This window comes from Equus asinus, chromosome 2 (genome assembly GCF_041296235.1).
Source record: "Equus asinus isolate D_3611 breed Donkey chromosome 2, EquAss-T2T_v2, whole genome shotgun sequence".
In the NCBI taxonomy this organism is placed as follows: Eukaryota; Metazoa; Chordata; class Mammalia; order Perissodactyla; family Equidae; genus Equus; species Equus asinus.
In genome coordinates, this window is record NC_091791.1 from 42,036,749 (window position 1) to 42,325,106 (window position 288,358).

General features: G+C 38.2%; 2 protein-coding genes across 7 annotated transcripts; one reads left to right on the forward strand and one right to left on the reverse strand.

Moving 5' to 3' along the window:
* The first annotated feature begins 318 nt into the window (after positions 1 to 318).
* LOC106847425 (putative neutral ceramidase C) lies at positions 319 to 105,923 on the forward strand. Of its 4 annotated transcripts, none has more exons than XM_044754960.2 (21): positions 319 to 466; positions 23,660 to 23,791; positions 26,776 to 27,017; positions 28,467 to 28,616; positions 37,701 to 37,877; positions 39,195 to 39,322; positions 40,466 to 40,543; positions 54,312 to 54,432; positions 56,217 to 56,342; positions 59,956 to 60,042; positions 61,832 to 61,936; positions 62,047 to 62,128; positions 74,484 to 74,599; positions 75,675 to 75,769; positions 77,749 to 77,788; positions 78,814 to 78,909; positions 83,963 to 84,058; positions 86,109 to 86,255; positions 96,380 to 96,439; positions 99,125 to 99,213; positions 101,116 to 105,923. In XM_044754960.2, the coding sequence occupies exons 1-21, from the start codon at positions 424 to 426 to the stop codon at positions 101,303 to 101,305; spliced, it is 2,400 nt and encodes a 799-aa protein (XP_044610895.2). In that variant the 5' UTR covers positions 319 to 423; the 3' UTR covers positions 101,306 to 105,923. The 4 variants fall into 4 exon arrangements, with proteins under 4 accessions (XP_044610895.2, XP_044610901.2, XP_070343935.1 ...); XM_044754966.2 differs by lacking the exon at positions 319 to 466 and adding an exon at positions 20,770 to 20,906; XM_070487834.1 differs by lacking the exons at positions 319 to 466; positions 23,660 to 23,791; positions 26,776 to 27,017; ... (10 more) ...; positions 75,675 to 75,769; positions 77,749 to 77,788 and adding an exon at positions 77,809 to 77,932.
* A1CF (APOBEC1 complementation factor) lies at positions 54,569 to 215,949 on the reverse strand. 3 transcript variants are annotated; one of them, XR_011495094.1, is made up of 13 exons: positions 215,863 to 215,949; positions 189,758 to 189,901; positions 175,119 to 175,253; positions 173,187 to 173,317; positions 168,524 to 168,762; positions 162,048 to 162,212; positions 156,027 to 156,124; positions 151,301 to 151,574; positions 149,128 to 149,333; positions 145,313 to 145,449; positions 144,444 to 144,601; positions 119,116 to 119,244; positions 54,569 to 54,583 (listed from the first exon to the last, which is right to left on the reverse strand). XR_011495094.1 is itself a non-coding variant. In XM_044755058.2 (12 exons), exons 2-12 carry the CDS (start codon positions 189,854 to 189,856, stop codon positions 141,362 to 141,364), a joined length of 1,770 nt encoding a protein of 589 aa, XP_044610993.1. In that variant the 5' UTR covers positions 189,857 to 189,901; positions 215,863 to 215,949; the 3' UTR covers positions 140,360 to 141,361. The 3 variants fall into 3 exon arrangements, 2 of the variants coding, with proteins under 2 accessions (XP_044610993.1, XP_014722225.1); XM_044755058.2 differs by lacking the exons at positions 54,569 to 54,583; positions 119,116 to 119,244 and adding an exon at positions 140,360 to 141,513 and having other exon boundaries at positions 149,128 to 149,309; XM_014866739.3 differs by lacking the exons at positions 54,569 to 54,583; positions 119,116 to 119,244 and adding an exon at positions 140,360 to 141,513.
* Between the last annotated feature and the right edge of the window lie 72,409 nt (positions 215,950 to 288,358).

A 288,358-nucleotide genomic window follows, 5' to 3' on the forward strand; every position in this document is an offset into this window, starting at 1 on the left:
AAGCTTAACTCACTCATCCAAAATGGTCCTAACTTCCATCTCTCTGCTGATATGTCCTACAAAGTCTCCTCTCAGTGGTGTGTAGTTGATGGGGTGGAGAAAGAATTTAATATTTTCCAAATCAAATAGGAGAAGCAGGTCAGTGTGAGAAAATGAATGGCTTCTTGCCAGGCTGTGTACGTGTAGGATGCAAAAGGACGAACTCCAGGTTTGACTTTCCAAGAATGGTGCAAGGGTGTGTCCATAAGCAGCCTCAGCTGGGGTGCCTCCTGCTCCAGGCATGAGTCAGCACGTAAGTAGTTAAGTTGGCAAGCCTTGGCTTCCTTGGCTTGAGCATCCAGCCTCTAAGAGTTAACCTGCAGCACTGCTGGGAAGAGCAGGGGCCGAGGATACAGAAGCATCGGGCGCTCGCTTGCAGCAGGAATGACAGGCGGTTTTGAACAGGCATCTGCTGCAGCAGGTCTGGGTACGTAGCTCTGCTTTGATTGATAGTGTTTTGTTTTCTCCCCAGAGAACAAAGATGGTTGTTCACGTTTGCAAACAAGATCCCTTGGACATTGAGAAGGAACAGATGTTTCTTAGCCTGCTGTTCATTATGAACATAAGTAACAGGGATGGGATGGGGGCTGGGGAGCAGATTCTTCATACTCATTGATGTTTCTGATTGTGATGGGAGATTTTCTTTAATTCTGTCTGAATTCCAATGTGGTGTGGTCAGGTCATTTGAATGTCATACTTACAGTGGAATTCAAAAGCTATCTTTTGGCTGTTCTTTCTGTAAATCTTCATATTTACGTTTGGAGATATGAATTTGGTTTGCAGAGTTTATTTGCTGAATTGGTGAAGCCAAGTGGCAGAAATCCATTTTCCTACCCCATTTTGCAAAGTAAGATTCATATCCTTAGGCTTCAAGAGCAAACTTCTCTAAATTTACCATATGCCTGAGTGAGAGCAGTAGCATCTCGGATATGGTCTTTTTCTTTCTTAAAACTTGATGACTTTAGTCATGACCTGAAATAACCTTTAGAATCTCAGTTCTTTTAATGAGTCTCCTTGACGGGGTCACCTGGGCCTTTCCCATCACATCTTTATTTTATTGATTAAAAAATGTCTGAGATTTAGAGTAGATTAGAACTACCCCAGAGACTCGGATTTGGTGGAATTTCCAAGGATATAGGGACTTAGAAAAGTTTGTCTGGATCTGATTCCACCTCCCTTCTGGCACCACAGCAACATCCACCAACTAAGTGACACTGATGACTTTTTCCCAGTTAGCACCTCCCGCAGATTTAAAATATGGCATGTACTTGTCAGGCTTAAGCCCTACTTAACTAGTTACTGCTTTGCAGCACAGTGATCAAAACTTGTCTTAAACTGTCTTAGAATCATCTAGGATATGTCTTCCCCACTGCCCATAACTTCTCTTACATTTGACTGAATTTTCAACCAATGAGAGACTCCTTTCGGTAAGAAAGCTTCTCTGTGAAAAATGCAAACACTACCTTAAAACTTGGCATGCTATCAGTCATTGACACCTTCCTATAAATCAATTTAATACCTCCTTAAAATCACTCTCCCTGAAGTAATGGAGTTTTTCCAGGATGAAGGAAAGATGGTGAGAATCAGCAATTCGGAGGCTGGACTCTGAAGGCAGAGGATTGGCGAGCAAAAGAAACCTTGGTGGGTGCTGCGGGGTAGTGGCCAAGGGGGCCAGTTGGAGAATACCATGTCCTGAGAGGAGGGCAACTGGGATGTGGGAGCAGGATCTAGAAGACAATGCACATGCTGCTGCAGGTGAAGGGGCCTGAAGACTTCCAGGGGCACATGGGCATAGTTAGCATCTAAGGGAATTCATTTCCAGATCCTCAACTTCCATTTGAACTGCTTTCCCAAGGAATTTTTTCCTGAGAGCTCATCTGAGTTCCGCTTCAGAAAATAAAGGCAAACTTCTCACTCATCTGGAATCTCACTATGGGCATACAATCTCCCTATGGTCCCAAGGTATATAGAAATCAGATGGGCATCACGTAAAGGGATGATTTCAGAACACACCGCCCCAGAGGGAGAGCAGTGAGAGCAAAGCAAACAGAAATGACCACATCTCATTTTGTCTTGGTTTCAAACTCATGCCAAAGACTCTGTGTCTTGTCTCTCTGACTACCTTAGAATGACAACTAAGGAGTGAGAATGTTACCATGAGGTCGGGGTGTATGTATAAATATATTTACTGGAAATAAAAAACAAAGTCAGATATTTTCTAACAGTAATTCTGATTTGGCTGCCTGATTTGATGATGAAGTTGGTTTGGCTAATTAGGGTCTGTGGATATTTTCCATAAATTTAATACGCTGATTCTGCTGCTCACGATTTTGGCCAAAATACAGTTAAAATATGCATATAATATACATAAAATGAGAAAATACAACTTCTTCAAGTATTTAAGCACATGAAGCTTTAGAGGTGATCTTTTCAAATGTGCGAGGAAGTAGAAAATTCTTTTAGGGGTTTCATGAGCAAAAACTTATGAAGACCACTGGTATGTATTATCCTTGAGGTGAGATGAGTGTGTCTGACAGTGAGTGCCTTTGCCCTTGGACTGCCACAGAATCTACTCCTTGTCTTGTGCCTCCTTGCACTTTCCCTTCTACTTCAGGATCCTGCAGTTTCCATTGTTTAGCCCCCACACCTCTTCCTCTGTAAACCAGCTGGTTGATTTCTTTGGTGTATTTAGTAGTTGCCTAGTGATTCCAAAATAGGGTGTGCATTGGCAAAGCAAAGTCTTCATAAGGCAAGCGTTGAAGAAGAGGAGGGTTTATTCACTGATGTCTTCATCAGGAATTTTTTTGTTATCTTCTGTCATGTGTCAGAGTGATGTCACCACTGCAGTGTGAGTCAAACGATGTGAATTCAAATCCTATGTCTGCAACTTATTATCTCTTTGAAATTCCTTGAGCCTCAGTTGCTTCATTTGTAAAACTGGGATCGTGTATGCAAACCTCTGGGATGGTACTGGTGATACAGAGAGGAAAAGGATGGGACCCTAACACCAAATTGACTAGTGGGAAGAGACACACTCATTAAATAGTAAGTACCAGAATAGAAGAGTGCATAAAGTTTAAGAGAAAGAAATGGGCTAAGTCATTAACTCTGTCTGGGGAACTGCTGTTCTGATAATTAGCATCTTTTCAGCACTCTGCGGTTTACACAGCAATATCACATACTTTTTCTCTGTATTGCCTCCATAATCCTGTGAAGTCGATTTTTTTTTGGTAAAAGGATGAGGAGAGGCACGCCTCCATCCCAATCACCTTTGCCAAAAGGAAACAGTTGTGCTGTGAAGTGATATCTGGAAACCTTGCCTCATTGGTTAAAGCAGAGATGCCTGGAGCCAGCTCTGAATATTCTTCCAAACAGGCACCTTCCCAAAGCCTTTCTGCAGTGAGAGCTTTGCCAGTCTGTCTAGTCTCCCCTCAGAGGAGGAAGTGCCTGCTTCTTTGCTGAGACCGGTCAAGTCAACAGTAAGCGAGAAAAGTGGAGACCACATCAAGTCTTTAATGCAGCTACACTGTAGAGAGGGCGAGAAGGAACCAAGCTAATCTGGGCCATCCCTCGGGGCAGGCACCTGATGTTCTACTAGCATCAGGGTGAAATGAGCACCCCTGAAAAAACGGTAATAGAAACTTCGAAATGGCCAGTTATCCATCCATGGATATCATCCATGGGATCAAGACTCCAAAACAGGAGGATAAGAATCACCCGATGCTGCTGGATTTGAATATCAGAGGTCACCCTAAAGGATGGAACTCTGACACCCAGGCTCCCTGCAGCAAGGGATGCTTTTGCCTGTAACTCTAAATTGTACCACTCAGCTATCTTCCCATTCACTATGAGGGAATTTGTCCCAAATTTTTCCAAAAAGATACGATCCAAAATTTGTACCCAAGGTTTATGAGGCTTTTTCTCACAGCTTTCTGCGAACAGCTGCTATGACAATATGACACTTGAAGAGAAGGAAAGAAGGTGGTCAGGGGTTAGTCATTCCTAGGTTATGGCAGCCCCTGAAACCACAAGAGGGCAGTGCAGAGAAGGGCACTGGTGACTGTGAAGGAGAATTTTAATGTCTGCTCAGAGGGTAATGTGAGCTTCTTGGGATTCTGCCAAGAATGAGGTGCCTAAGGGCCTCAAAGAATCTCCTGGAACTGTTTTCAATATTGTTTTTATTGCTACCCACATTTCCTGATTGCTCTTCCAAACTGGCCTGGTCTGGGAAGAACAGCTGACATTAAAAAAAAAGCCTTAAAATGTATTTATGATTCAAAAGAAAGCAGTGTATATCAGCTGGACATGGTTTTGACAGCCACCTGGAAAATCCAGTGTCAATTCCTGCTCCGCATTGTCTCTCTAGCCCCAAGGACAGCATTGTCGTCTGATACTATACTTGAGAGATGCCACATTGGTGGCTGAAGAGGTGGCTTGTGCAGTGACAATGTTGTGTTGAAGAAAGTTCATACTGGCTCATCAGAGCCAATTGTGTACAGATCTTCCCAACTTCATTTTCAGTGACTTCCTTTGGTAGCTTGAAATCAGCCGTGGTAGGAGTTTTCACACCACAGAAATTGGCAAATGTTATACACCAGGGCTTTTTATTCCTGGAGAGCCAGTTGTCAAACACTTAACAGCACACCACTGCCAATACTTGTTGCAGAAAATTCTTTGATAAAGAAATGATGTGCTGGTTTAAGACATTAGGAGAAAAAATAGCATCAGGAAGAAATTATTTTGTATTGTTTTAAAACATTATGATAGACCCAGGACCATGTTTGCTTAGTGGGACAACTCTGGGTTTGCAAATGGGGAGTTTTCTGGACAGGTCACTTTTCAAGGTCAAGCTACTAGTTTCCTAAATGCTCAGATCCATGAACTAGGCTAATTTTCTCTCTTTTTTTTTTTAAGGAAATCTTTTTTTTTTTTTGCTGGGAAAGATTTGCCCTGAGCTAATATCTGTTGCCAATCTTCTTCTCTCTCTCTTTTTTTCCCCCTCCCCAAAGCCCCAGTACATACTTGTATAATCTAGTTGTAAGCCCTTCTAGTTCTTCTATGTGAGCCACCACCACAGCATGGCAGCTGACAGACAAGCGGTGTGGTTCCACACCTGGGAACTGAACCCAGGCTGCAGAAGTGGAGCAGGCCAAACTGTAACAGCTAGACTGTCAAGGCTGGCTCTGAACTATGCTAATGTAATCACATAACCCTGTCTTTATATTTCTATATTAATAATAAGAAGACTTTATAAGTAAATCTTTGGAGCTGAGGTCAAAGAGTACTCAAATCCTTTTCCAGCTCATTTACCTTTTTGGGTTAATAGAAGCACAAACAAGAAATTTGCCAAGCCCAAATGTGGAAGGTCATTTGTTGAAGTCCATCTCCCTAACTTCATATACATGGAGACTGGGTCTGAGTGGCACCCACAGTAGATTAACTCTATGGCCAACATCACCTTCTGTCTTCTCAGACGGTGGGGAAGTCTCTGAGAATTACGCTATAGGAGGCACTCGTTCATTGATAGGTTCTTAAAGTTCTTGGTCTAGTCATGCTAAACAAAAGGAAATTTTCCTTTTAGAAAATGTGAGAACTCTCCATGGATTATGTTAGTGTATAAGAGGAATTATTCATTTGCACTTGATAAGAGTGTCTAAACTAAAAAAAATCAAGGGAATTGTGAAGTAACCAGCCCTGATGGTTTAGTGGTTAAGATTCGGTACTCTCACTGCTGCGGCTGGGGTTCGTTTCCTGGTCAGGGATCCACACCACCCATCTGTCGGTTGTCATACTGTGGCAGCTACATATTGCTGTGAGTATGAAAACTATGCCACCAGTATTTCAAATACCAGCAGGGTCACCCATGGTGGAAAGCTTTCAGCAGAGCTACCAGACTGAGGGACTAGGAAGAAGGACCTGGCCACGCACTTCCAAAAATACTGGCCACGAAGGCTTTATGAATAGCAGCGGGGTACTGCCTGATAGAATGCTGGAAGGAGAGAGGATGGAGCAAAAAGACAGAGCACGTTTCCGCTCTGCTATGCACAGAGTCGCTAGAAATCAGAATGGACTCCATGGTTCTAACAAAACAAAAGGGGCCAGTTTGCCGAGGTTTGCAGCAAATACTCTGGGTGTTCATGGTTCTTTTCCTTCTTATTGGTCAATGTGTTGCCCCTTGTTGTAGCAAAGAGATCTGTGACTCAGCTATGGGCTTTAGCTTTAGCAACATCCTCTCCCTTCTGTGGCCCAGGCCAAACAGCCCGGCTCGTTATGGCTCAGGACCCAGGCCCCAACAAGTATCAGATATGCCTTGTGTTATTCTCCGATCATGAATTTCTCTCAGGGATCTTTAAAAAAGAGAATGGGCTGAGAGCAAAATTAAGGCGTCCCTGGGTCCCTGACCTACTGCCAACATAATCTCTCCTTTACTTTAACCCAGCTACATTTATAAATACCATGGCTTGATTTTTTTCTGTATGAATTTCCTAGTAAATAACAGCTGCCTCCTGCTAAATATAAAATTTAATAGACAAAAGTCAGAAGTCATAATCAACTCAGCACTAACGGCAACAACAAATTATGAAGAAATCTTATTTAATAATCGAGTGCACTTACCATGTATTTCTCAATTAATCCTGGTAACAACCTTAAGAGGTGGATACTATTATTCCTATTTTACAGATGAGGAAATAGATGCATAGAGACATCAAGTGACTTCCTCAGGTTAAGGCAGTACTGGGATCTGAGCACAAGAAATCTTAAGCCAGAACTCATTCTCTAAGCCACAATTCTTTATCATCTCCTTGTAAAGGGAACGACTGAAAATTCAGCTCCTCTCCTCTGAAGATGGGCCCCCACTTTTGTAGCGTGGAAAACTGTCTGAAGGTAGAGGTAGCAGAAAAATGAATTTCATAAATTGATCAAGTCTTTCATGTGTTTCTTTTTCGTCTGTGTGTGAGGAAGATTGGCCCTGAGCCATCATCTGTGCCAATCTTCCTTTATTTTATGTGGGACACCACCACAGTGTGACTTGGAGTGGTTCCAGGTCCACACCCGGGATCCGAACCTATGAACCCCAGGCTGCCAAAGCAGAGCACTGCAAACTTAACCACTAATGCTGCCAGCTGGCCCCTTCGTGTGTTTCTTTAAGTCAGAACTTCAGACACAGAGCACAGGGTGAAAGATGGAGTGGGAAACGTGAGGTTTCAGCTCGAGTTGTGGCCTGGCATGCAACACAGGAGGCATTTCTTATGCAAAACAAAAACAAAACTCTTTTGCCACTGCTTTCCACCTTTCTTCCTCTTCTGGGTTCTGCCAGAAATCTTGAACGATGTAATATTGTTAGGAGAAATAAGACGTCTGTTTCTCTCCCATACACCTTTTTTCAAGGTTGCTGGAATCTTGGAAGAAATAGTATATTCATGAGATTTCTGTTTGTTGTTGTAATTGCAAACCTTAACCTCAGCCCTCATTCTAATGCTTTTAGGCCTGGTGCTTATACCCAGTACTCAAACTGAATCCATTTTCTTCTTCCCTTCGCAATCAGTTTGTTTCTCTAAGTCTCCTTTCTTGGTTAGTGGTACCACAATTCTCTCCCACTCTTAAAAAATTGCAGTGATGTTTGTTTTTCCCTTTCCTTCACCTCCTACATTCAGCGAGTGTCAGATCCTAGCGACATACTTCACCAACACTTCTCGGATGTATTCCCCCTTTCCATTTCCACTGTCACCTCCACGTACCAACTTGGCTCAGCTTCTCTCCCAAATGGGGTCTCCCCTCTTACGTGGTTGCTTGTCTCCAGCCCCAGGGTGGCCATTAGGTTCCAAGTCGTTTTTCAGCTCCACCTCCTTCTTTACCCTTGGAGGACTAAGTTTGGAAGAATTTGGAGGATCTGTTTGGGCTTCTCAAGAAAAAGTCCCTTGATCAATTAGTGATGCCTGCCGTGACCAGGGGATAGCAAAGAAACATTGTTTCTTAGCTTCTTCCTGCTCCATTTTTCACACTTTTGTCGGATGAATATTTGCAAAATGCAGCTCAATTTATGTTTTTATTTGCTCAAAAACATTTAGGGACTCTTTACTGCTTTTGCTAAGTTAAAATTCCTCAGCCTGGCGTTTGAGAACCTCCAGGTTCTGCCTGTAACGTATCTTCTCAGCTGTATCTTCCATTGCTCCCCTACAAAAGCCTGTGACAGCGGAACTCAAACTCAGGGTCACAATGGACCAGTGGGCAGGAGAGGGTGAGGTTATCACCAGAGAGCTGGCGATCTTACGCAACACCATATCCTGTCTGAACTCTGGCATTATCAGCGTATGAATGTGGGAGAGTGTCACAAATGAACATCATCCTTCAGGTGGTCAAGGTAGAAGAAGATAGAGAACTGCTACCCTCAGCTTAACCAAACCACACCGCTTGCTATTATATATAATTCGGGCTTCCCTTCCCCTGCACCTCAGGTAACACTGATGCTTTTACCTCTTTATCTCTACCAGGCAAAATTCAGCTTGACTTCTGCTTCTTTCATGAAGCCTTCCCTAACTTTTCAAACTAGATATGATGTCTCCTTTGGATGAGCCCCCAGAGCATTTTATTTAGGATGCTTATGTTCAACCTTGCCTTGTATTTATTTTGCACCTGTCTTGTATTCCCCATATAGATAATCAGCAGGGTGAAAGCCTTTTTCCTTTTCTTTTTTTTTTAAGGAAGATTAGCTGTGAGCTAACATCTGCCACCAATCCTCCTCTTCTGGCTGAGGAAGATTGGCCCTGAGCTAACATCCATTTCCATCTTCCTCTACTTTATATGTAGGACACCTGCCACAACATGGTATGACAAGTGGTGCGTAGGTCTGTATCTGGGATCCGAATTGGTGAACCCCAGGCTGCCAAAGCAGAAAGTGTGAACCCAACTGCTGTGTTACTGGGCCAGTCCCCTCCCCCCCTTTTTTTTTAATCTTTCTCTTTTACTGGGCTGCATACATGGTAGGCCCTTCATGATGTGGCTACTTCTGACCTCACTTGTCACATCTTTCCTCGGTGACTTCTTGGCCTTCTCTGCTCCTGTCGTACCAGACAACTTGGAGGTTCCCAAACTCCCTTTGCTCTCTCTTATCTTCTGGTCTTTGCACATGCCATGCCTTCTTATCAGGTGAAATATATTGCAAAAATGGCCACAGTCTTCACTTCTCCCTGTATGCACACCCTCTGCAATGTGACTTCCATCCAGAGGTGGAGACCATTTTCCCTTCCCGTGAATCTGGCCTGGCCCTGGGACTTGCTTCGTTTAATACAATGCAGCAGAACTTATGATGTGGCATTTCTGAGCCTAGGCCTCCAAAAGGCTTGAATGTTTCTACTTATTCTCTTGGAAACTTGCCAAACTGCCATGTGAATGACCTGGGCTACCCTACTGGAGAATGAGAGACCATGTGAAACAGAGATAGGTGTCCCAGCTGGGGCCATCCTAAACCAGCAGCTCCCAGCCAACCTCTAACCAACCTAGCAGCTTTCTGTTGATGCATGACCAAGTCCCAGATCAGCAGAACTGCCCAGCTGGGCCCAGCCAAATTGCTAACCCACAGAATCATGAGCTAAACAAATTGTCATTTTAAGCTATTAAGTTTTGGAGTGGTTTGTTATGCAGCCAAAGCTAACAGATACACTGGGTTAGTGGTTACCTTTCTGGTCTCAACTTAGGTATCACTTCCTTGGCAAAGCTTTTCTGACCCTCTTCAAAGTCTGGGCTAGGGTCCCCTGTTATATACCCCAGAGGCACTTGTAGTCCACTTATAATCACTTGGGAATCATCTCTATTTTACACTGGATTGTAAGATTTCTGAAGGCAGGAGTTTCGTCTTATGAATTATATCCTAGCCCAGTATCTGGTGCTCTGTAGATGCTCAGAAAATGTTTTTGAATGAATGAAGCAATTGATTAAATCAGAGGTTGCAACTTGTGACCTGCATATGTTCAGTTTGTCACACACATGGTGTTGACCTAAAGAAAGATAAAAAAAGTATTTTTTCCAAAATTTTGTCTACATTTGAAAATCAAGAAATTTAGGATAAACACCTATATGACTGACTTTTTACTAAAAAATGGGAAGATCCATCAACATTGGGCCTTCATTTCCTCAGGGCCTCAATGAATGGTGGCTGTCCCCTTTAGATGGGCACACACTTTCTGGCTGACAGTCCTCACTGATCTCCACTGTCTCCTCAACACCCATTGTTATTCATCATCGCATCTGCGCAGTTCTCTTGTAGACACTGCAAGTTTCACTCAGTCACTTACCTGCTGTAAAGCACTCGACACTTAGGAGAGCTACTGACAAATGTGTCTGCCTACTCACTTCCACCGTCAATTGCTTATGGCCTCATTTTTCTCCTTTACAAATTAGGCTTGTTTTTTCTCCCTCCAAAGGATTTTCAAGGATAATTTAGCTTATAACTTGCCTAAACTAGAGCAAGATGTTTTCTTTTGTCTCATAATTTTGTTTCATTATGGCAGGAATTGTGGTTTGGCTGGAGGTATCCTCACCCAGCGGTGCTGGCAGGCCTGTCAGGAACGTCATGCCAGTTTTCTGATGTTTTTCCCTTTAATGGTGCTCTTAAGGGTCTATGTAAAACCTACTCTTGGGTGGCCTGTCTCCTTCGTGGTGGATGGAGGTAATTTTTCAGCAGTGTGAGGTGAGATTAGAGGGCTTTTTTTGATGACTACTCATTCTGTTTATAAGGCTTATAACTGAATGATTGTGTTTATGAAGGAAGAAACTCCCCAGCCAATTCATAATTCCAGGTTAAAAAAAACCGACAAACGACTCACCAAGGCTGGTGGATGTTCAGCAGGAATACATTGGCACAGGTGTACCAGTTGTTTACCCTGGTATGTGTTCTGATTGGTCAGCGCCTAGGGTGAACCAGTAGTTAAATCTTTTGAACGTATTAACCCTGGAATTAACACATTGGAATGGAGAAAATGCTAGTTTTCAATCATGTCTTTACCTTGGGACTCATTTGTGAGGCGACATGCTTGACAACTGGATCACAGCTTGATGCCACCTGTTATCAATTCTCTTATGTAAATATCAATATAATTATTCAATTGCAGAGAACCTTTATCTCGTCTGGTGCATGAAAGTTTCAGCTCACCTGGGCATAAAGAGGCAGTTCAGCTTGTTATCTGATTAGTGAAGTGAATAAGCAGGTAGACCTTAGCTCTATTCCACTGGTCCTGACTAAACTAGTTGACAACTCGTTATTTCTAGAAGTCCCATACAATCAGACCACTGACTTATGAGCTCAACCAAGATGGAGTCTGAGGTGAGCACAGTCCTCCTTATATAGCCAAGAAAAGAAACAGAAGCTCTAGTTTTAGCAGTGGTTATCCTTCATTTGATGATGCATAAGAATAGGCTCGCAAAGTTGACACCTTTTTTAGCCTATTTGGAGAATTAAATTATTTACTCTATGTGACTTTTCATATCCTAAATTCACTCATCAGTTATGCTGTGGAGGCGTCCCACATACAAAATAGAGGATGATTGGCACAGATGTTAGCTTAGGGCCAATCTTCCTCACCAAAAAAAGAAACAAATAAAATTAAATAAATAAATAAAATGCAGAAAATAAAAGATAAATTTCACCCTAATAAAAAATGGATTAGTCTAGTTATCTCTTTGTCTCTGTCTCCCTCTTTAATTTTTGATAGTTTTAAAACTTGAGGTTCTTTCTTTTAAAACCCAAACTTAAAGAAATAAAGCCATCTTGGAGAAAAGTGCTTTCAAATATGTTAGATATTCTTCTGCTGTCTTAGAGACTGTTAAACAAAAATGACTCAAGTTGTCACTCTGACCACTGATTATTATCATGGACTGAGTCATTTTCACTTGAGTCTCTTTGAGCTATCACTTTTACTACCTGTGTGCCTGCTTCTAGAAACCTGAAGTGTTCTAATTTTCTGTGATTGGAAGAAAAAGAACAGTTGGTTAGAAGTGTATCTAAATTAAAAGTCTCCGAGCTTTGCGTGAGCCTAAGAGCTTCTCCTATAGTATGAAATGCATGAACTTTATTTCATGAGGCTCTGTGACCTGGAGGCCTTTTATATTTACTTCTCATTTTAACTATATCTTGGAATTGAGATTGCATGAAATGTGACTTCTGAATTAGATTTTAATGTATTTTGAAATGTAGTGTTGAGCATCTTTACATGCACCTGTTGACCATTTGAATGTCTTCTTTGGAAAAATGTCTATTTAGTTCCTCTGCCCATTTTTTAATCAGATTTAGTTTGTTATTGAATTCTATGGGTTCTTTATATATTTTGGATATTAATCCCTCGTGTGATATATGATTTGCAAATATTTTCTCCCATTCTGTAGGTTGCCTTTTCACTTTGTTGATGATTTCCTTTGCTGTGCAAAAGCTTTTTAGTTTGATGTAGTCCTACTTGTTGATTTTTGCTTTTGTTGCTTGTGCTTTGTGTGTCATATTCAAAAAATCATTGCCAAGACCAATGTCAAGGAGCTTCCTCCCTATGTATTCTTTTAGTTTTAGTTTCAGGTCTTATGTTTAAGCCTTCCAAGTTAACTTTGAGTTAATCCATTTTGAGTTAATTTTTGTGAGTGGTGTTAAGATAGGGGTTCAATTTCGTTTTTCTGCATGTGGTTATCAAGAAATAACACCATTTGATTTGCAGCTTTGTTGGACTGAAATAAATTTTATAAGATTTATAATTTAGCTAAGGAGTCATCTTCATTAATTGGTGTTAATCAGGTGACTATATTAATTAGGATGGGCAGGGGGCTTGCTATGGTAACAAATAACCCCTCCCTCCCCAAATCTTAGTGGCTTAACACATAAACATTTATTTTTTGTTTATGCAAAGCACGTTCATGGTCTGATGACTCTCTGATGTAGTTTTCTTCCAAGTGGTGACTCAGGGATCTTGTCACGTAACATTTGGGGCATGCAGTTATCAGGGTCACCATGGCAGAGGAATAGAGATCATGGAGAACCCACACCCTCTCCAAATGCCTCTGTGTTACATATTTTGGTACAGAAGTGACACGTCGCTGCCACTCACAGCCCATTGACCAGAAATTCCCATGAGGCCAGAAAGCATAACTTTCCTGTATGCCCACAATGGAGTGGAGGACCAGAGAGGAATGAGTGCTGCAAGTCTCTACCACGGTGACCTTGGACAGGCAAATTAACTTTATCTATGTAACAAGGAGTTTAGACTGGATGACGAGATGTCTGGATGACTTTGGAATCTTTGCCTCTCCTCACAATCTCTGAATCTAAATATTTGGTTTCTTCTTATTACTAGCTTTGTATTTTTGATTACTTGTAGGCATTATTTCATTGTTACTCTAAAGATATCAGGTATATGAATATTAGTAAAGGGCAGATGCTGCATAGTATAATTGATGGTTAAGCTAGAGGGCTCTAAGGCAGGTGATCTGGTCTTGAATCTGTCTTGCTCTCTTATTGGCAGTATGACTTTTGGCTATTTGTTTAACTTCTCTACGATTCATACCTTTTTTTTGCTTTTTAATTCAAATATAAAATGGGGATAGAAATAGTACCATCCTCAAAAGATTACTGTGTTGAATGAGACAATTCAGGTAATGGTCTTAGAACAGTGTCTGGAACATGCTAAATGTTCCATGAGTTTATTTCATTTTATATTTTACTATTTTTAAAAGAATACTGTCTTTCTTGCCCTGGCTTGATAAATGTCTCCATAGTAGCAGCTCAATAAATTGTTGACCTTCATGTCCTGGTGTGATCAGCCAGCCCAACCCTGCAAGTCTCTCGAATCTACTGACCCATAAAATGGAGGCACAAACACTACCTGTAGGTGAGCTGGGTCTTTGCCCAGGACCACCAACTCCTTTGGACTTGTGCCTCACCTGCTTTAGCTTAGATTCCATCCCTGCCTGGCCCTGTCCTGGCTCTATATCTGAATTGGATCCTGCCTTTGGCTCCTACAAGGTTGGTATTCCTGCCTGGTCTCCCCACATCATTGAGCTCTGGCTTTCTCTCACAGGCTTTCCTTGGCTGGCCCCTTTGACTCCTGAGGAACCCTACTCTAACCTCAGCCCCTCAGGACCCAAACCCACTCTCAGCTTCTGGGTCACACCGACTCTTGGTTCTAGCCTTCACACGGTGGAGGGGGCATCAGACAGACACCCCCTCTCATTTCATTGGCTGCACTCTTTAAGCTTGGTTATTTCTGGTGCCACGTAATCCTTATTACCATCTCAAATCAATGACAAACCCAGGATGTTAAGTACCTCCTATAGGCATTATCCCTCCAGGTAGATACACTAGAGCAAGAACTTTTTCCTTTCCCCCTGGATCTTAAATGGATTGTCGTTGGGAACAGTCAGACAAATTGCAGCAAGAGACAATGTGAGAGATGGTGTGTGTTTACTCTCCAACATGGGGATGGTCCAGTTCCCCTCCCCTTTGCTTCTCGGCTTATCTAATGGGGGTCCTCTGTGATTGGTGGCCAGTGCATTTACCCCTGGGAGAGAAGAGAGCAATTCTTACCAGGGGGGTCTCCTCCTCACGCTTGCTTCTGCCCAATACAAGAAAGACAATATGCTTTCATGCTCAGTTCCACTCAGACTGTCCTTTCCCCCACTGGCCAGAGAGAATACTGAGTCAGGCTGGACTTTGATACAAGCAAGTTGCTTTCTTTTTCTCTTGATCCTTTGTTTTGCAAATTCTACCAAAGGACAGTATGGTACATTTTCCACAAGTGCATAGTACAAGTGGGAGGTGCTAAGCAGCTGAGATTTATGTGGAGGGGAAGAACTATATCAAGAGACATTGTCACGCTGTCCCTGAAATGATGATAAATGCCAATGCAGCCTACTTTCCCCCAATCTGCCTTCATAATCTTGTATGGCAAACAGGTCAAATTTGTCACTGCCAAAGGCAATAAATTCTTATCTGTGGTTTTGGAAAAAGAGAAATCATCAGAGAATAATTTCCAAACACTCTGCAAAGGTTATTTAGCCCTGCACTGTTTATCCAACAGTTTGGGGAAGTTTTGCAATTCCAATTGTATCTAGATTTTAAACCCTCTGGATGTTTCAAAAATAGCAAAAGACACTCCTTCTCCCCAAGGCTGAGTTTGTCAAACTCTAATAGAGAGATTTGTAGAACCAAGCATGAGGAATATACCAAGAAAAGAACTGTGGGGTAAGGTTTAAAATGCACCACTCCTGGGCATCCACCTTCAGCATAGTTAATATAATAACTCATTTGCATCGCGCTAGAGAGTTAGCAAAGAAGTTTTTTCATATTGTCTATGTGAATCTTTCTGTGAGATAGCTTTTTTGTTGGTCTCCATTTTTCCAGTAAGGAGAAGAAAACTTAGAGGGATTAAGGTCACCAAGAAAAAAAGCCTCAATCTTCAGATTACAAATTCCGGTCTTTCCCATACCCTCAATGTCTTTATCTTTTGCCCTTCATATTGAAGGCAGGACTGGGGTCAATATGGGGAGAGAAACTGTAGCCCCAGAGGAATTTATCTACCCCTTTCTCTGAGCAAAGCAGGACTGTCAGTATTGCTGGGGACACGAGCTTTGTGAATCCCCAGGGAAAGAGAGCTGCTCTGTCAGGCTCCATCTTCCTCCCATGCCCTGCCACTGTGGTGGGAGCTGGGACCTCCCTCATAGAATGAACTTGAGCTCCCTAATGTAGTGAAGCACATCCCTTAGTCACAGTCTCAGCCTCAACAGATGACAGGTGCAGAAGAGGTTTAATAAGAAACATTCTCTCCAGCTTGGAACAGAAGGGACTTGCCTGCTATTGCTTGCCGTTTGAGGTCAACACTGAACTGAGACAAGTGAAAAGGTGAATCTATAAATAGTCAACAGATGATGGGACTACTTTGGGGTTCAAAGGGATTTTTCGGTTCTGTGCAAAATCCATAAGGTGGTAAGGTACCACTATGGCAGCCCTGTGCACTTAAAACTAACTTTTTTCAGACCTAACGAAAAATTCATCGTGCCAGATGGCTTGTAACTTTTAACTTTAAAAACGTTTCCACAGGCAGTGTGGCATACACAGTGTCCAATGACGGGAATGCATATATTCTCCAAAGGGAGGTCCGATGCTCACTTTTGTGAGATTTACCTTGGAGAGGCTCTTAGTTGGCCATAGCAAGATCCACTTCAGGTAGCTTAAGAAGGAAGGGATTTATTAAGGGATAGAGGTGCTAGGGACGGGGTGCTTTGGTCATGGTCATAGAATAAGGAAGCAGCTGTAGCATCCAGAAGCAGCCATCAAGCTGCCAGCTTAGTCATGCTGCCCTGATCCAACCAGTAAAATGGATGGCCCATCCCCTGCCTTTTTCCCCAAGTGGCTTAGTTCGGAATCAAAGGGTCACACTAGTGCATCTGAAAGGCAGAACCTAAACTACATCTGGAGCTCTAGGCAAATGAGGGTCCAGCCTTGGCATACTGGATGGGTTTAGAAAGCGTATTGAGTGGCGCCCTCTACAATATCTGCCAACAGTGCTTTTAACCCACCTCTTTCCTGTCCCCTGGCATATTAAAGAACAAAGCTGGTTTCCCCCCCATCTGTCCTCCCATCTGTTTATCAACCATCCATCTATCGATTGAATTTTTGTGCTTTTGGTATTACTTCTTTTTTTTATCTGTTTTAGATGCATGTAAAAGATAAGGATTTTTTAAAAAGTATAATCATAGTACCATCATTACACTAACACTTTAAACGATAATCCCTTAAGATTATCAAATATCTAGTCAGTGTTCAAATTTTCCCAATTGTCTCATAATTTTTAAAAACAATATGTTTTAAAATCATTAAAGTATGTTTGAATCAGGTTCCAGATAATGATGGTTTGGGGCTTACAACATACATTTGATTGATGTGTCTTTCCAGCCTCTTTTAACCTGTAGCTTTCTTTTCCTTCCGTCTCCTCTCCTCCCCGTCCCTTTCTCTCTACTCTCCACTCTTTCGCCTCCTCCTGTTTTCCTTCCTCTTCTCCCCCTCCTCCCCCTCCCCCTCCCCCTCCTCCATCTTTCCCTCCCTCTCCACTCCCAATTTATTTGTTAAAGAAGCTGAGTCATTTGTCTTACAAAGTCTCTCACAGTCTGGCTTTTGCTTTTGCCCACATTGTCCTCTAACATATTCAGTGGTCTTTTGCATTTCTTATGAACAGGCACTTAGATCTAGAGGCTGACCCAGTTCGGGTTGAACTTTTTGATAAGACGCTTGAGAGGTAAGATTGTATATGTCATCCAGAGGCTCCAATAACTGGTTGTCTCTCTTTTGGCAACATAAGCAGCCAACTGTTGATGATCATTGCCTAGATGCATCATTTCATTAGGAGTTTGCAAAATATTTAGATTCTGAGTCATTCTTCCCTCATTTATTAGCTGGAATATTTCCATAGTGAGAAACTATCCCTCATCAATGACCTGGCCTTCCCAAGGTAGCTTTATACAAGGGAAGCAGAGTACATTTTTGATTTCTTGATCCTCCTCTCCTTTTTTTGCTTACCAGTTTTCAGAAAAACAAATTGGTTCCCTTGCATCTGTTAAAGGTAATCAATGAGGTTTTTTTTTTTTTTTTAAAGTATTATTATGGCACAATGGATTAAAGCAAATTTGATTTACTTCAATCTATTGCAGTTATTTTTTTTACTGATGCACAAATTGATCCATTTTTGGCTAGTGGGAACCTCTCATTCTTTTTGACACAATTCTAATTATCTTGATGACTTCCTTGATTTCTGATATGAAAAAATGTTGTAGGTTTGGTTCATGTATTTCCTGCCCCAGACTCACAACCAGTTATTCATTTTAGCAAGAAATAGAATTTAGAGACTACAATCTGTGTGTATATGAAATACTATATATTTTTTAAAAGTAATTTAATCTTTTATTATCCCAAGAATTAAAGAATGAAAAAGGATGTGTTCATTAGCAGGAGCATATGAAATTAGCATCAAGCCTTTTAAGACTCCTACTCTGTCAGCATAAGTAAATACTATTAAGAGAATTTTTGGTGCAATGACTATTGTTTAATGGTTTGGGAGTTGAGATTTTGGGAGAAACATTCTTTTGGCTTGATACCTCATTCAGGCTGGATAGTTTTTCCTTCTGTGATAGGATGTTAAGAGACAGAGGATATGGCTTTGTTTCATCATCTGCTAATGAGGAGTGAACACATGGACTTGCATATCCCTAGAGACTGCCATGCCAGAGCCCAGGTCAAGGTGATGTAGACAGTAAGAGTGTGGTGAAAGGCAAATGGTCTTGTCTAGGAATCTGGAGACTTGGGCTCACATCCTGGAATAACTATTCCTTAATCATGCTCACTTTTTTCTTTTCTTTTTGGTGAGGAAGATTGGCCCTGAGCTAACATCTGTTGCAAATCTTCCTCTTTTTGCTTGAGGAAGACTGTCACTGAGCTAATATCTGTGCCAAACTTACTCTATTTTGTATGTGAGAGGCTGCCACAGTATGGCCTGATGAGCAGTATGTGTAGGTCCGTGCTCAGGATCTGAACCGGTGAACCCCAGGCCACCAAAGTAGAGTACACGAACTTAACTACTATACCACCAGGCCAGCCCAAATCATGCTCACTTTGTTAACCATTGTTTCCTGTTTTGGATGCCATTTAATCTTTCTTCATCTGTTTCCTCATCTGTAAAATGGGTAGAATATGTGTACACGAGTGATCATCCTGGGGTAGAGAGTAGAGAGGGACGCTCATTCTAATCCTAGCTAACACGATTTATTTGAGGGTCATTCAGATGGAAATAAAATATATTTGCAAGTTGAAATATTTGCAAGGATTATACTTCCCCTCACCCCAAGGTCGATTTATCCTTGGCTATAGGGCCCAACTGTTTTGATGGGCACCCCAAGTCCCCTTGGCCCAACGTCTTTCCTCCACTGGCTCTGCCACACTGCTTGGAACTCCTTGACTCTCACCCCCTTAGTGTTCAGGTATGTTCAAATGTCGTCTGGGAGAAATGATATATTATGCCATTATCATCTACTAAAACTCTGGGTAAATTGATCTTATTTGACTAGATTGTGGGTCACCCAGCAGGTCTCAGCGTGAATGAGCATGGCATGGCTCCTTTTTATGGAGAGAAAGAAGGCTGGAGAGGTCTGGAAGAGAATGCAGGGGCAGTTTAGAGGTCCTCCCACTGTGAGAGAGAAGCGTGGGAGAAGGAAATCCAATGGCAGTCACTAGCGGGTATCTGCGGTTTTTACTTACCTTGATTTTATTTGGAGAACTACCCTTCCCTGGTCCGGTATGGTCTTGTTGAGATTTCTATTTAAGGATCCCTTCAAGAGAAGGGCTAAGCATATGACCTGAGTTAGGCCAGTCGGATGCTGTCTTTCAGGAATTGAATCCTGAGTGGAGCAACATAAAGACTGAAATTGTTGGAGTGCATCCATTTCAGTGGAGATGCCCTAAAGACACTGTGCAATGGCTCCTGCCACCTCCCCCAACAGAGCTGGCCTGCCTGATCTCCGGGCTTCCTGAGCTCCATCTTCAACTTCTTGTTGTCTTCTAGTAAATTTACTTCTCTCTCTTTTTCCCCTTCCTTAAGTCAGCTAGATTTGGGCTCTATTGCTTGAAACTAAGAATTCCAACATAAATGCGCGAAGGAAAAAAACTTGTTTAATACCATAATTTAACCTGTTCCCCTCTGTAGAAATAGAGAGGTAGCTAAGATACGTTACTAAGTGCTCCGTCTGAAGGCGTTTATCTCTCTAATATTTCAATTTGGGGGCTGGTGTCTCTTAAAGCTCTATGAGGAAGCGAGTGGCCCATGTCGTCTTCTTCAAAATGCTTCCTGGACAGTTTGGATTACTAAGAAAAAAGGAGGGGTTTTGTCGATTTCTTGCTCTTTTCCTCTCTTGTGGGCCATTGTTTAACTTCATGCTATTATATAGTACATATTTTCCAAGAGGAGGTATAAAACATTTTGTTTTCCCCATTACAAAAGTGTTACATGGCTATTATAGAAAATATGAGGAATCGAAAAGATGAAAACAAAACCTACCCATAATCTTACCAACAGATAATTATGTCTTAACATTTTGCTTTACTTTCTTGCAGTCTTTATGACCACACATATATAAATAATGTATACTTTACAAAAATGGGATCAAAATGTTTTATAAACTTAAAATAACTTAATATTAAATAATTTTTCATGTCATTAAACTACCTTCTTCAATATAATTTTTAATGATTGCGTAGCATTCTTGCCCTGTTATATATTCGTTATTCACATTCTTAGTTCATCTAAAACGTTACATTCTCTTTATATGTGAAAATGTAAGAATTAAAATCACTTTTTGTTCTGAAATTGGTGTAAATATTGCCCATGGGACCCATAGCTCACGCTAATGTCTAGCATACATCGTCACTCCCTGTCGATGGCTGGTTGAGTGACCAGTGGTAAATAAAAAAGGTGCCTTTTATTTTGTGATCGAGGTTGTAGATATTGCATAGAACTTGTCATGCTGGGAGAGTTGTGTAAAGGCTGAAATGACCTTCAGCCCAACAGGCCTTCTGTGACTTCTACCTCAGTATCAGGCCGTCCCAGGAGAGGCTTTACATATAAGCCTTTTGTTATCAATACTCTTTAATCTCATCCTTGTACCAGGCCTACAAAGGTATGCTAATAATCACCCTAGCTCTCCTGGACATGACTGTGAAAATCTTTCCTCAGTAGGCTTCAGAAAGTGCTGAGAAGTCTTAGCCAAGTAACGCGCAAGGGGGAAGGAAACAAGGTTCTGAGCGATCATTTGCTTTATTGGAAGGCAGAAGCTCTTGTGAGCGGTCGAATCAGGTAAGAATGCCTGTGTTTTCTGGGAGAGGGAGGAGGGGATCTTGAATCATCCCATTGTCTCAGAGATCTTGATGAAACCCTGAAGCTTCACTTCATTTTCTTAGCTTTAGAAACCCACTTTGCTAAGTAATTACTTTTTACTGTCATAGTCTTGAAAAACAGGGACCTCGGTGTGGTAAACGTGCGGCAAGTGACTTGCTATCGTGTCATTAGAGCCTCATCCTTGAGTTTATAGGATCATGCGGGATTAAGTGGGAGCCCTTAGGAAATGTAGAATCCTTTAAATTGTAATCATTGGCTGAGCTCTCCAAGGTGCATTTGCCTTCTGAAGGCAGACAAGGCATTTAACGTTTGAATTCAGTTTTGAATCATCAGTGAGAAATAAATAGTGCTGACTGGTTCAAAAAAAATAGTAATATATTGACAGTGATTCTGGCAACTAAACAGAACAGTGAGACACATGAGGTCCATCACTGAAATCCAAGTAACAGGTGGAAACTCGAATGTTAATTAAGTACCATTGTTGACTTGTGAAAAAGGCCGGTGGTGGTCATCAGATCAACAGAACAAAACTAACAACAACAAAAATTATTATTTTGTACCACGTCTGTTTGTTACACAGGCTCCTACCATGTGGTCACATTTACGTATGCAATCTGCTTGTAGATGCTCTGGGGTTAGGAGGTCCAGCTGTCACTCATCTGCTTTGAGTTGCCTTCTTTGTGCAGAAGCTGTCTCAGCTAGTAGGAAGGCTCAGAAACCAAAGCTTTGAGAAAGAACTAGGCATACTGGGCTTGAAGTTTGAAACAGCAGCAAATGACTAGCAAACTTTTTTGGATCATCAAAGTTTCAGAGACATATCTTAGATGTGCTTCTTGACTGCTCAGGGCTGACAGTGAAAGTTGGGACTGAGTTACAGAACTAATTCATTTTGCCCTAAATATGAAGTTGTTGCTGTGGTTGGTGATAGTGGTCATCATGGTGGTGATAAATCGATGAGGAAAGCTTGTCAATAACCAGGAAATCTGGGAATATGTTCCAGTCTTTGTCCACTCTCAATTCAGTTCTCCCTCTGAACTGTTTTCTGTTAAACTGATTTAACCTCCAGTCCAAGGATTGCAAAATAAAATTACTACAAAGACCAGGTAGTAGCTTAGATGGATAAGTCCACTGGGAACGGATGTGTCAGGCTGGAGAAAGTATACCCAATCTAAACGAAGTGGTAATTACTAAGTTTTATGAAAATCTCTTGGCCCATGGGAATGCTGGCTCAGTGTTGCCATATTTTATGAAATATTTTGAAAGAAAATTTGAAGTTTCCGATTTGTTAATGTGGACTCTATATTTACAGGTAAACTTGGTAAGCTCTATCTTTTGTCAACTAAGTCAAATTGAAACAAAAAATTGTCTGGACCATCCTAAACACGTCTGTTTGTTGCCAATTTACAACTCTTGTGGTTTGCAGCATCTCAGCCACATATTGCCCATTTTGAGGACAAGTCTTGGGACTCCTAGCTCATCTCACTGCTCAGCCTTCCTAAAGCACACATTAAGAAAATGGGCTTTGAAGTTCCTACCTGTGATTCCAATAATCCTTTAATGCTAGCCTCATATAAACTCCCTTTAATGACAATGAGGAGCACAGTGTCTCTGCTATTTTGGAACCTAATGATAAATGCTAACATTTTGAGCACTTATTACATTCCATGGAACAAACAAATTATTACTTGCATCATCTCATTTTTATAGGAACTCTATGAGGTAGGTACAAAAATTATCATCATCATCATATCCCTGTTTACAGATGGGGAAACTGAGGCTCATTGTTGGGGAAGATTTCCCCAAGGTTATTTACAGCAAGTGGCGGAATGAGATTTGAATTCTGGACTCAGACTTTGGAATCCAACTTTGAGCTATCGTATTGTATCTTCTCCTGCTACATTATATGGGTTTTTAGCTTCTATAGTCCCTCTGAGTAATGATGAATTCTCCTAAAATATCTTAAGGAATCTGTAAGGACACTTTCTGCTTTTGTAGAACCCAGGGGCGTTATCTTTATCCTCATCCTTTGGTACAGGGCTTACAAAATGGGTGGGATCCTTCTGATCACTGAAGATGGAAATTTTACTAATGCCTGGCTTGAGACCAGAGATGCCAGCTCCCTTCTCCATGCCATTTTCTCCTTAGGTAGTAATTGGAAGTTAGAACATGAAGCTTAAATGCCAAAGTTATGGGTTTTACCTCCATGTGGACAAGATAATTTTTCTTAGTCCATGACCACATAGTACAGCCCTAACCCCAGCCAGCCTTCTCAGAAGTGCAAGCAGTGTGGGTGCCTCAATCATCCTTGTTGACGGAAGTGTGCCAACTTAGACCTACGTGCAGACAGCATCATCACCATAAATGAAAGCAATAATGTTGTAGCCAAGGAATGCAAATAGAATTTGGCTTAGTTGCTAACGTCAAATTATAATGATGGCTTCCAGGGCGAGGACTGTGCTGAAAAGGATTTGGAAACCCCATCTAAGCTTATCAAAGAGTGTTGTAATTGATTGGTCTTGTCTGCCTTAGGCATGGGTTATGGAACTAGTGGCAAGTGTGCTCTGTACTTGCCACGTCTGGTATGGCCTATTCATATGAAAAAGCTAAGATGTCTTAATTTTGGGCAGCTCAAAGCCTATGAATTTTAATTTGTGATTCTGTGTTTTTTTTGCCTCTTTCATATTTCTTCTTCCATCTCTGCTTTTCCTCAGGAGAAATGGCTAAACGCAGCTTCTCCATGTTAGAGATGTTCCTGATTTTCCTCCTTGTAATGATGACTGCGGTCACGGTGGCCCTTCTCAGCCTCTTGTTTATCACCAGTGGGACCATTGAAAACAACAGAGGCAAGTGTCACGGGCCCTCTCAGATGCTATTCCTAGGTCTGCAGGAAATCTTTTGAGTATGAGGGACACCAAAGTAAGAAATACCATCTGCTGATAACAGGACAGTTCCACGTGGACTTAAGCAGCCTGGAGTGGCCATCTAACCTTTATATTAATTGCCCTTTCTGCATGGATAGCAATTTTTATCAAGCTTACCTTTGTCCCCAAAAAGCCAGTTGACAGGCATTCTGACACGTACTTGTTTGTCTTTCATTTTTCCGCTGATCTAAGCACAATTCTGGCTTCTTCAAGGCCCAGTAATGCGAGCTTTTGCCCCGAGCCTCTTCTTTTTCTCTGTCTCCTTTTTGGCATCACCTTTTCCTGGGGGCAAGAAGAGGATGAAAGACCCACTGGATGTCAATCAGTCTGTGAAAGGCTTTAGAGAAGGAGGTCTTGAACTCAAATCCTTCCAAGGGCCAATCAAGTTCTATAAAGGAGGTGGAGTGGGGAGGTGGACCAGGATGGGGGCAGGTGTGATTCTGGTAAAGGGGTCCACAGCCCCTCCTCAGTGCCAGCTGTTGTCTTGATGTCACATGGACTCATATCTCCTGAGTTTTCAAGAGAAGCTATTTAGACATCTTGATTTTTTTTTTTCATGTTGGAAATGAATTTAGTTTTTGGAAACTATCTTTAAAGCCTATATTTATAGGCAATATTGGGCCCATGGGTCTTTGATGGAGCCTCTACTTCAGTGCCAGGTTATATACCTGTTTATTTTATTTTTATTTTATTTATTTTTTTTGAGGAAGATTAGCCCTGAGCTAACTACTGCCAATCCTCCTCTTTTTGCTGAGGAAGACTGACCCTGAGCTAACATCCATGCCCATCTTCCTCTACTTTATACATGGGACACCTACCACACGGCTTTTGCCAAGCAGTGCCGTCTCTGCACCCGGGAACCGAACCAGTGAAACCCAGGCCGCCGAGAAGCGCAAAGTGCGCACTTAACCTCTGTGCCACCAGGCTGGCCCCTATATACCTGTTTAAATGAGTCAACAAGATAGTGGGGATTGAATGCTTTGACTAAAGTAAAGGGAGGCTGGCCTCAGGCCAAATGGAGAAGGAGACAGCAGTTTTCACTCCAGTTTTCTCTTTTGTAGCCTTTTCTCTTTTCCAGTGTATTCTCTACCATGTTCCTATGCTTTGAATTCCCTGCAAATAAAGAGGAACAGAGATCCTCTGTGCCAGCAGTAGGCAGAGCAGGGTCTTGGAGAGTTAGAAGTGAGAGAATCCATAGGACTTATTTAGTTTTAGCTTCTAAAATTAGAGAATCTGAAGGCTGAGACTCAGGGAGGTTATCAATAATTATAGTAACTATTCTCATAGTAGAAGTTGCTATTTATTGAATGGTTCCTTTATGTCAAGCATTTATGGTCAGGAGTCTACATAATTTTCTCATTTAATTCTCAAAACTTCTATAAAGGCAGGTGCTAGTCTTAGCATCATTTTACAGATGTGGACACTAAGACTCTGGGATCGCGAAGAACTTGCCCTTGGCTATGTGACTAGCTTTGACTTTGGTTGGCATCACCTTCCTATGTTGGTATCAGTGAGGCAGTAGCAAAGGCACCTGCTCCCTTCCTTGCAATACTTGATATCTTGTAGAAAGCATAGTCTTGGGGACAAGAAGACGTAGACTGTAACTCCATCTAGAATGTGGTTGAAAGAGCATCAGATTCTGAGTGGGAGGATTTGGTTTGGGCATGTGATTCATCATATGTTGTCCATGCAATCTTGGTTAAGTCACTTTTCACTTCTCAGGGTTTTAGTTTTCTCATATGTAAAGCTGAGGAGACTAGACTACATGATCTCTAGGGTTTTTTGAGCTCCAGAATTCTAGGATCCGAGAAGGAGTTGGCCATTAATTTCTTGCCTAAGTACTTTCTGACCACTAGTGCATAGAGGCACTGACATTTGCTGCTGTGGCCACCCCTGACTGTTGTCAAGGGTGGAAACAAGCAAACAAATAAACTGTTTATGTAAGGTGTCTAAATATGTAAATAAAACCAAAGCTAAAAGCCAGCCATTGCTCTACATTTTTAATATGCATTAATATATTTGTTGTTCAAAACAATCTTAGGAAGTAGGGTATTATTATTGTTATCTCCATTTTATAGATGAAAAAACTGGGGTGAAATAGGCAAGGTGATTTGTTCAGTTAGTAAGGGGTAAAGCCAGTTTTCAAACCCAGGCTGTTTGTTTCCGGCACCTGCCCTCTTAGTCTGTATGCCATTCTGCCTCCCTTGATGTTTGTGTGTGTCTATGATATATACCTTAATATAGAATGTATGTGTGTACATACACATACATATATGGTGGTATAAGAATCATTCAAATAAGGTGGAACTATGTCACAAGTGTACAGTGATCTAGGTTGCATTAAGAATAAAAGTCTTTAGAAGGTTGAGGAAGACCAGAGCAGGGTAAGGACAGCTGGAGGTGGCATCCTAGAGGTGAGGGGTTGAGCTGAATCTGAGTGTGATGGAAATGAACCAACTCTGAAGCGGGTAGTGGAGATTGGCTGATGGAGTGGAAAGGAGTGAGGGCTCTGGATGGAGAAAATAGAAGAAACAAATCCCCAGAGGCTGGATTTAGTAGGTTATGTGCCAGGAACATGGCACCCGATTCATTTGGCTGAAAAAGAAGTGCAGAGTTAGTGAATGAAGGGTGATGAGTTTGACAAGGAATGCCTTGTGATGAGAAGTGGAAGGACCATTGATGGAGGCCTTGATTGTTCAGCTGAAACATCTCCAGCCCAAGAAAAATATCGTCTTTAGGATTATGATATAAAATATGTTCCCGAAATGTTTCTCACCTTATATTCTATATATATAAGAGAATATGCAATGATTTTTCCTTAGAAAGTTGAACCTATGAGTTCTAATTGATGCCAATAAATATGTGGGCTGAAATATTGTTTCTTAAATTTCTTATTCCATTTTTAGATTCAGGTTATTCAACCACCCAGAGCCCTCAGGCCACCCAGAGCCCTCAGGCCAACGAGAGCCCTCTGGCCACGCAAGACTCCACAGCCCCTCGAGGCTCAACACTGACCCAGGGCCACATGGCCACCCGGATGTCTCCAGTGACCAGCACCCTGGAGACCACTCCATTTCAGAACTTCAGTGGCTACCAAATTGGTGTTGGGCGAGCTGACTGCACAGGACAAGTGGCAGATATCACTTTGGTAGGTTAATCATGGGATCCTCAAAGAGACTATGAAACAAGTAATTCTATTATTTTGCATCCTAAATTTATTTATGATTATTACATCATCTTCTTCCTTTTCTATTGACTTCACTGCTAACGCTAAGAATATTGTAGTATAAGGAAGAGGGGAACTGTTATTCAACCACAACTCCCTTGTGAAGACAACCGGCCATTTTTTATGAAGTGTCAGGACTGGAAAACTAATACTACAGGGGTTGGGCAGGTACCGTAAATGACTGAAGCAGGCCAGTATAAGATAAATATCTAGCGAATCCTCATTTTGGAGTCAGTAGGAAGTGACAGGGACTGTGGTGCGACTAGAAACTGCATGGCTCTAGCTAATTGTTGCCATGTAAGAATGTGGACTCAAGGCTGCCCTATCTCACAGTTTTTTTGTTTGTTTTAAGAGAAGCCAGAAAGTCTTTGGATTGAAGATCTGAGGATTTCAATCTTTCAGTTGGAAAATCTAGGCAACTCTAGTTAGTTAAAACTGGAAACCTTGTATGGACCAACACTGTGTCAGCCAAGTAAAACATGTCTATATGTGAAGTGTGGCCCACTGGCTGCCAGCATGGAACTTCTTGGCTATGATGGTGGAAATATCCATTTATATCAACACTTCCCTAGGGATACCAGAGCATGAAATTGTCTGATGGGATTTTCTCCCTCCTACCGAATAATCTTTAGACTCTGGGAATTATTCCCTGCTGTCTGTTCTGAAAAGTGACTCTGGAATGTGAGCCCTAAATGAACACTCACCCGAGGGATAAAGCAAGCAGTGGAGGGAGCATTCTTAAGACCTGGGTATGGCTTTAAGGGTGGGTTTTACGACATGGTGAGAGAAAGGGGTTGGGGTAGATGTATTTCATCTGGCTTGGCTTAGGGAGGGACAATGTGGTAAAAGCCAGGGTGAGGCACCCTCAGTAAAGATTACTTCATCATAAAGAAACCATATTCTTCAGGAAAAAGAAAATCACACATCAAATAACCAAAGCGAGGGAGCCTTCAATCTTCAGGATGTTACTGGGCAATGTAGGATGGTGGTAGCAAACTACTTCCTTGTGTAGTGCCTTAAACAGCCAGGAAAAAAGGTTCTGTTTCAAAGAACTGAAGAGCCCTGAAAGGTCTCCAGTGTGGTAATGGAATTCCTGAGCCAGCCCAACTCCCTCCTCCTCCATAGACCAGTGAACAGCTTCTGCTAAGCTGATCACTACTTTGCCTTTACATTTTTCTACACAGAAGAATAAAGCCTCCCTTATGATTTGGCTTTATTCTTGAAAACACATATATTATCTTGCTTGGAGCCACAGTGTCATGTGGATTGTTTTTTCTCTCTCTTAAGTAAGTCTATTCTTGTATGGTGGGGCCTGGTTTCTGGTAGCAGAGCAGTGAGACACAGTGGCTCTGATTCTGCTTTCCTCTTTAGATGGGCTACGGCAAAAGTGGTCAGTATGCTCGGGGCATCCTCACAAGGTTGTACAGTCGTGCTTTCATCATGGCGGAACCTGATGGGTCAAATCGAATGGTGTTTGTCAGCATCGACATAGGCATGGTATCCCAACGACTCAGGCTGGAGGTAAGTGATTAAAATGAGAAAGAAAGGACATGATTTAAAAGAAAAGTCTGTGGGTGAACGTGACAGCCACTAAGGCTTCCTGGTTTCTCTTCCAGTAAGTTTCTACTAACCTCAACATTATAAGCTCCTGACAATCCAGCACACAATTGTATGAGAATGATCCTCATTTTCCCAAGTCATCTTGGAAAGATTCTAAGTCATCTTGGTCAAAATTTGCTTTCAGTTCTGCTGATGGTTCATCATCATTATTAATGTTAATGTTTTTTGAAAGCTTATTACATTCCAGGTGACCTTCATGTACATTCTCTTAATTAGTACTCCTTGTTAAAAGTCTGAGAGCACCAATCAATCACTAATCCTTCCCTCAAGTTTTTAGACAATTGAGAATAGATGCAAGGAACCAGATGAGAGTTTAAACACAACACTGAAATGAGGTTGGCCATAATTTGCTGAAGCTGGGTGTTAAGCACATGGGGATTTCATTATACTATTCTGATTATTTTTGTATGTGTTTGAAAATTTCCGTAATAAAATTTAAAAAGAGTATGTCAGCTCTGGTAATCTTTAAACTATATTGTAGAATATGGCAGGTTTTTCAATGAGTTTTCCCCAGTTTAGATCTTGTTACTATGGGAAAAGTTGAGCTTAGCAGAAAGGTGCATGGCGGAGGTATGGGGGGGTGTGTGGAGGGGGAGAGGGTGTGGGGTGAGGAGCAGTTCCTGGGCGGCCTAAGACCTATAAGGTCCTGAGTGAGAGAAAAAGAGGGAGGAAAGGAGGGAGGGACAGAGAGAAGGAAGGGGGGAGGGAGAGAGAGAGAGAAATAGAGTGCTAGATATGGACTTCCATGTCTGTCTCTCTAAGCTAATTTCTAGGCCCTGACCCAGTAATATTTTCTGCATGGGATCAGGTCACAGCAAGAGAATGTGTTCCCTTAATGTCTGTTTGCATATTCATGAATGTGAGAAAGAGAAGAATCGGGAGCACCCAGAATCATGACCATTAAATGTCCGTTATTCACTGTCATGTTCTATCAGTCTCACCTAGTAAACACTTTGCTCCTTATGCTGTGTGAAGGGGCAGTGAGAGGGGTGACAAGAGGGCCTAAAAGCATTTCTTTAATATTGCTCCCTCTTGAGGAGTAGAATGGAAGCCTCTCCCATCTACGTAAACGTGAGGAGCAGGGGATTAAGTGTTTTCCCCAATCCTATACTTAGAACAAAACTGAGGTCGGTCTGTTGTTATCCCCATTTTATGGATAAGAAAACTGAGGGACAGGCCTGTTGCCAAATGGTTAAGTTTGCGTGCCCCGCTTTAGCAGCCCAGGGTTCACCAATTTGGATCTTGGGTGCAGACCTACATACCACTCATCAAGCCACACTGCAGCGGCATCCCACATCGAAGAACTAAAATGATTTACAACTAGGATATACAACTATGTACTGGGGCTTTGAGGAGGAAAAAAAAAGGGGGAAGATTGGCAACAGATGTTGGCTCAGGGCCAATCTTCCTCACCAAAAAACATACCTTTAAAAACAAAGAAAAAAAACCAAGTTAAGTTCTTTGTTTAAAAATGGTTTAAATCCTAAACAATTTAAAATGGAAAAAAAAAGAAAACTGAGTCTTAGAGAAGGTAAATGACTTTCCCAAATTCACACAGTTAGCAAGTGGTAAAGCTAGGTTCTGAACACATGTATGCCTGATCCCAGAGTTCAGATTCTTAAAAGTGACATTATCTATTTTCTTTGTGAGAAAAATGCATTGAACACTTGCTTTTTGCAAGGCACTTTACTAGTCATTTCAGGAGGCACACAGCTAAGTGAGTCATAATCCATGTGCCCTACGAACTCATGACCTATTTGTGGGATAGGAGGAAGGGACCATAACAGAAATATGCAAATAACTATAGTTCACTGGAGTAAAGTACAGGAGTGTATTAGTTATCTCTTACTGCATAACAAATAGCCCCAAAATATAGTGGCTTCAAACAATAAACATTCATTATCGCATACATTCTGTGGGTCAGGAATTCAGGAATGGCTTAGCTAGGTGGTTCCAGCTTAAGGTATCTTGAAATAAAGATATTGCAAAGGCTTCAGTCATCTGAAGACTTGACTGGGGCTGGGTGACTCACTTCCAAGATGATTCACTCTTGTAGCTATTGGCAGAAGGCCTCAGTTCCCCACTCTCCATATTCTTGTGACAGAGCAGGTGACTTCTCTCAGAATGAGTAACTCAAGAGAAAGATCAGGGAAGAAGCCACAGTGCCTTTTATAACCCTGGCTCAGAAGTTGCACACTGTCAATTTCACCCTGTTCTATTCACTGGAAGCAAGTCACTAAGTCCAGTTCCTACTCAGGAGTAGGAAAGTTAAGTTTCACCTCTTTTTGAAGGCAGGAGTATCAACGAATTTGTGGACATACAGTATTTTACCAGCACCACATGGGGATTCAGGAAAAGGAAATTAGGGGAAAAATTTCAAAGTGAAAGTGACACTTGAATGGGCAGGATTTTAAATGGTTAACACGGGGAAGGAAAGCTCTCAAATGGAGGGGACAGCGTGAACACATGGAAGCACAAGAGGGGAATGTAGAGTCTTCTTTGAAGGAACAGAGATTAGTTCTATTAGGACACATGTAGGCATGTAATTGGAGATGTACTGGAAGGTATATTGGTCGTAATTGTAGAGATCCTGTGATGCCAGGTTGTTTTTAATTCTGTGAGTGATGGGGATTCTTAGAAAAATTTTGGGTGGAGGAGTGATGCAAACACAATTTTGCTTTAGGGTGATTAATCAGAGATGTTTGAGGTGGATTGAAAAAGACTAGAACTAGAGGTAAGGACACAAAATTGGCAGATTATTTAAATGAATGTCAAGGCTTTATTGGTGAGGGTCCAGTTAGGAAAACAGTAATCATACTATGCCTTTCAAACAGAGGGGATTTAATACAGGGGAATTTTACAAGGTGTTGGAAGGCTGAGAGAACTAGAAAGGGAAACTAGGGTTGCAGGAAGGATTTTAATTCTGCCTGGCAACTTCCCTTATATCGAGTGAGGCTGGCACAAAAGTCTTAAACCAATGGGGTGGCAGTGAGACTACATGGTGGTAATAGGTAAAATTAAGTGCTAATGAGATTTGTGGATGAATAGACATAAAAGCTAACACTTAACATAGTTCCCATGATGAGTCAGGGCCTGTTCTTAGTGCTTCATAAATATTAATTAATTTGATCTTCCAAACAACTGTATGAGAAAGGTACTATTATTATGACATTTGACGGATTGGGAAACTGAGTTGCAGAGGATTAAGAAACTTGTTCAAGGTTATACAACTAGGTACTGTCGGAACTGGGATTCAAACATAGGCATCTTGGTGCCAAAGCCCACATTCTTTACCACCACACTATACCGTTTTTCTGAGGAATCAAAGGTGATTCTGACTGGGAAATCATGGGGTCATTAGCAGAAATAGGAGAGTCAAAAAGTAGACTTTGGGGGTGCGGTGTGGAGGGGAGAGGGGTTTAATGTGTTGGGTTATAGACACCATCAAGTCAATAGTGGGCAACATTTAACCATCTCTTCCAATTTTTACTTTTCCATGCAATCTGAGACCCTGTGGGAAGGCCTTTAAATGTACCCACTTAGTTATCCCAAGTTAACACAAGGGAAAGTGTGAAAAATAAACGTGGCTACACAAGTGCCACTAAGCTTATTTATAACACCTAGTTTTAGGCAAGTTCTCAGGCTCAGCTTTAAGATTGATGAAATTTCCAGCATGGAATGAAGATTAAGGAAGATCTCTGAGCACTGAGGCAGGGCAGGAAAACAGAATGAGTTTCTAACTCTTTCTATGTCGTATTCCCAAGAGTGTCAGTAATAGGAAATAGAATGGAAACTGAAGACAAAGAAGTGAGCTATAGACATTAACGTAACTTCTTTGCTTTTTGTTAAAATACCTCTCCTTTCATGAAGTAGGAAACGCACTATTTGTAATGGCTATTTGCAGGCATTGTTATTAGATGATTGAGTTTTTAATTTCTTTTCCCCAGAAATCTCATGTGTTTGACTTAATATCAAAGATTTAGGATAAGATTTCTGTGAGCTGTTTGTAGTCTTTTTCTTTCTTTCTTTCTTTTTTATATTGTGGTCGTAAGAGTTTATAACATTGGGAAATTTCAGTTGTACATTATTATTTGTCAGACACCATATAAATGTGCCCCTTCACCCCTTGTGCCCAACCCACCCCTTCTCCACCTTTAGTAATCACTGAACTGTTCTCTTTGTCCATAAGTTTATGTTTCACAAATAAGTAAAATCATATAGTGTTTGTTTCTCTCTGTCTGGCTTATTTCACTTAACATAATACCCTCAAGGTATCCCATCCACATGGTTGCGAATAGGATGATTTTGTCTTTTTTATGACTGAGTAGTATTCCATTGTGTTTGTGTGTGTGTGTGTGTGTGTGTGTGTATGCCACATCTTCTTTATCCAATCATCAGTTGGTGGGCACTTGGGTTGCTTCCATGTCTTGGCTATTGTGAATAATCCTGCAATGAATGTAGGTGTGCATAAGTTTCTTTGTATTGTTGATTTCAAGTTCTTTGGATAAATCCCCAGTAGTGGAATAGCTGGGTCATATGGTATTTCTATTTTTAATTTTTTCAGAAATCTCCATACTGTTTTCCATAGTGGCTGCGCCAGTTTGCCTTCTCACCAGCAATGTATGAGGGTCCCCTTTTCTCCACAACCTCTCCAACATTTGTTATTTCTTGGCTTGGTGATTATAGCCATCCTAATTGGCATAAGGTGATATCTAAGTGTAGTTTTGATTTGCACTTCCCTGATGATTAGTGATGTTGAGCATCTTTTCATGTGCCTGTTCGCCGTCTGTGTATCTTCTTTGGAAAAATGTCTGTTCATATCGTCTGCCCATTTTTTGATTGGATTGTTTTTTGTAGTTCAGTTGTTTGCGTTCTTTATATATCATGGAGATTAACCCCTTGTCGGATATATGATTTGCAAATATTTTCTCCCAGTTTGTGCATTGTTTTTTTGTTTTGATCCTGGTTTCCTTTGCCTTCCAGAAGCTCTTTAGTCTGATGAAGTTCCACTTGTTTATTTTTTCTTTTATTATCCTTGTCAGAGTACACATGGTATTCAAAAAGATCCTTTTAAGGCTGATGTCAAAGAGTGTACTGCCTATATTTTCTTCCAGAACTTTTATGGTTTCAGGTTTTACCTTCAAGTCTTTGGTCCATTTTCAGTCTATTTTTGTGTATGGAGACAGATAGTGGTCTACTTTCATTCTTTTGCATGTGGCTGTCCAGTGTTCCCAGCACCATTTATTGAAGAGGGTTTCCTTTTTCCGTTGTATGTTCTTGGCTCCTTTGTTGAAGATTAGCTGTCTGTAGATGTGTGGTTTTATTTCTGGGTTTTCAATTCTGTTCCATTGATCTGTGTGCCTGTTTTTATACTGGTACCATGTTGTTTTGATTACTATGGCTTCATAATATATTTCGAAGTCAGAGATCATGATGCCACCAGCTTTGTTCTTGTTTCTCAGGATTGCTTTGGCTATTCAGGGTCTTTTGCTGCCCCATAGGAATTTTAACGTTATTTGTTCTATTTCTGTGAAGAATGTCATTGGGATTCTGAGTGGGATTGCATTGAATCTGTAGATAGCTTTGAGTAGTATGGACATTTTAACTATATTTATTCTTCCAATCCACATGCATGGTATATTTTTCCATTTCTTTATGTCATTATCGATTTCTTTCAGTAATGTCTTATAGTTTTCCTTGTATAGGTCCTTCACCTCCTTGGTTAAATTTATTCCTAGATATTTTGTTCTTTTTGTCATGATGGTAAATGGAATTGTATTCTTGAGATCTTGTTTTGTTAGTTCATTATTGGAGTATAGCAATGTCACTGATTTTTGTAAGTTGATTTTGTACTCTGCAACTTTGCTGTAGTTTTTGATTATTTCTAATAGTTTTCTGATGGATTCTTTAGGGTTTTCTATATTTAAAATCATGTCATCTGCAAGCAGTGAGAGTTTCACTTCTTCACTGCCTATTTTGATTCCTTTTATTTCTTTTTCTTGCCCAATTGCTCTGGCCAAACCCTCCAGTACTATGTTGAATAAGAGTGGTGAGAGTGGGCACACTAGTCTTGTTCCTCTTCTCAGAGGGATGGCTTTCAGTTTTTCCCCATTGAGTATGATGTTGGCTGTGGGTTTGTCATGTATGGCCTTTATCATGTTGAGGTACTTTCCTTCTATACCCGTTTTATTGAGAGTTTTTATCATGAATGGATGTTGGATCTTGGCAAATGCTTTTGCTGTGTCTATTGAGATTATCATGTGTTTTTTGTTCCTCATTTTGTTACTGTGGTGTATCACATTGATTGATTTGTGGATGTTGAACCATCTCTGTGTCCCTGGTATGAATCCTACTTGATCATGGTATATGATCTTTTTAATGTATTGCTGTATTTGGTTTGCCAATATTTTGTTGAGGATTGTAGTCTGTTTCTTTTGTTTTACAATTCAAGATTCATAATTTTTATCTTTTTAAGAGCTTGATTCTTGAATAAATCTGAAGAAATGCACTTAATTCTAGAATCCTGACATTTTAGTTCTTTAGAAGTAAAAAACAGGTAAGATTAGGGGAGCTTTTAGGTTTACTGGCAATTCTTTTTTTTTTTTTTTTTTTTTTTTACTACCTTATTGTCTTGATTACAGAAATGTAGGAGTCTTAGCCTTTGACATTAGTTAAGCTTTCATGGTGTCCCTTCATTGATTGTTCCCCCTTCTCCCTACAAATATTTCTTTATCATGAGTGTGGTAGTTACTGTGTAGAAGAATACATAAGAGTGATGGAGAGTTGGGACTGGAGTCAGGATCAAACAGAAGGAACATGGAAACTTACTGGAATGGGGAATGTGAGCTACTTTGTCAGAGGGGTGTTAGTCTGGCTATATCATATTTCCTTTCCACATTTGCCTGGTATCACAGGATTGCTCATGTGGACAAGGTAACCTAGCAATCAGTGTTTGGGACATGGAGAGGTTAATGAGGCAAGATCATTTGTAAGATCTTCCTGATTCAATGACCACGTGACTAGAATAAGTGTGATAGAGCTCTTCACCTAAAATAGAAGAGGTTGAATGGATGTCTTTATGTATGCTAAGTATATAGCATGTAAGTTGCTGTTACTCCCTTATGTACCAGTGGTGTGCTGGAACTGGCTTGCACCAGCTCATGAGAGCTGATTGTTAAATACTCAGGAACTTTGTGAGCTTGTTGTTAAACTTTTGGTAGCTTGAAATTGCCTATGGTGGGAGTATATACATCACAGAAATTGTCAAACAATACAAATGAGGGCTCTCCTTTTCTTCTTTAGAGAGACAGTTTATCAGCATACCGTGGCCTGTGCCATAATCAAGGTAGATAGCATTGCTAATCAAAAAAGGCACCCTTTTTTGCTAAGCCTAGAGTTGGATTCAGAAACATTCTCAACACATTCCTGCTGGCAGCAACCCCCAATAAATAGGACTGAGTGCATGGGATAAGCAGTATTTGCCATCTTTGCCATAAATGAGTTTTCATCATTGTCCCTGGTATTAGGTGATAGAATACAACATTGAGAAAGGTTGCTGTGGGTTTGACACTTTTGCTGGATCATTTTAATGATTTCTGATGTAAAAAAGTCAAAATACTTTTTACAAAGAAGTCACAATAATATCAAACTTCAGGCTGCAGCTGGCTAAAGCATATTCTGAAATAATACTCGGCAACATCACTGATTTTCTCTGTTTTTTTCTTGGTGTATATGCACCATACAAAGACACTAAACGTGGATTTGGATGTTCATTGATTGATTAATTCAATGAGCATTTACTGAGTCTCTTTGCGTTCGTTGTCTACTGCTGTACAACAAGTGATCTGGAAAACTCAGTGGCTTAAAGCAGCAACAATCACATGTTATTGCTCAGGATTTCTGTGGGTCAGGAATTTTAGAGTGGCTGGGTTAGGTGATTCTGACTTAGGTTAGAACAGAAGTCACATACCATCACTTCTGTGACATGAGGTTGAGCTCAGATGTTGGCTGGGGCTACAGTTGTTTGAAGGCTTGACTGAGGCTGAGGGATCTGCTTCTGCGGTTGCTCACCTACATGGCTAGCAAGTTAGTGCTGACAAGATGGTTCTTTTCCACGTGAGCCTCTCTGCACTCTCTGCCAGGGTGTCCTTAGATCATTGTGGCTGGCTTCCTCCAGACCAATAAGTGTAGTGGTCTGTGTCAGGGAATATTGAGTTCTTTGTCGTGAGAAGGGAGGCAGTAAAGAGGCCTTTGCACTGTCTGTTCACTGTGCCCAGGATGATTTTCCTCCAGGTATTGCATGACCACTTTGCTCTCTTCATTTGAACCTCTGATGAAAGGTAAGCTCTTTGGAAAGATCTTTCCTCATTAACACCCATCACTCTCTTTTTCCTTACTCAGCAATATTTTTCTTCATAGCATTTATCACCATATGATATAATATGAAATATTTATTGGTTTGTTTATTATCTTTTTTACTTCAGAATAAAAACTTCTTCAAAGTAGGAAACTCACGTATTCCTAGCGCTTAGAACAGTGCCTGGATGTTCTAATATACTATGTGTTGAATGATGCATAGGTAAGAGTACTGGTTCTACAGTTAGACAGACTTGGATCTGGCTTCTGGTTCTGCTATTTATTAGACCAGGGGGCAAATTACTTAATTTCTGTATACTTCAATGTTCTCAGCTAAAAGATAGGGTTAAAAATACCTATGTTTGGGGTTGTTATAAAGCTTTTTAAATGACATAGTGTATGTAAAACCTAGTATTGTGCTTGCACATAACAGGAATCTATAAAATGTTAGCTATTGAAATTATTGTTGTTGTTACTACGATGATATACTCAGGCGTGGAGTGAAGGGGCCACTTGACAGGGGTGTGACTGATATGCTTGGACTCATCAGAGCCTTTTCTCATGCTAGGCTCCTGTCTATGTTATCCCTCTTCTTACTTCAGTGTGTGTGTGTGTTTTTATTTTTTGAAGGTCCTGAACAGACTGCAGATGAAATATGGCTCCCTATACAGAAAAGATAATGTCATCCTGAGTGGCACTCACACACACTCGGGGCCAGCTGGATATTTCCAGTACACTCTATTTGTGATTGCCAGCGAAGGATATACTAATCGAACTTTTGAGTACATGGTCACTGGCATCGTGCAGGTAGGCAAAGAGCCCCAGAAGGGAGCTGTTCTTCACTGGTGCTCACAGGGTTTTAGGAGTGGTTTGGTGTTATACGGAGAGAGTCTCTACTGGATCTTGATCTGAGCACAGTCTTAGCACTTAGCTCTCTTTACCCTGCCTGACTCCCTTGTAGCTTCTGGTCCTGAGCTGTGGGCTGTTAAGCCTGAGGTACTGATTGATTGGGAGAGGAGAGTTCTGTGGCAGTAAGCCTCAGGCAGTGGTCTAAAGAGACAGAAAACATTTTGTACATAACCCTTATAAATTATATAGGACCCTACGTGATCTGTTCTCTGCACAAAGTCACATGAAAAAGAACCTGTCATGGAATCAAAAGTAATTACAATTATTCCCAATCTTTCCTTGTATTTCCCAAAGAGCATCAGAGGGGGTGAGATTTGTGCACGCACATCTTCATGTCTCTGCGGCAGCTCTAGACCAACAAGGTGCTCTGAACGGATACCCTCAAATCTTCTCCCATTCCTGCTTGAGTAGCTTTTACTCCTTGCTCCCCTGCCTTCCAGCTTAATATTTTCTCACATAGGATCCTTGCTAATGTTTTCGTCTTTCCTTTACCTTTTGGGTTTAGTCTCTGTCTACTTTTCCTTATAAAGTCACCCCCCAAATCCAGGGATCCAACCAGCAAATGCAGAAATGTCTTTACAACAATGTTTTTCAAACTGTGGATAGCAATCTACGACTAGCTTTATGAAACCAATTTCACGGGTTGCAATAAGCATTTAAAAAAGAACTGAAATAGAATAGATTGGAAATTATCATAGTGCATAACCCATAATAAGGGAGTAGTTTGTTTTGTGAACTTTTGTTTTAGGATTCATATGTTGACGTATATTAAGTTATGATGAAAAATGTACTGCTTACTGTGGTTCTCAGTCAAAAAAGTTTGAAAAATTCTGCCTTAGAGGGAGGAGGGATGGAGAGGGTAGGGAGGGTGGAATACCTACATGTTAACAAATCTTGTCCAGTGTTGTAGGAGTCAATTCTCCCATTTGGGTCATCTGAGATGGCAGATGGTGCCTGACTCAGCAGGCCCGAGAGGCTCAGGTGCTGATAAGCAGCGTGCTTCCCTATACACAGCACTTCTTCTATCTCTACCCTGAAGCCCCTGTCTGTTTACCTCCAGAATGACTCCAGCTGTGTGGTTCTCCAGCTTTCATCCCCTGGGGGGACAGGTTGGAGACAAAGGAAATTGTCCACAGGGCTCTTCTGTTGATATTAAGTCATTATCTCCATCAGGATTTCTAAATTTACAACTCTGTTTTTTTTTTTGACCTGCAGAGCATTGAGATAGCACACACAAATATGAAACGAGGCAGAATCTTGATCAACAAAGGAAATGTGGATGGTGCGCAGATCAACCGAAGCCCTTACTCTTACCTTCAGAATCCCCAGTCTGAGAGAGCAAGGTGAGGGGGGAATCATCAAAATGAAATTGTGTGTTTCCTTTGGGAAACAGCAACAAAATCTAAGAACAGGATAGTTACTGGATGAATATGATGGGATCCTAAAGAGTATTAAAGCTAAAACAATTTACAAACGTTTATGATCTAAGACGAGTAGAAATAAAAAGTGACTGTAGAAACACACACTGACGTGTGCATGAATCTCCCCACTTTGCTGGCTGTGGGAGTCGAGGGGAAGGTCTGAAGGAGTCTGGGCTTTGGAATCAGGCACAACTGTGGTCTCATCTTAGCTTGATCCCTTCCAGGTTGTGTGACCTTTAGTGATTTACTTATCTTAATATATTGGCGCTCAACTTCTTCATCTGTAAAATGGAAATAAAAATGTGCATAACATGTCTTTGTTAAATTACTGCATCGCTCTCTGTATTATGTTATTCAGAAGAAATCTTCTTAGTCTAGGGGAATGTGGCAAGAGAGAGGAGATGAAAGAATAAAGAAACTGGAATGAAGAGCAAGAAATAAAACTAGCATAATTGAATGGAATAACTAAGAAAGATGATGATGATGATGATTATTTTAAGTGATGAATCAGGTTTGCAACAAAAGAGAAGTACTTGGCTGCTATGGCAGAGTAAAATAATACTCAGTTTCAATTTGACCACTTGACATTTTACATTTGTCTGCATATTTTTCAATAGATCTCAAAGGAGTTGATTTTTAGAAAACATATTCTGATTTCCCTTGAAAGGATATAAAAGAACACTTAAAGTTGCAGGTCATGAATGATTTTCATTTTGCATATTCCCTGCTATTAAGAAATTCCATTAAAATTTGATATGAGTAGAAATTTCAAAGTCAAATCCTTTTAGTAGGAAATACACATATTTTATATAACATTGCTTATATTACATAAAAAAATGTCCATTTCATCTCCAGTTAGCTGACCGAATGCCCCTCACTCTGATCACAGTTGCAAACCATTTCTTTAGCTGAGGCATGAGGTCCTGGATGCAGCTCACAGGAGTACATTATGTCAGGAAGTCTCACTTACTGAGAGGTGTTTTTGTACCAGCTTCTGCTATTTGTCATACATGAGGGCTGGGCTCTAACACAGAACTGACTAAGTTTCTTTGTTTTGTTGGCTAGGTATTCTTCAAATACAGACAAGGAAATGATAGTCTTGAAAATGGTGGATTTGAATGGAGATGACCTGGGCCTTATCAGGTATTCTATTCACTTTTTTAAAAATTATTTTTCTAAAAAAATTAACTTTCCTTAATGATAGGGGTAAAAAAAGCGACTAGAATAGTGGCAGCAGAGACTGAGAATAATTGAGCGGTTGAATCTAGACTCGGGAATCAGATAAATCTGGATCCAGCCATGGGTCCTGGGGCAAGGGTCTCAGCTTCCCAGGGCATAGTTCCTCACCTATAAAACAGGGCTAATAAAAAGACAATGTAAATGAGGGATCTGCGGGAAGAAGTTCAACACATCGTCTGGCATATGATATAAAGACTCAGTAAATGTTAGTGCTTATTACTGTATCGAGATCTCATATGTGGGGGCCAGCCCAGGGGCATAGTTGTTAAGTTTGCCCACTCTGCTTAGTGGCCTGGGGTTCACAGATTTGGATCCTGGGTATAGACCTACACACTGCTCATCAAGCCATGCTGTGGCGGCATCCCACATAGAAGAACTAGAAGGACATACATCTAGGATGTACAACTATGTACTGGGGCTTTGGGGAGAAAAACAAAAAAGAGGAAGATTGGCAACAGATGTCAGGGCAGGGCCAATCTTCCTCACCAAAAAGCAGAAAAATAAAAAGATCTCATATGTGGAACTTCTATGATGGTGGACAATTATCTCTTGGTAAAATGAGAAAACCATCTGACCAACCAGGCAAATGATTATGGGTTTGAGATTATTTACCTGTGTTTTTCTAAAAGGATTAAGTTGAGTCTAATGTAGGACAATAGCAGTTAGTGATAAAAGCATAACTGAGACCACCTACAGGAAGCAGATGAGGTAAAATTACAGCTTGACACAGATTTCAGTACCTTTTTATATATTAAAAAACTGTGGATTTTGTTTTCTTCAAAAAGAAGGCATTTACATTCATATGTGATTTTGGTCGCTGCAATTGGACTGACTCAGGGATTGACTGGGTAGGTAACAGCACCAGACACCTTCACATGTGGATTTTCAAATGACACAGGGAGCTCTAAGGAAGTGTATGATGGCACTTAGGTGCGAGAGTCAAATGGCTTGGGTTTGCTCTGGGCTCTCATCCTTATTAGCTATGTGACTTTGGCCAAGTTAAATAACTGCTCTGTGTTTTATTATCTCTAAAATGGAGGGATAAAGTGAGTCCTTAAAATGTTAATAATAAGTGTTAGTAAAGGGGGTCAGGTTCTTCCAGGTAGAATTATGAAATATCTAAGTGAAATAGTTTACGTGGGTAAAATTAACAGTAAATTAAAAGTAATAAGAGGTGAAGAAAAACATTAAAGACTATGACCCACAGTTCAGATACCAGGTTTGGCCTTATAACTATGTGGAGCACAGCATGGTGGTGAGAAGTTCAAGTTCAGGATTTAGGTTTTAGGTCTAGGTTTTAGGCCTTGGGTTCAAATCCCAGCCATGCCACTTACTAACCCCATGGCCTGCAGAGAGGAACTTATCTACTTCATCTCAACTATTCTATCTGAAAATGGGAATCGTAATACCTCATAGGGTTCTTTGAAGGTTAAATGGCATTAAGTATGTAAAGCTCTAGTTCTGTGCCTGGCATTGAAAAGAGTTTAATATTTTTAGGTAAAACATAAGAATCAGAGTAATATTCTACCTCTTCTAAAAACTCCATTATTGGCCTATCGGAGTGCTTGAAATTCTTAGCATTGGAGTTAATTCTTTGGGTTTAAGGTGAGGTCATTGAAAAATCCCTGATGAAATAAACTTTATTACATGGGTTGGCATCCTAGGACTTATTCTTCCATGACAATAAATACATCTACTGATTAGTTGTCACCCAGCATTTAACTCAATAGACTTTCTAAAAGTCAGGCATGCAACTGTGTGCTTGGGGTCTATTATGACGAACAAGGTATGGTCCCTGTCCTCAAGGGTCTTAGAGGCTAGAGGAGTGATTGGGGTAGACAGAGACGGACAGACAGTAATCACAACATGAATCAGATGGCCATCAGTGCTATCACCTGAGCATAAATAAGTCCTGTCGACAAAAATAATCCATGCCAGTCTATAAGAAAATTTGGGTGAGTTAATTCTGAGCTAACATGTGAGGACCATGGCCTGGGGCCTTTCTTCCCAAGGAAGATAGGGCACCCAAGAAGTGGGGTGTACAGAGTGGTTATATACCCCCCAAAGAGGATGCTTCATATGTGATCGAAATGTCCCTTTTACAATAGTCATGAGACTGCTTTGTCGGCACAGCGATTGATGGACACAGCAGGTAGGTCTGCTGTCTCGGTGGACACAGCAGGGTGGCAGGTCTGTTGTCTCAAGCTGGGTGGTCAAAGGTGAGTGCAGCAATCAGTTCCTAGCCTAAGGAAAGATGCTTATCCTTAAGGATATGCCAATGTTGGGGGAAGTTGCACCTTTATCTTAAGGGCATTTGTTCTTGCCATAGTAAATGTTTAAAGCAGATATATAATGCCTGCTCAATGGCCACGTCAGGCTCTTTCGGAAAAAACAAAGGCCGAATTAGGTTTACACCAAATGGCTTCTTCAAATACTCCAATATATCCTATTGCTTGCCATTTCTATTTGTCAGTGCTGTGGGAATTTGGAGGGGGTAGCACAGAGGTCTACTTGAGAGCATTGCGGAAGTTTTCACAGAGAAAATGACATTTGAACTGGACCTGAAGGAGCCGTGGGGTTTTTCATGGGTGAAAAAAACAGTGAGGGTGAGGCCAGAGAATTGGCAAGGTCAGGGAGAGGGTGAGAGATGAATCTGGACAAGTAAGCTAGCTCCAGACTGGGGAGCACTTTAGTGGGGAATCTGGTTGGGAGGCAGTCAGGATAAGAGCATATATCTATGACTAGCTAGATGGAGTACCCCAATTTTGGGGGGATAAGAAAGTCGCTTTTCTCTTATAGTTTCAACTTAACTCTTGGCTGAATGACTGAGACCATTCACGCTTCCCTTTTATTAGTTTCTGAATCATGTAACAATGCCAACAGAAAACTCAAAAGTGCTCTCTTTTTGCCCAGATGTTCTTTGCTTCCTTGCATATAACTATATAACATATCTAGAAGCCCCAGGGTCAACTGTCAAGGTTATAACAACACTTTTCCATCTGCTCTGCTTATCACTCTGCAATAACTTTCCATTGTTTCTATAGCTGCCATATGTTATCCTTGATGTAATTGCTCCTGCAATTGCCTCTTGTTGCATAGTGATAATTGCTCTTTGAATACATTAAAAATGATCCAAAACATAAAATCAAATCTGGGCTGCAAAGTAACTCAGCCACCACATGAAGGTGCCTGATGTTAAACAGAATCCCAAAGTAGGAGGAGTTTGGAAGCACAGAATCTCAGATTCGCAGAGCACGAAGATCATTTAGTTCAAACTTCAGCTAAGGCCTAGAAAGGTGATGTGACCCATCCAAAGTCACAGCCAAGACTATTTTCTTTATACTGAAAACCATATTGAAGTTCACAATTTATTCTTTCCTACTTTCATTTCTTTTTTTTGTTTAAAAATGGCATTTTCCAAACTTCTTTTTTTCGTTTGTTTTTTGGTGAGGAGATTCGCCCTGGGCTAACATCTGTTCCTAATCTTCCTCTTTTTTTTTTTCCTTCTCCCTAAAGCCCCAGTACGTAATTGTGTATCCCAGTTGCAGGTCACTCTAGCTCTTCCATGTGGGATGCCGCCACACCATGGCTTGATGAGCGGTGTGTATGTCCATGCCCAGAATCCAAACTAATGAACCCTGGGCCACCGAAGTGGAGTGCATGAACTAACCACTTGGCCATGCGGCCGGCCTCCACTTATTTTCATTTCTTTATTCAACAAGTCTGCACTAGGCACCTACTGTGTGCTATGAGATACTTCCCAATCCTGGGATGATGCATTTCCTAGCCTTGAAATCAGGAACCAAATACCTTGGAATCAAATACCTGTGTCTGTGTTCCTTGACAACTCCCTTAAACTCTCTGTGGATGTAATAGCTTCTCTCCCCAAAGAGATTATTATCCATTCAGTTATCAAGTATTAGGAATATACATTTCATGAACTGAGCTAGTACTGTAGATACACTGATGAGCAAAAATAGACGTAGTTGCTACCCTTATAGAACTTACAATCTACTAGTGGAGACAAAAGGTATTCAAATAGTCACACAAATACTTGTATAATTATAATTAGGTTAAGTGCTAAGAAAGGAAGTTATGTAGAGCCTTCTTAAATGGCTTTGACCTGGTCAGGGAGACTGGGAAAGGCTTCCGTGAAAAAGTGACAATGGAGCTGAAAACTGAAGGAAGGGTAGGAATTAAATGGCAAAATGGAGGGTGGAAAAGAAATTTTAACACAGATAGAGAAGCATGTGCAAAAGTCCTGTGGTCCATTTGAGGAACTGATAGAAGTTCTGTGTGGCTGGAATGCAGAGGACATTGGGACAGGCTGTGGTGAGATAAAGTTAGAGGTAGAGTTAGATGCCATGGTAAAGATTTTGATCTTTATACCACGGGGAATGGAAAATCCTTGGTGTGTTTTAAGCTGGGGTTGAGAGTTAGGGGCTCCTGAAGGATTAGAAAGGATAACTTGAGGAATGAAATAGAATTTTGTGCATGAAATTATTTCATGACCATTAAGTCCTCTACAAATGTGAGGCCGCCATTTGCTCCAGTTGACCTATCTATGTAAGGAAAATATCTCTATCTTTTTGCCTGATACTACCATATGCAGAAACAGTAAATGATTTTTCTCCAGATGTGGAGAACATGTTTGAAATGTTCTGAATTTTGAATTAAAATGTAAGTTGTGTGGCATTTACAAATTCCCTTTGTGGGACTCTGGAAGGCACCTCCAAGAATGAGTCTGTCATCCAACAGAGGAAGAAACTGAGTCTTGAGAGATCCTGATGTAGCAAGACACCAGCTGTATGAAGAAACTATGAAGGGAGAAAACAAAACAGAAGATTCACACATCTGCACCAAAAGGAAAGTCATAAGGGCAGATAATCTGAATGGCAGCTCTGGGTGGTGGAGAGCCATTTCTCACACAGTCGCCCTTGTGCAGGTGGCTGTAGGTGTGGCAGCGGGTGGGACCGACTCATTTCCTCAAGCATGGTGCAACAGGACAAGCTTTGTCTCACTTCTCTCCCTTCTCCGACCTCTTTGCTTCTGCCAAATTTTCTTCTGGACTCTTTTCTTTCCTTTTTTTCCTTACCTTGTCAGCCCTCTAGACGTTGGTACAACATGGCTCCTATTCATCGGAGCTGTAAGAAAGTCTGAACAGGTGTTTGAATGATTGCTCCATTGTCTTCTACTTTATACATTGCAAATCCTTTTACAGAAAGCGATCATGTAAGGGGGCCCTTTAAAGGTATATTTTAAAAAAGAACAGGAACAGTGATTTTTCAACCTATTTGAATATTTTTTGTACACACAGAAAAACTCGATTTATGAAATTTAACTAATTTATTCGAATGATATTAACTTACATAACTCAGTCATGGGGGGTGTGTGTGTACATCTACCATCTATGACTGTGACATCTTGAATTACATGACTGACTATCTAGTCTCTATGACTCTCTGTTCTACCCTCTACATTCTCCCCTCAAACTACTTAACCCCACTCAACTAGCAAGTATGGAAACCTCAGTGACTGCCTTTCACCCACTGTTCTTGACCTCTTCTCTTCTCTCTGTCTCATCTCACCTTTGTCTTTATAAATACCCTCTCCATGAGCGTTAACTCTGGTGTGGGAAGCCCTGCTCTCTATTCCTATATCCTTCACTGAATTTCTCTGTCCTGTTCTGCCCCTTCTATGTTGTTGTGAAGCTTGACGCTGTCTTCCTGCTCCAACTTTCCTATCAGCTTGTCTGTATTGTTCCTCCAGGGGAGTATAGACCTTGGCTGTGTAGTGAGTTTTCATGCTGTGTCTGATCCATCCCCATGTAAAGTGAAGGTGCTTAATAAGGGTTTTTGATGACAAGGAGGATGTAGCTGACTGATAACAGAGATAAATCATGCTTGTTAATTTAATTTGTCCCAAATTTAGGAACCAAATAACCAGTTGTCATAACCAGCAGAAGACATTGGACTTACTTGATTGTTGGATTTCTAGAAAGTTCTTAATCCAAAGAGATTTGGAAAGTTATTATTTTTTCCATTTTTTTTTCAGTAAAAAATAATAAGTACTCACCATAGAAAACTTGAGACATATAGGAAAGTAGAAAAAAGAGAAAAATTAACTCAAATTTACACTTCCCAAAGTTAACAATGGTTAATGTTCAGGTACATTTTCTTCTGTCCATGTCCCTACATGGAACGTATAATAAGAGATAAGCAGGATTAAAAGGTCATTCTGTAAAGGTGGATGTTTACTTGACTTTACTTACTCTAGGCACTAGCAGCTTTAAAATACTGTGGAAAATGTTAACAATGTTATGTCCATGTACTGAGCTATCAGGTGGTTTTTTTTGGTGACTCTATCTAATAGTGATTTTTTTGGTCTCACAGTCTATGTATTCTCATGTTAATATGGCTAACTCATTTCTCTGCAGGTTAGAATTTGCCATGTATATTTTTCTATCATTTTCTTTCAACTTCTCTTTTTTCTTAAGTTTTAGAGGTATCTGTTGTGAATATCATATAACTTCATTTTTCACTCTGACAATATCTTTCAATGAACGAGCTTAGTTTATTTTCAGGAATTGAAATTTTTATATATCTGGACTTTTCTATATTTCTTCACTTTGTGCTATTTGTCTCACTTTTTCAATGCTTCTTTTTACCTCCTCTCTTACTTTTTTTTAGGATTGATAGAGATTTTTTAAAAAAAATCTTTAAATGGCAGATTGTAATTTCCAAAGATGGCCACAATAATAGCTCTTATCCCATATATTCTCTGCAAAGTGACCATCACAGTCCCCATCAAGAGGTGGAAATGATTTCTCTAGCCCTTGGAATTTGCCCAGCTCTGAGACTGCTTTGATCAATACAAGTTGGCAGAAGTGACGCTGTGCCAGGGCTGGGATCTTTTTTTTAAATAGACTTTATTTTTTAGAGCCATTTTAGGTTCACTGAAAAATTAAGCAGGAAGTATAGAGACTTCCCATATACTCCCAGGCTCCCAATAGATACACCCTCCCCTGGATCAACATCTGGGACCACAGTGGTACATTTGTTACAAGGGATGAACCTACATGGCACATCATCATCACCCAAAGTCCATAGTTTACGTTAGAGTTCACTCTTGGTGTTGTATCAAGTGGTTTTTTGTTTTCGAGGAAGATTAGCCCTGAGCTAACATCTGCTGCCAATCCTCCTCTTTTTGCTGAGGAAGACTGGCCCTGAGCTAACATCCGTGCCCATCTTCCTCTCCTTTATATGTGGGACACCTACCACAGCATGGCATGCCAAGCGGTGCCATGTCAGCACCCAGGATCCCAACTGGTGAACCCTGGGCCACCAATGTGGAACGTGTGAACTTAATCGCTGTGCCACCCGGCTGGCCCCTCAACTGATTTTTTAATCTTTTTTTTGTTCATATATTTTCTAAAATTTCAACAGCCAGCCAAAAAAAAAAAAAAGAAAGAAAAAATTTAAAAGTCACTTGGTAATCCTGGGACTTGATAATCCTTGTTGATAGTTTGTTACATAGTCTTTTAGACTTTTCCTAATCATATTTATACATTTTTTTTGTATTTTGAAAATGTAAGACTTTATTGGATATACAGTTTGATAACTTTTTTTTTCACTTAGAAACACTTTATGGGGGCTGGCCCGGTGGTGTAGTGGTTAAGTTCACATGCTCCACTTCGGCAGTCTGGGGTTCACTGGTTTGGATCCCAGGCACAAACCTACATACTGCTCATCAAACCATGCTGTGGCAGCATCCTACATACAAAATAGAACAAGATTGGCAACAGATGTTAGCTCAGGGCCAGTCTTCCTTACCAAAAAAAAAAAAAAAAAAAAGCAAGAGAAACATCTTATGAATATCTTTCAATGCTACTTAGAATTTTTTAAATCACCATTTTAAAATTGCTATATAGTATTCCATTATATGTATGATAATGTACTCAACTAAGTACATTATTCAATATTTATAGTTTTTTGCATCATAAAGTACACTGATAAGCATCTTGAACAGATATCTTGTATCTGTTCCTTAATTTCTTGCATCTATTCCAATGATTTCCTTAAGCTAAATTTCTAGAAGTGGGATTGCTGAGCCAAAGAGGAATGCTTATTATTAAGGCGTTTCTCATAAATTGCCAAATGGCCCTCTGGGAAGGTTTTGCTGGTTTATACTTCTGCTACCCACACATGAGCAAAGTGTTGTTTCCCGTGTTTTTGCCAAACTTGGTATTATTACGCTTTACAATTGTTGCTAACTAATAGACCAAAAAAAAAAGAGAAAACACTTATTTTCCTTTCAATTTCCTCAATTCCTAGTTGGTTAGACTGAATTAAAAAAATACTCTTATTGGCCATTTCGTATTTTACTTTTGTTGATCACTTAATCATACCAATTAGGGTGAAAGAATTTTGACTGTAGGCACTTAATGGAATCCACTCAAACCAGATATCTCTCCAACTACATTACTGAGAGGGGCTCTTTCATCTGGGACTTTTGAAGATGACGAAAGGAGGAGAGGTGATAGAAAGATCCCCCAGCATGCTGGCCACTGAGTTTACCAGTACCTTCAGAAGGGCTCCTCTGGCTACAGCTCATTGTCTTTCTTTAATCTGAGCAGTCTGGTCTGTATTCATTGCTTCTGCTTGTTTAAAATTCAGGTTGCCCCTTTGGTAAAATTCGGAAACACCCTTTCCTCTCCTTCCCCAGTTTGTGGTGGGGCAGAGTGAGGAGGACTGTCAGGGAGGTGAAAAAGAGGGGTGTTAATCAGGGTGATAAATGCCAGGTGCCACAACAGACGGACTGTGAAATTCCAGTGGCTTAACACATTAAAGACTTTCAATGTGCACATTTCCTACTCATGCAATGTCTAATAAAAATTGGGTGGTCCTTCTGCACACATGTTATTGGCCAGAGCTATTCACATGCCCTGCTCTGCTAGTGGGAAATAGAGGAGCATATGGGTGTTTTGTCAGCTCTCAAGTCTCTGCCACAAGAGGGCAGAGTTTCCCCATTTAATTATTTGGTGCCCATATTATATGGGTCAAATATACATGTTGAATGCACACACACACACACACACACACACACACACACCATTCATTTTAACATTGTATTGATCTTCTGGAATATATACACACACAGAGCTTTGTATCTTTTTCCGTTATCATTGCCATCATCATCGCCATCAGCTGCAGCAGCTGTAGTATCGGTATCAGCATCATCAATATCATGATAATAATGATTTATCCCATTCTCAGTATAAACCAATCTTTGTGCTAAGCACCTTAGATGCATTTGTTCCTTTAATTGTCAAATGCTGTGAGGCAGATACTCCTACTATTATTATATTACAGATATGAACACTGAGGGTCAAACAGGTGCAGTAACTTGTGTCTGGCTCCAGAGCTATACTATTAGCCACTAAAACGCATGGTCTCTGTCTTAGTTTCTTAGGGCTGCCATAACAAATTACTACAAACTGGCTGGCTTAAAACAGCAGAAATTTATTCTTTCACGGGTCAAGAGGCCAGAAGTCTGAAATCAAGGCGTTGGCAGGTTTGGTTCCTTCTGGAGGTTCTGAGACAGAATCTGTTCCATGCCTCTCTCCTAGCTTCTGGCGGTTGCCAGCAATCCTTGGCTTTTAGACACATCCCTCCAATCTCTGCCTCCATCTTCACATCGCCTATTTCTCTATGTCTCTGGGTGTCCCTCTGTTCCTTTCATTTTGTTATGAGAACACCAGTCATTGGATTTAGGACTTAAGTCAGTATGATCTCACTTATTCTTTATCTTGATTGCATCTTTAAAGACTCTATTTCCAAATAAGGTCCCATTCTGAGGTTCTGGTAGACATGAATTTTGGGGGAACATTTTTTAACCCACTACTGCTTCCTGTACTGTATTTATCCAAAGAGCTTCCATGTTATTACGCAACTTCATGAACACTACTGTTGAAGGGATGCACAATATTCTCTTTCCCTATTGGGTGGCATTTAGGTTGGAGAGGGCCACAGCTGGCACATAGGATCTTGGTGCACATCACACATAGGTAGGTGCTCCCTTCTCTGGGCTGACTGAGGTGCCTAGCTCAGTGAGCTGAGCAGTGGCTGGGTTTCAGCCTCTGCTAACCTGCTTTGTCAGTCACCTTTGTGCAGGGCACGACCTGCATGCTGAACATGCTGGCCCAGATCTGAGAGAATGGAACCTGGGATGGGTTTATTTCTGTTTTAGAATATGCAAGAAGCTCGATTTTGCATTTGGCTTTTCTTTTCTGTTTCAAAGTAGGAAGCACACAATGTCTGAACTGAGACAGGCCCTAGAGATCTTCTGCTTCAAATGCCTCAATTATACAGGAGGAGAAAATAATTACAATATTCTATATTAATCTGTAGTTTGTTGATTCACAAAACATAGTTAAAATCTATTATTTTTCAGTCTCAGGAAACAGAGATCCAGAAATTGACTAACTTTGCTGCAGGCCAGGATAATATCTCAGATCTCTCGATTTTCCTCAGTACTCTCAATTGCATCATGCTGATTCAAGATGATCCCAGCTTTCTATTGTGCATCCTAGCTGTGACATAACCATTATCTACAAATGTATATTAGCAGGGACATATTCATCCTTTTATGTCTTTTTCTAACTTCTTTTGAAGCTACGTAAACATTTCTTCCTCTCTTTTGAAATATGCTTTGTTGAATATTTTTTGACTGGATAAAATAAATTGTGAGTACACCCTTCTTAAATTAAAATGACCACCTTTCTGTGTATTTTTATAAATATTCATCTGTTACCACAGTACTTTGGTTGCTGTGACAAGCCTGATATTTTAATAGCACGTATTTCAAGGGGCAGACGAGGAAACATACAGCATCTTGTTACTCTGAAATTCAAATAACCTTTTTGAATGCTTATTTTTTTAGTTTTGTGGAGGAAAAGTTCAATTAATTTTGCAAGGTCTAAAATAAATGAAAATAAATAAGAATTCAAGTCCAGAGTCTAATTAGTAGACCAAAATTCTTAGCATTTGCTTTCTCCACAGATAGTATCGTGGTTTCTTGACGGTTGACAACACACCTGATTTTTCTTTGTTTCTCGGGGTTTAACACAATGCCAACCACAGACTTGGCAACTAATCAATTCATGTTGATTGAATGAATGGAACCACCACCATCTCTCCTTGTCCATTCTGCTCTGCTTACCCTAACTATCCATTCTTTGAACACACTGCACCCCTTCACATCTCCTTGCCTTGGGTATGAATGACTTGTCTCCAGTGATCCCCTTGCCAAGTTCCTACTCATCTTTTAAGACCCAGCTCAAATGTCACATCCCTGTGAAGCGTTTCTCAAGGGCGAGATGATGCCTCATTCATCTCTATGTCCCCAGCACCTGGCATAGAGTCAAAGTTAACTTAATGTGTATTGAATGAACAAGTGAACGAACAGAAGGGACAGAGCCAGTATCCCACAGCAGCTAAGAACACGGGCTATGGTCTGACAAACCTGGATTCATAGCCCTGCTTCTTGACTTACAAGAAGTGTGACCTTGGTCAGCTTACTTCATCACTCTGAGACTTTGTTTCCTTAGTTGTAAAATGAAGATAACCATAGCATGTGACTCAGAGGGTTCTTGTGAGAATAAAATGAGATCCTGTATATAAAGTCTTCACCTAATACGTGCTAAATGATAGTCAATGTTGATAAAATTGTCCTATGGGTGTCCTTTGATTGCGCTGGAGAGCTTGTGGTGTGGCTGAATCTGGCTGACCACGGGGTGATCACACTAGACAGAAATATTTTGGTTGGGGAACCATGGAACTGTCATGGCTATCACCCCATTTTCCTTCCAAACTAAATGGAGTAAAACTACAAAAAAAGCGGACTCCAACTAACTAGAAAACACTGATTGACTAGAATTTCCCCTGGCATTTGAGTTTTAGAAGAAAGAGACAAATCACAAAAAAGAAACTAATATAAGGGTTTTTAAAAATATGGAAAACCTTGCAAGTAATTTCTAGGCGATGACCTTAGAACTACCTTCAGCCTAAACTTCTGTACCTTTGCACAGGGGATTGAATTCAGCCTAGACACTGGTGATTTGGCCTAACGCTGTTTAAAAAATTTTGAAATGGATGTCAACATGGAAAAAACAAACCTATTATGGAAACTTCCAAATACATAGTAATTTAGAGCGATTAGTCTAATGAATCTCCATGTAACTATTATCCAGCTTCAATAATTAGCAATACTCTGACATTCTGTTTCATCCTTTGGTCCTTTTTGTTGGTTTGTTTTGCTAGAATATTTAAAAGCAAATACCAGATATCATATCATTTCACTAATAAATATTTCAGTGTGTATCTCTACCAGATAAAAAATGAAAAAATATAACTATGATTCAGTATCACAACCAACAAAATTAAAAATAATTTCTTAATATGGTCTAAAACTCACTCTGTGTTCAGTTTTCCCCAACTGTATCAGTATCTGTTGTTTTGCTTGAATCACAATCCAAACACAGTCCACAGTCTAACTTTTGTGGCTACCTGTCTTAAGTCTCTTAATTTGTAACAGTTCCCCTCTCTTGTCTCCATGCCATTTACTTCACTAAGAATTTTTAAATAGATAAATATTTCACAAAAACATGGATTTGTGGTTTCTTTTGAAAAAATAGGAATATCTGGCAGCACTGGCTTACAATCCCCTAAGGCAACATTTGACTGGAGCACAGTAGAGGCTGCGGTCTTCAGACTGTGCAAACGCCTCCAGATCTCCACAGTCCACACCAGTCCCTATTGCACCAACCAGCTAACTCATTTACATTACCTACCCAGCCCCCGTGGGTATTGTGCCAGCCACCTCTGACCTACAGATTTACCTGTTGGGCAATGGGAACTGAAACCTGAGGGATGAACTTCAAGTCCAAAAACATTCTTAGTCATTAAGCAAATGTTCACTTTTGCGCACTATATCACTTAGGTAGGAATGTAAGCTGAAATGTTTAAGTTTCCGGGCAAGAACTAAATCAACAAAAGATTTTTAACAATTCTAAATTAGCCTCATGCTTTCTGAATTGGTATCTCTCTTTTCCTGAACATTTAAGTTAATCTGCTTTACAGCCTTCCATTCTGGAAATATCTTTTTATGCCTGTTTCTTTATAACATTTGTCACGCTGTAGTAAAGCCATTTGTCCACATCTTGCAGATTCTGAGAGTAAACTGCAGTTTGTTCACTGCTTGGCACACAGCAGACTCTCAGTAGGTGTCTATTGAATTGGGTTGGAGTGATTTGAATAATTATTACGTGTGCACCTGTCTTGAAGGACAAAGTCTATTATTTCTATGCAGTTCTTCAGGTTTACCCTCTGGTAACTGACCAGTCTTGGATCTTGTTAAAAGCTTATGATGAAGATGACAATGGTGAAATATTCATAAAAAGAGAGTTTTGTATTTTTAATTGAAGTTAAATGATTGGACTTCTTGGGTCTATTACTAGTGATTTAATCTTATTGACAATGAAAGAACCTAAATGTGAAATGCCTATCATTAAAATTTTTTTTCTTGCTGGAGAAAACTTAAGATCCCAGTCATTGTTCTTGGCCCCAGTTACCTGGTTCTCTTCATTAACTTAGGGCTTCTCGCTCTGTTTCAGCTGGTTTGCTGTCCACCCAGTCAGCATGAACAACAGCAATCATCTTGTAAATAGTGACAATATGGGCTATGCATCTTACCTGTTTGAGCAAGAAAAGAACAAAGGCTACCTACCCGGAGAGGTGAGAATTTATGTTGTTGAAAACTTCATCCTAATTCATTGAGTGTCATCATTCACACAACGTTCAGAATAGCTGATTCAAATCTTCAGAGTAAAATGTCATCATGGACGTCACACTGATATGCTTGGATAGTAAGAATTCTCCAACCTCCCTAATAGGAAAAGAAAATGTAAAAATGACTAATAAATTTTATGTCAAATACTACTTATATTGATGGCTTCATAAAGTTACGAATAGTTGGATAAGGAAGGGCAAGTTAAAGATTTTTGTAACATATAATAGTTTTTGATCAATTTGGGAATATGATAAACTGTGTTGATATTTACTTTTGTTTTCAGAGCTGTAAAAGTATTAAGCACCTTCTTGATGGTGTCAGAATCTGAATGACAGGTGATGAGTCCTTTTCACTGGTTGCGACTTCCCTCTTAATGGTGAATTATCTTTCGAGGACTTTGTTCTGCTTTCCTGCAATAAGGCCTAAGTCAGAGACAACCCTAATGCATTGGACTTGTTTTTGTAACTTTGAAATGCAGTGACGGATGGGATCAGAGATGGGGTGCCAGGAACCCAGTCCCTGTACTCCAGGCAGCTCCTCAGCTCTGTGTAAATTACTGATTACAGATAGGTGAGTGGGAAGAGAGAGCCTGCTCTGCTTGACCCCAGTGTCCAAGCCCCAAATGCAGAGAAATATATGATGGGATGAGAGTCCCAGGCCCTTGCCTAGACTAAATGATCCATTATAAAGATATTAGCCCCATGAACATTTGGTCTGATCTTTAGCTCCTTTGTTGACAAAACTCTATTTTTTCATTTTAGCCTGCATTTTAGGGAAAAGAAAGGAGGTTCCCATTTATGATCACTGGCTGGGTGCTAGGCACATTGAGATAAGCTATCTTTTCAGAACCAAAAAAGACACATGATCTCTGATACTTGCTTTTCTCTTTCCCTAAGAAAATTTAAGAGTTTTAAGGTAGAATGGTAGACCAGTTGGGTTGAGGTTAAAGCTTCATACTCCTCTTTAAAGGTTATATGTTGTTACTTCAGATGGAAGAGTATAGAAAAGATACATGGAGGGGCTGGTCTGGATAGCGGATGCTATATTTAGGTTCAGTCGTGCAACAGGAAAATCTGGGTTGACTTTTTTCTTTTTGAGTCAATAGTGTATTTATTTTTAAAGGGCAAATGGATCTCTGAGCTCCAGGTACACCACCAGAGACTAGACTGAATTTCAGCCTTTTATAATTTGTTGTTGCACATTGGGTTTCTTGTCAAAATGTTTCTGTTTGAGGCACAAATTTGAAACTCTCCAACTTGGAACAGTTTTTTTTTTTTTTTTTTTTTTAAAGATTTTTATTTTTTCCTTTTTCTCCCCAAAGCCCCCCGGTACATAGTTGTGTATTCTCCGTTGTGGGTTCTTCTAGTTGTGGCATGTGGGACGCTGCCTCAGCGTGGTCTGATGAGCAGTGCCATGTCCGCGCCCAGGATTCGAACCAACGAAACACTGGGCCGCCTGCAGCGGAGCGCGCGAACTTAACCACTCGGCCACGGGGCCAGCCCTTGGAACAGTTTTATTGGTAGTTGATATCATGAGTAATAACACGTATGCCGACTGTGATGTGAGCCTTTTGAGAAAAAAAAAATTCTTGGAATATTGTACATCCTTCTTTTATTGTATATAAATGATTTTGAATAGTTCACCAGAGTGGATTGAGTTTGCATTTTTAATGGAAATCATTATGAGAAATGAAACAGAATAAAAGGCAACTGGATGTTTCTTTTGGCAGGGACCGTACGTAGCAGCTTTTGCTTCATCAAACCTGGGAGATGTGTCCCCAAATACTCTCGGCCCGCATTGCATCAACACAGGAGAGTCTTGTGACAACCCCAATAGCTCTTGTCCTATTGGAGGGGTAGGTAATTATGACATGAAATCTTTGTTTTTGCATCTCATGTACATTTTATATTTAAATATTCATTATTTACTTACAAATATGTTTTCCCCAAGTATACACTGGCCTACTCACCTCTAGCATTTGCTCTTCTCAAAAGCATCCACTAAATTTTGATTGGATAAAATTATAGTTTTCCATTTGATTGACTGTTAAGTGTTTTGAATGGTGAGACAATTTAGTAAATGTCAGAGATTGAATAGCCTTCCTCAAACTTGAACAGTCTGAAACGTTTTGCCTTGGCATTTCTGAAGTCACATGTTCATACCAAAAACTGTCTGCCTGAGACATTTCTCACTGATTATGAAGTCTATAGGGGTTTTTTTTAAAACATAAAATCAAAAATTTTTTTCCTTTCTTTTAAAATTACAAACAAAAAATATCTTGCTGTAAAAACTTGAAAAAACACAGAAGCATAGAGAATAGTTAGAAGTAAAATGCTCTATTCATCTCCCTCCACTCTACCCTCTCTCCTTGCCAGGAGCACCACCCTCACACCTCTTCCTATGTATTTGTGCATTCACAAATGAAACTTTATGACTTATTTACTCATAATTTTTTATTGATCTTGGACTTGAGTTTTCCACCTAATTTGTCTTAAAGATCTTTTTATGACTGTACACAGGTCTGCGTGGTAAATTTTAAAGACAACAACTAAGGCCGCACCATCATTTATTTAACTGCTTCCCCCGCATGTTCATTTAGATTTTTTTCAACTTTGACATGAACAGCAGATACTAGTTTCTGGGTTCTTGCCCTTTGTGTTTATAGAACATTTCACCTGTGATATTAGTTTTAGTCAACGTTGTTTCTCGGCTATTTGTTCTATCCTAGTCAGCCCCACTCAATTAGCAATATAGTTTTAGCAATTACACTTTTATATTATATATTACTATTTTTATATAGAAAGTCTTCCTTGTTACCTTTCATTTTTTGCAAAATTTTCACACATTATTGATTCACATTACATTTTAAGATTACTTGTTAAATTCCAAAATTCATAGATAAAATGGTTAAATAAATTATATACTTATTTTTATGTATATAATTTTATAAGTATCAAATAAATTATGATACTTATTTTTCAATAGAATATTATGCCTCCATTTAATGTCTTATTGGAATACTTAATGGGAGAAAAAGCTCATAATACATAATGCTGGGTAAGAAAATCAGGATTTAATATTGCATATTTGTTATGATTGTGGTTTTGAAAATAAATGTATCAGTAAAAATGCAAAGTGAAACACACTGAATTGTTAACCATTTGGCACTGTTATGTGGTTTTTATACTATTTGTTTTTTATTTTATTATTTTTATTCTATTTATGCATTTTTGTATTTTTTCTACAATGAACATACTTTACTTTATAATCAGAAAAAATTACAACAAAAATCATAGCCCCTGCCACAACAGAATTCTGTTTCTCTCCATTTCCCTCATTTTTGCAAGATGGCAGTCAGCAGTGAGGAAGGTGTATGCTTTTTTCCCGCTTATACAATGGAAGAGAGAGAACCTTTCCTTCAACCACGGAATAAACATTCTCTTCAGGCTGATTGGGTCAGTTTTTGTCACATGCCCATCCCTGGACCAAAGCAGTTGCTGAGGGAATGGTACGTGTTGATTGGCTAAAGCCTGACCAGTCTTTGGCAAGGCCTAGGGAATTGCCATGATCGCCTTAGACTTACCTGGAACCAGGAATGGGATCATTGACTGCAAGGGGAGAGACGGCTTTCTGATCAAAACCAGGATTCGCTTAAGATAAAGGAAAATGGGCAAACATTGCCATGTCTTCTTCAAGGTGGTTTCCATAAAAAGAATTTCTTAAATTTAGAAAATACCTTTAGTGTTTTTTTAAAAAGTGATATATATTTGTTAAAAACTCAAACAATATTGGAAACAAACTTATGTAAAGGAGTACCCCCTCCCCACAGTTAGCCTCACAACATTTTAACGCACATCCTTGCAGACAGCTTTTTATGCCTCCACGCGCATATATGCATGCACCGTTTGATGCACTTGGGGTAGTGCTGTTCTATAACCTGCTTCCTTATTTCCAGTAAATGTACTTTAAAACATCATTTAAACTAACTCCATAATTTTCAATTTTAAGTATTATAATTCAGCTAGCCAATCCCCTACTGATGAGTGTTTTCTTTCCCTCCTTCCTTTCTTACTTCACACCCTCTCTCGGTTCTTTTTTGCTTCTGTTTGTGTAAGCATGCTCTGATCACCATGCTTGTCATACATATTTTCACATGTGTATGAGTTTCACCTTAGGACAAATTCTTAAAAATGAGTTTGCTGTCAAAGAGAAAGTATCTCTAATACACACTACACATCACCCAAATGCTCTCAGTCACATTTCCACCCACAGTGCATGAGTGACAATTTCTTCAAGCTCTCACCAACGCCACATTCGTTAGTCCGCCAGGTTTTGTCAACACACTATGCAAAGAGTTCTCTGTTTATAGTTTAAGCTTACATTTAATTATTCGTGAGATTGAACGTATTTTAATATTGAATGGCCATTTACATTTCCTTTTGTTTGTGAATTACCTTTTCATCAGTATTCCATGGTGTATCTTTTACGATGCATTTTTTGTTTTGCTCTTATTTTTTTTCCCCACTCTATTGAGACGTAAGTGACATATAACATTGTATAAGGTTAAGGTGTACCATGTGATGATTTTGACACACATAAAGGATGCCTTTTACTGTAAATAAGAGAAAACCCAATTCGATATGGATGGATCAAAAGGTATTAATATGGTTTTTTCTTATTTATTTATATATATGAATATAATAAATATATTAAATAAGAATGTATAATAATATATTAAAATCTTTGTCATATACAGGGCAAACTCATCTCCCTGCCATTTTTCAGTTGTATTTCAGCCTTAATTATGCTTTTTTATCCCCATATGGATGGTAAAATGTTTAAACTGTCAAATTTATTAAGCTTGTTCTATATAATTTTTAGACAGGTCTTCCACACTCAGAGTTTACAATATATTCCCTCATATTTTCTTTTAATATTTCTTTGGTTCTAGTTATAATATTTGAGTATCTGATCAATCTCAATTTTTTCTGAGGTAAGAAGTGAGGTATAGAGCCAGGTTTATTTACTGATTTTTTTTTCCAGAGGGTCAGCTGGTTGTTCCAATATAATTTTAACTGAGTTTCAGTTTAAGACGATCATGAGCAAGAGCCATAGGCAGGAACAAGCAAGTGGAAAGACGTGCAGCACCTGGAGCGCCTTGGCTGTAAGTCTCGGCTCCGACGTTAGCAGCCTGCAGAATCTCTGAGCAATTCTCTAACCTACCTGAGCCTTGGTTTCCTTATTTTTGAAAGTATGGTGCTACAACGATGATTTCTAAAGATATTCGCTGCTCCAATTCCATGAACGATTTTGTTTTTCATAATCTGTGAATTGAGAGACTATCTGAACAGAAATGCCAGAATGTGGCTTAAAAAAAAATCTATTTGCTTAGATTCACTTGTAATTTTCCATTCCTTAAAATAACTGCTTATTTCACCAAGAACACATCTTGTCTCATTTTGTCCCAGCCTAACATGTGCATTGCTATGGGACCTGGGCAGGATATGTTCGACAGCACACAAATTATAGGATGGATCATATATCAGAAAGCAAAGGTAAGCCATGGGCCCAGCTTCTTTCATCTTCATTTAAAATTGTTCTTTAAAATCCACGGGCATTGTTCGTTAGGGAGTTGATCATTGTAAGGCAGATAGCAATAGCTCTGGCTGCCAGAGGAGACCGGAAGACGGACATGGATACATGTCAGCAAGGAAGGCTGCTTTCACAAGCCACACAAGAACCTCTCCCTGACTGCTTGGTCTGACTTCTTAGAGGAAGCACATTTAAAACCAAGTAATCAGGAAAACATTATATTTCAGCCACAGCACTTGCTTTAGATAGTGAGATGATCCAGAGATTGTAAGGTTTTCAGTTAACATGGTATCAGATATGAACAGACCTATCCAAATTCTCGGAAGTCTCTAAGGCCTTTGCCTGCCTAGTCACCTGACCATTTCTTAACTTTTCCTTCAGTGTCAGGGTAAAGCTGAGTGGCACAACTCCCAGCTCTAGCAATTTGGATTCAAATGAGTTCCTAGCCTTCTTCAACAGGGCAAAGATCATCCATCTTGTACTTTATTCTTTTTAAAACATTTTTTGATGAAGAGAGAATCTGGTCTCCAGGAAGATTACTATGAATCGCTCTACCCTCCTCCCTCTCCTCAATTTTGTTTTCCATTTTGCTCCTATATGCTGTATAATCTCCAGTGGAGACAGATTTCTGACTGAAATGGCAAAGGATGACCTCGAGCTGAGATAAAGATAATTACATCTCTTCCTTTTTATAGCTTACTACTCCCTGTGTGTGCACGTGTATGCATGCGTGCGTGTTTAAGTAAATATTTTGTTCCAAGTGTTCTAAAATGTTTCAGGAGCAATTAAGGAAGCGCAAAATCACCTTTAAAAACATCGGACACCAGCCAGGCTAATTGCTGCAGTTTCTCCTTAATTACTGTGGTATTATCAGTAGATTGTTCTAAATTAACAGATTCTATTTAGGGTGTACACCCGTGACACAATTTGGTGTCAGAAATTTTACCGTTCTGGGTCTGGGAGCCATAGAGATTTGTCCCACATTCTGAATTTTCTTCTCACCAAGGCACAACTTCCCTTGGAGGAGGCGGGCTGTAGCTGTTGTTACTGATGACTTATCTTGAGAGCTCTCGTGTGGCTGTTGAAACTGGGATGTGGGGGTATAATGGAAATGACTTAGATGTCAGGCAAAGGGACTTATGCTGAAGCAGGATTTGCTTATATTGTATGATATAGATCAATAAAAACAAACGTTTCTAAACATATTTTGACTCACATTTCTCATAAGATTGAAAAAGCATCAATTGACCGTATTAAAAAAAAAAGACATCAAAAGGTGGACTGTGGGTGTGGAAGCTCATGCAGATTAATTGGGGCCTGCAGTCATTCAAGGCACCCCTTGGGACCAGCCCTGCTAGAAGACTCAAGATTCTGAGAGGGAAAACTCCATGAGAACACCCAAGGATACATTCTCCTTCTGGGACAGAAAGTAATTTGGCCTACCTACTCCTAATCTTGAATTTTCTTGACTGTCTTTCAAGTGAGATTGGGACCTTTTGTGCACAGCCTGTAACACTAGAATTTCATATTTGTGGGGAATCAACACAGGTTAACAGTCTCAAGACCTTCAAGCTTCTGGGAAGCAGTTGGGGTTGGTAGAGAGATCCACATGCGTAGTGGCTATTTCTAAGCAGCCACCAAAACAAAACATGGCTGCGAGGATGCTTTTCCAAATTGGTACTTATTGGGTACAATTGGTGGTATTCATTTACCCTTTTTGCTTATAACAGTAAGCCTGTGTGGATTTTCTAGGAACTGTATGCCTCTGCCTCCCAAGAAGTTACTGGACCATTAGCTTCAGCTCATCAGTGGGTGAATATGACGGATGTCACCGTCTGGCTCAATTCCACACACACTGTAGGTGTCGCCAAGTCACACTGATTATACAACGAGGGTAAAGCTCTGGGCTGATTTCGTGATTTACTTGACATTCAAGTTCTGTTTTGTTTTGAAAACCATTCCCATAGGCAAAAACGTGTAAACCAGCACTGGGCTACAGTTTTGCTGCTGGCACCATCGATGGAGTTGGAGGCCTCAATTTTTCGCAGGGTGAGGTGAAGTCTGATGAAAGCAGTGGTTCCAGGTTCTGAAGCTTCAGAATTCTGTTCCCTAAGAAGGTTTAATGGCAGCCAATACAGTTGCTATATTATTTTTAAACGCGAGGGTGTGCGGGTCTTCCAGGTTTGTACATGACAGCCAGATTGCCCAGGGATAGGTGTTTTTTATAACTTAGCCTTCCACTGATTCAAATAGGATCGGACAAATTATCTCGGCATTTCAATCTACAGATGTATAATTTTAAATTGGGCTGGGACTGGGGTGGAGTGGAGGGTGTGCGGAGTGGGATCGTAGTTGTACCTTCAACGATAGGAGTCGTTGGTTATTAGTGTCTCTTTCCCTGGTTCCTTTAGTGGAATCAAAGTTCTTCAGGACAGAAGCCTTTAGGAGCTTAAAGTGTGTGGTCCAAGGTCATCTCTCTGTGTGTATTTCCACAAACTTATAGCTGATTATTATAAGTTTTATACTTTTATCCTGATTATAACTATAATAATATCCATTGTAAAGTAGAGAAAGTGGAACAAATGGAAGAGTATCACCTACAGGCAACATTTTGGCTTATTTCATTCTTGTCTTTTATATATGTATATTTTGTAAACATTAATTTAAAAAATAATGAATATAGTTGCAATTTAATATATTCAGCATCATCTTTCCTGGTAGTATTTCATCCAGTTTGGTCTAATATTCTAAACCAATAATTTTTTAACAGGTTTATTGAGCTATAATTCACGTACCATACAATACGCCCATTTAAAGTGTACAATTTCATGGTTTTTAGTATATTCACAGATCTATGCAATCATCACTACATTCAGTTTTAGAATGTTTTCATCACCTCGAAAACAAGCCCCGTACTTTTTAGCTGTCACAGCCCCCCAGTCCCCATGTCCCGCAGACCTAAGTGACCACTAATCCTTCTGTGTGTATATTTTCTTAACATGGACATTTCCTATAAATGGATTCATAAAATATGTGGCATTTTGTGTTGACTTCTTTCAATTAGTATCATGTTTTAAGGTTCATCCATGTTGTAGCAGATATCAATACTTCATTCCTTTTATGGCTGAATAATATTTCACTGTGTGGTTATACCACGTTTTGTTTATGTGTTCCTCAGTTTGTGAACATTTCGGTTATTCCACTTTTTGGCTATGATGAATAATGCTGCTATAAATATTGATGTACAAGTTTTTGTGTGGGCATGTGATTTTGTTTCCGCTCTCGGGTGTACACCTAGAAGTCGAATCACTGGATCACATGGTAACTCTATGTTTAATCATTTGAAGAATTGCCAGACTATTTCCAAAATGGCTGCACCACTTTATGTTCCTACCAGCACTTCTGAGGGTTCTGATTTCTCCACATCCTCACCAATACTTGTTATTATCTGACTTTTTGATTCTAGCCACTCTAGTGGGTGTGGAGTGATATTTCATTGCATGGTTTTGATTTGCATTTCCCTGATGATTAATGATGTTGAGAATTTTTTCAAGTGCTTATTGGCCATTTGTGTGTCTTCCTTAGAGAAATGTCTATTCATATATTTTTCTCATTTTTTTTTTGTGAGGAAGATTGGCCCTGAGCTAACTTCTGTGCCAATCTTCCTCTACTTTATATGTGGGATGCCACCACAGTATGGCTTGATGAGCCGTGTATAGGTCCACACTTGGACCTGAACCCGTGAACCCAAGGCTGCCAAAGCGGAGTGCGTGAACTTAATCACCATGCCACTGAGCCAGCCCCATTTTTCTCATTTTTAAATTGGGCTATTTGTCTTTTTATTGTTGAGTTGTAAGAATTCTTCATGTATTCTGTGTACAAGTGCTTTATCAGATGTATTATTTGCAAATATTTTCTCCTTTTCTATTGGTTGTGTTTTCACTTTCCCTATTGTGTCTTCTGAAGCATCAAAGGTTTTAATTTTGCTGAAGTCAAAACAATCCATTTTTTTCATTTGTTCTTCATGCTTTTGCTGTCTTTTCTGAGACTCTTTTGCCGAATCTGATGTCATGAAGATTTACCCTATTTTCTTCTAAGAGTTTTATAGTTTTAGCTCTTACATTTAGGTCTTTGATCCACTTTGATTTGACTTTTATATATGCTATGAGGTGAGGGTCCAACTTCATTCTTTTGCCTGTGGCTGTCTAGTTATTCCAGGACCATTTGTTGAAAGACTATTTTTACCCATTGAATGGCCTTGGCACACATTGAAAATCAGTTGACCATAGACACTTGGTTTTATTTCTGGATTCCCAGTTCTATTCTGAGCTGTCCTTGTGCTGGTATCACCCTTTCTTGATTTCTGTTGCTTTGTAGTAAGTTTTGAAATCAGGATGTGTGAGTCCTCCTACTTTGTTCTTCTTCTTCAAGATTGTTTTGGCTATTCTGAGTCCTTTGCAATTCCATATGAATTTTAGAATCAGCTTGTCAATTTCTAGAAAGAAGTCAGCTGAGCTTCTAATAGGGGTTGCATTGAGTCCGTAGGTTGAATTGAGGAGTATTGCAATATTAACAATTTTAAGTCTTCTGATCTGTGAACATGGATATTTTTTCATTTATCTAGATCTTTAATTTCTTTCAATAATGTTTTATAGTTTTCAGAATATAAGTTTTGTACTTCTTTTGTTAAATTCATTTCTAAGTATTTTATTCTTTCTGATTTTATTGTAAATGGAATTGTTTTCTTAGTTTTATTTTTGGATTGTTCATTGCAAATGCATAGAAATACAACTGACTGTGTATTTTGAGCTTGTATCCTGTGATCTTGCTGAACTCATTTATTAATTCTAATAGTTTTTTAGTGAATTACTTAAGGTTTTTATATACAAGATCATGTAATATGCAAATAGCATTAGTTTTACTTCTTCCTTTCCAGTCTGGATGCCTTTTATTTCTTTTTCTTGCCTAATTGCCCTGGCTACAATCTCTACTACAATGTCAAATAGAAGTCTCAAGAGTGAACATCTTTGTGCTGTTCCTAATAATAGGGGGAAAGCATTCAGTTGCTCATTATTAAGTATGATGTTAGTTGTGGGTTTTTCATACATGCCCTGTGTCAGGTTGAAGATGTCATTTTCTATTCCTGCTTTGTTGAGCATTATCATGAAATGGTATTATATTTTTGTCAAATGCTTTTTCTGTGTCTATTGAGATGATCATGTGATTTTTGTTTTTTTATTCTATTGATATGATTTATTCCATTGATTTTTTTGGATCAATTAAACCAATCTTGTATTCCGGGGATAAATCCCAGTTGGTCATGGTGCATAATTCTGTTTATATATTACAGGACTCAGTTTGCTAGTATTTTGTTGTGGACGTTTATGTCTACATTCATAAGAGATATTTATCTGTAGTTTTCTTTTCTTGTGATGTCTTATCTGCTTTTGTATCAGGATAATATTGGCATCAAAGAATGAGTTGGGAAGTGTTCCCTCTTCTATTTTTTTGGAAGACTTTTTGAAGAGTTGGTGTTTATTCTTCTTTAGATGTTTGGTAGAATACAGCAGTGAAGCCATATGAGCTAGGCAATTCTTTGTGGGTAGTTTTAAAATTGTTTTTATTACTAACTAAATATCTTTACTTTTTATAGACCTATTCAGATTGTCTAGTTCTTCTTAAGTCAGCTTTGGTAGTTTGTGTCTTTCCAGAAATTTGTCCATTTCATCTAAATTTCTAATTTATTGGCATACAATTTCTCATAGCATTCCTTTATAATCTTTTCTATTTCTTTAAGATCAGTAGTGACATCTGCTTTCATTTCTGATTCTAATAATTTGAGTCTTTTATTTTTCTTGATCAATCTAGCTAAAGGTTTGTTGATTTTTTTCTTTTTTTTTGGCATAAGAGTAATTTAATTTCATTAAACATAGTGAAATAAATATTTCCTGTTAATCCAGTTCTACCATCTAGTGAAAAAAATGCAGTTATTTTCCATCATAGAAATGCTTAGTCTCAGATTACACATTTGAAGTAATGAGGTTGCAGTTTCCCTGTAGGTTACTTTTCTAAGGCTGCAATTTAACTGATGTTGAATTACTGCAAACTAAAAACTAACCCTGTCCTCTCAAAAACATTTTTTTTCCTACCCTCTCGTCTTTATGTTTAAATCGTCATGTGTATTACATCCTATATGCTTTGAAAACCACAACAGATAATGTTATGAAATCTGCTTTCAGCAGTAACTCATATTTTCAAGAAAATAGTCTTCTATGTTTATCCCAATATTTACCATTTCTACTGCTCTTCTTCCTTTAGATTTTCCTGTAGTATTATTTCCCTTTAGCCTGAAGAATGTTAATTCTTTAAGAGCAAGTCAGTTCTTTAAAGAATGTCAATTCTTTAAAACCAGTTCTCCCAATTGTCCTTCATCTGAGAATATTTTTATTTTGCCTTCATTCCTAAATGATATAGAATTCTCAGTTGTTGGTTCTTTTCCTTAAGCACTTTAAAGACATTTTCCATTGTCTTCTGATCTCTGATTAGAAATTCAGGGGTATTTGAATCTCTGGTTTCTTTTGAGATTGCTTTTCTTTATATTTGTTTTTCAGCAGAATATTTGGTCTTTCCAGCTTTACTGACATATTCTTGACATACATGCAAATTTAAGTTGTGCAGTTTGATGCAAATTGATTGCCATGAATTGCAAAATGATTACTATTATAAGGATAAACACCTTCATCCCCTCACATAATTACATTTTTTTGTGTGTGTGTAGTGATAGCATTTAAGATCTATTCTCTTAATAATTTTCAAGTATGTAATACAGTATTGTTAATTATAGTCACCATGCTGCACATTAGATTCCCAGAACTTATTTATCTTATAGCTAGAAATTTGTACCCTTTGACCAACATTTCCCCCTTCCCCTGCCCTCTGCCCCCAGCTCCTGGCAACCACAACTTTATTCTCATTTCTATGAGTTTGGCTTTTATAGATTCCACATATAAGTGAGAACATATAGTATTTTTCTTTTTCTATCTGGTTTATTTCACTTAGTATAATGCCCTCAGTTTCATCTATGTTCTGTGAAAGGCAGATTTCCTTCTTTTCAATGTCTGAAAAATATTCCATTGTGTATGTGTATATATATATATATACACACCAGATTTTCTTTATTTATTCATCAGTCTATGGACACTTAGGTTGTTTCCATGTCTTGGCAGTTATAAATAATGCTGCAATGAGCATGTGGGTGCAGAAATCACTTTGAGATAGTAATTTCTTTTCCTTCAGATTTATACCCAGGAGTGAGATAATTGGATCATATGGTAGTTCTATTTTTAATTTTTTTTTAGAAACTTTCATACTCTTTCATAGAGGCTATGCCAATTTACATTCTTACCAACAGTTTACAAGAGTTCCTTTTTCTCCACATCCTTGCCAATACTTATTGTCTCATCTTTTTAGTAACAGCCATTCTAACAGGTGTGAGGTGATAGCTCATTGTGATTTTGATTTGCATTTCCTTGATTAATAATGATTAACAATGAACATTTTTCATGTATCTGTTGGCCATTTGTAAATCTACTTTGGAAAAATGTCTATTAAGTCCTCTGCCCATTTTTTAATGAGATTGTTTATTTGCTATTAAGTTGTATGCATTCCTTATATATTTTGGATGTTAACCCCTTATCAGATATATGGTTTGCGAATATTTTCTCCCATTCCATAGGTTGCCTTTTCGTTTTGTTGATTGTTTCTTTTTCTGTGCTAAAGCTGTTTAGTTTTATGTAATCCTGCTTGTTTATTTTTGCTTTTGCTGCTTGCTCTTGTGGTGTTGAATCCAAAAAATCATTGCCAAGACCAATGTCAAGGAGACTTTCCCTATGTTTTCTTCTAGTAGTTTTACACTTTCAAGTCTTAACATTTAAGTTTTTAATCCATTCTGAGTTAATTTTTGTGAGTGGTATAAGACAGGGGTCCAATTTCATTCTTTTGCATGTGAATATCTAGTCTTCCCAATGACATTTAAGAGACTATCCTTTCCTCAACCGAGTATTCTTGGCTCCCTTGTCAAATATTGGTTGGCTTTATATGTGTGGACTTATTTCTGGGCTCTTGATTCTGCTCCGTTTGTCTATGTGTCTGTTTTTATGGCATTACCATAATGTTTTGGTTATTATAGCCTTGTAATGTAGTTCGATATTAGGAATTGTGATGCCTCCAGCTTTGTTCTTGTTTTTCAGGATTGCTTTGGCAATTTGGGGTCTTTTGTGGTTCTGAATTTTAGGATTGTTTTTTCTGTTTCTGTGAAAATTGCCATTGGAATTTTGATAGAGATTGCTTGAATCTATGGATGGCTTTGGGTAGTATTTGGGCATTTTAACAATGTTAATTCTCAGAATCCATAAACATGGGATATCTTTCCATTTATTTGTGTCTTCTTCAATTTCTTTCATCAATGTCTTCTGATTTTCAGTGTACATATCTTTCACCTCTGTAGTTAATTTATTCCTAAGTGATTTATTGCTTTTGATGCCATTGTAAATGGAATTATTTTCTTTCTTTATTTTTCAGATAATTCATTTTAGAGTATAGAAATGCTTCTGATTTTTGTATGTTGATTTTGTATCCTGCAACTTTACTGAATTCTTTTATTAGTCCTAACAGTTTTTTGGTGAAGTCTTTAGGATTTTCTATATAAAAGATCATGTCATCTGTAAACAGAGAAAGTTTTACTTCTTCCTTTCCAGTATAGATGTCTTATTTCTTTCTTTGTCTAAATGCTCTGGCTAGGATTTCCAGTACTATGTTGAATAGCAGTCGTAGGAATGGGCACTCTTGTCTTGTTCCTGATCTTAATAGGAAACCTTTCAACCTTTCACTGTTGTGTATGATATTAACTGTGGGTTTATCATACATAGCCTTTATTATGTTCAAGTTCATTCCTTCTATACCCAATTTGTTGAGAGTTTTTATAATGAAAAAATGTTGAATTTTGTCAAATATTTTTTCTGCATCTATGGAGATGTTCATGTGATTTTTATCTTTTATTCTGTTAATGTGGCATTTTATGTTTATTTGAGCATTTTGAACATCCTTGCATTCCAGGAATAAATCTCACTTGATCATATTGTATTGTCCTTTTAATGTGCTGCTGAATTTGGTTTGTTAGTATTTTGTTGGAGAATTTGCATCTATGTTCATCAGGGGTATTACCCTGTAATATTCTTTTTTTTATAGTGTCCTTATCTGGTTTGGTATCAGGTAATGTTGGCTTCATAAAATGAGTTTGGGAGTGTTCTCTCCTCTTGAATTTTTTGGAAGAGTTTGAGAAGGATTGGCATTAATTCTTTAAATGTTTGGTTGAATTCACCCGTAAAAACATCTGGTCTTGGGCTTTTCTTTGTTAGGAGGTTTTTGATTATTGATTGAATCTCTTTACTCATTATTAGTCTGTTCACATTTTCTATTTTTTCCTGATTCAGTCTCGGTAACTTGTGTGATTCTAGGAATTTATCCAATTCTTCTAGGCTATTCAATTTGGTGGCATATAATGGCTCATAATCTCTTATGATGCTTTATATTTCTGTGGTGTCTGTTGTAATGTCTTAGCTTTCATTTCTGATTTTATTTGAGTCTTCTCTTTTTTGCTTAGTCTAGCTGAAGTTTTGTCACTTTTGTTTATCTTTTCAAAAAACCAGCTCTTAGTATCATTGATCTTTTCTATTGTTTTTATGGTCTCTATCTCATTTATTTCTGCTCTGGTATTTGTTATTTTCTTCCTTCTGCTAACTTTGGGCTTCATTTGTTCTTCTTTTTCTAGTTCCTTGAGTTGTAAAGTTAGGTTGTTTATTTTAGATCTTCCTTTTATTCATAAAGTAGGGGTTTATTGCTACAAACTGCCTTGTTTTGCTACATTCCATATATTTTGGTATGTTGTGTTTCCATTTTCATTTGTTTTGAGATATTTTTTATTTCCCTTTTGATTTCTTCTTTGATCCAGTAGTTGTTCAGGAGTGTGTTGTTTAATCTTTACATATTTGTAAATGTTCTGATTTTCCTCCTAATTTTTTCCTAATTGATTTCTAGTTTCATATCGTTGTAGTTAGAAAATGTACTTGGTATGATTTCAGTCTTTTTGTATTTGCTAAGGTTTGTTTTATGATCTTACATAAGACCTATCTTGGAGAATGTTCCATGTGCACTTGAGAAGAATGTGTATTCTGCTGCTGTTGGGTAAAATGGTCTGTATATGTCTGTTAGGTCTATTTGGTCTGAGGTATAGTTCAAGTCCAACGTCCAGATGATTATTGATTTTCTGTCTGGATGACCTATCCATAGTTGAAAGTGGAGTATTGAAGTTTCTTACTATTATTGTATTGTTGTCTATTTCTGCCTTCAAGTCTGTTAATACTTGTTTTATACATTTAAATGCTCCAATGTTGAGTGCATGAATGTTTACAATTATTATATCCTCTTAATGCATTGACCCCTTTATCATATTATAATTACCTTCTTTGTCTCTTATTACAGTTTTTGACTTAAGTCTGTTTTTCCTGATGTACATAAAGATACCCCTCCTCTCTTTTGGTTTCCAATTGCATGGAAACCATCCATCCCTTTACTTTGAGCCCATGTGTGTTCTTCAAGCTGAAGTGAGACTGTTGCAGGCAGCAGATAGTTTGGTCTTTTTTTTTAATCCATTCAACCATTCTATGCCTTTTGTTTGGAGAATTTAATCCATTTCCATGTAAAGTAATTATTGTTAGGTAAAGACTTACTAATGCCATCTTATTAATTATTTTCTGACTGTTTTGTAGTTTCCTTGTTCCTTTCTTCTTCTCTTTCTTTCTTTGTGATGTAATGATTTTCAGTTCTGGTATGTTTTGGTTCCTTTCTCGTTATCTTTTGTGTATGTACTATAGGTATTTGCTTTGTCGTTACCATGAGACTTATGTAAAGCATCTTATAGTTATAACACTCTATTTTAAGCTGATAATTTACCTTTGATCACATTCAAAAACTACCCTTTTATCCTCCCTCCTAATATTTTATGTTTTAGATGTCACAGTTTACACCTGTTTATATTGTGTATCTATTAAAAAATTATTATATCCTTAGTTATTTTTAATACTTCTTTTAACTTTATACTAGAATTATATGATTTACACACTACCACTACAATATTAGAGTATTCTTAATTTGACTATGTACTTACCTTAACCAGTGAGTTTTATACTTTATATGTCTTATATACTAATGAATACTTGCATTTCAACTTGAAGAACTCCCTTTAGCATTTTGTGTCCCATCATTCATCTAGGCTTTCTTCACTCTTTTTTATTTTTTTTTTGAGGAAGATTAGCCCTGAGCTAACTACTGCCAATCTTCCTATTTTTACTGAGGAAGACTGGACCTGAGCTAATATCCATGCCCATCTTCCTCTCTTTTATATGTGGGATGCCTACCACAGCATGGCTTTTGCCAAGCGGTGCCATGTCCTCGCCTGGGATCTGAACTGGCGAACCCTGGGCCGCTGAGAAGTGGAACATGTGAACTTGACTGCTGCGCCACCGGGCCGGCCCCCTTTTTTTTCTCTTCTGATTGGATAATTTCAAATGATTTGTCTTTGTGTTCACAGATTATTTCTTCTGCTTGATCAAATCTGCTATTGATGCTCTCTGTTGCATTATTCATTTCATTCATTGTCTTCTTTTGCTCCAGAAGTTCTGTTTGGTTCTTTTTTATTTTTCTCCCTCTGTTGAACTTTTCATTTTGTTCATATATTGTTTTCCTGATATTGTTGAGTTGTCTATCTGTGTTCTCTTGTAGCTCACTGAGCTTTCTTCAAACAGTTATTTTGAATTCTTTGCCAATTTGTAGATCTCTATTTCTTTGGAGGTCAGTTTTTGGAAAATTATTGCATTCCTTCGATTGTGTCATGTTTTCTTGATATTTCTTGTTTCTTATAGCCTTGTGTTTTGTCTGAGCATTTGATGGAACAGTCACTTCTAGATTTTACAGACTTGTTTTTGTGGAGAAAGACCTTCACCTGTCAGTGCATACAGGGGCATTGGTTGAGTGGGCTGTGGTAGTTCCTGCTCCAGGGCAGGCCAAGTGGCATAGTCTCCATATCGCTCTGTTAGTTTAAGTCAGCATTGGTGAAAGATTGTATGGGTCCCCAAAGGCTAAGACTATGAGTGTCTGCATTGCCACAAGTGCTGTTGGAATCTTCAGTGGTGAAGGCTACTGGGGACCTCCTGATCTCCTTTTTCCTCATGGGGGATGTTGTGGCTGAAGAGAATCTCTCTTTGCACTAGGTTTGGCTTGCAGGTGCCCTTGTGGTGGTAGTGGCACTGATATCTGATACATGGGCACCCATGGAACAATGACAGAGCTAAGATCAGGAGTGCAAGCACTTTCAGACCAACTGCAGCTCCATGGCTTAGTGCACCATGCAGCATCAGTGGCTCTGTGCTTGAGGTGTGAGCACACGTGGTATAGCCATGGAACTGGACTGGAGCACATGCGCTTGTGGAGGACAGAGGCTCTGGGGTCCAGGACAACAGCTAGAGATGCAGGCATATGCAGAGCAGCTGCAGATCTGAGGCCTGGAGCAGATGGACACACAGTGTAGCCACAGAGTTGGGTATGGAGTATCTGGGATTCTGGGGTCTGAGGTGTGCATGGGGTTAAGGGGGTTGGCAGCACTGGTCCCAGGGCGGCACAACAGCAGCTTCATATGGGGGAGGTGCAGCAGCATCTCCCTCTCCAGGGGGCCCATGGTGACAATGGCCATTGGTTGCCTCAATTGCAGGAGCTACAGGTGTCCTCTGTGGGGCAGGCCACTGGGGTCTACACTGATGAACACTACATGTTATCTATTGTGAAAGCTATGGGGAGTCTCTTGTGGGGGCTGTTGAGGTCCTCATTGGCAAGGGCTGCCAGGGTCCTCCACAGAGCAGGCCACTGGGAACCATGATGGCACCTGCTATGTGGCTGATACTGATTGCCTCCACCCTTCTTCTTTCTTCCTAGATCTTGAGATGTCTCAGCTAAGCTAATCTCCCCAGTGATCCTTTCTGTGTGGTTATTCTGGTTTTTTGCTCCACTGTGTTGCTGAAGGTTCTTACTTGGATGGTTGAGTCCTCCTAGGGCTATTTTCATTTGAGAATAGCTGTCTAATTTTTCTTTTGTTGGGGAGTAAAGGCTGGTATTTTCTACTCTGCTGTCTTGCTGATGTTATTCTCCTCTTTTTTCTTAATATGGGCATTTAAGGCTATAAATTTCCCTTTGAGCACTGTTTTTATTGCATCCTATAAGTTTTGGTACACTATGTCTTCATTTACATCCATCTGAAAGTATTTTCATATTTTCTTTTGATTTCTTCCTTGACCATTAGCTATTTATGATTATGTCTCTTAATTTCCACATATTCATGGGTTTCCCAGATTTTATCCTATTTATGTCTGATTTCATTACATTGTCACTGGAAAGCATACTTTGTATTGTTTCTACCCTTTAAAATTTATTGAAGTTTGTTTCATGGCCAGCATATGTTCTACCTTGGATAATGATTCATATGCTCTCGAGAAGAATGTATATTCTGTTGTTCTTAGATGGAGTGCTCTGTAGGTATCTGTTAGGTCTAGTTGGCTACTAGTCTTGTTCAAGTGTTTTATTTCCCTGTTGATCTTCTGACTAGTTGTTTCATCCATTATTGAAAGTGGATTATTGAAATTCCAACTACTATTGTTGGTTTTCTAGTTCTCCTTTCATTTCTGTCAGTTTTGGTTCATGCATTTTGGTGCTCAGTTATTAAGTCCATGTATGTTTATAATTGTTACATTTTCCTAATGGACTATAGATTCTAAGTTCACAGATTTCGTAGTTAATGAAACTTTTCCTCAGATTATGATTTTATGCTTGGCTTTTGTTTTTTTACTGCTCGTGTGAGTGTGTGTGTAGATAATTAAGCGGGGATTCAAGAGAGGGTCTTTTAGGGACCACAAGCCAAACAACTGGTGCTTTAAGTTGGAGGTGTCATTTTTAGTTTTAAAAAGAGGAAAAGTGTGATTAATTCATGGATCTACAGTTAATTATATCACACTGTTCTTATTTGCAGCATGGATGACAGAGAACAATAGAAACAAAACTTTAAAAATGGTGAACAAAATATATTGTCTTATTCTATTGACCAAATGGGATATCTAATTAAATCTATCCTTCTATCTTAGGGTGCACAGGAAATTTCGCCTCTTTTGTTATTCAAAACGTTTGGAATCATTGAACAACCTTATAAAATCTCTGAAACTCCTAAAAACATTGTTGTACAATATGTCAAAATGTGACATTTTTCAGAGGTTTAGAATCATATAAATCATAACATTTCTAATAGGGGCAATGGAAGAGAATCCGTTTTGGGACACCATTCGGAATCAGCTCCTGGGCAGTCCATCTGAAGAAATCAAAGAATGTCATAAACCAAAGCCAGTCCTTCTTCACACTGGAGAGGTAATGCATTTTGGTTATCACGGTGAAATCAATATATTATTATTTTTAAATTTATGAGTTATCAGAAATGAATGGTAGATCTCCATTGACATGGGAAGTCTTATGCAGATATTCCCACATCAAATTTTTAACATTAAAAATACGGTGCTGTGAGTCTAACTAAGGAATAAGGGATATGATTGTTAAATCCACTGACTCAGATATTTGCATCTATGATAAATCACTGAAACAACTAGAACAGTGGAAAAGGAAGAAGAAGATTAACATTTATCTTATTCAGGATTCATTTATGCTGACTCCAGGATGGGAGTTCACACAGAATTTCAGGTCATGTAAAAAGGAACATGGTCACGTCTCAATTCTCTCACGCTTCAGGCAAGATTATTAACTAAAGCATTATTCTTTTACACTCCTTTGGAACATGGATTTTCACATTTTAAATGTCAAAAGGTCATACCAGTGTTCATAAAATTGTAGATTGTTGATGCAGAAAAATTTTTTAAATTATATTTTTTTCTAATATTCCATTAAAATTCTGTGAGAAGAAGAAAGAGAGGGAAGGAAGGAATAGAGGGAAAGATTCTATGCTCATCTAAACAGGGGAAAGGGTAGATTCTTTTGGAGAAAACTTGGAAAGTATCACAAGGTTTGGTAACTGAAAACTTAAAGTGCTATTAGAGGAAAAAGATAAATCGTTAAGTTAACCTATTCCAAATGGTGGAATTCCTTATTCATCTTGTATACGGATAGTCACATAGTACTCTCGGAGAACCGTTGGTTGTCTGTTACACACCGTGATTCTGCAGTGACAAATCCACCAAACACTTCCTTGATGGGAAGATAAGTCCAGGTTCATGGGGCATTGGCATTTGAGATTCACCTGTTGTGACTAGACAGAAGATTTAATACTACATCGTGAATTAGAAAGAAAATCTGTGATAGCAGGACAAAGTACCAAAACCCAGATGGAAACATTTTAAACCCTTTCATAAAGGAAATTGGGTCAACATCTTCTGTCTTTTGACCATAGAAAGAGTCATATTCCTAACACAGTTTTCATGTTTTGGGTTCCTAGATGTCGAGACCTAATCCCTGGCACCCAGAAATTGTTGATGTTCAGATTATTACTGTTGGGTCCTTGGCTATAACTGCCCTCCCTGGGGAGTTTACGTAAGTTCATCTTTTTTATTTAGCAGTTAAAAATATGCTTATGGGATATGTGTTTCTGTTGGAATCAGTTCTTATCATGGGCAGATAATTCTGTACCGATGCCTTTTGTATCTGACTGCACTGTGTTTGGCAACAGTGACAAATATTCCCACCCTCTTTTCATGGGGCCTCTGAAGAATAAATTTCTTTATGCCTATTATTGGTGGGTAACTTGAAAAAAACATGAAAATTTGAAAACATCATTCCAAATTAAAATCATGCCATGAATTATGATGTCAGTAGAAAGACTTAAATAATTTTAAAATACTGGAACTTGAAACAATCAGTTTAGGTATTAGGAATATGGAAGAATGTGTTTTTCCCCCAGTTTAGTTGAGATATAATTGACATACAGCACTCTGTAACTTTAGGATGTGCAGCATAATGGTTTGACTTTTACATATTGTGAAATGATTACCACAATAAGTTTAGTTAACATTCATCATCTCATATAGTACCAAAAAAAAAAAAAAAAGGAGTAGGGGAGGGGGAATTGGATGAAGGTTGTCAAAAGGTGCAAACTTCCAGTTGTAAGATAAATAAATGCTGAAGATGAAATGTACAACATGATGACTATAGTTAACACTGCTGTATGATACATTTAAAAGTTAAGAGAGTAGATCGTAAGAATTCTCATTGCAAGAAAAAATATTTTAAATTTGCTCCTTATGCAGCTTTTCCTATCTCAGTAAGCAGCAATTTTGTATCTTTTCGGTTGCTCAGGCCCTAAATCTTAGAGTCATCCCTGAATTCTCTCATTTTCAATTTTCCCCTCTTTCAATTCTTCAACAAATTCTGTCCATTCTACCCAATACTTTCTATCACTCCGCTACTCGTTTAAGCCACCATTCTCTCTCCCCTAGATTACTGTGCTAACCCCCCATCTCACCTTCTGGCTTCCTCCCTCCCTTGTCTATTTTCTTTACTCAACTTAACAGCCAGAATAATCCCTTTAAAACTTAAGTTAAATCATGTCACTGCTCAAAACCCTACAGTGGCTTCCCGTCTCAATCCAGGTAAATCCTCAAAGCCTTGCAATATCCTACAAGGCCTTATGCGAACTTCTCAGCAACTTCTCTGATCTGATTTCATACCCCTTGCTCATCCCTGCTTCAGTCACCTAGGCTTCATTGCAATTCCCAGACTCACCAAGTATGCTCCTGTCTTTGGGCTTTTGAACTTAAGGTTTCTTCTGCTGGAACACTTATCCTCCAGTTATCTCCATGGCCAATTCTTTCATTCCTTCAATTCTCTGCTCAAATCTCTAACAAAGGGAGATGCTAGTCCTGCTTATACTATATACTGTCTTCACCTGCCACTACCACCACCACATCACCACCAGCATCAGCCTCATCATCATCACCACAGTGACCACCACCATTCCCTTTTATCCTTACCCTATTTTATGTTCTCCATAGCACTTATTGTCATCTCACTTTTTTATTTGCTTATTGATGAACTTCCCTCCCTGGGATGTAAACTCAATACTGTTGAATCCTTGGCACTTAGACGTGGGCCTGGTGTGTATTAGGTGCTCAGAGTTTTATTGGAGGATTAAGTGAATGAATGAAATGGTAAGTTCTTTGTAGGCAGGAATCGTACATTCTCTACTTTCCTCAGCTCTCATTAACACAGAATGCAACTAATATATTTTGTTGAATTGGTAAATGGAAAATGATTGTGATCTTTGCTAGCGATATTTGTTGATTCTATTTCCCATCTTCACATTGTCTGTTTTTCAGTTTTGGATTTGTTTTGAAGATAGAGTAGTCAGGAAAAAAAGCTCAACTTTAGCTTTGCATCATCGCTGTGTTCCTACATACTTTAGTATTGTGCGATAAGCCAGGGTAACTTTTTGGCTTTCACTACAAGTCTTTCTGTATACTTTGCATACATTCTGGATAGGAAAACACTTAGATAATTCTGTTTTCTTCACCCAGGACCATGTCTGGACGAAGATTTCGGGAGGCAGTTCAAGCAGTAAGTTAAAAATGAAATAAAATATCTCTGCATTCATCTTTCGTGAAGAGAAAAGAATTTCCTGTCCCTATGATCTAGTACATTTTAAATGAATTTTTCCTAAGATGACTAGAGTTTTACACTTCTTGAAAGTAATGGGGAGAGGTGAGTATGAAATATTGGTGGTATAAGAACAAACTTTAAAAATATAAGAGAGTTGGAGCCAGCCTGTTGGCATAGTGGTTAAGTTCATGGGCTCTGCTTCGGTGGCCAGAGGTTCGCAGGTTAGGATCCTGGGCATGGACCTAGCACCGCTCATCAAGCCGTGCTGTGGCAACGTCCCACATAAAATAGAGGAAGATTGGCACAGATGTTAGCTCAGGGCCAATCTTCCTCACCAAAAAAAAAATATATATATATATATATATATATATATATATATATATATAATTATAGTCAAGTTAAAAATATTTTATTGGTATTTACGTATTAATAATTTAAAAATTGATAATTGTTTTATAGACTAAATAACCTCTAAGTGACTTCATATCTTAAAGTCTTGTCTAAATAAAATCAACACATGTTGGGAATTCTGTAGTTTATCTATGTTCATGATTTTCTTTATATTCAGGAAGTATTGTCAATGGTTCTAAAATGACATAATCAACAAATGTCTTAATACTTGGAGCTGGAAATAACTACTCTAGTCAGCCGATATTTACCCATAATACTTTTTAGGAAATTGATAAAATCTTTATATTTTAATAATAAGAAGATTTTACATCTGCAAATGAAATCATTAAGATAGTCGTAGATCCATTGACTTGCCCCACTATAGTGCAGAGTTGTGGTTCCAATTTTTATCAAAGACTTTTTAATACTTCTGCATTTCCAGGCAGTTTTAGGAAGATATTAGGAAGAATATTGCTAACAGAGACATCTTATACTAATTATTTTTACCTATAATTGTGCATTAGGTATAACTGGGATGATAACATACTTTGTGATGAAGAGTAACTTTATTGGGCTCTACTTTCCCTCCCTAGGAATTTGCGTCTTATGGGATGCAGAATATGACTGTTGTTACTTCAGGTCTATGCAATGTTTATACACATTACATTACCACCTATGAAGAATACCAGGTAAAGTAAGAAGTTCTCATCATTTAAATGAATTATGCCCTGGTCAAAACTATGTCAAATGCAGGTTTTCTTTCTAGACTTCCTTAATCATGTTTTTGAGAGATGATTTTGTTTTAGGGCAGAGAAGAGAATAATAAGCCAGAGGTTGTATTTGGGGTTTACCATTCCCAAGTTCATGTCAAAATTCTAGTCTCACTGACTTCCACTTTCCCTGAAATAAATTATTTTGTCAGGGGCACTGGTAATAAGCCTGGGTTGTGGTATATAACGTTTCCAACTCTATCTATAATGCTTCTGGTGCTTGAAGTTTCTTTAGAACCTGGGAAAACTCCAACTGATAGGTCCTATTTATTGAATGAACTAGCTGAGCACTTTGCAAATGTGATCTAAGTACTCCTCACAATAAGCCTGGAGTAGGGTATTATTATATCACGATATAGATTCGGAACAGAGTCTCAAGAGAGAATTTACGGGAGGCTGGCGGCTAGTAATGTTTCTTTGTTTACAAAGAGTACAGAAAGTAGCCCAAGTATTTAACAACAGTAGTCAACATTATGAAAGCAGTCTAGAGTCCCGCAATTAATAGTTTCTAACATATCTGCTGGGATATCTTGGTAGTTTGTACCGAGGAGTACCGTCTACCCCTTGACAAATGTTCAGGCAGTGGAATCTACCCTACTGCCCTCTGTTGACTTTGCTGAAGGTCTCTGCCTTCTAGGAAATCCTATTGAAGAGAGGTTCTTAATTGGGGTAAACTTAGATAGGAATAATTTTTTATTTATCCATTTTTTATTTATTTTTAACTATTATTTAGCACTTTAATTATAATTTGGGCAACAAATGACAGTAATGTTAGCAGTACCTCTGACTTTGTCACCAATAAGAATCACAAATATTTTCATATCACATACAGTCATTATGGATCTGGAAGTTTTTTTTACTCCCATCTTTATTTTAAAATCACAGTAGTTATTAGATCTACTACTAGATCTTGTTATTCAATAGCAAAATAAAGGAGCACAAACATTACTCTATCACAAAATTGGTTTATTACTGTTTGATTAATGTATTCCAGTCTAATCAGTTTCCTCTGTCAACTCATGTGTTTTATTTTATGCATTTGGAAACATTACTCTGAGAGGGGTTTATAGGCCTCAACAGACAGCCAAAGGAGTCCATGACACAAATAAGGTTAGGAACCCCTACAAGCTTATCTTCTGGTTCAGGGACATGCTCCTCCAAGGATTAGTATTAATTAATTAACCAATTAATTAATTCCTCATTCATTTAACAGATACAGGCATATCTTGCTTTATTGTACTTTGCTGTATTGTGCTTCACAGATATTGTGGGTTTTTTTTTTTTTTACAAATTGAAGGTTTGTGGCAACCTTGTATCAAACAAACCTATCAGCACCATTTTTCCAATAGCATTTGTTTACTTCATATCTCTGTGTCACGTTTTGGTGATTCTTGCAATATTTCAAACTTTTTCATTATTATTATATTTGTTATGGTGATCTGTGATCAGCTGTCTTTGATGTTACTATTGTAATTGTTTTGGAGTGCCATGAACTGCACCCATATAAGGCAGTGAACTTAACCAATAAATGTTGTGTGTGTTCTGACTGTTCCACCAAACAGCCATTCCGCCATCTTTCTTCCTCTCCTCAGGCCTCCCTATTCCCTGAGACACAATATTGAAATTAGGTCAATTAATGACCCTACAATGGCCTCTAAGTGTTCAAGTGAAAGGAAAAGTTGCACATCTCTCACTTTAAATCAAAAGCTAGGAATGATTAAGCTTAGTGAGGAGAGCATGTCAAAAGTTGAGATAGGCCAAGAGCTAGGCCTCTTGGACCAAACAGTTAGCCAAGTTGTGAATGCAAGGGAAAAATTCTTGAAGGAAATTAGAAGTGCTACTCCAGTGAATACGTGAATGATAAGAATGCAAAACAGGCTTATTACTGATATGGAGAAAGTTTTAGTGGTCTGGTTAGACGATCCAACCAACCGCAACTTTCCCTTAAGCCAAAGCCTAATCCAGAGCAAGGCCCTAACTCCTTCAATTCTACCAAGGCCGAGAGAGGTGAGGAAACTGCAGAAGAGTTTGAAGCTAGCAGAGGTTGGTCCATGAGGTTTAAGGAAAGAAGCCATCTCCATAACATCAAAGTGCAAGGTGAAGTAGCAAGTGCTGATGTAGAAGCTGCAGCAAATTATTCAGAAGATCTGGCTAAGATAATTCATGAAGGTGGCTACACTAACAACAGATTTTCAATGTAGACAAAACAGCCTTCCATTGGAAGAAGACGCCATCTAGGACTTTCTTGGCTGGAGAGGAGAAGTCAATGCCTGGTTTCAAAGCTTCAAAGGGCAGGCTGACTCTCTCATTAGGGGCTCATGCAGCTGGTGACTTTATGTTGAAGCCAATGCTCATTTACCATTCTGAGAATCCTAGGATCCTTAAGAATTATGGTAAATCTACTGTACCTGTGCTCTATAAATGGAACAAAGCGTGGATGACAGCAGCTCTGTTTACAACATGGCTTACTGAATATTTTAAGCCCACTGTTGAGATCTACTGCTCGAAAAGAAGATTCTTTTCAAAATATTACTGATTATTGATGATGCACCTGGTTACCCAAGGGCTCTGATGGAGATGTACAACAAGATTCATGTTGTTTTCATGCCTGCTAACACAATGTCTATTCTGCAGCCCATGGGTTTTGGCTTTCAAGTCTTATTATTTAAGAAATAGATTTCACGAGATTATAGCTGCCATAGATAATAATCTTTCTGATGGATCTAGGCAAAGTAAATGGAAAACCTTCTGGAAAGGATTCACCATTCTAGATGACATTAAGAACATTCATGCTTAATGCGAAGAGGTCAAAATATCAACATTAACAGGAATTTGGAAGAAGTTGACTCCTACCTTCATGAATGAATTTGAGGCATTCAAGACTTCAAGTGAGGAAGGAACTGCAAATGCAGAAGAAATAGCAAGAGAACTAGAATTAGAATTGCCTGAAGATGTGACCAAATTGCTGCAATCTCATGATAAAACTTGAACAGATGAAGAGTTGCTTCTTATGGATGAGCAAAGAAAGTGGTTTCTTGAGATGGGATCTACTACTGCTGAAGATGCTGTGAAGATTCTTGAAATGACAGCAAAGGATTTGGAATATCACATAAGCTTAGCAGACAAAGCAGCAGCAGGGTTTGAGAGGATTGACTCCAATTTTGAAAGAAGTTCTACTGTTGATAAAAAGCTATCAAACAGCATCATGTGCTACCCAGAAATCATTCATGAAAGGAAAGTCAATCTATGTGGCAAACTTCATTGTTATCTTATTTTAAGAAATCACCACAGACACCCCAACCTTCAACACCCACCACCCTGATCAGTCAGCAGCCATCAACATCGAGGCAAGATCCTCCACTGGCAAAAAGATTACAACTTGCTGAAGTCTCAGATGATGGTTAGCATGTTTTACCAATAAAGTATTTTTTAATTATGGTATTTTTTTAGACCTAATGCTATTGCACACTTACTAGACTACAGTACAGTGTAAACATAACTTTTATATGCACTAGGAAACCAAAAAATTCATGTTCACTCTCTTTATTGTGATATTCGCTTTGTTGGGGTAATCTGGAACCAAACCCACAATATCTCCGAAGCATACCTGTATGTGTTGTGATACAAAGTACTAGCCACTATCTGGGCATAATAATGAATAAGAACTCTGACTCTGCCCTCAAGACCATTAGAATTTATGGTCTAATAAAGAACAGAGAAGAATGCAGATGATTATATTTCTGTGAAAGAGCTACACAAGTGATATGAAAACAAAGAGAAAGAGCACCAGTCTAGACTGGGTATTTGAGGGCGGGAGCCTGGCAGATTTTCTGGAAGATATAACATCTGTATGAGTTCTTGAGAATGAGTAAAGGCTAATTAGGCAAATAAAAGTTAAGGAATGTGTTCCGTATTAAGGGAGCTATAGATGAGGGGAAGTCTCAGTACATTTAAGGGCCATAATTAGTTGAGTACCATGGAATAATCATGATGAGGGTAGTGAGACAGGGGTTAGGGTAGGAGGCAGGGGTTAGTTGATGAAGAGCCTTTTATGCTATGCTGCAGCTTTGACTCAATAAGGAAGGGTTTGGGGAACTCCAGTAGAATTCAAAGCAAGGAATGCTCTGATCAAATTTGTGACTTAGAAAGGACACTACGATGGCAATGTAGAAAATAAATTGGAAGGGCATGGAGGCAGAGAACTGATTAAGAGTCTGTGATTTATGATCGGGGTGAGAGTGAAGGGTCTGACCAAAGTAAAAGCAGTAGGGTTTTTAGAATTCAAGAGATTTTAGGAAATGATGACTTGGAGACATACAGGATATAGGGTGAGGGAAAGAGAGGAGTCTTAAATGACTGACAGATGGTGTTAGCATGGGAGACTGGAAGCATGGCATTCACTGAAATGAAGAATGTTGTAAGGAAAGCTGGTATATTTGGAGTGATGAGTTCCATTTTAAGTTTGATGAATTTGAGGTTCCTGTGGAATAATGAAAGACTTGGAGCTCAGGTAAAACGGGACATATTTGGTTCTATTTTATAGCTCTCTGGTGGCTTAAATGTCCCTCTCCAGATAGTACCATCACCATCCAATTTGTCCAGGAGTTACTCATTTTTCCTTGTTTTTTTTCCTCCTGCTGTACTCCTTGGGGGAAAACATTTGTATTACAAGTATGTACTTAAAATAGACATAAGCTCAGGAGCTATTACTCTCTTTCAGGTCAAATGGACTGACAGTCCAAATAGAATAAGCCAAGAGAACCCACTGCCTTTACCAAGTAGTTGATGGGTGCCATTTACTTTGGCTCTCAAATGGAAATGCCCACCCTCCTTTGTCATAATTAATTTTGAATTATGCCAGTTTGAATTATATGAGATGTCCAAGCATCACCCCTCACCTAACATGCAATACCTTTGTAAATGAATCGAGATATGCAGAACGGTGTACAATTCTATCCTGTCTCTCCTGCAGGCTCAGCGGTATGAGGCAGCATCTACAATTTATGGACCACATACTCTGTCTGCTTACATCCAGCTCTTCAGAGCCCTTGCTAAGGCCATTGCTACGGTAAAATTGTATGCGTGTGTGTTTCAGGGATGGGGGATGTAGAGGGAAGCAAAGGAGAACCTTGGCTTTGAGTGTTCAGTTTCTTTGAAAATCTTTATATTTAAAAAAATTTATAGCTACAAGGTGTCTCTAAGAAATGAAACTGATAGTAAATCCAGATTCAGTTAACGTCTTTTGGTGGTGACAGCTTTTTTCACCTGTTACCTCATGTTATCCTCACAATCATGTGAAGCATGTGAAGTATGGAGGTGTCATTTTTTCCCCCATTTTTCAGATGAGTAAATAGGTTCAGAGATGGTAAGTGATCAGGCTTAGTGTAAGTATGACTAGGAGGTGAACCAGTGTTCTCTAATCCTGGCCAGATTCTCTTCAATCACTTCACAAGCTGAGTGGGTCATCAATTCTGAGATGCCTGTTCTCCATATTGTAACATCTCTGAAATTGGCATGCATCTTCCAATCAGAGGAATCTTACACTTATAATGAGCAGCACGTTTTTACTTTCTTGGTGGTTCAAAAATAATAATAGTTGTTGTAATCAACAGAGGTTTAGGTTTGATGATGTACAACAGTACCTTGAAATGTACATACATGTTGTAACTACCTAAAATATGCACACCTCCACAAGTTTACTTCAATGAACTCCACTTGTGGAAATCTTTCCTTTGGGATATGGTTATTTATGAAGCTGCACTGTGGTGTTAGAAGATGAGTCAACAAGCAGGAGAAAGAGCTTAAAATAATAAACAGACACTTACATAATATCATACAATACAAGCCCCAATACAGGCTGTGAAACAATTGCAGCATAGCAAAGACAAGAAAGCCCTTTAAAGAAAGAGCTTGAATATATTAAATTGAAACAAATGAAATTGCTGTTTCTGTAGGTCAAAACAGTTGAATATTGGCAATTTCATATATTCCACCTAATTAGTTGCTGATTGTGTCTTTAAGGTTTCAGTTCAAGTTATATATTTAGGATATATTTTATTTGCCCGATTATTATTTTATCATAACATTCCTCTCAATTTTAGATCTGATACATTTTTCTTCAAAGTAGAACAGTTTTTATTTTTCATCATAAAAGCTATAACTATTTGGAGAATATTCAGATTATACAGAAAAGTATAGGCCTATAACACCCCTAGAGATATCTGCTGTTTCTCTTTCATTACAATCAGAGGTCCATAGCTCTTCCCATGGGAATAGATTTTTCAAATGTTATCATGATATTTAGGAAGAAGAGTATGATTCATTTTGTGGAAATTTGTTTCACGGTCAAGTTTATGGTTGTGTGTCTAAGACTGGTTATGTGATCTTGAAAAAAACCCCACCATCTCTCCAAGCCTATTTTATCACTTGTACAATGGGAATGATAACAAATAGATTATAAGCCTCTTGTAAAGGTTAAATACATAAAGTGAGCATTAAAGTACATTAAATGCATATGAAGGGCTGTTTAAAATTTGAGATCAGCACATTGATGACACTATTCAAAGTGGCCAATTCTGCGGGAAACATAGATTAAACCAGTGAGGATATAGGCTGATCCTAACTTTTAAATTAAAAATATATTTACTATGTTCTCTAATATGCACAGAGAAGGATTTAGGTAAAAAGCTTGGTGCTGACGCTGGATAAAAGAGGCTCAACACTTTTTTAAAATTAAAAGAATAATTACGGTGTCGTGTTACGAAGGCTTATCATGTGTTAGGTCCCTGTCCGAAGTCATACAATTAAAAAATGGCTGTCCTAGAATCTAAACCTGTGTAGCATGCTTCCAGGTTTATACTCTAATCATTGGACGATGCTGTTTAGGGGAGTGAAAGTGTTGCCTATGACCAAAACCGTCTTCTAGTGACAAAAGTCTAAATTATGGACTTCTAGGCTCACATTTTAGCAAGATTCCACATTTTGTTAAAGTTGTTAGCTCTTGGAGAATGTGTGTGTGTGTGTTTCCTTTAATGAAGGCATTTCTGGGGGTGGGGGCCTGGGGAAAGGGTCTTTGACTCTACATTGTGCGCTCCTTAAACAAATGTTCTCTGTTCTAGGACTCAGTAGCCAACCTGAGCAGTGGTCCAGAGCCTCCATTTTTCAAACAACTGATAACCAATTTAATTGCTAATATTGTGGATAAAGCACCAACAGGGAAAACTTTTGGGGATGTCCTGCAGCCCCTGGAACCTAAATACAGAGTGGTAAGACTCACAAAGAGGTCTTGGAATTCTTCAGAAGCCTGTGTTTGGGGATGGGAAGCAAAATGTTTAACGTCACCACTGACCTCTAATCATGCCATAGACCAGCTGTTAGCAATGATAATTTTGACAATTGTTCTTAACTCTGCAGAGGCTCTGCAAACATAAGAATGGGGAATGTTTATTTTTCAGGTGGTGATTATGTAAAATTGAATTTCTAAAATCCATATTATTCCTGGATTATAGAACCATTCATTGGAGCTCTGAAAAGTTGTCTCCTAAATCAAGAATAGGAAAAGCACATAGAAATGAAGCAGAATTTGTGCTACTATTTTATATTCAGCTTGTGTCCTGCAACTTTGCTAAATCATTTATAAGTTCCATTAGAGTTTTTTTGGGGTTGTGAATTCCTTAAAAATTTCTACATATGATATCATGTCATCTGCAAACAAAAACGGGTTTACTTATTCCTTTTGGAATTTCTTTTTTGGATACCTTTAAATTTTTTTTTTTATTTCATTGGCTAGAATCTCCAATACAATGTTGAAGAGAAGTTGTGAGAGTGGACATCCTTGTTTTGTTTCTAATCTTAAGAGAAAAACTATTTAATCTTTTATCGTAAAGTATGATGTTTTCTTTAGGATTTTTGTAGATGCCCTTTATCAGGTTGAGAAATTTCCCTTCTACACCTAGTTTGTTGAGAGTTTTTATGAAGAATGGGTGTTGGATTTTTTCAAATGCTTTTCTATGACTACTGTGGTGATCGTGTGGTTTTGTCTTTTATTCTATTAATATGGTATATTGCATTAGTTGATATTTCAAATATTAAATAAATACCTTTAGTATGTATATAGTATATATATTTTTAGATATTAAAAAATACTCTTTAGTATGTGTGTGTGTATATATATATATATAGTATATAATCCTTTTTGTATGTTGTTGAACTTGGTTTGCTAATATTTTGCTAAAGAGTTTTGTACTCATATCCATAAAGGATATTTGTAGTCTTCTTTTCATGTGTTGTCTTTGACTGCATTTTGTGTCAGGGTAATACTGATCTCAAAGGATGAGTTAGGAAGTATTTCCTTCTGTATTTTCTGAAAATGTATGCAAAATATTGGTATTATTTCTTCTTTAAATATTCAGTCAGGTTTACCAGCAAAGTCATATGGACCTAGGCTTCTCTTTATGTCAAAAATTTTAACTATTAAATCAATTCCTTCACTTGTGATAGGCCTATTCGATTTTATACTTTTTCTTCAGTCAATTATGTGTCTTTCTAGGAATTAACTTTGTTTTTCAGAATCTGTATCATTCTACGAATTTGCATCTTTCTAAAAATTTTCCCATTTCACATAAGTTGTCTAATTTGTTGGGATAAAGTTGTTCATGACATTCCCTTATAATCCTTTTAACTTCTGTAGGGTCAATAATGATGTCTGCTCTTTCTTTCTGATTTTGGTAATTTGTGTCTTCAAAGAGCTAGCTTTTAGCTTCATTGATTTTATCTATCATTTTTCTGTTTGCTATTTCATTGACTTTTGCTCTAATGTTTATATCCTTTCTTCTGCTTCCTTTGATTTTATTTTGCCCTTCTCCTCATTTCTTAAGGTAGAAGCTTAGGTTATTTTTATGTTTTAATGTACCCTTTTTATTCCTTTGTTGATTTTTTTTTTTCTTTTACTATATATAGTTATTTTCCTAGTGGCTGTTTTAGGGACTTGAAAAGGAAAAAGAACTCTGCTTCTCCTCTCAATGCTCTACTCTCAATAGTTCTGACAGCAGACGTGGAAGTTTTTCCCACACCAGGACATTCTCCAATTCTCTGTGGACACCAACTGGGTGTCCTACAATTCAAATCAATTCTGACACTACCTACTTGGAGTTAGTGCAGACTCCACAGGTTAAGCGTTCAGTCCCACAAGACTGTACCTAGCCCCCTCCGCTTCAGACACGAATGACAAATCTAAGTTGTCACTTGTGCTTCTGACTGACTGGCTTTAAATTGGAGATTGCCATGACCCTTGGGTTTAATAATTTGTTAGAACGGCTCACAGAACTCAGGAAAACAGTTTACTTACTGGATTACCAGTTTATTATACAAGGATACATACAACTCGGGAATAGCCAGATGGAAGAGAAGCATAGGGCAAGGTATGGGGGAAGGAGTGCAGAGCTTCCCTGCTCTATCCAGGCATGCTGCCCTCCCAGCATCTCCTCCCGTTCACCAACCTGGAAGCTCTCTGAACCCCGCTTTTAGGGATTTTTTTGGAGGCTTCATTATGTAGGCATGATTAAGTCATCAGCCATGGGTGATTAATTCAACCTCCAGCCTGTTTCCCTCCCCTGGAGATCAGCCACCAGTCATCTCATTAGCGTACAAAAAGATGTATCACTTAAGAGAGTTCAAGGGTTTTGGAGCTGTGTGGCTCGACATGGGAGCAAAGACCAAATATGTATATCTTATTATATCATAGGGCTATAATATGTATCTTAACTAATCACAACCTACTTCAATGTAATACTAACATTATTCCAAGAAATATAGAAAGATTGCTCCAATATATCTTTTTAATTTTCCTGTTCTTTGTAATATTGTCACATGTATTACATCCATATTTAAATGTAATAATACAGTGTTATAATTATTGTTTTCTACAGTCATATGCTTTTAAAAGAAGTTAAGAGAACAGATGAAAATGTATATTTATATAATTTTTATTTACCCATGTATTTACCAGTTCTGGTGCTTCTTATTTCTTCTTAAGAATTTGAATTACCCTCTAGCACCATTTCCTTTCAGCCTGGAGGACTTCCTTTAGTATTTCTTATAAGACAGTTCTGCTAACAACAAAATCTGCCTTTGGTTATCTGCAATGACTTTATTTTGCCTTTATCTCTGAAGAGTAGTTTTACTGCATTCTTGGTTGAAAAGTTTTTTCATTTATCACTTTGAACATGCTATCCTGTTGCCTTCTTTCCTTCGCTCTCTAAGTCAATTTGTTCATCTTACTGTAGAATCCTTGTAAGTAATGAATCATTTTTCTTTTGTTGCTTTTAAGATTTTCTTTTCATCTATGTCTGCCACCAGTTTTATACAATGTATCTAAATATGAATCACTTTGTGATTATCCTACTTGAGATTTGTTGAGTTCCTTGGATCTGTAAAGTAATGTTAACCAAATCTGGAACTCAGATATTCAGAGTATTCTTGGCTGAGAGTTTTCATCTTTCAATATTTTGAATATATCACTTCACTCTCCCTTGGCCTGTAGAATTTCTGCTGAGAAATCTGCTGATAGCCTAGCAGGGGTTCAACCCTAAATGTAAATGGATTGTCTTTTTATACTGAGATAATTGGGTGTTCTATTAGCTTCATGGATTTGTATATCCAGTTCCTTCCCCAGCTTTGGGAAGTTCTCAGCTATTATTTCTTTAAGTAAACTCTCTTCTCCCTTCTCCCTCTTTTCTCTTTCTGGGATACCCATTATCTTTATGTTGCCCTTTCTAATGGAGTTAGATAGTTCTCATAGAATTTCTACATTAGAGAAAAGATGTTAGTTCTCTCTCCTCTTCTACCTGCATCGTTTCTAGGTTTCTATCTTTGAGCTCACTAATTCTCTCTTTCATATGGTCTGCTCTATTTCCAGTGCTTTTTAATGCATTCTTCATCTCATTTATTGGGTTCTTCAGCTCCAGAATTTCTGTTTAGCTCTTTTTTAGAGTTTCAATCTCTGGTAAAATATTCCTTCTGTTGATTGATTTTATTCCTGAGCTCATTGAACTGCCTTTCTGAGTTTTCTTGTAGCTCGTTAAATTTCTTCATGACAGCTATTTTGAAATATTTATTGATTAGATCACAATCTTCCATGACTGTATGTTTGGGTTCTGGAGAATTGTTGTTTTCTTTTTGTGATACTGTGTTACCATGGCTTTTTGTGGTGCTTGCTGAGTTGTTTCTTTGATGGTGCATTTGTCATAGCAAATGTTTTTCTTATTTAGGTATAGCTTTGTTTGTTTTGAATGAAACTTTTCAACTAATTGGAGATTAGAGGCCTTTCTTTTGTTTTTCAGTAAGTGGTGATATACTGCTAGTTTTTGGTTTCTTTTACCTGAGCTGCCTCTAGCTATATTTGAGAATCTATACCTTCCAGCCTTCACTGCCTCTATTCAGGGTGCCGCCAGTATTCTTGTTATTGCTGACTGTACTTCTGGGGGTTACTGATGTCTTACTTTTTTCACTGTCACTGCTGTCACTGACTTCACTGCTAGGGGTACAGGGATTGCTGATGCCTCCACCACATTTTGGATCACCTGGATTGGAAGTTCCACTGCTGTGGCAGGGGGAGGGGGAGGGGGGATGGAGCTGGGTTCATGGGGTACCACATCTGCTGTCACCCATTACCTTGCGGTTGCAAGTTCCACTGTGCTTGAGATGTCAGCATTCTATGCATGCCTCTGCTGCTGCTACCAGGTTCTGAGCCATGGCTGGGGTCCAGGATCACAGGGCTTCCATTTTGCTGCTGCTTTGCTTCCCCCATCAGTAGGCTGCTGGTGCTGCCACAGCTGGCTAGCCAGAGTTTCACACATGCCTCCACTGCCGCCCACCAGGTTCTCTGGGGTTGGAGGCCACTGACTCAATAGCTGTAGCTGGAGGTCCAGGGTCCTGGACACCACCTCTGCTGTTCCCCTGTTTAGTCTCCTCTGTGTGCTCCAGTCCACCCACATTTGTATGTACCGATATGTGGATCTCTCTGGCATCCTGGTATGTTGGGCAATGTAGCCTTTGTTGGGTTATGGATGTTTTATTCTGTAGACTAAAGGGGAGAGACAAGGGGTTTCTGTTATGCTGACATGATGTTGACATCTTCCCAGTTCAATTACTTCTATTCATTGAGGTTCTCTATTTCTTGTCATTATCATCATACTTTCTTTTTTTAAATTGCAATAACATTGGATTTTAACATTATATAGCTTTCAGTTGTACATTGTAATATATTTTGAATTCTGTGTAGATTACATCATCTTCACCACCCAAAAACTAATTATAGTCCATCCCCACACATGTGTGCCTAATCCTCCCTTTTGCCCTCCTCCCTCCCCGCTTCCCCTCTGGTAACCACTAGTTCAATCTCTGTTGCTATGTGTTTGTTTGTCATTGTTTTTATCTTCTACTTATGAGTGAGATCATATGGTATTTGACTTTCTCCCTCTGACTTATTTCACTTAGCATATTACCCTCAAGGTCCATCCATGTTGTTGCAAATGGCCGGATTTCATCATTTCTTATGGCTGAGTAGTATTTTATTCTGTATATATGCCACATCTTCTTTATCCATTCGTCCTTTCATGGGCACCAAGGTTGCTTCCAAGTCTTAGCTGTTGTGAGTAATGCTGCAACATACATAAAGGTGCATGTATCTTTATGCATTTGTGTTTTCAAGTTCTTTGGATAAATACCCAGCAGTGGGATAGCTGGATCATATGGTAGATCTATTCTTAATTTTCTGAGGATACTCCATACTGCTTTCCATAGTGGCTACACCAGTTTGCACTCCCACCAGCAGTGTATGAGGGTTCCCTTCTCTGCACATCCTCTCCAACACTTGTTGTTTCCTGACTTGTTAATTATAGCCATTCTGACTGGAGTGAGGTGATATCTCATTGTAGTTTTGATTTGCATTTCCCTGATAGCTAATGATGTTGAGCATCTTTTCATATGCCTGTTGGCCATCTGTATATCTTTGGAGAAATCTCTGTTCAGATCTTTTGCCCATTTTTCAATTGGATTGTTGGTTTTTTTATTGTTGAGATGTATGAGTTCCTTGTATATTTTGGATATTCTTTTAATTTTTTAAACATGATTTTACATTAGTTCGAATATTTTTATAATAGTTACTTTGAAGTCTTTGTCTGTTGATTCCAACATCTCGGGGCACAGAGAGGCAGTTTTAGTGCTGCTTTTTCCCTCAGTATGGGTGATACTTTCTTGTATGCACATCTCATAATTTTTTTGTTGGATACTGTATATTTTGTTATAATGTAGCAACTCTGGATTTCACCTTCACCTCCCTACCCCAGAGTTACTGTTATTTTTGTTTGTTTGTTTGCTCATTTAAAATTTGACTGGACTAAATCAGTAATGTCTGTCTCTTGCAATGTGTAGCTGTTGATATCTTTGCTCACTTTTTTGTTCTTGATTTTACTTTTAAGTCTGGCTCTCAAGGTGTTGCCCCTGTGATTACATAACTTAATATTCCATCAAATATTAGTCAGAGTTTGTGCTTAGATGCCTCAAAGAGTAAGAATTTCAATCTCTGCTAATAAATCTTTCTTGGTTGTGGCGTGTTCAAACTCAGACCATTTTCCAGTTTTCCCAGCCTTTAATTTCCACTGGGCTCTCATATGTCTCCTCTGCATCTACATATAGACTCCATTGACCAGGGATGTGTGGGTGGCTTGGGCTCAGTCTGATCTCTGCTGTGTATGCTCATAGCCTCTGGTTAATCTAGGATGAAAGGAGAGCTTGTTAAGACCACTATGGTTTAGACAATTATATCCCTGCTTAGTCCACCAATTTGACCACTAGCCCTCAATGTTTGCCTTCTGCTGAGATCACCACTTTAAATGGCTATTTTCCAAACCAAATGAGCTCCTCCTGGCAGTAGTAGCAAAGGTGTTGATTTCATAACCTTCTTCACTCTGGTTGTACTACAGTACCATGGAGGATGGGAGCAACCCTAGGCAAGAATATCAAAGACTTGAGCTGTTCTTATCCTAAGTTTAATAGTTTTAATGAATAAATGTATCTCAGTTTTTGGTTGATATCCAAAATGACAAAATGGTTGTTTTTGACAGTTTTGTCTAGATACATAGTTGCTTTCTGGGGAGCGAACATATTGACCTCTCAAAAGTCAGAATTGCCTGTTATGTCAGAAATGCCTATTCTTTACCACTCCTGTTTGAATTGGCATGTTGTATCTGTGGTGGGGTTATTTCTCACTGTTAAGATGAGTATGAGTAAATAGGGAATTGTGAATGCGGAAAAAGTATCAAGGAAAATAACACTTTTAAGGATTAGGACAATTTGGCTAACCAGATACCAGATATAAAGTTTATTTTTTCAATCAACCATTATATAGGCTGTAGGCTGATTGCTCTCTAAGAGATATGGTGATTTTTGCAGCCAATCTCACCAACAGTTAACAAAATGTTCCAACAAATATCAATTCACCTTTGTTGGTGAATAATTGACATACAATAAACTATACATATTTAAAGTGTACAATTTGTAATTTTTCACTATTAAGGTTATTTCTTCTTGAGTGATCTTTAGTAGTTTCTATATTTCAAGGAATTTGTCTACTTTATTTCATCTAAATTATTGAATTTATGGGCATTAATAATTTTTAATGATTTTTTCTTACTATCTTTTGAATATCTGTAGAATCTTCATTGATGTCACCTTTCTCATTCCTGATACTGATAGTTTGTACCTTCTGTCTTTGTTCTCTCTCTTTTTTTTTTTTTTGAGGAAAATTAGCCCTGAGCTAACATCTGCTGCCAATCCTCCTCTTTTTTGCTGAGGAAGATTGGCCCTGAGCTAACGTCCATGCCCATCTTCCTCTACTTTTATGTGGGACACCTGCCACAGCATGGCTTGACAAGCGGTGCATAGGTCTGCACCTGGGATCTGAACCAGCGAACCCCAGGCCACCAAAGTGGAACGTGCTAACCTAACTGCTGTGCCACTGGGCTTGCCCTGTCTTTTTTTCTTGATCAGTCTGGCTAGCAATGTTCTTCCATTTCTCTCTTTTGATCTTTGTGCTGTTGTCATACATTTTATTTCTATATAGGTTATGACTTCATCCTGGATTGTTCTTATTTTTACCTTAAACAGTAGATTATTTAGTAAAGAGATTTAAACAATAGGAGAAAAATTATATTTACTTAAATATATACATACTTAAATATACATATATATTTACTTAATACATCATTTATAACAAATTATGTTATATTAACGATTTCTGGGGATCTTCATTTCTTTGTGTAGATCAAAATTTCATCTAGTTTCATTTTCTTTTAGCTTGAAGGACTTCCTTTAACATTTTTCCTTTTTCTTTTATATTTTTGAAAATGTCTTTATTTTGCTTTCATTTTTGAAGGATATTTTCACTATTTATGGAATTCTTGGTTAGCAGTTTTTTCTTTTAGTACCTTAAACATGTTTCTGGACTGTCTTTCAGTTTGCATTGTCTTCAACGAAAAATCTTCTGTCATCCTTACGTGTGTTCTTCTCTGTGTAATGTCTTTTTTCTTTTGTTGTTTTTAGAATTCTTTTCTTTTTATTTCTAGTTTTAAGCAATTTGACTTGAATGATCCTTGATAGTATTTTCTCTATGTTCCTTGTGCTTGGGGTTCATTGAGCTTCTTGGACTTGTGAGCTTAAAGTTTTCAGCAAATTTGGAAAATTTGGGCTGTTATTTCTTCAAATATTTTTCTGCATTCCTTTCTTCTAGCCTTCAGGAACTCCAGTTACCCATATATTAGGCAGCTTGAAGTTATTCCACAGCTCACTGCTGCTTTGTTCATTTTCTTCAGTCTTTGCCCCCTTTTTAAAAAATTTGTATAGTTTCTATTGCTCTGTCTTCAAATTCAGTTATCTTTTCTTTTACAATGTCTGACTTGATAATTTCATCCAGTGCATTTTCTTTTTGGATACCATAGTTTTCATCTCTAGAGGTTGGATTAGGTCTTTTTTTTTTCAATATCTTTTACATGTCTACTTAACATGTTCATTCTTTCTGCTGCCTTTTTGAACATACAGAATACAGTTAAAAATATTTCAGCATCTTTGTCTGCTAATTTTATCATTTATTTCATTTATGGGTCAGTTTTGATTGAGAGTTTTCTCATTATGCATAGTACTTTTCTCTCCTTTGTATACTTGATAATTTTTTATTAGATGCCAGACATTGTGAATTTTATCTTGTTAGGTGCTGGATATTTTTTGGTTCCTGTAAATATTTTTGAGCTTTGTTTTAGGGTATTATTAAGTTACTGGGAAAGAGTTTGATACTTTTGGGTCTTCCTAAGCTTTTTATCCTGGGCCAGAGAAGCTCTTATTCTAGGGAAAATCTCTCCTGTGTACATCGAGGTAAAACTCTTTTGAGTTATGAAATTTCCCAGTCTGGTTGGTGGGAATAGGTGCTTTGCACAAATCTGTATGAGCCTGGGATTATTCTAATTCTTTTAAGTGATTCTTTTCCTGGCTTCGGGTAGTTCCCCTATGTGCATACAGAGTTGAGGGCAGCCTTCTGGAAATCTCAGAGTTCTCTCTCTGTTTAGCTCTCTTCTCTATGGTATCTCCTCTCTCTGTTACTCTACCCTGTGAACTCAAGAGTATATGGCCTTCACGGATTCCTACATCTATTCCTTAACTTAGGTAGATTGCCTGGCTTTGCTTGAATTCTGCCTCCTTTTGTAGTGCCCTGTAAATTCTTTGAAGGCATTCGGCTCAGGCAATTATAGGGATCATCTTGTTTGTTTTCTCTCACTCAAGGATCACTATTTTCATTGCCTCATCCCACTGTCTGTAAAACTATTGTTTAATACATATTTGTCCAGTTTTTTTTAGCTGTTTCAGGTGGGAAGGTAAATACACACTCTGTCGCTCCATCTTGTATCTTATACCTGTAAGTATAAGGGTAAGTGCAACTATAAGTCATCCATGGAAAGTTTCGACTGCTCTTACTTGAGTCAGTCCATGTCCTTTGTGTGTATGGCAGGAAGGTGTAAGAAAATAGCAATGGCTGAAGAAGCCATTTTAATGTGCTGTCACTAATATGAACTATAGCTCTATATCTTCATCTATATCTGAATCTACCAAAAGCAAAATCATTGGCTAAAAATTCTGCAGTAACTTATTGAGCAAAAGTTTCTGTGTCCATTGTTGCAAAGATGTTTTCTCTAATATTCTCAGAAGATAACTCACTAGATTAAATAGAATAGAATCCATATAGGCACCCAGAATTCTAGAACATTTAACAAATAATGGTGTAAATATGAGCACAGCAAAAATTACTTTTATTAGCGCACATAAAATGTTTTTCCATTTTTAGGGAGAAGTTGCTGAAGTTACATTTGTAGGTGCTAACCCAAAGAATTCAGCAGAAAATCGGGTAAGCATCAGTGATTTTTTTTTTAAAGCAAATTAACATCTACTTTTAGTCTTTTGTGTAGGTGAATATCCCCCTAGAGCTTAACAACATAAAAATAAAATGTTCCAACTTGCTTTCACTTTATTTTGTAGGTGTGGGAAACTTTTTTGTGGGTACAGTTAATGTGGAATTGAGTCTAGAAAAGGAGCACACACATTTAACTGGCTCTACTTAGGACCACGTATAGCACGATGCGTAGAGAACTGTATTGTCTCTTGAGAAGATGTAAATTTGAGTACAATCCCATTTAAGTATTCCAATTTAAAAACTCTACTAAATTTGGTAACATAATCGAAGGGCCAAGGGTGAAGTATATCTTTGGTTCCTTTCTCTCTCCTCTTTGGCTCCTCTCCTCCTCCTCCAGCACCGTTGCCTCTGGTCCTATCTCTTCTTTTGTTGAGTGATCATGGATCCCTGGGTGGATGCTCCATTGGCTTGGAGCCCTGGCCCATGTGCTTTGCTTTATCTTGCAATGGCTGTTTCCCTATTCTTTGTGACTGGCAATAATGGGATATTTATTTATTAACGGTGAAAAATGACACAAGAAATACATGTCCAGTGTAAGAACAGACAATATAAAAGTGCTTAAAATGGAATGTGAAAGTACCCTCTTTCCATAAAATTTTTAGAGATATTAACTGTTAATAGTTTGTTAACATCATTTCAGACTTTTTTGTTTTTATCTTCTTTAGGTATGTATATACATTGGTAATAAATCTATTAGTAAAATGAAATAATTTTACTCTGTAACACTCATAATATTCTTATCATTACACAAGCGATAACTGGATACATTCTAGTTGTAAAAATTTAAACAATAAAGAAATATATAGAAGAAATAGAGAGTAGATAGATGAAAGTGATTTCAAGGTCAGATTTTTACTGTGGCTGAGGATGCATTCACTCTATCAAAGAGCCATTCTTCCAAGGACCCACTGTCAGTTATAATCCAAAATACCTTGCTTCCCGATGAGTCTTCCTATTTCCGTTCATTAAAATGTTGTTATTGCTGTGGTAAAAATTGTGGGAATATGACATTGTCAGATATGTCCTTAGGGAAAAATGTTCTGCTGCTTGGATAGTCAACATGCACCTGTTTGAAATACTTTCTATAGGCAGTCAAGCTATGTCAGAATATTTACGTGTTTATAATAGTGTTTTCTGAAGATATCAAACTGTTGTAGCAAAGCTGCAGGATTAGCTATCATTTGATAGCCTTAGGGTAGAGATGCACTTTCATCATTATTGCCGTGGAGAAGCAGGAGAGCAAAATGCTTAAAGTACTGTAACGAGAATAAATTAATCTCTAAGAATGCTCTGGGACTCAGCATAAAACAATTTCTAGTACACTTTATTAGTAGTAATCATCACATCCTCACCACTATTTATTGAGTGCTTACTATTTGCAGGTACTAGGCGAAGTGCTTTACATACATTAGCACATGAATCTGATTTAATCCTCACTACTATCCGATGAGTTACGTTTTATTATCCCTATTTTACAGATGAATAATTAGGTCAAGAAAGATTAAGTAACTTCTATTAACTAATTGCGTATGTGAAAGAGATTGAGGTTGGGAGGTGGGGAAAGGATAGTCACATAGTTCACACATTCAGCAGCCTAGACTTTAATCTGTACTCTAGACCTATATACTAGGGCCCACCCTATCTTCTACTCCATTTAGGCCTTCCCAATGTTGCTGTGGCCTAAATGGCCACAAACAGCTCTCTTTACAAGTCACTGTGGTTATGAAAACTTCTTTCTTGAATATAATTCATCAGTTGAGTAATTAGAGAAGAATTTTAAATAATCCCATGGTCCAGCTGTAAATAAGTGATCCATTCAGCAAAGGTCTATTTGAACACCTGTAAATGACAGGTGTGAAGGGCTGTAATGGATAAAAATAAATTAGACACAAGTCCTGCCCTTAAGGACCACAATCTAAAGATTTTTGAGGAAAATTGGAGATTTATGGCCTTTGTGTCTTTTAATTTATTATATTATTCAAATCTGTGCTTTATCTGAAGCTGAATTCTTAGTCTGAAACAAATTATGATAGCAGTTTTCCAATGGGATAATAAAACCTGCTTATGCGCTAGCTATTAGGAATCCATTATGGCAAAATGTAGGGATTGCTTATAGCACCCCAGGACAAGGAAGATGTATGCATCCTTTTCAATTCTTTCACCCAAAGAGGTATATTTACTAATAATTTATTTACCTGGACATGGAAAGATGAGGAAACTTTTCCATTTTTCCTCCTAAACCTTGAGGTGACTAGAGAAAGTCCTGGAATACAGAGCAATAAACATGTCATGAAAAGGTTTGACTTACACCTTTTTTAAATCTCAAGTTTTATTTCATCTCTTCTCTGCCCTAATTTTCAAAATTTGCTATCAGCTCTAAAACTATGCTTTGTTCAATTTTCTAAAAGAAGTCACAGTTTTTAATACTCTGGATAAATTAACATTCTGGAGACACTGCATAGAACGTTAAGAGGAACACCTAAGAATTTAGATGAAATTCTAACACATTTTCACACAAGGTATTGGCATTTTAGCGTACAGTCAACAAGGGGAATATTTACAGACAGGTTCCTTCTGTGACTGTGTAGTGTGTGATCAGTTATAATAATTGTGTTTCAGACCCATCACACCTTCCTCACTGTGGAGAAATATGAGGCCACTTCACAAACGTGGCAGATAGTGCATAATGATGCCTCCTGGGAGACTCGGTGAGCATGTCTATTCAATATTTTGTCTTTCAAGACTTGAACACAGTTGGTTAGTAATGCAGGAAGGAAAATGGAAAGACTGGCTCAATACATGATATTAATGATATCGAATTCCTATGGAGGCTTCCGGCCATATTTAGTTGATTTATTAGACTTAATTTTGATTCTATTTTTCTATGAAACAATGTGGTGTGTGCTTCTGTAAGATTAGGTGCTAATGAGGTCATGGCCTCCCTTCTTATAACCATTGATAGCTTTGTTTTTTCCATAGTCACAGATGTTACCCCTAAAAGCTGGCTAGCCTTCTTGAAAATTGGTTGAAAGGGGTGCTGGATGAAGGTGTTGAGATGGCTCTGTAGAACCTGACATTCCTTCCAGAAAAATAACAAGTCTATACCCAACATGTATTGCATGTTTGTTTATGGTCAAAGATTCTTCATTTGAATTACTAGAACACAAGAAGCTTCGGTGTTTGACTCTTACTGACTGAAATAAGAAAAGAATATGCTCATGGAGTTTCCTGAGAGACAGATCCGTGTGCCTTTTGTTACCAAATACCTGAGCTGAATAGATATTTTGAAGATTTGAAAATGTGTCTGAATTAAGAAAATATTTCTGTTCCCAAATCTATGAATTTCACACCACAGGACAATGGCATGAAAGTGGGCAAAATTTTTGGCAATTTGTGTCTAATTCAGGTTTCCTCAAACTAAGTGATTATTTGTATGTCGGTTTGGTTCACACGGTTAACTGAATATAGAGATTTGACCTTGCTGTAGCCTGTTTGATAGCCATACGTAAAGAGAGGCATAATTTTTCCTCTGATCTTTTTAAACAAGTAATAAATATACATTTATTATTAAAATAAGGTCATACAGATAATAAAGGATGATTTATTTTCAAAAGCCTAAAATCAGAATAGCAGTCAACACTGGGGATATGTTTAGGCTTCTGCCTTGTTTATCAGCAGTAGTCATCAACTATTTATTGAGAGCACTGAGCCTATCACTGAGAAACAGAGAATGCTGAGCACACCCTTTCTGCCTGGGAGGTTTGTTTTCTACATAACTGAGGATGTCAGTCAGTTTGCCCATGGCATCTAGAAGAATATTTGAACTCCCTGTCCTGGTCTATAAGGACCAACACGATCTGACTGCATCTGTTTCTATTATCTCAACCACTCTTCCACAGTTCACTATATCCTAATCCCGACTTGCATTCTGTTCCTTGGCTGGACAAAGATTGTTCCCGTTTCAGACACTTTGCATTCTCTGTTCCTTCTTCCTAGAGTGTTCTTCCTCTAGACATGTGTAAGTTCAGTTTAAATGACATCTCTTTAAACATGGCTCCATCTCTCTTTATTTTACTTGTTAAAACTACTTGTTCATTTATTTGTCTATTGCCTTTCTTCCCACGGTTGCCCTGGTAGAACATAATCGCTGTGAAACTTTGCACCATGTCCATCTTGCTCACTACTTTATCCTCAGTATCTCTAGAATAGAGTCTGGCATATGTGCTCATTAAATATGTATTTTTTTAACAAATGAATCTGATGCAAAAAGAAGTGTCAGTTGAAGCAGAGGACGACAAGGCTAAAAGGATGCTATAGCAGTTCTAAAGCAGGAGTCATCTTGTGTTGTGAAGATCAGGTAAGGCTTCCTGGGAACTACCTTCCTTAGGTAGTTAGAAAGGTAGAACAAGTAAAGATATTTCTACAAATGGCTGTTCCTTAAAGGTCCTCCCCTAAAAGTAAGAATTTGTCTCTGTTTTGTTCATTGCTATACTCTTAATATCTAGAATAATGCCTTGCTTATGGAATGTACTCCCTGGATATTCATTTAATGAGTAATCATACATTTTTAAGAATAAAATTGAATTTGTTTGTTTGTTTCCTACCAACAGTTTCTATTGGCACAAGGGATTACTGGGTCAAAGCAATGCAACAATACAATGGCATATTCCAGAAACTGCCCAGCCTGGAAGCTACAGAATAAGATACCTTGGACACTATCGGAAGCAGGACTTTCTCAGACCCGCTGTCATACTTTCATTTGAAAGCACTTCTTCCACTTTTGAAGTTGTAACTACTTAGCGAAAAGTTGACAAATCATTTAAAGAAAAACTGTCCTCTGTATAATTTATATAAATGATTTCACATGAATGTAAACCATTATGATGACTTCTATAATTGTCCCTGTTTGGGGACAGATAGTTTGCTGCTCATGGGACAGAGGTGTGTGTGTGTCCCATTTATCTTGCTCTAGCAGCTTTTTATCTCGTGGTCTACAGCCTAAAGCATGATCTTGCCCTGGGGACTTGTGGCTGTTTAAAGGGACAATTCCCCTCAATAAGGAATGTCTGAAATGTTAGTAAGGTGGCTGAAGATGTATGAACAATGTTTAAACTATTTATTTATAGAATTATTGAATGTTAGCACTGGAAAAGTTTAGATCATCTAGCTTGATCTTTCATTCGCAGATGGGAAAGATAAAGTTCTATGGATTTAAGCTTAGCATAAGGCTACAGGACCTTTCCCCCAGCCACATTTATAAAATATTAAATAAACATTGACCACAAGTATACAAGCTCAAGTAGAGAAAATGAGCATACCAGTTTTTTTGTATTGAGCATAGCCTTTCAAAGCCATTGCCCTGGAATTGATATGCCTAATCCAGAGTTTTGTTGATGCTCAAATCATTTTTGGAATTGCTTTCAGAGCCCAGTTATGAGAAAGTCAAACTTGTAATATTTTGATCATGGCTTGTATTTCCCTAAGTGCTCTTATCCCATTGAATTGTGTCTCGTTCCCAGGACTTGTTTTAAGTGATTTTTGACTTTTTTCACTAATCAAATTTACCCCAAAACCATGAAGCTTTGCCATTAGTATAGATATTAAAATGAAAGTGTTACTGGCTTGGAATTGAGTCCTCAAAGGCGGCAGCTCTAAATTCACTTATATATTCTTTTATCACTCTTTCACTCACTCACTTATGGGCCCATCAATCATAGAATATTTGTTAAGACTTACTCTCGTGCCCAACATTGTACTAGTGCCTGGCCTTGACAATTAGTGAGATCATATTTGGGAGGAATGTATAAGTGTCAAAAGATGACGATTTTGAAGGAGAAAATATTCAATTCAACATATAAGTTCTGAGGAGGCATTTACAAATCAGTAATCTTCGAGTCACATCTTGTATATCATCTGTGTTGCGTACTCTAATTTGGAGGAAAGAGGCTCCAGAATATTTGGAAAAAGTTGTCTTGAAAGTTATTTTGGGGCATTATGAAATTCCCAGTCTAATGTCCCAAAGAATGAAATATAACAGCCTGATATCGATTGCCTAAAAGTGCTAATTGCATTTAAAATTATCCAAGTCATACTTTTTGTATGTGTGTAAATGCTTTAGCGTTTTAGGGAAAAATCACCTTTATTTCAAAAACAGACTTTAAAGTTTGAAAATAGTAATGATATTAATAATGATAACCTGTTATCTATTTATGTATGACTAATCATGCTGTATTTCATTAGAACGAACCTGGAATGGTTTTTGATGAATCAGTGCTCTAGAGGCTGTTTCTGTGGAAGTTAACTACTGGAGAATCAGCTAATGATGATTTCAAGGGGTAGTGATCATTTTTCCTAATGACATCACACAGTATTTAGTATAAAAGACCAGAGGCCTAAAAGAACAAGTGATTCTGAAAGTAGTTGACCCTAGACATATAAATTATATTAGAACTGATGATATGATTTTAAAAAGTGTTTTTCATGACTCAGAAGAGTTTTTGAATTATTTTCCAGCACCTCCATGATTCCCATTGAAGCTTTCCTCAGTCGGCCTGTGACTCTCTGTTGTTTACTTGCAGCGGTGCCAGAGGCAGCCTTTGTATTGCCTACTGATGATCTTTCTGCACCCAGCCCTCTGTCCATCAGTACTCTTGGCCCTAAATAACCACAGAAAGCTGTTTTCTTGCTAGCTGCTACCTCTTCCAACTCATGCAGTTCCATTTCTGCAGTTTGTACATAAAAATAAGACCAGATCCCTGCATGATAAATACCATAGTTCTTCACTTGAGTGTAAAGCAACACCATGAAGAGGTTGGTCTGATCTATTAGTATAAAAATGTAGATCCAAACTGTGTCTGTGGCTGCTGCTGGGAGTGGCTCATTGGAGCCAAACCATGTAGAGAAAACTCCTGAAATTGGTGGAGGATGTGGAGAGAAGGGGGTTGGGTTGGTGAGAGAACACTCTTGGAGAAGATTTTGTTTCTCATGTCAAAGTGTCTGTATTTTATTTGTTGTACTCTGTCTGCTCTGTTTTTGAGGATGCTGTGACTTCTTCAAAAAGTACCAAATTATCCCTCTTTATTTTTCAATGAGTAGTACGTAAATTTGCAATATTCAAAAGAATGTTTGACAGTAAATTAATAATTACACTTAGGAAAGTATTTTCTAACGAGAGGTGATGTTGACAAATGAACACTTCTTTTTTCTTTTTAAGAGATGGAACAAATGGTGGTGTATTCCATGTAAACCAGATTGAAAAGTGATATAAATGACGTCTGTAAGTAACCACCCAAGCATGAGGGAACCACTTCATCAGTTCCTTCCTGCCCTCCAAAGTTTTACTGGCAAAATATGTATGGTTGACATTTTTTACTACTAGGGCTTTTTTTTTTTTTACTACTGAGAGTTTCCTAGGCAGGTAGTTAATTATAAAATTGTTTTATGAGCTAATTCTGAACATAGAGGCTAAGAATGAATATCCTTTTCCAATTTGCCCTCTTATGCTTCTCCACCAACGTAAGCAAGCAAACTGTTCTTTTCTAATATTAGTACATGGACATCATCTTTAGCCAAAAGATTAGATGATCTTTTCATGTCTTCAGTTCTTTCAAATAATGCTTTTGGTTCCTGGGTATCCCAGTCTGACCTGCTGGTTTATACTGGCTTTTGGAATGTCATGCCATGTGTGATGCCAGAGAGGGAAATTAGCATGTTCCCCATACTAGTTAGAATGCATTCATCTGTAAGTAACAAAATGTTCCTGATCAAAGGGATCTAAACACTAAAGACATTTACGATCTCATGTAGCAGTAAGTATTGACGAGACAAATTCAGGTTTGGTGAAGCCACTCGATGTTGCTGGCTTTTTTCTTAGCTTATTAACTTTAATTCTTAGGTTTGTCCTTTCAGTCAAAAAGTGGCCGCCTCAAGTCTTCATGCAGTTGCATGCAGCAGCAAAAAGGGAGAGGAGCGTTCTCCTCAGAATCTCTTTTTGGAAGGTGAGAAATATTCACTAGAAACACAGGTAGAATTTCCCTTACATTTCCTTGTCCAGAATTGTCACAGAGCCTCGAGGAAGGCTAAGAAAGAGAATATTTGGCATTTTCTACCTCTAGAGAAGAAGGCAAGTTCTGATAGCAAGAAAGAAGTGGTGGTGGAAGTAGCCGTGTTCTGTAAGTGTGCCAGCCAAAATGACTTTCCTATGCTGCAACATTAGAGATTTACTTCTTGATCTCACCACATGTCGATTGGGGTCAGCTGGAGGATTTCTTCTATATCTTCTCATTCATGGTCTCCGTCTGATACAGGCTCTGATTTAAAATATGCTTCTATAATTAGGGGAAGGAGACATATGCATTCATGATTGGGGGAAGTAGCCATGGGGAATCATGCACCAGCTCTTAAGCTTCTACCTGGAAGTGACACACATCACTCCTCACATTTCACTGTGTAAAGGACAGAAGCAGTGTCTTTGTGACCAGTCCTAGTGGTCACCACAATAGGCAAGCAATAATATGTGCATATCCAACTTAATGGACCTTTGAAATAATTGGAACTAGTTTTATCTCAGGAAATGCATTTTAGAAAGAATGCATCTTAGAATCCTGATGATGACAGGACTTGCTTTCTATATTACAAAATGTATGCATTCATTCAGCAAATTTATATTGAGCACCTATATACTTTGTGGCACGCATTATGCTAAGCCCTGAAGATACAATAATGATGAAGGTGCAGTAAGTTGTTACAATTAAGGAACTTAAAGTTCAATGGAAGAAGCAGACAGGTAAACAGGCAATCCTGTACAGAGTGACTCATATTGCTACAGTAGTTTGTGGTGTTGGAGATGGAGCCTTAAATAGTCTTGGGTTACTACAGTAGGCTTCCTGGAAGAAATAACATCTAAGCTAAGACCTAAAGGATATTAGCTAGGAGAAAGATAATGGGGTGTGTGTGTGTGCATGCGTTGTTGACATGCACGTGTGCAGGACAAATAGACTATTCCAGGTAGAGAGAATGCCGAGTGGTTTATCAAGGCTGTAGTTAGGGTGCAAGGGAGGAGTGGTCAGAGATGGAGCACTAAACTTTGCCTTCATAAATAGCAATTTGGTTTTATATTTGTATTAGCATTTTCCCCGCTTGAGACTCTTCACTTATAACATATGTGCTTGAATGTATTTTCTCTTTGCTTTACTAATAAAACACATCTTTTATAACCAAGGAAACTGATTTTTGTTCCCAGTCTCCAGTGACATTGGGTATCACCCTTCTGTCTTCATGGGCTGTAACCGCGTCTCTTGGAATTGAATTTATTAAGAGACTTCTTTTGCTTCTGTCCACTGATGTTTCCAAATCTTGATTTCCTTTTGGTTTTTGTATCTACTAAGTTGGAAAATACAGCCAATAAAGATCACTGTCTCCCTTTAGATGGAGTCCAGAGTTTCAGTCTGTATCTTATAAGTACTTATAAATATGAAAAAACTGACCCACCCACATAAACTTGAAAGTACCTTGGAGTGCATAGTTCCAAGTTATCAGAGATCCAGCCTCTGGTGATTTTTTTTTCTGGCTGTGTTTTAGGATCATGAGCAAACTAGAAGTCTGGGATATTGGCTCAAAACTAGCCAGAGGAGAACAGGAAATCTACTACCCCACTGCCTGGACCCAGGTGTCAGGAAAGATTAAGCTGACCATATACTCCATTTTATTGTAACTTTCCTATTCCATATAACAGATTTACTTTTTGCTTAAGACTAGGGTAAGCTAAGTGAACTCAAGAACTTAAAATCTCAGCAATTGCAAGCTTGGAAAAAAGTCAAACAGGGACTCACTGCATCCCCTAAATGGCCAATGAACCTAGATGGTAATACAGAGAAAGGCATCCTTAAGTAGAATTTCAATAAACTAGCGTGTATGATTTTATAAATAAAGTTGGCGCCATCATGATGAGAAGAATATACTTTGGATGTCTTTCCAAATCTGTGGATGGTGTTGTGCTGACCCACTGCCATTCTTTTATCAGCTCCTCTTAATCTCTATTTCACAAATGCAAAATATCTCACGGAGACTGAGGGGTAGCATAACCATGAGACATAAATGGAAAGTTATACAAAGTGAAAGAAAGAACCTAGGCTTTGGAGTCTGGTCAACTTGGAATGAATTATGGCTCTGACCTTGGGAGGGTTACTTAACATCTTGGTTTATGAAATGGTGATAGCATAATGACCTTCTATGATTGCTATGGGGTTGCATAAGTTAATGATTAAGTGAGGATATTCTAGAAACTAACTGGTTCAAATCCTAGTTCTATCATTTATCCAGGGTCAGACCCTGAGTAAATTAGTTAATTTCTTAAAACCAGTTTCTTGATGCATCTCAATTTCTTAACGTATAAAGTGAGAACAATAAAAGTACTTGGCTTTTTAGTTTGTGAGATTAAAATGAGGTAAAGTTGTTGGCACAGTGCCTGGCATATGGTATACGCTTCATTTACTTAGTTGTTAATTAACTTAGTTTCACTATTATAGAAGATGATGCATAAAAGTATCTGGAAAAGAGTAGGAAATTTAAAAAATCCTCCATTGTTAACTGAATATGTGATTTTCCCCAGAGACATTATGCTTTACCTGATCTTTTTCCAAGTTGTGCTTTTGACATCTCTGATATTAGGGTAGAAAGAATTGGAATGGAGGCATAACTGAGGCTATCAGTGGTCTAGACCGAGAGATAATGGAGGTCAGAACCAGAGCCAGCTTTAGGAAAAGGTCAGAAGGTGGAAAGGTATAAAACTCTACAGTTGAAATGGACATGACACTGATTGACTGGATGGAGAGGGGGAGAAAGACAGAGTTTTAAAAAATAAAAACCCTGAACACTGATCAGATGATAATAACAGTATAAACAAGAGCCAAAGTAAAAGGAAGAAGATTTCAGAGGGATGATGATAAATCTAGTTTTGCATGTCTGACATTTGACAAGACATCCAAGTATCAAAGTCTAGCACACAGTGGGAAGTGTGGAATGGAACCGTCGGAGAGAAAGTAGGACAAAATACCTTTGGCCCTCCATATCCATGTTGTGCATCCACAGGTTCAACCAACACAGATGGATAGGCCTATGGTGGTTATGTTTGTACTGAACGTGTACAGACCTTTTTCTGGCCATTATTGCCTAAACAATGTGTTACAACAACTATTTACATAGCATTTACATTGTGTTAGATATTTTAAGTGTTCTAGAGATGATTTAAAATACATGAGAGGATGTGCATAAGTTACAGGAAATACCATTTTATATAAGGGACTTGAACATCTGTGGATTTTAGTATCTGTGGGGGTGGAGAGGTGGGGGCTGGGGTGAGGGGGTGTTCCTGGAACCAATCCCCCATGAATACCGAGGGATGATTGCATAGAGATGTGGGAAGCATCAATCTAAAAGCAATAGTGGAAATCAAGGAAGCTGATGACTTCTCAAGAAGGGGGGCATATAGGGAGATGAAAATAGCTTGAGATGACAGGACTTTAGGGAATATCTACTTTTAGGAAAGGGGAGAAGAGGGAGGGCCAGAAATAATATTGCTAAGAAAAAGAAACAATTAGGAGACTTAGGAGAGTAGAAAGAAAGAATTTGAAGAAGGTCAACTATATCAAATGTTGCAGAGAAGCTGAAAGGGTTTGAGATGGAATTAAGCCTTTGCAACTTGAAAGTGAGAAATTTCTAAGAATAGTAGAAAGTACAAATGTCGAGGAGCAGTTACTGGGTTGATCAGATGTGGCAGAGACAGTTAGTGGCCCTTCCATATCTGCTCTCCCATTCTTCCATAGTCATAGTTCTAATTGGTCACAAGGATAGGACTACATTTCTCAGCCTTGGTATAGCCCAGGACTGCATCTAGTATAGCCATCCAACTACGTTCTATTCAGCGAGATGAGAGAAGTGACATGTTCTCTTTCCCCACTTGTACTCTCGAAAGGAATAGTCATATACCCCCTTGCTCCAAGTCCCTTCCTCGGTAATGGACGTGATGGCAAGAGCTGGAGCAGCCATCTTGAGCCCAGAGATGGAAGCTTCATGTTAGAGATGGCAATCACATAAAAGATGCCTGGGTCCCTGATGGTCAAATCATCCCTCAACTACTTATTCTCAGGTGATTAACTGAAGGGAAAATAAGCTTACATTTCATCTTTCACTGTTATGGTTCATTGTTAGAGCAGCGGAAACTTGTAGTCTAACTTATGAAGTCTATAATTTACACACTTTCTTCTGCTATGACTGGGACAAATATCTAAATATTTGTATAAAATCAGAAAGCAGATCTTTACTAGCTGACCTGGGGAAAATGGTATCGTGACCTCTTTCTATTTTTTGACTCTCTGGTTGTTATGGGTTGAATTATGTCTCCACAAAAGGACATGCTGAAGTCTTAATCCTCAGTACCTCAGAATCTGACCTTATTTGGAAATAGGGTCATTGCAAATCTAATTAATTAAGATGAAGTCACACCGGAGTAAGGTAGGCCTCTACTCCAACATGGCCGGTATCTTTATAAAAAGAATGCCATGTAAAGAGATGCACACAAGGAGAACGCAACATGAATGTGAAGGCAGAGACCTGAGCACCGTATCTACAAGCCAAGGAATGCCAAAGATTGCCAGTAAACCACCAGAATCAAGGAGAGAGGCGTGGAACAGATTCTACCTCACAGCTCTGAAAGCAAACCAACCCTCCCAACACTTTGAGCTTGGACTTCTAGCCTCCATAATTGTGAGACAACAAATTACTGTTTTTTAAGCCATCCAGTGTGTGCTATTTTGTTATGGCAGTCCTAGGAAACAAATACACTGGCCAATGATTAATTTGCACTTCCTTAGGCACTTGCCAAAAGAGATTCTTGGGTGCCTCCCAGTTGAGAGTACCTAGTAATTATGTTTGTTCTTTACTTTCCTGGATAATACGGTCATTTTATGGTAACTGGTTTCATCTATCATTGGTTGACTATGAGTGTCATCTATCACCATCAAAGACTATAGTAAATTCTGAAACTAATTTACATATCATAAACAGCCAAACGAATCAGCTATGATGCAGCTCTAACTAAAATTTTATGGAGAATAAACATTCTATAATTTTGGGAATTGATCTTTTATGGGTTGTGGGTAAGACTATGAATATCTATTATATATGTGTATAAGATGACAGAATCAGGACAAATATAATCATGCATGTTTATTCTCAGTTCCTATTGAACTGAGTTGATTTTTTTCCTCTCCAATTTATTATGCAAATATTATAAGCTTGCAGCAAATAAAGGACATGTCAGTGTAGAGTCCATCTTTCTGTTCACATGGAGGCAAAGCCAGAAAGGAATCATGATATACTTTAAGAAATTGGTAATGTGAGTTTTAAATTAATGTAAAAGGACATTGTATTCATGTTGTAGAAAGGTATTGTAAAAATAGCAACAATGAGTTTTTCTCTCTAGGGGTGGTTCATTTATGTTTAAATAAATCAGTATTTTTTAGTTTGAGATGCTTTTATGAATAAGAGAATGCTTTAAAGACTCTATTAAAGAGAAATTTTCCCATATTTGGAGGGCATTTTTAAGGGTTAGGGGTGGGGTAGAGCTGGATTATTTCCCTTATAAATATTTTAGCATATTTCTCCAACAGGTAAAGATTTTCATCTTTTGCTTAACCACAAGCTCACTCTCGTATCTCACAAAATTAAGAATAACCCCCTTAATTTTATCTACTAGTTCCTGTTCAAACTTTCCAGATTGTCTAAAAAATGCCTTTTTACAGAAGATTTGTTTGATCAGGGTCTAAACAAGTTTTGTACATAGCATTTGGTTTATTTATCTCTTATGTTGCTCTTAATATGTAACATTTCTCTTCACACTAGCCCCTTTTCATGCTATTTGTTTGTTAAAGAAACCATATTGTTTGTCAAATAGATTTTCCCATCTTCTGACCTTTTGGTTCCTCATAGCGTGTTTTAACTGCTTCCTCTATCCTTGCTGTTTTCTGTAAACATTAGATAGATCCAAAAGCTTGATTCAATTCAGGTTAATTTTTTTTTTCTTTTGGCAAGAATACTTTATTGGTAGGGCTGTTTATTTTCTATTTCATAAAACAGGAAACACATAGTGTCTGGTTGTCCCACTTACATTAAAATTGATGTGATAGTCAGGAACTGTCAGCCTGATCCATCCATTATAAAAGTCCCCGTTAATCTTGAGTTTTGGTTTTCACAGCCATTGATGATCATTAATTAGATCCATTATTTCTTTAGGGATTAAAAAATAGTAATTTTCTGTTTTCGTTTTTTTGAGGTATAATTGACAATAAAATTGTAATATATTAAAAATGTACAATGTAATGATTTGCTAGACATTCATACATTGCATAATAATGGGATATGTTCAGAGAAATTTGGTATTAGGCAATTTTGTCATTGTGTGAACATCATGGAATGTTCTTACATAAACCTAGATAGTATAGCCCACTACACGCCTAGGCTATATGGTATAGCCTATTGTTCCTAGGCTATAAACCTGTACGACAAGTTACTGTACTGAATACTATAGGCAATTATAACACAATGGTAAGTATTTATGTATCTAAACATAGAAAAGTACAGTAAAAATACGGTATAAAAGATAAAAAATGGCACACCTGCATAGGGCACTTACCGTGAATGGACCTTGCAGGACTGGAAGTTGCTTGGGAGAGTCAGCGAATGAGTGGTGAGTGGATGTGAAGGCGTTGATGGACACTTAGGTTGTTCCTGTTTCTTGGCTATTGTGAATAATTCTGAAATAAACATGGGACTGCTGATATCTTTTGATATCCTGTTTTCATTCCTTTTGGATATATACTCAGAACTGGGATTGCTGGATCATATGGTAATTTTATTTTTAATTTTTGAGGAAACTCCATACTATTTTCCGTGGTGGTGCACTAATTTACATTCTCAATAACAGGATAATAACTTGCCTCCACATCCTCTCCAACACTTGTTATTTCTTGTCTTTTTGATGATAGCCATTCTAACAAGTATGAGGTGATATATCATTGTGGTTTTGATTTGCATTTTCCGATAATTAGTGATGTTGAACATCTTTTTGTGTATCTGTTGGCCATCTGTATGTCTCTTTTGGAAAAATGTCTATTTAGTTCCGCTGTCCATTTTTTAATTGGATTTTTTGTTGTTTTGAGTTGTATGAGTTTTATATATTTTGGGTATTAATTCCTTCTCAGATATATGGTTTGCAAGTATTTTCTCCCATTCCATAGGTTGCCTTTTCATTTTGTTGATGGTTTCTTTTGCTGTACAGAAGCTTTTTAGTTTGATGTAGTCTCACTTATCTATTTTTGCCTTTGTTGCTTGTGCTTTTGGTGTCATAGCAAAAAATTGTTGCATAGACAAATATCAAGAAGCTTTCCCCCTACGTTTTCTTCTAGGGTTTTATAGTTTTCAGGTCTTACGTTTAAGACTTTAATCCATTTTGAGATAATTTTTGTGAGTGGTATGAGATAGGGATCCAATTTCATTTTTCTGCATGTGGTTATCCAGTTTTTCCAGAAGAATTTATTGAAGAGACTATTCTTTCCATTGAGTATTCTTAGTTCCCTTGTCAAATATTAGTTGGCCATATATGCGAGGGTTTACTTCTTGGCTCTTGATTCTGTTCCATTGGTCTGTGTATCTTTTTGTAATACATTTGAAGAGATTAAAAGGAAATCACTGGTATAAAGAAAGAGCAAATTTCAGGACTGAAAACAACTCGTATTAATTCCAGAACCTGAGATTAGACAACACTGTATACTTTGATAAACATATGCAGTTCACTTTTACTACTAATAAGGAAACATACCATAATAATGACATCTGTTATGTAGAACATTGAGCCAAGTGAGGACTTGTGTGACATGTTGTAGAGGAGTAAAAGGGCATTCAACCTTCTGCAGGTAAGAGGCATTGATAACATTAAGCTAATGCCAAAGAAATAGCACATGTTTAGTGGAACACAGAAGGACTTAGCTTTGGGAGTATTTAAGTACACAGTCAGGGCAGTGATAAGTTCTACATAAATAATGACAAGAGTGCTAAAGGGGATCAGTTAAAAACTGGAAGAACAATGTGTAATTTTAGTTGGAGCCCAAAAAAGTTTTGCACATTAACCAAAATTTGACAAAGAACTTGGCATAGCAGTGTGCTGTGGTCCATAATTTGAGGCTCACCACTGCCCTAGCTCAGTGGTTCTCAACCTTGGCTCCACATTAGCGATACCCAAAGAGTTTTTAAAAAAATGTTCGGATGCCTTGTATCCACGCCAAACATTTTCACTTTATTGCTGTGATAAGAGGCCCAGAGTTAGTGAATTTTAAACTCTTCCCAGGTGCTTCTAATGGGCAGCCAGGGCTGAGAAACACTGTTATAAATATTATTACTATATTGTTAAGAAGAATAAAGGAGTGATGAACTCAAGGAAACTTCTGTTAAGGATGACAAGGAACATCTTTCACCAATCCACCTTATTTATACTTCTTCCAATAAAATTCCATCTTTTTGTAATGGGGAACAGTTTTTAATCTTATCCTCGTATTATATAAATTCTTTTCTGAAGATAGCTTAGGGGGTCTGGAGCTCCCCCTAAAAGCTAGAGCAGTCCACTAATAAATTTCTGGTCAATCCTAGAAGAATATCATTCAAGAGAGCAGATATTGGCTGAGCTCCGTCTAGGAACAGGCATTGCGCCAAGTGTGGGAGTGGAGAGAATCCATATGGATACGACACTAGGAAGAAGGACTACTCATTACAGTATAATTTTTAAATGTGAAAAGTTACAAAATAACCCGAATGTCCTTCAATAGGGAAAATGAATCAATAAATTATGGGATTCCACATGATGGAGCGCTGTAGAGTAGTTAACATGTATGAAATAAAGCTATATGTCTCAAGATAATTATCAAAATGTGAGGCAAATACAGTAAGTTGCAGAAACATAGATACTGCATGTTAGTAACGTACCATTTAGATAAAGTTTGAAAACACACAAAACAACACTGTCTACTCTTTTTGGAGGCACACAATGAAATAAATGAGAAAAAAATGCATCAAGGAAAAAATTTGGGATGGTGGTACTTCTGGGTGTGTAAGCTCCATGAAAGCAGGGATTTTGTTTACTTACTGGTCTACTCCCATTTCTAGACCAGTGCTTGACACTTAGTAATGCTTGATAAATATTTGTTGACTGAAACAATAAGTAAATGGGGGAAAATGGAATCAGGAATGGATTTACAAGGTCTTCAACTATAAATGGTACTTTTATCTCTTAAAAAAAGTGAAGTAATTATGGCAAAACACAAATATTTGATAGAGGTTAATGGTAGATCCATGGGTGTCCAACATACTATTCTTTCAATCTTTTCTATATGTTTGAAATGTTGCACTGACATTTTTAAGAGGAGTGTTTGCAGAACAGATGGGAATTAGTATGACTAGTGAGAATGGGGTGAGAGAAAGAGGGGTGTTGAAATTGACTGAGATTTCAAATCTAGGTGATTGGAGAATAGCACTGCCTTTAAGAGTTACAACTGTTAGATGAAAATCAGGAATAAGATGGAGGGTGACAACATCACTTTGGATGCATGATATTTCAAATTCTGGCTGGACTTCATCTATAAATGCCCCAAAGCCCAGGGGAAATGCTCATTCTGACTTCATCCAATAGTTTTAAGAAGAAATGTAGCAGGATGTAGTTTAAGGGCTTCACCCTCAGCTTTTCCTGAAGCACTTACAGAGAAATAAATTCAAGCTGGAAAAACATAGGAAAAAAAACTATAGAAGAAATCATAGAAAAATTCCTGAAAAAAATCATACTATTGAAGGGACCGGCCATTTAACTCAAAGTCGGTACCTGATTTCCTTAAAAGCAAAGGGTTTAGGAAAAAAAAAAAAAGGGGGGGCCGGCTCCGTGGCTGAGTGGTTAAATTCCTGTGCTCCGCTGCGGCGGCCCAGGGTTCGGATCCTGGGCGCAGACAAGGCATTGCTTGTCAGGCCACGTTGAGGCGGTGTCCCACATCCCACAACTAGAAGGACCTGCAACTAAGATATACAACTGTCTACAGGGGGGGGTTGGGGAGATAAAGCAGAAAGAAAAAAAGAAAAGATTGGCAACAGTTGTTAGCCCTGGTGCCAATCTTTGAAAAAAAAATGGAAGATTGGCAACAGTTGTTAGCTCAGGTGCCAATCTTAAAAAAAAAAAAAAAGCAAAGGGTTTGTAAAAAGTCTTGGTATATGGAGGTGGTAAGCTCTGGGGCAGGAGCAACTGGAGGACTGTGCCATTCTGGGCTAACACAGCAGGACGTTCTTGGGCCAAGGTAAAGTTGATCTGCTAGGCTAGTTGCATAGATAATACAGCCCCCACAGACAGCTTTTGTATTTAACTTCTGCTTGCTCCGCCCCTCCCCCTCTCCAAATGAGGAATGGGGCCACTTGAGATGATACAGACCCGGCAGGGCTGAATTACCTGGACCACATTCTCAGATCTTGTACTTAAATAGTCTGACTCTTAGCAGTAGACGATTAAGACAGGGTGGAATAAGACTCTTCAGTGAAATTCAAGAGGCCTGGATCCCTATCCTTGTTCTGTCATAAAGCATCCGGTGAGTTTTGGATAAGTTTCCTAACAACTTTGAGTCTTAGCAAGGATTTGATCTTAAAAGCCTCTGAACTCTATGGCAAGCATTATAACTGGGCTTCATCTTTGGTGTCTTTGTTGACTGATTCATAGTAGCTATCTGAAGAAGTGTATTGAAAAGGATTGAAAGATGGTGTTTGGGTCCAGTGAGTAAGTGTGCTCTGATTGATTAGTACTGTCTGACATGGGTGGGGTCTAGGTCAGTGGCTAAATGATGGCTCGGTATTTGCCCTTCCTGATCTATGGAGACAGAGTTTCCAGGAGGCGCAGAAAGCCTTTTCTTACACTGCTTCACCCTTTGTCCCCTTCAAGGAAATATGCAAGTTCCCCTCTAGGCTGACAGACAACTTCAGACACTAGAGAGGATAAAAAAAAGCAAGATATTCATCTGAGGATGGATCTCCATTTACTCTACGGGATTTTCTCTATGTTAAATCTGCAGTGCCATCTACTGAATGAGACAGGAAATAATACAAAGACTGTAATAGCATGCCAGATGACAATGAGAAGAAATCTTTTGCTTTTTACTTAAGACCACACATTTTAATCTCATAATTTAACTGCACTTACATTATAATATTTTAACAGGCGAACCCTTTTGAGATGCTCTCACACCATTTTTAATTCAATATAAACAATAATTATGAGTATGTTGTTACTGTGTTACATGTTGAATCATTTGTTTCCTTTTGTAAGATTATTATTTTAAATGATAGAGTTGAAGATTAAAAACTTAAAACCCAAAAGTACACTTCTGATGCCCTTGTAGCCACAAGGACTAAAGTGTCCTTTTTGGATGTTAGTTTTAGGAGGTAAAGAAGTCTGGATGGGAGAAGAAGGGAGGCAAGGGTTTGTTAAAGGTCTATTAGATTTTGCTCCAAATTGGTATTCCCAGTGGTGTTTATAATGCTGTCATGAAAGAAGTTCCGTGACCTCGTAAGTTTGGGAACTACTATATACTCAATCACTTTCTCACGGATTCACAATTACGTAGGATAATAGAGGCTTTTAGACTCTCTGAAGGCAAGAAATCTGTTTAACTTTGTCTAATTCAATGTTTCCTAAACTTAGTTGAACATAGTTTATTTATTTTAGGGCCTTTCAAATATTGGTCTCACATAGTTTATTTATTTTATCGCCTTTCAAATATTGGTTTCACATGCCAGACACAGTGCTAGGCACTTCACATATGTTAACTGATTTACATCTCATGACAGCCTTGTGATTTTACAGAGGAAGGAGTTGAGAGAGTTGAATTGACTTAAAACCCAGGCCTGCCTGATTTCTAAGCACATGCTGTTCCCGATCAGACCACATGGCCTCTCAACAGAGCACTTTAGTTTTCACATGGCTGAGGACAAGATCTTCTACTTGGCAAGGGGGAGGGCACAAGAGCCCCCATGTTCAGTTGGCCTTTCCCTGGGAGAGAGAAACTTTAAAGGTTCCTCTTGGAGAAGCAAATGCTTTGCTCCTCCTGGAGGTTAGAAATTGTGGCCTGCTTGTGATAGACGGACGTGGACTGTCACTCCTCGAAAACTCAACCGTCTACTTCCAAAGCTAGCCTTGTTTTGGAGAAACATCTACAGATGTGTCTACAGAGAAAGGACATCTGTAGGGAATTTTTAATTTGCATAACATGCATCTGCTCTAGTCCCTTCCCAGGTCTTTATGAGCCTCTGGGTTTTTTCAGCCAGGAAAGCAGAATTTATAGTCAGTTCTCTGAGATTTCAATTTTCTCTCCTGAAGGGGTCATAGATTTTGTTCTTTACCAATACACAACAGCTACTAAAGAACAGATAACTCCAGAAGGTCACTTGTCCAGAAGCTATTTTTAGGCAGACTATTTTGGGTACTTTATATATGAAAGTTGGGTGACAGCAGGCCTTTAGAACAGGAGATAAGGCAAGACGGACTTTTTGAATCTGGCTCTATCCCTCACTTTCTGTTTCTCAGAGTCTGTTTCCTCACGTGTCAAAAGGAATTTGAGTATACCTAGTTCTTCAGGCTGAATTGAGTACCAAATGAGGTCCCAAATATCTTCATTTTCTCATTCCAAATTGCTAGGAGTCAATAAAAACCAACAAAGACCACCATATAGGAAAACAGCTGAGAAGACTTATAAAAGTGGTAGAGGAAACCTGTGTGTTTGGCCCATGTTGTAGGAAAATATTTTGGATTTTTCTCTCTTCTTCAAATGGTGGATTAAAAAGAAGGTGAATTTAAACAGTTTGAAGAGACAATAGGAAATTCAGAATTTTTCCATGAATTAGAAATATGATTATGGAACATCATGAAAATAAATTTGTATTACATCAATGATGCGTGTGTATTATATTCCCCCCAAATTGTGTCCTCGGTTTGAATCTAGGTGCTTGTGTAGGTTTGCTGGTTGCTCCCTTCCTTTCAGAGTACCCAAGTTAGAGGATCTTTTCTGCTCCCACAGCTCCAGGGGGAAGTGATAGATTTATGTGGCTAGAAGTGAACTGGGTTGGATGTCCGCCTTCAAGGTGATCTTGCAAACTTTCATGCACAGAATCTGCCTTTAAGCTACCGTGGCCTTGCTAGTGTGGTGAACTAGGGGAAAGGATTTTGAGAAACTGGCATAGAATGGAAGAGTAGTGAACAACCACACCAGGATCCCCAGAACAAAGGTCAAAGTTCCAGAGACTCTACGTCAAGCCTGCCAGAGGTCTACTTGCCCGAGGAATCCAGGAGCTTGGAGGAAGGGAGAATTGACTCTTGGAGTTTATCTCCTCCATGAAGACCACTCTCAGTTTTAGTAGAATCATTTAAACACTAAACCCTGTCCTTGATGGAGAAGGAGCTCACTCTGATAAGGAGTGCTTCACCGTCTTGGTGGGGCCACGATAGTGCAGCTACAAGGAGGGGTGCTGAGGAGTGCCTCAGGGTGTGGAGGGCCTCAGCTTGGCTTCCACCCTAGCCTCCTCAGGACCATCTCTGAGTCCCAGGAGGAAGGGAGCTATAACAAGTGATTCAATTTAACAGAGTAGTTGCAATAGTTTGGATCATATGAGAAGCAAATGCCAGGCATTTCATTTTTACAGGGGCCCACTAACAAGCCAGAAGCTATTTCTTCACTGCAGGTGACATGACCTGACTCTAGCTCCCCATGGACCTGCAATGTGAATGCCTCATTAGGGCTTGCCATACACTGCACGTTGCATCTTTTACCGCCACTGCATCCTCCAATGCTGTAGGGTCTGCTGGTTCAAGTGGCCAGAGTGGCAGGGCTGCCATATGGCAGCCTGGACTTACTGCAGAACCTTTCCTTACTCCAGGTCCCACTCATGCTGGCAACCTCCTGACACCCAGCATAAGGGCTGGAGCAGTATTTCTAAGTGGGGGATGTACTCTCTCCAGAACCCAAAGGGACTTTCCAGTCATTATGCTTTTCTTTTTTTCTTTCTTGCTCCAGAGAGCCAGTTGGGTCTCTGGGTATCAGTGTCAACTCAGATCCTCTGTCCAACAGTCTTCAAAGTCTCTGGTTTCTACTCTCTCCAATGTACAATCACAACGTACAATCACAATGTACAATAACCATGTACAATCACAATATACAGTAAACAACTGTAGGTTTTCTTTCTTTTGGGAAGAGAATCTTTACACTATATTCTTGCCACAGTATTTCAGAGTCCTTTGTCTTGGAGATCTGGCCACCTCCTCAGTCAATGGGTCTTGGATCTGAAAATTTATTCAGATCTGGGAATCTAGCAAAGGATCTTGATTTCTTATTGGGGCAACCACTTTCAGCCTCCTGCTCCTCTATTATTGCTTTTTCTCCCCTGTTGTACTTGTTAAGCAGCACCCTCATTGGCTGCCTATTTTCCTTGTAGAGACACTATAGAATATTCAGATAGAATATTGAATATATAGAATATTCTCTTACCCATTTCCACAACTTGGTGTGGGTCGAGATCCCTTGGATGCCCTTCTGAACAGCCATCAACAAAGCCAAGAAGAGGTACTGAGAAGTTTCACGAGAGAATTCAAGGAGATGGTGCTGGCAGGGACAAATCTGAAAACACATTTAGGAAATGTCAAGTGATTATGCCTGACTTCAGTGGAGGCATCGCAGAAGACTTTGCAGCAATAGTAAATTTCTCTTTGTATATTTTCCGCAAAGCCCCTTTGCAAATGAGATCTTGGAAACAGAGCTGGGGATGCTGTGGCTTACAAAAAGTATGCAAACTGACCTTGATAAGAGCTTAGGGTCATATGAATACATGTACCTAATACGATTTAATGATACAAGTAGTAAGTGCTTTCCTGTTTGTTGGTTATTTCTACAGCGGTTCCTTGAGCACCGTTTTGGCTCTCATTAGCCAGATGACCTCTATCACTTATGCAGAGGTGGAGAAGAGAATCCCTTGTTAGAATTAACAAGAAAGGAATAAGAGCAGTCTTACATTCAACGCCAGCACGGAGTAGCACTTGTGAAATTGACACTACAATGGATTAATAGTAAAATCCCTGGAAAGTGCTGAGTTTTGTGCTAGAAATAAACAGACTCTACTTTTCCTAACTGGCCCAATACAATGTAGTCTCCCAATTAAACGACAAGGTAAAGGGGCCTAGGTGGGGCATTTCTTCCCATCAGAGGAAATTCCAGACAGATATTCATTTCTTAGGAGAAAGGAGCAAAAAAGGAGGACCCTGGACAAAATTATCGGATTCACATGGGATTATTTTCATTCTTCTAGATAACTAGGTTTTTCTTGACTTATGTTAGAGGCACTAAAAGATAAAAGAGGCATATTAAAAATTTTAAGACGTTGAGCAAAAATCAATTAGAATTGGGTCCCACGAAACAGGAAGTGGTTAGAACTCTGCTGGCAGGAACCCGAGGGAAGGACTCAGAGAGAGAAAATGCAGAAGCAAAGAAAGGAAAAGATTTGATTGGCTAAAGCTTAAAGCCTAGTTGACTGTGATTGGTTGTCCTCGGGTTTCCATTTTGTAACCCTGAGGCATTTTCAGGCTTAGGTTTCCATTTGCTTGTGCAAGCCTCCGTGGCATTAGATCCTCCTCAGTCTAACGGCCTCCGTGTTTAATTTAATAGAGGAATATTTTGCTTCCAAAGGTTTTCCTGTTGGTGGTTTTGAGTTTTGAGAGGCAGCACTGTCTTTAGGAAAGAATGACTTTTACATTAGCTGTGGTCCAGATCTCCCGTGGAACAACCATGTGTGTGACTTTGAGTCGTTTTCTTAACTTCAATGAAGATCAATTTAATTATCTACAAACAAGAAATAGCACTCACAGGGTGGTGGTAAGATATAAATAAAATAATCTAAGTAAAACCATTTAGCAAATAATCTAAGTAAAGTAGATGGTCCAGAAATGCTAGTTCTGTTCTATTTGAAAACAAACATGGCAGAATCTTGGTTAATTGGAATCTAGCTTCCCAGAAATCTCAATTAATCACATCCTCCCCTCTGCATTTCATAGAAGGAAAGCCAGTAAGTGGTGTAAATGTTAGTTCATAAACCCAAAGCCCAATTTTATGCACTCTAAACTTACATAATTACAAAAAAAAATTAAGTTGTTTTTGTTTACCATGGAAGCTCCAGTACTTAGAACCATCTGTCACATAGTAGGTGGTCAGTAAATATTTGTTGCAAGACTAAGAACACAGAAATCCTTAGAGTGTTATTTGTTAGGAGTTCAATGATGCTGTAAGTCAGCAAAGCACACAAACTCCTATTACAGAGGTCTTCAAGGAAAAATGTTGCAAGTAAGACAATTACTGGAGATTTCTCTTCATTTCTCTGAAACGTGTAATTTAATTCAACAATTTGTCAGTATTTAACAATTCATCAGTATTTCTTGTTCAACTACTATGTGCAAAACAGAACAAGATATATAGTCCCTTCCCTCAAGGAACTCAGATTTTAACAGGGAGTAAAACTGTGGGAAGAATAAGGCATAACTGAGAGAAAGCAGTGCGAGAGAATGAATGAGGTGTGAACCAAAAATGAGATTATAATACAATAAAAGAAAGAATTTGTTCTCACTGAGAGGATCAGGGAGTTTTTCGAAGGGGAGATTTTATTGTATTTCAGTTAAATTCTAAAGTGGGAGTTAAATTTTGACAAGTGAGAATGGCTAAGAAGGTAAAGGAGACAAGAAGGGAGGGGGACGTGGGAGAGAAATTTCAGGCAGAAGATAAGGCGTGGTTGGTAGAGAAGCAGAGAAAGCTTTTCCTGTCAGTTTTGAAGAGGGAGGTCCCACCGAAGATGCAGCGTGTGAGGAAAGTAGATAGGGAGGGTAGGTGGTACCTTTGACCAAGGTTACTATGGACTTTATGTTTGAATCCCCTTCAAAGTCATTTGGGAAATATAAATAAAAAATGGAATGCCTTATGAATTGTTTCTTGAATGTGGCCCTGCTGTGAAATCGAAGGAGACTAGGTTTTATCAGGGCGAACTGGCAATGGGTATTGGAAATATTCTTGTCCGGGGAGAGTGCCCCCATGTACGTAGCATAAACCAAAGCCAAATGGTGGGAGAATTTCTGCCGGATATGAGTGTCATCTGACTACACCTAGGGATGTGCTCAAGGGTTCAGGACATGGCAAACCAAAGCCAGTCTTCAAGATAAGCTACTTAACCGCACAGAAAATGTTGACTCTGGTTGTTCTGGATACTAAATCTTTCTAAATTAGATTACATATTTCCTTACCTGATTAAACATAGGACCTTAAGAATAATTTAATTGCTCTTCATGACTCAGGGTCATCTTTATGGACATAATTACATGCTTGGTTGTATAGAGTGAAAACTTTACAGCTTAAAGTGCAACAGACTTTTTGCTCCTGTGCTAATAGTAATATCTACCTAATCAAGATTTTAAAAATTATTATTATTAGTTTTTCTTTTGTCTCCTTTCTGCTGTCAACTCTTTATATGAAGCAGTTAGTAAGCTCATATCTAATCTCCCAATTGTCGGAGGGAGGGCTTTGCTTTGAGGTCGAGCAGGGTCTTTGTGATCACAGATGGTATTTCAGAGGCCTTGGGAGAGGTGAAGGATTTCTATTATGGACAATTAATTGTGGAGTAGTTAATGGTGGATCTTCAGCAAGACTTGAGTTCCAGCCTCAGCCCTGTCCCTAAGTAGCTAATTAATTTTTGGCATTATTTAACTGTCCTCAGACTGATTTCTACATTTCTCCCGTAGATATTTGCAAACATGTTCTCTGAAGTCCCAGAATGAAGGATGAAGCATGGATTCAGGAGTCAGACTGTGTTTACCATTTCTTACTTGCAAACTTGGCAAGTTAGTTCAGCAAGTTAGTCAAGCTCCATGCCTCTTTCTGTCTTCTTATCCATTTTCATGGATAAAAACATTAGTCTCACAGTTACTGTGGAGTGTGGGTAGGATAAATGGGAGAAGTTCTTTTCACAGTGTCTGCAATCCAGTGGAGAATATTTGTTAGTTCCAGTTCCCTTTCTTCAACTAAAATCTTTTCAGGAAGATTAAGTGCCTAAAAGGTCGGAATTCCCCAGGCTATTTGAAAGTCTCTAAGTGTCATTAGCCAACTAGGCCACTGGATGTCACACTTGATCTAAGCTGCCACACACACGGTCCTGTGCTCTTTGGCTTGGACGGTCTTAGGCTTTTAGAGCGGGAGTGGACTAGCTATCTTTGAGGTCAGAGTTTGAAAACTGCAGGTCACAGGCAAGTTTTGTTTCATACACATTTTATTTTTTTGAGTTTTAATGCAACTTGAATACATTTAGGCAGAGGCTTCACTGGATCCTACTCTGTAGAGTCCTGCTTGGGCCCCTCCCTCCTTCGGGTGACCCACCTGGTTCCTCAAGGCAACCGAGCATGAGCACTTTATCTCATTTTGTAGAGGAGACTGACCACCCAGACAGCTTACATGGTTTGACGGAGGAAACAGGTTAATTTGGTGGTAAATCTGGGACTAGAACTCAGGTCACTTGATTCCCTGGTTGGTCCCTGGGTTTGAGCCAGACGCTTCAGAGATACATCAAGATTATGCACCTTTAGGAAATTTCTACTATGCAAAGCAGATGGGAAGGATCATTATCTGCCTCTGGCTCTTCCTTAAGCTCTGTTCAATCACAAACTTCAGAATATTTTGACTTTCATATCTGCTCAGCACTAGATTGGGTATTTAATCTCATCAATGTTTTATTTCATGAATTTGGTTAGGGGGATGGGACCGTGGTTGGACATTGGAACATGTTTCCCAAGGCACTTAGCAGAGATACATTAAGCTAACAATAAAGTCCACAACCTCTAACAGGAAATCAGTAAGACAAGCCAAGGGTCATGATTTATCCCAGCTCTTATCAGAAAAAGCAAGCCAAGAGAGCTCACTCTGAGTACTAATAAGTTATAATGTAACCGTATACACACACAGGAGTTTAAATTTTCATAACTACCAGATGGAGGATATAGGCTAATTTGCTCACACTCTACCCGCTGCCTTTGAAAAGAACAGGTCAGAGAGGGTAATTATCTCGCAAATTTAGATTTCCCTGGTTGTGTTCTCGTTAGAACAGCAGAAGGTTATTTCTGGGATTATGTCAGCAGAATTGCAGGCCTATAGGAGCTACCAAGATAAGAGTAAATCAGTTCCTTTGAAAACGTTTTACTGCCTAGGGTACTTGTTTAGAGATCCTGCACAGTTTGGGGAGGATGTGGTCCTTTCCCTGGGGACAGGAAATGTGTAGAGTGAACCATGCCTATCTGTTTAGTTGATATGAATTTTGAAGGTTTTTAAGAAAGCTGTCAGTCTCTTTAAAGTCTGTTTTGAAGAACTCTGATGTCAACGATTAAAAATAGTAGCATAGCTTGTTAGAAGTGGAACAAATATTAAAGAGCATCAAGTCCAATCATTTGCACGTCACAGAACCAGAAATGGCAGCCTAGCAGTGATAGAGGACTTAGCGATGGTTACAGAGCAATTTTGATGAGCCAATACTGTTTTTCTTTCCTTTTTTTCCTGTCAATACTTTCTTGTACCCAGATCACCGGATTCCTCATCTCTTGATTTCTCTAATAACCCTGCTTTTACTTTTTTATACCTATTTTGTATGTTTTTTTGTTTTTATATTGAGGTCTTATTGACATATAATAAACTACATATAATAAAATTGTACAATTTGATAATTTTTGACATGTATATACTCACAAAATCATCATTGCAATCAAGATGATGAACATATCCATCACCATCCAAGATTTCCTGCTGCTTGGTAATGCATTCCTCCTACTCCTCCCCCCAGGCAACCACTGCTTCTTGCTCTCACTCTAGATGAGTTTTCACATTCTAGAATTTTGTACAAATAGAATCATATAGTATGTACTCTCTCTCCTTTTTTTAATCTGGCTTATTTCACTTAGCATACTTATTTTTAGATTTATGCATGTTGTAGCATGTATCAATAGTTCATTCTATTTATTACTGAGCAACGTTCCTTGTATGAATGCACCACAATTTATTTATCCATTCATGCATCTGTTGGTAAATGTTTGGGCTTTTTCCAATTATTGGCTGTTACAAATAAAGCTGCTATGAACATTCAAGTGCAGCTCTTTGTATAAATCTATGCTTTTGTTTCTCTTGAGTCAATACCTGGGAATAGAACTGCTAGATCATATGAGAGGCATATGTTTAACTTTTTTAAAAACAGTTTTGTTGAGGTATATTTGATATATAATAAACTGTGCATATTTAAATTACACAATTTGATCAGTTTTGACATATTTATTCACCTGTGAAAACATCACCACATTCAAGATAGTGAACACATCCATCACTCAGAAATGTTTCCTGGTGTTCCATTATAATCCCCCTGCCCTTCTCAACCCCAAACTCTGGCAACAACTGATCTGTTTTCTGTCATTATAGATTATTTTGTGTTTTGCAGAATTTTATAAAATGGAATAATACAGTATGTGCTATTTTATGTTTGGCTTCTTTCACTTAGCATAATCATTTTTAAATTCATCCACGTTATAGTGTATCAATGGTGCATTCCTTTTTCTTGATTAGTAGTATTTCATTATATGGATAGGTTTTTGGTTATTGCAGATAAAGCAGAGGAACACTCATGTACACGTTTTTGTATGGAAATATACTTTCATTTATCTTGGGTAAATGTATAGAAATGGAATGGCTGGATCATATAATGAGTGTACATTTAACTTTCTAAGACACTACCAAATTGTTTTCCAGAGTAATTTTATCATCTTACATTACCAATAGCTATGTGCAAGAGTTCCAGTTCCTCCACATCCTTGTCAACACTTGGTATGGTCTGTCTATTTAATTTTAGTTATTCTAATACATGTATAGAGGTATCTCATTGCGGCCTTAGTTTGCATTTCCCTGATGACTAATATGTTGTGTGTCTTTTTATGCTTATTTGCCATCTATGTATCAACTTTGGTGAAGTGTTCATTCAAATCTTTTGCCCATTTTTTAAATTGGGTTGTTTGTTTTCTTAGGTTAAGTTTTGAGAGTTCTTTATGTATTCTGGACACATCTTTTATAAGATATATGCTTTGCAAAGATTTTCTCCCAGTCTGTGGCTTGTTTAATTCTCTTTTGAAGACTAGAAGTTTTTAATTTTGATGAAGTTCAATTTATCAAATTGTTCTTTTATAGATTATGCTTTTCAGGTTGTATCTTAAAAATCTTTGTCTATCCTCGGGTCACAAAATTTTTCCCCTATTTTTTCTTCTAGAAGTTTAATTGCTTTAGGTTTTAAATTTTATTCTATTATCCATTTTGAGTTAGTTGTTGTATAGGGCGTGAGGTATGGATTGAAGATTATTGTTTTACATATAAATATCCAATTGTTCCAGTACCATTTGTTGAAAAGGCTATTCTTTCTCCACTAAATTGACTTTGAGCTGCTGTCGAAACTCAGTTTCTTGTATATGTGTGGGTTTATTTTTGGACTCTATTTTGTTCAGTTGATCTATTTCACTATCCTGACACCAATACCACAATCTCTTGTTACTTTAGCTTTATATTAAGTCTCGAAGTCAGGTCAGGTAAGACCCTAAACTTTGTCCTTCTTTTCAAAGTTGTGTTAGCATATTCTATATGCATTTCTGTATAAATTTTAGAAATTATCAATGTCTGCATGAGACTCCTGGGATTTTGGTTGGGATTACATTGAAACTGTAAATCAATTTGGGGAGAATTGACATTTTAACAGCATTGAGTCTTCTGACCCATGAACATGGTATGTCTCTCCATTTATTTAGGTTTTCTTTAATTATTTTCTTTAACTACTCTCAGAAATGTTTTTTAATTTTTATTGTACAAGTCTCTTATATCTTTTGTGAGGTTTATCAGTAAGTATTCCATATTTTTTGGTAGTATTGCAAAATGTCAACTTTGGATTCGTTGTTGCTAGTATATCGAAATAGAATTGATTTTTGTATATTGATCTTATAGCCTGAAACCCTGCTAAACTTACTTATTAGTTCTAGTAGGTTTTTTGTAGAGTCCATCAGATTTTCTATATAGATTACCGTGTTGTTTGTGAATAAAGACAGTGTTACTTCTTCCCTTTTAATCTGGATTCTTTTTCTTTTTCTTGGTTTGTTTCACTGGCAAGAACCTCCAGCACCTGCTAAATAGAAGTGGTAGAATTGGACATCCAAGTCTTGTTCTTGATCTCAGGTGGCCAGTCTAGAGTTTTTGACCATTAGCGTAATATTGGCTGTAGATTTTTTGTAGATGCCATTTATCATTTTGAGGAAGTTCCTGGTAATTCCTAGTGGGCTGTACATTGTTGTGATCATAACATTATCTTTTTAAGTTTCTTTGTCACATTTTGGTATTGAGGCAAACCTGGCCTCATGGAATAGGCAGGGAAATATTCCTCGTTTTCAATTTTCTGGAAGAGTTTATATAGAATTGGTATTATTTCTTCTTTAAATGTCTGGTAGAATTCATCAGTGAAGCCAGCTAGACATGGAGTTTTCTTTTTCTTTTTTTTTTTTAATTTTTTTTTCCTTTTTCTCTCCAAAGCCTCCCAGTACATAGTTGTATATTCTTTGTTGTGGGTCCTTCTAGTTGTGGCATGTGGGACGCTGCCTCAGCGTGGTCTGATGAGCAGTGCCATGTCCGCGCCCAGGATTCGAACCAACGAAACACTGGACCGCCTGCAGCGGAGCGCGCGAACTTAACCACTCGGCCACGGGGCCAGCCCCGACATGGAGTTTTCTTTGTGGTAAAGTTTTTATCTACAAACTCAATTTCTTTAATAGCTGTTGGACTATTCAGATTATCTATTTTGTCTAAGCTTTGGTAGTTTACGTCTTTCAAGGAATTTGTCCATTTCATCTAAATTGCTGAATTTATTTTCATAAATTTTGTTCATAATATTCTCCTATTAGCTTTTTAATATCTGTAGAAACTGTGGTGTATTAGTATTTTTTGTCTTTTCTCCTTTTTTCCCGGTCAGTTTGGCTAGAAGCTCACTAATATTATTTATCTTATTAAAGCACTAGCTTTCAGTTTCATTGATTTTCTTAGTTTTTATTTCATTGATTTCCATTTTCATCTTTATTATTTCCTTTCTTCTACATGCTTTAGTTTTCCCTCTTTCTCTATGCTTTTAAAAAATGATTTGAGATCTTATTTCTAATTATGTATTTAGTGCTATAAATTTCTCCTTAAGCACTTTTTTGTGGTATCCTAGATATTTTGATATGTTGAGTTTACCTTCAAAATATGTTCTAATTTTCTGTTTTTTTCTTTGACTCATTTTTTTGGGGAAGTACATTATTTGGTGTCCAAATATTTGGGCATTTCCTAGATATCTTTCTGTTATTGATTTTCAATTTGATTCTACTGTTGTCAGAGAATGTATGCTGTATGACTCAAATTCTTTTTTTTTTTTTAAAGATTTTTTAGTTTTTCCTTTTTCTCCCCAAAGCCCCCCAGTACATAGTTGTGTATTCTTCGTTGTGGGTTCCTCTAGTTGTGGCATGTGGGACGCTGCCTCAGCGTGGTCTGACGAGCAGTGCCATGTCCGCGCCCAGGATTCGAACCGACGAAACACTGGGCCGCCTGCAGCGGAGCGCGCGAACTTAACCACTCGGCCAAGGGGCCAGCCCCGACTCAAATTCTTTTAAATTTATTGAGATTTATTTTATGGCCAAAAATACAATCTGTCTTGGTAAATATTCTGTGTGCACTTGAAAAGAACATATGTTCTGCTGTTGTTGAGTGGAGTAGACTATAAATATTAAGTCAAGTTAGTTGAGAGCGTTTTTCAAGTTTCCCATATTTTCCCTCAATTTGTTCTATACATTATTGAGAAATATATTTCAATCTACAATGATAATTATGCATTTGTTTATTTCTCCTTTCAATTCCATCAGTTTTTGCTTTATATATTTTGAAGTTGTATTGCTAGGTGCATAAACATTTAGGATTGTTGTGTCTTCCTCAAACTAATTCCTTTAGCACTTTAAAATAGACTTCTTTATCCCTGGCAATAATTTTTGTTGTGCCTTTTTTAGCTTTTCTCTGAGTATTGATGTGGGGTCGGTGAGCCGAGGAGTCGAAAGAAAGATTTCTTTGACTCTCAAGATCTGGCAGTAGTGCTCTTTTATTTAGAGAATAGTGTAGAATAGCATGGGGACAGGACCCATGGGCAGTCAGAGCTTCTGCTGCCGCCGCTTCTGCTGCCCCTGCTGGCATGGGGACAGGGCCCATGGGCAGGCAGAGCTGGTGCTTGGGGACAGGACCCACGGGCAGTCAGAGCTCCTGCTGCTGCCCCGAGTTGAGGGTTAGGGCTAATTGTATAAGGCATGGGTATGTGAGTCATCTCTTTACGAAGACAAGGGAAAGAACATGAAAAAAAGTTAAAATGGTATCAGTGCAGGTGGGGTCTGGTCATTGGGTGATCCCATGACTTTTAGACAAAAATCAAATTGGATTAAGTAAAGGTCAGAAGCCACCACCCTAAATCAGTTACAGGAGATTGCCAGACAGTAACCAACTTAAGTTCTTGCCTTCCCCATTAAGAGTTTCTAGGGATAAGGTCATCTCGCTGCTTCTTCCTGGTACAGAGAGGGAGGCACCTTTTACAGATAGAGATTTACCTTACAAATGTAAATGTGTCCCAACAAGGGCAAGTTCCATTCCCCAGAGCCTCCTTCCCTGTCCCAGTTTATCAAAAGCAATCAGCCCAAAACAATCCCGATGCCAAAGAGACATATCCTGGGGTGGCCAATTTCAGGTCCCTACAAGCTCATCCCCCCCTTCCTTCACAAATGCAAGTATCTCTCAAAGAGCAAGCAAATTCCACTCCTCGGAGCCTGCTTCTCATCTGTAGTTTTAAAAGTAACCAGCCTAAAATCCTCATCAAGTATGTGTAGCCTGGGGTGAACCTGGAATTTATGTCCATTAATAGACAGATTTAGGAATTTCCCCTCTCCTTTCTGGGAGTTCTCTTATGTTCTGTCTTCAGGGACTCCTTTTCCTAGTTCCTCTGGCTAAAAAGATGTGTTTCTCTCAGAGTTTTAGCTTCCTGTGTCCTCATGCAGTTCTACGCTATTGGGTCTGCTCTCTGGGTAAAGGGAGCAGGAGAAAGTAGTTAAAATGAGGGTTCCCCCATACTCGTTCTCTTCAGAGCACGGGGTCCTCTTTTGTGGTAGCTTTGCCTGGAGAGATGAGTTTTCTCTAGGGTTTTACATGCCTGTACTGCTGCTGCCACCACTGCCATTGCAGCAGTGCAGCCTTGCAATGAGGTTGTGGGGTGTGGGGGAGGACTGGCAGAGAAAAAAGAGAATAAAAAGGAAAGAATAAAGACAACCCTAACCTCAAGGATTCCTTCTCTTTCGCATTGTCTGGTCCTCAATGATGCGGGGTTGGTGAGCCGAGGAGTCGAAAGAAAGATTTCTTGGACTCTCAAGATCTGGCGGTAGTGCTCTTTTATTTAGAGAATAGTGTGGAATAGCATGGGGACAGGACCCATGGGCAGTCAGGCTGCTGCATGGGGACAGGGCCCACGGGCAGGAGGAGCCACTGCTGCTGCCTTGAGTTGAGGGTTAGGGCTAATTTTATAAGGCATGGGTATGTGAGTGATCTCTTTATAAGACAAAGGAAAGAACATGAAAAAAAGTTAAAATGGTATCAGTGCAGGTGGGGTCTGGTCATTGGGTGATCCCATGACTTTTAGACAAAAATCAAATCGGATTAAGTAAAGGTCAGAAGCCACCACCCTAAATCAGTTACAGGAGATTGCCAGACAGTAACCAACTTAAGTTCTTGCCTTCCCCATGAAGAGTTTCTAGGGACAAGGTCATCTCTCTTCTTCTTCCTGGTACAGAGAGGGAGGCACCTTTTACAGATAGAGGTTTACCTTACAAATGTAAATGTGTCCCAACAAGGGCAAGTTCCATTCCCCAGAGCCTCCTTCCCTGTCCCAGTTTATTAAAAGCAATCAGCCCAAAACAATCCCGATGCCAAAGAGACATATCCTGGGGTGGCCAATTTCAGGTCCCTACAAGCTCATCCCCCCCTTCCTTCACAAATGCAAGTATCTCTCAAAGAGCAAGCAAATTCCATTCCTCGGAGCCTGCTTCTCATCTGCAGTTTTAAAAGTAACCAGCCTAAAATCCTCATCACTCAAGAGCTTCCTTTCCTGGGCTTATTGTTAGACAGGGGGCTTTCTCTTGGAGGTTTCAGTATTTATACTTGTTGCATAATTCTGTGACTCAGGTCACCCTAAGATTAATTCCTGAGGAGATAAGGGAAAACCCCCTCACTCCCCCCCTAAAACTCACTACCATTATGGATCAATCTTTAAGTTTTGACTTCCCACCTCCAGCTGCCTGCTAGAATTTTCTGTTGTAATCAGTAGGAGAAATAGACTGTGTTGGTTTACTTCAGTTTGGACAGTGCCAGAAGTCTGTGAGCCTGATTTTTAATTGTCCCTTAGAGAAGACAAATGGGAGATTTCCACCAGAACCGTAAGTCCCATTTGTAGACTTTTGTAATAATAATGACTTCTATTTATTTGATTCTTATCACGTCAGACACTGTGACGGGTACACCAATGCACATAATCTCAGTCAATTCTCATAGTAACACTAGGAGAGAGATGTTATAATTTCTGTTTAATGGATGAGGAAACAGAATCAGATAGATTAAGTAATTTTCCCAAGTTCCCAACTGTTAGTAGTTGGCAAGCAAACTCATTTCTGTCTGCCTCCAAAGTCTGTGCTCTTAGCCACTCTGCAAGGCATTAATGGGATTAAAAAGAACAATGGGAGCCACACTGAGATTGACCTCGAATGCTCGAGTAGCAGGTCTGAGTCTACAAACACAAGCATGAAAGAAAAACATCACATTATTTTTCTGTAACCCACCTTGATTTTTGACTAAACTCCCATCTTGTGAAAGAGGTAAAAACAAAATCTTGCCAAGGTTCATCCTCCCATTCCTGAGATTGTGCTATAATATTTGGTATCCTGCATAGCAGTGGGAATGGAGGATCTGGTCCTCATTATTGAGTCACAGAGATAACTTCCGAGAAGGTCAATGTCTCTGTCCCTATAGCCCCTTTCATTTCCTTTGAGAAGTCCCTGCCATGTTTCGGGCATGGACTTGTATTTGAGGCTGCCTGAACCTGCTCTGCAGCCAATCTGCTCTGAGATCTTGTTACCTCTGGTTGATGCTACATGGAAGCAGCATCCAGATTCCCTATGTTCTTGGTTTTTTAGATCTCTTTCAGCTCTCTCGCCCTGTCCTCATTCTAGTTGGGGATGAGGGCACACATTCTTCCCCTTGCTTCTCTGTGATACTCTGTCTCTACCACAAATCACTTTCTCCTACTCTTTCACTTCCTCCAAAAACCCTATAAATTCTTTGAATTGCTGAAGCTTTTGGGAACCACAGCCAGAAAGGCTTACATGGAGTCTCTGTTTGATGTTTCACCAGATACCTTTATTGAAGCAACGATAGACAGATGGACCAGCTGAGAAAGGGGGAAAATACAGTGAGCATAGAAGTAAGTTACTATGTTCCTTTCTCTTTCTCTACCCCTTCCTCCTTCCCTTTTTGCTTGCCTCCATCCTTCACTCCTTCCCTTTATCTGTCCCTTGACTCCTTTTTTCTTTTTACTCAATCAGCCTTTTTGGGCACCTCTTATGAGATATATCCAACTTCCTTAGCTTTCATCCTCCCTAGTATTGGGCACATGCTCCTGCATACTGACAACAGCAAGTTATTCATAAACTTAAAAATTGAATTTGTTCCTCTGATTTTGCATAACAGCTTCAGTGACTCTCAGATGATAAACACATTTGCATTCACTGTAACTTTACAACTTTTCACTGTTGTATTGGTTATCTATGCTTTACAACAAATTATCTTGAAACTTAGCAACTTAAAATAACAACACTTATTATCTTACAGTTTCCATGGGGTAGGACTAGGTGCAATTTAGCGTGGTCTTCTGCTTCAGAATCTCTCGTAATCTTCAGTAAATGTGTCAGCCCAGGCTGCAGTTCTGGCGAGCTCTAGGGAGGTGAGATCTGCTTCTAAAGCCAATCACGTGGCTGTTGGCGAGACTAAGTCCCTCACAGGCTGTTGGCTGGAGGCTGCCTTCAGTTCCTTGCCATATAGCTCTTCCCAAAGCACAGCTCACAACATGGCAGGTGGCTTCATGAGAGTGAGCAAGCAAGAAGACCCAGCAAGATGCCAGCAAGATGGAAATCACAACCTTTTATTACTTAATCTCAGAAGTGCTATCCCATATTCTATTCATTAGAAGTGAGCCACTAGGTCCAGCCTGTACTCAAGGGGTGAGGATTGGTGTGAATGGAGTGAATATTTAGAGGTAGGATCAGTGAAACTGTCCCTACCAGGACAGTATGTTCAATGGGTAACAATACTTCAAGAAATTCTGAGGTAAATCAACAGTTTCCTCTTAGTTGGTGAAGGGGAGCCAAGATTCATAGGCATCTAACATGTGCCAAGCCCAGTGCCAGGTGATCTCACATGCCTTACTTCATTTTGTCCTCACATCTTTCCCATGACGTAGGTATTTGTGGCAGACTCTGTTAGTTTTCCTCAATATTCATTCTTCCATTCTTTCATAGTAAAACAATTTTTTTTTTTATGGTTGCTCAGATAAAGACTACATTTCTCATCCTCTCTTGTACCTAGGTGTGGCCATGTGCCTAAGTTCTGGCCAATGGGCTGTACGCCATAGTGCTGTGTGGCAGCTTCCAGTAAATCTCCTTAAGGGAAAGCTAGCAGGTGTCCTTTCCTCTTTTTCTTTGTCCTTCCTCTGTCCTTCTATTTGGAATATAAATGCCATCATTTCAGACTATGAGACTGAGCCCATGCAAGTAAAGCAATAAGGAAGACCTTCTGTTCATTACATTGTGAAGCACAATGCCAGCATTGTACTGCCTTTTGGGACTTTTGAGTGAGGGACAATAAACTGCTATCTTATTTCAACCACTGCTATTTTGGGTACTGTCACCTGCAGCCAAACTTAATCCTATCTAATTCAGAATTTGGTACTTAGAAGTGAGGTGCTACCTGTAACAGAAGTCAAAATATGTGGTATTGGCTTAGTGCAGAGTTGGCAAACTTTTTGTAAAGGGCCAGATAGTAAATATTTTAGGCTTTGTGAGCTATCTATGGTCCTGGTCACAATTTTTTTTTAAAACAGCTTTTTAAAATGTAAAAAACATCCTAGCTTAGTCCTTTGAATATGTAACAATCATTCTTAGCTCAAGGGCCCACAAAACGTAGGTGGCTGGCTATCCTCAAGGGTTAGTTTGCTGACCTCTGTTCTCATCCTTTAGGGATCAGCAGAGGCTTCCAGGGTAAATGTTGACTTCAGAGCCCACTTACCTTTTGGGAGTCATGTGTTTTCTCATTGTTTTTACTTTTTGAGTATTTCTCTTGTTTTCTTTATTGATTGGAAAATAATGTACCTAATTATTAAAAGCTACATTTACTCTCAGAAGATGCACCAGAGGGAACTTTTGTAAAAGATGCAAATGTGAAGAAATCACCCAAAGGATATTGTAATTATGGGTCATTAATATTCAGGTATTTATAAAGAGTAAAACTTTAGTTTTCAGGAAAGAAAGAAATCAGCAATTCATGTTGATACTTTTTAAAACTTTATAATAGTACTTGAAAATTCAATTACAATAATTTCACCATCCTGGAATTACAGTAGTCATTACAATGTTGCATTATTTCTCATTTCATGTGATTTATGATTCTCCGGTGCCCGATATATTTATATCCTCCAAACCAATGATTACTATCCCAATGAATGAATGTTGCAACGTTACATAGTATATTTAGCTAGATCACAGAGTTCTATAAAATATTGTACTCAAAGTACAAAAATAAGTGCTTTATGCACACTCTTTAATACTGTTTTTGTCTCTTTCTTTTGGTACCTCAACTAACTAACTTCACATAAATAAAGTCAATAATAACAAAAAAGAAAAGAAGCAAGAGGTGGTTTAACATCTGGAAACTAGACATACATTTTGCTGACAGCATGCTTTTCATTAAGAGATAGAGGATAACAACATCTGGTTATATTGCAGTCAGAAAAAAAGGAAAGAACTCATGAAGGAATAGGAATAAAAATACCACTAATTACATTAAGTATTTCAACCAGTGACAATGATGGATTGATTTAAATAGACTTATCTGTAGCCTGTGAGCCCAAAGATCTCTTAAGAATTACACTAGGAAATGCCAAGTTTCAAAATAAAATTTAAATTCGAAAATAGTATGTATACTTCATTGCAAATCATTTATTGCAAAAACTATAGGTATGAGTAAGCTTGTTAAATAGATTTTTGAATTTTATAAATGCAAGTATATGTAGAAAACAGAAACAGTTAATAACCAAAATGTTTTCAAGTAAATAAAAAGCATGGATACCTGCTCATGAACATCATGAATCAGTGTGGGAATTTGTCATTCCATGTTTTAAAGCTTCTGGATCTCTAACTAAAATTTTTTCTTCTTTCTTATTTTTCTATACTTCCCCAGGATTATATAAATATCACGGGGAAAATATTTGAAAACTCATTTTGCTTAACAGCAATAATAATAGACCAAGAGTCAAATTCATCTTTAAAAAGGCTTACTGTACCGACTTAGTGTTGGACAGTTATCATGGAAACAATGTTTAGAACAGAGTTGATTTATTTTTGGGATTCTGACTAAGTGACAAAACCTGCCAGCTGATGCACTTAAATAAGTGTAATTATATTCAGTTATTAAAAATGTAGACTGGATCACTAGACTGTGTACCCCATTAAGGCAAGAAATAAAACATATATTTTTATATATATTTGTATTCATAGTTTCTGGCATAAGAGTAGGTGCATAGTAAAGAGACTGGTCACGCATTCTATGAAGGATAGCTTCATGGGTTAATTTCAATAGAAACTGTGTAATTTGTTTAATTCTCAATATTACTAAAGAGAATAAAGGAACAGTAAAAAGGAAATTCTATAAAAAAGGAAAATACCTGTCAATATTATTTTCCATTAAAAAATAATCAAACCTTTATATGGGATTATATGATGATTATTGGTGAAGAATAGTTCATGAGCAACCATAACGGTGAAGTTAAATGTGAGGGAATTAGTGTTTGAGCAAATTTGTAAAACACAGAAGGGAAGAAGGCAATGTGCTTTTTAAAGTGAAAGTTTCCACAAGAAGTCCTTTCCGGTTTGGGTTGTAAGTAGTTTGGTTTAAGGAAGAAAGGAACCAGCAAATGCTCTAGGACCTTACTAATGCCTGTGGATCTTGATAGGCCAAACGTGTCCCCAAGAGCTGTCTTTCATCTTGTCCCCTGCCCAGTCTGGCCTAGTGGCTGCTAGCCCTGTCAACTGAAGGCAGAACTTAGGACCCAGAGCCCAGGAGCAGTGGGAGGAGAATTAGGACCAGAAAGAGGCTGGGTAGAGGGACAGCTAGGTTGGGGAGTGGACTGAGGGTAATTATGGAGGAGAAGATGATGCATTCTTCTCTGTTTACTATGCTCCTACCCCAGTCAGAAAGAATAGCTGGGTCCATTAGTTTAAGCTGTATCTGCTCTGGAGAGGATAAAGTCAATTCTACAACATTAAAAAAAAAAGAGCCATAAAGATGGGGCCACTGCATAATTTGTTGTCTAAACTGGGACACATTTGGGAGTGAGAGGGCCTATTAATATTTATAACGTGGGATCACAGTCCTAAGCCAGGACTGTCTGGGCACAACAAGATGTACTGTCACCCCAGAGAGATGTTGCCACACTTTGAGTGAGGTTGATATTCTTCAATCTCAGAGAAGTTCCGGCAGGCAGCTTACTTTCTTTAAAGTACTGTTTCTTGGTATCTCCCTTCCCCTTAGACAAAGTAACATAAGTTAAGACAGAACAAAGCATATTCTTTTTCTTTATTTCCCCCTAAAAACAGGAGAAAAGTCTACAAGGGGGAGGTAGATGCAGAAATGTTCTGTATTTTCTTCCAGGCACTTTTGAATGAATGAAAGCTTTTGGTTTCCGAATTATTTTTCACTTCTAGCTTGGTTATGAACTTCCCTTCACTATTAGCTAAAGTATAAGGTTTTCTTTTATCTTTCCTACTAAGCTGAGGAGAACTGGGGTCATATAGAGTTTGCAGTCTCCCATAAATGAGTCTATGTGTTCAGGTATACACTGCTGCCCCTATTAAACCTATACATTCTGTATAAACAGTCTAAGAAAAAGCTGGCTTTTAAAATGTTGGACACTTTTGGGGCTATAGAATATTTTAAAGCCATTTTTTACTGAATAAAAAAATATTTTAATCCCTAAGTAAAGAAATAGGGTATGAGTGTCAGAGAAATCTCGTTTTCCTGGTAGTTTCATTCATTATAGCAGGACTTGCGGTGCTTTGTTCTAACATTGGCAAATACAAACAGATAGTCTGTTGGATACATTACACTTTTCTATGAATATGGTCTTGTAAAACTCAGCATTTTCAAGATGTCACTAGGATGAAGTAAAATGTCAACATCAGATTTGACCATCAGTTTAACAAAATCCTGTAGTTAACGGTTGCGTGTCCAGTAGGAACGTTTGTTGCCTAGTTTATCTTTGTCTTCCAATAAGTATATGAAAATTGCTAAATTATGCTATTCGTGTTTTCTTTTGAAAGTATTTATCACAAAGTTCACTTATGGTGTCATATTTGTAACTTAGTTTTGTCTTTAACAGGTGTATCTACAATATGTAAAAATGTATCTACAAAATATAAAAAATGTCAAGTCTCTAGGTTAAATTGTAGGTGCGTTTTCACCCCTTGGGAACCTCCATATGAGTACAGGAGGGGGTAATATCATGGCTTTATGTGAATATTGGGGCACATTGTTCACTTTTGGGAAATCTTGGATAGGGCTAGAGTTGCAACAATAATAAATTTTACAGCTTTGAATACAAAGGCAATTTACTCAAAATCCTAACTGTCTTTACTGACCCTTATTCTGCAAAAGTCACCTGGAAACTATCCCTGTCCCCATGGATTCAAATTGTGACCCAGCTGTCCACAACAGAACTAGAAAATAGTCATTTAAAAATATAGTGAAAATTAACATAAACTGAAAATTATATTGAAGCAATATTTATGAAAAGCTAATCTATGCCATTGGAAGAATGCTTTTTTTTTTTTTTTTAAAAAAAACCTTTAAATAAAACTAAAGCTAATTTCCTGCATAGCTACTATCAATGCATAGCTATAATTTAATTTCCATCCACTATTAAAAAGATAAGGAACTGTGGTTTGGAAATATGTTCTCTTTTGTGAGATATTTTTTGAAGTCAATGTTTTCTTAACACGAGGTAGCTTTCTAGCAGCATTTTGGGTGTTGGTACCCAAACATAGTGTGGTTGGGATGATACAGGTTTGAGTGGGAGTTGGGAGGGACAAACTACTCATCTAGGAGAATTACATTTTGTTGTGGTTAAAGCTGGTCTTCTAGTTCTTCTAATGGCGTGGGAGAGAGGGGCAGCAATTCGAGAGAAGGCAGCGTTTTTACAGAGAGAATCTACTCTCACGGCTGTTCCAGCTCCTCCTAAGTCACATTGGCTGATTTTAATTCTCACTAAGCTATTAATTACCAAAGTTGAGAAACCCAATTCTAATTTACTAGATGTATCTACATTATTGGTTTGGGTGTTTTGTTATTATCACTTTGTTTGTTGACTAATTTTAATTTTTTCTATGAGGAATTTTTTCTAGGAAGCAATCAAGTTAGAAATAGCAGAAATATGGATATTGTGTATCGCTATCCATATGATAGGTATTAAATAAGGGCTAATTTCTGAAGTCTAAAAATATAAACATCATGCAAAATAAACCTTTGGTTCTACACTTGATTTTTTAAAATGCCACTTTTTAAAGTTTCAGTCTCATAGACAGATTGACACTTTCTATGAATATGTTCTAGTGGAATTCAAAGTAGTCTCTAGATTTTACTAGAATGAGGTAAAATTTCAGCAAAAGATAAAACCACATCTACTCGGTTGGATAAAATTACGTCTCAGGAGGTAAATGTCATGAATACTTGTGTGTTTCCTTGAGCAAGTGACACACACTTCCAGTGGCAATTTTCTTGATACACTGACATTATTTCATGTTTAGGTCTTTGCTCTTAACCTTTTAAAAAAGTGATTATGATTTAATCTGGAATAATGACTTTTCTCATAAAGAGATTCCTGTATTAGCTAATGTCTGTTCATTTGATTAAATTGAAAATTCCTCTGGATCAAATCTATTTCACATTGACTGGACGTGCAGAGCGCCCTTTTCCATTTGTTTTCAAAGATTTTAAAGAACATTAAAACTTTTGTTCTTGGAATTTGCAACGCTGTTTTGGACTGAGTAGGAATTTGCCTGCCCCTAGTGTAATCACTCTCTTTGAGTATAAAAGCAGGTCTGTGGGGGAGTGTGAATTTGAACCTAAGAATTGCTTAAGGCAGAATTTTTCACTTTCTCATTTTTAGGATTAGTTTGACCCAAGAATTAGTTTGAAGCCAATGTGAATTATATATAAATTTATACTTTTTCTGAGATAAATATATGTAAAAATATGATTTGGCTATTATTTTTAAGTTAGACAATTTTTCTTTCATTTTTATATTTAACAAAAGTAAAATAAAAAGAAAACTATTAAGGGATATAGTAAAAATACCAAGAATATAGCAGTTCCCAAACTTAGTTCCACACTGGAATTACCTAGGATCTTTCAAAAATATTGATGCCAGGCTCTGACCCCAAGACATTCTGATGAAATTGGTGTGAGACATGATCTTGGCATTGGCGGTTTGAAAAGCTCTCCAGGTACTTTTAATGTTCAGTCAAGTTTGGGAACCACTGTTCCGGGGAATATGAGGAGCAAAATTTAAAGCTAAAAGCACGAGCCCTTTCAGGGTTTCGTGGTAGCGTTGAGGTGTTTCATATCTGATTGGAGTTATTAGAACTGAAAGGTTACAAGGACTTTTAATTGTTATTGAAATTTACCTGATTTTGATTGGAATCTGGTCTGATTTCAGATCACAGAATTCCATTCTTGAATGACAAATTGTTCTATGCTGTTGTGTTTCTATTTTTCCTTGAGTCCTGTAGAATTTTAAAAGGGCCAAGGGATTTTTAAAATGGAAATTCTAATACTGTGTATCTTAAACTACCGATGAGACTGGAGTAGGAGTAATAGGTATTTGGTGTTCAGACTTCAATTATTTCTATTTTGAACAAAAAGTAATCATTTACAAGGATGGCAAGAAAGTAGTGCCTTCTATTCCTTTCTATCTCAGTTTTTGTAGCGCCCTCAGCCCCATCAGATGTTCCTGGAGAAGCAGCCCAAAAGTCTTGGGGATTTTGGCATATACCCCCTTGCTGAGTGTTTCAAGAATCAGCTGTGATGGATTTAAGGTTTTCCTCTGACAGCTTCAGGACCAAAGGACTCAGATATGGTAAAGCTGTCTGATGCTTATTGAAAAGAAAAGGAAAGGAAAGGAAAGTAGAGGGCTTCTTGATAGATTTAATATAAGTGGTCTAGATAATCCAAGGCTAAACTCAGGTTGATATAACTGTCTCTGAATGCTGGACGGTGGTCTGGGTGCTACAAAAAGACCAAAGAAATGAGAGTAAATCCTCACTTCTCTCTTTGTTTGAAATGACTTTTCAGCCAATTTGGTGAATAGGAAAAAGCATCGTAAGTAATATTCTGTAGATTTGATTTACTTTTTTGTGATATTAGAGATGAGCAAAATGAGACTGACATGAGGATAAATCATTACGGAGAAGTCAAAACGTTTACAAATTAAAAAAATCATTTCCAGTTGAAACGATTATTGTGTTGTGGGGATCCTTGAGAAGGGCACGTGTTCTAGGGAAAAAGAGGAATGGGCTAATGAGTTTAAAAAACAATGGGCTGGGATTTGTTTTAAACATATCTGCAACACATCACATCAATTTCCAGGAAGTCCCCAGGGGCTGCAAGGGACGGAGAGATCCTGACCTATGACAGTTTGACTGGATGGAATTTTCAGACTGAAGTGATGCTGACTCCATCCAACCTTGGACAGTGTTTCACAAACTTCAGCCTGTAAACATGCCCTGTAGAGAGGGCAGTGGGGAACATGTTTTGAAAAGCATTCTCCTACCTTCCCTCTGCCTGTTTGTGATTTTGTGTATCACAAAAGCAGCTGTGAGACAGGGCTGAGACTCTGGAGTTTACTTAGCTCTGTTGTTACTGTTCCTGACTGCCCAGGTCTGCTCAGCCCCTGAACACTTGTTAGCGAAAAGATCTCTCTCCGCTCTGTCAGAGTTTGTAAACATACTCCCGAGACACTCAGGCACCTTGGAAGGACAACTTTGGGGGGCAATATCTCTTTAGCTTTCTATTAGACAAAGGGCTCCTTAACATTTGATTTAAGTAGGAATAACATTCTCCTATCACAATTGTACAATTGGTATAAGCTATATAGTCTCGGGAAAGGCATCATTTTAGGAAAAGTATTACATATGATTATTAGGGAACTGGGTTAGAGGTTTATTACTTCTATATAGAGTTTTGTGGGTCTTATTGTTAAATTAAGAGAAAGATATCTTCAGAAGGCTCCATATCCATCCCCTCGGGCAGTCACTGCAAAAGTGGGGTAGACCTCGTATGCTGTATATGCTGCTAGGTCTTGTCCGAGGGTCACTGCTTGCTTGAGCTGGGCTGCAGACACAGGTGCGGTTGCATTAGGGACAGCATATCCTGGACGGGGAGGCAGAGAAAACTTCATGAAAGGGATTCAGATTTCCTTCCTTTTGGTTTATTGTTTTCTTTTTGGAATACGAAAATTTAACATATTGCTTAAAGCCAACAGTTAATGTGTACATTTAAAACATTGCTCTCAGGGATCGTAATATCTGGACCCCTTGATGAGGGGACAGTATTCCTCAAAGTGATGTCAGCCACCTGTGTCAGAATCACTTCACACTTAGAGAATTAGAAACATTGGGCATAGGTTCCAAAAATGAAAACTTAACAGAATGCTGACCTGCTTAAAGCTTGAAATTTAGAACTTTCTCAGAGGGTCCCAGAATTTATAAAGGAGCAGAAGCAACTGATAGGTTGGCAGAGCGTGGGGGTCTGTGCTATGTGGGTCTGGTTTGGCTACATGCCCACTCCCACCTAAATAAAATGTTAGAAACCATTGCTTTTACCCAAGAAGGATGCACACAGACTGGGTAGACCAGTAGGAGAAATATTGAAAGTTTTAGCATGTTTCTATATAGCACCATAATAGCAAATAGCCTGTCCACGTTTAGACCTAACTGGGAAGGGCAAAAACATCTTCTCCACCCACCATCGCGCTGTCTTTGGTGTGTGCAGAGGCCTTGATGCTTGTCCTCACCCTCAGAGAACCAAGGGGTTTGAGTGGTAAGGAAATCACCTCGTGCTTCATATTAGTGTTGTGTCTAGGTGATTAATGTTCACTTTTGAAGAGAGTATAACAGTTATTATCTAAAGTCAATACTTCCCTGTTAATATTTTAGACCAAAACCTGGGTATTTCTGAGATCATCCAAAAATTGTGAAAGATGACAAGAAACAGGGAAAAATATCCTTAAGTAACGAATGGGGACTTGATTAAAAAATACAGTCCATTTGGTTTACGTGCTGTGGAAGTCTGCCAACCCCAGACACATTGATTTCTTTCTGGTGGCTTCTCAGGAAGTGGTGGCAGGAAGCCGGCTGGACTATTTTTCAAAAAATTGAATCCACTCCTTGGCTCGTGCACTTTGGGCAATAATGCTGACTAATGTACTAGCGAAGTCTGGTACATTTCCCAAGGATATGAAAAATGTGTTAACAATTACTTTCAAAATTTTGGAAATAGTGTTTCCAAAGTAAATAAGTGAGTGAATAAGGACTATGTATGTGTGTATAGCATAGATTTTTATCTTTAGGGATTTTGAATGTTCTTTTTCAATTTGGCTAATTTCTTAAGTGCAAAAGTATTTGTTTCAAACAGATTCTTCCCTTGGAGCCTATTATTCTTTGCTTGACTCCACAGCAACGTTGTAAGAGAGGCTCTCAAATTCTTAGGCATTCCCAAGACAACCCTCATGCCCTAAATATTTTTTACTTCTTGCAGAAGCAAAGAGAAGTGAGGATGAGATACAACATTCTTGGGTAAAAGCAAATCCTTTCCAATGTGAAAGCAAACTTTAACTGACAGTGGCTCGTTTATTTTTATAGTACGTTAATTAGGTGTCTTTGGGGTACAGCTTTCTGAAAGACAGGGGTTCAACTTTCTCCAAGAACTGGGAAACCCTGGCACAAGTCTTCAGCAGACAGACACGTCAACACCGTGTTTTATGGAAAGCAAGCACGGGGCTGATGGCCCCAGCCCAGCCCAGCAGGGACCTTGCCCTCTGCAGTGGCAGCTGTTGCCTTGGTAACCTTGCAGGGGCGTGCCACACATCTTCTCCATGTTCTACAGAACAAAGCTGGAATTGAGGTCACATTTGCCTGTGAAGCATGATTACTGTCAGCTTCACTTGCCAGAATAGAGGATAGATTCACAATTTTTGAGGAATAAAAGAAAACGAGAATGATCCCCAGGTGTTATGGACGTGAGGAATATAGCAATTCTCACACCTACACATGAATTAATCGATCCATAGGGTTGTTTTATTTCTAGGTCTAGTCAGAACTCTCTGATTTAGGTTTATGGGGGTAGACCGACACAATGACAAGTCAGAATAACAAATTTCTTCAAAAGAGATAAACTTTTATTAGTAAAACAGAATGGAGTCTAACTGCTGATGAAAAATTTTCAAAAGAGTTTTCTTGTCTGATCCCCTTTAATCTCTAGAGGATTCATTTTTAATTATTAACGTTTGTTGTGGGTACGTACAAATAGGGAAAAGTCTTTTAAATGTGACCCTGAAGTCATGTTGATCTACAGATAGGCTTTATTTTAAGCAATAGCATATGCCCCAGACCAAAATTATAGAACAGATAAAATGAGGCCTGTTTATCCACATATGAAAGGATCTCTCTGTCTCACACACACACAGAGTTTTTGACTTAAAATAGTTTAAGAAAAATATGATCTATACATTTCTTTCAGAAAGCAAAGTAATAAAAGTAGAATCAAAGATTAGAGAAGGAGCCCAAGGATTGCTTATGAGTTGATTGACCTTGGCCAAATTACTTAACCTTTCCAGTACTTGGTTTCCTCCTCTGTCCAATGGGTATATGACACAACCTACCTCTTGTGGTGTCATGAGCATTACTAAGATAATATAAGGCATGCTGGGCATTTAGGTGAGCGCCTGGCACATGGTAAGAATTCAAATAAACATCAGCTATTACTATGTAGCTCCAAAACTCTCTTACTAAAAGTAAAAACCAAACCAAACCAAACCAGATGCAAAGAGATAGATTCATTCAAGATCACACAGCTGCTTAAAGCTGAGCCAAGACCAGACCCCACTTCTGCTGCCCAGCTCAATTCTCCTTGCCTTATACTTTTGATGGTTCACTTATCTGGCAAATTCTTTTTGGTCACAGATCATGTAAGTCAGATTTATTGTAGGTGGTGTTCACAAACACCTCTATGAGTGCATGGTACCAAGTAGGGTTTCCCTACTCTCTTTACATGGTGCCATTTCTGACGTGATTTTTCCATACCTGGAAAAGCAGCAGCAGAAGCGGCAGCAGCAGCAGCAGCTGTAGTCGGGGCGTCAGCTCCATCAGTGGGGATGCCCAGGGTCTGCAGGGTGTACTCGGCTGCGTAGGTCTTTGCTTCATCCACATAGGCACTTAGTTTTGGAGGTGTGAAAGGGTGGCTGGAAAGCATAGTCAGTCAGAGTAGGAATTTTAAACTTGTGCTCCTGAGACAGGTGAAAACCTAAGGCACTGTTAGCTTTTTAAGATGATCAGATAATAGAATTTTGTGTGGGTATTTTTCATTCTCTTTGCTATTAAAGCTTCTAAATTTACATGCATGTAGGACCATTTGTGAATTGACCTAGAACGTCAGTGATTGATGACCTTCCTGGAGCATACTTCTCACTCATTACATGACTTTTCCAAGGTGCGCGTGAAACACAATGGTTCCTAAAATATGTAGAAATGTAGGTTCATGGTAAAATTCAGAGGGTGATATCCACTAACGGAGAGGTTATGTCTTTGGTCTAAAATTTAAATAATGGGGGATGATGTTATTATGTATAAAATGGCAATTTCTTATGGTTCAACCTAAATTCTACAGAGATGAACGAATGGGCTATGAGTTTTCAGTTCTATTACATTTTACGTCTGCAGTTTTGCACTGGGTGATTCTACTGTATAGTCTTCATTGTCAGTATTGAACTTGGGGGCTTGGGGATGGCAGTCTCATAACTGGCACATACATCCTGACATTTGTCTTTAATAAGAAATGAGTAGGTGGGTAGACTTGAATATTTACCTTATTTAGATAGTGATAAAATACACTTAATTTACAAGAGCTCTTATTCTAAAATCTAAAGGATTAGGAATTTGGAGAAGTTACGCACATTGCAGGATTCTGGCTGGCCAGAGCAGGAATGGTTATTTTGTATAAGAATAGTTGTCTTTGATCTTGTCCAATGGCAGAGTGCAGCTGATACACTGGCTGTCCCCAGTTATTTTTCTGACAAATTTCTTCTAATATCTACAAGAGTAAAAAAGTGATTTCCCTTTCAAATGTCACATTTGCATTAGTTCTCCAGCTTTCAGGTTTTTAAACTCTAATCTTCAGAGTTTAAGCTAATATAAGAAGATATAAAATGCCACATGGTTTAATGACTCATAAAATTTAAGATGAACTCGATTTGAACTCCATTTAAAATGTTATGTCTATTAATTCATAAAAATCATTTTCACACCATTTATTCTAATATGTTTTTAGTTTAGTCTGTTAGCTGTAACTTTTTACCAATAGTTTAATTTTATGATTCGTTTGATGTATTTATCCCATTTTTTAAAAATTGAAATTCCAGCACTGTGTAGCTGGATTTACTCATTATTATCCTCAATCCTTCTGTTTATAATGGTTTAGAGAAAATAATCTAAGAATGTTTTCTTATTTCATATCATTCACTTCGCATTTTCGTAAAAATAGAGTGTGCGAGTTTAATGGGTTAGTGTTTATTGATGAGCACTAATAGATGGGTGTTGACAGTCATAATGTCTTTGGCAAAACACTACTTCTGGCTGTATAATCTGATTTTTAGCATATTCCTACATGTTTTTTTCTTCTTCTATCATTACTCCAAACTGAATCTTCTTTAAAGGCAGATATTCTTTCATCCTGAAGCCATTTTTGGTGGCCCGCAAGCCTTGATGCTCCACTAGTCAGCAGATTCAGTAAACTGTGCAAAACAGAGCATTTCTGAAAAAATAACTCTTTAGGGCAGAACCATGCCCCAGGATGAATCTATGGGGCTTATCTCATTTGTTCTAATACTAACCAAGCTGTAGTAGCATCACATTTTCCAGTTTACTAAATTTGTAGATTGCTCCTATCTTATCTAATAACTTTTTCTTTTTAATACTCTCAGTTTTGTAGCATCTCTTGTCATCTACAAAGCATTCTCTAACATTCATGGGCAATAATAAATTAGCTTTAGATGGCAGGTATTCTAAAGGAGTACCAGCTCTAGCTACTGATTCTGCAAGGCAGTACTTGTCCTTCTGCTCTTCTTGCTGGAAGTTAATAATTCTACCATGGAGTTGTGAAGGCTCTATCAGTGTTAGTTGGGGGTGACATGGTCTTCAATTTCTAAGCCTTAGTTGCAGAAATTCAGAGACAAATTAATTAAAGAACTTTCATTGACTGATAGAGATGGTTACATATTAATATAAAGCATGACCAGTTTCTAACCTGGGTTTGATATAAAAAGCAGAGGTCATTAGTTATGCTATAGCAGCTCTTAGGACTATTATAAAGAATTTATGGTGATGATTATTTTTTATTTGCTTAAAAGATTTCTAGGTATCCCAGTACTTTAATTAGGTTCCTTATTTTGGGTTTTAAATCAAGATAGATTGAATGACTAGCTTTTGTATTTTCTGAGCAAAGCTCCATCATGGTACTTACTAGATTTTATTATAATTATCTGTTTATGTGTCAGTATCCTCTTACTGTATTTCCATATAATTTTTCCAGTTTTATTGAGATATAATTGACATACAACATTGTGTAAATTTAAGGTGCATAGCATAACAGTTCGACTTACATATATTGTGAAATGACTACTGTAATCACAAATCTGATTTCTTGTCTATGAATTTGTATTTTTTTATATTTTACATATAAGTGAGATCATACAGTATTTGTCTTTCTCTGTCTGACTTATTTCACTTAGCATAACGCCGTCAAGGTCCATCCATGATGTTACAAGTGGCAGTAGTTCCTCTTTTTTATGGCTGAATAATATTCCATTGTATACATATACCACAACCTCTTTATCCATTCATCTACCAATGGACACTTAGGTTGTTTCCATGTCTTGGCTACTGTAAATAATGCTGCTATGAACCTGGGGATGCAGATATCTTTTCAAGTTAGTGTTCTTGTTTCCTTTGGATATACTCCCAGAAGTGGAATTGCTAGATCATATGGTAGTTCTATTTTTAATTTTTTGAGGATCTTCCATACTGTTTTCCATAGTGGCTGTACCAGTTTACAATCCCACCAACATCCTACCAACAGTGCACAAGGGTTCCCTTTTCTCTACGTCCTCACCAGCACTTGTTATCTCTTGTCTTTTTGGTGATGACCACTCTAATAGGCGTGAGGTAATACCTCACTGTGATTTTAATTTGTATTTCCCTAATGACTAATGATGTTGAACATCTTTTCATTCACCTGTTGGCCATTCATATATCTTCTTTGCAAAAATGTCTATTCAGGTCTTTTGACCATTTTTTGCATTATATTCACTTTTCCATCTCCAACACCAAGCACAATACTTGGTGTGTAATGGATGACAATAAATAGTTCTTGAACAAAAAATGATTACTGTTAATCACTCTGATAAACCTTGTCTTTTTAAATTGCCTGGATAGGGTTAACAGAAAACTTAAATGAAATAATTTGTATGTATAAGAAAGCCATTAATCTTACAAAAATAAATACTTGGGGTGGGCCCTGGGGCTGGGTGGTCAAGTTTGTGTGCTCTGCTTTGGTGGCCCAGGGTTTTGCCAGTTCGAATCCTGGGCGCAGACCTAGCACCACTCATCAAGCCATGCTGAGGCGGCGTCCCACACAGCAGAACTAGAAGGACCTACAACTAGAATATACAACTATGTACTAGGGAGCTTTGGGGAGAAGAAGAAAATAATAACAATAATAAAGATTGGCAACAGATGTTAGCTCAGGGTCAATCTTTTAAAAAAAAATAACTCAAGGTGAGCTTTTAGAAAACCAAGTTTTCTACTTGATTGTGATCCTAAGGCTACTTCCATAAATTTGGGGCTTATACATTTAAGAGGGGAGTAGGAAGTTTCCTTTACGATGCACAGTTTAGTTTACAAACTAAACTATAACAGTTAACAACTGGATGTTGGTTATTCAGCCAAAGTGTCGCTGCAGAGAGACCAGCATGTACTCCACATTCATAGGGAACAGTCTAAGGGTTAACATAGACCCTGTTTTGTGTTCATTTTAACTCTGTTTGTTATTAAGTTTCCATAATGGAACAACTTTTATAACTTTTAATTTTCCAATAATAAAAACCACAGCTCCAGGCAGAAACATGGAAACTTAGAACTGTGAAATGAAAGCAATAAAACCTCACCATAATGCCACTGCCCAAATATAATAATTGCAGACGACTTAATTTGATACGACTGATGGCACGTCATAGTATGAGTAATGATATTGCCATGGATAGCGTGATGTTTTCTCATAAACACAGTGTTTCCAAGAAAATGTCTCCTAAATAGTCTCTTCATTCCCTGTCATGAGTGCTCCTCATTTGCCAACCAACCTGGCTCACATATGATTGGCATTTCTTTTGAGCTAAGTTCTTTGCTTCATATTATTTTACTTAAGGTATTGGTTGATAATTCTTAAGAGCTCTCAGTATCTTCACCTTTCAGTGGAAGATTATTTAAGGCGTCAAACTTTATAATTAAAAAAAAAAAGAAAGTCTAAAATAGAACAATGGCACTCAACACTCAGCCTTCTCTTGCACTACGTTATGTTTACCGGTCACTTTTTCTACTTAAGAAAACAAAACAAAACAATAGCCCAAGTAGGAATCAAGTCGAATCATTTGATTAAAGGTAAATGATGGGTTTTGGTCCAACTTAAAGAAACTATGTCTGGAATAACATTACCTACCTGGGGAGCAAGTTTAATTCCTTGGGGTTTTAAAGTGACAGGATTCATTGGGGTGAGCTCCATCCCAGGTAAAAGATCATAGAGTTTGTCTTCTCTCTTGTCTCCTTTGACCTGGTATCCACGACCCAGGCCTGTGTATGCCAAATAGCCACGGCCACCCAGGCCTCTCACTCCCGCAGCCCCTACAGGTACATTCATGTAAATTTCTAGGAATGTAAGAAGGCATTAAACTGAATCAAACCACCAGAAATCAAACCACCCTGAATCTTACTGTAATGGAAAAGTTAGCCCAAGTCACATTGATTATTGCCTTGAAGATGGGTAGAAAACTCTAGGATTCTAATGTAATGAAACTCAACATAAGGGAAGGTTCCCCACAGGTGCCTTCTTTTTCTTTTAACTATCTATGGAGGAAAACAATACTATCAAAATGTGCATGAGCAACTTTAAAACTTTGGTACAGAGAAAAATTTTGCAATTTCTGTCTTCAGTTAACCTTTTATTGACATTTTTCTATAGACTAGTAAATATTGGGAAGATGTTTTTTAAAATATCCCAGCTTGATATGATCACATGTATTAAAATCAGTCTTGCATTTTTGTCATCGATCAACAAATCAGAAGTAAATTCTAGCTTCCCCAATAATTCCAGCCCCAATGACCTGTTGGAAAACCAACATTTAGAAAGTATATTTTCAAGTTCACCATTTTCTCTCTCATGTTCTGTCAATGTGAGGCTTAAATTTCCATTGAGTTTCATTAATAGATTCCTTTTGATTTTTTTGTTTTGCCACGTTGCTACTTTGATTTCCTACTGGTGGCATAAAAAGATAAAAAAATTAAATTGATTACCCTTCATCCATGAATATCATTCATTGATTCCTTTCTTGTTATAGGACAAATATTTTTTTCCCTTGAAGTGGAGTTTGTTTTTTTCTTACATTACAACTGGTTGACAACTTATATTTAACATATGGATTGTTTAATGATGTGATTTTAGGTTATAAATACATAATGTTTTCATGACATAATTTGTCATTGTGTAGACAGATTATCCTGAAGGAAATCCTGATGATATATTTTGCATTACAATTTTGGGTAGAGTGATTGTATAATGGGCATGGAACTTTTAAGGATGTTGAAGACTAGAACTCCTAGGATGGTCAAGTCTGTTCTCCTGAAAAATAGTAAAACACAGTAAGATAATTGTTTCCACAGTAATCTGGACAGACCCCTTTGCTTCCAAGTCAAACCCCAGAAGAGATTTAAATACACCATTTGGTCAGTGAATCACCCAGACTGGTGTCATATTTGGAAGATAGAACTGGGGTTCTGTTGGCGTTAGCCAGATCCTAGCAGAACCACTCTGAAGGATCCTGTAGACAAAGGAAGGATTCCAGAGACAAACTAGTTTCTTGGAAATAAAAACGCTTTCTTTATCTTCTATGTTGCTTGAACCAACTGAACTCAGAAGACTGCTCAAACACTTGGAATTATTATAGGACTCAACAGGAAAGATTTTTTGCGTGGCAGTCAGATTGTTTTTTCTTTCTATTTGGACTTTACTATTTAGTTCCCCATATCCTGGAGAAATAAGTTGATTTCCTTAATAGTGTGGCTTTTTAGAAGTCACAGCACCTATTTCTCGGAGGAGGTCAGATGAGAACATCTCATGTATCTGTTAGAATATATTTATGATAATTTGTGATTTATATATGAAGATGATGCCACTGAGTCATCATCAAATACACAGGTGCCTTGGCATATTTTTGCTATTTGAGATAATTTGTTTTCACTGGACCATACTGCTCTTGCTTGGAATTTTGTAATGAGTCATATGTGACTGCAATATGGTGGTCCAATGAAAGGGGAGAAGCTAACAATTGTGGACTTGAGTGTTAGTTTGTGCAAATTTTATGGGCCCATGCAAAGATAAAATGTGTGCATTAGACTCATTTGCACTATATTCCTGCCAAGTTTTCTTAATAACCAGTTGTAATGTGAAAAAAGATTCCTATGGAAGGAAAACTATTGGTATAATACTTGATTTTTAATAAACGGTTAAAAGTTCTTTTCCCCCACTGGACCCATCTAATTTGTCTACGGTTGTTGCAATACAGATCATTTGAAATTTAAGAGTTATTCTAAGGAAGGCAAGAGCTTACTAGTGTTACCTCTAACAGAAGGGGCTCGGATAATGGCCCTGTTGCCAAGATGTCCTTTGGTGGCTGGGAAATGAAGGCTGGGAATCGCCGTGTAGGCTTGAGGGGTGTAGAATACAGGAGCACCAAGGTAGGTTGTGGTGGGATCATAAACATGACCCAAAGAGTAGGTGTACTCTCCTTGGAGCATGGTGCCCCTTCCACCTGTGCCTCGGGTGTACCTAACATAACTGTCCTTGTCCACTGGTTTGGCTAGGGTTACTTCAATGGGGGAGCCATCCAGCACCTGTTGTAGAGAGCAAGAAAAAAACAACATGAGAAGCTATGAAGACAACCAAGTGTGGCTGGGCCCTAGTAACACATCTCCTTCTAAGTTCTATTTCTATAACTTCTAGTTGCTGCTGTATTTACTGTTTCACTTGTATGTATCTTTTCTCTTCATGGGTTCGTGTTTCTGTGCCAGTTGAGTTTTCCCTGAGTGGTTTTGTTGGTAAATTGCATATAATCTGCCAACAGGTTTAACAGTGACAAATTGGCCACTGTCTGTTGACATATTGGTTATAAATTTATCTGATGCAGTCACTGAGACAGAGAATTATGTAATATTTTCATGTGATATGTATTTTTTAAATTGCATTTTTATAAAATTATATAATTTAAGAAATTTTAGGTTAGGTATGGGTGGAATATGATTTCCTCTGTCTAGAACAGTGCAGTGAAGGTGGAAGGAAAGCAATAAAGAGATCTATCAATTGTTAACATCTTGGCATGGACGGCCCAGTGAGGCCTTTCCAGCTGCCAGCCAGCTAAATGTCTCACTCCTTAGAACAGAATCACAATAGGTAAGTTTTTGCTGGAAAAGAAGAGAGGCTTAGAAGTGGGGCCCTATTTAAGGAAGAGGAATCAATGAAGCTATTGCATTGTCCCTCATAGGTACTGCCTTGAGAAGCAACCTTTCGATCTGCTGAACCGTTGGGAACTAACAGGGATGGTGGGGGCAGTGTTGAAGTTTCTCAAGTATTGCACTACTTAAAATTTGTCATCAAGAATTATTGGAGTGATTCTTTTCTGACACAAGTTTTTGACATTTTGCAAACAGATCCAGATGTTGAAGACAATGGCTGTGTGTAGATCTATATGTGTGACTCACTTTTATGTATTTGCTTGCATACACAAGAGACAAAGATAGTTCTCAACAAATACCTGATAGATTGATGTATTTCTTATCAAAGGGACAAGGTATTGTGAGGAAGCATTTGTGGGACTTTTTTCAAATAAGAATATTATGGGCCTCTGTTTTTCATAAAGAAAAGAAATGATGTAAAGTGTTCTTGCAAAAATTGTCTTTCATAGCAGCTCATGATTTTTTGAGTAATTCAGTGGTTCCTAGATCATCGAAGTCTGCTGGACAAAGTTTGTGCTTCATAGTCACCCTGACTATTTTGATCAGCCTCTGGGGCAACTTGTCCCTAGTTTCATGTATCTACCCTGCTTTTTAGTAGCAGGAGCCAGTATCAAATACGTTGGATGGAATACACTGAGACATAGAATCCAGCTAATATTCAACTATCGTGTATTGATGTTGATGTAATTCGAAGAAATGGACTTGGAGTATTGAAGGAGTGGAGTGACCTTGGATATAAGATTATTTATCTTCAGTCCTGTCTCGAGGAAGATGAGAGACCCAAATAGGTCTTTGTTTATAGGCACTTCCAAGTCAAGAGATGTTTCCAATGAAATGATTCTTTACTGCAAAGTCAGATTTCTTATTGTAATAAATTTTGTTTTGCATTCCTCTGCCCCCTCCAACAGTGTTTCAAACTCAGTATTGTATTTTACTTATTTGGTTTAGACATTTCAAGAGCTAGGACAATATCTTATTAATCTGTATAGCCTGAAGTCCGGCAAAATTTCTTGCATATCCTAGACATCCACAAGTATTTATAGAATAAATGAATAATCATGTCGAAAGCTCAAGTTGTCACTTTTCTCTCCAAAAAAGCTTCCCTTCCTGACTTCCCTAACAACATTATCCTAGTCTCCTATACTGAAAACCTATAATGACTCATCCTTCTTTCTCACGGTTATATCCAGTCGGTACTTGGGTCATTTGACTTCATCACCCATGGTCCTCTGTGGAGCTCTCTCCTACGGTCCATTCCCACCCTAGTTCAAACCCTTATTTCTTCCCATTTGAGTGACTATGGTAGCTTTTTGCCAGCCCTTGTGGTTTAAGGGTTACAATTCGGTACTCTCACTGCCAAGGCCTGGTTTGGTTTCCCACTCAGGGAAACACACCACCCCTCTGTGGGTTGTCATAATGTGGTGGCTGTGTGTTGCTATGATGCTGAAAGCTATGCCACCAGTATTTCAAATATCATCAGGGTCACCCATAGTAGACAGGTTATAGTGGAACTTGCAGACTAAGACAGATTAGGAAGACAGACCTAGCCACCCACTTCTGAAAAACATTGTCCATGAAAACCCTATGAATAGCAGCGGAGCCAAAAGATGAGAGGATGGAGCAAAAAGACTGGCCAGGGTTCTGCTCTGCTGTGCACAGGGTCACTAGGAGTCAGAATCAGCTTGATGGCATTAACAATAAAATAGCTTTTAATTCATTCCAATTACATCTCTTTCCCTACGCTATAAAACTTCAACTCTTAGAAAGTTAATTTCCCTAAATTGTAAATGTGATCATTACTCCACTAAAAACTTCAGTCTCATCTTATCTAAATTAAATATAAATATCCATATGTATACTCAAAAGCCTTCATGGTTCCTGGGCAAACTTCTTTTTGATTTTCTCATACCATATTATAATTAAATATAGTTATAATATTTAGTATATATTTAATAATAATATTGAATATATATTTAATTACATAATACATGTAAACATTGCTATTAAAATATCAAGCTATAAAAATTAGGAACAATTTGAATACTTTTCCATTGTAATTATTCTAACATAATTATTTAGCATCTAATTTATGATTGACTGTCTCTTCTCAGCAATCATCACATATCCTCAGGAATGTTTTCAAATTGAGAAACTCTAACCTACAAATTGTTTTCAAAGAAATAACATTTTTATGATACTAAATGTAATAATCAGTGAAGATGAAATAATATTTTGCTTCATAGACATGTACTTAAATCTGCATTAATTTTTGTTTTACAGTTTTCTTTTTGCATTTTGGGGTCAGTGTTTCTTTTCCCTGAGACTCAAACATTTCTGTAGGCCCTGGGGGAGTTCATATGCACGAGCCCCAGTGTGTCTGAAGGGCCTGAGCTGGGAGATCCTCTGCCTGCCCTCTAGATGCGCTCCCAACCATCTCCAGCCTCTCTGTACTGGGAGAGTGTTCTCTATGGAGTCCTCTTCAGGGCTCCTGGGCCTTCTGGATTATGTTTGGATTTGGCCAATGGGGAGCCCTGGCAGGAGGTTGGAGAGAGAGATAACAGTGAGTTCAGGCCATTTCTTCTCCTGGCAACCTCTCTGAGAGGTCACCTTGGCCTGACTGTGTCCCTTGACCATGGATGACTACTTCTCTCAAAGAAACCTGCTCTATACAGTTCTCTCTCCTTTAGCTTTCCCACTGCTTCTCCACCCATTGTCCCTTTGACTCCAGGAGGCCCACAAGCCCTGGGTTCCTGCACTATCTCCTCTGATGTCTCTACCCCAAATTCACCCCTTTGTAGTCAGTCTCTTTGCCATCTGTCTGCTGCTCGGACTGACTGATGCAAGACCTGACAGGTAAAACAGCCCTATGTGCATTATGTTCTAATCAAATTGATTTACTTTTATTGTTTTCCAACCATATCTTGCTGTTTCCAAATTCAGTGCTTCTGCCTAAGACTGCCTCTCATTTTCTGTTTTTTTCTTTTGGAAATCTTTCCAGGTTTTGTAGCTTCTCTTAGATATTATTTTCTCATATTCATGAAGATTTTCTGATTTTTTTGTGACCCACTCCTTCTTCCTTTGAATGTTCTCACCACTTTTTATCTTTTTTAAATGACATTTACCTGGTTGTGCTTTGCAAAGGTGTCTGTGTACTTGTCTTATTCCTCCGGCAGACTTTTAGCTCTTCAACAAGCATCTTTGGTATGATTCTTTGTGTATCCCAGACATTATTTAGGATGATAAGTGGTCATGCTAAGTGAAGCAGGATAAGCTCCTATAGCTTTTTTTTTAACGTTTATTGGATTGATGAGTAAATATTATGATATTGGTTTCTACATACAAACCAAGAGTAATGATATAGAAATTGGTTTTTGCCCAGACCATATTCTTGGCTAGGTGAAGAGATTCTAAGCCTTCCAGAGTTGGAAGATCAAACTCTGAGGGTAGAATGATAGCTACTTTGACATCTTTTCTGATCATTAGCCTCCAAAATACTGCACTATAAAGGTTATAATCTCTTTGGAGTAATGAGAAAAAATTTGAATTGGAAAAAATACCTTGAAATAATCTACTTCAATCCCCCCTTTCTAAGGAAACTGAGGGCAGTGACTTGCCCAAAACAGTCAAAAGAAGAGTTAGAGTCAGATGTATGAGCCACATCTCCATTGCATATGCCATCACTTCTCTATTGCTCATCTTAAATGGCCTGAGGCAGCCATGTCTGAGATGGAGAAAGCCTGAGTGCGACAGACTCGCAGAATTGTTCTTTTGAATAGAATTTCCACACCAAACTTTGATGGAATCTGTACATATTTTTTCTCTGTCTTGTATTACCTTCCCATTTAAGGCTTTCATAGCCTCAACTGCGTCTTCTCGGTTGCTGAAGTGCACGAAAGCGTAGTCTCGGATTTTCTTCACCCTCTCTACAGCACCTGTAAATGGAGTGAAAGTAGCCCCATTAGCAAGCTTGAGATAACACTGGAAACGATATATTTCAGCATTTGGCTTCCAAGAGTATTTGATTTTGTTTTTTTTTGTTTTTGTTTCTGAGACTCAATATTTAGGTAAGGATCTCATTGAGAATACTTCATGTGCCCAAGTTTAAAATTCTATGCATTCAACAGAAGATTTTGTTTGTAATCTTTTTTCTTTTTTTTTTTTTTTGAGGAAGATAAGCCCTGAGCTAACTGCTGCCAATCCTCCTCTTTTTGCTGAGGAAGACTGGCCCTGAGCTAGCATCTGTACCAGTCTTCCTCTACTTTATATGTGGGACACCTGCCACAGCATGGCTTTTGCCAAGCAGTGCCATGTCCACACCCGGGATCCGAACTGGCGAACACCGGGCTGCTGAAATAGAACATGTGAACTTAACCGCTGCGCCACTGGGCCGGCCCCTGTAATCTTTTTACAACAACTATATTCTGCCTTATTATGATTAGTTATGAATTCATGTTTTCCGCTTCCTAGATTATAAGCTCTTTAAAGGTAGGAGTGCAATCTTACTTTGTATATTATATAACATAAAAGATAGTAACTTATACATGGTAAAACATTTGTTGAATTGAGTCGAACTCAGTAAATGATCACCTTATAAACATGTATTTGGGTGATTGCCTTTTTAAATTTTACGGCTTTTTCTCAAGAAAAATAACTAATCTCTTTTGATTTATATAATAAAATTTTAGAGTTAGAAGACACATTAGCAGGGATTTACTTTAATTTTTCTTCAGTTCTTTTTATCTTTATTTTTAACTCAAAGATTAGGAACCCATGGTTCTGACAAGGTGAGATTTATAAGAGTTCACAAAGCTAGAACTAGAACCCAGCTCTCCTATCTGCCTATCCAATACTCTTTTGATGATTAAAAAAAAAATAGTGGTCTCTGAAAGAACATTTGAGAACCAAGATAGTTCCTTACCGTGCTGCTCACGATATCTAAGGGTGTAAATGTGTACATACCCACTAATTCTACCTCGAGGAATGTCTTTTACAGAAGCACTCACACATATGCGAAAGAATCGTGCATAAGGATATCAATTACACCACTGCTGAAATAGCAAAAATTTAAAGAACTTAATGTCCATTTTCACGAGAGTGCTTAAATCTGGAACATCCATATCAAATAACACCAAGGAATCTTTAAGGAGAACAAAATAGGCCTAGATGTACTTACAAGGAAAGATTCAAGACCTATTATCAATTAAACCTACCAAATAGTAAGTATAATGTTATATCACTTATGTTTTAAAAATCCCAGCCCATATATATGCGCACATAAATATGGATACACACCCACAGAAGAAGAGAACTGGGAAGGTAGAGACCAAATTGTTAATAGGAATTACTTCAGGAATGAGGAGAAAAGTTGGGGAGAATGAAGGGAACTTCTATATTGTAAATTACGTACTTTGGTATTTTACAAATATTTGCAATGTTTATTTATATTATCTGTGTAATAAAAAAATAAATAACATCAACCTAACCTACTTTTATGTAGAGGAACTGCTGTATATGTTGATGTAACATGTAGAAATAAAAAAAGTTCTACCAAGATGGTTGCTTTATATTTTACATTTTATTATTAAAATGTTGTTAAAATATATTGTTGCTTACTCAAGTTTAAAAAACAGAACTTTTGCCTAGAATAAAGGTAAGATAGAAATTTGTTTAACACTAACTTGTTAGTTTAGCATGCAGATTATCCTCTTTTAGTTACACTCTCTCGGGCATATCTTAAGAGACCAGGTTTCCTTCTCCTGTCCTTAGTTACCAGAGAACGTAGGATGGGACCTTCTACCAGGGAGGATCAGGGGAGGAGAGAAGTCCTCTTTTCTTCTCTATCAGTTATCTATCCTCTTAAATTCAAGGACATTTAAGGGCATTCAAGAGCAATTAGAGTCTCTACTTTACCACATGCTTCAATGGCTATAAACTGTCTTCCTTTGGAATAATGGCAGGGCTGTAACGTGAGGATAATTTTAAAACATTGTGGTTCTTCTCTTCTGTCTCTCCACAGCATTCGACCCTTGACTTCTTATGACAATAGCTGTACAGAGCAAAACTGTCTGGCCAGGCTGAGAAAATAAATAAAGGTATCTATCTGAGACCATGAAGCGTGGGACGTGTAATTAACTGAACTTCCAATATGGTCTCTATTCCTTCAGTGTCAGGTGGGGTAATTATCGTGACTCGACCCCATGGCTTGTTTTGGGAACTGAGAAGTAAGAGGGGGGCAATGAGTACTTCTACTTTTCCAGCCTTTGCCCTGTTTGTTCTTCAGTGCCATCTTCAGTGTAGGCTCCACTAGCTGTTAGCTCTCTGAGAACAGGATCTGCTTCAGAGGCATCTTGGTATTGTCTTCATCCAGTTCCTACCTAATGCCTTGTTCATGGGGACTGCTCAATAAATATACGTGGAATAAGTGAATATTGTCGGTTAATTCAGATTCCAACTTCTATCACCCACATTAGTTAGGTGGCATTTCAAATGATAGTGGGTTTAGCTGTTCTCAAATTCTGCTTGCAGATATTGAAATGGGCTTTTTTGAGCAATAATATCCAGCTGCACCTGCTTTTGGAAATCTTGATATATAAAAATTTAGCCTTATAAAACAGACAAATTAAAAATTGAGAGTTTATATCATAAAAGAGTGTTTTCTCTACAACAGTATTCACCACATGGCTTATTTTAATGTGCTCATTCTTTACTGTATAAGAGTTTGTATTTTGATTGATCATCATTTGGCAGAGGGTCAGGCCATAAAATATCAGTGGTCATCCATCAGCAATGATGAGAAAGACGTTCTGAAACCATAATGGAGGAATTGGAAAAATATTACTCTGTTTATTATGAACTTGGCGGCGGCACATCAATTACCTGCAGAGAAACACACCTGCAGCCCAAAGGGAAGATTATGAGAGGGCCGTGGTTCTCCAAGTGTGGTCCGCAGCCCAGCAGTATCAACTTCACTAGGGAGCTGAATAGAAATGCAACTGGTTGGGCTTCATCCCAAACACACTGAATCAGAAACTCTGGGGGCGGGGCCAGCAATCTGGTCTAACAAGCCCTCCAGGTGATTCTGATGCCACTAAACTGCTTCAGGAAAGTCAGATTTTGTAGAATGACTATAATTGGAATGTCAGCAGATACCCTTAGGCTACGTGGTGGAGGAACAGACGTTTCAGGCCCCAGTTGGTGTTCTGATCATCATTTGTTTCTTCGAGTGGCAATATAATATTTTCGGGTTAATCAGGGTTAAAATAATAGTTGATCAAATACTTGCCAGGAATATTCAGGTTCCTCTGAGGAATTCAAACTTTGAGTAGAGTTTTTAAAGAGTTATTTTCCTGTTTCTCTCCACAAATTTTTCTAGGTAAGTATAAACATCTTTTTCACTGGAGAAGAAACTAGTTAGCTCTGACTTTTTCCTTCTAATCCTGCAGATGTCTGCAGGTTGTCCACCCTCTGCAATTCTTATTGTTTTGCAGAGTGACAAAAAGAAGCCACACATCATTACTGCGCCCTGAGAGTTGTGCCACCAGCCTCACAATGTGCTGTGGAATAGCTGGACACATTAGGCCCAAAAGGAAAATTGGAGAGAGAGAGTGAGAGAGCAAGCAAGCGAGCAAGAGAGAAACAGATCTGGCGTTCATTATTTTTATTATAATTAATAGGGCCTGGGTGTGTGTTTCTCTTCAATACGCAGACTCTGAAAGCTGATAACCAGTAAGTATGAGAGGAAGCAGCCTTTTAGTAGTTTCTCATTCTAGCTCTTTCCAAAAAAAAATGGTAATGTTTTAATTAGGTAAAAATCAGAAGTATTATTCACTCTGGGAAGATGGAAAGTCAACACAAATTGGAGGGTGGGGGGGAGCAACACTTATGCACACACATATCAGTTCCTATTCCCATAAGTGAATCAACTTTCAGGTCTCAGCTTACACGTCACTTCTAAACATGAGTCTTTTCTGCACCCAAGAGTAGGCTGTCATTACATCTTAAACTCCTTCCATACACACATCACACCTGTTATCTACACCCATGGTGCCTGACACATAGGAGCTACTGAAGAAATGACAGTTGAATGTATGAGTGAGTGAATGGAATAAGGATGGGGCTTGGGGGTCATATAATTGTTAAGAACATGCTCTTAACCAGATCTGGGTTCAAATTCAGAATTTGCCACTTGCTAGCTATATGACCCTCGAGAAGCTACTTAACTGCTCTGGGTTCTGGTTTTCTTATCTAGAAAATAATGGAGGTAATAAAGTAACCTACATTATAGGGTGGTTGTGATGGATAAGTGACATGTGATGTGAAAGTGCCCACTTCGATGCCTGTCTGGCACTTAGTGATGCAGTTAATCATTTGCCATCTCTATATTAGTCATGGACTCACAGCGAGGGGTATGGAGCCACGCCATTACACTAAAATGGCAGGGAAGGCAGAGTTCCTGAAGGCCAGAAAAAGACAAATCTCTGGTGAATCTTTTAAAAGGGAGAAGTGATATCCTTACTAATTACCTTCAGAACGAATCATCAGCTTATTCTGTTACACTTGAAACAGCACCCAGAGTTGGAAACAGCTAATAAGACTATGTGAAGTGAATATTCTCAGGTAGTTTTAACATGATGGTACCATGGTTCATACTTATCAACAACCTGGAGAATTATTGCCTGGAGACAGAAAAATTCTCATTTTTGGGAAGATGTTACCACAGTGATAAACTTAGGCCAGAGTGTGTTCCAAGACACTAATCCCTCAAGATGGTCTGCCAAAAGGCAGGATCCACGGTCCAAAAATTTGGGAAATGTGGCAATCTACATCTCTTCTTTTGGAAACTTTCAAAGCATATTACAAGGTTAAGGACTCTGATGGGTCCCACAACAAAAAAAACCTGTTTAATTTTGCTGAACCTGGTGTTTACAAACTTATTTGACCACGGGCCCCTTTTATCAGTAACATCTGCTAACTACTAGTTTGTAGAATTAATGTTCTGCAGAACTGGCTCTGGGAAATGCTTGTTTGGACCTTGTCTCTTGAAATGCTTTACCTGTCTCAGTGTTGTAGCTCCTATGTGAGAAAAAAGAGATGGCGAGTCGATCTCATGGCTTAAAATTGATACTGAAAAGTATTGACAAAATGAGCAGCAAATAATTATCCCTCTCCCCCTTCCCTCTATTCTTTTCTCTTCCTCTTCACCCAAATGAGTTTCCAAAATTAATTGTCACCTCTTTACTTGTGTACTTGAAGTCACAATCATATTCCATTAGACCAGTGGTTCTCAACTGGGGGCAGTTTTCCCTCTAGAGTACATTCGGCAATGTATGGAGATGTTTTTGATTATTATGTCTTGTGGTTGCTACTGGCATCTAGTGGGTAGAGGCCTGGGATGCTGCTAAACCTCCTATAATGCAGAGGACAGATCCCCACAACCAAGAATTATCTGACTCTAAATGTCAAGAGGACTGAAGTTGAGAAAACCTCCTTTAAATCTATAGTTATGGCCGTGCATTCATTAATGAAGTAAATATTTATTGAGGTTAAGCCCCAGGCACAGAGACAGGGGCTGAGGAGACAATAGGAGCAAAAAGAACTCATGGAATTTATAGTTTAGTGAAGGAAATATGTAAACATTAAGTAATCACACAGATAAATGTAAAATTATAGTATTGATAAATGTTGTAGGACCATATATCCCTATTTTCTAATCCAAAGGTAGGAATATAGTGGTTTACATGCAGTTATGACAACGATAGATGAAAGCTATCCTATTTAAAGTTATGGGAAGTCATCTCAAGCCTAAGTGTTTTTAAAGTACATTTTGAAAAAGTAATCTTCTGTAGTATGTCCTACCTGGTTTGATATTATTGAATTCTTTCTCAATCATCTCTTCAGAGGTAGACAGCATTAGGTTTCTTACATAAAGGATTTTCACTGAAGACATTGTGTCTTCATCAACTTCTACTTCCGGTTCTGCCCAGTCTACTGCAATAGGATGTCCCCATAACTGAATTCTTCCTGTTGAAAAGGATCACAAGTATGATTAATAATATAGAAATCAGGACTATATCATCTCAGTTCATACTGACGGCTTTTTAAACTGAACTGACCTGCGAGGTCTTGCTTGAGCTAGAAGACCAATATTAAAAGAGGTGATTATTGATTTTAAGAGACATTCCAAATAAATGTGAGAGCTGGCTTGAAGGGAGTTCTATATGACAAGTGACTTACTATAATGACTGAGTATAAAGGGAACTAGGATGTGGTTAGAAATTGAACAGAAATGAGGCAGCAGTGGGCATGTTTGGGTCTTAGAACAGCTTTCACAGGGTGAATGTAGTAGTGAAGGTGAGATGGCAAAAGGGGAGAAAGGAAAAGAATGGATTTAGGGCTCAGACATAGAGTCTGACTTATGGTGCATTAGAAAAGTCACTAAGAAGTATGGATGCTGCTGTTGGAATCTGTGTGGCCAGGTGTCACCACTGAGCTGTCCAAAAAATGGTGCATGGGCAAGGGTGGGTAGGGTTCAGGACTCCCTAGTTTGTTCTCTGTCCCTTACACTTGGTCAGGGCTCCAGTGGACTGTGTTCTCTCCTGGTTCTCTCTCTGTCAGAACATGAACAACTTGGGAATCTGGAGAAAATTTTGTTTTTTATCCAAATGAAGAAGACAAAGAGCAATGGAAGTGTATGATAAGAAATTGAACTCTTCTTAAAAGTGTAGTTGTTATCCATGACTGTGCATATTTGTGTACTCCTATTGTTACAATTTATTGTGTCTCTCAGTATACTATGTACTTCCCATGTGCTGTCTCAGTTCCTTCTCACGTAACTCTATAGGGAGGAAAGTGATTTTCTCAATTGTGTAGAAGAGGAAATGAGCTTTAGAGAGGATAACTGCCAGCTCTGTTTCATTTCTCCATCACTCCCTTTTGTTTTTTGTAACTGAGCCCTGTACCCCTACATAGTGCAGATCCTTGTTGAAATGATGAGAAGAGGGTGAGGGTCAACTCAATTTCTAAATTTGATTTGAAATCATCTTTGCTTTTTGTTAGTTGTTTCAGAGTGAGCTATACCCTGGAAGCAATAAAAAGCATGGGAGAACAAAATCAGAAATTCTCAATATTGATAAGGGTTTAGTTGTTTAGTTATTACACATGGGAGGCAATTATTTTCAACAAAAATGCATCTTTTTATTCTTTGAAAAGTCAGTGAAACATCTGTGGCACTGACATTCTAAAACCCAAAGAATAGACGCATCCTAATGAGTTAGCTGATCCTAGAGGGGCTGACTCTTGCTACCCCAGCCTTCTGGATACCTTGTTCTGCACTGAATCCCAGAGGATAATTTTCTTCATTACTCTCTCCCTTCCCCTCCCCTTCTCTCCTCTTTACCCCTTCTTTTCTTTTCCGTTCTATTCCTTTTGCTTCTATTTCCTTCCTTTTCTACGCTTTACATAGACTTTGCTGTTGTCTTACCCCAAGATCCCTATGACTCCCAGCTGACTCTGGTGTCTGTAGCCCAGTGGTTCTCAACTTTGGCCCCATACTGAAAGAGCTTTTAAAATACTGACACCAGGGGGCTGGCCCCGTGGCCGAGTGGTTAAGTTCGCGTGCTCCGCTGCAGGCGGCCCAGTGTTTCGTTGGTTTGAATCCTGGGCGCGGACATGGCACTGCTCATCAGACCACGCTGAGGCAGCGTCCCACATGCCACAACTAGAAGAACCCACAACGAAGAATACACAACTATGTACCGGGGGGCTTTGGGGAGAAAAAGGGAAAAATAAAATCTTTAAAAAAAATTCACCTTTAAAAAAAAAAAAATAAATAAATAAAATACTGACACCAGGGGGCTGGCCTTGTGGCCAAGTGGTTAAGTTCGTGTGCTCTGCTTTAGCAGCCCAGGGTTTCTCCGGTTCGGATCCTGGGCGCTGACCTAGCACCGCTCCTCAAGCCATGCTGTGGCACCATCCCACATAGTAGAACTAGAAGGATCTATAACTAGAATATACAACTACGTACTGTGGGGCTTTGGGGAGAAGAAGAAAAAACAAAGGAGTGGCAACAGATATTAGCTCAGGGCCAATATTTAAAAAAAATACTGCAACCTGGGTTCCACTCAATAGTGTGCCGGACCCAATTCCTATCCACTTGCAAGAATAGACTTAAATTTTCAGAATTTTGTGAGCCGGCTGACATCACCCTGGTAGCTTGAAATTAGACGCAGTGGAAGTGTTAATACCATGGAAACACAGAAATGCTACAAATCAGGGCTTTTGATTTTCCCCTGGGAGTTGGCTGTTAAAGATTTACTAGCTCATCACTGACCCCTAGACTCTCCTTCCTAATTCTGAGGTAAGTGGTCTCATCCTCAGGAATCGTAAAAGCACCTCAGTTCCTTCTAACATGCAGCCAAGGTTGAGAACCACTGTTCTAGTACATTGGCTTTTGCCTTCCCAGCCTGGGACCATGGTAAGCCATCCACAGTCTGAAGACCTACAAAAGGCTAAAATGGAGAGACGTGAGAGGAGGTTTGGGAAGCAGTGATTTCTACAAACATCCCCGTGGAAGTCAGTGTTGCAGAGTGATTGGGAACACGGGCTTTGAAAAGAGACAAGTTCAAATATCAGATCAATGATCCTGGCTAGAAAACATCATCTTTCTAAGCATCAATTTCCTCATCGGTAAAATTGAGATAATAAAAGTACCTACTTATTAGGGTTGTTGTGAAGACAAAAGAAGGTGATGCATATAAGGGACTTAGTTTACCACTTTTAAATGATGATTCAATAATGCACTCTCCTCAACCTTTTTTTGATCTATTTTCTTGTATATTTCCTCAGAAAATGCACTTGTTGAGTGCAATGTTTAGGTATGATTTTTTTCTTTCAGAATCTCCCATGTCACTCAGAAGACAGCAGTGTATGTTGTAGATGCTTAATACGTATTTCCCTGCTGGGTAGTTCCCCACGTGTTCCTCTTCACCTCCCACGCTGGTGAATGCCCAGTATCATTAGTTGGTAGACTTAGCGGTGGATCACAAAATTGGGCTGCACAAAAGAATCATCTGGAAAACCTAAAAACACCAGCGCCCCAACTTTGCACCCCAGAGAAGGTTCAATTGAGTAGAGGTTGATTTGGGAAGTGATAGTGTTTAAAAACCTCCTCAGGTGATTCAGATTTGCAGCCCACGATGGATAATCATTGATTGAGATTCCTGGTTCTTAAACTTGTGGGCCCAGGAGGAGTAGCATCCTGGGAACTGGTTATAAATGCAAATTATCAGGCCCCACACCAGATCTACGGAATCAGGAACTCTGGTGGTGGGGCCCAGCAATCTGTGCTTTAACAAGCCCTCCCAGTGATTCTGATGCAAGCTAACCACTGTTAGAACTTTTTTCAGAGCATCCTTAGAACACTTTGATAGCCTCTGAGTTGGATGCAACAACTTTGTTCCATACACACCTCAGCAAAGATACATTTTGTCAAGAGGGAGCTGCCACTGTTAACAGAGGAGGTAGGTGGCTGGGGAGCCAATACATCATTTTAGACAACAATTTTCTGTCTCCAAGTCTGGATCAATTAAGAAGGAAAAGCTTCTTGTGGTCCTTGCTTATCATGTTTCTTAAAGATCTCCTCATTCTTTCAAACTAGGCTCTCCAGAGGATTGCCAATTACTGAAATCCTTTGCTGTTGTTGAATCTATGGTGAGGTAATAGGACGAGTGTCCAAATGGGTAATGGATTTTACTCTCAGGCCTCAGTAGAAATGAAGCAGTTTGCTTTGGCTGGCTTTTCATCACTGTGCCTCGTCTTGTTGGTCTGCTGATGAGGCAGTCTGACTAACATCCAGTTGAATGAAACTCAGCTGAGGCCAATTCAAAGGGCCATAGGCAAGGGGCTGCCTCAGATCATGATGAAGATAGGTAGTGAGGGAGGAGAGCAAAATAGCCTCTATATTGGGGGATCCTGGATGGGGAATTTGTAAGGAAAAGTCAGGACCTTGGGTGGAAGCATAACAAAGTGCTTGAGAATTCCTGAAGCCCAGCTGCTCAGCCCTGCCCGTCCTAGTCAGCTCAACTCAAGTAGACAGAAACTCTCTCTGTGGGTAAATATGCTCTTTTCTTTTAAGAAAGGGGAAGCTGATTGGAAGTTTGGATTCTCCAAGAACAACTGATTGTCTGGTCCCTGAAAACTTTCTCCCATTCTGGACCCTCATTTACTGTCATTCTCCCCCACTCCCAAAATGATTGTACATATTTATTTTTAAGAATAATGAAGGAGGAAAGTGATAAATGTGGAATGGAGTAGTTGCCTCCGGTTTCTCAAGAAAGTGGTGGCCTGAGCTGGGGCTTTGAATGCCATGGGTCAGCAGAGAGGGGGAGGGGCAGGTCATTCTAGTAGGAGATACAGCAACGTTAGGAATAAGGGAGTCAAAAATGATCACAGCATTGGGGCTGGCCCCGTGGCCGAGTGGTTAAGTTCGCGCGCTCCGCTGCAGGCGGCCCAGTATTTCGTTAGTTCGAATCCTGGGCGCGGACATGGCACTGCTCATCAGACCACGCTGAGGCAGCGTCCCACATGCCACAACTAGAAGAACCCACAACGAAGAATACACAACTATGTACCGGGGGGGCTTTGGGGAGAAAAAGGAAAAAATAAAATCTTTAAAAAAAAAAAAAAATGATCACGGCATCATCTAGGACATTAAGGAGTCTGTTCCGATAGAAAGGAGAGTTTTTATTGGGAAATAGAAGGTAGCAAATATGGTTTTAAGGAACCGGGGCCATGAAGGAAAGGCCTTCAGAGACAGACTCAGAGATTTACTCTTTATCTCATATGCAGCAAGGAGTTGGTGAATATTTTTGAAGTGAATGACACCATTCAGCCTATCAACAGATAGAAATTGAATTCCTACTATTTGCAAGAACTTGTTGAAAGGATGACGTCATATTTTGGGAATACTAATCTGGCGCTAATGTTCAGGATGGAGTAGGCAGAGGGTGGGGTAGACCAAAGGGAGAGAAGAGCTGGGAGAATAATTAGGAGATCTTAAAAAAATAATCTAAGGTTGGGAATGTATGTGTTTAGACTATAATGATGGCCTGAGAACAGCATGGGTATGGGGGACTTTTCAGTGGCAGACTTGTTGGTGTTGAAGAAGAGAGAAGAGTTGAAGAGGATAGCAAAATATTAAGTTCAGGTCACTGAGGGGCTAGGTATGCCCTAGGAGGGGTGTTAGTGATGCTGTGCACCTGTGAGTCAGATGACTTGACCATTGGGTACTGAGGAAGTAGTGAATGAAAGCTTCAACATTAAAAATATCCACCTCTCTGGTAAATTCAGCAAGTTTTGGAGCTATCTCATATTTTTTTTTTCACTTTACACCACCTTCATGAAAATATTATTAAAAAATCTTCCCCAAGCTCAGAAGCCATCTTCCAATTTTGAAAATTTCTAGAGGGCTAATCCTACTGTTGGTTTGTTTTGTTTTTGAGAATGTGTATAAGGGCAACATAAATCTAGGTGTTTATATTGTTTTGGTTTTGATTCTGGTTCATCTCCCATTATGTTCATGAGAAGAGTTGATTCCAGTGTGTCCAGTCTGTCATTCTTAAAATCCTCTTATCACTTTGATATCTTACTTTGTGTAAGTTTTAGTGAATACTTTAGAGTGAGCAGAGGACTTTCGACATTTTTTCCTCAGTTGATCTCACTGAGGCAGTGTTTTGGTGGAGGTTTTTAAACTCAGGGATTGATGGTTACTGCCCAAATGAGACCTACCCTTTGGTTGTAGCACCTAACAAAGGTGCTTCTCTTTGGAGAGCTATTATTTTTATTCCCCCAAATTAGGGAGAAATTTTTAGACACTAGGGAGTCATAATAAAAGTATATCACTTAATTGCCATTAGGATAATGTATCACTTGTAGGTTTATTATTTCTACATTGCAATGGATAATATACCCTATTTCTAATTTAAAAAACCTACATATAAAGATAACTGTTGATTGATATGTTTACTTTTAAGAAGATTCTTCACTCTAAGGATTCATTATAGGTTACTCTAGCTTCAAGTTCTGCATTTCTCCAGTATGTGTAAATTAGACAATGCATGAAATGAATATGTTTCAGAACCCAGTCTGAGAAAACCTCAGGGAACTGAATCTACTGTGAGGTAGATAAGAAGGGTGAAGAATTTAAAATATAACATAACCAAAGACGTAGAGCAAGAAAAGAACAGCAAGCGTCTGTTTCTTTGCTAAGGAGCACAGCAGCGTGAGGCAGGCAGGACAGAGTGGAAAAGTCTCGTCTTTGAGGAAGGAGTGCTAACCTGGTAGAAGTTTCCTCCTGGCCATAGCCGCTGCCCGGTGACTCTCATACTCCACGAAGGCAAAGCCCCGGTTCTTGGTTTTGTCAGCAGCACTTGGGTAGACAATGACGTCGACAACTCCTTCAGTGACCTTCTTCATCTCTGATAAGATTTCTTCTCTCTTTTTGGTTTTTGGGATTCCTCCCACAAACAATCGGCAGTTGTCCACGCTGGCACAAACCCCTAAGAGACGCCCATTTCTGCAAAAAGGGCAGGCATTTTGATTGGTGACAATCCTTGTGTGATTAAGGTTTAAGATAGAGGTTGAAAATGTATGGTGCTGGAACAGATATGACCTGCAGATGTGGGATGTCTGGTCTTCATAGTGTTGAAACTGTTTTTGGAGAGTTGTGACTGCTTTTGAGAAATCGGAAGATCTGTTAATATTAGCTGTACATTTTTAAAGGAAAAAAAAATTGAAGCTGAGTAGCATCTGCTCTCTTTAGAATGGGTGTGGATTCACCAGTTGTCATCAGTCCTCGCCACTCCCTAATGCATCCCCAATACTGAGGCCTTTACTCCTGGCCCGCAGTTAGTCATGTCACCCGCCTGGGCCTGGAGGCATTTGAGTTTCAGCCCCGGTGCTCTTTTCTTTCCCAGCCAAATAGAGACGCTATTCTGACATGATTGCTCTTAAAAATAGCCCCATATAGTGGAACAGATTTTCCCATATTATTTTATTTGGCCTCCACAAGGAACCTGTAAGATGGGCAGAGTAGGTGTTATTTCCATTTTACAGCTGAAGAACTGGAGACTCCAAGAAATTAAGTAACTTGCTTAAGATTTTATAGATTTTAATATTTTTAATATTTTAAATTTTCATAGATGAAACTGGCCTCCAGATTCTCGGTTCAGTCCCTGTTTCTTCTGCTGTACAGTGTTGCTTATTAGCAAGTTGACATATTCCTTCACTGGCAGAATACAGATTGATTAAGTTTTCTGGTTGACACTTGGCAAAATGTGTCAAATGTCTTAAGTGTGCATAACCTTTGATCAAATAATGCTCCTTCCCAAAGTGACCTTGGGAAACAGAGGTGAGCACCTAGATTTATATGAGGATATTCATTGTTGTTATTTAAAATAGCCCCCAAATTGGAAATGAGCTAAATATCCCACCAGATAGGACTGGTTTAATGTATCTCAACTGAGATGTTATTGTTCCTGTAGCACGTTTGTTGTCCTGGTTCTTCCCCACTCAATGCCAACAGCCACACATTAGGTCATCCAAAAACACCTCTTCATCCTTCTGAATGTCTCACAGGGTGGACAGTACTGCTCCTGGCTGAGGATCACTGATAAACAAAAGATAGGCGTTCACACAACAGAATGCTCTGCAGTCATTAAACACAGTAATGTGGAAGAATATACGTTGGTTAAAAAAACCAGTTCACAGTATGCTGCTGGGTTAAAAAAAAAAAAAAAGCTTAAAAAACCCCCCTATTCCAAAATATCATTTATTTAGAAATTATATTATTTTTGATAGAGGGCCAGTCAGGTATCAGTTACCAGCAGGGGGAGTCTAGAGTCTCCATATCCTATTTTTAAACGAGTGTGGTTTGTCGGGCACGTTTCCCAGAATTGCTTGGAGACAAAAAGCCATCTCTCAAAAGCTGAGGGCACAACTTTAATGTCTTCAGAAGCCAGGCATTTAGATGATGCTCAGTGAATATTTGATGATGATGAGACTGATATGACAATTGTGGGTCTTTTCCGGATAAGAACTTTATCTCTCCCCTGAGACATAGTGGCTAAAAGCAAATCGAAGGTTATTCACTTCTCTACAAGAAAAGATCTCTCTCTGGCAGGATTGATCCCAGGCAGCATGGAAGTAGGTGAGGTTGGTTCTGGAGTATTTATTCTGCTATTTCACATTCCATTTATCCTCCTCCTTAAATTTTAAAGTCACTCTGTGCCTTCACCTTGCATCTGACATCCATCCTGAACTTTGACTGGGATGTTGGCCACGAACTTAATTTTTTCAAATGCTCTGTCATATTTCTCTTCTTCCTTCTTTCCCTCCTCCTCCTCTGCCATCACCACTGGCAAACGTGTATAGAGCATTGATATGTGTCAGGCACTGAGTTTTACATGCATTATCTGATTTATTTTTCATAACGCCTGATGAAGTAGGTATATTTTTATCTCACTTTGTAGATGAAGACGCTGAGATTCACAGAGGATGCTGTTATTTATTAGTGACCGTAGTAGGTTGATTGTATTCATTATTTGTACACTATCTATTTTCAAAAAGTATTGAGAGTGGGTATGTAGAAATGTGTAACAATATGTTAAGTAGATACAGCAAAATCTGTTGATTCCTCACATAGTCAATTCTATATCCATCTCAACTTGGATGCCATTTTGGGGTTAACCCTTACTGATAAGATGTCTAGGTTCCATGAACGACCAAGGAATGGGGAATCTTCAAATCCCTGAAACCATATAACTGTAATATTATTCCAAATATGTTCAAAACACTTTAGTATATGTTATTTAATATGATGGATGCTCAGGACATCTCTGAGTGATCAGATGCTAATGATAAAACTGATGCTGAAAGAGGTCAGAGGATTTGTCCAAAGGAACCCATGCTTTTATATCCTGATTCCCATGCCAAATAATCTTCCACAGACCAGACAGAGCTCTTTTGGATCCATGGAGGCAACAGTAGGAGAGCCTCCTTTTGATTTTCCCCAAGACTCTATTCCAGAATCCAACCTTGGGACCGAATGGCTAGGATACGAGTAGTTGCCAAATCCAATGGATCTTTTTGTTGCTAAGTGATTGAAGAAAAATGACCCAGTAGTTGATTGACTTACAGAATTTAAGGAGAATACATGACTTATTTGGGCCCATAGGAAGTGAGAGAAAAATAATGGTAGGAAATCTACTCTTCCTATATTCATCAAATTTAAGATTTCATCAATTCTAAGGTGCATTTCTGTTACTGAAAGGAAATATATGTGAAAAACTGCATCTTAGGATTGATGACTGTGCTAATATGTAAGAATTCTATCATTTATTGACCTATTACTGTGTTTTAAACACAGGGCTAAACATTTAAAAAATCTTTATAGTATTCCCACAAAAGACCTGTGAAATGAGTATTATTATCCCCACTTTATAGATGAGGAATTGAGGCTCGGAGAGGTTAAGTTACTTGCTGGTGCTTAAGTGAAGCCTTTCTGACCCCAAAGCTATTGCTTTGTAATTGCTGCACAGTTTAAAGTAGTTTTTAAATCTTTCTTCTAGGTGGCCCAAGGTTTCCTTTAAGAAAGAATTTATGACAGTTCCTTCTCCAAGTGAAGGTTTTAGAACTCAATTTCATGAAGTTAGCCCCATTTCCAGTTTATAAAAATCAGTTATTGATTGCACAGGGTCAGTTATGTTCGAGAATCCTCCACTAGTCCCATTGTTTTAAGTATTGCCTATATTTGGCTGGGCCCCAAATTCATATTCCAACCGCGACCTCTCTCCTGACTACAATATCATACACTCACCTCTTCAACACCTCTCCTGGGATGTCTAACGTGCATCTCAAAAGCAAATTGCCCCAAGCAGAGCTCTTCATGTTTCCTGCTCTTCTTCCAGTCTTTTCCACTCAATGACACTACCCCATCCACAGATACTTGGACCCAAATCCTGGGTTTCCTCGCTGAACTCTAAATTCACTCACACTCTAAATCCAATAGGTAGCCAGTCTTGTCTATTCAACCTCCAAAATAGATCCCAAATCTGACCCCTTTTCTCTGCTTCCACCACTAAGCCCCTTGTGCAGCCACTGTCATCTCTGTCTAGATCCAGACTGCTGCAGGAGCTTTCTCATTGGCTTCTCTCTGTCAATCCTTACCCTGCTGTGGTCCGTTCTTCACCCAACAGCCAAAGTAGTGTTTTAAAAACCATGAGTCTAATTAAAAGCCTCCTATTATTTCCTCTTTTTGTTAGAATAAAATCTAAATTCTTAATCATGGAGTATAAGGCTCTCCAACTGTATTGCCTTCAACTCTCTTCTCTACTCTGTTCTAGCTGCATTACTGGCTTTGCTTCTGTTCCTCTTACATATCAAGCTGTTCTCCTTTGGGATCTTTGCACTTACTCTTCTTTCTTTCTCTGGAATAATCTTCCTCCAGGTCTGACTATCATGGCTGACTCCTTTCCTTCAAGTCTCAGATCAAATTTTACTTTCCTCGTGGCGTATTTTCTTAAATATGCCAAGCTAGACTAGCCACCTCGACACACAGCTTTCCATTTCCTGGTTTTATTTTCTCATACTCTATTTAAAAGAGTATATATATCTTATATATCCACTTGCTTACTGTGAAGCTAGGAAAGTGTACCTTGATACTTCCAAGATTTTAAACAGTGACCAGCACATATTTATGAAGTGGATAAATTAATTAATTTTGTTTCTTTGAACATTTCACAGAACTTAGTTTGACACCTTATATACTATTGATATTAAATGAATATTTCATTAAATTGATTTTCACCAAGGAAAAGCACTAACCTTTTCTATTTCTGGTTTGGATGTCTTTTGCATATGCTGTATTAGATACACTTGATAGAAGAACAGATACAGGTGCAAAGTGTGATTCACTTTTAATATGAAAGAGGTAGATCTTACCTAATTTCATAATTATTAAGTTGCTTGATCGCATTCTTGGCTTCCTGTTTATTTGAGAATGTTACAAACGCATATCCTCTATTGTTGCCATTAAAATCCATCATCATCCTCATTTCATAAATTTTACCAATCTACAAGTAATAGAAAAAGAGAAAACTCTTATTTATACATTTATACTTCCAAGTGAAATATGCACACGCAATGTTTTCTGAAGTCTGTCTTTGCTGTTTTGGCATTTGCATCCCGTGTGGAATGGTTTGCATGTTTTCATGCTGGGTTCAGATCTGTTATCTGACTCATGGGCAAAGTCAAGTTAAATAAAGAAGACGTGTACAAGCAGCTTTTCAGCGTGAGTTAACAGAATATGTTTTGGACAGAGCAAGTGACCTTTCATCACACAATTATCTGTGGATTTATATGTCTTAGAGACCTGAAAATGCATTTGTCATCAGAAGTACAATTTCTTGACAGATTTGTCCTTGCCCTCTATATTGGCCTCTGAAATCTCCAGAATTTTATCTTTGCTTAGTCATACTCTCTCACTGATGGTTAAAATCCAAGAACAATCATTTGGAACCTTGCTAAACTGGCTTCTTAGCTGTCTTTTCCCCCACCATGATATCAAGATGAACACAGAAGATGTGTTTCAGAGGCAGACATGGGGAGCCCTGTCATTTTCTCAATCTGTGGCTGAAGGTAAACACTAGTCTTACACAACCAACCCAGGGTCAGGACCTCCACAGTAGGGGGGCACTCACTCTCTCCTTCTGGCTACAGCTCTTCTGCTTTGCCTACACACTGCTCCCTCCTGCTACCCTAAATGTTCTCTAGCAATCTAGACTCAGAAATTTATTATTGCTGGCTGCTGTAGGGAGGGTGGCTCATATAGATAGGAGAGGCATGTGTGGGAGAAGAGGTGTCATTAAGCATATGCTATTATCTCAGTGGTGATAGCCTCACCCCAGCCCATTCCACCTCAAAGTATTCAGTGATGGACCCCTATTTCTTCTGGGCTCTTTAGGAGAGAGTTCAAGCATGTTTTGTCCTGGTGTTTCAGGTGTTTCTTGGTGTTCATTTTCAGGTTCAGTGTATAAGTTTCTTACAGGATTAAGTCCTCATAATTTGCACATATGCCAAGTGAGACTGTTTGTATAAAATTAGGAGCAGTTCTGAATCTGAGGCTGAATTATACACACACACACACGATTGATTTTGGCATTTAGGGAAAGAAATAGCTGAATTCTCATTTTTACTAAACTTTCTAGGAATGTGGTTATTTAAACACCACTTGGTAAACTATTGAAAGTAAATTTTAATTTTGTATTCTCCCTTTAACTTTGGGTTTAGTAACAATATCATTTGGAATTAACACCGAGGAAATTTATTCCTTAATTATATAACAACTTTGAGAAACCATGTTCTTAATCTTGTCGATGCGTTAGGGCAAGCAAGAAATTCAACTTGTAGAGGAATTTCGTTCTGGATCAATATGTAGAGGCATGCATTTTTTCCATGACACACATTCTTTTTATGTGAAAATGTTGTACTTTATAAAACCATATTAAAATGTCAAATTGGAACAATATCTTATTTTAGACAGGTTGTTGTAGTGTTATTTTACATTGATAAACACATTGAGTTGCCAGTGAGATGGCTATGCCACTGGAAATTTGGGATCAAAATATAAATTTGGAAGTCATCAGCAATAGTAGTTTAAGCTGTCACTAACAGGAGAAGGACCTGAGTCAAAGCAGTGATAATAAGGGGGCAGTCGTTAACAGCTACAGAGGTTTTAACTTTGTCCATTATTGGGGAATGACAATTGGAAAAGAAACCATCACGGACGAAGAAGAATGGAGAGTGAAAGCAAAGTGAAGAAAGCAGTGCTTTTCCCTTGAAAGAGGAGAAAATTTATATTAAATTTGGACTCACTTTTTCACATAGTGGTATAAGTTCATCCTCAAAAAGGTCTCGAGGAAGTTTTCCGATAAAAATTTCACAGCCCCTTTCTGGAGGTGCAGCGTCCCAACCAGGTGGAGGGCCACCATATTTTCTCTGTCCATTTTCCTGTAAATCCAGTGTGGATTGTATGGAGGAGAGAAGAGAACAATACAATCTTCAGTTTGAGTTCTTCAATTATTTTCAAAATCATTTCGTAATAAGGAACATATTTATCATTGACAAGTAATAGTAGTGAACTGGTCAGAGGATAAAAATCAGTCTCTTCTATGTGAATTTTAATACCATGCTCTGTGCTTCAGCGACGTGCTTGAGATAAGAACTGTGAAAACTTGCAAAGTGCTAGAAAAATACAAGGGGCTAATATTATTTTTTGTTGCTGTTCAAATTCACCAATGCCTAATCATCAAAGTATCTCTCCATAATTTGAATCCTGGGCTCTGATTTGACATTGGAGTCTAGGTGGTGTGGTGGTACAGGTTCTGGAGCTGGACTGCTTGGCTCCTTTACTCACTAGCTGTGGGGCTTGGGAAAATGACAACTTCTCAGAACCTCGGTTTTGCCATATACAAAGTGGGGATAATATCAACTTTTGATTAAAGGAGATAATACATCAAATATGAATGGCAGAGGTCTTGGCATGTGATACATACTCAATAGTTATTAATTCTCTTCTTGCCTCCCTGGATTTAGGCTATTTCAAGTGCCAAACAAGGCAATGTGAGCCCCTAAATTGAAACAGTATGAAGATTAACATTGGAAGGAGTGGACTGGATAATTTTGGGGGTAGCTCGTAAGGGACTTAAATCTATTTTCAAAGCGGACACGATGGTGAGAGGTGTTTGTTAATGTTGGATCTCTTTGTGGAGAACAATGCTGTTCTCAGTCCAAATAAAATTAGCTTGTATTTTTTTTCCCATGTCCTAACAAACCCTTGGTAAATTCAATGTCCTTTTGGGGAGGAGTAACACTGGTGTTTTTCTGCAGTGCTATCTTTATTTTTCTAGAGGTTAAAGACCTAAAAGTAACTTTAGGGGCCCCAAAGTGAAGTACAGGCCTAATCCACCACTGTTGATCTGAAACAGCTCATTTGCTGCAGAAGGGTAAATTTACTCTCCGCTTACACCTAGCCAGAGCTCTTTGTCATTTTACATTATTATGACTTTTGGAGAAAGGAAAACATAAGGCACCAAATATCAGTATTCATTACTAACTTCTACAACTAATTCTTTAAAAAGCTTTATACTATAAAATGATACATATTGTTGGAAAAAACATAGTAATATATAAGGCGAAAAGAAAAATTCCCCAATATGTCACCCTACCCATCGGTAGAAGTAGTTACTGTTAATTTGGCCTGCCTTTCCAAATATTTTTTTCTATATATTTTTAAAAGACGTATGTTAGTTGTTTAAAGACATTGTTTTGTATGATAGTTGTTTATTGTTTAAAATCAAAGTAAAGCAGCCTCTAGTTTCACTGTTAAATCTTTACTTATACCAACTTGATTGGTATGTCTAATTTCCATTTATTTTATAGGTGTTAGCACAGGCTTTGTGGATCACAGAACTTAAATGATATCTGTGATTGTGATCACTTTTTTATTCCTAATAATTTACATCATGTTGCTTTAAATTAAAAAAAAAGATGTCAAATGGGTGTCCTACCTTCCCTTGATTACTTTTTGCTTCAAACAACTGGGTGCTTTTTATTTTACTAAATATTTGCCTCAAGAGTTCCTGTATTTTTTTTTTCCCTCTTTTATATTCTTGAGGCTATCCAGCAGCAAAACTTTGGTATTGCTGAGAAATCTGAGAAATGAAATGTTTTTCACTTATAGAAAAAAAACAAGAATTCAGTGAGCTATATATCTCAACCAAGAATTTCCTAAAAAAATATGAATTTGATATTTTCAGAGACATATTAAAAGTTTTACTTATTTCCTTATTTTTTAAGAGATACCTAAAGTACTTACTATGTGCCAGATACTGCTCTAATCCTGAAATAATGTCATGGGTTAAGGACTATTACTATCCCCATTTTACAGAAGATACTGAAACCCAGAGAAATTAAGTGATTTGCTGAGGTCAAGTGGCTGGGAAGTGGAGAAGTCAAGATGTGAACACAGGCAGTCTGGTGTCAGAGTCCATCAGCTTGATCCCAACATTTCGCCTTCTTATATGGACGCCTAATTGCTTATAACAGGTCCATACATTTAAATACTTTCTTATGAAAAAATCTATCATGACATTAAATTGCAAACTCTCTGCTACATTTAAAATCCTTTCCAATTTCCAATCATTTTATTACACACATTTTTTGGGAGAACATAAATCTGTTGCTTACAGAGAGGCATATTCTATTGCCAAACTACAATCTACCTCCTTGGGCCAACTTTCACCATTTGTTGATGGTGATCTCTCTGAGGCCATTTCTCTATATCTTAAATGTCCAGAGCTATACTATTCAATGGATTATTGGTATAAATTCAGTATAAATTTGACAGTATTTTCACTCTTTAGGTTGAGGAAACTAAACTTTTATCCCCTAATAGCAAAGTGGCTGTTCTAGAATTTCTAATTTGACAAGCTTTGTCTGACAGTTTGAAAATAAATAGGCAACCAGCAGGCTGACCTTTTTTATTTTCCCTTCAACTTTCTTTCTATAAAGGCTAAAAATGTCACCAAGATATTTTGTGCATGTCATGTGTATAGGAGGATTCATCTGCTTATGAACCAAAATGATTGGGCAGGAAAGCTTGTTAATTGCCTTTCTGTGGTTTCTATAAACACTTGACATAAATTCCCCAAGGATGTTTTCTGGGATCACAAAGAGTCTGACTAGTTCAGAGATGCCACGATATTCATGGGCTAGGGGAGATTTGCTCTCTGAACCGCCCACTGGGCTTGGAATGCACCAGTGGTAGAAGTCCAGGCCAATTTTAAGACAGGCGCTGGGTGTTAGTCATGGGGTTAGAATAGCTGTTCACTGCTCAGAAAGGACAGTTAGGAGCTGGATTGCTGGTATTTTAAACACTATTTTTAGAGTTGAGGAGTTTAAAATAGTTAAAGCCCAGCTGTAACTGCTCTTTCCCGTCCTGGCTGATGTCCTTCTCATGGGATGCATTCCCCCCAGCAGCACAAATGTATTAATAGTTTAGAGAGAAAGAATACTCGTTTTTGTTGTCCATGAGAGAATGTTCATTAAACTCTGGGAACTTTCATTTTTCTAAGCGAATACTTGGAAACCGTTTACTCTCTCTAGTCAACATGAATAGGTGCAAACCTTCAACTATGTAAATTAAAAATTGAGGACCTAATTCTAACTATAAACTCAGTGGCTTTAATTTAAATATTGGACTGAACCTACCAGTAAATCAGTTTATGCCCCAAGAGTATTTGGGAGTTCCTCCTGTCCAGATATTTTAAGCCTTTCATGATGGAACCATAGAGTCTTTAGGAAATTATGTATACCATCTTCTTGATCTTGGACAAAACCACTCAACCTTTAATAAAAGATTCTAAGCAATAAATCCTAGCTTGAAGGTCAAATGGACTGAGTTTATTTCGGCCACCTGACATCTGATCTTTTTATACATCTGGGGAATCTGAGCAAAACTGCCTTTTCCTACAGGAGTTAAAAATGCCAGATACTTGCTTTTCCAGCTTCCCTTGCAGCTGAGACAGTTACAATAAAGTAAAATTGAATTCTGGCACAGAAATTGTGATGGTGCAAACTTTAGTGCTGAGCACTCCATGATGCTGGATGCATTTTCTTATCTTTCCAGATTTGTGATGTGGTTTTGGGTTTCATTCCTAAAAGCTTAATCTTAAAATCTTCTCAAATCCAAAGTTTCTGTAAACCACTACCTTTTTAATAAACTTCTTTTCTGCTTAATCAACCAGAGTTGACTCTCTTACTTGCGCATGATAGTAACAGCAGCAAAAACAACAGCTACAACAGGTAACCCTAACTGAGTCAGGCACTCTGCTAAGTGCTTTACATGCATGCACTCATTTAATCTTCTCAACGAAGCTATGAGGATGAGACTATTACTTTCATTTTATAGATGAGAAACCCACGGTGCAGAATGTGTCTGAAGTCATGCAAGCAGTAAGTGACAAAGACAAAATTTGAGTCCTGAGTCCATGCTTGTAGTCATGACATTATTTTTCGCTGGTTTTTATATGTTAACCCAATATGCTCATTTTACAGATGAGTAAACTGAGTCCAAAGATATTAAGTGACTTACCTAAAGTCACACTGGTTTAACTTATTGCAGAAAACACTAAACTAAAGGTCCTATGATTCTCAGTCTGTTGAACTTCTTGGCATGTATACTATTCAACAGTCATGGTGACTTTTCTTCTCAGGCTTACCAGCCTCATAATTCTGCATGTTGTGTGCTATACCTACTTTCTTGTTCATCTTCACCAAACATGGAGACCAGATGGTTTGTTGTCTCTCTAAGTGAGCCCATTCTTAAACCAGAAGGACGTTAATTAATGAACCCTCATTCAGTCTATTTTTTTTCTTCCTGAGTAGTAATTTCAATTCCTTTAATGGTTCTTTGGAAATTTTCTATTCTAAATCTGTAATCATCTTTGTGGTTCTCTTTGGTCCTTTGTTTTTTCTTGCCAGGCGGGAAGAAATTGTGTACATTCCCTTACTAAACTTCTTTCAGATGGCCTCCTACTCATTTCCAATTGACTAGGTTTGTATTTATTTCCGCTCCTGTTCTCTAGGTGCTGGACAAATTTACCCTTGCTTGGTGGCATTTCTAGCCTTCACAAGCACACCAGTCACCAGGGCCATACCCAGAACAGTGGTTTTTATGCCCAAACCCCTGTGGATTTCTCTCACAGTTGATGCTGATACATCAAGAACATCTCTCTGGACTGTGTCTATTACAGTTCAGGAGTTAATACCATATTTGCCCAGTTATTGATTTGTGAGATTGAATAAAAGCATTTATTAGGCATTATTTTTATTACTGTCCACCTATATACCACTTATATATTGCATAAGGAGAGGGATACATATCTCAAATCTAAAGGGCTTTAAATAAGATGCACAAAAAGGATCCTCTTAGATGTGATTGTACCTTTGGTTTGTTTATGACATTTGTGTTGCCTGAGCACAACAGACAGTGCTTTAGGAAGAATTCATTTTGTTAATTCTATATAAAAGATAATAATCTGTGTTGTATATAGTTTGTTCACCTTCACGTCTCTTTAAGATCAGTGACCTCATGTCAGTAAAGTCTATTTTAGGCTGATAATTTTTAGAAAGTAGAATTTGATTTATATACTGTGGAAGTTGGCATTACCCTTATTAGCTATATTTTTTTTACAATCCTTACAAGGCATATGCCATATGAATGCCAAGTATTTTCTAAAAAGAGAGCAATAGCAATTGTGATATAAAGACTGAATAAATGGGATGTTGAAATTTGTAGAAATGTGGAACTGCAGTTAGAAACGAAGAGAGAAAAAGCTAGAGCACGACCATAATATGCAGATATAAATACAGCTTTATCACCATACAGTCCGGGGTTTCTGACAATGTGCTGTGTGAGATGATATTAGGTACTTTATAGGCCAATGTTTTATTTTAAGTTTATGCATTTTATTGTACATTAGAAAAAATATAACTTTTACAAATGCAAAACCTGTGGATTTTCCACTTACCTAAGTGAGAAAGAATTTACTTTTAAAATTAACTTGAATAGAAATAGTGAGTTGATTTAATGAATTCTAAATAAATAATATTATTGGTGGCATGCATTTATGGCAAAAATCATGAAGAAAGATAGCTTTTGGCTCTTGAAAATTTGTTTCATTCTCCACAAAGCCCTCACACTTGATCTTAAAAAAATGTATAGTATAGTTCTTCCATGAAACTGACTTTTAGCAAGTTATGAATCATGTTTCTGTTTTACTTTGGAAGGCTATTGCCTAGGAAAATATTCCTAATTTAATTTCAAGTTATTAGTTGGCTTTTTATGGAGGCAGAACTAATTTCTGTTATCAAATGATATTTTAATAATGTCACCTTTTAAGATTTTCCTTTTACTTTTAAGGATTATATGTGGCAAACCACTGTTTAAGAATTCAGCATCTCAATATTTAGAGTATTTAAAAGCAAACAAGCTTTTAGAATAACTTGTATTTTGTAACCCTTTTGAAAAATGTTTTTGGTGAATTCATGGGAATATTAAATTAAAGAATACCCTTATGCAAAATTAGAAATCAAAAAATATTTGTCTTTGAGTATGTATGTTTGTTTCTGCATAAAAGAACAAGTAAAATGCCAAGTCATTTCTAAGACGCTCTGTTCACATTTTGCGACAAAGTGACACAGGATAATGGACAGCAAAGCAGAGATTTACTTTTTATGAGACAAGGATTTGCTGTGTTCATGCTCACTCTGGCTCTAGGCGTGTGTCGTGACAAAGTGCTCCAGTCTACAAGAACCTCTAAATTCCATCCACGAAATAACTAGGTGAAAGCTTTGGTGACTCTTTTACCCATTTTGGGCTTTTATCCTTTTGGAATGTAATTTATTCAATAGACCCATCAACTTTTTATTTACTTATAGATACAATTTGCCTTTGTGAATTGACTAATATTATTGCAGTTGACGATCTGATTAAATTATATAAAGCTGTCCAAGCGTGATCAAAGACATTTGTCCATGTGTAGGTAAAGAACATTTAGTTTGAGTAATTGCTCTCCTGTTCTTCCCTAGTTCAACACATGCCAAGGTGAATTCCATCAAATGCATTTGTTTTTAAGTGAGAAACATAAATTTTATACAGTGAGAAATTTTATATAGTCATTATTCTCCTTGCCAGACTCCTATGAATTTTAATTTCTGACAAACTGAGAGACTGGGGAAGGCACTAAATCTATCTTGACTAAATTCTTCATGTATAAAGAATATGACTAGGTGATTGCAAAGATCTTGTGAGGGTGTTAGGATGCTTGTGAAAGAGAGGCTGACTTTGACACCGTATTTAAATGTGGAAAAATGTTCCCAGCGTGCATAGATGCACCTCATAATGATAAGCTTTTAGATTCTGAAGATAAGGAGTCATTTATTTTTGGTTGCTGATCAGGATTAAACAAACAGGCAACGATCTAAAAAATGCTGAAGTTGCCTACAAGTAAAGTCCAAAGTCCAAAGGAGCTGCTCATGCTTCTGTGTATTTGAATCATGAAGTTCACATCAATTTTTAAGCTAAGAAAATGGAAAACTTCATGTGTTTCTAGTTTAAGGGAAAGCACTCTAAAACATAATTTGCAAAGATTTTGAACCTTACATTGGAGATCTCATAAATAACCAACTCTCCATTAGGCTATTTGAGGAGAAATTCATTGCTGTTTGAAAATAACTTCTGGTTTGCATTTCTATTTCCTGGGATGCTGAAGTTCCCATCATATGTCAGGCACACACTTTTTCCACATAAGGAGCCACAGAACTGTTCCTTCATTTGGAGTCTTCCACACCATGCTATGGCATTTCTGGCTAATAGAAGCAAAGCTTCTTATTAACTTTCAAATAAAGTTGGCCTGTGGGTGGCTGGGGTGATAAGCTTAGGGAAACGCATGCCTATGACGATCTGCTGGTCCCATCCTGTTCTCACGGTTCGTGCTACCTATTTAAAGAGTTAGTATTCGTGCACTCCGTGATGGACATAAGTCCTGGGATAGCAGGACCGTGAGCAGGTGGTGAGAATAGGCAATGGAAGAAAAAGTAGGACCCAGGAGCTATATTTTACCATGAAGTCAAATCCCTACTTCTGTCTCTAGGGTTTTTGTGTGGTGATTGGAAAAGAATGTCAATGTCACAGTATTCTTCCATCTACTTCTCGCTGAGCTTGTCAAGATGAAGCCAATTGTAAACACTGAGAGCCTCAGTTACTTATTTTTATTGCATTATTTCTAGAAAAAAAATTGCAATTTGAGAAGTAGCCAAGTAAAATTACTAAAGTACATTATCCCAAATGAGAGAGATAGGGGAGTTAACTTAATTTGGGGCACCCTTAGAAGAGGGAATTGTCCTAATCAGATTTATGTTGATCTAGCAACATCCTCTGTACCTTATAGCTTGTACATATTTGTTGAGGAATTGAACAAATTAGAATTAAAATATGTGGTTGCATTGAAACTCTATGTAAGAGAACATGCATAGAAGGCAAAGTCTGAGGGGTGGGAATTAAAGACTGTTTTGTTCCTAGTTTGAGGGAATTGTTCCCAGGAAACCAGGCTGATCGCTGATTAAAAGAGGAAGAGAAGGATTATTTCTCTTATCTGCTGTAATTTTGCTGGATCTTTGAAATTAAGATACACTTATGTATTCATTGCTCAAATGCGTTGTGCATTGTACAAGTATTTTGGTTAAGTAGCGATAGGGAATTTTCTTTTAAACCTGTGGATTAGTTTCTAACATACAGTACTAGATAAAGGATTAGAGTTCAAGTCAGCAAACTTTTTCTGTAAAAGGTCAGGTAGTTGATATTTTAGGCTTTTTAAAAAACAGCCCTTTAAAAATGTGAAAATCATTCATAGCCTGCAATCACGACAAAAAACAGGCTGTAGCCACATTTGAGTCATGGGTCTTGGTTTGCTGACCTCTGGCTGATGACTCTCCTGAACTGTGTAACTCTGGGGCTTGTTTTCTAACTGCAAAATGAAAGCATTGGACTATATTGGTATTAAATTTAAGCATATAAAGAATTAGAAAGAAGCCTAATGAACCCTGGCACCTATCATTCAGCTTTAATAATGAAGTCTTCTCCATGAAATTTTCTCAATTTTTCTCTTCTAACTGAATGCTTCTTGTAATTTTTTCCACTTTATGAGATTTTTCCTTATATAAAAATAATCCATGTTCATTATAGGAAATTTGGAAGCTAAAGAAGAGCATCAAGCAAGAAAAAAATGACCCTAATCAGAGATTGCATTTTATTATTTTCCAATATTTTTTATTGTGTGTGAATAATTTCTTATTATTCACGTGCAAGATATACAGTTTTGCATTCTGATTTTCAACTAAATATTAAAATTTGGACATTTCTTCATGTGTTTCTTTGAAATTATAGTTTTACACGACTACATAGTTTGGAAATATGAGTGATCATATTTTATGTGGCCAGTAATATTTTATTGGGCATTTAGGATATGTTTAATTTTTAAACATTATAAATTCCACTGTGATGAACGTCCTTACGTGTAAATACTCGTCCTCATTCTTTAGGTCAAAGAGTATGGCCGGTTTTAAGTCTCTCTACAGAAAGGTAGCAAGCACAGCTATATCTCTTGTTTAATGCAGTCTTACGTTGTCATTTTTAGTTTTGGGTAAATTAATGTCCATCGCAACTACTTTATACGTGTTTTAGGTCAGCTGCTAGATCTTCTGCCTCTATAATGCCAAGGTCTAACACTAGCGCATTGTGTTCAACAACAGGACTAAGGAAACAAACAGAAAAACTAAAAAAACTTCTTTATGTTTACGAAGGGCAACTATTGGATTAAGAAAGCAATGGGACTATTATACCTCATTAATATTATTGTGTTGTAGAGATTTTTAGAACATAGAGTAATTGGGCAAACAGTACTAGTACACACCGTATTTTAAGTCATTTAAAAATAATGTGTGATAAGTATCTTGAATGTACTTTTAAAAAATATTCAGACTACTTGAGGGCGATCTTTATTAAATATATATTTAGCTTTAGTGGTAGTAGAAGTAAAATTGATGCAAACTACCCCACATTGGTTGGAAAGTTTTCTGAAAATGCTCATCTATGAAAATGTATTTTCCTGGTTTTAAGGAGAAAATTCCAGATGCATCACGTCACAGAGTTTATGACCAACATCATTAATGCATTCTTGAGGAAAAGATCATCATCATGTGATTTTTTTCTTTGACTCTCAAAGAAATATATGCTAGTTTTAGAAAATCTGGGAATTGCAGTTAAGAGTGAAAAAGTTGTGGAAAAATGCACCACATATAATTCCATTGCCGGAAGACAAAGACTGTTCACAAGTCAACATTGTAACATACTTACTTTCAAAATATCTATGTGGAAATATAGTTGAAAGTTTAACATTACATGATTTTTATCAATAATATTTATTGAATGTCTACCATATGCAGGGTACTGCATTAAGTTTCTTTTATTCTCTGAATTACTTTAATAAAATTTTCAGCTATCAATATCAAAGATATCCAATTATAGAAAAATGATATCATAGAGTAGATTTTGAAACCCTCACAAGCATGTATTCTTGCATCAGTTGCGATATAAACGACTGGCTCACGTTATTAAGTAACCTGCAAAATTCTACTTTTGATAGCTTTATTTGTCCTGCTACTGATAAGAGAGCACAAATTAGTGGCCCTCTGCTTTTTGAATTCTTGTTTTACAAGTGTTTAACATTTAATATCAAAGACTGCAGAGATATAACAAAAGTAAAACCATCAAACCCTAACTTAGCAATCACCTTAAAATTTTTAATTATCATGTTATGGGGATGCTCCTTGAATTGTATTAAGATGTTTCTTTAGCTTCCTTTTTATGGAGAGATTTTTTTAAAAAACTAAACCTGATGTTGTCCTCTTTTTTTGATAATAATATTTTCTCTAATCTAGAATAGAAGACTGAAGTATTGAGAATGTTAAAGAATTTTCCCTAAGTTGTTGCAAAGAGTTGGAAGCTGTGTCTCAATACATATTTGTCTCTTCCGACTAATGCTGACCAATGACTAGATTGAGCAAATTCTAGAATCCTAAAATCATGACTAATGGAGTGGGGATAAGATCTAGTCAATTTTCTGGATATAAAGACTGAGAGCAGTTAAGGGATTTGTTCGAGATCATACAACTTGAATTGGTAGACGTTGGGTTAAGTTACACGTCACTGATTTGAAGTCTTGCGTGCTTTTCTGTACTTTGCAGCCAAAATGGGGAAGGATTTTCCAGTTCATTCAAAATGATTGAATCAAGTCTTGTATGTATTTACATCTCGATTAGTGGCTTTAGATCTAGATAGCTAGGTTTTAGAATAGGTTTCTACATTATTGGAGAATTTCTGATCCAGTAGTCATTTTGTTAACAAATAAATATTATTTAAAGTAAATCATGTTACAATGTTCAGGCTCAATAAAATAGTTTTTTATGCCCTGGCATGCTGATCTCTAAAATTGGCATCTTAGAGATAACGTCATAACCACGCTTAGTTCTGGAAATCATGCTAGAAATTTTGCCTAATAGCAGTGGAATTATAGTTTATAAATCTTGGGCAGGATATTTAACCTCCTTGTGCCTTGTTTTCTTTATCTGGAAATTGGGGATGATCATTGTAGCTACCTCATAGTGTTATTGTGAGGATTAAATGAATTAATATATACAATGCATTAAGATATAAGTGCCCAATAAATGTTTACTATTATTTTGTTATTATTGTCATTGTTATGAACTTATGATCTAAATCATCATTATTAACATTTTCTGAATATAAGTGAATATGTAAGTTCAAAGTAATATGCAGATTGACCATATCTTTTTAGGGATATTTTATTTGAAAACATTTTAAATTGTAGAGGTAAAATAGCCCTTTTGGGCTTTTTTTCTCTATAATGCAAATGTTTTTAAATCACAGCATTAAGTTTGTAAAATTATCTCCACTGCCATTTGAGTCTTTTTAAAAAATATTATTTGCAAACTTTTTACATAGCTTTAATAATAACATGCTATAATTTTTTGTCCTGCAGAATTTTTTAAATGATTACTTAATTACTGAATACTATTTCATTTGCACCAGGATTTTAAGATGGATGAGATTATTTTAGCCACCGGTTTGGATATGAAACCAAGTCACTGGACCACCAAGCAGGACAAGGACGTAGCAGGAAATTAATTGTTTTATGTTCTTGACTTGAACACCCCTTCCCACTTCCCATCCCTGAGTTTAGAAAAGAGATTGGAGAGTTTCAGAGGATTTTTTGGAGTTCACGCAGGATATTTGGAGACCATTACTGGGGTGTTGTGAATCCTAGTTCCTCCTAAGTGGAAGGATTTGGGAGGTGCCTCTCAGTTTATATAAAGCGGGGGAGGGGAGTAGTAAGGAAAGCATTCAGAGAGTTTGATGTGCATTCCCTGTGTTTGGGAAGCCACTAGGCTGGTGGGTCCACAGCACTCCTGAAATATCTAATGGTGAGCGATGTTTTGGCATGCTGCTTTGATGTTGGTCAGAAGGAGAGGTGGTTGTTTTGTGTTGTTTTGTGTCAGATTTTACTGAGTTGGAGAATTGGTGTTTCAGGGAACTAGAGTCTGACCATGTGTAGGAATCAGGGGTTATTGTCCATCTTCTCCAAGAGGGCTACTTGGAGTGTCAAAAAGAGTTCCGCAGGAGGAGGCTGAGGCCCAGAGAAGCGGCCAGCCAGAGGAGAGTGTAGCCAGGTGAGAGATACCCAGCAATAGAATTAAGGATGTCTCTGATGATCCTACAAAGTATCCCATGAGCTTTATATATCTGCCAGGCCCAGAGAGCCCAATGCCAGTATCAGTCAAGTAAAAACTTCCCTGTGCCTTTATTCCTCCCTTCTGGTTCCACTCTGAGACAGTAATTATAGTTGGCAAACTGGCATATGAAACTATGCTTCTGAAGAATCACCCTCCACCCTGACATCCTTGGGGAAGGAAAATAGCTAAAACTTTGAACGAATTTGAGTTTTTATTATACGGGACTAGACATATTAATTATTTAGTGGAGGATCTTTTATTTTCTGAAAGTTACCAGAAACATCATGAGACTTGCCGTGAATTTCATCTGGGGGAAAACGAAGAACCAGTGTTCAGACGAAAATTAAATGAAAAATTTATATTGTTGTAGGATTATTTCTCATAAAGTTCTGCTTGTTGAAAGTAATGATTATCTATTCATAGTTTACTTAATAATTTCCTTACTTTTATACATTTAGGTTTGTGATATTGAGATATTATAAATAATGTCAAACTAGACATGTTTATATATATTAATATATTTCTATCATTATATTTTGGACTATTAGAGATTTTTTTCCAGAAGGCGGACAACTTTATATATATAAATATTGACAAATTGCTTTTCAAAAGAGTTTAAGTGCCTTCCACTCCCACTGTCTTTGTGTGAATGTTTCAGATACTAAGAAGTTAAAAAGAAAAAAAAACTGATTGAAAGACACTTTTGATTTTTTATAACATTTATGAAAGTGTTGATTACAAAAGGAAAGGAAAACCTCTTTTCAGCTAACTGTACCTGAGCAGATGTCAAAAAAAGTTATTATTCTAAGTGACTCTGTTCACACACTGCATAGAATTTTCTCTATGGATTATAAAATTGCCCTTCATGGGGTAGAGAGCTGCATAAAAATTTTTCAGTCAGTCATTTATTTTGAAGCATATTAAATTTGGAGGTGAAAAAAATTTAAAAGTTTGTTAATGATCGTAGAATAGTTTGACTTTTAAGTATTAAAAAACTAACAATATTTTAGTGTGTCCCTTGACTTAAATTAAACTTTTAAAAAATCTACCATGAAATAATAGTTTCTGAAATCTTAAAAAAGCCTAAATAAACACTCTTCACTAGATTGAAAAATTAGAAATAACTTTGAGCATTATGTTATCTCTAACAAAGCATGCCATGACTTATAAGATTAGTCGAAAACTAAATGTAGTACATTTTGAAACAATCTGACAAAGAAACAGGTAATAAAAGAACACTGTTGCATATTTTATTTTTATCCACATATGACATTTGTATTCATAATAGCACATAGATTTGGGTAAGTTGGAAGAGCACGTGGGTGAAAGACAATAGCTGAGAATTAAAATACTTTGCCTTACTGTAAAAAGAGCGACATTATTTCTTCAAATAAGATAATTTATATGTCTAATACAAATTTGCTTTTTAATGTATCATAAGCTTTCTAAAGGAGGTTATCATAAAGATAATAATAATATACAAGTAATTCTTAACAAGCAACATCTATAAATAGACAGTTTTAGGATTTTTTTCTTTCTTCCTTTTCAAAAATACTGAACATGGAGAGAAATTATAAATCCTAAACTGTTGGGTAGATATTTTGAGAAACATCCTGAAATAGCTAGGCTGACCAAATGGCTGATCCTATATCTAGAAGTCTTCCTACATCTGTAGTGTCTATCTGGAAACTAAGGCTAGTTCCTGGATAGTTTGTTCTCTGCTGATTCTTGAAAGACTAGCCTGGGTCTACTTCACAGACAGCTTTGGGTAGTAAATTCCAGTTGCCCTTTTGTATACTTAAATGGCCTTTCAAAACTGCAATAGTCTCTATGACTGTGGACACTGATTCTGCTTTCAAATGATGAGTTAAGGTTGAGTTGACAACCCAGAGTAGAAAGAACGTTACCTGCAGGGTCACCTACAAAACTAAAATGATGCAACTTCGTTTCTCCCTGGAAAGTAACATCCATCTGGAGTTATATGACTGCCTGCTCACATTTTGCATCTTACGGCCATTAATATTCCCACCATTCTGTGAAGCCAGTGGTGGGGCTCAGCAGATGTCAGAAGAAGTTCCTACCTGGACCAAGCTATATCCTGTGCGCTGGACCAGTGCGCGGAGGGCTGCTTCCTTCTGGGTGCCGCTCAATCCATCCCCGGATTTGTGATTTGATTCCATTGAGAGTGATTATCAGCAAAAAATCAGGTTAATTAGGGTTGCTCACTGAAACCAAATTTAAGATAAATTAAGTAAATTACTGCTGCCAGGTCCAAACTTGTGCTTTTCATGAAGGACATCTTTAGGAAACATTCTCTATAAATGAGTCGTTCAGGTTAGAGCAACTAACAGCCACACACAAACAAGGCCAGTTAATATCCTCATTGCAAAAGAGTTTGTAAAAAATGTACAATTTTAGGTAAAGTCTAGACATCAAAAACGAATAATACCCCTTCTCCAATTAGAACGCAGATCAGTAATTCTCAATTCAATTATCACAGAATGTCACCAAATGCTCAAAAACAAATTGGCTCTTGTCAATTAAAAGAATATTCAAAATGGTCCTTGCAGATGTGGGAAGGGGGCCCTGTTACTAAATCAAATCAGCTAGGATAAAGTATCAAAATCCTGAGAGATTTCATTTAGCTATTCTATGTGTTACCTGAGGCGTTTACCTACTTATTCTCCAAAGATCAGTTTCTAAAACAGAGCACGCTGGTGTTGGATACACAGAAGTCATCATGCAAACTACTCTGTGTAATAAAAATGTCACATGGGTTTTAACGAAACAAGAACAATGCATCCTTTTGAGTGGTGTTGGAAGGGCCTACTACCACCTGGGTCATATACCCCATGGACCACTCACCACAGGACATGAAGCCCTTTGTAAAAATCTAAGAAATTATGAAAGGGTTACATATGTCCGTGTTTATGTATGTAAATATGAATATGCAATTTTCAACATTTTATTATCTATACTTTGTATTTGGGAACGTGATTTGAACCCCATTCTAAACGTGATGGTTGCTCCCATCCACAAGTTCCCCCACAAGGATATGGCCATGCTGAAGTTTCCAGGAACAGTGGTGTGAGGCCCTGGAGTTGCTCCTGTATGTAGGGGTCCTACACTGACCTGCTGGGTGAGAGTGTGAGTGGCTCAATGGAGGTTCTTTGCTGATTCTCTGCTGCTCACTGTGCTCTGCCAACCAAGACGGAGGAAATGTGTTTCATGATGATTTGAACCATGAGCGAATCTAACGTATTTGACTATAGGTCCTTTTAAAAATTTTCTGTTCTGTGCATTGAGATTTTCTATCCTGATTTTGGTTGTAATTTAAAGATTCAGAATGAATGGACCATTAATAATATAGGAAACTGGGCCAAAAAATTGGGTGACCAAAAAAAAGTGAGACTGAGGTGATCGTTTCAGTAAAAGGCAGCTTCCAAGTATTATTAAAGCAATAGAATAAAAAAAGTCCCCAGGCTAATAGATGAGGATCATTTAGAAAGTAATATTTTCAAAATATTTTAGAAAGCCAAAGGAAAAGAGTATGAGATTCCAGAGAATGTCCATTAGCTGTTACAGGGACAGACCAATTTCATGCTCTGCATAAGCATGGTCATTTTACCCCTGACTTTTCTAATAATTCTTGCTTACTTCTGACCCAGGCCAATTCAGTATCACTCATTCATTCTCTCAAGAAGTATTTAGCTAGCGTTGTCGGTATGCCGGCTCTACCTCCTGCCGCCATTTGGGCATTGTATTCTATGGGCAGTAGGCTAACTCAGTTAAGATGCCAGTGTGTGTGTGTGTGTGTGTGTGTGTGTGTACTTTGCAAAAGGCAGTGATTTAAAAAAAATCCTAACTTTGTATTTTGGCTAAGACAAATTAGAAAGTGTCTTTTTGATAGTGGTGATTTGATATAGGTGCAGTAATCCAGGCTGGGACATGTAGCTTTACTGACACACTTATCGTGTAAATCCTCTTCTTATGGATACTACAACATAGGAGTGAAATGAGACCTGCTTTCAGTTTATAATCCTAGTCTGATGGTGAATACAGTCATAGGAATCTCTATGAAGCAATATAAATCCTCATAAAAAAATAAAACAATATAGGCATTTTGAAGATTTACAAAGAAAATGAGCCTTTAAGACAAAGTCTAACTCTTGAATTTTTCCCCAATTTTATTAAACTTGTCTTTTTGTGGGGACACTCTCAGTTCTCCCATAGTGCTGAGTTTAACCTGCACGAGCAGGGAGGCCACAGAGGGACTGAGGTCCAATGAGGTTAGTCATGTGTGTCTTACAGATGTTTAAAAGCAAAGTCTATTGTCCTTGCCAAGTTGTAGATTTGCTCTTTGCGGAACTTCATCTTTTCCATCAAAAGTTTATTTACAAAATCTACCTTTAGTTTTGGTTAATAATTAGTAAAGGTGATGAAAGATATTTTGACTTTTGGTCACTTAGAGGTTCACTCTGAAATTATTGAGAAAATCTATATAACGTGTCAATATAGTGTCAAGTCATTGGAAATCAGGACATGGAAATAAACTTGAGAATTTGCCACAAGAGACACTTCATCTTCTAGGTTTATTTCTCAAAAACAACCCCCTCTTCCAATGTTGACCTAATCTAAGAGGTGAACTTGAATCCCAGATAAATATTTTTTTAGGCAAGTCAAACTTTTGTTAAAAAAAAAAGCTGGTCAATTTGAAAGAGAGGTTTTGCAATACATTTTCTAATTTAGCACCTTGTAAATTCTTCAGCTGTGAGACTACCGCATTTTGAAAGAGTAGCTCCCAATGTAATTTATTGAGGCAATAGAATTCAAAACCTGTATATAGCAGGCATTAATGCCTTTGGAGACAGAGGAAAGTACTTGGGAATGTTTACCACTTATTCATTCAAAAATTATTTACTGAGTACCTACTATCATCCAAGAATGTTTTTTGTTTTTGAGACACTGTTTTGAGGCTATAGCAGAGAATGAAACAAACCCCTCTCCCCAAAAAATCTCATGGAGTTTTATAGTGAGTGAGAGAGACAATAAACAAGACAAATAAGTAAAATATACAGTGTGCATATGATAATTTCTGAGGAGAAAAAAATAAAGAATGGAAGAGGAATATGAAGTGTGTGTATGGGGGGGGATGAAATTTTAGATAGTGTGGTCCTGATAGAGTGAGTCTGGGGAGAGATCTTGGCAACACATTTGGAGGAGAGCATTCCAAGCAGAGGGCCTGGCAAGCTGAGGTGGGAGCTTGTTGATGGAACAACGAGGAGGCCTTTGTGGAGAGGAGGGAGCTGAGTAAATGAGGAGAGAAGTTGGGAGTTGGGGTCAGAGAGATAATGGCAGACCAGATCATGTAGGATCTCGTAGGTCACAGTAAGGACTTTAGCTTTTGCACTGAGATGTGAAGCCAGAGATAGACAAGATTTTACTTATGTTTTAACAGGATCACTCCAACTGTTGAGAATACGTTGAAGGGAGTAGGGCAGGGCTTGGCCCGAGGTGAAGCAAAGGAGGTAAGTAATGCAAACACAGGGTCTGGTCCTGTTTTTACTCAAAATTTTGCTATCTTAAATTACGGATTTTTTTTGCATTGATTTTGATTTTTTTAAAAATATTGCATTAAAATATCATTTGTCTGGATTACTGAGTTTTTTGATGCCCTTACATTTTGCATTCAAGGCAAATGCCTCACTGTGTTGGTAGGGGGGGTCAAGGGGAGAAGCAGGGAGAGTAGTTAGAAACCATTGCAACATCTAGGCAAGAGACACTAGTGGCTCAGACTAGAGTAGTGATAGTGGGGATGGTGAAAAGTGGTTGAATCTTGGGTATATTTTACAGATGAATTGGATGTGTTGTGAGAAAAAATGAGGAGTCAAGGATGACATCCATTTTTTGGCCTGGGCAACTAAGAGTAGAATTGCCACTAACTGAGATGGGGAGCAGCAAGTTTGTGGAGGATAAGCAGGAGGTCGGTTGTCGGCTTGTTGATTTTGAGATACCCATTAGATAGCCATGTAGAGAGGCTGAGTGGACAGTTAGATATATGAGTCTGAAGTTTATAGGAGAGTTCAAGGCAGGAGATATCAATTTTGAAGGTATCTGCATAGAGATGATAGTTTAAACTGTGAGATTGGCTGAGAACATCCAGGGACTGAGTATAAAAAACAGGTCCAAGGACTGATCTCTGGGGCACTCCAGCTTTTGGAAGTCAGGGAGACAAGAAGGAACTAGCAAAGGAGAATGAGATGGAGAAGCCAGAAAGGTAGGAGGAGAACCAGGTAAGTGAGGTGGATTGGAAGCCAAGTAAAGAAAAGATTTTGAGAACAAGTGAGTGAGTGGGGGTGCCAAGTCCTGCTAAGTCGAGTAAGATGAAGCCTGAATAGGAACGCAGACACTGGAGCTAGACTTCCTGGGTTCAGATCCTCATACTGTCTCTTACTCTATTCCCTGGGGAAGTTCCTTAACCTCTTGGTGTCTCAGAATCTTCAGCTGAGAAAGTGATAGTATTTCTCTCAAGGTCATTGTATTACATGAGTAAATACATTGAGGGAGCTTTGGAAGAGTTCCTGCCATATATTAAGTGCTAGATTAATGCTAGGCACAGATATATAAAATATAGAAAGGAGAAAGAAAAAGGCAGTATATAACCAAGAACCTCAACTTATCAATTCTGTGATTCTGCAGTAAGAAATTCCACAGGTTCATGGAACAGCACTGTTACCTAGATGACAATGGCTGAGAGAAGAAAGGGACAGAGAAATGGAAGTGGATGGAGAAAGGTTACAGGCAGTATTACAGCGAAGAATCATGGACCCCCTCCCCACCAAGCATCAGTTTCCTCAATTGTGAATTGAGGTAGCAAGCAGGCTGTGAATGATGCTGTTTTGAAGATAAAATGAGCAAACACCCGTGAAGTGTTTAGTTTAGGTCTAGCATACAGCAAGCACTACAAGATGGCTTACTGTTACTGCTAACAACTCATGTTGGAGGAAAGAAGCAGAGTGGAGGAATAGCAGTGATTCCAGAGGGGCCCTGCTGGAGATGACAGCACCTCCTTGTATAATTTTCTTTCCCTACCTTCTTCTTTGTATTCATTCTGAAAATGGGGTGAAGGAGGGGCTAATAATAAGAAAAACTAGGGATCTCCTCTAGCTCTGCCAACTTTCATTAAAGTGCAATCAATGTCTCCCCATCCTCTTAGACAGTGTTTTTTTCTTGGCAAAGAAATACTTTGTTCAAATGTATATTCACCACCAAATTTGTTATAGAAAATGAAAAATTTTCCCCTCTTTTCTTCCTCTGCCTCCATCTCAGTGGAAATTCTCTAAGCCTCAGTTTCCTTCATATACAATTAGGATAATAATCGTTCCTACTTCATAGGTTTGTTTTGAGGATTAAATTTGAAAACAGTTCAAATACTTAAGGTGGTTTCTGGCATTTAATAACTGCCCAATAAGTTATGTTATTTTCATTATTGTTATACTTAATCTCTAAGAGCAAAGGGTAGAATTTCAAAACCAATTGCAGGCAGGATAAAGTCCCAAGTCCTTAGTAAGATACATTGTTTCTTTGGGACTAGATTCTAGATTTCCCTTCCAATGCCATTCACATATCCTGCCGCTGGGAATTACTGTCTTCTTATACTTCTGGGCTCTCTGCTTGAAATGTCCTTCCCTTCTTTCCCCTTTTCTCATCTCCCCACCTCACTACATTGGCCCTATTGATCCTTCCAGGCCTGATTGAAATATTGTCTGCGTTTTGATGGCCTCTGTCTTAACATGGAGTGTCACCTCCTCAACGCTTTCCAGAAAGCCTGTACATCCCTGTATTGTTGCACAGGTACTGTAATTATTTGCTTACACAACTATCTTTCTCACTATACTGTGAACTTCCTGAGTTTAGGGACTATGTTGTGTTCATTTTTGATTGCCTGGAAGGCTTAGCCTGGCACTATGCTAAGCGCTTAATAAATGGAACAAATGAAAAACTATGGAGCAGTGTTTTATAAATTATGTTGACTTGCTGTTGATCAGAGGTAAAATTAATCTGTATCTAATCTCTTAATACTTATTATTCTTCTTGTTCTAGTCACTTCCTAAAAGCTCTATTCTCTAATGAACTTTCTTTATGTGAGAAGTTGATTTGAATGGTTTCTCCAAGTTTATGAACATATCAACACATTTGGGTGAAGAGACGAGAAGAGTTAAATTTTTAGAGTGCTACGTGATTGAAAAATGGAGTTGACATTTGGATTCACTTTTCTTCTTAGTGCCTTTCTGGTTTTATATTTGTGACTTTAGTGCCTTATTTGATCAAGAACAAAAGGACCGAGATGTTTTTGGAGGTTCCAGACTTCTGCTTTTCTGAAAGTCACAGTAGATTGGAATAAACAGCTCACCTCATCACTTGGTAGAGACTGCTCAATAGAAATTTCCAGAGTTCACTGTGGGGCAAGGTCAGAGCTGCTGTTCCTGGCCATTGACCCTGATGGCCTTGGATACCAGTGGGTCTTGGCTCAGGGAAGGTGGCAGAGAAACAGAGATAGGAAAGAAGGTGCAAGAGAGAAGCAGGTAGGGGGTAAATTCTGACTTTTCCAAATCTAGGTGTGGCAGGGGAATACTATTTGCTGTTCTTTAATTATCACTCTATTCTGTAAGGAGGAAAAGCATTTATTTTATACATAAAAACTGATCCCACATAGAGAACCAAATTGTGGAAGGAAAAATATGAGAGGATTTTAAATGATATTTTACCGAGATTTGCCTGAAGTTATGGCAATGTTGGAAGATCTAATGCCCTCGTGGGACATAAATTGGAAGCTGGGGAAACAGAGAGAGTGGGAAATAAGGTTTTTATAAAACCTCTCAAAATAGTAAATTGGGCAAGACATAAGACAAAGTTAAGAGAAGTACATCACCGAAAAGCACACTTAAAAGGGTGAAGAAAGAAGAACTTGGAAAAGCAAAGACAGAAATGGTGGTTGTGAATGATGGGCAGAGAAGAACAAAAAGGAGAGGAGGTAAAGACAATTAAAGTTAGAAGATTTCTTGCTTAAAAACTAAATGGAGTAATTATCCTCAACTTTAACAGAAAGGTCAACAAATATTAATTTATTATTTGCTATCTACCAGGCACTGTGCTAAACAAATTAGAGTTAGGCAATGGAGTCGTTTTGTTAATGTTAGAGTTTCTATCTTATTCTACTTCATTTGATTTTTCTGAAGAGGATGGATAAGGTAACTGAATGGGAAGAAAGACTATTTCTGACTTGGTGAGCAGAGAGGTGTTCTTTCATAATTGAGCGAGGGGACATTGGGGGCCCGTCCTAGCAATGTGCCCCATGTATATTTCAAATTGATGAGTGTTTCACTTGCCATTGGGCCCTCTCCAAACCAAATCCAGTCTTTCACCAATGCTTTGTTCTGCCCTGATGTCTCGTGATGTAGGCTGGGCATAATTCTTATGCAGCACGCAAGTTGTACAAATGGTTTCATCATGAATTTCAGCCTTCTAGCATCTCCTGGGAATTTTACACAGAAGGAGTTCCAGATTGTATTGAGATGGCTTGTGACCAAAGTTTACACGTTTGCCTAATGACACTAAGTAAATATTACTTTGCATGACTTGATAAAGAAATACAAATTAGCTCTAATATTTTCCTTGGAAAAATGTTTACAATCGGTCTTAAGTTTATTTTGGAAGTGAATTAATGTGATAGCTTTTTATTTGGCCAGGCATCATGAACCATAACAAAATTAATAGAGAATATGCATATATAAAACTCCAAAATGTAGCCATAAAAACATCACAAGAAGTACCAAAATGTGGCAACTTATTTTTCAAAAGCAATATATATAAGCAAAAAATTTAATTAACCAGAATCCCTTCTATGTTATTAAGGCAGTAGTAATGAATCATGCATTAATTTGGGCCTGATCAATTTGGGCCTAGACAAGGCTTAAAATAAAGAAAAATTAACGTAGTTCATAGCAGATATATTAATTTTACTCATAATTATTGACAAAATCCTCCTTCTCTAGTAAGTTCCACATTTTTAGAGGACAAGCTTGCATTTAAATTTCAGTTCTGCCACCGTGATTTTAACTTTTCTAAGATCCTGTTTCCTATTCTAAGAAAAGAATAGGAACACTGATACCTAACATAAAGATTTTTGTTTTTTGTTTTTTTCAAACAGAGGCTCAAATAAATCAGACAACAGATATGAGAACACCTAACAAAGTACTTGGCATACAGAAGATGCTCAATAAATGCTCCTTTTTTGTTCCTTATCTGCTGCTTTGGTTGACTCAGCCATCATCTGTGGTTCTCTCATGGATATTCTCCTTTCTAGAATTTGTTTGAGGTGAAGAGAAACGTAGTTTGAATGCATTATGTTGAATTCTTTCGTACTGCTTTAATAATTGATCTAGTTATGTCATTTCTCAGTAGGAAAAATCCTTAAGGTCCTCAGTCGGTGTGTGTATGTGGTGTCTCACAGAGCGTGTTAGTGTTGTAATGAAAATTAGACACAACCTAAATATCCAGTGATAAAAAGTATTTGAATAAAGGGTGGTACAGCACAACTAATAAAACTGATGTTCTAGTAGAATATGTATGATTTAGGCAGATATTTGTGAAATAAGTAAAAAAGGCAGGTTACAAAACAGAATGTGTAGTCTGATTTCATTTGTGTTAATTTTTATATTCATAAGACTGATTAAAAAAGGCTAACTGGTTATATCTGGGCCGTGGATTAAGAAATTATTTTATCATTATTATTTGACTATTTTTGGCTTTCTATAACATACAGCTCTTACTCTAATAATTTAAAAAAATAAGTTAAATTACGTTACTGAGTGAATGTCAATGAAAACAAGTCATATCAAAAACTATGAGATGTTGAGATTCTATTCTGAGAAAACTGTTTTTCATTTATTAGGAAAAAATTCTGAAAATAATATGAGCATTCAACTAAAGAGGCTAGGAAAAGAACAAAATAGATTAAAAAAATCAGAAAGAAACAAAGATAAAAGTAAATTAATAAAACAGAAAAATCTGTAGACTTGATAAATAAATATAAGTGCTGATTGAAAAGACCTGTGAATTAGAACACCTCTAACAATCTTGACAAGGTAAAAGGAAGAAAACTATTTTAAAAACAAGAGGAAAAAGTGGATATAACCACAGATCAAAAGACTTTCAAAGAATAGAATGTTTTTATCAACACACTGAAAAATGTAGATACAGTGACCAATTACCTAGGAAACTGTGGGTTTTGAAAATTGCCTCAAGCATAAGTTAAAAATTTGAATAAACTAATAAACATAGCTATATTGAAAAAAAATCAATGTTTTCTTCCAAATAACACAAGGTGCAGACGGTTTTACTAGGCAAGTTTTATGATAATTTAAAAAACAAATAATTCTTTTGTTATATAAAGCCTTTCAAGGCATAGAAAATAATGGGAACCATGAAATTCTCAGTAGATTTAGCATATCTGTGATACAAAGCCAGATAAACATATTACAAAACAGAAAACTATAGACCAATATCACATACAAATATAGATATGAACTGCATGCAGTGAAGTGTCAAAATACTAATATATAATAAACATGATGGGTTTATTACAAGAATACAAAGATAATTCAACATTAGGAATTCTATTAGTTTAATTCACTTCATCAATGGAGAAAAAAATCATATGATCATTCCAGTAAATATAAAAGTGGCAATTAATAAAATTCAATGCCCACTATCATTTTTTTACAAAACCCAAACTCTTGGTAAGTTAGCAATAGAATAAAACATTCCTAAACTGATAAACAGCATCTATCAGAAATACGCTGCAAACATCGTACTTAATAGTGAAACACTACAATCATTCATTCTCATTAAAAACAAATAAATCAACTATATAAAACTATTAGATTAAAGAATACTATAAGGACAGTTATAAAATAAATATTCCCTATTTAAGCAGAAATAAATGGAATGTGATGAGAAAATCTGAACAATGTATACAAAACACTTAAGAATAAACCTAACGCAAAATAACCAAAATCTTTATGAAGAAAATAATAAATTTCTACTGAAGGATCTAAAGGGCTGGATAAATGGAAGTCCTATTATTGTAAAGATATCAGTTCTTCCCAAATTATTAATTTAATGCAACACCAATTTAAATTCTAATAAAATTATTTTGAAATTTGAGAAATTGACTCTAAATTTCATCTGGCAGGAAAAACGTGCAAGAAATGTCACAACATGTATTGGAAGTATAGAATTATTTGGAACTGACCTAATCAAAAGTTAAAATAGGCACAGAAATAGATAAATAGATTGATGGAATGGGAAAAAGTTTAGACCCATTGTTTTGTTTATGTTGGAATTTGCCAATAGGTTCTATATCAAATCATAGGGAGATCACAGACAATTTGGGAAAAAGATAAAGTTGGCATATCATCTCGTAACACACACCAAAATTCTAAGTGGATTAGAGAATAACTTTTAAAAACATTGTATAAGTACTAGAAGAAAATATGGGATAACATTTTTATAATCTTGTGATGCAGAACGTCTTCCTAACCAAGTAAATAAGAGCTGTAAATGAAAAGACTAACAAATTTGACTGCTTAAAAATTACAAACATCTGTAATGGCAAAATAAAGTTAAAAAGAGGTCAGAAACTAAGAGAAAATGATTACTATTTGTATAATATACAGAAAGTATACAAAGAGTACTTTAGCATACAAAGAACACTTTAAAATCAATAATAAAGAGACACAAATCAGTGGACAAATGCGCAAAGGACATGAGCAATTCACAGAAAAAAGAAATAAAGACAGTTTGTAAACTTATTTAAATATGGTTGTCATCTTTAGTGATCAGAAAAGACAAAACAAAAAGCAAGATACTTTGATTTTGCCTATTATGAGGCAAAATTTGAAAAGATTTCAAATAATAATAAACATAGCTAACATTTACTGAATACTTACTATATGCTATGTTCTGAAAACCTTAAACATAATTCATTTAATCCTCATAAAAACTCAACGGGATAGGTATTATCATTCCTATGATACAGGTAATAAACCAAGTTAGAGAGGTTAGTTAATGTGCCCAAGGTTATTCAAGTAACAAGTAGCAGACCTATGATTTGAATCTAGGTAGCCTGGGGCCAGTCTGTGCTCTTAATTCCTAAATTTGACTTCTCATTTTCTTCACCTTAAAAAAATAGGCAAGTGGTGGCAGCAGGAGGGAGATTATATTATCTACCCAGCTCCCCTTAAGGTGTCGCAGTGAGGAACACGTGATACCATGATGAAACTTATGAGGGTGTACTGTGAGTCTGTCTTCCCTTCCATAGGGACAGGTGATCAAGGTCATTTAAAGCACTGTGGTAATTTAGCCTCTTTGCTGGAATAAAACAATGAGCTATTGTAATAATTCTTTTGAGTGGACTGTTTGATGGTTCACTTGGACACGTTCAGGATCTGACCACTTTTGGACATGGTCCAAAATGGACACATGGTCATTGCCAGCCCTCTGTTACGCACTTCGTCATACCTCGCTGAAATACACTCCTTGGCAGAGTGTAGAGTCTTCATAGGTGACCAAGTGACGTATTACTTGGCAGGATCTGACTTGCATTTCATGTTAATTTCATGTTAATTTCTATTCTTATATTTAAATTAAGGTGTTGGTTTCTTCTTCTCATTGATCTTTAGCTCTTCTGGATTGTAGCTAGCCTGAGAGGAGAAAGTCAACTATGGGCCAAATATCTGATGGAGTAGTGCAATGATGGGTAACCAAAGCCACAAGCATTTCTCACAGGCACCAAACACATCTATTTTGGGAGCAGGGTCTTCTCTTTCTCCCTATGCAGCCACCTTCAAATGTCCATATAATTTCTTGTTTTCTCCTCCTGTCTCTCTCTCTCTTCCGTTCTTTAATGCTGTACTTTTTTCTCTCTCCTGCTCCCTTGGTGACACTTCTTGCTAAAGAAGTTGTTGATTCCATCTAGAAGGTATATTGTACTTTTAAGGCAAGATATTAATTGTTGCAGAGAATAAATGCTGACAGATACAACTTTCTAAAGAAATGGTTATTTTTGCAAAGATGTATAGGGCCAGCTGATACTTTGATTACTGTTTGTTGATGTTTAAATTTATATACCAACCTATTTGGAGCCATTCCAAGTCCTAAATAGAGCAACTTAAAATAGCAAAACCCAAGATGCTGGGGAAATTGCACTATAGCAAAAATATCTATAGAGAAAAATAGAACTATACCAGAGAAAAAATGCCACTGGAACTACTGATTTAGAATTTATCAGAGAAAAAGAACAAGCAGATGTATAATAGACAATGATAGTATTTCAATTTTTGTATATGTCCTTGTGTATATACATAGGTGTATATATACGTATGTATATGTATTCGTGTATGTATATATACCTATGAATATACATACGTACATACACACATGCCTGGACTGAATCAGGGCATTCTAACGATGCAGGGGGTGAGAAAGCATGTCTTCCCGACTTTTTTTTTTTACTAATTAAAAATTGGGAATCACACACAGTCTCATTTGAAAAGAAAAAGTTACCCAGACTCTTGGAAATATTAAGTGCATTCATCTGGTCCACAGATCACCATTCCTATAAAAGAATCCTGACATCTAGAAATCCTTTTTGTTTTGTCTGAAGAAAAAGCAATGTCAAATAGAGGAATTTATTTTCATTTAAAACTTGCTTAAAATTGCACAATGTAGGGTCCAGTAGAAACACCTCTTGCTTTTTAGCATATTCTCATTAAGTGGATACAATGCAGGTACATTTTAGCTGCTTCGAAAGACATTTTATCATTTATTTGCTTAAAATGCCCTTTAAATATCAACAAGGGGCCTTTAAATCCCTGGGATATAGCTTGAAACTGTAAATTACACAATGAAAGACAGGAGAGAAACATTAACCTATGCACGTCTTATCAAAATACAACTGTGAGATTTAACTGCAAGCGTGCCTGAATTTTAGCAAGTAATATTTACTCCCTTAAATCTCTCCTTCCTCTATTTTTATCATGCTCTGAAAAGCAACTTCACCGTAATCTTCTGCTCAGAGGATGTGCTCAGTTTGAGTGCCTTCCTTAACGGTAACTTGCAATAACTTGCTAAGCAGGGCCTTATCCTTAAAATATTGTACCCCTGTTAAAACATACTCCAAACTGGCACTAACGGTTACCACTTATGAATAATCCTAGTTAACGCCAGCTGACAACAGGTATGAGATGAAGGAGCTGTGGAGAAAGAACAGACTCCCTGTCTGGCTTCACATGATAATCACCTGTACATGGGCATCACCCTCCCCAGCCCCAGAGGGATGCAGATTCAACTGGTCTGGAGTGGGGCCCAGGAAATGATATGTTTAAAAACTCCCAGGTGATAATAATTTGCAGCTGAGATTGGAACTGCTGAGTTAAGCTCTAGTCTATACATGTTAAATGTGAAACAAAATAAAACAATGGAGAATAACTGAATTTATCCCACCCACCAAATAGGCTGGCTATCACATAAAACTCTATTAAAAAGAAGAAGAAAACTATAAAAGAAAAGTAGAGACTGAAAGGGGCAATAATTCAAAATTTTCTCCAATTGTCTTGTCTACATTGCCATCTTTCTAATGAATAGATGTTTTCCTAATTGCTATTATTTAGAAATAATAACCTTGAAATATCAAAAAATGAAAAAAAATCCCATTCTTACCAGATTCTGGCCCAAGTGCTTTGTTTTCAACTCAGTTTCTATGAGGACCAACCAACAAGGAATTTCTATTATCACCGTATGCATAAAACCATGACTTATCATGGCTCTACATATGGAAAGGAAGCAAAAGCTGTGAGATAGAGAAAGGATGGAGAGGAAAGAGTGAGGATGGCTTTTAGAAGAGAGAGAACAGATGTAGGAAGCAGTTGAGTCGAGTTAACAATGAAACACCTGAACAGACCTATGAATTCTCACTGCTGAAGTCCTTTCAGCCTCTTTACCCAGAACAATCTCCAACATGGGCTCCTCCTGAAGTCTGGGTCTTTTTTCCTGATTTCTGTACATTTATATCCTTACTTGTTGCTCCTCTTACACTCCTACCCCATCTGCCACCCCCTCTTTCATTTTTGGGCTTAACCTGAGCTCAAAGTCTAGAAGGAAACCTCACCACTGCTCTAGGCCCTGCCTCTTTGTTCTGCACCATGGCTAGATCAGTCTCCCTAAAATGTCCCTTCTAATATTCTCCTGCCCAAAAATCTTCACTGGCCTCATCACTAACTGTAAAGAAACAGTCCATTCCCTTAGCCTGACATTCAGTGCCTGCCATATCTGGTCCTGACAGTGCTCTCTTGGTTACCTCTCAGTGCGAGTCTGGAGCTGTTCTGTGCTCGAGCCCATCAGGTCTCCCAGACACACCAGTTACTTCTCAGGTTCCTTTATTCTTGTTTCCTATCCACCATGTGCCTAGAGTTCCCATCTTCCTTTCCACAATCTCCTTAGCTGAGATGAATTCACGCCTGCTCCGTCAGGTTGTGTGTGGTTATGTGGGTATGTATGTTTGAATGCACAAGAATACGTGTGGAGAGGAATGTGTATATATATATATATACACACACACACATATACACAGAGGACAATAAACTTCTGGTGGCAGGTGTTGGGAGCACAACATCACACAAGAGACCTCTCTATACACCCCTTTCCTTTTGTAACTAGCTCTGACACCACCACTCCTTTACAAATCCTCTAGCCTCTGCTCAACTTGGATAAGAATATCAGAAACTCTGAAACAGAGATCCTCATAAGTAATCTGTTCTTGATGACATTGAAGATTGAGAGATAAATAACAAATAGCTTTTTATCCAAGAAAGATTTTAGAAAATTTTAATAGCAGATGGAAACTGCATGTGTTGGAGGAGGGAGTGGGTGATGGGGAAAAAATGGAGGGTCTTAAAATCAGACAACATGAGGAGCTTTCTATTCCCTTAAGGTTATATTGTGATGGTTAATTTTTTTATGTTATTTTTTCATTTTTTGGTGAGGAAGACTGGCCCGGAGCTAACATCTGTTGCCAATCTTCCTCTTTTTGCTTGAAGAAGATTGTCACTGAGCTAACATCTGTGCCAGTCGTCCTCTATTTTGTATGTGGGATGACTCCACAGCATGGCTTGATGAGTGGTGTGTAGGGCTGCATCTACAATTCTAATCCGTGAACCCCAGGCCACCCAAGTGGAGAGCACAAACTTAACCACTATGCCACTGGGCCGGCCCCTGTGATGGTTAATTTTATGTGTTAACTTGACTGGGCCACAGAATGCCCAGACTTTTGGCCAAACATTATTCTGGGTGTGTCTGTGAGGGTGTTTCTGGATGAAATTAACATTTGAATCCATAGACTGAGTAAAGCAGATTGCCCTCTCTAATGTGGGTGGGTTCCTCCAATTAACTGAAGACCTGAATAGAGCAAAAAGGCTGAACAAAAGGAAACTCCACCTGCCTGGGACATCAGTCTCTTCAGTTCAACACTGGTGGTTCTTGGATCTCAAGCCTGGGGCTTTCAGACTAGAACAACACATGGACTCTCCTGGGTCTCCAGCTTGCTGACTGCATATCTTGGGAATTCTCAGCCTCATAATCATGTGAACCAACTCTTTATAATAAATCTCTCTAGATAGATAGATAGTGAGAGAGAGCGAGTGAGCGAGATTTATATATATCTCTATCTGTATAACTTAGAGGTGCTGGTAGCTAGTACTACTATCTTACAGGTACTAGAACAGTGACAACACAAAAACCATTTTTGTGTATGTATTGGAATATTGGTTGTGCTTCTCTGGAGAACTCTGGCTAATACATTTACATAAGTGTTTTCAGTGTTGTCATTGTTCTGTTACCTGTAAGATCAGGCTACAGATGGCTGTTGTGTCATCTTCACTCAGTAATGATACCCAACTCTTCCCACCATGCCTGACTTTTTGAAAGATCCCTGGGAAAGAGAATTGACAGAGTTTAGAAATTCCAGGATGACACAGCCTAACAAGAATGGAATTTCTTTGCATACGTGTTTAATTTCTAAATTGAGTGACAAGTTGGTAAAGTGGTAATCAGCGTGCAATGTAGATATCCTTCAGCTTAAAAGCGGATGTTTATTCAATAGTCCTGGGACCAATTATTTTTGTGGCAGATTACAGAGATTTGATGAGCTTTGAGTGCTATGTTTCATTCATTCTTGGTCTCATGTTATTACGTCTCTTTTTTTTCTCGTTGAGATTGTCCTTTTGAACTTAGTTGTTGCATCTGGTTTCCTCCAACCAATATGGAAAAATTAAGTTGAAAACTTGCTTCTCACCAAGACTGCCAATCACTGGTTATTGGAATACATTTGATCCCTGAGTGAAGCTTATAAAATCCAAATGTCTAAAGCTCTGTATTACAGTGCCCCGTAGGCAATCTGACACTTGTAATGAAAGACAGCCTTATGTTTCCTTTAGAAAAGAGCAGATTAAATAAATTCTGATTTTGTGCTAATTTACATGCATAGTTTAATCTGTCCTTACTAAGTTCCTCCTCCTTGTTTCTAGTTAGCCACTGACTTCTGATACTTTGCCCTTTTTTTGAATTCCCACTGCCATTAATTATCATCTATGCAACCATCATTTCATATACCTAGATTATTGTCTTAATATGATCTCTAGTCTTTTCCAACTCTAACACCATCTGCATAACACAGGCTTATTTTTTTAAACATTAATTTTGTTATGTTATTTTCCTATTAAAAGACTTTCAGGGGCCGGCCCTGTGGCCGAGTGCTTAAGTCTGCATACTCTGCTTCAGTGGCCCAGGCTCGGATCCTGGGCGTGGCTGTGGCACCGTTCATCAAGCCATGCTGTGGCAACATCCCACATGCCACAACTAGAAGGACCCACAACTAAAATATACAACTATGAACTGGGGGGATTTGGGGAGAACAAGCAGAAAAAACAAAAAGAAGATTGGCAACAGTTGTTAGCTCAGGTGCCAATCTTTAAAAAAAAAAAGACTTTCAATAGCCCCGTATTCCATAACTCTATCAATTAATGTCAACTTTTCTTTTCATCACCGATCAAACTTATCCAACTTTGTACTCCACATTAATTTCCAGTGTATACCTTATCTCTACGCAGACCAGTTTGAAGGGTGGCTAGGAGTTACGAGAAGAAGGGAGAATAAAGGGACTCAAGGTGACGGAAGTGTAAGCGAAATAGCATGGATGGTCAAGATGTTGAGTATGGCTGGAATGTTGAATGCAAGTTGAGAGGCAGGTATTGGGAACAACAACAGATAAGCTGGTAAGGTAGGCAAGAATTAAATGAATATTCGCATGATAGAGTGTTTTTGTTTTATTATGAAGTCCCTGGGATCAGCATGGAAGAATTCTAACAGGACCCTGTGTACTTTAGAAAAATGACTCTGTGAGTTTTGTTGAAAATGTCTTAGAGGCAGAAAAGCTAGATTAGGAATAAGTGGGGAAAAAGGAGGGGCAGAACTATGTAGCAATAAGAATGAAGAGAGGGAGGGCCGGAACCTCCACAAGGATATACACTTATCTTTTTAGCTCCAGCTCTTAGCACCAAGCCTGGTGCTTAGTAGACGCTTCATATGTATTTGCTGGACTGAGTGGAAATTTCGTATAGCCTCTCTGACTTCCTTCACACTTTGTTCTCTTTGTCCTAATTTCCTAGTTTCACTACATGATATTAGGATACACAGTATTTTGCCCTGTGTTGGTTGTCATTGATTCCCAAGTAGGAGGGTGTCATGGTAGGAAAACCATGGGATCATAGATTCCGACTGACTTAGGTTTGAATGGTAGAGTTCTACTCTGTAAGAACTTTGCAAACTTGGTTCAAATCGTTTAACTAGGTCACAGTTTCTTCAGTTCACAACTGGGGATAATGATGTCTGCCTCAGAGAGTTGTTATTGTGATCCAAAGAGATAGGATGAGTAGATAGCATAGAGTTTGCTACACGACACTCAATAATGTTTTTCTTTACCTTTTCTACCTCCTCCCCTTCTTTCCCCAACTAGATGGCTTTTTTATTCAACAAACAATGTTGTGCATCTTGTTAGGTGCATAACACTGGAAGTCTGGGAATTGAAAAATAAATAGGATAACTTTTTTGCCTCTCAGGAACTCCTAATTTAGCATAGTGAGTAATACTCATTTTTCAACAAAGTAAGAGACCATGGAGAAGGGAGTGGTTAGTTATCCTGGGACTGTGATGGGAGCTCTGAAGAACCCTTCTTAGGTTCCTTGAATTTAGGGACAAAAGTACAATACATCTTTGTATCCAAGATGGCATCTAGAATATTGCTAAACTCAAACAGGGGTCAATAAATCAAATCCCACTGGGTAAATTAACATCATAATCTCACAGGATCTCTTTGGTGCCCCTTCCTCTTGCCACTTCCCTTAAAGTAGACACTAATCCTTAATCCCTTCCACAGGAGCCCTGATGTCTCATTTAGTTCCTCCCACATCATTTTCTCTTCAGGGGTCTACTGCCATGCCTATGCAGGGGACTGATTTGGGACAGGTCATATTATTCCATGCTTGCATTTTTGTTGTGGTAGTAGCCATCCTATTCTTCAACAGTATGCTTCTTTGTAGGAGGCTTTGAGTACTGATGGATTTTCTTGTTGTAACTGTAAAAATAACAGAGCCTGAGGGGTTTGCACTCCTGTGTGAGGATCCAGAGTTCTATTCTACTTCCCTTGCTAATCACTCAGGTTCCCTCAAATCATTACATACCAACTTAATTAGGAGGTCTTGCCCATGATAGAGAACATTTCTGCTTTGGAAAAACTGCAACAGAGTCAGAGAAATTGTTCCAACTTTGCGCCACAAGCCAGCGGTGGGGATAGTTAATTTCTACGCTACCTGACCTGCAGTCTGAAAAACACTTATTAGTTGTTGACATCATAGCCTTTGTGTTTCTAACCATTTTATTCTAGGAAAGGATTGTGTAATCAACACAGAAATGAGACAATTATTATAGCTGCCATAGCTAGGGTTTATGCACACTTGCTTGGTATTATTCTAAACATTTCATGTGTAAGTTCTGATCTAGCCCAAAAAATAACCTTGATTTTACAGAAAAGGAATAGGCACAGAGAAGTCAAGTAATTTGCTGAAGGCCACATAACTAGTAAGTGGTGGAACTAGAATTTGAGCCCAGGCATTCTGGGTCTAGAGCCTTCTGCTGTAACATTATAATTGTTTCCCTCTCTGCTATGCCATCACAATGAATCAGAGCTTTGTATCTTTGGACTTTAGAGAATCTTAAGATAGTGAATTGTTATTATAGGAAATATTTGACTTTATGGCTTGTTTTGAAAGGCAAGTAAAAAATAAGAGTTTCTAGACATTGTAGCTTTTTCTCTTATCTTAAAATATCCTAAGGGACCATATAATGGCTTTCCCTGAATGATTCCAATTCTGGTCAGTGCATCTGTCTTAAGTATCTGTTATATAGTGAGAGAGAGACATGAAGGAATTAGTCTCTGGTAAGGATGATGCTCAAAGACTTATTAAACTCAAAATTATTTAATAAATTAATTCTTCCTCAAAGATTGTACAAGTACTTGCTGTTCAAATACCTTATATTATCCTCTGGTTGCCCATGGCACTTCCACCCTTGGCCATCTCTCCTCTACATCTTCTCTTCCCCACCATCAAAACTTACTTTTCCTAAGTACCATTCTCACAAGGCTTTACCAGGCTGGTTAATTTGCTAAGTGATTTTAGGCAAAAGTGTTCCTGAATGTTAACATCTCAAAGTGTCCCTATCACTCGCTCTCCGTATCCCAGCTAATTTGTATTTTAACAAAGAACTTCTGGAAGCAAGCTCTTATTATCCTAAATAAATAACTCTATCGAGGCTGATGGAGCTGCTATTTGGGAGCATTTGGGTCTCAATTTAAAGCTCCAAATTAGGTCAGTTTAAATATGGGACTCCCTTAGCATTCATAGACCTAGCAGCCCAATTATTCTTTCCCTGGGGAGAAGGCTGTGTCTTCCAGGTAGGAGATGCTATGTCCTCTTCAGACACTAGCAGAATTTGGGTGTAAGGCAGCCAAGTCATTCAGGACAATTGCTTTGTGTTTTAGGAGAGGCCACCACTGTGTTCATGGTGACTGTGCCTGCACATATTTCCTCTGTGATCTGGGTCTGACAGTCTCTCAAAGTCACAAAATGGGTCTCTTTTAACTGAGTCTCTGGCTCTGTCAGTCTGTGAGTGTGGGAATAGCAAGGAGGGCAGGACTTAGAGTGAAGGGAGCATTCCTCTGAACTGTGGAGGTCCTCTTCATCCCTCTTCCAGAATCTGTGTAGAGAATCAGGCTGGATGAGAAATGCTGTGCAGTGGGACGTGTATAATGGAAAGGGCCTGCCTGAGGGTCGGGGTGCTGCACTTGGGTTCTTTCCCTAATGAAAAGTGTCTTCTATCCTGGGGAAACTCATTCAGCTTTTCTTTGTTAAATAAAGAACCTCAAAGTTTCCTTCCAGTTCCAAAATTCAGTGGTTCTCAGTGTTCCATTTATGCCCTGTTCACAGGGTGGTATGTGCTAGACTGCTGAAGTTCACTCCTGTTTCTGCCACTCATTAGCTGTGCGACCTTGGGCAAGTTCCTTCCTGTCCCTAACACTTAACCCCTTTATTGGAAAAATGGCATAGCAATAGTATCTATTGCGTAGGATTCCAGAGGATTAAATGAGTTAATCTGTGTGCCTGGCACGTGGCGGGAGCTATATAAGGATGTAAGAGCTATTGCTAATATCATTGTCATCATCATCACAGGGTGCCAGTTCTAACTGGTTGGCAGTAAATGTCCAAACTGTGAGGCACTGTTAGGGATCTTCAGGAAAGAGGATTGAAAAGAGGATTCCTGAGATGGGCATTTATAGGTGCAAACAGTTTTCCTCTCCATGGTATCAGGTTCTGATTTCTGACTTCCGCTGAGAGTAATCAGAGGTATTAGGGTTTAAATACATCTAATAAGCCAATTTACTTCCTGCAGAAGGCCCCAGCTGAAAAGATGAGCACTGAACATAGTCCTAATAGAAGAGCTGGATAGAAGAATACGAAAGATGAGTTAACAGAAATGGAAAACAATTGCATTTATACGCAATACTCTGCCAGTGCCCTGCCAGTCTTTCAGGAGATATTATAGAACCCCCCCTTCCTTCTTTCACTGTGTTAGTTAGTCTGCACTGGTTTAAATCTTTTTAGAGTTGTTTTCTCTGGGACCTGCATGGGACTGGTTTTCCTCTCACCTTCCATGTGGATCCTCAAGGCCTCTCATCGTAGTTTCATCTAACCTCTTAATTAATTCACAACAAATCAACGTCCAGTACAGTAGTTGAAGTCTCTCTACATAATCAGCACGATGCTACATAAAGAGAGTTAGGCTTACAAACTCCAGGTGAGAGCATCTTTCAATTAACTTTGTTGTTAGTGCCGTCGATTCCAACTCCTAGCAACTCTGCATACAGCAGAGTGGAATCCTGCCTGGTCTTTTTGGGCCGTCCTCCTACCTTCCAGTGCTATATCAGACAATGCTCTGCTGCTATTCACTGAGTTTTCATGGACAATTTTTTCAGAAGTAGGTGTCCAGGTCCTTCTTCCTAGTCTGTTTTAGTCTGGAAGCTCTGCTGAAACCTGTCCACCATGGTGACCCTGCTGGTATTTGAAATACCAATGGCATAGCTTTCAGCATCACAGCAACTGGCAGCTGCCACAGGATGACAACCAACAGATGGGTGGTGTGGGTCCATGGCTGGGAACAAATCCGGGCCAAGGCGATGAGCACACCAAATATTAACCACTAGACCACCAGGGCTGGCTTTCAACTAACAAGTTTTGTACAATTGGAATGATAAATAGTCACTCAATTGCCTTGAAGAAACTAGGCTTACTAAATTCACTATGAAGAAATTTGGGATTAAAACGACCTAAATAAGTTCTTCTGTATAAAATGCTTTGTAAACTAGAATATACTATAGAAATAAGGTATTATAGTAGTTAATTCTGCTGTGTAAATTTGGTGTTCTTTAAATCAATTGGGCATCCCAAAACAATGAACATTTTTTGGCTCCTGGAGGAAGAGACGACATTACTATGTCATTGGAGGTGGCATTTTATAGAATTGCAAACCAATTGGCTCACTTAGTCATTCTATCTGGCCAAATAGTCATGTGCTAATTCTCTTTCGCCATATTATTGACTGGGGCAGGACACTGTATGTAGCCTTGCGAACTACAGAGAGTTACCTTAATCTTTATTATTACTTCCCTCTTAACATCACCAAGGACCGAGCCCTATTAGAGTGAGCAAACCTGGAGAATGTTTTCCATATGATCATTAACACCTATGTATATAAAATCCCACATAACTATCTGTATAAGAAAAAAAATCTTAGTTTATATATCTTAAAAAAAAAAAATCAAATTAGAGAGCTCAAGATACCAACATATTTTAGTCAAGACAACCATTTTTCTAAAAGGCAATATTTTAATTTTGGTTTAGATCAATCAAAAGTAGATAACACAAAACTTCAATTTATTAAATTTAAAATTGTAAATAGTTTTTAAAGCTGATAACCTAGTTGGGTTAGGTTTGATGGGATAAAATGATAAACTAGCCTTCCTGATCCAATGATCAGTAAACATTTGTTAATAATTCCTGCCCAGATTTTACAGTATCAGGGCAAGGAGCACATGGAATTTAGATTTCTAATATAGAGTGTCAGTGCCCTACTGCTGCCCCTTTTCCAGATGCTTCCCCGGGGGCGTTTGGACTGTTAGAACCGCACTTCAGAGGAGCCTGGTTACTGTTTCCGTGAATAAGATAAAATGGTGTTTATCCTCCGTCGATCAATACTGTCTTGTTTGAACTTATTGAGTCATTTAGAGACACATAGGCAATGAAGCTATTGTGCAATAGTACCCAATGTCCTACCCAGCTTTCAGAGGGATGACAATATTTTAAAAGACAGTTATTGAAACGGATTTTTAACATCAACTGGCTGTGTGATGAAATGAACATACACCGTGACAGGCTGCGTCCTGTGGGTTTCAGTGAAAAGGGCACTGGGCTTTTAACTGAGTTTTCTTGAGCAACATTCTCTAAAATAAAAGTATATTGTGCTGTTTCTAAATAAAAGAAAATGATAGGTGGTTGTCTCTTTCTCCAAATAAGTGGAATAGGGTTTCTATTTGTGACTAATCAAAACGTCGTTATTTATGTACTGTTTTTGATTTAAACTATGTTGGCGTTGTTTTGACAATCAGGAGCTAATGGGTAAGTTTGGAAAGTTTTAGGAAATTTTTGTGGAGTTTCTTAGAAATAAGGAGATGGAAAGGGAAGAGAGTTTTGCTGAATTCCTACTGTGTACCAGGGGGCTGTCCTTAACTGTTTTGCTATATCTTCTCATCTATTCTTCACTGAAGTCTGCCGGACAGATTTTACCCCCATTTCATGTTTGAGGAATTGGAGATTCAGAGAGGTTAAATAGTGCGCTCAAGGTCACAAACCTAGGGAGTTTTGGAACAGGCGTTCCAACCCAGCTCAGTCAGGAGGAGGGTTCAATGTTCTCCCTATAGTTAGTTTAGAAAGTCTCAAAGATAGGCGTGGTCCTGTTTAATGGAAGATAGCTGGACTTTAAGATGTTTTCAATTCTGATGATTTCAATAGTGATGATTTCAGTTGGTGCTGGTCGTTATGAATACTGGACATGGGCTATAAACATGATTTGTTCTGGGGCTGGCCCCGTGGCCAACTGGTTAAGTTCACGTGCTCCGCTTTTGGCAGCCCAGGATTCACCAGTTTGGATCCTGGGCATGGACCTACACACCATGTGTCAGGCCATGCTGTGGCAGCATCCCACATAGCAGAACTAGAACAACTTGCAACTAGGATATACAACTATGTACTGGAGCTTTGGGGAGAAAAAAAAGGGGAAGATTGGCAAGAGATGTTAGCTCAGGGCCAATCTTCCTTACCAAAAAAAAAAAAGAGAGAAAGAGTTCTTTCTTAATCTGTGTTCTGAAGAATACCATTTCTGAGAGACATTAATAAATGTTCCTGAAAGAAGATGTTCTATTGTATATTAAGCTTAGGAAACAAAATACCCCCTGTTATTCTAGATATTCACAATAAATGAATGTATTTACACACAGAGTGAATCTCCAGTCCTGTGACTACAGTGTAATGGTTACACACCTAGGCTCTGGAGTCAGACCACCTGGCCAGGGACTGGCTCTGCTACTTTCTAACTGAGTGACATTGAGTCTGTTAGGTGACTTATCTGTGTCTCAATTTTGTCATTGGTGAAATGCTGTAATAGTATCTACCTTATGTAGCTGTTCTGAGAATAATATGAGATAAATGCATGGAAAGTGCTTGCAAGTACACTTGGCAGTATAGTGCTTAGTAAATGTCTGTTATTAGTACTCAGAACACTCATGTAGTGACAAGACCTGCTTTAACTGGTCTAACCAACCGCCATTTCCTCAACTTATTTGACAATAGAGTCACTTTTTGTGAGCCACATTTATTAGTGTCCACTGAACACAGTGTAGGAAGTGTCGTATTTGAAATGACACAAAACCAACTTGGTATTAGCCCAGTTGGAAATAATAACTAAATATTCAGTGTTTTTATATCTATGTCATTTTATGTTTGCCCATTACAACTAATTTCTTTTTTCTTGCCAACTCTCTCTCCCCTTCCCTCACACTTGATAAATAGTAAGCTGGAAGAGTAAAATGTGAGAATCGTCTGAAGTGGGCAGAACCAATATTATTCTAGAAAATACGGCCCTTAAAAATGAACCTGTACGTCTGTGACTCTGTGTTTAGCAGGGGAAGCCCTACAAACTCTGACGAATAAGTGGTTTCACTTTTACTTCCAGACCTATGCTCCTACTACGTGTACCTCAGCACGTATTACAAAGGATGTTTCAGACCAGACTAACACGTCTCAGTTATAACTAGAGTTGAGTTTGCCAATGTATGTTTTGCAAAACACTCATCCTGCACAATGCACAGATAATGCTGTGCTCTTCATCTTCTTGGAGATGCACAATACACATCTGAAAAGTCCTATAGTAAACAAACCTGTTTAATTTGGAACCCATTCTACTTGGAACTTACTTTGGTAATCATGGAACAAAAATATTTCAATGAGAGTTTAAGAGATTTGGGGTAGGAATGGGATATTCCTGGTGAGTGCCCTGATTGATTTCTTTCTTTAGATAAAATACCATCATATTCTGGTTGTAAATCATCTTTTTAGAGTGAACAAAATGATCATGTGAAAATATGTCTACTACAGTTTGCCCAAACCATCATGAAAGGAAAAGATCTAATAATTAGCTACCCCAAGGTTGACATTTAACATGCTGAAAGCCAGTCATTTTCCAATGACTGACTTTGTTTTTGTTTTTGCTAGAATGAAAAGCAAATAGCTTAGGGCATGCATTTGGTTAGTAGGATAATGGCAAAAGAAATAGCAAGAATTCACCAAGGTGATTTTTTGCTTTTTGTGGGTTTTGTTTTGTTTTGTTTGTGGTGGTTTGCAGGATAAAGGAGAGGGAAGATGATAATTGAATATGTGAAGTCTAAAGTATAAGAGGAATTATGACCCATACAGTGAATTCAGAATCTGCCAGTGATGTTCTATTTCTCTTGTTCATTACATTTTTTATGTTTCCCAGATTTCTAGGACCAGGACAAGCAGTCAACCACAACTCTCCCTGCTGTCTGGTTATTGTTAACTAAGATTCACAGAAACATTAGCCCTACTCTTGAACCCGAAGTGGTAAATCTACATTTTTTGAGCCTCAGAAATTGATTAAATCAAGGAGCAGCAGCTGGCTGCCATCTCTTCTTTAGATGATATGATCTTTCCAATATATTCTTTCGTTTTCAGGTTGCTTCGTTAGTATAAAAATAACTAGAAAATTCCCTGAATTCGGCTCTGTAATAGAAGAGGGTAAAAGCTGTTTTCACTGCGTTCCCACTGATCCACACTGCACAGTTTCCCAGAGTTGAAATAGAAAAAGCAAAACACATGGACTGTACCTGAGCGATTTCAGAGATCCCCACCCGGAAAAGGTTTCCTTGATTATGGCGAATTCAACGTGTTACTCTGGTTATGCTCTAATCATCATATCAAACTCCAAAGGTTCAGTGGCTTTAGGTTTGGTTTACAATTCCTGGGAGTTAAACTTTAACTCACCCTGTCTCTTGCATCCATGCAGCCCTTTGACCAGATAATTGGGTCACTACAGCCTGACAGAATCTACAAAACTACTGTGGTCATTTGTTTACAAAATTAAAACATATTTTGCATTAAAACCCATCGATGTGGATATTATTTTGGAGCTTTTTTGGTGACCTATATTTAAAAAGGAGAACTCACTGCAATTTGGGTAACTACACTTATTTATGTTAGCTCCTTTGTTTTCTGCTATAACAAAGTAAGATTAAGCCTAAGGTAATTTGGGAGAATATTTGGTTTTTTCTTTTTTTTTTTTTACACTTTTTATATCACTATATTACACAGAATGCAGTGTGGAGTTTTAGGTCAAGTAGATAGATAAATGCTGGCTTATGAAAATAAATGTGCAAAGCATTTATATAATCAAGTGAATAGGGTCAGATCAGGTTGGGGAAAGCACGCTTGTTTTCGTACAAGCTGCTCATTCAGATTTTAAGAGGGAGCCGTCACTGTGAGAGCATAATAATCAGCTCTGTACTGGGTTTGTATGAGAGCCGAGGCTTTTGTTCATTGCATGAAATCTTGGTAGTAACTGTGTTTCTTGAAGAATAGAGAAATGGTATTTTCAAAGATGTAAACTCTACACTCTAAATTCTCGGGTAATAGCTCCAGTCTATAGAGGAAATTCCTAAAGGTAATAAAGACCACTTTAAAAAAAAAAAGAACTAAAACTTTCCTAATTTTGAGTAAATTTGGGTTTAAGGGTTTATAAACCATAGGCTCCCAAACTAGAATTGGAGGACACTGTTACTTGGCTTCAGTCCTAGTGAGAGGAGTCTAATTTTCTAGGAACCAATTATTAGCAAAGGCAGTTTGTCTATAGAAAAGCACAGAATGAGCAATCCTCCCATAATATAGACATAGAGGAAGATGAATCAGTTAAACACACCTGGGAATATAAAACAGGGGAGATAAAACATACCGTTGGAATGCTAGTTCTGCCTGCCGTTTGCAGCTGTCAAACAGGTGGAAGCCTTGATTTACCTCAACTTCTCCTAGAAATGCATGACAAGGTTTAACAAAAACACACCAGGAACGGTAGTTTTGCCCTGGAATTTTGCCCCTGGAGTAAGAACTAGGGGAGGCGTTCATGTCCCACCCAGTTAGACAGCTGTATGAGGGTCACATCCCCCTACAACCTCCTTGGGAGTGGATCCCCCACCTCAGGCAGTGTGATTGGTTTTCCCAGTGAAAGCTCAGTCTGGCCTTGTAGAGTTCTCAAATGTGCGGGGGATTCTTACCTTCAGTTTACCTGATCCTACAAAGAATTGTTGCTATTCTAGGGCTGTCAGTCCTGGGAGGGTTTTCTTTGCTGTCTTGTGCAGTAGGTGCCTGGATGATGAGAAGTGGAGATGAAGAAAGGAAAGGCAGAGTTCTTAGATATTTGGTGGAAACAGCAAAATACGGCAGGTAAAAGAATGAATTCTATGAACTAGTTATCAAAGAAAGACATTGATTTCTTATTTGATGGGTCCTGGCATTCAACAGAGCAGGACTATAATCATGTTGAACCAAAGTGTTTGGAAATAAGTTAAAAGAGCCCTAAAATCTGACGATTCAGGACAATTCATTTATTACTTATAAGAGCCAATGGCAGTAATGAATTTGGTGGCATTATTAGGATATTACCAGAAGAAGTTTCTTTTTTATTTTCTGAACCTTGTTTAGTTGCAATGGCAGGGAAATCTTGATCAGGAATAAAAAGAAAAGTACTGGGGGCTGGCCCCATGGCCAAGTGGTTAAGTTCACGCGCTCTGCTGCAGGCGGCCCAGTGTTTCGTTGGTTCGAATCCTGGGCGCGGACATGGCACTGCTCGTCAGACCACGCTGAGGCAGCGTCCCACATACCACAACTAGAAGGACCCACAATGAAGAATATACAACTATGTACCGGGGGGCTTTGGGGAGAAAAAGGAAAAAATAAAATCTTTAAAAAAAAAAAAGAAAGAAAGAAAAGTACTGGATCAGCCTCCCTCTTTCTGAGTGTTGCTCAGGGGGCAGTCTGTGGCCCCGGAACGAAGAGAAACCAATTGATCAGAATGAGATCAAGTTCATGACCTTGATCTCATCAGTTGAATCAAGAGAAATAACAGTGCCTAGAATGGCAAACCTTCCTTTTGCTTTGTAAAAATAAACCTGGATTAGCCCTCCGGGGGCCTCATCCTCCTAGAAGGGACAAAGCAATAGTCAAATAAACTGTTATACAATGTAAACAAACAAACAAATCCGGTTTAAGTAGTGGCTGGTAAATATTTTTTATCATTTATTCTGCATTTACCCAGGACCTACTATCTGCTAAGCATTGTGTTAGATGGGTGATTATTTAAAATGAGAGTTGAGTCTATTTTTAGGCTGTAAAAGCAATAAACTGGGTTGTATCCAACACATTAAAACCAGAATAGAATAGAAAATATCAAGGGAATTGTATCTATGAAGGATAGGTGGTGTCCGTGAAACTTTGTTTCAGGTTCGTGTATGTGTGTGTGTACTAGTTATGATGTAAAATTTATTGTTTACTATGGAGCACAATTTGAAAAGCTTGCAAAATTCTCTGTCAGTCTTTAGGGATTCAGTGGTTAACAAACCAGATACAGGGTACACACATTAAGCACATACTCCCCCCAGTGATTGATTAAGTATAGTCATAATATGTATTATGAAGAAGTAGGATGCTAAGCAGAGTATAAAACGTAGGGACCTGACCTCGTGTGGGACTGGGAGGGAGATGAGGAAAGCCTTCCAGAACACCAGATATTTAAACTGAGACCTGAGGGATGTGCAGAGGGGAGGGTGGACATTCTAGTAGGTGGAAATAGCACATGTGGATGCCCTGAGTTTGAATGAGTTTGGCACATTCAAGTAACTGGTCAGTTGTGAGGGGCAAGAGGGAGAAAGAAGCTGGAGGCAAGCTCATAAAGGGCCGTGCACACAGTGGTGCAACAGATTTCTATGTTCTCTTGAGGTACTGGGAAGTCACTGAAGGATTTTAACAAGGTGAGCCACATGATCTATTTGTGTATATTCTGGGTGTACAGTTGAGAATAAATTGTCATCAAGTAACTTCCGTGCCCCTCCCCGTCTTTATTGAGTTATAATTGACATATAGCATTATATTAGGGGGCCAGCCCCATGGCCGAGTGATTAAAGTTCTGCACGCTTCCTTTCGGTGGGCCGGGTTGACAGGTTTGGATCCCAGGTGCAGACCTACTCCACTCATCAGCCACACTGTGAAGGCATCCCACATACAAAGTAGAGGAGGACTGGCACAGATGTTAGCTCAGGGCTAATTGTCCTCAAGCAGGAAAAAAAAAAAAAAAGAGGTGGATTAGCAATGGACATTGGCTCACGGTGAATCTTCCTCACACACACAAAATAATAATAATAATATATTACTTTCTCCTTTCTTAAAATCAAAATGTGCTTACCTTAGAATTATTTTATTCATATATGAATTAGTGGTTTGGATTTGAGGGACACAAGGCATCTAACAGAGAGACTAGTTAGAGAGGAGAGAGCAGGTATGGTGGCAAAGATGATGGTGGTGCATTGGAAGCAAGAACGAATGGATGAAGGAAGAGTTTGTAAAGTGGGCTATAATCAGGTCGGTAGGAAGTGCTCATTAAACGAAAGCTATCATCAGTCATTTGCACAGGAATTATTTGGCTTGTGGATATTAACTAATCTTGCCTTTAATACAAGACTGACTTTGCCACCCAGCAGAGCTGGCATATTTAGGCAAAACTCATTGATTATTACTGGCTTAGGTAAAGATAAAGCTTTAAAAAACTTAAAATATAATTCAAAGTCAAAGATTATCAGTGTAAGAAGTTTCCCTCCCAGCCACCATCCTCCCTCTCCTTCCTCAATAAAAGATTTCTCCACTGTTTTCAAGTTCTTAGGAATTCAAAATTCATTTTGGATGTTTGGTGGGTGGGTGAGTGTATTTGATTAATGAGAAGGGAGCATTCTAAGAATGAAAGGGCAGTGTCACATACACTACATAGCTCAAGAGCCTAAATCTCTTTCCTCGCCTGTTGTGTAGAAGGAATTTTGAGCCTGGAGTTGGCACCTGAGGAATCTAGCCCTAATGCTGTCGCTTATGAGCTATATAACCTTAAGAATCTACTGCCCCTTGTGTGAGTCTTGGTTCCTCACCTTTAATGAGGAAAACATCTACCTCCCTTCTCTACTTCAGTGATTATCGAGAGGCTGAAATGAATTGGCATATGTGAAAATGATTTGAAAATAATAAATAAGAGTACAATAAGAGTACAGAATGGAATAATTACAGAGCAAATTAAATCTACATCCTTGAGCCTATGTCAGTGCAACTTCTTGTTTTCATCTATGAAATAAGGACTTCTAGGATTTATGCCTGCTCTTTTAGAGACTCATAGCATTTCAAACCTAAAAGCTTGATATTATTTTTACTGCCTACAAGACTTTGGAAGGCAGCAGAATTGGATTTGGTGGGTTGGAATCCATCTGTTCTCATGTCATATCCCAGGATTTCAGACTTTTGAAAAGGTATTGGTTTTGTAACTAGAGCCATCTAGTGTTGAACTGCTTAAGACACACACACACACACTCATGCACGCACGCATGCATGCACGCACACCTACCTTTGCTTTGTGCTTTAGGAAATGACATTTGGTTCTCCTGAATGAATTTGCAATATCACATAATTTTAAAATTAAATGAGTACTTGGGAATTTATCTAAAGTTGAGGCTAAATCTAAAAACCATGGCAGCAAGTGGGATGCTACCCCAGCCCAGTCCTTTAAATATGAGTTGAGTATCTTCCACATCTCAGTCCCTGAGCTTTCTCATAGTCAGGACTGTATTTCAAGCATATTCTTGAAATTAGAGTTTAAGATGTCATCTTGTTTTGTTTTGTTTCTGGCGAGAAAGGTTCACCCTGAGCTACCATCTGTGCCAATCTTCCTCTATTTTGTGTGTGGGTCACTGGCACAGCATGGCTTGATGAGTGGAGTAGGTCTGCACCTGGGATCCAAACCTGTGAATCCAGGCTGCTGAAACAGAGCACGTGGACCTTTAACCACTCGGCCACGGGGCTGGCCTTGTCATCTTGTTTTTTTAAAAGCAATGTTATTTAGCTCAACCAACTCGAAAGCAAATATTGGTTTTTGAAAAAAAAAATTTTATTAAAAAATCTAGTTATAAAATCTGTTTTTTTCTTATTAATATTACAAAATATTGATCATTAGGTCTTTCATCTGTGCTGTGCTGTGTTGTGTAAAGAAAATAATTCTCACGGAAAAATCTCTACTAGCTTTTAGGTAACTTCTTGAGAGGGAGTTACTACATAATTCCTCTTTTAATGATCATGCATTACCTATTTCTTTGAGTTAATTTTACAAAGTTTTGACAAAAGGAGGTATCTTCTTTTCAAAAGGTAAGAGACATTGTGGAGGAATCAGAGTTACATGCATACACTTGCGTACGTGTGCACACCACAAACACACACACACAGAGACACATCCCAGACAAGACTATGGCATAACCATAATCTTTTTTTCCCCTTTCACACAATTGTACCACTCTTCATGACCAATTCATATTTTGAATTTTTCAGGTTAATGAAGAATCTGAAATGTTAGCAATTTCTAGCAATTTAGGCAATATCTTGAATTTTTTTCCCAGTAAAACTAGATCTGGCTGATATAATAGCCTGAAATCAATCAGGACTAATATAAATCCAGACTTTCTATATCCCAGTAAGAAACCATTCATCAATGAACTAGAAGGGCAAGTTTTCTAATTCTCTTAACAAATACTAAAATAACTTGAGGCTAAGAATAACAGAAATAGACTAATAAAATGATCGTTGTATGCACTAATACATTTTCAAATGAAAAAAGAGAGCAGAAATTAATGGCAAGATTGTTATGAAGAGAACGTTAACTTTTCAGACAAAACTGAGGCTGTTGCTTAATGGGTCTAACTCCTAGTTTGTGTTTATTGTGTTTTATACAAAATGCAAACTTACCTTTCAAATGTGCTTTTTAGTTTCCAAAACACTTATTGGGTCTTCACAAAAACTATATCAGTATTAGGGGTTGGTGGAATATAATGTTTAAAAGGATGTGTTTTGCAGTCCAATTGCTTGGGTTGAAATCTCAACTAACCACTAACTAGCTACTTAACCTTGGGCAAGTCTTCCAATCTCTCTAAGCCTCTATTTTCACATCTGGAAACAAGATTAATAGTAATATCTACCTCATAGAGTTCCTGGAAGACTCAAAGGAGAGAAGGCATGGAAAGTACTTAGCCCAATGCCAGATTCATAGTAAATATTTGCCTATATTAATTTTATATTAATCAGTTTTAAAAGGAGTTTTGAAGGTCCTTCTTCCATTATCCCAGCAAACAGCAAACTGCAATTCTATGTGCTCTCAAAATATACTATGCTGAAAACTAATGTTTCCTGTCCAAAACTCACCATCGTTTGCATTGTTGATTAACAACACCATGCACTTACATGGTGGGGTGAACAATGTGAATGTGCTTTGAGAATCATAGATCGCTGTAGAAATTAAGACGTTATGCATATTTGTATTTTATTCTTACAGCAACTCTGAAAAGGCATTGGGGCAGGAGGTGATTTCCTTTCTTTTGAAGAAGAGAAGATGAGACAATAAGAGGTTAAATGTTTTATGCAAAGTGGTCTTATGCCAGGAAACAGCACACGCGTGGAGCAAAGAGTCTAGAATTTTGCCATTTACTCACTGAGTGGCCAAGGAAGGTTTTGTAACGTTTTTGAACACCAATTTTCTCCCCTGTAAAATGGGACTGATAATCTCTAACTAATAATATTTTGTTAGGATTGAATGAGCTATGTGTTTGTACCACGCCTGGCACACAAGTTCCCATTTCAACTCCAGATCTCTTTCTACTACACCACGATCCATCCAGAGTAGGCAGACCTGGGTTCTTATCTTGGTTCTTCTGATAACACATCTGTATTTTTACCTAGACTACTTGAGAAGACTTCTGCTTCCTGAATCGAAGGACTATGTCTTACATCAATTCTATACAATTCTCAAGCATCATTTCTTCAAATGTAGCCCCTGAACCCATCCTCTCTCATCTCTCTCTTTCAACTCTGATTAGATACATTTTGGTAATTTCTTCAGATACAACTGCTAGTTCACTAATTCCCTTCTCAACACTGTATAATCTTCTATTTAACCCATCTTAACCCATCCATTGAGTTTCTAAACTTCACCAAATATACATAGGTATATGTATATGTATATATATATATGTATATACGTGTATGCATGTATCATAGAAGTTCTGTTTGGCTTTTTTACAGAGCTACCCATTCTTGTTTATTTTTGTTTTCAGTTCCATCTTTTATTTCATGAATCATGATGAACGTTTATTTTATAGTCTGTATTGATAATTACAGTATATGAAGTAATTAGTATTCACATTTTTCTCTTTGTTGTTTCGTCAGCTCTCTTTCAAGATGTTTTGTGTCCTCCTGGTTTTGTGATTTTAGATTGTGAGGTGATATTCAAAAGGTGCTTTCACATGTGGGAAGTTATGCCACCTGAGTTTGCTAACTGGGCTGCAGGAGTGTCTCTCCAGAGAGGTTTTGTATTTGATTTCTCTGGGACTTGTTTCTATACTAATTTTTTAGCTTGGGACTTATGAGACCATGCAGGATATACATACACACATATTATATATGTATGTATACATGTGTATAAACATATATGTGTGTGGAAATGTATGTGTGAGTGTAAGTCTTGCATAAGGCAATGTCAGTGGTTATAAATATCAAACTTTTATCTCCCCTACATCTAGGATTGACATACAAATTCCGCTTTCATTTCCTTTGCAGGTGGGAAAATATTTCCAGTCTACATTTCATTTTGTGTGGTGAAGTTCTATTCAAGAGTCCTGGCTTTGGGAGGGGTTCAATATTAATACCAATATTGTGCTTCTTTCAGGTCCAAGCTCCCCAAGTGGTTACTAAGATTCTCTCTACTTGATTACTAATATCGACTCCTGCCAATTTTTGATTTCCTCATTGTTTCTATTCTCATTTGATTTCCATTCCTTCTTGTGAGATCAGCTGTGCATTTATATGAATGTGCTGTGTTCTATCCATATTTCTGGGTCTTTTCGTGGAAACTATATTAATTTGAATTAGGTTTGGATTCATATAATAGGAAACCTAAAATAACAGTGATTTAAACAAGGTAAAAGTTTGTTCCTTTCTTATGTAAAATAAGTTCAAAGGAGACGGTGAGAGCTAGCAGGGTGACTACAACTTTTTATCAAGGACCTGGGCTTCTTCCTGCCCTCAGCTAGGATGTGACCCTTATCTGCATACCCTGGGTCCCACTGGGGCGCATCATCACATCTGAAATCCAGACTGTAGAACAGAGAAAGGGGTTTAGAAATTGTACCCCTCTTTGTGGAAACTCTCCCCAAAGTCTCACTAAATACTTCTGCTTACATCTCATTGCCTAAAATTTGGTCATATGGCCTTGCCCAGATCCTAGTTGGGGGAATTATTCTTTCAAGGCTGCCCCAAATAAGATCAAGATTCTTTTACTATGAGAGCAGAGACGGGGTGGGCAAACAGCCTTTTTCATCATGGGAAGTTTATCAAGATATCTAACCTACAGGATTGTAGCTAAAGGGACACTTTTCATTGAGCACATAGGTCATACTTGATACTGGGGTTATGAAAGCCAGCAGGCATGGTGTCTGCTCTCATGGGTCTTTTATCTAGAGGGATACATTGTCATATGCATAATAACTTAATTATTAGGGAGAAAATTTCATGTCTCTGAATCTCAGTTTCCTCATCTGGAAACTGGCATCCAACTAGGGACTTTTGTGATGGTTAATTTTATATGTCAACTTGGCTAGGCTGTGGTACCCAGATATTTGGTCAAACATTATTCTAGATGTTGCTAAGGGTGTTTTTTAGATGAGATTAACATTTATACTTATAGACTTCAAATAAAGCAGATTGCCCTCCATAATATGGGTGGGCCTCATCCAATCAGTTGGAGGCCTTAAGAGAAAAAGACTGACTTCCTCCAAGGTCCAGGTAATTCTGCCAGCAAACTGCATTTGGGCTCCAGCTACGACTCTTCCCTGGTCTCCAGCCTGCCAGCCTACCTTGCAGATTTCGCACTTGCCAGGCCTCCAAAATCACATGAGCTGATTTCTTAAAATCTCTCTCTATATATACATACGTGTGTATATGTATATGTGTGTGTCTATATATATACATATTTATGTATAAATATATAATTCTAGTTATGTTTATACACACACACACATCCTGTTGGTTCTGTTTCTCTGGAGAACGCTGGCTACTATAGCTTTCCAGATCATAGACTATTCAACTTAAAAGGAGGTCTAGAAAGCATTTATTCTACTCCTCCTTTACAGATGTGGAAAATCACTTAAATAGGTGGAATGAAAAAGCTGTGCATACCGCTCTCTGAAGCTCGGAGTGGACTTTCATGTGGACCACTGAATCAGAAGCTCTAACCCACAGGAAGAAAACAAAATAGGAAAGAATATGAGATTTGGAAAAGTCTTTAATCTGACCCTCTCCTTTCATAATTGAGTCCCAGAAAGAAGTGACCTGTAAACGACTGACAAAAGATTCAGTTTAGAGAAGAACATTAAGACCTGGGAGAAGCAATTCCAAGTTTGAATTCCAACTGTAGAACTCGGCGGGTTCTGGGTTGGCATTGGCAGGTCGGTACTTGGATTTACTGGGATGATGTAGCTGAGTAGGAATGCCTTGTAGGATGGTGCAGTAGCTAAGCATTTGGGTCTCAAGCTAGATTTCCTGCTTATTTAAATTCTAGCTCCCCCACTCACTAGCTGTGAAATGATCTGAGTTCTTGTTGCTTAATTTCCTCCTCTCTAAAATGGAGTATTTTGAGGATTAATATAATTAGATAAAGCCCTTAACCCATTGTCTGGCACACTCTCAGTATTCGATGAATGCCAGCTATAGATTACTCAGTTAAAACATGCGTTCCAGTGATAGGATTAGTTCACCATCCAGAAAGATTTACCAATAAAAGGGGAAGGAAAGAGTTCCTTTATATTGTTATTGGACAGAAATATAAAAGAGAGAATGTAAGGACTTGCAGCATGCTCAGTTTGTGTCCAAACATAGATTGAAGTGCGTGCTGGGTGTTCAAGGCAGCACCATCACACCTGGCTCCTGGGGCGGGAGGACTGGGGAGGAAGGCAGCTCCCCGTCTCAAGTGCATCCCAGGTTGTGTTTGCTTTGGCAGACTAAAATATTTCTGGATTTTGTTGCTGGAAATATTTTGGCCTTTCCACACAAATTACTTCTAACCCCTTAACTTCACACCACAAAGCACCACTGAAAATAACCAAATTTTACAACCTCACCCAATACTGTTCACTCAGTTGGAAAACGAGCTCCACGTTAATGGCAGTTATCGTGGATTCGTTTACTCCAAAAGGGACATTCAACCAAAACTCCAATTAGAGGCACATTTAATTCAGTGAGACCTACTTTGCTGAGTTCCTTTGAGTTCAAACATCTGACTGCTGACTTCATGCCAGGGTTTTTTTTTTTTTTTCTCTTTCTTTTTTTAAAAAAATCTTTGCAGGAAAGTAGCTTGACATTTTCATCATTCTGTGAACTTCATACGTTTTTACATTCTCGTGTAACTGTGGCCAAGACAGGTCTTTAAAAATGATTTCATCTCATTAGGGCTGTGTTCTCCATGTCATGCAAAATAAGCAATTATTCCAGGTCATATAGAAAAATCAGGGAGCCAGGAAGATTTTAGAGCTCTGGTGGGTCTCCAACATAATTTCTGAATCTTAGTCTCCTCATCTGTAAAATGAGAATTTTCATACTTACCTTCAGAAGTGCTACAAAGGTTAAGTGAGATGGAGTTGCTGTTTAACGAGCCTGCGACCATGCTAAGCACACAGTTAATACATGGCAGCTTCCTTCACAGGCTGATGCTAATGGTAGCATCTTGGACGAAACAGGGACACTTAGGGATCTTATTCCTTCTCCGAGGCAATGGCCGTTGGTAGCCTAACTCAGTGAGTGATTCTAGCAGTGTAGATTTCTGGCTAAAGAGGGAGATTTTGTTTGTTTGTTTGTTTTGGTTTTTTGTTTATTCCTGAGGAAGATTAGCCCCGAGCTAACATTTGTTGCCAATCTTCCTCATCTTTTTTGCTTGCGGAAGATTAGCCCTGACCTACCATCTGCGCCAATCTTCCTCTACTTTATATGTGAGTCCCTGCGACAGCATGGCTTCACGAGTGATATCTGTCAGCACCCAGGATCTGAACCCACATGGAACATTAACCACTCCGCCATGGGACAGCCCCTGTTTGTTTGTTTTTTTAAACAACAAAGCTTATCAGAATAAAAACATTGGCTACTGTTTAATATGTCCAAACTTAGCTCTTCCAGTACTGCCTCAGGAAAACCTTTTATACATACAACTACAGAAGTGAGAGTCAAATCCAGCAATGGCCTATTCTATTAGTTCCATATGCCTATCTTTAGGAGCACTTTTTTTTTTAAGCTTATGAAAGAGTGTTTATTCAAGCTTAGAACAAATGCATTGTAGATGTTTTATGAATGTTTATTTAAAATAAACTTTATTTTTTGAACAGTCTTAAGCTTGCAGAAAAGCTGTAAAGACAGTACAGAGAGTTCCCATTTACCTAGCACCCAGTTTCTCTTATTATTAATATATTAGTATGGTACATTTGTTACAATTAATGAGCCAATATTGATATATTATTTCTAACTAAAATCCATACCTCATTCAGATTTCTTTAAATTTTACCTAACATTCTCTCTGTCACAGGATCTCATCCAGGATACCATACTACATTTAATCATCATGTCTCTTTAAGTTCTTTTTGGCTGTGACAGTTTCTCAGACTTTCCTTGTTTTTGATGACCTTGACAATCTTGAGAAGTATTGATCAAGTATTTTGTAGAATGCCTCTTAATTTGGATTTATTTGATGTTTTCCTCATGATTAGACTGGGATTGTGGATTTTTAGGAAGATCATAGGGTTAAGGTGCTGTTTTAATCACATCATATCAAGGGTATATACCATCAATGTGATTTATGACTGTGGATGTTAAGCTTGATCCCCTGCTGAAGTATTGTTTATCAGGTCTCTCCTGTGTAAATTTACTCTTTATTTTCCCCTTTCCACGCTGCCCTCTGAAAGGAAATCACTAGGCACGGCCCACACTGAAGGAGTGGAGTTACGTTCCCCTCCTTTAGGGTGTGATATCTACACAATTTATTTGGAATTCTTCCGCAAGGGAGATTTGTCTCTTCTCCCCTATTATATTATTTATTTAATCATTTATTTAAGTCAGTGAGGATTCATGGATATTTATCTTATACATTGCATTATAATCCAATACAACTTCCTTTTATTTCTCAAATTGTTCCAGCTTTGGCTGTTGGGAGCTCTTTTAGTTAGCTGCTGCATTCAGGTGCACTTTTCATAGTTGTAATTTTATGCATATTTGTATGATTCTTTGATTAATGTAGTTTTCCTCACAAAATATAATTATAATATAATTATAATATATAAACTTTTTGAGGGCAGAGTATGTGTCTTATTTTGTTTGATTGTTTACCACTGTATTCTTAATACTTAGAAATGTGCGTGGAATATAGTAGATGCTCAATGAATATCAAGTAGGTAAATATATGAATGAATAAAAGCATGTGTCAGACACTGTGTAAGGCACATCACATATACCATTCTTAACTTCAAAACAATCCTGAAAGGAAGGCATTGTTATTTCCTATTTTATAGATGGAGCAATCAAACTTAAGAAATTAAGTAACTTGTACAAAGTCACACAGCCGTAAGCAAGAACTTTGAACCCAAGATTGCCTAACTTTATGGACATAGTCTTCCCTGAAAATTGCTATTGAGAAATATGTTAATGTCTTCAGAAGTCTAATTATAAGGGTATATCCATATGTCTGTAATCACCATTATCACTTTCCTTTTCTTTGTCTCTTTCTCTTTATCCATACTTATGTACAACCGGATATCTTCTATTATTGAAAATGGAACCAAAAAAGTCAGTATCACTTTCAAGAAAATATTTAAATGTTGCCAATCTTTCACTCATTGTGCAAATTATTAATCTTCCAACCATGTATCACTTATCCCAGTTTGCAGGAGGAATTCCAAAATTTGAGTAAGCTATATATTTAAATCAATGTAGGTTAGTCCAATATACTTATGAGAGTTGAATAAAGCACCCTTCTGATCTGCATGGAAAGGCTCAGAGGGCACCCCTGGTTTTATTCTATCACATTAGGAATTAGCGAGGAAATGTGGTATAATGGAACAACTATAGGCTTACGGGATGGAAAGAGAGGTTTGACTCATGGCTGTGGCATTTCCCAGCTGGAGACCTCAGTCAAGTTCCCTGGCATTTCCAAGCCTCAGTTTTCTCCTCTGTAAAATGGTGATCTTAAAAATGTCCACTTTAGACATGAAAATTAAGTGGGACACTGTGTATGAAGTGCATAATATAGTGCCCGTCAGATACAAAGAACTCAATACATGATAGCTATTGTTTTATTTTCATTATTGTTGTTACTATTCTCTTTCTTCTCTGGAGATCAAAATATATTTGAGGATTTTTTTCTTTAAGGAAGATTAGTCCTGAGGTAACATCTGCCACCAATCCTCCTCTTTTTGCTGAGGAAGATTGGCCCTGAGCTAACATCTGTCCCCATCTTCCTCTATTTTGTATGTGGACACATGCCACAGGATGGCTCGATTAGCGGTACATAGGTCTGTACCCAGGATCCAAACTGGCAAACCCCGGGCCATCGAAGAGGAGCATGTGAACTCAACCCCTGTGCCACAGAGCTGGCCCCTATTTGAGGTTTGTTTTAAAGCGTTTTATTTTAATGGAAGACTGATGTGGAATATAGGGAGACTCAAGCTGAGAACGCAATAACTGCACATGACTAATTTGAGAGAGTGTTTAGTTTCAAGATGAGACTCTCTTTTTATTACAAAAACATTATTAACTTGAATATATTTACTCTTAAATTGTATTCTAATTTATAAAGATAGCTCCGAGGATCTGTTCAACTGCCACGCTTCATACTCTGTGAAAACCCCCTTTTTAATGACGCTGAGCACAGACCATCACTGCCTGTGCTTACTTAGAACATTATCTTCTTCTAAGTCAGTGATACTAAATTCTCCTTTCTATTACGACAAATAATGTCAAATGCCACTCAGTCAGGTTGGGTGTGTTGGGCAATGAATTATAATGTGGCTCTAATTCCTACTGCCAGCCAGTTTCCTTGCCCTTTAAGAATTGCTTTCTAATACTGTGTAAAGTTTCACCAATGATTCATTATTCAAGCAATAAATCGCTGTTGCCTTAGAGAATCCTTCAACTCAGACCCTCTTCTTGGCCCCACCTCCCCAGCTGTTTGACCTGATTTTAAAGATACAGCTGGCAGTCAGTGCTAGCAGGCAGTGGGGTGGCCTCTCAGAGAACATGTTTTCACGTCAATGGTTTGGGTCCACTGGAGCAATAAGGACGTTTATTGGCACGTATAATGTATTTCAGTGATTCTAAGATACACATTTTCCATATTTCAATATCTCAAAATGTGTCTTGCAATACCCATTGGCCAGGCAGTAGGTGTGACATTGTCATTGCCTCACACGCATATCAATATTTGAAGAATGGGTGTCACTGGGTTGGAAAGAAGTTCTGAATATAATAGTGGCCCATTCTTTTAAAAACTGCATTGTCTGTGGTCTTGATGGCACAGAGAAGCATAGTATAGGGGAAAACTTAGACCTAAGGAGAGCCAGGATGAGTGTGAAGTTTTGAGACGTTAAATTTGTTTACTATGCATTCCTTATTATGTATAAAAAGCAGATATAATAAAATTTATACCCAGATAAGTCTTAAAGAGCAATTTCAATAAGAAAATCTAAAAAAAAATTAAGTGATAAGAAAGCATTGTGTCACAGGAACTGTGTTTTTCTTTTCCTAGTGGTCCATGAAATAATGGAGTGTCTTCCAATGGATGGCATATTAGACTTGATAGAATATGGCAGTTGGATGTCCTCAGGTAGCACAGGCTTTAGATTTGTTCTAGAGTGTCTAGCTCCATTTCCAGCCAACACTCTTGTGTTCATGTGTCGGCCTCGTGCTTAGGTTGGTTCAGGCCTTACATCCTCACACAGGAAAATCCAGAGGAAGACAAAGATCTTCATTAGCCCACTCTTCAATTAACCTCTGTCTGCAGTGGAATGCCATGCTCTGTTTGATTTAAATCTGGTTTTCTAAGCCATTTATTGGCAAAAGGTAATTGAACTTCATGATTAAGATTAATCAGCATCAAATGTGAAAACCACACAGGCTGGCCCACAAAGGGGAAAAGGTGGAAAGAACGTTGAAGGGCAACCACACAGTGTCCACTACAATGCTTTTCTTTCTCTTTGTTTTACACTAGTAGGGTCAAGGCACTTTTTTTTCAAGGCATATTTTTAAAGCTTAATACCATTGCTGAAACCAAAATATTTTCTCATTACCTGATTCAATAAGCATCAAATTTTCTGGTAGTATTTGCACAAAATATAATATATTCACAGTTATCACATTTAAATACAGGCAGAGTTGTAAAATAGTTTCTTGGAACAAATATGTACAATATTTCAGACTTATTTGCTCAAGTATTCTAGTACTTGAATATTTCTATTGTATCATAAATGGTATCAACATTTCAGAGAATCAAAGCTGGATGAGGATGTTTTAGCATAGTCATGTGAAAATTAAACACTGGTATTTGGGAAGGTATTTGCCTAAAGTTGACTGGTATCAGCTGAGTATGTTTGTAACCTAGGGCCTGGGATAGAGAACGGTTGCCATTATCTGGATTTGAGAGAAGAGATGAGAGCTTTTCTATACCCTAGCTTTGTGGTTTGTGTGTGTGTGTGTGTATGTGGAAGATTGGCCCTGACCTAACATCTGTTGCCAGTCTTCCTCTTTTTGCTTGAGGAAGCTTGTTGCTGAGCTAACATGTCTGCCAATCTTCCTCTTTTTGATGTGAGGTGCCACCACAGCATGGCTTGATGAGCAGTGCTAGATCCTTTCCCAGGATCCGGGCCTGTGAACCCCAGACCACAGAAGTGGAGTGTGCTAACTTAGCCACTATGCCACCGGGCCAGCCCCACCTAGGTTTGTATTTTTATTTACTATGTATTTTACTTTTGGGAAAAGATTCAAGGAGACACTATTGGTGATTTGTAGATACAGAGAAACAAGGTCTTCTTCTGTTTAGAGATAAGATGATGGAATTCTTTTTTAAATTTTTATTTTTTATGGAGATAACATTGGTTTACAACACTATATAGATTTCAGGAGTACGTCCTTGTAATTAGACTTCCATATACATTACATTATGTCCACAACCAAAAGTCTAGTTTCCATTCGTCACCATACAAATGTGCCCTTTTTCCCCCTTTTTCCCTACCCCAACCTCCTTCCCCTCTGGTAACCACCAATCTGTTCTCTGTATCTACGTGTTTGTTTGTTTGTTTGTTTATATCTTCTGCATATGAGTGAAATCATACGCTATGTGTTTTTTCCATCTGACTCATTTTACTTATCATAATACCTTCAAGGTCCATCCATGTTGCCACAAATGCTAAGATTTCATTTTTTTATGGTTGAGTAGTATTCCATTGTGTATATATACCACATCTTCTTATCCATTCATCTGTCAATGGTCACTTAGGTTGTTTCTACATCTTGGTATTGTAAATAATGCTGCAATGAACATAGGGGTGCATATATCTTTTTGAATTAGTGTTTTCACGTTCTTTGGATAAATACCTGGAAGTAGAATAGCTGGATCATATGCTAGTTCTATCCTTAATTTTTTGAGGAATCCCTAAACTGTTTTGCATAGTGGTTGCACCAATTTACCTTTCCACCAGCAGTGTATAGGAAGTTTCCTTTTCTCCACATCCTCTCTAACATTTGCTATTTCTTATCTTTTTAATAATGGCCGTTCTGATGAGTGTGAGGTAGTATCTCATTGTGGTTTTGATTTGCATTTCCCTTATAATTAGTGATATTTAACATCTTTTCATGTGCCTATTAGACATCTGTATATCTTCTTTGGAAAAGTTTCTGTTCAGATCCTTCACCCATTTTTTAATTAGGTTGTTCATTTTTTTGCTGTTGAGTTGTATGAGTTCTTTATATTTTTTGGAAGCCCTTATTGGCTGTATGATTTGCAAATATCTTCTCTCAATCAGTAGGTTGTCTTTTTGTTTTGTTGATGGCTTCCTTTGTCATGCAGAAGCTTTTTAGTTTGATGTAGTCTCATTTATTTATTTTTTCTTTTGTTTCCCTTGCCTGAGGATACATATTCAAAAAGATACTGCTGAGACCAATGTCAAAGAGCATCCTGCCTATGTTTTCTTCTAGGAGTTTTATGGTTTCAGCTCTTACATGCAAGTCTTTAATCCATTTTGAGTTAATTTTTGTGTATGATTAAGATAATGGTCTACTTCGTTCTTCCGCATGTGGCTGTCCAGTTTTCCCAACACCATTTATTGAAGAGGCCTTCCTTTCTCTTTTGTATGTTCTTGGCTTCTTTGTTGAAAATTATCTGTCCTTATAGGTGTGGGTTTATTTCTGGGCTCTTAATTCTGTTCCATTGATCTGCTTGCCTATTTTTCTGCCAATACCATGCTGTTTTGATTGCTATAGGTTTGAGTATACTTTGAAGTCAGGGAGTGAAGTCAGGGAGTATACTTTGAAGTCAGGGAGTATACTTCCTATACACTGCTGGTGGAAAGGTAAATTGGTGCAACCACTATGCAAAACAGTTTTGTTCTTTTTTCTCAGGATTTCTTTGGCTATTCAGGGTCTTTTGTTGGTCCATTTAAATTTTAGGATTCTTTGTTCTGTTTCCATGAAAAAAAGGTCACTGGGAATTTGATAGGGATTGCATTGAATCTGTAGATTGCTTTAGCTAATGTGGACATTTTAACTATGTTGATTCTTCCAATCCACGAGCACAGAATATCTTTCCATTTCTTTGTGTCTCCTTAGATTTCTTTCAAATAATGTCTTATAGTTTTCAGAATACAGGTTCTTTACCTCCTTGGTTAAATTTATTCCTCGGTATTTTATTCTTTTTGCTGCGATTGTAAGTGGGATTATTTTCTTGATTTCTCTTTTTGGTAGTTTGTTGTTTGAAGTTCTTAAATTGTGGACAAATTCACCAGTTTCCTTATGCAGGGGAGGGGGCGTTGGACCGTCTACGGCTGGGTTAAAAGGTTGGATTATTTTTCTGTCCACTCTGGCATGGGAAGCCAGAGGATGAGCACATACATTAGAGTTGGTACCAGGATCAGAGCTTGAGAAATGTTTTATCAAGGCAAGAAAGTCTAGAAGTGGGAGTGGAGGGATCAGAAATCCTGGGAAAATAAGAGCAAAGTTTACATAGGTGATGAAAAACAGAGTGTGAATGAATCCCATCTGGGCTTTCAATAAAGGCGTGTTCCCAGAGTGCTTAAGACATTAGGCTCTGGTGTTAGAGACACTTGGGTTTAAATTTCAGCCCTGCCTTTTGCTAGCTACAAGACCTTCACTTAATTGTGTAAGCTCCAACCTCATTTTCCTCATCTATAAAGTAAAGATGACAACAGTACCTATCTCATTCTCATTCTACTGTGTTTATTTCTTTCTTAACTTATCCAAGTCACTACTCATTTTATCTCACTTGTTGGTTTTATTTAATGTCTCTCCTCCTGAAGATAATATAAACTCTGTGGTGATAAGAAATTTGTTTGACTCATTCACTGTTCTATTTCAAGTACCTCACGCAGTGGCTATAGAAGCAAATTAGGAGGTGATTTGAGGAATAATGTCTTTGAGTAGACAAGAGGGGATCGAGTCAAGGAGACAAACTGAAAAGAGACTGGAAGGAAGAGGAGTATAGCTCAGCGCTTCTCCAACTTCAGTGTGCGTACGAATCTCCTAGAGCTCTTGGTTAAAGTGCAGATTCTAATTTGTAGGCCTGGGGTGGGGCCTGAGATTCTGAACTAAAAAGCTCCCAGGTGATGTCAAGTCTGTGTTGCAGGGACCATTCTTTGAGTAGCAAGATCTAGAGAAATTATTGAATCAGACACTATAGGGATGAGATTAGGAAACCGTGTTTTAAATAAACTTCCCAGGTGATTATGATGCATATTAAGAACTACTTGCGTTAATGAAAGAGGAAAAATAGACATTTTAGGAAGCATGGAGGGACTAACTGAATTGGTATTAAGTAGGTACTATTGACAGTCAAAGAGGCTAAGATTAATGATGATAATCATTATGTGGAGTTGTAGGATCCTCAGTTATAGTCTTTATTAGATCAAGGAAAAATAATGCCTTCGGCACTGATTCTAACATTGCTAAACTTCCTATTGTTTAAAATGAGAAATTATGTATCTCATCTAATTTAATGCCTACATGTTCTGCTCACTTTAATCTGAGTTCTTCTGAACTGATTGGCAAACACTGCAAGGAAATTGAAGACTTTTCTAGTACCTAGTGCTGTTTTGTAAAGAACCAACTATGTCTAACAAATGAAACTTGCTTCTATGGCAAGTAGAAGACTCCTTATTAAAGGAATAAAGTGGTAGCCAGCTTGTGTTTCAGCTTCAATAAGCTTTTGATTCTTTTACATATTTGCAAGTTAGATTTATTTGCAAGGTTGTATTTAGACTGCCATATCAGTTGCTTCATATTAATATTACAGAGGGCAGAGAACATATTAGGTAATATTTTTTAGGTCTTTAGTCTTAGGCCACTGACCACTGTATGCTCTTTTTACATGACTTATTGATGGACAGGAGAGCACAGTCATTAAATCTGCCAAGTTGGCAGAGCCAATATCACATGGATGGAATCTAAAATCAAATTGTATTTAAGGTGATGCAGAAGTGCTCTATTATTTGTTCAATAAGTATTTTATTGACTGACTGTGATATCCATCACATCCAAAAAGGACTTCAAGCAGATTGAACAACTATTTCAATAGTGTTTGCTGTCTGAAGGCGTTATGCTGGGTGCTGGGCAAGGTAGAGACAGAAGGCTTTTGTGCTGACTTCAGGTGCTTGTAGCCCCAGGAAGAAATTAGACAAGTACCTGAACAAGGAAAGCAAGATAGAACGGGATTTGTTGCATCAGAAGTGTCAACAGAAAGCCAGAGGAATTATAAGGAGGTGGGGAGAGTTCTCATCAGCATGGATTACAGCGTTGATTTTGGGATTCAGCAACGTTATTCAAAATGTGAACTATGCATGCACTTTGACTCTGCTGTCATAGACAATTTATAGTACATCCAGGTGCTGATCCAGGTTCTGTGGCTCTTGAAGCATATATAATTTTTTGGTTCTCCCTTTGTGGGAAAAATATACCAAAGGACTCATGCAAATGAGGGACACTGAAGTTTGAGCTTCATTAGCATCATTTTAAATCTGCCTCTGATGAGAGCTAGAATATATAATCTAGGATCATTTTTAGTAGTAAAAGCCTGGACTAATCAAATTGTTCATTAGTAGAGTACTGGTTAAATAAATTATGATGTATTTTATAATGGAATATTATGCAGCTGATAAAAAGGATGTACTGATATAGAACAATCTCTAAGATATTATTAGGTGACAAAAGCCAAGTACAGAATAGTATTGTGTGCTACAACTTATGTTAAAAGGGGGATATGTATACTCAGAGATATGCTTATAGGTGCAGTGAATAGCTCTGAAACCAGTGGCATCATTGCCTTTGGAAAAGGGTTTGAGATGGGGAGTCAACAGTGAAAGAAGGAGACATACTTTTTTGCCTCATACCCTTTTGTACTGTTTGAATATTTGGTATGTGCTCTTAAAACATTTTCTATAATAAAATAAAGTTAAACAGCAGCAACAACAACCAAAACAAAGTACTTTTGAGATAAGCCTTGAAAGAAAACAGCATAGAGATCTATTTGGCTGTTGCCTAATGTAAAGTTGGGTCCCAATGTTGAAGCAGCTCTTTCTTGGAGGTGTTGGGGAGCCACTGAGCAGAGGACTCACCTGACAGTAGCCCTGTTTTGTAAATACTCATCTGGTGGCACTGGTGGGATGGATTGTAGTTAGTAGTCTGGTTCTGAGCCTATTACTATGGACAACCAGGAGAAATAGAATGAGGATCTGGTGGTGTTTTGCAAGCAACAGTAGAGGCAAAAAGATGGGAGTGGGAGAGAGATTGGGAAGATGGACACATCAGAGTCAGGGAGTGTGTTAATTATGGAGGGAATTGATATAGAAACGGGCCACTCTGAAAAAAGGGAGACTCTGAAGAAATAAGATTAATCTAGTTAGGACAAGTAGTACCCATGGGGCTGGCCCTGTGGTGTAGTGGTTAAGTTTGGCACGCTCTACTTCAGCGGCCGGAGTTCATAGGTTTGGATTCCAGGCACCGACCTGCACCATTTGTCAGCCATGCTGTGGTGGTGACCTACATACAAAATAGAGGAGGATTGGCACAGATCTTAGCTCAGAACTAATCTTCCTCAAGCAAAAAAAAAAAAAAAAGAGGAAGATTGGCAAAAGATGTTAGCTCAGACTGAATCTTCTTCAGTGAAAGAAAGGAAGGAAGGAAGGAAGGATGGATGGATTGAAGGAAGGGAGGGAGGAAGGAAGGAAGAAAGAAAGAAAGAAAGAAAGAAAAAAAGAAAAGTAATGCCCAGTTGTATGTTCTAAGTCGTTTTTCCTTTGGTGATTGATGATATGTGTAAACTGTTACAAAACCCTACTCATTTGGGAAGGCTCCTGTTGCCATCAGCCCTTTAAAGCGCCTTCCTTCCCCTTCTCCTTGATGCCTCAGAGAAGGATGGGTCTTCCCAAGGACTCTGGCTTTGCTGAGAAACCGAGGGGCATTTTCAGAGCTTATTCTCAGACCTTATCTTCTGAAAATATGAAGTGACGCACAAAACTTATTGGACTACAAAAAAATATGAAGACTCATTCATTGTGCATCTTGTGTAGGAGGCAGAAATTGTGGATGGAGTGAGCAGTCCCAAGAGTAAGCCTGTCCTGGAGTTCTGGGGTACCTTTTCCCGTAAGCTGAATAATGACCACCTTCAGGGTACAATTTTTCTGGTCATTTGGAAAGGTTCCCTGGCACTTCTGGGAATAATCTTGCCTCCCTGAGTATGTTTCACATTCCTTTAATTGAAGACAGAGATTTTCATTCTTCAAAGGTCAGGATAAAAAGCAAATTCATCCTGGTTATGGTAACTTAAGATCCTCTTTTCACATTGGGCTGCGAAGGGTGCCATTGCCAGAGAATAAGTTTCCATAGAGGAGGGCACATGACTGACTGGGAGAAGAGGAGCATGATTTGATGGACTGCAGCTGAAAGGCTGCAGAGACGATAGACGAAGTCAGTAATGACCACTTTTCTGATTTTGCAATGCTTGCCCTCCTCAGGTCAGGAATAGCACACTTGAGAGAGTAGGGATGATCTTGGCTTGACTTTGGTAAAGTGTTTCTCAAAATGAGGTCTAAGACCACTTGAAATAGAGTCATCTGGAAATGCCGTGAAAAATCAGACTGTTGGGATTCACCCAGGCCCCAGTTAATAATAAATTCAGGAGGGGGAGTGGTAAGGAAGTGTGACCTGAGAATCTGCGTTTTAACAAAAGCTCCCTGGTGATTCTTTTGCTCACTAAATTTTGGGAATCACTGCCTGAGTAGTTTAGGATTTCTCTCCTTGCCTCTCCTCTCCTCATCTCACCTTCCAAGTACCTTTCCATCCCTGACCTTCCTCTCAGCTCTTGGACGATGTCGTCCTAGGTTGGCTGCCCATCTTGAGCTCCTATAACACAGGGGCTTACCTCCATCATAGCAATTATCATACTTGCCTGTAAATTTGTTTACTTGTGTTTCTGCCACTAGACTGTGCATTCTTTGGGACCAGGAACTGTGTATTTTACTTTTGTATGCCCTGTTCTAGAATTCTAGGCATTGAACGCTTCACCAAAGAGTTTCTCAATCACAGGGGGATGGGATGGTGCTGGGGTGAGATTTTTTATCAATCAGTACAGAGCTGCAGCTTTCAGAAGTGTTGAATGGAATCAGGTCAGTTCAGTGCTTTTCTGATTTCCCCTCAGCCTTCTGTGTCCTAGGCAGGAATCTGGTAGTGGCTCGTGTGTGAGCTCATTCGTGGAGGTGCCTCTTGTTTTCTTTGCTTGGATCACTCCCGGGCTTCTTTCGCCCCCACACTATTAGGTCGTTAGCCACTTCTGTCAATAGCTAGAAGCCCAGGCTACTGTTTACAAAATTCAGATGTGAAAAACAGAATAGCCTGAACCCAAGTTTCACACAAAAATAATTCCAGAGCTCTGGGCTTACACTAACTGCCTGTTCCAGAGATGTGAAAACAGGTCAGTGACAAATTTAGGTCCTGATCTAATCAGGTAGTCTGGAAGGCAGCCAGCATGTCAGGACAGCTCAGATAACGGACAGAGCGTGTTTCTCCCTTCCTAGCAGTCTGCTTGTGGGCTTTTAGCCTGCATTCTTCAGCAAGAGCTGCTAAGTACTCGAGTGCTTTACAAAGCACTTTAAAATTAATTCAAATCAGGCTGTAGGTGGTTATGATGGAAGTTGTTGAACTTGTGTCAAACAGGGCCCCAAATCATTTCTAAGATTTATTTCCCTCACCTTTGTGCCTTCAAAAATCAATTCGTTTTCTCCATAGCCAGAGGTTCATGGCCTGGAAAAATGAGGAGCTGAAATAAGCAAGCGTTTCGAGGGTCCCTAACATTTGGAAGTGCTGGGAACAGGAGGTAGGCCACCATCTGACACAAGGCACTGAGATCTGGAGCCTGGACAAAGAGGCTGGCCTGGTACTGAGGCCAGTTTGGGCTCACCCACTGAGTCGCCATAGGCTTGGGTGAAGTTGATTTTGTTCTCCCACCAAACCCCCTCAAAGCTCCAACCCCGCTCCTGTGCCTGCCCAGCTGCTCACTCAGGGTCTATCTTTGTCCATGGATAGGACGGGGATCCAAGTCATTATTAAACATCCTTGCAATCAGCTGGACAAGTACTCTTGAGTCCAGGAAAACATAACTCAGGTTCGATTTGTATCTTTTCACTCACATGGAATCCACAGGTAGAGTGGAGTGTGTGAGTGGCTCTGCTGCTCTCATCCGCTAGTCCTCCAGCCCTCAGTGAGTGTGACTCACAACTCCTGCTCGACAGGTAACTACTCTTCTCAAGGTCCCAGGGGGAAAGTTCTTTCTTCCTCTGGGTGCTTTTAAATTTCTCCCTCCTCTGTTCTCTCTTTTGGGGCCCTGACTCTTTTCTGGCATTGGCTGTCAATCATGCAGTTCCACCTCTTCCACCTAGGGTAGACCACAGTGGAGGGTGGTACGGAGGAAGATGCTCAGACCTGCAGGTGGAACATTGGCGTGATGATCAGACCTTGCCCTCTGCTGTGATGGGCAACTTCTTGGAGTACATTGCTTTCTTTGCTTTGAGCTGCATTACCAAAGGCCCCTTTTGGTTCTCTAGGTCTTTGAATGTGCTTGGCCCCAAGAGGCAGGCAGTGGGTTGGGAGTGGGAATAGGCTTTTCCTCCCTGCACACATATGAACCTGCCTCCTTAGCTATTCCTCCATAAGTAAGATAATCATATTTTCTGGGTGTCGTTATTGAGAAGTTATATCTGAGAAGTGTGAGTATGCTTATAGAGATAATAGGGTAAAATAAGTGAAGGAAACACAATTTGGATTGAAAGTTTTGAAATATATGGATGGGTCGATATATCCAAGGGCTCTGATATCAGATTTTCCTTTGACTGTCAAACTGACTATTCCGAGTCTCATTCCTTCAAATCCCTATGGGAACAGGCTACTTTATGTTTAATGAATGACCATAATTTGCTCACCTTAATGATTTATCCATGCAGAGTAATATATTTTCATTTTGGGAAAAACTCTGATGCTATAAACTTAAAGGTGAAATATCAGAATTAAATGACACTTTGATGAAGATTTCAGTTGAACCTGGAGTTTTGTCCCAGTTTTGGCACTTAGTAGCTATCTTACTTTGAGTATCTCATTTAACTGATCTTCAGTTATTTCAGGCTGGAAGTAACTGTAAATAATAATAACTACATCCCATTGTTTAAAACTGTGCAATCCAGTGCTTATTGCAGTATATTGTGCAAAAAAATCGCCGGTAGAATTTGTTAAAATGCAAAAGATTCCTGGGCCCTATGGTTAGGAGACGTTCTCATTGGCAGGTCTGGGGTAGGCCTGAGAATTGACGTTTCTGAAAGACCTTGGTGATGTTGTTGATAGTGGACCACATTTTGAATAGCATTGGCATAATCTCAGCTTAGTGATTTTCAAAGCTGCCTGTGAAACAGGATCATGCACTTGTCTAAAATATAGATTCTTCACCTCTACCTTTGGAGAATGTGACTCTACAATCCTGGGAATCTCTGCTTTTAATAGAGCCTCCAGGAAATTCTTTGCTGTTGTTATTATATCCTCAACGATATTGGGTTTTTTTCACTAATTTTAGATTTACAGAAATGTTACCAAAAACATAGAGTTCACGTATACCCCCCATCCAGCTTCTCCTGACATTAACAGTTAACATAATCTTAACACAACTATCGAAAAGTTAACACTGAACTGTTAACTGAAAAGTTACCACTGGTACAATACTATTAACTAAACTACCCACGACTCAGAAAAGTCTGACCCGACCAGTCTGTGGTAGACTAAATAATGGCCCCCAAAGATGTCCTCATGCTAATCCCCAGACCCTGTGAATCTAATCTTATATGGAAAAATGGACTTTTTAGATGTACTGAATTAGGGATCACCAGGTGGAGATTGTCCTGGATTATCTGGATGGGCCTGATATAATCACAAGGGTCCTTATAATCAGAAGCGATATAGGAAAAAAATCAGAACAAGAGAAGAAGGCAATGCATTGACGGAAGCAGAGGGAGAAAAGGCATTTTGATGCAGGACTGTGATCTGAGGAATGAGGACAGCTCTAGAAGCTGGAAAGGGGAAGACCATGGATTGTACCCTAAAGCCTCCAGAAGGAACCAGCCTGCCCCAACACCTTGATTTTAGTCATATAAGATACATTTTGGGTTTCTGACCTCCAGAACTATAAGAAAAAGATTTTAAATTCCTGGAGACAAATGAAAATGAAAACACGACATGCCAAAATCTGTGGGATACAGCAAAAGCGGTTCTACAAGGGAAGTTTATAGCAATTCAGGCCTACCTCAACAAAGAAGAAAAATCCCAAATAGACAATCTAAAAGTGCACTTAAAGGTACTGGAAAAAGAACAACAAGCAAAGCCCAAAATCAGCAGAAGGAAGGAAATAATAAAAATCAGAGCAGAAATAAAAGAAATAGAGACTAAAAAAAAATAGAAAAAATTAATGAAACCAAGAGCTGGTTCTTTGAAAAGATAAACAAAATTGACAAACCCTTAGCTAGACTCACCAAGAAAAAAAGAGAGAAGGCTCAAATAAATAAAATCAGAAACGAAAGAGGAGAGATTACAACGGACACCTCAGAAATACAAAAGATAATAAGATACTACTATGAAAAGCTATATGCCAACAAATTGGATAATCTAGAAGAAATGGATAAATTCTTAGAAACATACAACCTTCCAAAACTGGACCAAGAAGATGTAGAAAATTTGAATAGACCGATCACCAGTAAGGAGATCAAAATAGCAATTAAAAACCTCCTAAAAAATAAAAGTCCAGGACCAGATGGCTTCCCTGGTGAATTCTACCAAACATTCAAAGAAGACTTAATACCTGTCCTTCTCAAACTCTTCCAAAAAATTGAAGAGGAGGGGAGGCTTCCTAACTCCTTCTATGAAGCAAACATTATCCCGATACCAAACCAGACAAGGACAACACAAAAAAAGAAAATTACAGGCCAATATCACTGATGAACATCGATGCAAAAATCCTCAACAAAATACTAGCAAATCAAATACAACAATACATTAAAAATATCATACATCATGATCAAGTGGGTTTCATTCCAGGGATGCAGGGATGGTTCAACATCCGCAAATCTATCAACATGATACACCACATTAACAAAATGAAGAATCAAAATCACATGATCATCTCAATAGATGCAGAGAAAGCATTTGACAAGATACAGTATCCATTTATGATAAAAGCTCTAAATAAATTGGGTATAGAAGGAAAATACCTCAACATAATAAAGGCTATATATGACAAACCCACAGCAAATATCATTCTCAATGGAGAAAAACTGAAAGCTATCCCTCTAAGAACAGGAACCAGACAAGGATGCCCACTGTCACCACTCTTATTTAACATAGTATTGGAAGTCCTAGCCGGAGCAATCAGGCAAGAAAAAGAAATAAAAGGGATCCACACTGGAAAAGAAGAAGTGAAACTGTCACTCTTTGCAGACGACATGATTTTATATCTAGAAAACCCTAAGAGTCTGCTAAAAAACTTTTAGAAATAATAAAGGAATACAGTCAAGTTGTGGGATACAAAATCAATGTACAAAAATCCGTTGCATTTCTATACACTAACAACGAAGTAGCAGAAAGAGAAATTAAGAATACAATCCCATTTACAATTGCAACAAAAAGAATTAAATACCTAGGAATAAAGTTAACGAAAGAGGTGAAAGATCTGTACACTGAAAACTATAAAACATTGTTGAAAGAAATCTAAGAAGACACAAAGAAATGGAAAGATATTCTGTGCTCTTGGATTGGAAGAATTAACATTGTTAAAATGTCCATACTTCCTAAAGCAATCTATAGATTCAACGCAATCCCTATCAAAGTTCCAACAACATTTTTTACAGAAATAGAACAAAGAATCCTAAAATTTATATGGAACAACAAAAGACCCCGAATAGCCAAAGGATTCCTGAGAAAAAAGAACAAAGCTGGAGGTATCACACTCTCCGATTTCAAATTATACTACAAAGCCATAGTAACCAAAACAGCATGGTACTGGCACAAAAACAGACACACAGATCAATGGAACAAAATTGAGAGCCCAGAAGTAAACCCACATGTTTATGGACAGCTAATATTTGACAAGGGAGCCAAGAGCATACGATGAAGAAAGGAGAGTCTCTTCAATAAACGGTGTTGGGAAAACTGGACAGCCACATGCAAGAGAATGAAAGTAGACCATTCCCTTACACCATGCACAAAAATCAACTCAAAATGGATTAAAGGCTTGAATGTAAGACCCGAAACCATGAGACTTCTAGAAGAAAACATAGGCAGTACGCTCTATGACATTGGTCTGAGCAGCATATTTTCAAGTCCCATGTCTGACCGGGCAAGGGAAACAAAAGAAAAAATGAGCAAATGGGACTACCTCAAACTAAAAAGTTTCTGCACAGCAAAGGGAACCATCAACAAAACGAAAAGACAACCTAACAATTGGGAGAAGATATTTGCAAACCACATATCAGATAAGGGGTTAATATCCAAAATATACAAAGAACTAATACAGCTCAACAACAAAAAAACCAACAATCCAATTAGAAAATGGGCAAAAGATCTGAACAGAGATTTCTCCAAAGAAGAAATACGGATGGCCAACAGGCATATGAAAAGATGCTCAACATCATTAGCTATCAGGGAAATGCAAATCAAAACTACAATGAGGTATCACCTCACTCTGGTCAGAATGGCTATAATTAACAAGACAGGAAACAACAAATGTTGGAGAGGGTGTGGAGAGAAGGGACCCCTTGTTCACTGCTGGTGGCAGTGCAAACTGGTGCAGCCACTATGGAAAGCAGTTTGGAGTATCCTCAGAAAATTAAGGATAGATCTACCATATGATCCAGCTATTCCACTGCTGGATATTTATCCAAAGAACTTGAAAACACAAAGGCATAAAGATACTTGCACCCCTATGTTCATTGCGGCATTATACACAATAGCCAAGACTTGGAAGCAACCTAGGTGCCCATCAAGGGACGAATGGATAAAGAAGATGTGATATTTATACACGATGGACTACTACTCAGCCATAAGAAATGACAAAATCCAGCCATTTGTAACAACATAGATGGACCTTGAGGGTATTATGCTGAGTGAAATAAGTCAGAGGGAGAAAGTCAAATACCATATGATCTCACTCATAAGTAGAAGATAAAAATGACAAAAAAACACAAACACATAGCTTTGGAGATTGGACTGGTGGTTACCATTGGGGAAGGGGGGAGGGGGGAGGGCAAAAGGGATGATTAGGGTCACATGTGAGAGGATGCACTATAATTAGTGTTCTGGGGGTGAACATGATGTAATGTATCCAGAATTTGAAATATGATGTACATCCGAAAAAAATAAAAATTAAAAAAAAAAAAAGATTTTATCATTTTGTGCCACTGAGTTTGTGGTAATTTATTAAAGCAGCAACAGGAAAGTAATACATAATATATGGATAGTGTTCGAGAATCACTGAACCTCCCCAGAGTTGTTGAGGAAATTAAATGAGATAGCCAATACTAAAGTGACTGGCTCCATTTTGACATAAACACAGTAGGGGCTCACTAACGGGTATTTTGGTTACCAAAGACAACAAAAGCAAACTTTAAGAGGGCTATATGCTTGCCTAATTGCTGGGCTGTGGTTTCTGAGACAATGTCATCTTAATTGGGTAAGACTGAAAAAAGATAATTGTCTCAGGAGGTTATAGATGGTCCTTGCTTTGCTCTCTGTTCCCTTGTCCTCTGTTTATGAAGACACTCAACAGACTAACCTTCCTATAAAGGAAGCGGTTTGATTTTTGCTGTCTGCTTCACTTATTTATGTGTTCCTTATTTCTACTGAGGATGGAGTTAATTTTGTTTAAAATATACACACAACGTTTAGAGCTTTGCATCAGTTTGGTACTTTCTTATTTTGAATTTGAGTTTTTAAAAATAGTGCTTCCTTTTGGATTTATATTATCTTTTTGATGTCTATTTATGACTGTATTTTCCTTTTCACTCTTCGTTTTCATCTCAACTTTTGATTTATCTTTATCTTTTTCTGTTTGAATCTTTTGTTTTTCTTTCACTATGTTATAATTTAACTGACCTGATTCCTGTTTATTTTTAATGATAATATTTTTTCCTCTTATTTTATTCCTCGTGTTTTTTTCCCATTAGCCTACAATGAACTTACTATCTTTGTTTTGATATAACTCTCATTTATGTTTTCCTTTAATTTTATTTGTTTTAATTTTGTAACTTGTTTTTATAATTGTAGCAGGAAGTCTGGTCTTTGGGGGATGGCAGAAAAACTCCACCATAAATGGAAAATTTGTAGGCCTCTTTCTTTCCAGCCAATTCTGCAGGTGTTACTGTTAATAAAAGTCATATTTTACTCAATGTTGGTTCCCAAACACACACCTCACTAAGTGTATCTCAGAAACATTTTTGAAGGACAATCATGGCTCTCCTTGAAAGATGGCGATGAGAAATGAGAGTGTCTGCTGATGTCACAAATGACCACTTTTTCTAAAAGAGTCTTTGGAGGAGTTGGCAGGGAGGGGAGCAACAGAGATGCTCAGGGCTGCTTCAGGGAGGACTGACTCACTTTCCTTGGTGCCTCTCAAGGCTGATATTCATCTCTTGGTAGGGCCAGAAGGTACTGTAAAGTTCCAGATGTTCTTCAAAGCTCCAGCTCTTCTAAATTTTATTTTCACAAGTTTGTATGAAATCTAGACTTTTGAAGACACATTTCTTCACATTCAAGATTTTGATCCTGTTATCAGTCAGGTGTCTTGGTTGTGATAAACAAAAACAGGGTTTGGTTAACCAAAACCAGAAAACAATTCACGTGAAATATATGAGAATAGGTCCCAGAAGCTTTTGGAAGTTTGGAGAACAAGGTTCAAAACACAGGCAGGCCCAAGGAAGACTGGGCTTTGGGAATTCTTATCCAAGTTGACACCACAGGGACAGGCCCTGTGGCCGAGTGGTTATGTTCGTGTGCTCTGCTTCAGCAGCCCAGAGTTTCACCAGTTTGGATCCTGGGAGCGGACCTAGCACTGCTCGTTAAGCCATGCTGAGGTGGGGGTGGGGGGGGGGTCCCACACGCCACAACTAGAAGGACCCACAACTAAAACATACAACTATGTACTCAGGCGCTTTGGGGAGAAGAAGGAAGAGTTAAAAAAATAAATCAATATACAAGTTGACACCACAGAGACAATCTGGTTGGGGAGTCGCCATTGGTGATACCTTCACTGCCCCGTTAAAGCCAAGGATGCTGTCTTCAGTAGCATTAATACTGCCTTGACACTCCTTCTCCCCACTCCCCAAGATTTAAAATCCTGTATAGGAGCATTCAACTAACCAAGCCTTAGCCATCTTCTCTTACGCCAGCCACCAGGGATAGAAAGAGGGCAAATCTCCCCTTGATTTCCAAAGTGGGAGGCAGTTTCCTACAATAGGAAAGGTGTTCAAATGATAGGCAGTCAAAATATTACAGATGTGCACTACAGATGCTCCTTCCCGCAACCAAGGCACAAGGGCAGTGGGAGATGTTTCGGGTAAGTTTGTATCTGTGCTTTTCAAAGCACACTGTATCAGCCGCTCTCTGTTCTCACAATTTATAAGTCAAGCCTGTTAGAGTATCCCCTTTTTGAAGTCTCTTCACCATTGGTGCTTAATACCAAGATTTGCAATTAATTTATTTATCAAAGAGGTACTTTCCTTCTCTCTTTTTTTTTATTATCAGATCATATATTCTTAAAGCTGGAAGGGGTCTTAGAGATAATGGCATCTATCCAATAAGGATGTTTTTGGCTACAAGTAATGGAATACTCAAATAAAAATGGCTTATAGAATAAGAAATTGTTTAAGGACTTCTAGGGTTGGTAATTCAGCAGCTCAAAAGTAGCAGGCCTCTGGGTCAGATGGCTACCACAGCTCCAGATATGAAACTTTCCAAAGGTTGGTAGGGGGAACATTTATTTTCAGTAGTGAGGTAAACATCTCCTGGAAGACTCCAGGCAGAATGATGAGCTTCCATTGGCCAAGAGTGCTTATGTGCCCATATCTTAGGTGCATAGGAGGCTGGAGGAGTAAGATGGTAATTTTTAGTTTCTATAGAAGGAGATGAGCTCAACCAGCAAGGAATGACTCCTGGCAGCTAATGGTGTTTGCTTTAGCATCTAACTCAGCACTTGACTTTTGAAGAATCTGAGCCCCAGCGGAAGTTAGACAATTTGTCCAAAGCCACAAGATTGGTCAATGACAGATCTGAAAACAGAGCCAGGGAACTTGGCAGAGTACTCCTACTCTGTGCACTATTCCTCTAATATTCAATAGAATCCTATTCATCAAAAAGTTATATCTGGGGGCCCAGCCCGGTGGTGCATTGGTTAAGTTGGCATGTTCCACTTCAGCGGCCCGGGGTTCGCCGGTTCGGATCCCAGGTGCAGACATGGCACCACTTGGCAAGCCATGCTGTGGTAGGCATCCCACATATAAAGTAGAGGAAGATGGCATGGATGTTAGCTCAGGGCCAGTCTTCCTCAGGAAAAAAAGAGGAGGATTGGCAGCAGTTAGCTCAGGCTTAATCTTTCTTAAAAAAAAAAAAAAGTTATATCTGAAAGACAAAAATAATATTTACTTTCCAAGTTTTCCATGGCATCAAATACATCACTTTTTTATGAAGTTTGTGATGTAACCATAGGGTAGTTGAATTTGTGGAAAAGTTGGGCATTTCATAAGGGAGTTTTATATGAAGGAAGATTTTATTTTCTATCTTCCGTGGCATAGTTTCTTGAACCCCTGTATATTGTGTGCAAGTGAACAATTTGCCATCTGTAGTAAATTTTTTGTTTTCCCTCAATAGCTGAGATCAGGGCTAACATACTGGGAAGAGAGAGAGGGAGAAAAAGACAAAGGGAGATAGAGATTTAAAGAGACCAGGTTGGTATAAAAAGAAACCAAATTATATTGTTATGAGGCAGGGCCAGTCCAATCTTGTGAGTTGAAAAGAGGGCAATGTGGAGGGCTCTTGGCTCCTCTCTGGATCCATTGTGAAGGGTGTTTATGAACATCCCATTCTCTTTGCCCACTTGTCTCTATGGTACTCGATGTTACAGTCACAGTGTGCCATGGTAGATGGAGATTAGCTGAGCACCCTCATCATGATTACTATAGAAGTGGGCAATCATGGTTACTAGATGATCCATGTGGATTTTGCTTTGTTTCAATACTAAGTAAATGCTGAAGGTTGAGGGCCTAAAGTGAAGGAGAACAAAAGAGATGTGGGAGGCAAGCAAACAAATGTGAAATGGATTTGAACAAGGAAAATCTGTAATAATTGGAGAGGGGGAAGAGAGGAAGAGCTGATTATATTATATAACAATCTACAGATATTTCATGATAGAAGTAAAGAGGTTGAGTACACTAAAAATGTTTCCTTGCCTGTCCCTATCCACAGACTTTTTGAATGTTCTGCCCTATCCAGATCCCACATCGACAGGCTTGCATACTCTGATACCTTGATAGTTTCTGGGCCAAGATCATTGGGTAAGGAGTGAATGCCTTATACAGTGCCTTCCCTTGCAGTGGTTAGTCGGTAAGTTTTATAGCTTGTCTTGAAGAGATGAGCTGGAACAATCTGATTCACATATTCTCTCCCTGTTTCCCTCCTTCATATTTGAATCAAGGAACTAAGACTGATACTAACTGGTGATGGGTAGTAGGGCTGAAACTTTATGATACAGAATTGAGACGGCTGGTCACATTGAGCTATGTGAAAGGTGAATTAGGAGAAGACGCTGGTGGGGAAAGGAAAATGGACCAGACTCAGGAACAGACATTAGAAATTACGTAGTCCCTGAGAGAGAAAGAGAAGGATAGAGAACAATAACTGCCTTTGATCATTCTAGTTTCCAGTTCAAATGCCACCGAATACACATCGATTCTTCACTTTGTCTCCTTGGTCTATGAAATGCCTTTAATTAATAGAAAGTAGATTCTATTTTGTATTTCAATTCTGCTTTGTGTCTCAATTCTACTTTGTATTTATGTTAGTATGTTTCTGCTTCTTGTAACCAAAAGAAATGAAAGACACTAGGTATCTGGATGCCCCATAACTAGAAAGTTCATTGCTAGACGCTTCATATCTTGAGCTAACTCTATCCTCTCCAGGGGTCTTCTTTAAAAAGTGTTACCCCTTGAAAGGCAATATCATATATAATTGTATATCTTCTATAATGGTGGATTCTTAATCTATTGGGGAAGGTGAATTATGGGTAAAGGTAAAGAGGGAAAGGAGGGGTTAGTCATGGATTGACTCATATAAATGTGAATTGTTTTTCAGACAACATTTTAAAGCAGAGCTTTTGGAGAGAGCAAAGCACTGAAAGGAAGGTCAAGGGGTTCCAGAAGCAAATGATGATTTCATCATTCTAAGTAGTGGGACTGATCAAGACAAGAGAGCTCTAAGACTGAGCTATTGTCTTGAAAGTAACTTTTTACCCTCAGATCCTAGCAAAGTGATTGGCCTCTAGCAAACACTCAATAGAGTAAAAAATTAATTGAAAATAGAGAAAGCAATGGATGGGGCATAACTGTCATCGATGCATCATAAGAGTTCCCTGGAAGACCCTTAAACAAATGATGACCCCCAGGAGATGTCTCATGTTTTCTCTTCCTCTTCATCATCAGCAATGTTTAAATAGCAAGGTAGATCTTTATAAAATGTTAAACCACAGGTCAGGGACTTTCTGCTTGAAAAACCTTCCGTTAACCGTTGAAGTAAGCTGATATTAAACAAGACTTTGCTGTTCCTTCTCACTTCTTCTACTTTTAGTATAAAGGCAGCCTTTGAAACAAAAGATTAATCTGGATTGTCTTGCAAATGGCATAGTAATGATTTTTTTAGATCTTTGATGTTCTTTGCTTATAAAAACTTTGATCTAGGCTTAGAAAAGATAGCAACAAGTTTTAGCAGTATTATTAGCTCCTCAGCGCAACCTCATGTTCTAAAATTATGGTTCTAAAATTACTAGAACAGAATTTAGGACACTGATGAGATTTTAGGTCATTCTTCCCTCCCTGATTTAGAATTCTTTCTCTAAGAAATATTAGCAGCACAGATTTCTGTAAGAGAGAAGACAGTTTTGGCTGGACTTCAGGTATGGGTGCGTAAAAAACAAGCACTACTTTCTATAAAAATACAGTTTATGTTTATCCAAAGATCAGTCTTATTTATGTCAGTTTATTGAATCAAGAGTCATTCACTTTAGGAATGTGGGCTCAAAACTACACAATGGGATGTGTAAGGAAATAAAAGAAAGCTGCAAGATCTCAGCCAAACCAGGTTGATTAGTAACAGTCTACCCATGATTGCACACACTTGGATGTAATAGACTATTAAAAATATATCTTGGCAACCAAAAGAGGATATATTTTATAAAATGATAGAATTTTATTTATTTTCAAAAGGGCTTTCAACTTCAAAAGCTTATCTGGGTTAGGGGTGGCAGATGGAGGTGGGGAAGGGAAACACGTCATTGAAGAAAATTAAATGAATAAAAAGAAAGTCTTTGAGATCCTCCAATATTACAGACCCACAAGCTAATAGGCTGCTGGGGACTTTTTCCTGATACTAAATTCTCTGTGATCCAGGGAGCACAGACATTTTTAGGCTACAGACTCTATGGGGCCAAAAGAGACAGTGTTGATGAGATATTTCAAGGCCAATAAAAAGATATGAGATGAGAGGGTCTTAACATCAGAGGCTCAGACTACTTCAAAAGGCTGTGTGTTGTTGTGAGCAGCTTGGATGAGCTCCCTTCCATGCATTCTTTGTCAAAGGATGGTGGAAAGAAAAAGAGAGTAGCTGACTGTAGGCAATTCCTCTCCTTTCTACCTTTAGGAGTAAGAGAAGAATGGAAGGCATAGGTATTAGGCTGAATCATAGCAGGACTGGGGCTATCTTAGCTAGACTTTGAGGAAATCTTAAGGTCTTTTGGAATGATCCGATCACTAACTTGATTTAATACAATCATTCCTCTAGCCAATAAAGCAATTCACAGCTTGTTTCTGCCTCAGCCACTGGGGAATTTTCTACCATGAGTACCCGTTGGTCAGGTATTGACAAACATTCCAAGCTTGAGTGATGTCCATGCTTTAGACAAATCTTAGTCATTCCTGTTCAAGGATTTGTTGTTTTATCTCTGATGATATAGCTGTGACTCTGATTTCAGGCTCTGATTTTAGACAAACTCTAGACATCTATGAAGCTACTCTTTGGCATCCTTGGTTTCTGCTTTCTGTTTCTTCCATAGGAATTTTAGTCATAGAGAAAAATCATTTTTCAAATGATTTTTATTAAGATGAAGATGTCTTTATGAAATATTCTTCCAGGAATATTTGCATTTTTGAGGGCTATGGAGAGAAATCTAACTGAATAAATAGTAGGATTTCAATGCTTGGGTGGGTTCATGAATTTATGACACATAACCCAGTAGCTACTCCCATGACTTGTGAAGCCTCACTTTACACTGCTTTTGGTATCCCTGGAAAGGTGGAGGAATGACTGAGGGGAAAGAAACCTTGTTGAATACCCACTAAGTTCTAGCTTGCCATCTAGGGGATTTATATAAACTACCTGAATTATTCCTCATGACAACTCTTGGAGGAGGTGATAATTGCACTCACTTTAGGGATGAAGAAAATTAGGGCCCAGGGAAGTTAGATAAGTTGCTAATAGCAACAGCCTGGAAGTGGAGGAGCTGGGAATTGAACCTAGGTCTGTTTTGCTTTTTTGTTCATCCATCCATCCATCCATTCATTCATTCACTCACTCACTGACTTACTGTGTGCCAGGAACTGGGGATACAGCAGTGTTTAATAAGATGAGGTTTTGCCCTCATAGGCTTTATATTCTAGTGAGGAAGTCAGACAATGTCAACAACAACTTAAATTCAAACTGAAATCTTTCTGACATTCTGCTTTTTCTGCGCTACCTAGAATAATGGCTTCTTTTGTCAGACCTGGGGAACATGTGTGTATGTGTCATAGATGATACACACATATATTTGTATAAGTAGTCAGGAAATACATGCTATATATAAAATATAAGCAGGGTAAGGGGAAAGAAAGTAACTGGGTTGGGACAGAGATGCTATTTTAGATAGAGTGACAGGAAAGTTCTCTCTGAGGAAATGACAGTTGAGTTGAGACCTCTCTGAAGATCTATGCAAAGATTCGGGATGAGAGAATTCCAGGAAGAAAGAACAACTTGTGCAAAGGCCCCATAAGAGTAAGGAGCTTAGTGTGTTCCAGTACAGTCAAAGCTAGAGTGGTAAAGAGAGTGAGCGAGGGGGAAAGGGCTAGGAGTTGAGGTTGGGGAAAGAGAGGCAGGAGCCAGAGTACACAGGGCTTTATAAACTACCGTAAGGAGTTTGGATTTCATTCGGAGTATGATGGGAAATCAAGAGTGTTTTAGGCATAGAGTGAGACAGTCTGGTTTCTGGTTTCAAAGATCATCTTCTGGCTGTTTTGTGAGGAGTTGACTTTAGGGAGACAAAAGAGGAAGAAAGGGAACTAGTTAGGAGGTAATTGCTACAAAATTGGGAGATAATAGTGGTGTGAACTAGGTTGGTATTGGGAAAGTGGTGAGATTCATGAGTGATTATTTCCTCAAAACTGTGCTGCTTTCCTTGTCCCACTCTTGCAGGAAGGGGAATGCTCTCTCAGACATTTTGAGTTTTCTCTTTGTTTTTTGGTGACTCATGCTTCTCTGTCCTCAGACCTCATGGGAGAGACCAAAGCAGGTGACCCACCAGTCCATGGCAAGAAATGGGGACAAGGATGAGGACTTTCCGCATCCCTTGTGAGAATGAGGCAACTCAGGGCTCAGGCCTGATGTGTTCACAAATTGTCATCTTTCTATCCTGCGCTGGATATCACTGCACCTTTGACTTGATACTTTAGGGGATAACACTTTTGAAAAGATTTTGTTTTTCATACAGCTTTAGTTTTGAAATCTGTTTTCAACCCTGGACGTCTGAGATGTTATTTGCACCGTGATTTCAAAACAGACCAAGATGGCACTTAGATGAGAACTTTCTTGGCACCAGGGGATCTGAACCAGTCATTGTTGCCCTGAGAATGAAATGTGCTCATTAACAAAGAAATTGGAAACTAGGTGGCACTTTCCCATTAGTGCTTTGCTTTCTGAAGCATTAATGGATAGACCTTGCTACTGCTCCAGAAACTATTAATATTTCTCCCTTTGGTGCCTAAATACGATACTACTGACCCACCTTCAGTGGAGCATGAGATTTAAAAAAAAATTTTTTTAATTGTTTGGACAGTGCTGGTGATGGATATTATATTAATCAGAGTTATTTTAGTTCTAGGTAACAGAAACCAACCTGCACTAATTTAAACCAAAAAATTAAATAAATAAAACCCAGGCAATTTGTTGTACAAGTATATTTTATGTCATTAACAGGGTAGAATTGCATCTGGTCCTTGTGTAGCACTGAAACCAGAAATCAGAAAACTATCAGGAACCCAGGCAGTTTTCTTTTTCCTTTTCTCTTCCAAGCTTTTCACTGCATGTCTGCCTAGTTCTCAGTTCCTGGTGATCAAACCAAGTAGATCAGGCCTCCCCGGGGCCGACCTTTGTCTGTGGCCCCACTACCAGCCTTTCCTTCCGTGAGCAATAAACAGTTAGTGTGAACAACTGTCCTGGTTTGCCTGGGATTATGCTGGTTTTAATACTGAAAGTCCTGTGTGCCGGGTAACTGGGAATGTTGGTCTCTGTGTGTACATGCTGCAGTAATGTACTTGGAAGGAGGATGGACATGGATGTTGGGAAAGACCCAAATTGAGTCTATATAAAAACTTCACAGCTGGTCTCTCAGGCTTGTCTAGTTTGCATTCAACTATCTCTTAGATTTTAGAAGATAATTTAGCCAGGGATGTTAGACGTATGTAGACACGAATTACCCCTTCCAGGAAGCAGCTACTCTGGATATATTTTCACCATTACTGTCACCTCCACTGCAACAGATACAGCGACTCACCAAACAAGAGAGAGTTCATTTCGAACCAAGACAATTAAACAGTTATGGCTGTTTTTGTTTTTGTTTCATTTTAGCAATGGCAAATCTACCCCCAGCACTATTTGCTTTTGCCTCAGTGTCCTTCTATTCAGCTGTAAAAGAAAGAGTAAACCCCGCACTGTGATTAGAAATTCCTCATCCTTTTTTTACCGTCGTAAGCTTAGACCAGTTAACCTAACTATTAGCAGCCTCAGTTACCTTATTGTCAAATGGGGAAGGTGATTGCTACCCTCTCTGAAAGTGGAAGATAGGACTACATGGCTCTTGGTCTCTAGTTCCCTAGATTTATGATTTCCTGAAGTCACAGAATATCCTAAGTGCACAGACTGAGCTTTCCACGCCTTCTTCTGTTAGATCACAGCCATGGCAAGCTGCAGGTCATTGTAAAAACTCTTCAATTCACACTCCAGTCATTATCTTTAGGCTGAATAAATGATAAGTCTCATACATATACATATGTCAAGTCCTACTATTTTTCAAATGTCTGTGTAAGTTTCTTGAATAGTGAGGGTACGTGTATGAATTACGTGTTATGTATTTTCTCCATCAATGAATACTGAAAATTATTCCTTTATGGACGTTGTAGTGATGTTGTATATTAACCTTTTTGTGGTTTCTGTTTTTTTTGATGGAAGGATTGGGAAACATTGATCTACAGCAAGGGTCAGCAAATAGTGGTGCACAAACAAAATCCAGCCACTATGCTGTCTGTAAATAAAGTATTTTGTTTTGTTTTTTTGGTGAGGAAGATTGGCCCTGGGCTAACATCTGTGCCAATCTTCCTCTATTTTGTATGAGGGATGCCACCACAGCATTGCTTGATGAGCAGTGTGTAGGTCCATGCCTAGGTTCCAAACCCACTAACCCAGGGCCACTGAAGCAGAGCACATAAACCCAACCACTATGCCACTGGGCTGGCCCTTACAAATAAAGTTTTGTTAGATTACAGCCACATTCATTCATTTATGTATTGTCTGTGGCTGCTTTCATGCTACAACTGTAGTGTTGAATAGTTGCAACAGAAATTTTATGGTCTGCAAAACCTGAAATTTTTATCTGGCCCTTTACAGGAAAAAATTGCCCAATCCATCACCATACATATGTGCCCCTTCATCTCTTTCATCCACCCCCCAATCACCTTCCCCTCTGGTAACCACTAATCTGTTCTCTTTATCTGTGTATTTCTTTATCTTCCATATATGAGTGAAACCATGCAGTATTTGTCTTCCTCTGTCTGGCTTATTTCGCTCAACATCATACCCTCAAGGTCCATCCATGTTGTTGCAAATGGGACAATTTTGTCTTTTTACGGCTGAGTAGTATTCCATTGTATATATATACACCACATCTTCTGTATCCATTCATTTGTAGAAGGGCACTTGGGTTGCTTCCACATCGTGGCTATTGTGAATAATGCTGCAATGAACATAGGGGTGCATAAATCTTTTTGGATCATTGATTTCAAGTTCTTTGGATAAATACCCAGCAGTGGGATAGCTGGTCGTATGATATTTCTATTTTTAATTTTTTGAGAAACCTCCATACTGTTTTCCAGAGTGGCTGCACCAGTTTGCATTCCCACCAGCAGTGCATGAGGGTTCCCTTTTCTCCACATCCTCTCCAACATTTGTTGTTTTTTGTCTTGGTGATTATAGTGATTCTGACTGGTGTAAGGTGATATCTCATTGTAGTTTTGATTTGCATTTCCGTAATAATTAGTGATGTTGAACATATTTTTCAATCTTTTTTTTCCTATTTTACTGTTTCTTTTTAATAGGTATAGCTAATGATTTTTGAATTTATTAATCCTTCTAAAAAACACAAAGGGATAGATTTTTTTTTAAAAAACCCTCTATTTTTAAATGGTAGCAACAGCAACAGAAAATAGCATATGGTTCAGATTCCTTTCCTTTCTAGAAACCTCCATTAAGTTCTTTAAAGTTTGCTAAAAGTGATTTTTTAAGTTAAAAATCAAAAGATATTTTGATAGGCTGAGTCATGAACCTAGGTAAATACTTAGTTAATCTTAATAGTGAGCAATAATAGAGCATGTGAAGCATCGTGCCAAGGGCCGCCTTTTAACTAGCGTATTGATAGCACCATGATTAATTGTTGCGGGGCAGCACCTCTGTTCTTTCACAGTTTTTTGTAAAATTATATTTCAAAGCATGACAACATTGCCATTATCGTTATAGTAGATAGTGAAGCCACCTACTTATGTTTAAGTTGCCAAGTTCTTTGGAAAGTTTTCGGAGATCGTTATCTGTAACTTGAATTCTCTTAAAGGATAACTTCAAGTCTTCCATAAAAGATTATTAGTGATCTGGGGAAAGTATTTTTTACTGAGATATGACTTATAATGAAACTTTTAAAATGTTTCTGGGGGCCGGCTCCGTGGCCGAGTGGTTAAGTTCGCGCGCTCCTCTGCAGCGGCCCAGGGTTCAGATCCTGGGTGCGGACATGGCACCGCTCATCAGGCCACGTTGAGGCGGCGTCCCACATCCCACAACTAGAAGGACCTGCAACTAAGATATACAACTGTGTACAGGGGGGGTTTGGGGAGATAAAGCAGAAAAAAAAAAAAAGATTGGCAACAGTTGTTAGCCCAGGTGCCAATCTTTAAAAAATAAAAAAAATAAATAAAAATAAAATAAAATGTCTCCGGATGTTTTCTCGAGAAACTCCACCAAAAATGTGCGTTTAGTCATTTTTTTCTCTGTGATTTCTCAACCTACCTCCAGTAGATATTACAAAAAATCACAACTTCTGCTAGAAACTTTTAAAAATGTACTGTTATTTCTTCCAAAACAAATCATTATGAATTAATTAGCAATATACATTTTAAGGTTAAATAAGGTTTTAAAACTGAAATTTAAAATGGCTCTCCACAGAGAATTTGAATAGGCTTAATATTTAAACTTTTTTTCTTTTAGTTATTTTCAGCTTTATTAAGGTATAATTGACAAATAAAATAATATAATGGGGGCCGGCCCAGTGGCACAGCGGTTAAGCGTGAACGTTCCGCTTCGGTGGCCCGGGTTTGAGAGTTGGGATCCTGGGTGTAGACATGGCACTGCTTGGCAAGCCATGCTGTGGCAGGCGTCCCACATATAAAGTAGAGGAAGATGGGCACAGATGTTAGCTCAGGGCCAGTCTTCCTCAGCAAAAAGAGGAGTACTGGCAGCAGATGTTAGCTCAGGGCTAATCTTCCTAAAAAAAAATTGTAATATAATGATAGGGTAAAATGTGATGCTTTGATACAAGTATACATTGTGAAAAGAGTCCCACAATTGAGTTAACACATCCATCACCTCATATATTTACCTTTTTTTTTTTTTTTTTTGGTGAAAACACAGGCTCTACTCTGTTAGGAAATTAGGAAATTTCAACTGCACAATACAGTGTTATCAACTGTGGTTATCGTGTTACACATTAGATCCTCAGATCTTATTCAGCTTATAACTGAAAGTTCATACACTTATAACTGAGAGTTCATACCCTTTCACCAGCCTCTTCTTATTTCCCCAAACCTCTGCCAACCACCATGTTACTCTCTGTTTCTATGATTTTGACTTTTTTTTTTAGATTCTAATATAAATGATACCATGTAGCCACACATTATTTATTTTTCTCTGTCTAGCTCATTGTACTTAGCATACTGTGCTCCAATTTCATCTACGTTGTTGCAGATAGCAGGATTTCCTTCCTTTTTAAGGCTGAATAATATTCCATTATTTATTTATTTAATACTTCTTAATCCAGTATTGTGTGGAGCATAAAATTAATACTAAAAGGAATTAAAACAATTTTTGTTACAAACTTTTCAAAACCATTTAAATTCACTTACAGTCTGTAATCTGCTTTTAGGCTATTGAATTCTTTTTTAAGTAGCAATTATATCTCTGCGCTTTCCTCCTAACATTTCAGTGTAGATTCTTTTTTCGTCCTGGCATTAAATGCCCAAGGAAATCCCTAGGTTTTAAATAGCCAATCAATTCCCTACATGCTACAACACCAGACATGATTTGGCTACTTAACAACTTCCTGCTTTGGGTTTTTTTCACTATTCATAAATCTCTATAGCAAGTCTGGGCTAATAAATCACATACTATGGACTCTACAGGTTGAACCAGGGTCTATTAAACTGACACAGTTAATGTTCACACTGATCACCCAATAATAAGCTAATTTTTCTTCTGACATAGTTAAGAAATCATTTAAAGGAATAATGCATATCTGACTTTTAAAGGAGTACCCACATTGTTGAAATGTCAATTTTTTTTAATAGTTTCTTAACATGGTGGCAATTTACCCTAAGATGGAATGATCTGAAATAGGTTTCACAGAAAGGAGGCCAACTTTATAGGATAGGTCAAACCCATAATATGTTTAAGGCCTGAAAGAAAAAAGTGTTTATAAAGCCAATATCCCAGTAGGTTACAAGTTACCGTATAGAGGAGCAATATAGCTTTTGGTTTTTAAAAACTTTCAGTATGAAATATTAAATTTTTGACTGCACAGTGAATATTTTATATTGAAATGTAACATATTATCTTTCTGGAAACATTAGAATTGTCCAAAGAGTTTCTCATTGATTTGTGCATTTTCTTTGACACCGTTGATTTTACTTACTTTTGACAAACTTTGGGATAAATAGCCTCATTTGGTCTCTCAGATATGGTGGTGGTCACTATTAAAATTTATCATCTATTGTTGGTAATGGCTCAAGTCATATGTGACACTGCTACAATGTTAATTAGACAAAGTGCAGACATTCTTCTGAACATTCTGCTTGTATTACCTTGTTTCAAACCTCGTAAAGTCCTAGGAGGTGTAGGTACTGTTAGACCTGTTTCATAGGCAAAGAATCTGAGAGATTTATCTAAGCCTACAATAGCCTAATTAACTCAGGTGAGGGGGTGGTGGAATTGGCTGGCTACCTTGGGAATCCACACCCTGAACCACACCACACCATAATTCCTTCCTGAAGGGAAGGCCGGCACAGGCATCCTGCTGGTTTTCACTACCCACTGGTCTGTCAGTGTGCCGCTGCTGCCTTGCCCCCATCCTCCCCTGAAAGGCCACAAATGTCTACCTTTTTAAATTAAAAAACTAAAAGCCAAATTAAACAACCCAACTAAACAGAGGAAAAAACTATAAAAGTTGAGTGAAATAGCTAACATGCTGTTATCTCCTCTTCATGTTTAAAGCCTTTCTCTCACAGTTGAAATATCATTCAGACTTCTTTTTATGACATTCTCATTCTGTTCAATGTATATCTACTTTTCATGACACCTGGGAAAGTCACTACTTTCTGAACTTTAAATTCTAGATTCTTTACACTGAGCTAACACCCCTTCTCCTCCATCAAACAAAAGCGGTGAGAATTGTACCAACCACTTAGACAAACTGGAAAAATCGAAGAAAACTGTTTTGTCTCAAATTCATCTCAAATCATAACTTCTTGTTTGAGATATAATAAACTCACTGTGTAGGAAGAAAGAAATTTTGGTGTCTTTTACTGAACGAATCCATTGTCCACATGTGATACATTTCTATTGCAACATCCTTAAAGGATTCAGATGAATTTGGTGGTAAAAATGTCTTAAAACTAGGCAGGTGATAATTACTATTATTTATGCTCAATTGGCTTTTACAAAGATGCTTAATTACTTTCTTCTGAGCTGTCATTTGATACTCAGGCTTTCCCACTCTTGACATTCATAAGCATAAGAAAACATTAGAAAGTGAATTTAGAAATACACTGTGAGAAGGAAACAAAACTGAGCTCTTTTCAAAACTATACAAAAAAGACTGTGCTAGACTGGAATTAGAACCAAAACAAGATTAAACATCTAAGTTTCACGATACGTAACACTAAGTGGCATAGAATTCTAAAGAATGTTCATTGTTAATTAGAGCCCATTTTGCTAAGGTAGAAGGTTATGGTTAGAAAAAAGGAACTGAAAACACATGAATAGTGTTAGCATCATTCCAAGTCTACTTTTATATATGAAGCATTAGAGTTTATTGGTTGTGTGGCTGAAACTTTTCTTGCAATTGACTATATTGTGTTCCATACTAAGGAAACAAACAATAATAGCTCAGATGATTGAATCATGCTACTCTTGATCAGTTTGCTTTGTGAGATGCTCGTGAATATTTACTTTACAGTTCAAACTCCTGGTATAGAGAATATTCCCAGCTCCTCAGAAGAAAGGATCTACAAGAGCCAACATCTTCGTGATCACAGCAAATCCTTGGGGATCTTTATAATATTCTGGAGATTTAAGTATAAGTAAACTGCAGAGCTTGTAAAAGGAGCAAGTTCATGGCCAGAAGAAACCTTAGTGCTGATTTAATTCAACCTTTTTATTTTATAAAAGTGAAAAAGATAATTGGAACCCAGACTGTTAAGATAATGTGTCTGTCCTAAAGTGAGGGAGAAGGCAGAAGCAGAGCTATATGTGGACCCGGGAGCCCCTGACTCTTGGAATAAAGACCATAATCTGTAGCCTGGCCTCATGTGCCCAGTGCTCACTGCCTCTCATCATCAGAGGCTCCCTCCACTGCACTCTGCTCTCATATTATTTATTTTTCTTTATTAATACCCATCATCCCCTCCATATCCCCTCCACCTTGAGGACTGCAAGCTCAAGAAAGAGATGGCCTGTGAACATTTTTCATCTCTATTCTACCCCCAGCATGGTGCCTGGTACACAGAACATACTCACCACGTATACTCATTCATGTTGGATGAATGACTCCTGTGGATGGATATATTTTCACTGAGGCAGGTTTGCTGAGGCTGGGGTTTATAGATAGAGCTGTAGTTACTAAGAGGATTCAGAAAGAACAGACAGAAGGAGCTCTCTACTGATTTTCACTTAGAAGACCAACTTTCTCTCTGTCTTGGTTTAACCCAAGGTCCCTGCTGACTGCCAGTTTGGGCTCTGTGACAACTCATATCATCACAAACTGGGTCGTTCTCCAGTGCTTTGGCAAGGACTCATGTAATTCTAAGCAATGTAGGCACAGAAGGGCCAATATAATAGACTATTGAAGCTGGAAAAGGCATTACAAAACTTGTGGTCAAACATTGCATTTTATAAAAGAGGAAATAAGCCTTGCCTGGGCACTCTGTAGGGGATGAAAAAAATAATTTTCTCTCTATCTTTCTAGGTTCTTGAGTGAGACCTCCCTGTGATGAAGGGCAGATTAACAAGAGAAAAACAATTTAAGAACATGTATACCTCCTGTACACATGGGAGATATTCTGGAAAACTGAGTAACTCCTTGAAATGGCCCAATCCATCACCCTAAATAACATCTTCAGCTAAAGATAAAAGATGCTGGCAGGAAGGGGAGGCCAGTTATGGGAGGTGACCAGAAAAGGCACAGGAAACAGGAGTATGGTTGTTACACAGATTTAAGTTGCAGCCTTCTCCATTGATAAGACCTTCTAGAGTGTTGTTCATCTTCTTCTTCCTGGTTCAGAGAGGGAGACACCCTTACAGATGGAGACTTCACTTATAAATGTAAATGTCTCTTACAAAGCAGTAACTTGTACTCAGTTTTCAGAACTTTTTCTATGTCTGCTGTTTCTTAAAAATAACCAGCTCAAAATAATCCTTATGCCAAAAAGGCGTATTTTGGAGTGGTGTTCTGCTCCCCTTCAACTCAATACATTAAAATATTCAGAAAACTACAGTAGGAAGGGGGGTCTATTTGGTTTCCAGGAAGCTATTAACATGGGAACACTCTTGCTTTGTTTAGATTCATCTAGTTCTGCCTGAGTCTGAGGGATGTAGGTTTGATAAGGTGCAGGTACCCCAGTCTGTATCATCTTCCATTCCAAGGAGGACTGTGAGGGAACCTGGTTGTCTATGTATCTGACATGTATTAGGGGCTTTCTTTAGGGAATCCCGTGAATCATTGATACCTCCACCATCTCACATTGCCCTGGGACTTTGCTACACCCATTGTCACTGAAACTCTGACAGGTCGAATCACCTATGATTACCCCCACTTGCAGAAAAGCTTCTGCTCTTTTGCATATTATTGTTTCTTCCCTCTTTCATATGACACTATGGATATTTGTAAAGCTATTAAGAATCTTTTGATATATCATTTTAAATGGCTGCATGGCATGTCATTGCATGAATGGTTCTTAATTAACTCCCTATTTTTGGTCGTTTTGGTTTTTTCCAATTTGTCACTGCTATATATTGCTGAGATAAGTTTCCTGTACTTTTTCTTTAGGATAAACTCCCAAAGATCAAGTTATTAGTCATAGGGTAGGAAAATTTTAAGGTATTTGGCACAAGGTCTCAAGTTGGAAAAGTCTTAAGAAAATCTCACTAGTCTATAAATTACCTAATAGCAGAGACTTTGTTATCTTTTTAGACTATTGTTTCCTAATACCTAGTATAGTTTCCTACCAGTTAAAACAGCCTGGTATGTAGATACTGAATAAATATTTTTGCTTGACTGACATATGGCTCTACTTAGAGTTGCGTTGATTAAGTTATTCCCAAATGAGGCTGGAGCCAAGCTGTCAACAGAACATTCACTTTCTTTGAGTACTAATTTGTATTGATAACACAAAAGAAAATAAATCTGCTATTCATCTTTTTTGTTTGTTTTCTGTTCTTAGATCAAAAGTAAGTAGACTCGGTGTATATCTTCAAACAGAATCTTTGTTTTTGTAACCTTTTAAAGAAACTGGCTGATTCTCAACTTTTGGTGGTGATGGTGTTGAGAGTAGTAGTTGACAAGAGATTTTCACATATTGAGGTACATGGGGTAACTATTTGGGTTCAAAACTGATCTGGCTTGACCTAAAGAAGTCTGACTGATGGCCTATCAAACATATATTGTACATCTGCTTTGACCATTTAAAGTAAAGAATGCACTCTCTTAAGATAAGAATGCATACTTCCCCTCCTACGCCCTATTGGTAACAGCTGTGTTAGCCCCTTTCCTGACATGGGTCACATTGACCTGCTAATTTACAGCTAAATGCCTCTTTGAAACTTTGAAAATGTATCCTGGGTTTGTTTAATGTATGTTCTTTGTTCTAAAAAGATATAAGACTGTACTGAAAACCACACTTCTCTGGAATGCTTTCTAAAGCCTTCCTGGGTGATAATTCTCACTCGGGCTCAAGTAAAACTCATCTTACTTCTCTTATCTATAGAGTGGTTATTGGTTATTTTGTGTCAACATTTCTTGGCAAAGTATGGCAGGATTTCAGAGAAACCCACTGGAGACCACCTGGAATCTGCCTTGAGCCCCTCCATCTTCAGGGCACTCTTTAGGTGCCCCTGTGAAACCCCGACCTCCTTATCTAAGTCATAGGTCCTGACTTTTACCTAAGCTGTTTAAAGTCTTAAGACTAGGTGTCTTAAGAGGGTACTAGTACATTTCCCAGGTAAAAAGAACCTAGGGGCAATTTCCTAGGTAAGAGAAACCTAGGGGGAATTTCCTAGGCCAGGAGAGCCTAGAGGGAACTTTGAACTGAACAGGGCAGGCTGACCTTTTGGCTTTAATTTGGAAAGAATTGTGTCTATAATGTCTGAACAAATTGTTTAATATCAAAACAAGAGGCTGAAACTCATTCAGTTCCCCAGCTCCTTTCAGCCGTATGGCATTCTCAGATGACTGAGAACCTAGTGGGAATGGCTGAGGTTGATCAGTGAGACATACTGCGGTCCTATAGGGAGTTCCATAGTGATTGTTCACGTTAAGTAATTGACGGCTCATTTAGGGACACACATGTGAGGGTTGTTTGCCCACCTGCTCTGAGCCCTCATGGTAGTTTTAGACTGCTGATGGGAGGAACCCAGACATATAAGAGAGTGCTCATGACCTTTTTGGCCAAATTGGAAGCTGACATTCGAAGCCTGATAGGATTTTTTTTAGGTGTTCTTCCCTAAATTAAGATAAAACTAAATACCTAGGGGGAAAGAAGCAAATTAAGGAAATGTAATTGAATGGGTGTGTCAGTCCTTTGATGAGTAACTAACCTCCCCCTTTTTATCTCAAAAAAACTTGTGACCTCTCTGGAAGCTATTATCTAGACCGTCCCAGATTCCTAAGACTGGAAAAAAAAAGGGGGGGAGGATGAGGGGAGAAAGAAGCTTTTGGAGAGGCAGATTGCAATGAAAGCACCCTTGCCCAAAACTCAAAGGAAAATTTTTAAAAGAGAGTCTATAAAATCTTTTTTGCCTCTGTCTGTGTGTTTATGTTTTTGTCTATATATATGTTATATATGTGATATTTTTCTACCTCCAGATGATATAATTTCTAAAGGAGCTCTATTTAATTGGATTAAAGTAACTGCTTATATAAATTATTTCTAAATGTAATAGAAACTAACCCAAATGTCTTTCAAGTTAAGCTGATATGAAATAATCTTTTATAAATGAAAGCTTAAGTTTGTTGGTTTGATTAAAATAGACACGTCCTTTGAGTTATCAGCATTGGATGTGACGCAGACATGCAGGGTTGGGTTTATTAGTCAAATAAATTCATGAATCTCTGTTCCAAAATTTGTCAGCAAAATAGCTTATAATGATAGCTGATTTTGTCTAACATCTCATGAAGTTTTTGTAGGCCATCTAAACATAATTATTGGAAACAAGTAAACTAAATAGATGTGAAAGATAAAAGTTTGGGGGTGAACTTTTTAACAATAATTATATGTAATGATGTATGTACTCAACTTCAAAACCTTTTGGTGACTTGAAACCTTAGAGTTTCTAGAAATTATAAAAAAATATTTATAAATTTTCCAAGCCACAGAATGCTAATGTAAAGGACAGTTTATAATTGCTTATTTTTTAGTTTTCACTAAAATTAAGGTCTGTAAGAGTTAAGAATTTTAATTAATATATGTGATTAAAGCTGCTAAAAATTAGTAAGGAAAACATATTTGTATTCAATGAAAGTAAGATGCTTGTTTTAAGTAAAGAGGGTATAAGGAAAGGAAATATTTTTGTTTGTTTTGTTAAGAAAGGCAAATTTGTCATAAAGTATTGGGGGAGAAAAAGGGAAGGCATGGGATAAATTCTGAATGGAAAAGGAAAGTTATAGAAGATTTGTGAAAGAGGAACCTTGAGTAAAGAGTTTTATACATGGTCAAGCTGGCTAAGATTGGAATAAATTTAATTAAGTGATTTTTAATATCAAAAGTAAGCTGGTATAAAATTAGAATTTGGTTTTGTCTTTCTTAAAAGGATAATTTTCCTCGACTTTTAGTCTACTCTTAATAATGGAATTATGAAAGGTTTTTCTTTCTTTTTGAGTAAATCTATCTAAAAGACAGAAATTCTATGTTTTTTCAAAATAATTTATTATGTTCTAAAAGGCTGAAATCTCTGTATTAGAAGAACTAAAGGTTTTTTTTTAAAAAACTGCTTATCTTTAACATCTGTTGTGACTTTGGTTAAATGGATAAGTAAACATTATTTAACAGCAACCAGTGTTTCAGAGCAATACAAGATCAGCAAACACCTGATCATGTTTGACCACGTGTTTTAAAACTTTTTGATATTTTTGACAAGCTCCCCAAATTTCAAATCCTAAATGAAGTTTTTCTTTTGACTTAAAGTTTTCTGAGAATATTCAGAGGGCCCCTGGGACTTCTCAAAGAAATTTGTTGTCTCTTGCTATAAAGGAGATACTAAATTAATTAGGCTTGTTTGGTATGCTAAATTGCATGGAAAATATTGTCAAGTAGATGACGATAAAACTTCATGGGTTATATTGCGTAGGTATATATTGTTCACTATGTAACCCTGCTACCTTGCTTCTAGCACCACAAGAGAAAAACAGCCATGACTGCATTCTATTATCTAATTTGGTTTACAGATGGGTCTTAAATAATAAGTAAGGACATTACCAAGCTGGCTATGCTGTCTAGCCTTGAGAATGCCCACTACTTTCTATTAACTCTGCTAACCCAGTGAAAGATTTCCTTCTACAGGCTCAAGAAATTACCACAGAAGAAGAGAAAGGTGGTAACAAAAAGGGGGAATTTTTGACACCATCACACAGATGTGATTCTGGCCTGATAACCAACCATAGTGCCTTTTGGAGCATAGTTGCCACTACTCCAGCATATGCATCAATTACCCATCGGGTAACTGAAAAGACAATTTTGTGGGGAAAACTATATTTTTGGAAACTTTTCCCACAGTGGCTGATAAAGCTTATGCTCATTGTACTATACATCTTAAATATAATCCCAGGAAAATGCTTCATGGGTCACAATGTCACTTTCCCCTTCCTAAGGGACCTTTTGAGGTATGACAATTGAACTTTGTCCTAATGCCACCATCTAAAGGATATAAATATCTTAGTAATGATCTGTGTGTTCTCACATTGGGTTGAGGCCTTTGCCTGCAGAAAAGTGATGGGTTTAGTAGTGGGTAAATTATTGGAAAGGATAATTCCTGTTTGGGAAATTCCTACCAAGTTACACAGTGACCAGGGAACTCATTTTACTGGACAAATAATTAAATCTATTTGTGACATTTGCCCAATAATGCAACATTTTAGCTAATAGTACAATCAAAACTCAATTGGCAAAGCTTTCAGAAGCATTTAATCTCTTATGGCCAAAAGCTCTTTCACTAATACTTCTCAGTCTTAGATCTATGTGTTTTGGTAAACATCAGCTATCCCCTTTTTAAATAATAAGAGGATGGCCTATGCAATTAGACGAAGAAATGTATAAACCAACTTTGCTTAAGGGGGGTATATTACATTGTTGTCAGGGTCTCATTGAGGTGCTTAAAAGAAACAAAAAGTTGGCAGCTGATTCCTTTCACAGAGAGCTCCCTGGAGATGAAAACTCTAAGGATCATGGACTACAACCTGGATAACTTATTTATTGGAAGAGACGTCATATAAAATTCTCTCTGCAGCCCTATTGGAAAGAACCATAACAGGTACTTTTAACCAATCCATGTGCTGCAAAATTAAAGGGCATAGACTCATGGATTCACAATGTGGTAAGGGTGTGTGTGTGAGAGGTGAGAATGAGGGCAAAGGCTCACTCTCTCCCTTTACCAGTTTAAATATTTAACCACCCTGGCTCTTAGATATTCTTTTGTGATTTCTTCAATTACAACTGAATAAAAAGGACATAGCTGCAAGTTTGCAACTTGGACTTTGGCCTAACTATACACTCACGACAAATCTCAGTGTCCTTTTTGAAAGTTGTACTTGTTTTGCTCAAATTGCCTATAGAATTGTGAGCTGGAATATTTAAAAACGTTTTTGAGTTGCAAAACTTTCTCAAGACATCACAAGTTCTTAACACTAGGTGGCATGGTAGAGTTATCGTACTATTCTTGGAAAGGGAAGTCTGCTCCAAAGCATAGAAATCTTCAGCTTTGAGAAGAGCTGATATCTGTATTAGCAGGTATATATAGCTCTGATATAAGTACAAGTGTGACTTATCTCTATGCTTTTGAAAATTATTAACTGAGTGTATATTATGCTCTTTTTCAACTTTATTATAAAGGTAATAATGCTTATTTAAAAATTTAAACAGTATAGAAAGGAATAAAAGTGGAAATCACTCATAATCTCACTGCCCACAAATTTCCACTGTTAACCTTTTGGTAAATGTTCTTGAGATTTTGCGACTATTTACTGAATTTATAAACATTTATAGACAGATACGCATATATGGAAAATTCTATTTTGTAATATGCATTTTACCAATAAACCAAAGACATCTTTAAGTCGCTACATATACATCAACATAGAGTTTTCCATAGAGTAGATTTACCATAATTATTTTTTTAACCAATCTGTTGTTGTAACTTCAGATTGTTTTTAGAGTTTACTTTTGTAAACAGTGCTAAAATTATCATCCTTATTCTCAATATTTTTTTGCATGTTTTCGATTATTTTCTCAGATTAAATTTCTAGGTCAAATGGTATACATTTTTAAAAATTTGACACATATATTGTCCGATTGCCCATCAGAATTAGTCTCCCAATTTATTTCCATTACTGCCTAACACTGCCAAGAGTGCTTGAGAGGCCTGTTTCCCAACATTTATGTCAACACTGAGTATTCTTATTCTTTAAGTGTTTTCCAGTATAGGAGGTGAAAAAATTATATCCCATTGTTTTATTTGGCAGATTTTAAAAAATTGCTAGTGGGATTATACTTTTTTGCCATTTATATTTCTTATTTTTTGAATTACATGATTGTATGATTGACTACTCCTTTGGGATATTTATCCTCTTCAATAAATGGGTTTTTAAAGATTTAATTTTTTAAGAGCAGTTTTAGTTTCACAGAAAAATTGAGAGGAAGGTGTGGAGATTTTCCATATATATCTTACTCATACATGCATAGCTTCCCCCTTTATCAATATCCTCCTCTAAAGTGGTACGTTTGCTACAACTGATGAACCTACATTGACACACCATAATCACCCGAAGTCTGTAGTTTACATTAGAGTTCACTTTTGGTGTTGTACATTCTATGGGTATGAACAAATGTATAATGACATGTCTCCATCAATGTAGTATCATATAGATTATTTTCATTGCTCCCCAAATTGCCCGTGCCCTGTCTCTTTGTCACTCCAACCCCTGACAACCATTGATTTTTTTTCTTCAGAAGAAGATTCGCCCTGACCTAACATCTGTTACCAATCTTCTTCTTTGTGGCTGAGGAAGAGTCACTCCAAACTAACATCTGTTGCCAATCTTTCTCTTTTTGTTTGTGGGCTAATGCCACAGCATGGCCACTGACAGACTAGTGGTGTAGGTCCGTGCCTGGGAACTGAAGCTGGGGCGCTGAAGCAGAGTGCGCCAAACTTAACCCCTATGCCACTGGGGCTGGCACTGCTGATCTTTTAATTGTATGCACATTTTTCCCTGTCCAACACGTCATATAGTTGAAATCATACAGGATATTGACTCTTCAGATTGGCTTCTTTCATTTAGTAATACGCATTTAGGTTACTCTGCCTTTTCATGGCTTGATAGCTCATTTCTAACTTATCAATTATACCTTGCATGGATTTTTGTCTTTGCTGTTATATCTAAAATGTCATCACCACATTCAAGGTCACCTGGATTTTCTCCTTTGTTATCTTCTAGAAGTTTTATAGTTTTACATTTAGATCTATAATCAATTTTGAATTAAATCTTGTGAGGAGTGTAAGGTCTGTGTCTAGATTTGTTTTTTGCATGCAGATGTCCAGTTGCTCCAGCACAATTAGTTGAAAAGACTGTCTTTGCTTATCATATTGACTTTGCTCCTTTGTCAAATATCAGTTAACTATATTTATGTGGGTCTATTTCTGGTTGTTCTATTCTGTTCCTTTGATTTATCTATTCCTTCACTAATACCACACTCTCTTGATTACTGTAGGTTATAATAAGTCTTGAAGTTGAGTAGTATCAGTCCTCCAACTTTGTTCTTCTCTTTCAATATCATATTGGCTTTTCTGGGTCTTTCACCTCTCCATATAAACTTTAGAATCAGTTTGTCAATATCCACAAAATAACTTGCTGGGATTTTGATAGGCATTGCATTTAATCTGTCAATCCAGCTGGGAAGATCTGACATCTTGACAATATTGAGTCTTCCTATCCATGAACATGGAATATCTCTCCATTTATTCAGTTCTTTGAGTTCATTCATCAGAGTTTTATAGTTTTCATCAGATAGATCTTGTACATAGTTTGTTAGGTTTACACCTAAGAATTTTATTTCAGGGTGCTAATGTAAACGGTAATGTGTTTTTAATTTCAAATTCTACTTATTCACTGCTGGTATATACAAAAGTGATTGACTTTTGTATATTAACCTTGTATTCTGCAACCTTGTCATAATTGTGTATCAGTTCCAGCAGTTTTTGTGTTGATTCCTTTTGATTTTCTACAAAGACAATCATGTCATCTTGAAGCAAAGACAGCTTTATTTCTTCCTTCTCCATCAATATAACTTTGATTTTATTCTCTTATCTTATTGCATTGACTGGGACTGCCAGTACAATGTTGAAAAGAAAATGATGGGAGGGGGTGTCCTTGTCTTATTCTTGATCTTAGTGAGAAAGCTTTGAGTTTCTCATTATTAAATATGATGTTAGCTGTAGATTTTTTTTTGTAGATATTCAAAAATTGTGGAAGTTTCCCTCTGTTCCTAGTTTACTGAGAGTTTTTATCATGAACGGATATTGGATTTTGTCAAATGCTTTTTCTGTATCTATTGATACAATCATGTGACTTTTCTTCTTTAGCCTGTTGATGTGATGGGTTATATTAATTGATTCTCAAATGTTAAACCAGTATTGCATACCTAGGATAAATCCCCCTTAGTCATGTTGTATAATTCTTTTTATACATTCTTGGATTCAATTTACTAATATATTCTGAGGATTTTGTATTTATGTTTATGAAAGATATTGCTCTGTAATTTTCTTTTTTTGTAGTCCCTTTGTTTTTGGTGTTAAGATAATGGTGGCATTATAGAGTGTTAGGAAGTATTCCATATGCTTCTATCCTCTGAAAGAGATTGTAGAGAATTGCTATAATTTCTTCTTTAAATGTTTGGTAGAACTTACCAGTCAATGAATCTGGACCTGGTGCTTTCTTTTATGGAAGGTTGTTAATTATTACCTCAATTCATTTAACAATTGTGGACATATTCAGATATCTTCTACTTCTTTGGGTGAGTTTTTGCAGTTGTATCTTTCATGGAATTTGTCCATTTCATCTAGGTTATCAAATTTGTGGGCATAGAGTTGTTCATAGTATTCCCTTATTATCCTTTTAATGTTCATGGAATCTGTAGTGATGTCTCCCTTTCATTTTTGATGTTAGTAATCTGTGCTCTTCTTTTCTTACTTTGCCTAATAGAGGTTATCAATTTTATTGATTGTTTCAAAGAAAAAGATTTTCATTTTGTTGGTATTCTATATTAATTTCTTGTTTTCAGTTTTATTGATTACTGCTCTAATGCTTATTCTTTCTTTTCTTCTGATTACTCTGGATTTGATTTGCTCTACTTTTTCTAGTTTCCTAAGGGGAAACTTAGATGATTGATTTTAGGACTTCTATCTTTTCTAGATGTGCATTCAATGCTATAAATTTTCCTCTAAGCATTGCTTTTGCTGTATCCTATTCAACAGATTTTCAAGAGGTCCTTTTATATTCAAGACTTCCTTCATGTTTTATGTGTGTCAAATTTTTGTTCAGTTTGTTGTTCTCATTGCTAAAAGTATTGGTTATTGTTTTGCTTGTGTGTGTTTGTATGTCACATAAAGAGATTTGACATTTTTACACTGTCAAATCTATTAATAATTTCTTTTATGCTTTTTGTTTTTGATGTTGTGCTGACAGCACTACATCAAGATTCTGAAAGAATTTGGTCTCAGTAAGAGACATATGCATCCTTCATAGAATAAATAACTATAACAAATGCTCCATGTTTATTTTTATCAACAAATTATAGACATTTTTATATGTGAATATATTTAAATCTTCCTAAATTCATTTATATTTTATTAGAGAAACTGCTTAGTTTATTGTCTTTAGTATTAGAATAGATTATTCACAACATACATACTGTACTTCCAAGTTGAGATTGAGAATTTTAAAAATCTCTTCTCTGCCACTATCTTCCTTACACATAAGTTCCTAAAAGCACAACTTAAGGGTTGCTCTCTAGACAAAGGCTCTAATTATTAACATCCTTTTAAATGCATTGTTTATGTCATGCTTCTTTCTAAATTCGGGTTCAATTTGAAGCTTAGGCTTTTTTTCCTCTCAGGTTAGTAACATTTTTGAATGTAGGAGTCTAACTTTGTTGCTGTCACAGTAAATATACCAGTGGGTAACACTTACTTTTGGTTTGTTTTGTTTTTTACCTATTTTGACATAAATCTAAGATGCTTTTAGTGACTAACATAATGAGAAACCGTTCAAAGAGAAATTGTATCATTCCTACAGTATGCTATTGAGGGAAATGCCCTTTGGTAGTTTCTCAAGCATATCCATCTGCCCATTTAAAATATATTCTTCATCACTTACTGGGTGCCCTGAGGAAATAATGGTAAATAAAAACAAAGATGATCCTAGCTAATATGAATATTAGAGTCTGTGAGGGGACAAACATAAAAAAAAAACCTAATAATAAAGTCACTAATGTATCCTTTTGAAGGACATAAATATGGGCCTATGAGAGTGTAGAGCAAAGAATCTTGACATAAATGGGGATGAGGAAACATTAAGTTCTGAAGATTGGGTAAAAGTTCTAGATGACCAGGCAGTATAGAGATTGCGATGTAAGAGATCAGCCCATCGAAAGGACTCATCACAGGGAAAGATGCTGTCATTCACAAGGGTCTGAAATGAGGTCAATGTGGGTAGAACAAAGTAAGAGTGTGCAAAAAGAAGGTGATGAGGTAGACAAGGCCTAGACTAGATATGCAGGGCCACATTAAAGATGCTGTTCTCAATTCCAAGAGCAACAGAAAATCACTGAAGATTTTAAGTAGGAGAATGACATGATAAGAGTTGCCTTTTCTAAAGTTCACTGTGACTGTGGTGTCAGGAATGCACTGAAAAGGGCCTAGAGTAAATAAGGGAGACTAATGTGAGGGCCCCTGCAGTGGTCCAGGAGAGTGACAATGGTAGCATGAACTAGGGTGGCTGTGAAGAGCATAAAAAGTGGATGGCTTTAAGAGATGTTGAGGAAATGAGATTGACAGAACAAGGGGGTAGATTGAAAATGGGTTTGAGGTAGAAGGATATGTCAAGGATAATTCTTAACTTCATGACTTTTGCAACTGAATGAATAGTGATGTATACTGGGAGACAGGCAGATTTGAGGCAGAAGAGAGCATAAGTTAAATCCAGAACATATTGCGGTTGAGATGCCTCTGAGGCATAAAAGTGGAAATATCAAATTGGTAGTTAGATATTAAATCCAGAGCTCAAAGGAGAGACCTAGGCAAGAGATACACATTTGGAAATAGTTGGCATATGTATGTGAACTGAAGCCATGGGCATGGTAGAGATTATATAAGGAGAAAAGATAGTGGGGAAAGACAAAAAGGCCTAAGGCTCAGCCTCAAGGAAATCCAACATTTAATGCCTAGCAGAGGAGTATAAGCTTGAAAAAGAACCTGGGGAGCAGCCAGAGCAGTGGTAGGACATCTAAGAAAGTATGGTGTCCCAGCACTATGGATAACCACATTCTATTTGCTGCCATCCCATTACCCTATTCATGGCTATTGGACAAGGAGGGGAAGGCATTTCACCTAAACACAGCTGGTCTGCAGGCTAACTAGAATCATATTAAGTTTTCTGACACAACCGCTCTTCCCAGCAGGAGCTTTCTACTGGATGAGGGGGGTGAATGAACAATTTAGATACTCCACCTTGGAGATGTTGAATGCCAGACCCACAGGAGGGAGTAGCTGAGTTGCAATCATGGCAGAGCAGGAAACAAGGAACCCTTGTTGCCCAGGGGGAGGAGATAACTCAGTGTCTAGAGTTGCATTAGATTCTTTCAAGCTTCCGGTTTCTGAATTATATATAGTTCCTTCTATGCAAAGTCAAACTCTGTGGCTATTTACAAGTTTTTGTAAACCCAGGTCACTTAGTGATCAGTCTCATCATTCTTATTTCGACATACATCCAAAACCAAAATTTACTACAGGGGAAACCAAAGTCTGCTCCTTACACAACTTAAACAGCCTATTCTCTCTCCTTTTGTAGAACCTTGCACACTCTCTTATTTTCTCATTTTGTTTTCACATGAATTTCATCCCTTCAGCCTCTACCAGCCTCACTCTGATTATATCTGTGTGTATTCTTGGGTTCTTTTGTGCACAAACTACAGTAAAACTCATAAACCATAACCCACTAGTCCAGCTCTGGAGTGTTTTTGTACAGAAACATGGTCAATAGAATTTTAATATTATCTCTTCAATGGGGTTCAAGCACTTTGCCCACACCCACTCTTATCAAAAGCTCTTTTTTAGCACCTCCAAGCTGCAAAAAGGGTCTCAGTCTCCTACCTCAACAGACAGTGGCAGCACCAAGAGATGACTAGAAGGTGGCCTTTAGCTAGGGTGATCAAATATCCACAGCTTTGTGTCGGTTGACTCATCATTAATAGTGCTCCTTTGTACCTCAAAAGTGCCTCTATTAAACAGAATCAAACTGATGGAACCATGGGCACCTCAGAGACCATGACTGTTATGTCGTTCAGTTGTTCCATTCTGGAACAGTTGGGTCTACGGGTCAATGATGGGTCTTCAATTGATCGTTTCATAACAACTGTGGCACGAGAAACCTGTTAACCTGGTTATGAAGCATCAGTTTAGGAAACAGACGTCATAATTAGAAAGTCTGTCACTAGTAACAAAATGCATATTTTTCTTTATTTTCCTTTGAGTCTTTGAAAACCAAATGAATTGATCATAAATACTTCTCCTTTGTAAAATATTAGAAAACTTCCTAAGTGCTTAGCACGACAGGCTCTACTTACCAAGATTTAGTCTCCTTAAAATAGTTCTGACCTAGAGTCATCCATTTAGTTTTCTTGTTTATTTCTCAAAATGTTCTCTTTCACCAAAAATGAAGGTGGAAAAAAGAGGTTTATATTTATAGATCTCTTAAATGCTATATATATTGTTTAAATAAATATTCGTTAGCCCCCTTTCTTGCTGTTGCATTAACTCATTAACCATTTGACATGGTCTTCCAGGTGAGGGTTTTAATTTGTTATAATAATTGATGCCTTCTTTTTTCTTTGAAATAAGGGTTAAGAGTATTGGACTCTAATCTCAAACATTCTGAGTTTGAGTCCCACCACTGCCACTTGATAACTGTGTGACTTGGGAAGTTTATTCAATGGCTTTAAGTCTTGGTTTCCTTTTCTGCAAAACTTAGAAAATATTAGTTCTTACCCTGTAAGGTTCTTGTGTGCGCTCAATGGCAAATTGCATATGAAGCACATTGACTAGCATAATAACCCAGTAAATCTCAAGGATTCCAGTTATTGTCATTGTACAACAACAGGCTACCAAATGTGAGAATCTGTATCATCCTAAGCACTTCTGATGATGATTCTTCCATCATTTAATGGAAAACCAATCAGATTGTTAGTTTTAAATGCCCATGGTGAAGAAAAAAATAGCAAAATGTCTCATTTCATAGATGGCATAAGAAAGTTCAGACTCATAGTTTCTGTTTACATGGAAAATTTGGCATCCCAGCATAAAATGATGAGTCCTTTTAGACCTTCAGCTTTCCGGACTTGAGCAGTTTATGCAGTTGGCCCGTTATAGGCAGATGATTTTATTGTCAGATTGTAGTGATTAAGTAATAGGGGAGGTCTTATTTTAAAATATCAGTCTTAACTTTGCATAGTTAGACAGTCCTTAGAGACTGTAGTTGTCATAAAACATCTGAATGGAAAAGTTATATCAGAGGAAAACATGAGCAACTTTCTCATAAAAGTTGACTTCATCTTCCGTCTGCCTCCCTAAATTGCTTTGTTATATAGAGTAATAGCCCAAAGGATCTGGCCGTGGCTTCTGTCATTTTTTGTTTTTTCACTAGTAGAGAGGAGAAAGTAAAATGCAAAAAAGATAAGCTTATGGCCATGGAAAACCCATAAAAATAATTGAAATTTCACATAATTCTTTTCCTTTTGAAACTCTTTATAATAATCTATTCGCTCTATTTCAATGAAAAACAGTTCCCTACATTACATGTCTAAACCATTTAAACTATGAGTGGTTGATTTCAAATAAATATTTAGAGCTTTTTTGTCCCCACGCTTTTTACTTTGAAGATGACGTAATTTACATAATGCTTATTATCACAGCTGATGCTGTTTGGAAGGCCTCCATAATGAACACAGCATGGCCTGTAAAATTTGCATGATTGATTTATATAATTGGCACCACTTGATTATATTCCTCTTTCACACAGCCTTTTGCTGGAGAACTTCTCTGTATAACAGGTTATCTGTGTAACATGTCTCAGCTACACATGGCTGGGAAGTTCAGAAAAGGACACAGTTGGACGGAAGGAAGGGATGGACCTCTCATTTGTAGGAGTATAGAGACTAACCCTTTTACTCCTGCTTCTTGGAAGAATTCTTGACTAAAGGACCTTTATCCAATCTGTTCTCTTATAGCCTTGATTTTGTCTATGTGCTGCCGAAGGGATGGTAGGTAGTTACATGTGGAAAAACTAAAGTCATACTGGCATTGATAAAAGTGAGAGCTGACTCATACTTCAATAGGTTCACCAGAAATCTCATTGGTGAAGAATGTGGGCTTTGGAGTCAGATTTGAATCTGAAGCCCAGTTACCTTAACAAGTTAGATATGTGACCTTGGACAAACAGCATAATACAAGGTCACAAAACTGGTGTGGATTGGAATTAAGATTAAATCCCAGCTTGAATTATAGTATTTATGAGATGGAAGAGTTCGTATGAAATACTTGCCTATGTCCCCATATGTCCACTATAGTAAGATCAGCCACCACAGATGATTTAAGGAGTATCTGAAAAGATACAAAAAAATCGTAGATATGATAGATAAAATTTCTATCATTTTCATTGTTTTTTAATTAAGATATCAAAAACCTAAGTGATAACTGCATTTTCCATGTGTGTATGTATCTGTCTGTGTTGTAACTTATTAAACACTTTTCTCTTTTGCCTTGGTTCTCATTTACTCTTTGACCCACTATAATTTGGTCTTTTCTTAATCATTTTATTGGAAATACCGCTACCAAACAGTAATGTTTTAAGCATCTTAGTTGTATTGTTGACATTTTCCACCTTTATCTTATTTGACTTGTCCACTGAATTTGACTCTCTTTATCAGTCCTTTCACAAAACTTTTTCCAGATTTTTATGACATTACCCTGACGTGATTTTCCTCTTATCTCTCTCTCTTTTCTTTCTAAGCTGTCTTCCAGCATCTAAATTTCTAGTCCCATCCTTTAAATATTGGCATTCCACACTGATTCTGCTTCTCTTCTCTCTGTATTCCCTAGATCATCACAATCAAGTCCGTGGCTTCCGATGTCATCAAATACACTGATGGCTCTCATGTCTCTCTCCAGCACACAACTTTCTCCTAAGATCTAGTTCCACATTTCCTTTCATCTGCTTGGTGGACCTGCTTCAGTGCACCACAAGCATTTCAAAGTTTATGCGACCCCAGTTGAAACTCATCTCTCTTTCCCCAATCTAACCAGTTCATCTTCCAGTATTCTCCAAATTTTTAAATCAAGAAAACCCTTCACCGCCATATTCTACTCGTCTATCTTTAGGGGAGAATGTGTCAGAAACTTTTGGTTGCCTATTTAAAAGCTATTCTTGACTCTTTTCTTGATAATAGTACCCTGGCTTTGTTTGGAGTGGCCATGTATCTAGATTAAAAAGATGAATTATGTGTTGGGTGTTTTGGTATTGGCAATCCCATTCACTTTTGCCACATAGTCATTTCCACATCTCTCCTGAACCTAGAGTGGCCATGTGACTCACTTGTGGCCAATGAGAAGTAATGGGAAGTTACTTGGGTGTCCTCTTGGAGAGTTTTTTTTTCTTTGATAAAACTGGAAAAAGGTACATTTTGGCCTTGACCTCTTTTTCCTTCCTTGGGATACTGTCATAGGAGAATATGATGCTTGGACTGGGGCAGCCATCTTGTTACTGTTGGAGAAAAGTCTTAGGATAAAAGCCAATATAGTAAGGATTGTGGCCCAAAAGGACAGGGTACTATCTATGAATTGAGATACAGTGCCCAAATGGAGAACTCTAGAAAGTTACTGGCAGCATAGTGCATCCAAATAATCGGGAAAATTTAGAAAGTCAAAATGTCAAAATTTGCCAGCCTTGGAAGTCATACTATCTTCAATTTTGTGCGCTAAAATGTAAGAGAAACAGAAAACTTGGTGGAGAGCCATAAAGATAATTAAATGGCTAGAAAGGAAAGCCTACTAAAACATTGAAAGATTTGAAACTATTTATTAAATAATAAAATCTTAAAACCTTAGTTATAAAGTAGCTACAAGGAGGTTTATTGTGGATAGATTATTGATCAGTTCTTAATATATACTTGTATAATGATATAATGCAAACCAAGGCTTCAACTTTAACAGCCAGATATTTCTAACCTGAATCACTTGTCTTTTTCCTCTTACCTACTTTCTCCTCTTGAATTCTGTTATGGTTCAATATGCCACTGCTAAACTCATTACTCAGACTGTACACCTCAAAGTCAGATTTAGTGATGGCCTCCCCTTCCCCTGACATCTGCATCATATAATAGCATTAGAGATAATTTTTAAAAAAATATATAAAATTCTCTGGTTTTTGATTTGGCTAGTTTATAATTGATTATATTTAAGTAGAGATCTTTCCTTGACTTACAAATCTCAGGAAAACCCAAGGGAAATCACGAAAAACGAGAACTCAAGTCTATAAGCTCAAGTCTCTAACCTGGAGTTAGCTCCTAAGGTGATGACATGACTTTCTAATTGGCAGGTCCATCTCAAAGCAGCTTTTAGAGATTCATTAAGCTTCAGGTCACATTGAGATGAGAGGACTAAGGACTATAGATGCTTGTGTCTCACTTGAACTTTATACCAGTCAATTGTTCAGGAATCTGAAGAGACCCATGTTATTGGCTAAATCAGCATATATTTCAGCCTTACTAGAAAGCCTCGACAGAATCAGGAGGATACAACTGTGACCTGTGAATATAATCACCTAATATTGATCAGTAATCTCTCAGGATTTAGAAAAATGGGCCAGATTTAATGAATATCCTCTGGTGGTGTAAAACCTATGTGTCTAAGTCCACTTCTGCCAGGAGCAAAGGACCATCCATGGCTCTTCATTGCAAGGCAGTAACATCAGAACCTGACATATATACCATCACTCTCCTTCCTTCCCTCTGACCATGATATTCCTGATGAGTCCAAATGCAACCCCAGACTCCTCCTTTACACAGCTCTTTAGGAAGCCACAAACACTGGACTGGAGTTGGCAATCCTTGGCTTACAAGGTGGAATCCCAGCTTTTAGACATTGCAAGCAGGACCTGCCTATTCAGGGCCTGCCCTGTGGCTGACTGGTTAAGTTCACATGCTCTGCTGGGGCAGCCCAGGGTCCACTAGTTTGGATCCTGGGCGTGGACCTATGCACCACTCATCAAGCCATGCTGTGGTGGCATCCCACATGGGAGAACTAGAGTGACCTACAACCCAGGATTTAGAACTATGTACTGGGGCTCTGGTGGTGGTGGTGGTGGGCGTGGCAGGAGGAAAGAGGAATATTGGCAATAGATGTTAGCTCAGGGCCAATCTTCCTCAACAAAATAAATTTTAAAAAAAGAAGACCTAATTATTCTTCATTTTCATACCTTGCTACTCCCCGTCTTGTAACTTCAAGCTCGATCAAAAATGAATTACCTGAGATTCAAACATTGAGCTCTTCCTTATGCTTTTGCTCAATCCATCTGCTTTGCCTGAAACGTCCTCCCCACCCTCCCAAGTCTTCACCTGGTTAACTGCTGCTCAACCACTTAGTCTCATTTTTCTCATGAGGATGGAATCCCTGGAATCATATTCTGAAAATCTCTTTGCTGATATTTTCAAAAAGTTATTAGGGTATTAAATCAAGGTATAAACTTGGTTACCTTAGCCACAAAGTAGCTCTGCTTGAGTCCTGTGACTCATAAAGTCATTCAAGACTATATTATACAATGAGTTTACTGTACTGCTACTGTACCTTTCCTTCTTCCTAGGAATCAGACTTAGTCCTGGGGTCTGGGATGGGCAACCAATGTCATCCTATTCTCTCCATCCCAGCACTTCTCCCCTCTATGATAAGCACGTCTGCACACAAAAATCTCCTCTGGGCCCTCTTCCCCTCCCCCTACTTCCCTACAAAGGACAACTCTCCAGAGGGATCGGTACGACCACCAGTTCCTCACATTCAGGCAGACTCTGAATCCTACTTAGACCCAGGTGGATCCCCTAAGCATACTGAAAACACCTATCATAAAGAATTGAATTCATTCCCTAACATTTATAGCAGGTTCCTCCCTGCCTTTAGGAACCTGAGAAAGAGACACAGAAGTAAAGAGAATGGTTTGTGGGTTGGGGCATAGAATGGAGCAGACCAAGATGGGGAAAGAAACATATTTAAATATTGACTCAAAGGAAAGCAAACACAAGAACCTTTTCAGATTCATTGCCAAGATGTATCATTAAGATACATCACTTCAGTAGATACTTTTTGAATTTTGAATGTGTGTTCAGCACTGTGTCAAGGACAGGGGAGAACTCAGCAGAAATAGCAGATACATGTTCTTAAGGAACATGTTCTTGAAGATCAGATCTATACAACTGAAACAATTAAAAGAACGCAAAATGACATAGGAGCAAGTGTTGCCATCTGTGGCTTTGAGAAGCCCTATGCTTTATTGGCTTCTTTTTGCTTTGTTGGAAGAGATAGTGAGGAAAATGACTATTTCTAGCTCTGCAGTGCATGCTCCATATCAACTCTTCCAGCACTAATGAGAACAAAAATCCAGCCAGTCATTTTAAGTTAAGTAGCATAAACATAATTAAGCCTACTGAGAAATAGTATGTGACACAGGCAGATATGTTTTTCCTCATTGTCCTTGAGCTGTAAACTTAAAGGGTTACCTTAGCCCCTATTGTTGGATAAAGGCTTTCCAAGACTTCTGAAAACATCTAACCTACTCAGTTTTTTAATTATTTTTCTTTAGAGAGGAGAGCCTATTCTCAGTGGGGTTGATAACTGGCATGAGCTAAAGAGAGATTCAAGCTACTGTAGGGAACTAAGTAATTGCCTCTGTTATTCAAAGTCTAGTCATCAGTTTTGCACCTTGGCGTAGACAACAAATTAATGTACAGAAGCTCCATATCCCAAACTGGAAATGTCTCCAAGAGAAATAATTCAATGAATTGAAAAAATACACTTTGCATTTTTTATGAACTGCTTTCAGTTCCTGGAAATGTTATATAAATATAGTGTATTATGTCACTCTTCAGCACTATTACTTGGAGAGAATACAAGTATTTTCCTTTAGCCCTGATACCGTGTAAATAACTGCCTAGAAACTTACAAATGGAGCTACTGCTCTCCCTCTAAAATCTTTTTTATGTCCGGTTTTCTCCTGGTGAATGACCTCACTATCCATCCACTTGCTCAAGTGAAAGACATGAGCATTCTCGTATTCCTGATCCCCTGCCAGTTTTACCACGTAGTATCCCTCAAACCCACCTACTTCTGTCCATCCTCGTTGTTACTGCCCTCGTTCAGGCTATAGTCGTGTCTTACTAGATTAGCGCAACAGCCCCCAACCAAGCCTCCCACCTCTGGTGTTTGATGCATCTCATCCATTCTTCACACTGGAGCCAGAGTGATCTTTATAAAACACACTCTTCTGCTTAAGATCCTTTTAATGGACGCTCAGAAATGTGCACACATTAAAATTCTCTTTTTACTTGTATGGTTCTGTGAGTTTCGACAAAACCATAGAGCTTTATAGCCACCACAATCAAGATATAGAACAATTAACCTCACCTTCAAAGAAATTTTCTCATGCTGCCACTTTGTAGTCAAATCCAACCCAACTCTAACCCTTGGCAGCCATTGATCTCTTCTTCATCTCCGTAGCTTTGTCTTTCCAGGAAGTCATATTAATGGAATGATACAGTATGTAACCTTTTGACTCTGGCTTCTTTCACTCATCATAATGCGTATGAGATTCATATGAGACTCATATGCTGAGTGTAACATTCCTTTTTATTGCAGAGTAGTATTTCATTGCATTGTAAAACTGGTTCATGCTCACTTCATCTGTTTAACATGGTGGTTGTGAGAATTTAAAAAGCTTCCATTTGGTGGAACCTAATTGAAAAATAGAAAGTACCAAATTAATGTCAACACACAAGAGCACTTAGTACAGTGGCTCCACCCTGACCTCTTTTCTGTGCTCCACACTTGTACATCTAAATGCCTCCTGAACATATCCACTGGGATGCCTCAGTGGCATCCCAAAAGCACCATGTGCAAAACTCCTCCTACCTCCCCAGTTTACCCCTCTTGGTAAAAGGCAACCTGTCTATACAGTTGTTCAAATTAAATCCAGAGGCTTCTCCTGACATCTCCCTGTATTTTACTCTTACTCCTTATATCCAAATATTCATCAACTCCCGTTGCTTCATCCTCTGAATTATATCTTGAATTGGTGTTATCATCATCTCTTCTATGGATTAGCTCAACAAGCTCCTATGTGGTCTCGCTATTTCAACTCCTTCCCCCACTCTAAGCCATAATCCGTGGAGCAGTCAGAATGAGCTTTGCCACACTCATAGATTTCTTTATTAAATAACAATATTTCTGAGGCGTTTCTCTATAGACATGTCTATAAGCCAATGGTTTTTTTTTTTTTTTTGCTTTACCCAACAGAAAGTCGTTATTCTGAAATATCCCCAATGTTGAATTTTTCTGCAATTAGATTATATGTAATGCTGTAGGATAAAATGTGCCAATAAGCACTTTTTCAAAATAAACATTTCCTAGAAAACATTACCAGACCTTGCCTTACATTGAATTACAATCAGTTGCCATCTAAATTTTTTTGGATGAATAGAATTCTAGTTTCAAGAAGAGGAAGGATTATAAAAGTAGAAATGTTTTATCCTTCATCAAGCCACTATTAACCTATAGCTGTGAGGATATTTTTGCCCTTAAAAGTGTATGGGAAAAGTTTATATTTTAGATAGAATAGATATACACTGATTTAATATCATTTAAAACACGTGAGTACTCCAAATACAATGGAATTCTTTTTGAGTGATTGAAAATTCAGGGTTGTAGATAGCTTATACTATACTAATGAGAACAAAAATGGGGAGAGTATTTGATATATAATTTCTGAGATTTAAAGTAATATTTTTAAGATGGATTTATATCTCCTCCATGAGATCCTTTTTAGTTCCAAGGGCACTTATTAGTTCCAAGGGGAAAAATAATAACTTTATAGTATAGAAACCTGGCAATAGCCATATTAACACAAGATCAAAGTTAAACATTCACAATCAATGGGACAAATTGGCACCAAGCGCCTCCTGAGATGGTGCACTGAGACAATCACAATATCACTGATTCCTGCAGAAAGTGCAGACCTAATCACATCATGAAACATCAGATAAAGGTCAAATGGTCTCACCCATACGGTTAAAAAAATATCAGTTTCATAAAACACAAATACTGTGGAACCATTCCAGGGTAAAAAAGACAGAACTGAAGACAATTCATGATCTGGGATCTTCTTTTCCTGTAAAGGATATTAATTGGCACAACTGGCAAATATGCATAAAGTTTGTCAGTTAGGAAATGATACTGTATTAATATTAATTTCCTGATTGTGATAATTGTATTGTGGTTATTTAAGACGTGCTCTTGCTTTTAGGAAATGCACACAAATATATTCAGGTGCAAAGGGGTCTCTCGTCAATGCTTAATCTCAAACTCAGAGGGAGAAAGTATTGTGTATGTGTGTACATACAGAGAAGGCAGGGGAGAGAGAGACAAAGATAAAGTAAATATGGCAAAATTTACATTTGGCTAATTTGGGTAAAGGATAAAAGGCTATATGGAAATTTTTTTTTACTATCTTGCAATATTTTACTTGAAGTCTGTAATTATGTTAAAATAAAAATTTAAAAGGAAATATAGACATTACCTATGTTATTATGTTAGAGGCTTGAGACATAGTCTCTTTAAATTAATATTTTCCCACCTACTTGAGGATGATTCTGTCTCTCAGAGAAACAATCATCTTTCTCCCATCCCTCTATGTTCAAACACAATCTCTATATAGTGGCTACTGAGATCATTTCCTTCCACCCAAACCTCCAGGGAAGTGGGAGTAGTCTATTTTGGTAGCATTTATAGGGCCATGTTTATATTTGAACAGTTTAACGTATGATACATACAATAAATTGTCATACAACAATTTTACTTTTAACTCTATGCAATTATATTTACAGAAAACTAGGGCGTCGCTTGAGTTTCACGTAGCAACTTAACATTTATTGTTAGCAAAAAGTTATGTGATCCTTCACAATGTTACTATGCCTTCCCTTTACAAGGCATGCAAGCCAGATGCTGGAAAGGGGAGGATAATAGCGAGAGAATTAGCTCTGTGTGCCCAAATGTTTACAGTGTGGTTAGGAGAAGATATGACACCTGTGTCAAAAGTCAGATACCCACGTATGAAACGGCAGCCCCGAGGCAGATGACTAATTTACTGTTAAATTATAGGCAATAAATGTTGATTAGCTGTTCAGAATGCAATACAGGATAAGGAGGTTTCTGAAGACCCAAATTCCCTTGAAAGGCAGAAGATGGAGGAAAAGATCCAGGGCTCAGAGGCCAGACCAAATTGGATCTTGACTCTGCTCTATATTGATCTGATGATCCTGGGAATGTTCCTTAGGCTCTTCTAGCTCAATTTCTTCATCTGTAAAATAAAGAAAATGATTCCTACCATAAAGGAATCATTTTCAACAATCATTTACAACACCGTAAAGGGTGTTGTAAAGGCACAACCCTGGCAAATCACCTGAGATAGACGGGCCATTTTATTCATTAAGTAGTATAGGCTCAGTGCTCACAGCCTACCAGCTTTTAATGGACTTACCTTGAAAACAGTATGTTTTTTTTATTTTTTTTGAGGAAGCTCAACCCTGAGCTAACATCTGCCAATCCTCCTCTTTTTTTTTTTTTTTTTTTTTTGCTGAGGAAGACTGGCCCTGAGCTAACATCCATGCCCATCTTTCTCTACTTTATTTGTGGGACGCCTGCCACAGCATGGCTTGCCAAGCGGTGCTGTGTCTGCAACCGGGATCCCAACCAGCAAACCCCGGACGGCCAAGGAGGAATGTGTGCACTGAACTGCTGCACCACCAAGCCGGCCTCAAAAAAAGTATGTTAAAAATGGTCATACCCCTTTCAGAATTCAAAAATTAGATTTATGGAGAGTTGCGAGTATGTTTTAATATCTTTGATATAATGAAGGTTTGGGATCTCAGAAAGAAGCTAGCCCGCTGCCTACAAATGTTTTAAAACTACTCTGCTTGTAGGTACAACCAATAAAGTATAGTGGTTGTAATTGTTTTAATTTTTCTTATTGAGGTATAAGTGATATATAAAATTATATTTGTTTCAGGTGTAAAACATAATAATTTGATATTTGTATAGATACAAAATGATCACCACAATAAGTCTAGTTAACATCCATCATCATACATAGTTGAATTTTTTTTCTTTTTAAGATTTACTCTCTTAGCAGCTTTCAATTGAGCAATACAGTATTATTAACTATAGTTACCATGCTGTACATTACATCCCCATGACCTATTTATTTTATAACTGGAAGTTGATAACTTTTGACCCCCGTCACACATTTTGCCCATCCCCCACCTCCATTCTCTGTATCTATGAGCTTGTTTTTGTTTTTTTAATTGAACATACAAGTGAGATCATATGGTATTTGTCTTTCTCTGTCTGATTTATTTCACTTAGCATAATACCCTCAGGGTCCATCCATTTTGTCACAAATGGCAACATTTCATTCTTTTTTATGGCTGAATAATACTCCATCATGTGTATATGTATCTCATCTCTTCTTTATCCATTTATCCATCAATGGGCACTTAAGTTGTTTCAATATCTTAGTCATTGTAAACAATGATGCAATGAATGTGGGAGTGCATATATATTTTCAAATTAGTGTTTTCTCTTTCTTCAATTAGATACCCAGAAGTGGAATTGCTGGGTCATATGGTAGTTCTATTTTTAATATTTTGAGGAACTTCCATACTGTTTTCCATAGAAGCTGCACCAATTTACATTTCCACCAACAGTGCACAGGTGTTCCCTTTTCTCCACATCCTTGCCAATACTTGCAATTTCTTGTCTTTTGGCAATAGCCATTTTAATAGGTGTATGGGATATCTCATTGTGGTTTTGATTTGCATTTCTCTGATGATTAGTGATGTTGAGCATCTTTTCAGTACCTGTGGCCATCTCTATGTCTTCTTTGGAAAAATGTCTTTTCAGATCGTTTGCCCATTTTTTAATCAGATTGTTTGATTTCTGCTATTGAGTTGTATAAGTTCTTTATATATTTTGGATATTAACCCTATATGAGATGTACGATTGGAAAATATTTTCTCCCATTCAGTAGGTTGCCTTTTCATTTTGTTTTTTATTTCCTTTGCTATACAGAAGCTTTTTAGTTTAATGTAGTCCCACTTGTTTATTTTATTTTATTTATTTATTTTGGTGAGGAAGATTGGCCCTGAGCTAACATCTGGTGCCAATCTTCCTCTTTTTGCCTGAGGAAGATTGTGCCCAAGCCAACATCTGTGCCAATCTTCCTCTATTTTATATGTGGGATGCTGCCACAACATGGCCCAATGAGTGGTGTGTAGGTCCGCACCCAAGATCTGAACCTGTGAACCCCAGGCTGTTGAAGTGGAAAGTGCCAACTCAACCACCACACCACTGGGCCGGCCCCCACTTGTTTATTTTTGGTTTTGTTGCCTTTGCTTTTGGAGTCAGATCCAAAAAATCACCACCAAGACTGATGCCGAGGAGCTTACCCCCTGTTTTCTTCTAGGAGTTTTATGGTTTCAGGTCTTACATTCATGTCTATAATCCATTTCAAGTTAATTTTTGTATATGATATAAGATAGTGGTTCAGTTTCATTCTTTTGCATGTGGCTGTCCAGTTTTCCCAGCACCATTCATTTATTGAAGACTGTCCCTTCCACATTGTATATTCTTGGCTGCTTTATCGTGAATTGATTGACCATATGTGCATGGGTTTATTTCTGGGCTCTCTATTCTGTTTCATTGATCTATGTGTCTATTTTTATGCCAATACCATACTGTTTTGATTACTATAGCTTTGTA

Coding starts and splice junctions, on each gene's coding strand:
- A1CF (XM_014866739.3), bottom strand. CDS start 189,856: ATGGAATCAAATCACAAATCCGGGGATGGATTGAGCGGCACCCAGAAG. Junction 149,334..151,300: donor CCGAGCCCCTTCTGTTAGAG/GTAACACTAGTA, acceptor TTACATTCCTAG/AAATTTACATGAATGTACCT. Junction 144,602..145,312: donor GCCAGCCAGAATCCTGCAAT/GTGCGTAACTTC, acceptor TATGCTTTCCAG/CCACCCTTTCACACCTCCAA.
- LOC106847425 (XM_044754960.2), top strand. CDS start 424: ATGACAGGCGGTTTTGAACAGGCATCTGCTGCAGCAGGTCTGG. Junction 27,018..28,466: donor AAGTGGCAGATATCACTTTG/GTAGGTTAATCA, acceptor TTTCCTCTTTAG/ATGGGCTACGGCAAAAGTGG. Junction 39,323..40,465: donor CCCCAGTCTGAGAGAGCAAG/GTGAGGGGGGAA, acceptor TTTGTTGGCTAG/GTATTCTTCAAATACAGACA.